The sequence below is a fragment of the Emys orbicularis genome, chromosome 11 (assembly GCF_028017835.1).
Source record: "Emys orbicularis isolate rEmyOrb1 chromosome 11, rEmyOrb1.hap1, whole genome shotgun sequence".
Taxonomy (NCBI): Eukaryota; Metazoa; Chordata; order Testudines; family Emydidae; genus Emys; species Emys orbicularis.
The window spans coordinates 59,787,870-60,006,447 of NC_088693.1; the positions used below are offsets into that span (position 1 = coordinate 59,787,870).

At 42.5% G+C, this 218,578-nt stretch overlaps 4 protein-coding genes across 4 annotated transcripts; 2 read left to right on the forward strand and 2 right to left on the reverse strand.

The window, feature by feature from the left end:
- Positions 1 to 669: 669 nt before the first annotated feature.
- On the forward strand, positions 670 to 78,909 carry FAM117B (family with sequence similarity 117 member B). Its single transcript, XM_065412913.1, has 8 exons — positions 670 to 1,285; positions 38,589 to 38,740; positions 40,703 to 40,795; positions 46,876 to 46,989; positions 59,627 to 59,770; positions 60,622 to 60,847; positions 64,700 to 64,820; positions 76,082 to 78,909. The coding sequence occupies exons 1-8, from the start codon at positions 670 to 672 to the stop codon at positions 76,395 to 76,397; spliced, it is 1,782 nt and encodes a 593-aa protein (XP_065268985.1). The 3' UTR covers positions 76,398 to 78,909.
- Positions 78,910 to 91,190: 12,281 nt separating this feature from the next.
- On the reverse strand, positions 91,191 to 147,474 carry ICA1L (islet cell autoantigen 1 like). The gene is made up of 13 exons (XM_065413605.1): positions 147,401 to 147,474; positions 145,508 to 145,546; positions 140,192 to 140,357; positions 123,490 to 123,562; positions 122,399 to 122,522; positions 111,762 to 111,960; positions 110,304 to 110,429; positions 108,270 to 108,368; positions 107,458 to 107,543; positions 106,451 to 106,500; positions 94,532 to 94,786; positions 93,289 to 93,375; positions 91,191 to 91,306 (listed from the first exon to the last, which is right to left on the reverse strand). Exons 2-13 carry the CDS (start codon positions 145,522 to 145,524, stop codon positions 91,191 to 91,193), a joined length of 1,398 nt encoding a protein of 465 aa, XP_065269677.1. The 5' UTR covers positions 145,525 to 145,546; positions 147,401 to 147,474.
- Positions 147,475 to 151,558: 4,084 nt separating this feature from the next.
- WDR12 (WD repeat domain 12) lies at positions 151,559 to 167,143 on the reverse strand. Its single transcript, XM_065413222.1, has 13 exons — positions 167,042 to 167,143; positions 166,025 to 166,119; positions 164,256 to 164,350; positions 163,075 to 163,181; positions 161,672 to 161,787; positions 160,983 to 161,137; positions 160,555 to 160,600; positions 158,832 to 158,917; positions 158,492 to 158,632; positions 158,258 to 158,363; positions 156,734 to 156,866; positions 154,463 to 154,535; positions 151,559 to 153,521 (listed from the first exon to the last, which is right to left on the reverse strand). Exons 1-13 carry the CDS (start codon positions 167,080 to 167,082, stop codon positions 153,444 to 153,446), a joined length of 1,272 nt encoding a protein of 423 aa, XP_065269294.1. The 5' UTR covers positions 167,083 to 167,143; the 3' UTR covers positions 151,559 to 153,443.
- Positions 167,144 to 167,723: 580 nt separating this feature from the next.
- CARF (calcium responsive transcription factor) lies at positions 167,724 to 217,997 on the forward strand. Its single transcript, XM_065413557.1, has 15 exons — positions 167,724 to 167,761; positions 173,999 to 174,120; positions 175,867 to 176,091; positions 179,320 to 179,440; positions 185,162 to 185,291; positions 187,162 to 187,246; positions 193,732 to 193,921; positions 196,567 to 196,687; positions 197,280 to 197,423; positions 200,027 to 200,257; positions 200,765 to 200,927; positions 203,510 to 203,585; positions 213,215 to 213,345; positions 214,719 to 215,085; positions 217,879 to 217,997. Exons 2-15 carry the CDS (start codon positions 174,010 to 174,012, stop codon positions 217,995 to 217,997), a joined length of 2,214 nt encoding a protein of 737 aa, XP_065269629.1. The 5' UTR covers positions 167,724 to 167,761; positions 173,999 to 174,009.
- Positions 217,998 to 218,578: the final 581 nt, after the last annotated feature.

Here is a 218,578-nt window from a genome sequence, read left to right on the forward strand (position 1 = left end):
CCTACCTCACTTTTACAGGCCACTTCTGTACCTCATAGCTCTAAAATGGCTTGGTCTAGAAACTACCCACTTACTTGTGGTAGCTGCTGAGAAATGCCTTTGGTAAATGTGTGGAGCCAGTGCAGGGGCGGTGGGTGGGAGTGTGAGTACTGGTTGTGAGTGTACAAAGAGCTTGCTTATAGCCTATAGATTTATAACCATAACCTACCCGGCCACCTGCTGCTGCTGGCACCTGCTGGACCGAGGCCGAGGTGAGGGGCGTGCATGGAGGAACGGAAGCCTGGGGCCCGTCGAGGGAGACAAGAGCCCAGGTGAGGCGGGCTACAGCGTGAGGCAGCACGGGACTGGGCCGGTGGTGTGTGCAGGGGGTTAGGGCACGCGCACATGCACATACCGTGGTGCCGCTTTAAGAGCCCGCACCCGGCCACTCAGGAGCGCGCCCCGTAGCCAATCAGGACGCTGTAGCGGCGCGAGCGGGGCTGAGGCGTGTCCAATGGCAGGCGGCGGAGGGCGGTGCGGGCGTCCGGGGCACTATTGTTGATGAGGCACACGGAGCAGGCGGGTCGGCTGTTGGCAGCGCGAGGGGCCTTGCGCTCGGGGAGGGGGGGTGCGAGGTGTTTACAGCCCCTTGAGGAGCCGTCCGCGGTCTCTCCCGGAGCCGGACACGCAATGTCCCACCAGCGCGTGAGGCGCAATGGCTCCCCCACCCCTGCTACCTCCTTGGGGGGAGGGGGAGCAACCGTGGCGGCAGGCGGGGGAGCGAGCAGCCGCCTGCAGCCCATGAGGGCCACGGTGCCCTTCCAGCTCAAGCAGCAGCAGCAACATGGCAGCCCCACGAGGAGTGGCGGCGGCGGCGCGTGCGCCTCAGGCGGGGGTCTCTCACGCGCGGCGCCTGCCTCGCGCAGCACCAGCCCCACGCGCGCAGCGCCCCCGAACGGCGGCAGCGCGCGCGCCAGCCCCGCGGTGGCCACGCAGACGCCCGGGGGAGGGGGTGGCAGCGGCCCCGCCGCCTCTGTCTCCTCGCGTGGCAGCCCCACGCGCGCCGGCGGGGCGGGAGCGCGTGGGAGCCCCCCGCGCCCTCACCAACTGCCGCCCCCTCCTCCCCCGCCGCCCCCTCCGCTGCCAGGCTCTGTTCTGTCCCCCTGCGCCTCCCCCGTCCCGCCCTTGCCGGAGGGCAGTGCCACTGCCTCGGCTGGCAGGGTCCGGCATCGCCAGCGGCGGCGCTCCCCAGAGCAGGGCAGGAGCTCCCCGGAGAGGAAGAGCCCCAGCTCCCCCGTCTGCAAAGGTGAGAGAGTGTGAGTGTGTGGGCAATGGAGACCCTAGTGAGGAGGCCCTGGAGCGCAGCCTTTTCTCTCTTGGCAGCCTTGCTGGCCCCCTTCGTCTGCGGGACGATGGTGTGACGGGGGCGAGGCGCTGCATGACAGGGGGTGGTAGCAAGGCCCTATGTCTGTGGGTGGGCCCAGTGGTGGTGGTGGTGGTGGTGGGGGGGGGGGGGGGATGGTAGCTGGGGACCCTGTCAGGTGGAAAGGTGGTTGGCTTGGGCATTGGAAATGTGGGTCATGGTGGTGATGGTGGCTGGGGCCCAATAGTGGTAGGGAGAGGTCCGCATGGGGCAGTGGAAACGTGGGTTGTGGTGGCTCAAAGCCTGCGTGGTTAAGGTGGGTAGGAGATGCCCTCACCTCCTGGGGGTGATGGCAGTTCTTGGCCCCGTGTGGCTACACTGAGTGCTGACGTGCCACTGCATCCAAGGTAGTAGTAGAAACTTTTTCTGTCAGGGTATGTTTACACTGCAATTAAAAACCTGCAGCTGGCCCATGCCAACTAACTCAGGCTTGTAGGGCTTGGGCTAAGGTGTTGTTTATTATGGTGTAGTTGTTCGTGCTTGGGCTGGAGCCTGGGACCCCTCAAAGGAGTCAGCTGGCATGGGCCAGCCACAGATTTTTAATTGCCATGTAGACATATCCTTACAGTAATGGATGTTCCAGCTCCTCAGCATATCACTTGCTGCAGAGGAAAGTTTTGTTTAGTATGGGCCTGAAAGTTAGGACATTTTGTGTTCTAAGCCTGGTTCCTCCACTGACTTACGTGTCTTTGAGCAAGTCACTTGAGAATCAGACAAAGTGATGTCTGTCTGTAACTTGGGAATAATGATTTTTGCTTTGGTGGCAGAGGGTGACGTGATAATTAACTTTTTGCACGGCAATTTACGTATATAAAGTTCTATGTAAGAACAAGTATTTCTGGAGGGCAGAGGAGGTTTGGGAGGGTGAGGAAAAGATGGGGATGCGCTCAGACTTGTCTGACTTTTTCTTCAGGACCAGTTTAACGTCACTTACTGGCTTGCTGTAATGTTTATGTAGTGAATGGCTGATGGTACTATTACTCTTTTCACTTGCTAGTTCCATCATCTTTCAGTTACAGAATGGCAGTATTGCAGTATTTTTTTTACGCCGTTCTTAGTATTTACAGAAAGCAAAAAGCATAGAGGGAGAAGAAAATGAGATAAAATACTCAGCCCTTCTGTAGAGCACTGGTTCTCAAACAGGGGTCCAGGGTCCCCTGGGGGTCCCTGATCAGATTTCAGGGAGTCCGCCAAGGACGGAGCTTGAGCCCCCGCTACCTCCACCCCCTGACTCATGTCAATGTGCCACCCAGCCTTTCTGGGTTGGGGGGGGGGACACAACCAAAAATTGCAGCATCACTGCAGAGGAGAGATCTCCCCTGCTATCAGAAGGAGTTACTTCACAGACATTGACTCCATGAGCAGGCAGCAGCTACCCCAGGGGAGACACTACTGCTCTGCCATGCTACTACATCAGCACTTTAGGGAGCAGGGTCAAAAGGAAGGTAGAAATCTGGGGGACAACGACACATGACTCCGTGTCCCCCCATTGCCCCATGCATTGCCTCTGATTGGGGGTCTTCAGGTTTGTCTATTTAAGTTTAGGGGCCCTGGAGTAAAAAAAAGGTTTTAAACGACTGCTGTAGACTACTAGTCCCAATTCAGACCCATGAGCTGTGTGATACTTGGAAACTGTTGTCTAGATTGTAAGATTGCACTGGGACCATACAAAGGGAACAATGAGAACTCCTTGATTTTCTTCATAGTGCTGCCCATGAGTCTGTGATCAGGAGGAGGTAATTGAAGTATTAATTTTAGGGTACTCACAATTTTTTTAAATGTATGTGCAGTGCCTCTCTCGCTAACTGCCACCAGTGTCAGCCCTGCAGAATAATGTGTATGCAGGGGAGTGATGACAGACTTTCAATATAATGAAGCATTTTGGGAACAGCACATGCTACTATTAGTAAATTGTGTAGATAATTAAAATACATTTACTAGGAAACTAAAACTTAAGGGATATGTAGAAGCTGAAGATGGTACTAAATGCTTGCTTATGCAGTTTTGTTTTGCCTTAAATAGTGTGTGTGCAGGAGCACTCCTCATACTTTAGTTCAGGGATCTCAAACTCAAATCACCACGAGGGCCACATGAGGACTAGTACATTGGCCTGAGGGCTGCATTACTGACACCTTTTTCATACAAAGATACAAAAGCCCCCCTCCCCCCCCATGCCCCTGGCCCTGCCCCCACTCCACCCCTTCCATGAGGCCCTGCCCCTGCCCTGCCTCTTCCAACCCCTTCCCCAAAGTCCCTGTCCCAACTTCGCCCCCTCCCTGCCCTTATTCCAACTCCTTCCCCAAATCCCCGCCCCAGCCCTGCCTCTTCTCCGCCTCCTCCCCTGAGCGCGCTGCGTCCCTGCTTCTCTCCCCTCCCTCCTGGAAAGTCCTAAGCGCCGCCAAACAGCTGTGTGGCGGCGGGAAGCGCTGGGAGGTAGGCGGAGGAGCGGGGACGCGGCGCGCTTGGGGGGACGGAGGTGGGAGGTGAGGGGAGCTATGGCGGGCTGCAGGAAATAACTCCGCGGGCTGCATGTTTGAGACCCCTGCTTTAGTTTGTGTATGCTGAGCTTATTGTACATACCAGGGGCTCTTTGCATCCCTGCATTCCACCCACAAGCTCCTTTATGCCACCCCTCCCATCTTCCCTCTTTCCCCTCCTCCTCTGGACACCTTGCAGCTTCCTGTCTCCTTGTTGGGGGGAGATGGAGGGACCTCAGAGGGAGGGACACAGAGCCCCTGTCATCGAGGGCATGGCGGGGGAGTGGGATTGACAGTGTAAACAGAGGTTCTGGTATTGGGAGGAGAATGGGGGACCCTGGTATGGGAGCAGGGGGAACAGAGGGACACACAGAACTCTTGGCAGGGGGAGATTATGGGAGACATTAATGGGTACCATGAATGCAGTTGTTTTGAATGATCTATAGACAATTGCATAGGTGCTTGAGGCTGTGGCTATGCTAACAAGTCAGCAGGGGCTTCATGTGTCCCTGTTTTCCCTCTTTCCATTTTCTGACCACCACCACCCCTCTGCCCCAAATATAATCAGTAGGGTTTTGGCCATTGATGCCTAGAACATTCCCTGGGATCTTGGAATTGAGTGGATGTGGTGTTCAAAAGTTATCACGTTACAGATGCAGAGAAATGTTATTGAGTTGAATGTAAGGCCTTTTCAATCTTGGTCAAAAAACTTAGCCCAAAAAAGTATGAGGGAGTATTTATAATTATTTTTCCCTACAAGACTGTGAAGCATGTGACAACAAGTTATGGCTACTGAAGTTGTTACTGTCTCATGAAGTTGCCTGTGCTGATCCACACTATAGAATTCGTGTCTCAATAGTTGTAATTTTCAATTCTTTCACCTCCCCCAGACTGAAAGCCTCATTTTGCTCAATATTTCTGTCTTATCTGGCCAGGGAAGATATACAAGATTGCTTCTGAACCTGTGTTTCAGGTGGCAGTGTACAGTCCTTTATCAGACCATTAGATAGGAGCACAGTCCTGTCTGCACAGTCTTCAGTTCCCTAGTCTAGAAAACTGACAAACCTACTTTACTGTCTATCTGGCTAATTATTTTGTTTACATAAAAATCAAGGTCTGGAAACAAACCAATAACTTGGTCACTAATTGTACATATTTATGCAAACATATCTTAAATATATAAAGGAACTACCTGTTCTCTATCAGGATGTGGAAACACTTTGTACCATAACATGCATTTCACGAGTAGCAAGTGTCTAAATATCTTAAATAGCAGCTTTTGTGTTGACCTGGAATTATGAAACAGAGCAAGCTTGTTTTTCATTATGGTTATTACTGTTTATACTGAGTGGTCCATTACTTTATATATTGTTGGTAGTTACAATGAGTTGACTAGTCTTTTTTCCCCCTTGTGTAGGGGGAAAAATTGGAGTATTGTTAACTGGTTTTGCTAATAAAATTCGAGCTAAGGACCTGCAAACTACTTCATGGTGGTGATTAGATAATCTACTACTCAATAGTAATTTCAGCTTTCTAGCTTTTGGAACCGGTTAATGATGGTTTAAACTATTGCACCTATGATTTGTAACCACAAGTTTTGGAGATTAAAACGTGCCTAGGGGTTAGCCAAAATATGTCTGCTTCTAAATTTAGATGCTGCTTCATAACCTTTGTGCAATTTTCTACTAAAAGGTCTGATCTTTCTAGCAAGCAGCTGAAGAGAAATTTTGAATGGATAAGTTTGCTACAACCTGCTTGACTCAGTGTTTGACTAGGGGTATGTCTACACTACGAGGGTATTTCGATTTCACTTAAATCGAATATGTGGAATCGATATTGCAAAGTCAAACTTGTGTGTCCACACTAAGGACAGTAATTCGACTTTGTGAGTCCACACTAACGGGGAAAGCGTCGACATTGGAAGCGGTGCACTGTGGGCAGCTATCCCACAGTTCCCGCAGACCCCGCTGCCCATTGGAATTCTGGGTCGAGCCGCCAATGCCTTCTGGGTAAAAAAAAAAGGGTCGAGGGTGCTTTTGGGTAATTGTCGTCATCCGTCTGTCAATACCGCCCTCCCTCCCTCCCTGAAAGCGCCGGCGGGAAATCAGTTCGCGCGCTTTTCGGGTCAGTGACAGCGTGGACGCCACAGCACTGCGAGCATGGATCCCGCTGCGACCATCGCTGCAGTTGTGGCACTTGTGAACGCCTCGCAGGTTATCATCCACCTTTCCCAGAGGCAGATGCAGATGAACCAGGCGAGGAGGCTACGGCACCGCGGTGAGGGCCTGAACTCTGAGAGGGGCACAGACCTCTCACAAAGCACGGGACCCAGCTCCGAGGACATCACGGTGACAATGGGTCATGTGGATGTTGTGGAACGGCGATTCTGGGCACGGGAAACAAGCACTGACTGGTGGGACCGCATAGTGCTGCAGGTCTGGGACGAATTCCAGTGGCTGCGAAACTTTCGCATGTGGAAGGGGACTTTCCTGGAACTTTGTGAGTTGCTGTCCCCTGCCCTGAAGCGCAATGACACCCGGATGCGAGCAGCCCTGACTGTCCAGAAGCGAGTGGCCATAGCCCTCTGGAAGCTTGCAACGCCGGACAGCTACCGGTCTGTCGCGAACCAGTTTGGCGTGGGCAAATCTACCGTGGGGGTTGTTGTGATGCAAGTAGCCAACGCAATCGTCAAGGTACTGCTCTCCAAGGTAGTGACCCTGGGAAACGTGGAGGTCATCATAGATGGCTTCGCCGCGATGGGATTCCCAAACTGCGGTGGGGCTATAGATGGAACTCACATCCCTATCCTGGGACCGGACCACCAGGCCAGCCAGTACATCAACCGAAAGGGCTACTTTTCAATGGTGCTGCAAGCACTGGTGGACCACAGGGGACGTTTTACCAACATCAACGTTGGATGGCCAGGCAAGGTTCATGACGCTCGCGTCTTCAGGAACTCTGGTCTGTTTAGACGGCTGCAGGAAGGTATTTACTTCCCGGACCACAAAATAACTCTTGGGGATGTGGAGATGCCTACAGTGATCCTTGGGGACCCAGCCTACCCGTTAATGCCCTGGCTCATGAAGCCCTACACTGGCGCACTGGACAGTGAAAAAGAACTCTTCAACTACCGGCTGAGCAAGTGCAGAATGGTGGTGGAGTGTGCTTTTGGACGTCTCAAGGGGAGATGGAGAAGCTTACTCACTCGCTGTGATCTCAGCGAAACCAATATCCCCATTGTTATAGCTGCTTGCTGTGTGCTCCACAATCTGTGTGAGAGCAAGGGGGAGACCTTTATGGCGGGGAGGGAGGTTGAGGCAAATAGCCTGGCATCTGATTACGCCCAGCCAGACAGCCGGGCGATTAGAAGAGCACAGCTGTGCATCCGGGAGGCTTTGAAAGCCTGGTTCCACAGTGAGCAGGGTGACCAGTGACTTTTAAGTTTCTGTCCAGAGAAGCTGAACCTGCCCCCGTTTCTTTACCCAGTTAAGGATGACTATCCTCTCCAGTTACAGACCCCCTCCACCCCCTTCCAAAAAAATAAATTCAGTTTTATTTTGTTTACGAACACCGTTGTCTTTATTACTGTTTTCGCGGGAATGTTTTAAACCTGGGACGCAGACTGTGGTGGGGAGCGGGTGTAGTGTACTGATGCAAATGATCCTTCTAAACTCCAGGAATGGCAGGATTCGCAGTGGCGGATTGGTTGTTTCCACGGAGCCTGCCAGCCCTCCTGAGCGGGACTGCGTGTATGTGGGGGCTATGTGACTTTATGGCAGGGGGGGGAGGGTTACAGATCCCCTGCTGCGTGGCTCTGTGATCCAGGACAAGGACCGCTGCATAACATCTGTAACTGCCCTCCCCCGCCACAAAGTCACAGAGCAACCCCCCCCCCCCCAACCACAGAACATGAAAACCACCTCCCAGACTGACCAGGGTAACTAGTCACTGCACTGTGTATGTGCCCTGCTGCTGGACCTGCCCCCACCTCTGTAGCCTGCTAAAGGTGACTGTCCTGTCCAATTACCAAGCCCCTTCCCCCCCTGCAGACAGACTCTCCCTCAAAACAGCATGACTGAAACAGTAATGAACAGAAACGTATTTTTTATTAACAACCACACATGAAACTGGGGGGTGAAACTTGGACGGGGGCTTGCTTGAGGCGGCCAGGAAAGGACTTTTCAAATTTTGGGGAATGACAGCCTTCTGGTGCTTGAGCAGTCTGCAGGGGTGGAGTGAGAGTTTTCACGGACTCTCCCGCCCCTCCTTCTTTGGACTTTGGGCGAGGGGGGTATGGGACTTGGTGGCGGGGGAGTGCGGTTCCTGATAGACTGCAGCGGGGCTCTGTCCTCCTGCCTCCGTTCCTGCAGAACATCAACAAGGCGCCGGAGCGTGTCCGTTTGCTCCCTCAGAAGTCCAAGCAGCGTTTGAGTCGCCTGCTGGTCTTCCAGCCGCCACCTCTCCTCACGGTCCATGTGTGTCCGGTGCATTTGGGACAAATTCTCCCTCCACTGGTTATGCTGTGCTGCCTGGGCTCGGGAGCAGCCCATAAGTTCAGAGAACATGTCCTCTCGCGTCTTCTTCTTCCTCCGCCTAATGTGCGCTAGCCTCTGGGAGTGTGATTCCAGGCTGGGTTGGGAGACAGTTGCAGATGTGGCTGTGGGAATGAGGAAAAGGCAGTGAATTCCTCCGAAAGATAAATGTAGTTGTGAATCAAGAACCTTGATTCACAAGAACATAGTCTTTCTCCGTGAACAAGACCATGAACCACACCTATCACATGCGCACTGAGGACAAGGTCGAATTTTCGAACCTCGCCTTCAGTGCCTGGGCTTTTGCACTGCCGATCTGGGAACCGGGGCAGGACACGGTACTCTCTGTAGCAGGCAAAGATGGTAAGCCGTAGACTTGTTGCAGATTAAAACTTTAGGAGTACCACTGCCACCTTTCACATTGAAAGCAATGCCAGTCTGTGCTGCCAGCAATCGGCCAAGCAAGAACTGTGGCCCTGTCCCACCCTCTCGCGGATGTGCCAGGGAAAGATCCCTGGATGCTGACCCTCTCCTGCCCCCACCGCGTGGCTGTAAACCAGCGGTCACAGTTCTGTAAAGGAACTTGTTGCAAGCAGTCCCAATACTAACAGTCCCCTACCTAATTCAAAGCAGGTTGTCATGACCGACATTACCCTCATGAGGATCCCGGACACCGAGATCCAGAGGATGCTTCGAGAAAGCCTGCAGAGACCGGGGCCCTATGCCGCCATGATCTGCAAGGCACTGATTCCAGAGTACCTGCTTGTCTCCTGGCGCGGGAACATATCGTACTTTGGAGGACCAAGTAAAGCCGCTCTCCCCAGGAACCTGATGAACAGGCTATCCCTTTACCTGCAGGAGAGCTTTGTTGAGATGTCTGTGGAGGACTACTGCTCTATCCCCGGACATATAGACCGGCTTTTCATCTAGCTGCAGTAGCAGGGACAAAAGAGTGGAGCAGCTTGGGCAGCACAATCATGCACAACCGGACACTGTTTGATTTTTTTATAAATACTTGTTACTGATTATTTAAGCGCCCAGGGGGAAGAAATCATGAATCAAAGATTGTTATTAGTATTAATATTCAAGTTTTGTAAAAAATAAAGGTTTATATGTTTAAAGCACTTACCGCTTGATCCTTCCCCTGAATCTGTGTCCGGGTTACGTGCTGGGGAGGGTTGGTAGGGGATCTCTGTAAGGGTGATGAAGAGCTCCTGGCTGTCGGGGAAATCAGCTTGGTAAGCGCTGCCGACTGCCTCGTCCTCCTCATCTCCTTCCTCATCTTCCCCGTCCGCTAACATGTCCGAGGAACCGGCCCTGGACAATATCCCATCCTCAGAGTCCACGGTCAGTGGTGGGGTAGTGGTGGCGGCCGCACCAAGGATGGAATGCAGTGCCTCATAGAAACGGGATGTGTGGGGCTGGGATCCGGAGCGTCCATTTGCCTGTTTGGTCTTCTGATAGCCTTGTCTCAGCTCCTTGATTTTCACGCGGCACTGCGTTGCATCCCGGCTGTATCCTTTCTCTGCCATGGCTTTAGAGATCTTCTCATAGATCTTTGCGTTCCGTCTTTTGGAGCGCAGCTCGGAAAGCACGGACTCATCGCCCCACACAGCGATGAGATCCAAGACTTCCCGATCAGTCCATGCTGGGGCCCTCTTTCTATTCTGGGATTGCACGGCCATCTCGGCTGGAGAGCTCTGCATCGTTGCCACTGCTGCTGAGCTCGCCACGCTGTCCAAACAGGAAATGAGATTCAAACTGCCCAGACAGGAACAGGAATTCAAATTTTCCCGGGCCTTTTCCTGTGTGGCTGGTCAGAGCATCCGAGCTCGGACTGCTGTCCAGAGCGTCAACAGAGTGGTGCACTGTGGGATAGCTCCCGGAGCTATTACCGTCGATTTCCATCCACACCAAGCCTAATTCGATATGGCCATGTCGAATTTAGCGCTACTCCCCTCGTTGGGGAGGAGTACAGAAGTCGAATTTAAGAGCCCTCTATGTCGAACTAAATAGCCTCGTGGTGTGGACGGGTGCAGGGTTAATTCGATTTAACGGTGCTAAATTCGACATAAACGCCTAGTGTAGACCAGGCCTAGGACTGATACTCGAAGCTTAGAAATATGACTAGCTGTCTTTTGATTTTTAGCTTAGGGATTTTGAACTGAGTTATGACTTAGATGAGGATTGACATTTAACTTGATTTGCTGTTTGATTTTTTTTCTTAGTTACTGCTGTCTAGTCCTTCCTATGCATCTGACTTGTAAACTCAGAAGTTGAGGTCCATCAACCTTTACTCTCTTCTTGCTGTTAAGCCTTTTCTGTGCTTCAGTTTGACTGGAGGCTAAGTATTGACATCACTCTTTGGAAAAAACCTTCACATACTGATCACCAGCCTTTGATTAAATGCTTCAGAGGTCAGAAATGTATTAGGCACCAGATTAAGATAAATTATTTTTCCTTCTTGTGGGAATGGCTCTCTGTAATTATGCCCACTAATAGCCTAATTAGTAGCTATATAAAATATGTAATTGGTTTCTTGATTCTCATGTTTGTTTAGGTGAGAGTTCAATAGATCTTGGCTCCAGAACTCTTGTTCTTAAATAATATGAAAAAAGTACCAATGCACCAATAAAGATTTTGTTGCCTTAATGGTGAACTAACTACAACGGGGTGTATTTTTTCCATATTTTTTCCCTGCTGCTTTCACTGAGGACAAGAAATGTCTTTCTCCAGCTCCCTCCGTCTAGATACTAATTAATTTGTTCACTTTATTCCCACTGTTTTGGCTCCTCCTCAGAGTGTCCTTTCTTGGATTTTTATGTTTGCCAGCTCTAGCTCCCTTTGGCCTGTCAGGACCATGTATTATTATTCATAGTAACTTGTGTTATAGTGCGATCTAGGAACCCCCACAAAGGAACATGTTTTTGTTGTGCTAGGCACTGAAAAAAAAACAAACAGGCAAGACAATCTCTGTTCCAGAAAGTGCATAAACAGTGGATGAAATAGACAGAAAGAGGAGCCAACTGAAAGTTGGGCAAAGGTTTAACAAAAGATGGCCAAGTTTAGTAGAATAAGCAGGAGATGATTTTTCACTGTCTTAACCATTGACATAGGCTGCTTTTGGGAAGGCAGAGAGGTTCCTCTCAGAGCTCTTATTAGTGCCATCTCTTCATTTCCCCCCCACCACCCGCATCTTCCCCTATGCTTAGCTGCAGTCTGGTAGGGGGAGAGAGTTCTTTTCTGGAACAGCAGAGGAAGGTGCTGGATGTTCTTAATACAGGAGCTGTTTTCACAGCGCTTCTAAGCAATTGTAATGGTGTAGCCAAACCTAGCAGTAAGATCAACGGCCTGCACTGTCAACAAATGACATTCTCATTTGGGGCCAAATTAATGATCTGGGAACAAGTTCTCCCTATTTAGTATTCTAGTAACTCATCTCTCCCTGTTGATACAGTGCCCCTCAAATTATATCTTCTTACTGATTTGGCTGTTAGTTCTAGAAGCGGGGAGAAAATGTGTGCTATTGGGAAACCTTGGTTTCCAAACTGTCACTATGAGATTAGATTTCAGAGTAGCAGCCGTGTTAGTCTGTATCCGCAAAAAGAACAGGAGTACTTGTGGTACCTTAGAGACTAACAAATTTATTTGAGCATAAGCTGTGGGATGAAGTGGGCTGTAGCCCACGAAAGATTATGCTCAAATAAATTTGTTAGTCTCTAAGGTGCCACAAGTACTCCTGTTCTTTTTATGATATTAGAGTATCCTTTTGCCAAAAATGTCCCAGGCAGGGCACAGTTGTGGGCATGTTACTTCTTTTTGCCTCCCATCCACATCTTTGGATTTCTCCAAACGGGGTCCTAGTTTAAAACCGCCCAGTTTCTCCAAGTGTTCACTGTCCACCCCAGATTTAAATTATTTGAACAGCCTATTTGACTCAGGAAAGTCTCTCTCTATTCTCCCCTTCTGGCCCCTTCCAGTCATGCATTTTAACACCTTTGATTAGCTTTGCTTCTTCAAGCCCTATTTGCAAGATACCTTGAGGATGTAGCTCATTAATCCTGGAAATAACTCTGCTTGTTCGGGGAATGTGCATTCTACCAACCTAAAAGAAGCCTACTGCATGTTCCAATATGTTCACACCACTAATGCTTCCTGTGATTTGCAAGCCAAGAGACAAACTGCCAGTTGCAAGCAATGCCTTTTAGGCTGGTATCTGCTTCTTGGGTGTTGTGATGGGGAATTGTCTCCTTAGACCATGTTCTTTACTGGTCAGAACAGTGGTCAGCAATACCACCTAGTGGTTCAGGTCCAGGGGGTTGTCAGTAGTACATAGTGTTTCAAGTCCGGGGAGTTGGTGGAATGGGAACCTGGGCCCTCCCACTCCTCTGGGTTCTATCCCAGGGCCCTGAGGCAAGCAATTCAGGTGTGTGATCTGGGCTAGGGTATCATCCAGCTTATTCCCTGGGTTACTTCTAACATATCCTGGCCTCTCCAGAGGCAAAGTGAAAGCCTGGCTTATGGTCTGCACAGTACCCTCTTCAAGAGATTGCCTTCCCCACTTAGGAGCAGCTACTCCGCTGTCTCTTCTGTGGTGGCTAGTAGTACTGAGTTGAGGTTGGCTTCACGGCAATATGAGATTCCTGCTGGATGCCCATAGAGCTGCCACTGCAGGTCTGCTCCCTTGCACAAACTGCCATGACTGAGCTGTGCTGCGCCCTTTTAAGCTACACGTCTGTTGAGAGCACACCCAGCATGTGTGGCTGGGTGGAGCCTCCTGTGACCAGAGCTGCCCCTTAACCCCTTGTTCCCCAGTGTGGGATTTGTACACCTATCACAGGTGTTTATGAACCTAATGGTTATTTTTGATAGCCAGCCAGAGAAAGGAAAGCATCCAGGTACACTACTATCTAGATGACCTTTTAGTGAAGGCTTACTTTTTACAAGGTTGTAGCGGTCCTTATGTGCAGTGCAATGCTGGTACTATATCTTCATGGTTTCATCATGAATTGCCAGAAGAGTTCCCTGATTTCATGTCACAAACTTCTCTTTAGGAGCACTCTTGACCCAACCTCACTCTTGTTTCACTTCTCGAAGAAAAAGTTGTGGAAATAAGCTTCTTCAGACTGCTGAGGAGCCAATTGTAAGTAAATAGGGATTATAGTAGCACAAGTAGACTTATGGTCCCTTTGCACCATACACCACCTTCACAGCTTCGTCCAATGGGAAGATTAGAAGTTGCTCCTGCAACTGACACGCCCAGGTTTGACAGACCAATTTGGTTACTTTCCCTCTGCCTTCTTGGTAATATTCCTATAATTTAAATAATTATTACATTGCTTTTGAAGATTAATACATATACTTCTCTGGAAGTTGTTTGCTGCTACTTATCAGTAGTTAGATGGAGGGAGCAGTCGGTACCCACCCAAAGGTGATAAAATTACGATTAGGGAAGCTAACTCTACCTTGATTTTTTTGAGGCCTATAACTTCCTTTTTTCTAGTACAGTAAAAGCTTTGTTATCCGGCATGCTGTGGGAATGGGAGTGCTTGTTAATAAAAAATTCCAGTTAACTGAGTTATACTTACCAATGGAATACCAACTTTCAAAGAATTAAAATACGATAAAATTAATAAAGTATAAAATAGTGTACAGGTACTCACCAATCCAGTAGTAATACTGCACTGCAGAGTGGTTGGTTTCTTGAAGCACTTACGTGTATACGGGTAAAATTTTCTATACAGTAAGTTATTTTATGACACTGCATATCACTACGGGCGTACACCCAGATCACTAAAAAAAAGTAACACTAAAACTATACTGAACATAATTTTATCTTTCTTTGATGATTCAGAAGGCACTTCAGGATCTTGCAATGCCTCTGGTCATCATTATCAACATCAATTATCACTGTAGGTATAGGAGATTGGGCTGAATCTGTAATGACCCTATGACACACCCTGGAAGCTGCTTTTTTGAATAAATCCCTGATATCAGCTTGCTTACTTGTCTTTTGCCTCTTTTGCATAGAAGTAGAGTGCAGAATGTGCAATTGCATAACCTCCTGGGCAGTATAGTAGTCCTGGTTACTAGATTGAAGATTTGTATTGGGAGATAGAGAAATGCCGGTCAATTTCCAGTTGATTAAGTGCCAGATATCACAGCTTTTACTATAGTTAAACTGCTTCAGTTACATTTGAGTAGAATGAAGAGGTTTATTGTGTCAGTTATAATTAATTGGGAACTTAAATCTTCTGTTTCAGTATAATTGTTTTTGTCTACTAGTACTGGCTATGTGGCTTAAATGTTGGCTTGCTAATTACTTATCTACTACTGAAGACTTGATGCCAATGTGTACTTAGTCTCTTGTGTGTGTTGCACAAAATAAGTTTTTATTAAGTGGTAATGTCCTAAAACATGATTTTTTTTTTTTTTTTTTTTTAAAGTTGGTGCCTTTTTTTTTTAAGTAAGGTTCAGGAAGTAAGTACTTAATCTTAGCTTAAAAGTCTGAAACTAAAGTTTCAGTAGCACTTTTTGTTGTAACAGGCAAGTATAGGGTGACCATATTTCCCTATGCTGAATGGTAAAATTACTTGTATTTAAATGAGTTCGACAGCAATCAATCAGAACTATGCAGTACAAACGTTCAAATTAACTAAGCCCACGTTAAAAAGAAATACTAAGTAGTTGCATTATTTTAATTTACCTTCTTATCTTTAAGGCTTTAGGGCTCACATGGAGAGAGGTGACACATAGACACTCCCGTACACCTCTCTCTCAAAAGAGGGGGATGACAGACCGATCCGACCCAACCCTCGCTGACTGGCACTCTCTGCCCTCCATGTCTGGCTGGGCCCCCAGGATGGACCTGCCTCTCCTGGTACCTGGTACCACGTGTTCCCGAGGCAACACATTGGGGTGGAGTGGGGGGTGCCACGCAGGGTCACATGCCTCCCCTCCCCAGATTTCTGTCAGGGTTCACACCAGAATGTGGCCAGCAGCAGCCTTTTGGCACTGTGCGGGAGGGAAGGGACAGGAGCTGCTTCCAGCGGCAAGGGGGAGGAATGACCTGGCCAGTGTCTTTGCAGTGCCCATCTGCCCCCTCCCCTCCCCTGTGGCTGGAAGCAGCTTGTCCCTTCCTGCCTGCACAGTGTTAAAAGGCAGCTAACACCTCCAGGCTGCTGCTGGTCATCGACATAACCCAACCACCTCCTGTCCCCTGGTTAAAGCACAGGCAGGAAGGGGTTAAGCCCTAAGGATATATTGTGCAACAGGGCCCAGGGAACCTGACTGTAGGGTCTTCAGTTAACCCAGCCAGAGAAGTGGCTCAGCACAGAAGAGTGCCTAGGGGACAGGATGGAGCAGCCCCACACTTCCTGGGGCAGGACCTGCGGTGGGGGGGCAGAAGAGCTAAGCCCCTGCCTGGGGGACTGCTGTGCAGCCTGCAGGGTTGGGGTGCAAACAGGCTGGAAATTGCTTCCCCTCCTTCCCCCGCCACTCCAGAGCTTCGCTGAGGGGTGGAGAGGCTTCCCCAGCGTTGTGCGGGGCTTTGGCACATGCAGGGCTCGGCTCCTCCTAGCCAGTGCCCCGGGCTGGAGTGTCTTGGGCTTTCCCAGGGCACCAGCCCAGCCAGAGACGGGGAGCGAAGGAAGGAGCCTGTTGGCGAGCTGAGCGCTCTGACCAGGGGCTGGTTCTCCGCACAGCCCTGGGAACAGAATGCGCCCCGCCGGGGGTGGGTGGGGAATATGGAGGAGCAGCGGGGAGGGGGGAAAGCATGGAGAGGACAGTGAGAGGGGGAGCACATGGTGGGCAGCAGAGGTGACATTTAATTGGCTGCTGCCTGCCCCCACACACCAGCCACTGCAGCTGACAGCACGTAGCCAGTAACGAGACGGGGGGTGGGGCCTGAGAGCTGACATGCAGCAAGGGCTGCGCTGACGGACCAGCAGGGGGAGCAGCCAACCCTGCGTGCTGCATCTTTGACCTATCCCAAGCCTTGCACACCCACCCCCATTATCTGCCATTGGACCCCCCCCACTCACCACTGGTGGGCAGGCGTCTGGTGAGCAGGGATCCGGCCAGCAGCAGGAACTGCCAGTACTGATGGGGAGGAGACAGAAAATACGGGACAATTTGCCCGTTTTTAAGAAAAAGTCGGGACGCTTGCAGGAGGGCTTAAAATGGGACGCTGATCACCCTATGCAAGTAGTTTAGATTCCAAGAACCAATTAAGATAACTTAATGTTCCATTATAAATATGCCTTTTTAAAAAGTGTGTTTTCCAATTCTTGCAGTTGTGTCAGCAGCTGGAAAATGTTATACCAGTCTTTGTGATGCATTTACTGGCAGATGTCCTAGTTTAGGGGACCCCATTATTGGAGGGGGTGGGAGGGGAGGAAATGGAAGAAAATACTTCAGTGTAAAGTAAATGTACTGAATTTCATTTTTATGGAAGAGGAATGTTGCCCTTATAAATTCTCACTGAATTGTATACACAAATAATTTACCAGTAGCCTTTATAATAAAAAACGACCAAATTAGAGTAGAAAGAGGAACTGAATGTGCTTGAAAAATATTAATGAAAATCACAAATTAGTACTTTCAAGATAAAAGAAAGTTGTCAGGATGCTAAGCACAAGACAATGTATTTCTGCTTAGAGAAGTTAAATTCTTTAAAAAAAATCAGGATCTTTAAAATGTGTGGTCTGAGTTTCCCTGGGGTTTTTGAAGGCAGAAGCGGTAACTTTTTTTGTCAAAATACAAGCATTTTATTAGTAATTAATAATCCTCCCCTTCAAATACAATAGAACCTCAGAATTACGAGTACCTCGGGAATGGAAATTGTTCGTAACTCTGAACAAAACATTACGGTTCTTTAAAAAAAATTACAACTGAACATTGACTTAATGCAGCTTTAATGCAGCAGAAGAAAAATGCTGCTTTAATCATCTTAATTTAAATGAAATAAGCATAGAAACAGTTTCCTGACCTTAACTTCCTTACCTTAGAAACAGTTGCCTTACCTTTTAAATTTCTCCTTTATTTTTCTTTAGTAGTTTAACAAGGTACTGTACTTTATTTGCTTTTTTTCTTTCTCTCTCTCTCTCTCTCCCTCCCCCTCCATCCCCCCCCCCCTCCAGCCATCCGATTGCACACTTCTGCTTCAAACATGGTGTGTGGGGACTGGTCATTTCGTAACTTTGGTGATTGTAACTCTGAGGTTCTACTATAGTTAAACTATTGCATATTTCAAGAATGTTCCTCAGTGCTTTCTGCAAACTTGATCCCATGTGTGAGTATGTTTGAGGCTCTGTACACAGTGGCACTGTAGGACTGAACTCTGTGGCAGCAACCCCAGATTTCACAGCAATGCTAATTTATTCTGTTGCCATGAAATATCCTCATTCCCATCCCATCTCTCCCACACAGATACCCATAGCTATGGTTTATGGTTGAAAATACTCATTGATAGATCTAAAACTTGTTTTCTACTGCCATTTATTTTTGTGGATTTTTAAGGCTGGAAGGGACCTTTGTGATCATCTAGTCTGACCTCCTGTATAATGCAGACCAGAGAATTTCCCCAAATTCCTATTTGAACTAGAGCATATATTTTAGAAAAACGTCTGATCTTGATTTAAAAGTTACTAGTGATGGAGAATCTGCTTCACCCTTTGGGAAGTATTTTTTATGGTTAATTATTGTCACTATTAAAAAAAATTGCACCATACACCTCTACCTCGATATAACGCCGTCCTCGGGACCCAAAAAATCTTACCATGTTATAGGTGAAACCGCGTTATATCGAACTTGCTTTGACCCACCAGAGTGCGCAGCCCCGCCCCCCCGGAGCACCGCTTTACTGCGTTATATCCGAATTTGTGTTATATCGGGTCCCGTTATATCGGGGTAGAGATGTATTTTGAATCTGAATTTGTGTAGCTTCAACTTCCAGCCATTGGAATTTGTTATACCTTTGTCTGCTAGATTAAAGAGCCCTCTACTGTTAAACTTTTGTTCCATATAGGTGCTTATAGACTAAATTCATCACTTTATCTTCTCTTTGTTAAGCTAAGTAGATTGAGGCCCATGGTAAGGCATGTTTTCCAATCCTTCTATCATTCTTGTGGCTCTTTTCTGAACCCTCTCCACTTTATCAACATCCTCCTTGAATTGTAGTCTTCAGATCTGGGTACAGTAGTCCAGTAGACATTGCCAAATACAGTGGTAGTATAATATATCTCTAGACCTACTCAATATTCCCATCTATATGTTCGGGAATCATGTTAGTTCTTTTTTGCCACAGCATCGCATAGGGAGCTTGTGTTCAGCTGACTTTCTACCTAAGTCCTTTTCAGAGTAACTGCTATCCAGGATAGAGTGCCCCATTATGTAAGTAAGGCCTACATTCTTTGTTCTTAGATGTATAATTTTATGTATATTGTTTGCCTGTGCCCTGCTTAGCAAGTGATCCAGATTGCTCTGTATCAGTGACCTGCCCTCTTTATTTACCCTTCACCCTGTCTTGGTGTTATCTGCAAATTTTATCAGTAATGATTTTGTTTTCCTCCAAGTTATTGATGATGTTAAATAGCTTAGGGCCAAGAAACAATCCTTGCAGGATGCCAATAGAAATACACCTTCTCAGTGATTCCCTGTTTACAATTACATTTTGAGACCTATCAGTTGTTAGCCAGTTTTTAATCCATTTAATGTGTGCCATATTGATGTTTGTATCATTCTAGTTTTCTTGATCAAAATATCATGCAATATATAGTCAAATGCCTTACAAAAACCTGTATTACATCAATGCTATTACCTTTATAAACCAATCTTGTAATCTCGTCAAAAAAATCGAATTTGTTTGACAGGCTCTATTTTCCATAAAACCGCATTGTTTGGCATTCACTGTTCTTGTCCTCCTTTAATTCTTTGTTAATAAAGTCCCATATCAGTCATTCCGTTATTTTTCCTGCGATCAATGTCAGGCTGACAGGCCTATAATTACTTGGGTCATCCTGTTTATTCCTTTAAATACTGGCACAACATTAACTTATTCTAGTCCTCTGGAACTTCCCCAGTGTTCCAAGACCTATTGAAAATCAGTAGTCATAGTCCAGATTGCTCCTCAGTCAGCTCTTTTAAAACTCTCAGATGCAAGTTGAGACCCACTGATTTATTTTTTTAAATGTCTAACTTTCATAGCTGCTCTTAACATCCTCCTGAATTATTACTGGGTGGAAAGTATTTCATTATCATAAGAATACATCTGGCATTTTTCCCAAATACAGAAGAGAAATATTTGTTAAGCACTTTTGCCTTTTCTGCATTGTTATTGACAAATCTACCATTTCTATGTTGTAAATAGACCAATACCATTGTTAGGATTCCTTTTGTTCACTATATACTGAAAAACAAAAACTGCTTATTGCACTTAACGCCATATAGTTTTCTTTGTGTCCTTTTGCTTCCCTTATTAATTTTCTACAATTCTTAGTAGTGAATATAAATTAGAAACTATCAACTTTCCCTTTTTTCCATTTTTTTAAAAATAGCGGTTTCCACCTTCCCTCTAAGTTAGGTGGTTGTTTTAACAAATACTGTCTCTTAGGTGTGGGGTTGTGGACTTTTGGGCATCTAGTAAAACATTCTTAAACAATTCCCAGTTATTATTCATGTTTTTCTGTTGAAATTATTTCTGTCCACTGATTTGGCTCAGAATCTTCACCTTTGTGAAATTCGTTCTTTCTAAAGCACCAGTTATGTTACTCATTTGGGCTTTATTTGTTTGCACACAAGAAATGTAAGCAAGTAAGGCAACACTAATTATTTAGCTTTGTGATCGGTTCCTCTTTATCTGCCAAGACAAGGTCTAGTATAGAATTCCCCTGTGTTGGATACAATACTCTTTGGGTTAAGAAACTGCCACCCATATAATTCTTAGAAATCATGAGGATGTTATGGTTCTGAGACCTCCAACCTATGTCACTCCACTGAAGTGCTCTGTGATAACACAGCTTTTTTCCCATACACATTATAGATAAGTGCTTAAGGAGCTGTTCACTTTGTCTTCAAGGATGGGTGTTTGTTATGCTCTCCAGACTACTGAGCTGTGTCTAGAGGTATGTTTACACTGCAATAAAAGACCTACAGCCCCAAGTCTCAGAGCCTGGGTCAGCTGACTTGGGCTGTGGGGCTAAAAATAGCAGTGTAGATGTTTTGGGCTCAGGCTAGAGCCTGGGCTCTCAGACCCTGTGAGGGAAGGGGTGGGTCTCAAGATCCTGGGTTCTAGCCTGAGCCCAAATGTCTACACTACAATTTTATAGCCCTGTGAGCCTGATTCAGCTGACCTGGGCCAGTATTGGCAGTGATGTGGGTCTTTTGCAATATAAACATATCCTAAATTACTTAGCTTGGAACCACCTCCTGCCTGTGTGCCCAGGGACCTTGAGAGCCTGTATCTGACTTCAACTGGTTCTCCCTGATCTCCATGCTTTCTAGCTTGTTAGTCTATGCTTTTGTCTCCACTACTTTTTTGCTGTAAGCAGGATTCAGTCTTTTGCTCTCCAAGTACTGCTGCTGCTTGGAATAGCTAGGATTTTTCATTGTAATTAAATTAACTCCCCCTTGTGGGGAAAGTTGCAGGACAAGAGGCAACTGGAAGCAAGCCCAGCATGATAGAGAGACTGGAAAAAAAGTTGAGTACCTGGCTTCAGTGTGATACTGGATTCCTTGCCATCTTGAAAAATGCCAAATGATGTAGCCACAGAATCAGTCCTTAGGGCACTGACAGATTGAATAAGACAAGTAACAAATCTTTGAGTGCTGGTACCTATGGGTATTGCACAGTGGGTATGCATTCGCTATGTGCCCCTGGAGACAGAGAGTTTTGAAAGCAGTGTCTGTTGGTCCGCATTTGCACCCTAGCTCCCCTTGTATCTCCAACCAAGAAGTTAAAAGGTAGGGCAGACTGACCACTTCTCCAGTTCCCTTTCACAACCACACCGTTTGTGTTGGAACCTCCAGTGTCCAAAGCTTCAGCTTTATTCCTTTTTCTGTGAACATATATGTAGACATCTGTAAATAGCATTTAGAGTTTTATCAATAGTTTTTAGAGTTAGCTGTCCACACCTGACCCCATCCCCAGGCATCTTTTGGGGGTTGTGTACCACTCTTTTTCAACAACTGAAGTGCAATAACAATGGACAAATGGGTGTTGAACATCATCCATTCTGGCTATACAATAGCATACTTCCCTACACCCTTCAAAACTTCTTTTCTCAGCCTTTTTCGGGCACCACTTTCACAAGAAGATTCTCAAACGAGAAGTAGAATCCCTCTTACAGTGGGGCCCAATAGGGTGAGTTCCTCTTCAGTAGAAAGGGAGGGCTTTTTACTCAACTTAATTTCGGATACCAGAAAAGAAGGCCAGTTGGAGACCAATTTTTGGTCTTTCCCATCTCAACTGTTTTGTTTGCAAAGTCAAGTTTCACATGGTCACATTGGCATCTGTAATTCCATCCTTGGAAAAAGACGTGGTTTACAGCTCTTGACATGAAGGATGCCTGCTTTCACGTGGACGTTCATCCCGCTCACAGATTCTTTCTCAGATTCATATTGGACTCTGATCCCTTTCAATACAAAGGACTCCCTATTGGCATTGCTACTGCCCGTAGGGTCTTTACCAAGGTGTTCTCTGTAGTAGCAGCCTATATCAAATGCTGTGGTTTCACGGTCTTCCCCTAACTTGACGATTGGCTCCTTGTTGCCAAGTCACACCAAGAGGCTTATGCATCAACTTTGACAATGCTGCAACTTCTCTTTGGGGGTCAGCATAAACACCAAAAAGTTCACCCTCACTCCTATGCAGACTAGTTTAAATTCAGTCACAGAAAGGGCTTACCTGCAAAGGGACAGGTTTCATACTATGAATGATCTCATTGACCAGATCATAAGCAGTCCTTGAGTACCTATCAAGATTTCTCAGTCTCCTAGGTCATATGGCTTCCTGCATTTATGTCACACCATATGCCTGGCTCCACCTTCAGTGCTTTCAGGTGTGGCTTCAAACTGTGTACTTGCCAAACCAGCAGTCCATGAACACCATAGTGACTGTTCCTGCCAAAGTGATGTGATATCCCTGCCAGGTATGCGTGGGCGTTCTCTTCTATGCCTCCTCACTGGACAGCATGGCCATTACAGATGCTTCATGGCAAATCAGGGCAGAAAAGACCCAGGCCGTAGACATTGTCAATTTGTCTTGGATGTACTACCCTGCTGCCTCGCACAAGGGAATTCTCCCTTAAGGGAAGAAGGCCAGCACTCCAACTCAGAGACATAGATAGTTAAAATATATTGGGGGGACAGAGGATAGACTTTCAGTCAAGAGCATGCTGAGTATTGTAAACTATTCTTATGACAACCACAAGGCAACCTACGACTATATCTTTCCTCTGTGGGAAAGTGTAAAGAGGGATAGGTTTTTCCTGCCACACCTAAGACTTCTAAAGAATTGGGTTGTAATTTCTTCTTGCTGCTGTAGGTCACCATGCCCTAATGTCCAGATTATTGTTCCCAGCTTCTTCTGCAGGTTGCCAGGCCCCGCCACCCCCACCACCTCATTCCCCTTGCAGATTGCTATTGAATGAGGAGAGGGACATCAGCTCAGATGTAGAAGAATAGGCAGACTTTTAGAGGCCTTTTGGTCCCCAATTTTTGTCATCCCTTCCTTCCCCAAGCCACCATTTTGTAAGGCTCGAAGGTTCCTCAGTGTACACCAGTAAAAATTTATTCTGGCATCACTAACAAAGATAAATATGCCTGTTTCCTTGGTGGTCAGGGACTTGTCACTTCTAACTGGTCGGTTTTGTTGTGTTGTTTTTTTAACCTTAGAGAGTGGCTCTTTCACTATACAGGCTGTTCAAATGTAGCCAAGTCTAGACAGGCATCATCGCAGCTCTCTCCTTCGGACATGACCACTCTCAGAGCCAACAACAGAAAGAAATAAACCAAAATGAACTTGTCATCTGAATATAAGTGCCCCCTGCATGCTTTCACAAGCAATACTAATATGGTTAGGGAGTATTGCAAGGTATGGTTCCTCTCAGACTTAGACTTTGTTTTAAGTGCACTTTTTTTTTTTAGGAAGAGGAGGAGTCAGGGCATGCAGACAGTCATCCTAGCTCTCCCATGATTGGGAGCAATGGAACCTATCCCATCCCTACAGAGGAAACAAGGCATTTACTCCATATTGTTTCTAGTCCAATAAAAGTTGGCTACAGAGCAGTTGTAGAACAGCTTGTATCTCAACAGATCTATGAAGAAATAAAAATTCAAGACAGATTTTCAAAGGAATACTAGCTGCCATCAACATACAGGGCTTCATGATACACAAGTATATTTGAAAGATACTTATCTCCATCTCTCAATTCGACAGTTTCACAGATACTTCCTATACTTTGCTCCGAGAGCAAAATTCTACCAGTACAGGTACTTGCCCTGAGGTTTAGCAACAGCACCGCAAGTGTGTATGAAAGTGTCAATAGTAGCTCTCAGGTTGAAAGGGCGGGGGGCATGTCTATCCCATGTTGGGCAACCTCTTTATCCAAGCCTCATACAGTGTCGGGGTCATAGATTGCACCCTCGAGTTAAGGAGGTGCAGAGCCACAGTTTTGTGAAAAATGGGAAGTGTAATTTAACATGATCTTTGAGTGGAGCTGGATACTGTCCTCCACAATCCAGTGGCTAATAGCAGGTACAATTACATCGCTCAGCTCCTGTGAATCTTTCCAAGACATCTTGTGGAGTGGAGGACAGTGTCTCATAATTCCAGGATATACAATGTCAAACTGCCAAGTTTTGAAGACCCCCAGTGGTAAGTCATGATGACACAGCGGAGTCTCCTGCCATTGCCATTTAAAAAAAAAATAATTTGAGTTAGTGCCCTCAAGTTGTTACAACACAACAGGGTTTCACTGCCGCTCATCTAGTATCTTTGGTGTACTTTGGTGCTGTGCTAACACATACCTTGTATAATCCACAAACCAATGGTTTGTGTTGATATGTCAGTGAGGGATGATGTCAAATATTTCATTAACTCTCCAACACAAATAGAGAAGCAAAGGTACTTAATATTGCCGATACACTGTTTAAATAAATCTGCAGACAATTCACTCCCATGAGACCAATTTGGTCTCGGGTATTCCTTTATCTCTCTGATATACATATTTAAAGTGAATAAAGTGTAAGCTGAAGCAGAAAAGATAATCCAGATAAGTAAGTTTTTTTTATATGTTCAGATAGAACAGACATAACAATAGGGAAGTCAACTTGGTGTAAAACTGAACAGGTACTCAGTTCACTGCTACTTTCAGTGGCTTTTAGCTTTTGAAGTGGATGCAGTTCCTCTCACCAACCTTGAAATAGATCTGAGCTGGAATCTTGATTAAAATGTTTGAGTCCTTCTGGCTAAGGCTAGGTAGCCTGTCAAGTAAGAATCCCAACTGTGCCCATCCTCCCCCCTCCCCCCCCCAAAAGTCAAAACTTAATGAAGCTAATGTCATTTTTGTTTATAACTTCATTATCAGGTTCCATGCTACAAAGAGTTCAGGGTAATGCATATTTGTTTTTTTAAACTTTTTAAAATTGGTATTAAAACAAAAAATCTGGTTTCTTTGGGATTTGTAAAACTTGCATTTGTAAAGTGTACATTTTGGGCATGCTCCTACCAGAGGACAGAATTTTGGACTATTAGAAACAAAAGATCCAAATGGTCCTCACCTAAATGTTTCTTCTACACTACACAATTGGTGAAAGATATTGACATCCAAAATAAAGGACCATATATGTATTTTTTTTTTCTCATGGGGTCCATTACATTCAAGAGAACCAGAATCAAAGATTTCCCTTTTGTACCTGTATTTTTTTAATTGAAACAACTTTGGTGTGGAGTATACAAAGATCGTCAATCTTCAAACTGTATTTTCATGTTTACAATAATAATTATATTTTTCTTTAAATGTTCCCTCTATTTCCCCTATCCACTGTTGTGAATTTGAAGTTTCAGGTTTGCTTTAACTTCATTGTGTGATGTCCTTATAGGGAGGAAACCTTCCCTCTTGTTTTCTCTTTCTCCCCTCCTCTTCCCCCCACCCTCCAGGAGATAGCTTGAATTAGACTCCCTATGGGAGTCATTGTTCATTCTCTTATGAAAGAATTCATGAAATACCCATCATTTGCAGTGATGGATCTAAATTATAGAACTTTTAAAGTACTTTCACTTAAAAATGATTTTAGGGATTTGAAGTTTGTTACTCTAGCTTTATTCTGTTAAGTTACAGTTATGTTAGGCTCCTTGCTGCCTCAAAATATGTATGTACAGGTAATGAAAGAGAGTACTTGCTTTTCTCTATAGGCCTACACAACATCCTGTGCGCTCTATTGATACTTTTTTTTTTTTTTTTTTTTTTTTTGTGCTTTTCTTAATTGAAAATTAGTTGCAGGAACACTTTGTTGAAAAATAGATTTAGTTGTGGGAGGTGGAAGGGTTGATAATTAGGCTAATTAAAACAGACCTAATACTCTTCTGTTCGTTGAAACAGCTCTATTGTTTTTCATCAGCGCAGCTGTTGTAATTGTTGTCTTGATGGAAGTGGATCTCTTGTTATGTAGGTCACATCAAGGGAAACTAGCAGATGAGCACTTGGTGCAAGTAATATAGCATGAGAAACTGTAGAGGAAAATACTACAATGAGAACACCATGAATAGTTGACTGAAATGGAAATTTGCATTTTGAAACAAGCAGAGGGGTTAAATGGTAGACTTGGCTGATTGTATTAAGGCAGGATTTAATAATTTGGTGATAGTGTCGGTCTATTCTTAAGCGTAGGTGTCTGAGTGATTATTAAAACTGTATTTCAATGTCAACTCCATTCCACCCCATCTAACTAACAATTTAATAAAATTCAACATTATGGTATGTTTGGGGGCAATAGAAGTCTAGGGAAATATTCACACTAACTTTTTTTTAGGATCTGATATGCATCTCTAATAAAATTTAGACAACTGCTTAGCTTGGATTTAAATAACTAACAAAATAATTCTTTCAATTATCATTTAGTTTATTACAGTGTTTGGGGGGAGGGGTGGGTGTATCAGTGGTGGTTTCCAGTGCTTTCTTTTGAAGCAGTTATTTTACTAGTAAGGTAACTGACCAAACTTGGATTGCTGATTTTTAGCTCCCTTTGGCTTTCTCCTCTTAAGAAGACCTTATTGAAGAGGAAGAAAAACTTTGAAAAATATTTAGATCTTTATTTAGATATGAATCTGATAAAAATATGACATTTCTTATATCACTTCAGAGGCAAGTGTAACCTCTCTAATAAAGAGTTGTACATGAATGTGTATTCTGGTCCACTGTTGACCAAAGAGAGTGCTTTTTTTACCTTGTGCTATAATCTTAAATGTAACTGACCAGTTTGATAGTACTGAGAGCCAGGTTGAATGAACAACTACTACATGTTTTCTTTGAGAATCCCCTAATGCAGTGGTTCTCAACCAGGGGTCTGGGGCCCTCTCGGGGGCGGGGGGAGAAACAGGTTTCAGGGAGTCCCCCAAGCAGGGCCAGCAATACAGTTGCTGGGGTCCAGGGCAGAAATCTACTACATGGGGCTGAAGGCAGGGGCCCCGAGCCCTGCCATTCAGGGCTGAAGCCAAAGCCTGAATAATGTAGCTTCTCTGGGGCCCCTGTGGCATGGGGCCCCAGGCAATTTCCCTGCAACACCGCCGCCCCTGGCTTTTATATGCAGAAAATCAGTTATTGGGGCACAGGTGAGCCATGGAGTTTCTATAGTATGTTGGGCGGGGGGAAGGAGGAGGGGCTCAGAAAGAAAAAGTTTGAGAACCCCTAACTTAATTTAGGCTGGAATGCAGAAAGTGATTCAGATTGGCCCTCTCAGCAGTGATGCTGCTGCGTGGGATGGTAATGTGAGGAGTGTTGAGGCCAAATATGCCAGCAATTTATTTTTTATTTTATTTATTGGTTCACCCTGGCCCTAACATGGAGCAGCGCAGTGACACCATGGAGACTCGTGCTGTGGTTAAGCCTTGCTGGACACAAATCTTGTCTAAATGGTGGTTGGCATACATGTATGCTGTTGGCAGCAATTTTGTGTGTGATCCTGAGGAGCCTGACAAGGCTGCTAGTCTGACCACGTGTTAACATGCCAATTCCCTGTAGTATGTGATGTGGAGAGTACCGGAAAGAAGCTTTTTGATGATTCAGCTTCTCTTCTACAGAATACAGAACCAGCAAAAACAATGTAGTGTGGTACAGAGTAATATTTAGTTAATTTATTTGATACAGAAAAATCCTCTTCAAACCCTTACATCCATGTGGGATATTTTTTTTTAGTTTTTAGTTTTAAGGCAATTTGTCTTTGGGAAATTCAGGACAGACCTTCTCTAGGTTTTATTGAATGTCATTAAGAATAAACCACTGGTGGAGTTGGAGGTTCCTGAACTGATCTGTGGACCATAGTTAGAAGGCTAATCACATGAAGCTAGTTTTCATTTTCGATTGCTAAATTATAGCATTTTTAGCTGGGTGGGTGTTGTTGGTTTTTTTATTTTATTTTATTTTAGTGCAAACACTCTCCTGATATTTTCCATGCAAGCAATTGTTGCTGTAGTAACAATAGAATGTTATCTGATTGTCTCATGGACTGCCTCTCCTCCCAACTGCAATGTTCCTACTAAAATGTGGTTTACGCTACAGAAAACTTTGAGGACCTCAGCTGTCATAGCTGATAGGATATTTCTGATTTTAAACAATTGATCATACGTTTTCTTGTTTACTCAACAAAATGAAGAGCTTCAGAATAGCATAGGATATGTTTTGTAGCAATTTACTTAAGTCAAACTGACAGTTTTGGCACATGACTGCATGTTGCTGGAAGTTGTATGGGTTTTTTTTCCTCAAGTATTGGAAGGCTTTTATTCAGTAATCAGCTTGTAAACAATTCATAGTATATTTCTTCCCCTATCAGTAAAAGTCTGCCATACCAATTTTCTAATTCTCAGCATTTGAAAATATATATTTGACAAGTTTTAAAACTCTAAAATTCATAAGAATAAAAAGCAAAACTATTTTGTTATTCCGAAGATTCTTTTATATTGCTGTTCTCCAGTAAGGACAGTGTTTAACTTGGCCATGTTAGGCATCTGTAGAATTTCTGGGTTTTTTGGGGTTTTTTTCATTTATTAAATGTAACTCTCTAACATGGTACACTTAATGTATTTTTGTTTGTGGCCAAGTTCAAGTTGCCACATACAACAAAAGTTCTTGGAATTTCTTGAGATTTAAGTGCTTATTCTTGCAACATTAATTTTGCATTAACACGTTTTTTTGCATTTAATACTAAGTACACGTGTATGTGAAACAACAGAACATTATAAAAGTATAATTCTCTACTGAGTAAGAATTCATTTGAAAACATTACAGGTTACTGAGTGAGGTTGTGGAATCCCGGCCATTGGGGGTTTTTTAAGAACAGGATAGACAAAAATCTGTCATGGATAGTCTAGGTATACTTAATCCTGCTTCAATTTGGAGGGATGGGACTAGATGACCTCTTGAGGTCCCTTCCAGCCATAGATTTCTATGATTCTGTTGTTGTTGTTGTTTACTTGGGAAGTCTTGTACAAAAGACTGGAAAACTTGGTCCCTGGCACTAAAGAGATTATATTTTGAAAACTAGAGATCAGACAAAAACACATTGAGAGACCAGATGATAGTTCAAAGTTTTTTTTTTTTTTTTTTTTTTTTTACAATTTTGGGTGGCGCTGGCCTGTTTTAAAAGGAATTAATGTTTGTAGGCTCCACAAGTGGATTTTGGAGAGGAATTTGAAGTAAGAGGGTGTGTGCCTGTCACTGTAGGATGGGGTGGTTTATTCTTGGTAGTACATAAAGTACAGTGCACCAAGAAAAATCATATTTGACTAAGTAGTTTTGTGAGAATTTTTAAATTGTGGTTGTGGAACTGAAACAGCCAGCTGTGGAATTCAGAAATAATGATGGTCAGTTTTTCTCTTTAAGTGTTTAAAAAAAAATAATAAATTGAGATACTGCTGTTATTAATAAACCACTCTTTTTCTTGTCATTAGACCTTTTCCTAGAAATACTTTTAGTATATAATGTGTGTATTAATAACAAATATAATGAAGCTAATCTGTTTATTTCAATGCTATATTTTAAGATAAATTTCAAAGTAGTCTTTTCAAAAGTATTGCAAGTATAGCTGTGCTTATAAGGCTTCTCTCACCTTTCCTACTTAGAAGAATTTCAGATTTAAATGTCGGTGTCCAAGTTTACACTGGTATTTGTTTGCACATTTTTTAGTGTTGACTTTAATTAGCCACTGTCCTGGCTAAATGCATAGTACCAGAAGTGACAACTCCCACTCTCCTTTTTATATATAATATAATATAAGTTTTTAGAGACACTGTCAGCTACAACACTTAGATGCTTGAAAATAAGGCTCTTTTCACTAATATCCCTCCTCACTCATTTTTAACAGACTGACTTGCTACTATGTTGCCTTTAAGGGTATGTCTAAACAGCAGTTAGGAGGGGCAGTTGCAAGGTGTGTAGGCATATCTGAACTAGCTTTGATTTGATCTAGCTTGCTAAAAAAGCGGTGTAGCCATGGCAGCACAAGTGGTAGTACGGGCTAGCCATCCAAGACCAATCCTGGCTGCTCCCGTAGGTATGTATTTGGGTGGCTAGCATATACCGCTGCCCACGCTGTTGCAGCTACACTGTTAATTTTAGCAAGGTAGCTCAGTTAAAATTAGCTCAGGTAGGCCTACATGTGCTGTGTCAATTGCAATGAATACAACACCCTAAAAGTGTAGATTTTAGGGTTTGTCCTCTGCCCAGCAACTTAGGCCAATATTCGTCAATAACTTTACAGTTGCACATAAATTTGTATGAGGAAGATTGCTGGTAATATGGCTACCTTTTTCATATATATCACTTCTCTCTTGGTACAGTCAGGAGGAATATAGGCCTCTGCATAGCTCTGTTTCTGCCTCCATCTTTTCTCTTCTCCTGTTGCTCCTCTCCTTGTCCCATGTTCTAGCCATTCACCTTGCCCCTTTGCGTTCTCTTACAGATAGGCTTAATGTGGGAATTACTGGACAAAATTTTAAGGCCTTTGTTACACAGAGTCAACTCAATGATGTAGGCTGACCTTCCACTTTAACCTGGTGTTTTCTTACATGCTGCAGCCTAACTTGGAACAACCTTCTTCTTTCTGTCTTGAAGGCATCTTCACTTTCCTTCATATCCCTCCTCAAAATTCCCTATTTTTGCCTTGCTTTCTATCAACTTCAGTTCATGTGCTACCTATTTTTTTTCATTTCCACAGTCACAATTTGCTATTTAAAAATACAGAACTTGTATGAATCACTCACTGTACAACTTCAGTTATTTTTGATTTAACCCATATTCCTCCTTTCCTGTGTTACTTTCATGTTCTACATTAGTCTAATTTAAATCTTTTGGCTCTTTGGGGTTGGGATTTTTTTTTGTCTCTAGAGTGCTGTTGGAAGCTGTCTCTACACAAATATTTAAAATTAGGGCTGTTGAGATTTAAAAAAAATTAATCTCAATCACGATTAATCGCGCTGTTAAACAACATTAGAACACCATTTATTTTAAATATTTTTGGATGTTTACTACATTTTCAAATATATTAATTTCAATTACAACATAGAATACAAAGTGTACAATGCTCACTTTATTTTTTTATTACAAATATTTGCACTGTAAAAAACAAAAAAATTGTATTTTTCACTTCGCCTCATAAAAGTACTGTAGTGCAATCTCTTTATCATGAAAGTTGAACTTACAAATGTAAAATTATGTACCAAAAAAACTGCATTCAGAAATAAAACAATGTAAAACTTTAGAGCCTACAAGTTCACTCAGTCCTATTTCTTGGTCAGCCAATCACTCAGACAAACAAGGTTGGCTACAATTTGCAGGAGATAATGCTGTCTGCTTCTTATTTACAATGTTGCCCAAAAGTGAGAACAGGCGTTCGCATGGCACTGTTGTAGCTGGCGTTGCAAGGTTTTTACGTGCCAGATGCACTAAAGATTCGTATGTCCCTTCATGCTTCAACCTCCATTCCAGAGGACATGCTTCCATGCTGATGATGGGTTCTGCTTGATAACGATCCAAAGCAGTGCGGACTGACGCATGTTCATTTTCATCATCTGAGTCAGATGCCACCAGCAGAAGGTTGATTTTCTTTTTTGGTGTTCGGGTTCTCTAGTTTCCGCATTAGAGTGTTGCTCTTTTAAGACTTCTAAAAGCATGCTCCACACCTTGTCCCTCTCAGATTTTGGATGGCACTGGAGATTCTTAAACCTTGGTTCTAGTGTTGTAGCTATATTTAGAAATCTCACATCATACCTTCTTTGCATTTTGTCAAATCTGCTGTGAAAGTGTTCTTAAAACGAACATGTGCTGGGTCATCATCCGAGATGGCTATAACATGAAATATATGCAGAATGCGGGTAAAACAGAGCAGGAGACATGCAATTCTCTTCCCAAGGAGTACAGTCAAAAATTTAATTGACGCATTATTTTTTTTAATGAGCATCATTAGCATGGAAGCATGTCCTCTGGAACGGTGGCCGAAGCATGAAGGGGCATATGAATGTTTAGTATATCTGGCATGTAAATACCTTGGAACACCGGCTACAAAAGTGTCATGCGAACGCCTGTTCTCACTTTCAGGTGACATTGTAAATAAGAAGTAGGCAGCAGTATCTCCCATCAGTGTAAACAAACTTGTTTGTCTTAGCGATTGGCTGAACAAGAAGTAGGACTGAGTGGACTTGTAGGCTCTGAAGTTTTACATTGTTTTGTTTTTGAGTGCAGTTATGTAACCAAAAAAAATCTGCATTCGTAAATTACACTTTCACGATAAAGAGATTGCACTTCAATACTTGCATGAGGTGAATTGAAAAATACTATTTCATTTATCATTTTTACACTGCATATATTTGTAATAAAAATAATATAAAATGAGCACTGTCCACTTTGTATTCTGTGTTATAATTGAAATCAATATTGATAATGTAGAAAAACATCCAAAAATATTTAATAAATTTCAATTGGTATTCTATTGTTATAAGTGCAATTAATCGTGATTAATTTTTTTGAGTTAATTGCGTGAGTTAACTGTGATTAATTGACAGCTCTACTTAAAATAAATATTAACCAGTTTGAAAAGAAAATATCTTGGTAAATTTAATGCAAACTGTATATGATGGCAGACCATTCTGGATGTAATATAGAAGGGGAAAAGGTTACTTTTCAAAAATTCTTTTTGAAATGTAATTCAACACTTTTTCTCAAATTAGACTAACAAAATTGATTATCATATATGTCCCTTTCCAGATTTCTCCTGTACCATACCTTGGGTGATACCAAATTGGAGTAACTGATGAACCCTTTCAATTTATGTATTGTGTCCTTAAGAGAAAAGTAGGAGAGAGAAATAATTTGTTGTCAGACTTCTTTTTGTTTATAATTAAAAAAAAAAAAAGGGAAATAAACCTTAAAGGGGGAGGGAATGCTTGTGCAAATACTTGAAATCTGCTCTCAAATCTATGCTGCTAAATTTTGATTCTCTACTTCATTCACAGAATAAAGACACTAAATTAGCAACACATTGTCCTGCAGTCAGGTTATTTCTTTCAAGGTTTCCAACAAGCTTTTCTGATGTAAATCTCCCTGCGTAACTTCTACAGACTATTTGGTGCGTTTTGAGCATACTTTTGAACTATAGCTCTTAATATGTATCAAGTCACAAATAAAGGTGTTATGGCTAAGGCTACGTTTTAGTCACGGGTATTTTTTTAGTAAAAGTCATGGACAGGTTATGGGCCGTAAACAAAAATTCATGGGCCTGTGACTTGTCCATGACTTTTACTAAAAATACCTGCTGTTACTAAAACTTGGAGCTTTGGGGAAGGGGGCGGTCCGGGGGCTCTGCAGGTGCTGGGGGTGGTGGTGGTCGAGGACCCCTGCTGGTACTGAGGGAGGGGGTGGGGCGGACTGCGCCATGTTGCCTGGGAACCCCACTGGTACTGGGTGAGGGAGGGTTGGCGGGGCTGGCAGGGCTCCCCACCTGGCTCCGCATCCCTGCAGCTCCTAGGCGGCAGAGGGCAGGGACTCCTCCGCTGCTCCCGCCACAAGTGCCGGCTGCCGCAGTTCCCATCGGCCGGGAACCACAGCCAATGGGAGCTGCGGGGGTGGGGCCTACGGGCAGCGCAGAGACCCCCTCTGCCACCTAGAAGCTGCAGGGAGGCCGCGCACCCCCTGCACTCACCAAACTCCTGCTCCTTGCCCTGAGCCCCCTCCCACACACCCAAACTGCTGCTGATGGCCATGGGGCTGCTGCAGAGGTCACGGAAAGTCACAGAAACTGTGACCTCCGTGACAGACTCGTAGCCTTAGTTATGGCATTTTCAGTTTTGAAGTGCCATGTTTTTGAGATGTAAAACATACATGCAGGCCACTTAAAGCTTTTGAAGATTATATGGTACTTCCCTCAAGAGTAATAAAACTTGCAGGTATATAGCACCTCTCATCTGAGAATCTCAACATATTTTAGCAACATTAAGCTTTTCAGTAGCTTTGTGAGATGGATAACTGCTGTATTTAATTTTACAGATGGGTAAAGTGAAATTAAGTGACTTGGTCAAGGCAACACAGCAGGTCCATGGCCAACTGGGATTACAACCCAAGAGTCCTGATTGCCAATGTTGTCTGTCCTTACTCATATATGTCACACTTTCCTTTCTCATAAAGTCCTGCCACTTCAGCTCTGCAGAAATCCAGTCCAATTTTCAGTTAGCGTACTTACTGTTTATCTAAATTCCTCTTTAAACTTCAGTTCAGCAGTTCCTGTTCTAAACTGAATGTTGTTATTTGCAGCCAGGCAGCTGGTGCATTCCATTCCAGAGGTGGCTGCATTTCAGGCAAAGGAATTCCTTAGTATACATGGTTTATAATGAGCTTAGAAATCCTTCACGATATATATATAATTGTAACATTGTTATAATGGTTTTTGTATTCCAGTAAAAGCTAGTAACCCCATCATGCTAAAAGATACTTGCACTGTATTTAAATTGATAAATTATACACTAAACAGTACAAGATATTTGCATAGATGTAAACATAGAAAGCAGAAGCTTACTTAAATTACTAATCAGATGTCTGTGTAGGACTGCATAACTAACTAGACGTATTTTTTCTTCTAAAAAGCAGCAAAGTGGACACATCCTTTCATATATGTACTGTGTAAATGCTGCCTTCTAGAGAGCTACTGAAAACTTGTTTAATTTTCCTCTTCCTAGATCCTTTTTATCTAAAATGGATAGGGCTTTTTTTATATACGCTCTTGAAAAAATGTACAAAAAACCTGTCTAAAGGACAACTCGTAAGTAGTTTCTTGTTCTTTTTCAATGCCCTCTGTGCATTTACATTTGTAGTGGCACACCTGATATCAAGCTGCAAAAGTACCTTGAAAAGTTGTGGCTGTTGGTTGAAGGGAGGTGGTGCCATAAGCGTTTCTTGTGTAAAGGTGATGGCATCACTCTCTTCTGAATAAGGGAATGCATCCCTAACAGCCTACGTTACTTTGCCACCTCTGAGAGCAAGCGGCATTTGCCTTCATGTCCTGTGGACTAGAGCTTTCCTCAACCTAGCTTAAATCCTTATTGTAAATAGCTAGTTTAGAGTAGTATAGGTTATCTTAGTATAAATATCCCTTTCCTTTCCTTGCGAGCCTTTGCCCCTTACCAGGACTGTCAGGCCCTGAGGTTTGTAAAGGCTTCAAAAGGTGTGCCTCTTGCCTGGCTATCATACTGGAGATCTGGTGCCTTTTCTATTTCCGGGCTTGTCTACCCTACCGGCTGGTTTGGCGGGCAGCGATCAATCCGGGGGGGTCGCTTTATCACGTCTAGTATAGATAAATTGACTGCTAAACGCTCTCCCGTTGACTCCGGTACTCCATCAGAACGAGGAGAACAAGTGGAGTCGACGGGAGAGCATCAGCTGTTGACTTACTGTAGTGAAGACACCGCGGTAAGTAGATGTAAGTACGTCGACTTCAGCTATGCTATTCACGTAGCTGAAGTTGCGTATCTTAGATCGACTCCGCACGGTAGTGTAGACAAGCCCTTAGTGAGACCCACTTAATAACCCCATATACAGTTTGCCACACTTTCATGCTCTGCACCAAAAGGGAGAGACATTTGAGGCTCCGGGCTCACCTGGCTTCTTGGTGCTACTACCTGATATCTTATTGGGCTTATTGATGGGACATCAGTCACCGTGTCCCCTTCCTTCAGATCTCATTTCTCCTTCAGCTCCAGGTGCATGATTACTTCAGATAACTGGGTGCTAGACACCATCCAGGACAGATACTCAGTTCAGTTTTGCACCAGATCAGCTCACCATCCTCCCACTCTTTCCCTCTTCAGGAACCCATTTCAAGAGAGTGTCCTAATGGAGGAAGTGGATTCCCTCCTCAGGAAATGAGCCATGGGGGGATTCAACGGGAATACAGAAGGAAAAGAGATTTTCCCCCTTCTCCCCCCCCCCCCACAAATTCCTTGAATCCCAATTAGAGAAACAGTCTGAGGGCCAACTGGACCTTAGAAACCCCAACAAGTACATAAGAATATTAAAGTTCAGGATGACCACTATCGAGGATGTTATCCATTCCTTAACCAAGGGAAATTGGTATGCAGTTCTCAGCTTAAAGGACACCTGTTTTCACTTAGCAAACAGTCATCTCAAGTATCTGGTTCTGTGTCATAAAACTTGTTTTAACAAAACCGATAGGTGTGGGAGGCCTTCCCTAGGAGTCTCTTGCTCAAGACTCTTTCAAGCATTTATTTATCAAAATTGCCTTCTGGATAGCAATTCACTCTATTAGGAGGGTGAGTGAGCTTAGTGCTTTGGTGGCCACTCCACCTTATAATGTGGTCCTCAAAGACAAAGTTACCATGAGACCCCATCCTGGTTTTATGGCCTAAGGTGCTCTCATATTCCCACTGGTCTCTATGTATTTCCCTCCTTTTATTTTCCCCCAGATCTTATTCGCAGCCAGAGGAAACTCCTGTCCGTGACATACAGGAGGGACAGTCAAAATCAGCCTGGCAGAACGTGCATGAGAACTGTCTCTGGACAGATAAGCAATTGATCAAAATCCCATTCTCTGATCTTTTGGGGCCAAATCCTGTTCCCATTGAAATCAAAAAAAGTTTTGCTATTGAGTTCAATGGGAACAGGCTTTGACATTCGGAGAGGAAAGAACAAAACCACTCAAGCAAGGGCTATGTTGCTTATACCACAGGTATCAAAGGCTGCTGACTCGTGTGAGAAAGTCAGCAGACATCTGATCTTTGTCCATTGCAAGGGAGAAATCAGCAATCAATGAGGCTAGAACAGTCTTTGTACTGTATCCAACTCATAAGTCCATCTGCAAAGGATCAAGGAAATATGAAGGCTCCAGATTACCTTAAAGTCCTCAGTCCCTTGGTTAGAATGCTCCCGTCAGTATATGTTCATAGTCCAGAGGCTGGAGCAGGAATCCAAACCACTGTTTAAACACCTTCCGTCCGTCCCACCCCTCCCCTCTTGAGGACTCCTGACCAACTTAACAGCAGAATACATATGGTAACAAACTTAAACAAAGCCTTTGTTTAAGTTTAGCATATGCATTGTGCTGTTAAACCCATATAAAGAATGAATGCCCTCCCTAGCCGCATTCTGCTCTTTTAAGGAGCAGAATGCAGCTCCACCCCCCTCCAGAGGGGGGGCTAGCCTCCCCAAGTGTTTCCGGTACCCCATACCCACTAAAAATCTCTTGCCGGTACTGCATATTGGAGCGTACCACTCTACTTGCACTCCTGAGTATTCCTCTCCCACCATCCACCTGATGGCTTGCTAATCTCCCACAAGTAGGAATGCACAGAGGCCATCCAAGAAGAAAAGGGTTACTTATCAGTAACTACTGTTCTTTGGGAACTGCCTCTGTGTAGTCACACTATCCACACACCTACCCCCTACTTAGGATTTATATGTAACATCACGTTTCTGTCCTTAGAGAGAAGGAACTGAGGTGTTTGGGAGGGTGCACCCCTTTTTATAGAGTAGGGTGAGGACTTCACTTATGCATCAGAATGCTCATGTACACACACATCCTTCCTTCCTGTACTGCTTTTCAATGCTGTTTCACAACTTGACTCTGAATTCCACAAGTCTGAATGCACAGTGGTGCCTCTCTAAGAACAAGCTATTGGTAACCTGTCTTTGAGACATTTATTTTCAGTATGGAGGACAAGCATTCCATGCATAATTTTAAAACCATATTATAGGTCACATTTTGAGTCTAAATTACTTGTTCTTCCAATATTAGGAAAACAAATATAAATATTTTGCATACTGAAATGTCTAGTAGCTAAACTATTAACTCTTTATCTTTACATCTAGGAAGTGTCTCATTCTGAACTCTGATCATGTGTATTTTTTTATTTTATTTTTTTGGCTAGGTTACCATACGCGAGTCCAAAGTCATAAGCAGCCTCATGCATAACTGTCCATCAGGATGGCTGTTTTCTGCTTAGTAGTATAAGTTTTGTTGATCATTGTGGAAATAAACTATATGCAGTAGTTGGCATATGGATCAACAGCCTGAGCTTTAAAAATAAATCCAATATTAAATTGGGCATAAATTTTGGTAGTACTTAAAAGTCACAGCAAAAAAAATTTTTAAAACGCCCTAATAATATTGGTAATTACTTTCTTCTGTGCTTTTATAGGGAAACTCTGAAAACACATTTCATGAGAGCAATGTAATCATGGGGCAAATGTTAAAAAACAACAACAAAAAGCAAATTTTGAGCTTAATTTCCAAGTGGTCTCTCATAGCTCCTATGGTATTACATTTTGTGTGTGTGCTCTGTACTGAATACATAACCATTCTATTTCCAGTATGGCTAATTGAAAATTTGCTTTATTGAATTTTACTTGTTCTTGATACACACACTTTGCTTGTGAAATCTTATTATTATTTTTATTTTTCTAGTTGACAAATCACGACCGCCTTCATCAAGCCCTTCCAGTATAATTCGCCGCACTTCCTCACTGGATACACTTGCTGCTCCCTACCTCGCTGGACAATGGCCTCGTGATAATCATGGACAGGCTGCTCCCTGTATGAGGGACAAAGCCACGCAGGTAAGACAGTTTTGTTAGGTGGTGTATTTAAGTGTAAGAGGGTGCCTTTTTTTTTTTTGTATACATTCACCTTCCAAGCTCACTTCTTTGGAATTTTCCTTCCCTTCCCAAATTCCTGGAGAGAGTTTGTTTTTCTATTTATTCCCAAATTCTTTGCACCCTTGCACGCTTGTGTTCTCCCCCCCCACCCCCCGCGTTATATCCGAATTCGCGTTATATTGGGGTAGAGATGTATGTTTGCATACGTCTTCCCCCAAGAAATTTTCTGGGAAACCCACCTAACTTTGTCCCATAAATTCATTCTTATCTGGCACATAGTTTCATGTAGTCTTTTGAAGCTCATGACACGTCCCAGGATTTATATTGGTCATGTCTCCTATAGAAATTACATATAATTCCACAATTCATGAACTTTGCATCTTAATACAATGGACTCCAAACCTACTAAAACTTAAATCAGTAAGGTTTTTCAAGTATGTTGCAGGAAATGGCTGCATCTGTCACAATAGCCTCTTTCTGTATTCAGGACAGGATTTGAATAGTATACAGTAAATAATGCCTAGGCCACATATTGAACAATGAAGATAAAACAAGCTGTTGAATAGTTGGTCATTCAGTAAGCACCGTCCATTCTGTGCACTGAATGAGGCAGATGACCTGTGGGAAAAATATATGATCATGTAATTAAAGACAGTATCATAATGCATACACACCAGGAGGTTGAATTAAAGTTGCTCAGGCAACTTAATTCTAGTATTTCCTAACTTTTGAGTGCTTGACTATAGATTATAGTATAGTTGTTTGTGTGATATTGCAATTATTAATTGTGCAGTATTGCTTATATACCAGAACGTTTGCTTGTGGCATATCTACACTACAAACTTAAGTCAATGTAATGTTAGGTTGACTTACAGCCACCACAGTAATTACTACAGTGGTTCATGTCCATGCTGGCCTCCTTCTGTTGGTGGTGCGCATCCACTGATTTAAGAGGGGCAGTGTAGGGAGCTGAGAGAGCCTGGGCTCTCAGCTCTGTGTGCAGCTCCCTGCTGGGAGCCTCCCCGTCCCCCCAGACTTCCTGCTGGGAGCACGGCTTCCCCCGTGGCTTCTGTGGGGAGCTATATGCCCAGAGCCCAGGCAGAAGCCCAGCTCAGGGTGAGGAGTCCAGAGCCTGGACAGGACCCCAGCTTGGGGCAGGGAGCCCCCCACCCGCCCCAGGCTGACAGCCCTGGCTGTGAGCCAGGCTCTCTTGTCAATTTCCTGACTCTAGCACCCAGCTGTGAAATTGATAAAATGAGAGCCAATAGTTGATATAAGTAACCTGCAGTGTCTATATGGACACTGCATTTCCTGAACTACGCTGACATAAGCCTCTCATGGAGGTAGAGTTATGTTGCTGTAGTAGGGCACTTTTCTTGGTGGAAGCAAGGCTGTAGTGTGGAAACTGACACAATTAGGTTGATGTAAGCTGCTTTACGTCAACCTAACTCAGTAGTTTAGACCAGGCCTTTAGTCACGTACTCAAGCAGTACTAGAAATGTCTGTTAACACACAGGATCAAATTAATCCCTGGTCAGAGCGCTAAAGTGATTGGGACTTGTACCCACTTAAACCTAATGGGTCAAATTCTTTCCGTGTTTTAAGTGAAACTAAATTAGAGTTAATACTTCTGTTATAGTTGGGGGTGATAAGTGTTCATATGAAATAGGGGAGAGACCTACTATGCAGATTATAGGAGTGGCTGAGGTGACATCTTCATACTGATTACTTATAGGAATATCAAAGTTGCCATAGAGGGCTTTCATTCAGTGACTTGTGCTTTCCAGCAGTGTTTGAATCCAGAAAATCATAATTGCATGCCCTCTCTTAGCTTACTTGCTTCTAATTTCTCTTTTTTCTTTTGTTTTTTGGCAAGAATAAGCATATCCTTTTAAAATTAATCCTTTAATCTTCTTGTTACAGACAGAGAGTGCCTGGGCTGAAGAATATTTAGAAAAGAAGAAAGGATCTCACAAGCGTTCAGCATCCTGGGGCAGCACAGACCAACTCAAGGAGGTCAGGAAAGCTATTGTTTGAAATAAAGTTGGGTCAGGCTTGTTGCCTGCATATTTTATTACCATGAGGTTTGAAGAAAGTGCAAATGTTTGTGTTTAGTCTTGCCATATAAAGATTGGAGGTGGAGAAAATAGAAATACATAATGGCTGATCTGTTTTGTAACTGATAGGATCACCGTGCAAGACACCAATATTTAATGAAGTGGGGTAGGGAAAGCAATGAGAAATCGAGGAAGTATCTGTTAGCTGAGAGAGGAATTCAAATGGTAGTATAATTACCGTCAAACTTAATTCTTCTTTTCGTGATGATCCAATATTGTATTCCACTGAGGGTTATGCGCCCCGAGCCGGAGCTTTTGAAAATAGTACTGTTCGGCGGTCCGCACATGCACACTGTGCCGCATCATGGCCTTGCCCGAGGTGATAAAGGGCACGGTGGGCTATCGACATCCCCAGTTTCTTCTCACCACCTCATGGTCCAAGCCAGAGCTTCTACTCTCCAATCGTCCTTGTGACACACTTTCTGAAACTTTTCAAAACCTATCCTTAGTACTGTTAGTAGTTTAGCTTTCTTAGTGGTTCTGCATTTACTTTTTCTGTTTTCTGTTCAATTCTTCCTTTCATATCAGATTTAGGACTTGGGACACTGCTTCAGTGGTGTTTCCTGCCAACCGTTACCCCACCCCAGCATCCGGTCCTGGGTACTAGGTATGCTGAAGATGCCAGGGTTCAAAACCTGTGATTCCTGCTCCCACTCATTTTCCATCAGCAACATACACCAGCATGTACTGCTTGGGGGAAGCCCCACATTGCATCCAGATACAGTATCTGCCTCACCTGCTCGTACTTGGGAGAACCAGACGCTCCGCCTCAGGAAACACCTTATGGAGGCTGCCATGGGATCAACATTGGATCCTGGTTGGGGAGCACCCCCTTTACATTAGCCTGAACAGGTGAAGAGCGCCCCCTCTACTGCAGAACCCTGCACTGGGGCCTAGTCATGAACCAAGGAAGCATGCACATAAGCATGGCAGTAAGTCTTCCTCCAAATCTAATGAGGACTCGGCACCATCCACGATTTCCGGCCATGAAGTATCCGTGCGTTGTAAGTCTCACAAGAATAAGAAATGGCAGGACTGATCACTAGATCCACTGGTATTGATCACAGACCCAGCGACTCTGCTGGCATCTCATGAACCATTGGTCTCCAGATAGATGCAGTTCCTGATACTGACTCCTCCAGCGAAACGGATACCATTGACCCCTGGGAGAATTGGAGGTGCCCTGGATCCCCATGAGTTATTCGCACTCCACGACCACCGATCCGATCACCAAGTCGAAGGGACCCTTTGCCCGCTATGCTCCTGCTACCTCCTGTTCCAAGAGTCCTAATGGCACCGCCATTTGGTGAGGTTTCTGAATCCTCTGTTTTGGATGATATGGATCTCTGACCCGGTCCACCACTCCTGTTCCGGAAGCACGACTACTGGAAGGTTCCGACAACACTGGGGCACTTCCCCACCTTGCTTTGTCTGCAGAGTTTGTATCTGGCACTGTGGTCCCAAGTTGCACAACAGCAGGGTCAACTGGGTTGGCCATACTGGAGACCATGGCCACAATGTTCACCCTCTGAACGGTCCCGCTCGGTCTGGGAGGACTCCCCCACTTCATCACCACAACCCTCGTCAGGTAAGCATTCCGACATAACCCTGGATGCTGCACCGATTAGCCCGACTCCAACGGTACTGACAGATCCTGAGAAGCATCCTTCATCTTCCCAGGATGCAGCTGCCTCTTCAATCCCCTCTTCCCCACTGGGTGACTATCGCCAGTTCCAGGAATTGCTGCGGAGACTAGCTAATGCCCTACACATTACCATAGAGGAGGTACTAGACAGTCAGTTGTAAATTGATGGGTCTACCCTTCGAACCGCTGGCAACTTGTTCCCTGCTCTACATGTCGTACAAGGGGCGTTTCTGATAGCGATAACCTCAGCAAGGAGGGTGTCTGAGCTCAAGGCCCTAACATCAGAGCCCACTGACACCGTGTTCTATAAGGACAAGGTTCAGCTCAGGTCACATCCAGCTTTCCCCCCAAAGGTTGTCTCCCAATTTCACATGAACCAGGACATCTTCCTCCCAGTGTTCTATCCTAAGCCGCACTCAAGCGGCAGGGAGCAGAGGCTTCACTCATTGGATGTCCGCAGAGCACTAGCCTTCTACTTTGAAAGAACAAAACCATTTAGGAAGTCCATGCAACTGTTTGTGGCCATGGCAGACAGGATGAAGGGTCTTCTAGTCTCCTCCCAACGAATTTCGTTGTGGATCACGTCCTGCATCCCTGAATGCTATAACCTGGCAGAGGTGCCTGCCCCTCCGCTCACAGCACACTCTACTAGGACTCCGGCTTCTTCAGCAGTGTTCCTGGCACAGGTTCCGACCCAGGAAATATGCAGAGCGGCCATGTGGTCCTCCATACATACGTTCGCCTCACATTATATGATTACCAAGCAGGCCAGAGACGATGTGGCCTTTGGTAGAGCAGTGCTCCAGTCAGTGGATATCTGAACTCCGACCCCGCCTCTGAATCTTAGGCTTGTGAGTCACCTGATTGGAATTGACATGAACAAGCACTCAAAGAAGAAAAGTTACTCAGCTTCTCCTAACTGTTGTTCTTCGAGATGTGTTGTTCACGTCCATTCCAATAACCACCCACCTTACCCCTCTGTCGGAGTAGCTGGCAAGAAGGAACTGAGGGGGTGGCGGGTTGGCAGGGCTCTATATTGAGCGCCATGAAGGCACGACTCCAGGGGGTGCCCAGGTTGACCCAATGGATGCTGCTAGGGGAAAAATCTTCCAGCTGCCGTGCCATCTTTCTGGTCACTCTCTTCTAGACACTGCAAGCGTGAAGTGTGCGGGTCACTTTTGGGCATGTGTTTACTGCAGGCCTCACAACTTTTAAACCTGGGGAGCCGCGGTATGCTGTGGCCCCAAGGAAACGATGGGGAAGGGGGAGGACCCCCAAAGAAACCTGATTGGAATGGACATGAACAATACATCTCGAAGAACAACAGTTACAAGAAGGTGAGTAACCATTTTTTTCTGGTCTCTCCAATTTTGGCTTCCTCTCCTCCTCTGCATGTTGAAGCAAACTCCACGCTTCGAACATTGCAAGAGCTGCTGACCCAACACAATGGCAGACTCAGATATTCCAATCCGTGCACACTTTACCTGATGGCTTGGTTTTTGGATGGACACCATCACTAGCGCAGGAACGCTCTATGGCGGTGTGAGATGTCCTTTTAAGCAGCAGGACAGAGTCCACAAGACACTCGTATCAAGCCAAGTGGACACGCTTCACTTCCTGGGTTACCAGACAGGGCCTTGTCCCTGAAGTGGTGGGCATCCCGCTACTCCTGGAATATTTCCTTTATCTGAAAGACTCAGGACTGACCCTCAGTTCCATTAAGGTGCATGCAGCTGCCATTAGTGCCTTTCATCTGCTGGTGGACGGTCATTCAATCTTTACACACCCATTAACTGTGCAGTTCTTGAAGGGCCTCCTGTGAAAATACCCTCCCATTCAACTTATCACCCCCCAATGGAACTTAAACTAATTCTCACCTTGCTAACTACCTCATTCGGACCTATGGCCTCATGCTCGCTATCTCTCCATGAAAGTCGCCTTCCTCATTGCCATTATATCGGCTAGGAGGGTTAGCGAACTCGAGGCCATAATGGCTAACCCCTGCTTCACTACTTTCCATAAAGACAAGGGCTCTTTACGACTCCACGCCAAGTTCCTATCCAAGGTGGTTTCCCAATTCCACTTCAGATTTACTTACCTTCTTTCCCAGATCTCATGCCTCGAATGAGGAAAGAAGGCTTAACTTGTTAGATGTTCAAAGGGCATTGGCTTTTTATCCTGAGCGAACAAAGACCTTCCGGAAATCTCCCAGGCTTTGTTGCCGTAGTGGAGAGAATTAAAGGACAAGCCATTTCCACCGAGAAAATCTCCAAGTGGGTCTCAGGGTGCATTACGTGTTGCTATCACTTATTGGGACGGTCCCCGCCTGAAGGGATTCGGGCCCATTCCACGAGAGCACAAGCATCAACCACAGCCGCATTCCACAACGTGTCTCTCACAGACATATTACTCCTGAGGAAATTCTGTGCCAGAAAAATAAATTCTGCACACAATATTTTAAAATTCTGCATATTTAATTTGTCAATAAATAAATGTGGAGGGTCCAGCATGACAGTGGGGAGCACAGGCCACTGGCTGCACAGAGATGGGAGATCATGCTGCATTTTCCCCTGCCCCCAGGACATGGACTTGGCAGTGAGGTTACACCCAGCCCTGACAAAGTGCAAAGGCCGGGGCCTGCCCCAGAAAAACCCCGGGGCCCTGCCCCTCCATACCAGGTACATCAAGATAGCAAGCGAGAGGGAGGGAGTCTTGCCTGAACCCCCAGCCCTGGCCCGCAATCCAGGTGTGGGGCAGGCAGGCTCAGCCTGGCAAGATCCAAATGTGGAGAGGCTTAGTGTGTGTGGGGGGGGGGGGCGGGAATCCGGGTGTGGGGTGAGAGGGTTCCGTGTGGGACAATCTGGGTGTGGGGCGGCTCCATGGGGGTCCGGGTGTGGGGGGATTCTGGATGCACAGGGGCTTGTTGGAGGGTTCTGGGTGCAGGGGGAATGGGACTCTGCGGGATGGGGGTCCAGATGAAGGTGGTTGAGGCTCAGCGGGTGGGGGGGAGGTCTGGGGCTTGGAATGGAGGTCTGGGTGTGTGGGACTCCGCCGGGAGGGTCTGGGTGCTTGGGCAGTTAGGCTTGGTGGGGTGGGTGGGTTCAACTGGTTGGGGCTTAGTGGGGTGGGGATCCAGGTGCGGGGGGCTCATCTGGGAGGTCCAGATGCAGAGAGGGTGGGGCTCATCGGGGTGGGGGTTCTAGTGTGGGTGCTCAGCGGGGGTGTGTGGAGGGGGTGAGGCTCGGCAGGGGGAATCTGGGTATGGGAGGGTCCAGATGTATGGGGGTTGGGCAGATGGTGAAGTAACCCCCCATACAGTAACCCCATCCCCCCTGGCTGAGGAGCGATGGGTGCAGGAAGCAGGGGAGAGGGGGTGCAGAGCTTCCTGCAGCCAGGGGAGGTTTCTGAGGGTGGCTCAGTCACAGCCCCGCCTTCTCCTTGCAGGTGAAGAGGAAGTTGGTCCTCCCCCATCCTCAGCCCAGGCTAGTAGCTGAGCCCAATGCAAGCTAGGTGTCACCAACTGAGGCATCCCCACCCCCACCCCCACCATGCACCAGCGCTGCCAAGGAGGAGCCTGTGACCGTTCTTGCAGCTTCCCTTTGCTTCCCTGTCAGAAGGCATTTTTCTGCAGGGAAGCAAAGAAATCTGGGGAGGACATGAATTCTGCATGTGCGCAGTGGCACAGAATTCCCCCAGGAGTAACATATGAAGTGTGGCCATGTGGAGTTCAGTACACACCTTTTCCATATACTATGCACTAGTGCATGATTCCACAATGGATGCTTCATTTGGAGCAGCAGTCCTCCGTTCCACAGTGTCCTCGCACCATCCTCCCATATAGGTACTGCTTGTTAATTGCCCTCAGTGGAATACAATAAAGGACCATCACTGGAAGAAGAAAACAAGGTTACTTACCTGTAACTGAAGGCAGTCCGCCGTACCCTTTATTGCCTCGGGTGAGACTATAATGCGGCACTACTTTGAAAAGCTCCAGCTTTGGGCATATGGTGCATGCACGTAACGCTCACTGGAATACAGATAGGAGCTATGCATCTCGAATAACCTTCGTTTACTGGTAAGTAACCTCGTTATCTTCAGGTACTGTCATACTGGTATGTGAGAACTGGGAATATGTGCAGGTCTTCATAGAAAAATGAAAGCTAATATTTTAGTATTGTGGTGATTTATCTGTAGAGTAGCTGACTCAACATTATATCAAGTAGATTCTCATAATTAGCAGTGTTTCAGCTTTTACTTTTTTGATAATAGTCAATGTAGTAATTGAATTGAATTTGCGAAGGGAAATCTGAGACTCTTATTCTTTCCCCTGTCAGATTGCAAAATTGCGTCAGCAGTTGCAGAGAAGTAAACACAGCAGCAGGCATCATCGGGATAAAGAAAGACAGTCTCCATTCCATGGTAACCATGCAGCCATTAATCAGTGTCAGGTAAGGCTATGCCACGTCTCAGGGCATTGTGGGAGTTAACATAATGTTAACTCCTGTGTGTTCCAAGTAGTGATTTTTAAAGAAAAAATACTGGCATATGTTTTGAAATACTTGATTACTGCTCAATGATGTATATCTGTGAAACCTTTTTGTCTTATGAGATGAAACTGATTTTCTTTAGCATGCTGAAGTGGGGTGTGTTTGTGTTTTTTCTCTAAATTAAAAAAAAATTTAAAGGGAGTTTGGTGAAGGAATATACTGATTTACAACATAATTTGTAAGGACTCTGAGGCAGAAGGATGATATAGTTAAGTTCACTGAATTAGAAGTCAATCAGTCTGGATAAATTTAATCTAATTCTATGAAATAATCTTACAGGTAAAGTGATGTGTCTAGGGTTATGAATTTGCATATAAAAAACTGCATAGAACCAGCCTGGTGGTATAAGTGGTAGCGTCTTGAGAGTGAAGTTTAGTTTCTTCTTGACTCTTGGGCACTGGGCAGTCCTGGGCTGAGTGCTATGGAGGGATCCCAGTTGTCCATCAGATAGACATGAAGGGATTAGGAGTTGATGTTGACTTCCTTTGAAAGGAGTCCCATTCAGTTACCTTTAGGTGGAAAGATGGTAGCTTGTGAGTGACTCAGGGAAGAATAGTGAATCCCCAGACACACACTGCAGAGGAAGGATGATGATAATATATTTACAAAGCATATAATTTTTCCTCTAGAACTGTAGAGGGTATGAAAATATCCATTCAAAAGTTCTTTACTACTTCTGTGTCACTAAATTCAACCTTGTGTTTAGGATGAAGGGAGTAGCATAGATGTCTTCCCAATAGGTGCATGTTCTTGTCTCTTACCACACTCTGATGAATTCCTATCATGATTTCTCAAAAAAACTTCTTTAAATTTTAGTTTCAGACATGTACAACCAGCTGAAGAAATTGCTGGAGTTGCAGATCATGATCTCTGCACATCTTAGATTTTCAAATCGGTTCCGTTTTGTATCTAGCAATGTGAATTTGACAAAAAGGTTCTCCTTCATGGTCATGTTAATTGTTCCTAATAGAGAGTTTCCTCTGACGGGTTTTCCCCAGGGTGCCACCTGGAACCGGGGTACCACTGAGCCCCTCTGACCCCCCAGCCTGGGCTTCCCCTCACACTGTGCTGCTATGTTAAGTTGCCAAGTCCTCCAAGCTTGCTCTTTCACCAGCCTACACACAGGTAGGGACACACTCAGCTGCAGAATTTACAGACTGCTGTGATCAGCTCATCATGGGGAAGCTACAGCTAAGGAACTGCCCAGAATTATACCCAAAATCATACCGTCATGTGCTGAACAGAGATCTGTACAGTGTAAGCTCATGAAATTTGCCCCCTCCCTCAATGTGGAGAGAGAATATACAACAGCTTTTTGCCCCAAGGTACAACTCCCACACACTGGTTTGTGATGAAGCAAAGGCAAATTTATTAACTACAAAAGATAGATTTTAAGTGATTATAAGGGGTAGCAAACAGATCAAAGCAGGTTACCTAGCATATAAACACAAGTGCAATCTGATCTTAATATACTAAAGAGATTGGATATAAGTAGCAAGTTCTCACCCTAAATGATGATTTAAGCCGGCTGCAGAGATTTTTAGGGGGCCAGCTGCCCTTGCTTGCAGCTTAAAAACTCCAGGTGTTCCTTTCACAGGCTAGAAATCCCTCTAGCCTGGGTCCAGCAGTTCCACCCCCAGTTCAGTCTTTGTTCCTCAGGTGTTTCCAAGAGTCTCCTTTGGGCACTGTCAGTGAAGAACCACAATGATGTCACTCCCCTGCCTTAAATAGCTTTTGATATGGTGGGAACCCTTTGTCTCCAAGCTTGGTTCCGACGCGTTTCAGTGGAAAAACACTGGTATTCCAAGATGGAATCCATACCAGGTGATATGGTCACGTGCCCTGGTAGTGTCATAGCAGCCATGACTCGGAGGCTGTTTGTAGCATCCTCAGGATGGCTCCCCAGTGGAAGATTAGCTTCTTCTAAGACCTGTTGTTCTCCCGAATGGGCCCTTCCCAGCCAGCCATCTAGACTGACAATCTTTTGCCTAGTGGGCATACCCCAGGTGAAAACACGTTTCTAATAGATACATAGACAATATTCCTAACTTCTTGTAGTGAGGCAATTGTTACATTTATTTTAGTGATGCAAGAACAGAATGGGATTGGCTTTTTAGGTTCAATGTTGATTTGGGCCACTACTTCAGCAAACCTTTGAATTTCTAGCTATTTTTAAATTTATTTTTTTACATGAATTTTTACTCCTGATGCAGTGGGTAGCACTGAAGGTGCTTGATGATCCCTCTTCCATTATTTGTTGTTTTGTCCTTTGGTTCTGCTGTTAATGTTGCAATGCATTTTCACTTTGGTAAGATTTACAGACCATTTTATGGTTTCTAGCTCAAATGTCTTCCCTCCCCCTGTATTTTGTTCCTATGAACACTGTTTTCTCTCCACAGTCTGTTGCCCTACCTATCTGTAAATCAAGCTAAGATGATTTGACACCAGTTAAAGATCTGCCCTCCCCATCTTTATCTTCCCCCAGCCTCAGACCTCACTACTTTATCTTCTCTCGCAGTCTCCCCACATTCATCCTTGGGACATTTGATGATCACACTGACTTGTTTGGCTCTTACTTACTGACCTGCTTTCTTGATTTACTGCCTTGGATCAGTCTGTCCCGTTCCACACTCCCCCCCCCCCCCCCAATCACTTCCTTGACATTATCTTTGACCAACAAAAGAATATAAATGTAGAGAAGCATAACATACACTTACTTGGAGTTATAGGATATTGGGGTCAAAGATTTTGGACATGTTTGGGAAAAACAGAAGTAATTTCCTACACTGGCTTTCAGTTATTTTTCTTCTTATGGAAAAGTCTAAATTTTTTCAAACAAGAAGGGCAGGGGTGGAAGGTGGAGAAGCAAGAGTTGAAAAAGTAATGACAACCTGAACTATGGAGCGGCTAGTGTTTTTGTTATAATATGGATGAAGATTTCCAAACTTGTGGGGTCTCCTGGTGTCTTTTATGATGTGCAATCCATCTAAACTCACCACACCAGCTGATGCAGAACAGGTGCTTCATTAAATAGATTACCTCTTTTCCAGGAGAAGTAAGGAAGACAGTACACAGTTCATGTTTCTCATTCCATAATAAAAGAAGTCGAGCAGGTTAGGAAAAAAAATTCAGTTTAAAATTGACCAAAATGAGGTTGGGGGGTTAGGAATCATGAGTTATTCTCTTGTATTTTGATCAGCTGTAACTGAAACACTGGGCCTAGGGGTTGTCCTTCAAGAGATCAGCACACAGCTAATCACAGCTCTATGAAGAGACTGTTTTTTGTTTTTTTTTCCCTTTAACAATTACCAATTTAAACCCCTTGAAATTGGAGGAAGACCTACTAGTTGTGTTGTGGAGAGACTTTTTTCCAACCCTGGAGAGTCCAATCTAATGTGCCTGAACACTTGAAAGTGACTCACACTTCCAATCACTGGCAAGAGCTCAGTGGGAGGGAGCGCCCAGTTGCTAGGACGAACATCCGGCAAATCCCAGAGCAGCACCATCAGTAAAAATTAGAATGAATACCAGGAGGGAGCAGGTTGATTGATTGTATGTACCACTCTCTCTGTTTCAGATTAACAATTACAAACAGAGGAAAGCTAAGTAATTGGAAAGTCTTAGAATAGAAATGGTGGAAAACGTCTTGAGTTTTTAAAAAAGCCCAGAAGATACATTATGTAAAACCAACCAAGTGAGCATTTGTAATGTACTAAATCTTGAAATGCAAAAAGATTGAGATTGACAGTAATGAAATATTTCTCTCTGTTTAGGCCAGGGGTAGGCAACCTATGGCACGCAAGCTGATTTTCAGTGGCACTAACACTACCAGGGTCCTGGCCACCGGTCCGGGGGGCTCTGCATTTTAATTTAATTTTAAATGAAGTTTCTTAAACATTTTAAAAACCTTATTTACTTTACATACAACAATAGTTTAGTTATATATTATAGACTTATAGAAAGAGACCTTCTAAAAACATTAAAATGTATGACTGGCACGCGAAACCTTAAATTAGAGTGAATAAATGAAGACTCGGCACACCACTTCTGAAAGGTTGCCGACCCCTGGTTTAGGCCATTCTCTAATCAGCCTATGACTAAAGCTGCACTTGAGCAAAGGCTTCTTCAGAGCATTCCACTGATCTGTCTAGCTTATGATTGGGGTACCAGTACCAAACCTCTTCTTGCTGTTAGAGAAGATACCACTCAGGACAGTCGCTAAAGTTCCTGCTGATGCAAGAAAAGGTCCTTCTTGAACACTGTACCATGCCTCATCTGCAGTTACTTTAAAAACTGCAGTGTGGATGTTACAATGTTTCTAACCCAGTATAGGAGAGCTGCAGAAACTTTTTGGAAAACTGCATGAATCTCCATTCTTCATGTGGAATCCCCTATGGGCTGCTGGTTCCAGGAAAATGATCTAGATTAAGCTGCAAGAAAGCTCATGTAACTCCTGTGGAAAATTTCCAAAGCAACTAGTGACTCATTTATTTTTTCCCTACTGCGGACGGTGAGAGACCAAAACAAAAAGCATAAGCAAGTATTTCCACAAAGTACATATGTCATGAACATACAGCTAAGGGTAGCATAAAATCCCTCCTTTACCTGTAAAGGGTTAAGAAGCTCAAATAACCTGGTTGTCACCTGACCAAAAGGACCAATAAGGGGAGAAGATGCTTTCAAATCTGTGGGGGAAGGTTTTTGTTTTGTCTCTCTTTGTTGTTCTCTCCGGGACAGAGAGGGACCAGGGCAGGAAAAATACATCTCCTAAAGCCATATCTGAAATAGGCATTTAAGATTACAAATTGTAAGTAATAGCAAGGAAATGCGTTAGGTTATCTTTTGTTTTAGCTTGTGAATTTTCCCTATGCTAAGAGGGAGGTTTAGTCCTGTTTTTTGTAACTTTAAAGTTTTGCCTAGAGGGGAAACCTCTGTGTTTTAACTCTTACTACCCTGTAAAATTATCTTCCATCCTGATTTTACAGAGGTGCTTCTTTTACTTTTTTCTTTATAATAAAGTTTTGTTTTTAAGAACCTGATTGATTTTGAGTGTCCTAAAAACCCAAGGGTCTGGTCTGTGCTCACCTTGTTTACCTATTTGGGTGGTATATTATTCTTCAGCCTCCCCAGGAAAGGGGTTGAAGGGGCTTTGGGGGATATTTTGGAGAAACAGGAACTCCAAGTGGTCCTTTTCCTGAATCTTTGTCTAACTCACTTGGTGATGGCAGCATACTGTCCAAGGACAAGGAAGAATTTGTGCCTTGGGGAAGTTTTTAACCTAAGCTGGTAGAAATAAGCTTAGGGGGTCTTTCATGCGGGTCCCCACATCTGTACCCTAGAGTTCAGAGTGGGGAGGGAACCTTGACAACATATACAGTGCACTCCTCTGCCTCACACTCGGAACAATTTCCCTAGAAGTTGAGTTGCAGTGCTTAAAACAACTGGGACTTTCATTCTACTTGGCTGTGAGCCAAACTTGAGTTCCTTATTGGAACAAATTCCTGTATATTAATAGTTTAGTGAGGGGAATAGTGATGGTTTAGTGGGGGGTGGGGGTGGGGGAATAGCATTTAAAGACTTAAGAATTTTGCCCTGTACATGGAATTTCACTGTATCCAAGTTAACTGTGCTGTCAGTGGATTCCCTTGAACTCTATATAGCTGCTTTGGATGCTATAGTTCTTAACTATTTCAAATACAATAATTTACTTCCTTTTAAATTAAGATAATTATGATCTCAGTGTAGAAAATAAATGTTAGAAATTATGGTAATTTCATAATAATGAAATGATTCAATGCTTTTTCAGTTTTCTGTACAAAATCAGTACAGATAATGTGTAGATCTCTCCAAACTAAGAAAGCATTTCCAACACCCTAAAGTGAACTAATAAAGTTTTGAAAACTAATAATTGTCTCAAACAAGCCATTTAGTACATTAAAAATTCAGAAGTGGGCCTCTGAGAGGATGTAGGTAAGAGTTCAAGGACATTGAAATTTAAAACAAAAATAGCATTAGTATGATGAATGCTGATATACATAAATAAGGTGTCCTTAATACTTTAGATTGATTTTTTGATTTCAATGGAATTAAATAAGCCAGTCTTTTGGTAAATATGAATGATTTAAAAATCATTCATTATCAGTGTGTTTGGGAAGTTGTTCCATTATCGGTGTGGTTTAACTTTTTTCCTTCCCTCTTTTGAGAAGAGTTGTTGCTCCCCTCTCCCGCTTTACTGTTTTAAAAACCTATGACAGGATTTAAAAACCAAGAGTTACAATGTAGGTAATGTATAGTTACAGAAGAAAATGGTGACATCCTAAATTTATAAAGTTGGACCCTGATTTGAGTTGTATAAGGTACAACTCTAAGAATATATTACATTTCAGTACATATACCTTAGTGTGTCTACGCTGCACACTAAGCATGGACTCTGACTCAGTTTTGAGCCCAAGCCACCCTTCTGTCCACACACAAATCAGTCTGACTCAAGTCAGCAAGCACTTAAGACTTGGGTCCTAGGACACTGCTGGGGGGTCAGAGCCAGAGTCGTCCTGCTGTGACTCGGGTCCAAGCCCTTTCATTTTGCACTGTGGATGCAGGTCAAGCTACATACTGGAGTCAGAAAGTCAGGGTAGTGCAGTATGGACACATTAGCATGGCTGTGAGACCCGGGTCCAGCAACAGTAAACCTGGGTTTACAGTACAGTGTGAATGGAGAGGGGTAACTAGTGGTGTTCCCCAAGGGTCAGTCCTAGGACTAATCCTATTCAACTTATTCATAAATGATCTGGAGAAAGGGGTAAAAAGTGAGGTGGCAAAGTTTGCAGATGATACTAAACTGCTCAAGATAGTAAAGAGCAAAGCAGACTGTGAAGAACTTCAAAAAGATCTCACAAAACTAAGTGATTGGGCAACAAAATGGCAAATGAAATTTAATGTAGATAAATGTAAAGTAATGCACATTGGAAAAAATAACCCCAACTATACATACAATATGATGGGAGCTAATTTAGCTACAACGAATCAGGAAAAAGATCTTGGAGTCATCGTGGATAGTTCTCTGAAGATGTCCACGCAGTGTGCAGAGGCGGTCAAAAAAAGCAACCAGGATGTTAGGAATCATTAAAAAGGGGATAGAGAATAAGACGGAGAGTATATTATTGCCCTTATATAAATCGATGGTACGCCCACATCTTAAATACTGCGTACAGATGTGGGCTCTTCATCTCAAAAAGATATACTGGCACTAGAAAAGGTTCCGAGAAGGGCAACTAAAATGATTAGGGGTTTGGAAAGAGTCCCATATGAGGAGAGATTAAAGAGGCTAGGACTTTTCAGCTTGGAAAAGAGGAGACTAAGGAGGGATATGATAGAGGTATATAAAATTATGAGTGATGTGGAGAAAGTAAATAAGGAAAAGTTATTTACTTATTCCCATAATACAAGAGCTAGGGGTCACCAAATGAAATTAATAGGCAGCAGGTTTAAAACAAATAAAAGGAAGTTCTTCTTCACACAGCGCACAGTCAACTGTGGAACTTCTTGCCTGAGGAGGTTGTGAAAGCTAGGACTATAACAGCGTTTAAAAGAGAACTGGATAAATTCATGGAGGTTAAGTCCATTAATGGCTATTAGCCACGATGGGTAAGGAATGGTGTCCACAGACCTGGGCTTAGCATGCAATATAGACATATCCTTTAAGGGCAGATTCTACTCTCTACTCACAGTATTTCAAAGAACCATTATGCTGTGTTACAGGAAGATGGGTGCCTAAATTGGTTCTGCCTGTAGCAGGAAGGGGAGGGACTGGAAATCACAGCCTTGGTGGCCAGTTTGGCCATAGTTTCTTTTTGTTTCCACCAAGAGCTATATTGATAGCCCTCATCCTCAAAAAAGTCCATCATGAGATGAAACTCCCTACCCCCCCTTGACTCTCTGGGAGCAGCTACAACCTTCCTTGTTAAGTATTAGGTGTGATGCTGGTCCCAGTCTTACCACTGCTGTTTAGGCGGTGGAGACAATCCTGTCCGTTTCTGAAACGTGCAGATATCTGAAATCTTCAAGGCAACTACATGGAGCAATCCACTTGTGTTTGTCAAGCATGGATTGGATTTAGCTGCTAGATTGGATACCAAATTTGAGAGAGTAGTGCTCCAATCTCTATTCAATTGATGTGACTTATTCCCACCTTCCTGAGAAATACTGCTTATCAGCCACCTACAATGGGATCCACACTGACACTTGAAGAAGAGAGAATGGTTAATTAGCCCTAGAGAAACTGTGCTTCTTTGAGAAGTTGTAGTCCATGTGGATCCCTGCCCTGCCCTCCATCCCCACTTTTTGGAGTGCACAGCAGACACAGGTTTCAAACTGCAACTGAGGGAGTGCTGAGGCTAGTCTTCCCTTTATGTTCCTCACATGGGAGCATGAGGAGGGTCAGGGTGCATGCTGATGGATACTGCTACTTAGAAAAGATTACAAGCTTGTGTGCATGGGGCTATATGCACCTACAAGGTAATTCACATTCACTACAACTTCTCAAAGAGCGACAGTTACTGTGGAGTAAATAACCATTTGTTATTGGTGTTTCCTCTCTTCTCTGTTTCCTTCATCTGCTATTCAACTTTACCACTTAATATTCAACTTTAACCACTTTAGTGCTTAAATCAGCCTTCCACCTCTCATGTTAAGTCCCTTCCCTCTGCTCCAAATCTTCTTTCCCTTATCCCATCGATAGGTGTTGGGTCACTGTGCAAGCATCTGCCATCTTCGTCTGTCTGAGGTGACACTAAGATTCACCTTCCCATCTGCTTAGATGCAATCCGTCCATCGCTTCCTCAGCTTTCTTCAGGGTCTCATTCCTACTACCCTCTTCTTCCATGCTGTCTTTGCCAGGTCTCCTTCCTTCATTCTCTGTATGTATCTGAACCAGCAAAGTCATGGTTCCTGGATTTTATTCACCACATCATGAACTTTGACTTTCATCCTAATACTTTCATTTTGAAATCTATTTGTGTAACGCCTCTTATGGGGCAAAGATGCCTCATCTCAAACACATGAAGGTGTTGAACTACCATATCTGTATCGCTAATGTTTCTGCACCATATAGCATTGCATGCCATTGTTACATACAGTTGGGCTTTTAGTCTCAGTGGCATACACTTGTCCTACGCAACCCCTGATACCGTATTTGATGCTCGTCCAGCACTCCCCAGTCTGCACTGTATCTCATGTTCAAACACATCGTCTTCTGTAACCCAACCGCCAAGGTACTTGAACTGGTCAGTCTGATTTAGTCTCATTCCATTAATCACTGTATCCAGTTTCTTGTAGCATCTCTTCTGACCTAAATGACCTCAGTCTGTCGTGCTCATTTTCGTTCCACGCCTACTCAGCTGATCACACTACTGGTTTAATATTTCCTCTAGGTCATATTTTGAGGATGCCGTTTTTGCTATGTCATCTGCATATAGCAGCTTCTCACCTTTTCCTACTAACATAGTTCATCAATATGATAAACAGCAGCAGACTGAGCCAAACCCAGCGCAATCTCACTTTCAAAAGGGTGTGTCATTCCAAAACATGTTCAGATAATTGTTTTGGTGATCTATCTAAGGCATTCACCATAGTTATTAAGTCCTCAGACTCTCCATCTTTCCTCGGCACTGGTCTGAGAATCCTTCTATGAGCCTTCTTGTATATCTTTCTAGGTCTATAAAAGCCCAGAAGCTATCCTCTTGGTCCCTTAGCCATTTTTCTATTCCTTGCTGAATTAAAAACATTGTCTCTGTGGTTCCTCGTCCTTTCCTAAAGCTGATCTGCTCTTGTTTGAGGTGGGGTTCCATTATTCTCCTAATCCTATAATCTCTAAAATGTGTTCCAGTAACTTCAGCCCTGCGACAATAGCTTTATCCCTTGCTAGTTTCCACATTCCTGGATGCTTCCTTTCTTATCTGTTGGGACCAAGAGAGACTTGCACCAGTCTTCGTGAATTCTCTTGTCTTGCCATACGGCTTTAACCCGTGGGGTCCCCAAACTGTGGTGCACGCCCACTAAGGGGGATGTGGAGAAACGTTTTGGGGGGGGGGTGCAGCAGGCACCGGGCCAGCCCCCACAGGGGGCGGGGAGGGAGCACCACCCAGCCCCACTCTGTCCTGGCCCCAATCCCACCCCCAGCCGAGGCCCCGGCTTCCACTCTCGGGCGCAGTCCCGTCTTCGGCCTCCAGTCCCATTCCTGACCCCAGCTCCCGGGGGGGGGGGGGGGGGAGTGCAGACAGATTACATTACCGGTAAGGGGGGGTGCAACATAGAAAGTTTGGGGATCACTGCTTTAACCACTCTGCTGGTCCATCTTATGCCTTTCTCACTCCCAAACTTCCACGAGGTCTGCCGTCACTTCATCAGGTCCCGCTGCCTTTGTTTTCTGGACTGCATTTGTCATCTCTTCCTCTGTTATGTCATGCTCAGGCCCCACATTAAGGTCACATGTTGGCAACACCACCCTAATGAGGATTACTTTGTTTAAGAGACTCTAAAAGTATTGTCTGGCTACACTGGAAGAAGGATAGGAAACACTGGATGTGGTTTAATTAGGCCACAATTTTATTCTTAAATTTCTGGGAGTACCCAGTGGATAAAAGTGTACAGTGCAGGTAATTCCATAATCATTTCAATGTATACACAGAAGTTTTCATCAGTCCTCTCCCTTACCGATCTTGGTCCCCGGCCAACGTGTTGCTGACACTTCACCATCTCCCTCCCTCCCCCCCCCCCCCGGTCAAATGAGGATTAAGGGGAGGCTATGGAGGGGGGGGGGACTGATGCAGCAGGTAGACATAAGAGCCCCAACTCCCCGCCCCCATTTCTACTCCTTTAAAGAATACCTCCTTTAAATCCTTTACCAATCCATGTAATGTGATCACTGTATCCCTTCCCTATGGAGTACCTGCACTGGACCTCCGCCCCACATTTACATAATGATTTGCGGCATTATAGCCTAACTCCAGTTTCATGTTTGCCCAACTAAGCCCCTCAACCTAACCTGCTGTGGGGAAGGCGAAAAAAAACCCACCTTCGCCTTGGCCAATCTGGCACTAAGGGTAAAAATCCCTTTACAGCCTTCCCCTTCCCCCCCCCCCCCCAAAAAAGAAAGGAGCGACTAGTGCAATGCCCATAGCAGATCCTGACAAACCCAGTGTAACACCACTCCCGAGGGTGGGTGCTGCTCCACCTGGTCCAGGTGAAAGAGGGCTTTTCCTGCAACGGCATGTATTGCAGGGGGGAGGACCTGTAGCTGCAGTCAAAAGTAGCTCTGTGGTGCTCTAGCCCTTAAAGTGGCACACACTTTTTCCAACAACCCAGACAATGGACCCCACCACTTAATGAGATTATTTTAATTTCTCTGGCACTTGTTTACTAGTACTCTCCCCAATCATTTACAAGTGACGTTATACTACTTTCCTTTTGTGTCTCATTTTTGCAATGCTGTAGATATTTTTGCCAGCCAACTATGGGTAGTGTACAAACTTTCTTCTAAATCCATTCTTTAAAATGCACATATTTTGTGATACATTTCTAGTGATCTCCAAAATTTCTATGCATTCTTGTATTTGTACTGTTGTCTTGTATTTGTCCAAGTAAGATTATAAGCTTTTTGAGATTGGAGCACTGTCTCCCTTTAAAAAAAAAAAAAAAAAATAGTGCAGTAATTGTTGGCTCTCCAGTAAAATGTGAATATGTGAGGTCTGAAAAAAGAGTACTTTAGATGGGCATTCCATGTCTTCATATCTAATATGTGTTGAGGAAACAAAACATAGACCTGTATTTATGTAATTTTTTTCTTCACCAGTTGTACTAAGTCAGTGTAAATTTAAAGTAACCTTCTGGAGGTACTTTTTAAGGAGAAAAAATAATTTCCTTTGCTAAACAAAACTACCTTACAATTTCAGTAAGGCTATGAATATACAGTAAGTGAAATGCAGATGGAGTGGAATTGAGTATTTTAAACTACATTTTAAAAAATACTGTTAAAATAACATTGTTTCCAAAGTAGAGCACTCACAAATCCAGGAAATCCCAGGTAGAGAGCAGGAAGGTATCTCTGAGGAAAATTTACTTCTCCAAATGGAAAATTTCTTAATATGGGCTATGGTGATTTTTATTATTATTACGAAAGGTTTTTCTTCATTTATTCCTTAATAACAATAAGCATTCAAGGTTAGCTTTCCTGTGTTGCGGAGCAACGTGGGAGCTGGAGGCAGACTGGGTAGTGGTCAGGGAAAGACTTTTCAAGATTAGGCGGCTGTTTAGAAATTGTCTAGTTAATAGTTTTTCTCCTGTTGAATATAAACTTGCAAAATCATCTCAGAACATCTGTTTTCATCTAAAGGCACATCTTTCGTCTTAACAAAACTAAGTTTGTGCTTTGTTTTGATAAAAATTCTTTCAGTGGAAAACAGTATTCTTTAAATTTTTTAGCTTTTTTTCTTAAGTATAAATCTACAATATTTATTTACTCATCTTCCCTTTGGTTTTCCAGGCTCCCATCCCAAAAAGTGTAATTGTTCCTGTTATACCCATAACCAAATCGACAGGATCACGTTTCCGGAACAGCATAGAGGGGCTGAATCAGGAGATTGAGATAATAATTAAGGAGACAGGAGGCAAGGAAGAACAGCTGATTGTAAGTATCTACTGCCCCCAAAAAACTGTTTTTCAAAATAAGCTTCTTTTTTTTTTTAAGAGAATTTTTCTTTTCACATTGATGACTTACTGTACAAACTTGGTAATGTAAATTTGCACATGATTAACTTGTCTTCTACTACTGAAGCAGAATAAAAAATTTCCTAATGATTAACTGTCTTCTACCACCACATGAATAGAAAATAACTTCCTTTAAATCTTTTGCTGTTCTCTTCATGTTTACAATGTTTACACTAATGCATTTATGCCATAAATAATCAACAGAAAAGGGAACAATTCTCTAAAACTTATTTTGGTGAGAATTGCTTTAGTCATTTTTATAGCGTTTGTTTACTTCTTTCTCCTCTCTCCCCTCCCCCCGCCACCCAAAAAAAAAAAAAAATCAGGAAAATTCTTGCCTATTTTGCATCAGAATTCATGGTTGTCCTTTTTTATAAGTGACTTTCAGAAGTAACTATTTCACACACCCAAGCCCAACCCCAAAAAGGAACCACTGCTGTTTTATATTAAATTGTTACTCTTCAGTGATTGCCTGGCTATGTTTTCATATGACTGTTTGTTGCCTTTTGGAAAACACTGTCCTCATGGCTTTCTTTAAGTGTATTGTTCTTCAAGGAATTTCCTACTCTCCTGAAGTCTGACCTATCCTATCATCTGTTGGAGTCTGTGTAGTACAATAATTCATCTTCCTCAGAATAGGCTTCTGTTATGTAGTGGACCGGGTATAAGAAACTTCTTAAGCTGTAAAGTAATCCCTATCCTGATGAGATGGGCAGCTTCACACACATGAAAAAGTATGATTTTTTTTTTTTTTTTTTTTTTTGGTAACAGCCGCAAGATATTCCAGATGGGCACCGTGCTCCCCCTCCGCTGGCGCAGCGCAGTAGCAGTACTCGCAACATGGATACCCAAACACCCGGTGGAGCAGACAGAGGCAGTAACAACAGCAGCCGTTCCCAGTCTGTGTCCCCCACCTCGTTTCTTACTATCTCAAATGAGGGCAGTGAGGAGAGCCCTTGCTCTGCTGATGATCTTCTTGCTGACTCCAGAGATAAAGGTACTACATAAATGGGCTCTACTGTTATGCTGCTCTTACAGTTTAGGAAAGAGTTGCACTATTCAGCACTTGGTCTTAGTATTTATTTCATTCTTTTTTAATAACGGGTAGCCACCCATATTCAATGATGGATTTTCCTCATTCACTGTTCTACCCCAAGATGTATACTAGGAGAAGGAGTTTTCACCTCCCTAGTACAGTGATGGAAAGTTAACTTTTCTTTTTCTTCTAGGCAACCTTATTTTCCCAATTCCTCCATGTGTAAAGATATCTTGTGTGCATGTGCGCTCTTATACACCTATCAGAGTTTGGTAATTGAGAGGGGGAAATTCTGATCAGAAACTGCTGCTTTAGCTAGATTTTAGAGAATGCAAGGACAATGCATACTATATTTCTCTTTTTTTTTTTCTGTTTGAGACTGTGAGCTCCAACTCTGCAGACCATGAGGTGCATGTTGCCATAGCTGCTACCAAACAAGCCATAAGGGTAACTTACTGCAGGCTTTTTGGGGTGTGTGGGTGTGTGCGCACGCATGTTGTTTTGTTTTTGTTCTTTCTTTTTTCTTTAAAAAAAAAAAAAAAAGAGAGAGAGAGAGAGACCCCTGTAAACTTCCTTACAAATATATTTTGGACATATGTAAGTGATGTCTACATGCTATTTGGAGCATACGGCTGATCAGACATACACTGACGTCAATAAAAAGACTCCTGTTGACTTCAATGTACGTTGGATCAGACCCATTGTGTGATTATTTAGTTATAGGTTTCCTGTTATCAGAACCCAAAGCTATTGCACATAATGCATAATTAATTTGTGAAACTCATTGTCATGGGATGTTGTGATGGCCAAAATATAACTGGGTTCAGAAAAGAACTAGGTAAGTTTATGGAAGATAAATTCATCAATGGCTGTTAGCCAAGATGATCAGGGATGTAATGCCATACTTGGCGTGACCCTAAATTTCCAAAATTGCCTGTTCTGAACACTATCCCTGAAGTTCTGGTACCGGCCACTGTCTGAGACAGGATACTGGATTAGATAGACCATTGGTCTGACTCGGTACGGCCATTCTTATGTACTACACACACATTTCTAAAAAATTGCCAGAGCACTCGGACGATTTGTGTTCATAAATGGTGAAGAAAAGACAGCCTATGGACAACAGTGAAAAACACTACCCAAACTCCTCTAAAAGTTTAATAAACCAGTGACTGATAAACATCAAGATGGAAGTAGTATAAATGGAACTTGCCATGGAACCTGTCAGTTTACCGACTTTTTGAAATTAGCCCATTATATAAGGTTACTTTTTGATGGCAACATCATGACAAATATTTTCATAAATTCTGTAGTAGGTTTAGCGACTTATGTTTTGATATGTCTTTATCTGAGACTGAAAATTAATGCTTACAAAAACCTTACTTAAATTAACTCACTGACGGGGTTTCTGTAGCCCATTCCTTTTTTCTTGTGTTTTATAGACTGAGAATAAAAGCATAGGGTTCCTTTACTTATAAGGAAAATGTCATCTTAACATGGGAATTTGTCTCTGTTCTAGTTATACCTTAAAATAAATCCCAGGAGAACATGCTATTAATAGCCATTTTATCATATCCTATCATATAAAACATGACCTTTAATGGGAGAATTGCACATTGTTGAATATTCTGTATGTTTAAACCGCCAATTAGAAAGTAGTGAATGCCTAATAGTAGAAAAACACACTTGCCTGTTACATGCACCCCCTAGCATTCTGTGCATCTTATTTGCTATATTTAATTTTTCTTTGATTACTAGGAACATTTAGATGGTAACAGTAAAAGGATTTTTGTTTAATAAGGAACAGAGGGTCCTGTGGCACCTTTAAGACTAACAGAAGTATTGGGAATCGTGGGTAAGAACCTCACTTCTTCAGATGCAAGTAAACTTGCATCTGAAGAAGTGAGGTTCTTACCCACGAAAGCTTATGCTCCCAATACTTCTGTTAGTCTTAAAGGTGCCACAGGACCCTCTGTTGCTTTTTACAGATTCAGACTAACACGGCTACCCCTCTGATACTTGTTTAATAAGGGTTCATCTCTTGCTGCTGCTTAGTCTTCACTCAAAGACTCTGTTTGTATCTCTAGGGTAACTAATTGTGTTGGCCTAATCAGACAGACCTGCTATATCAGGCCAACATGTGCTATCTCCCATTGATTTTGCAAGATGAATAAAACAGCATACTTGAATTCTTAATAAGCAAAGGTCTCATTTTTATAAAGATGTTACTAGTAATTACAAATTATAAAGCTTACTATCTAGAATATTTTCATAATTTTTTTCCAAAGGTTACTGGATTTTTAATACTGTGCTTATTAAAGTATCTTACCACTAGCTAAAGGTTTGCTATCACTGGGCTTATGAAAGATTTTATTTAGTAGAATTGAGTTCTGCTTATAATAAAATAAAAGATAAACCTTTAAAAAGAGGGGGAAATTACTTTTTTTTTCTTCCCTTTTATCTGTAAATTACCTGGCAAGAGATTCTGGTAACTAGGTGCTATATGAACATTACACTAACTAAAATTGGATTTCGGGTAAGCCATCTTAACAGATATTATTAACCTAAACTTTTTAAAGTGACTAGTGATTTTAGGGTACGTCAATTTTACGTTCCCCAACTTGAAACACCTATAAGGGATCTTGCCTTTCCCCCCCCCCCCCCCCCCCCTTACAGGGAAAGTGCTTAGCACTTTCTGAATATCAGACTCCTTTAAAGTGGTCCATGTTGGGCAACCAAAAATTGAGGCACCCCAAATCAAGTCACTTTTAGAAAGTATAGACCTGTTAAAATAGCCACTCTTCCAAAACTCGGCCAATTATACATTATTTTGCTTATTCAGCAACAGGAAGTAGGAGATGCAATGTAGTTCAGTAGATGCTTTATTGGAGCAATCAGAATACCTGAGTTCTCTTGCTGGCTCCACCGTTGACTCATTATGTGATGTTGGGCAAGTCACCTAACCTTTTTCCTAATGTGTAAAAATGGGGCTGCTAACAATTATCCAGCTTTAAAAAACATTTTGAGATTGGCAGATGAAAAATGTGATTAAAGACAGCACAGCCTTGAAAAATCTGAGTCTGTTGGGGACAATTTCCTAGAACTGCTTGACTAAAGGACTGGATGAAAGGCATAAATCCACATGCTCCATTTTCCCTCTTGCTTTTAATTTCCTTAATCTTTTTTCTTTAATTTTTTGTTTTTGATATGTGCCACAAAAATCTGTGTGTTGGGAATATTGCAGTTAACATATGGCAATCCAAAAGTTGTGTAAATATTTTGGTTTTGTTTTGGATCTATAGTATTTGTTCTGTATGTTGACAATCTAGAATTTATTTTGTTTGTTATAAAGAAAAAGATTGAAAAAATTGTATAAATAGTGTTAAAAAAGAAAAGTGTGATTAAAAAGTTTTAACACAATTCAGCAGCAACCTGTCCTGACTTAAGGTGCATTGCTGATAGACCTCAAATGAGACCTGTCCGGTCATCTTGGCTGGATAGGTTGTGATTAAGATTCAGATGTGGGACTGTAAAATTGGGGTGCTGTGGAACATATGCAGGGGTCTCAAAAGAATATAAAGGAGTTGTGGGAGGGAGGAGGTTGAGAGTTGTGATATATGAAGGAGTCCATCTACAGGTGGAGGAGAAAAATGTTCCAAAGAACATGGGTAACGGGGAATGGGAAAACTCTTGATTTAACTTTGTAATGTTGGTAATGAAGTCAGTTTGGATTTGTTTGTCTTTCTTTTAAAATAAGTGGGTTCATTTAAATATTTTGGTATATTTGAGTAATTTGATATTCTTTTCCCACAGAGAATGGGAACAACTCTCCCTTGCCCAAATATGCTACCTCGCCAAAACCCAACAACAGCTACATGTTCAAGCGTGAACCTCCTGAGGGCTGCGAGAAGGTGAAAGTCTTTGAGGAAAGTTTGTAAGTAGTTCTTCAGTTCATAAGAAATATAACATTTATCATTCAGGCTGATCTGACATCAGTTAATTTAGTTCAGTGTCTGACACAGAAACTGCTCCTCAAACAGTCTCTTAACTATTACTACTACTACTACTGTTAACATTACTACTTCTACAAGGGCCTCTTTGTAGTCCCATTTGTAGAACATGGTGCTCCTGGCATCGAGCTATGGAATTGTCTTGAAAAGCTGTGTACGTTGGAGGTGGTGCATGAGAGATCATCCTGCCCCATCCCCTTCACTTTCTTCGCTGCGAATGGAATTTGCCTTTGTGTCTGCGGGCTAGTTCTTCCCTTACTCTAGCTGCTTATTCTCTTGTATAGTAGGTTAGTATAGAGTAGCAGGGGATAGTGCTGCATACATTGCCTGCCCTTACCAAGGGAGTCTTTGACTCTCATTGGGACCATGTGAGGCCCTTATCCCTCTAAGGGCTTCAAGAGTTGCCCCCTCTTGCCAGTCATTCATACCGGAGATTGATCTCCATATTCAGTGCCTTTTGTGTCTGATAGAGACCCACTCGATATTCTGGTGTGAGGTTTGCTATGATTTGCACCCCACACTAGAAGGGAGAGACACTGGTGGCTCCAGATTCATATGGCTTCTCAGTGCCTAAAGCCTAATCCTCCAGTGGACCTATCAGTGGTACTGAGACAACCCTCTGTGCTTAAGTCCTCTTACACAGATACCAAGATGTACAGTACTGCTCCAGTCTCAGCACTGCCTTTTTCTGTGGGCTCGAGGTTGGGATTTCCTTGCCCTTCTACTGGTGAGAAACCCTTACCCAGCACTCCTTGGTGCTGCTGGCACTAGCTAAATCAAAAGATACACTAAAGAAATATTTTTCAAATCACCTCATACAAGTACTATAGTGCAATCTCTTAATTGTGAAAGTGCAACTTACAAATATAGAATTATTTTTACATAACTACACTCAAAAATAAAAATAATTTAAAACTTTAGAGCCAACCAGTCCACTCAGTCCTACTTCTTGTTCAGCCAGTCGCTAAGACAGACAAGTTTGTTTACATTTACAGGAGATACTGCTGCCTGCTTCTTATTTACAATGTAATCTGAAAGTTAGAACTGGCATTCGCATGGCACTGTTGTAGCCAGAGTTGCAAGGTATTTACGTGCCAGATATACTAAACATTTGTATGCCCCTTCATGCTTCGACCACCAGTCCAGAGGACATGCTTCTGTGCTGATGATGGGTTCTACTCGATAACAATCCAGAGCAGTGCGGACTGATGCACGTTCATTTTCATCATGCGAGTCAGATGCCATCAACAGAAGGTTGACTTCTTTTTTTATTGGTTCGGGTTCTGCAGTTTCCAAATCAGAGTGTTGCTCTTTTAAGACTTCTGATGGCATGTGCCACACCTCGTCCCTCTTGGATTTTTGAAGGCACTTCAGATTCTTAAACTTTGGGTTGAGTGCTGTAGCTATCTTTAGAAATCTTATACTGGTACCTTCATTGCATTTTGTCAAATCTGCAATTAAAGTGTTCTTAAATCGAACAACACATGCTGGGTCATCATCAGAGACTGCCATAACACGACATATATGGTAGAATGTGGGTTAAACCATGGACAAGGAGACACAATTCTCCCCTAAGGAGTTCAGTCACCAATGTAATTAATGCATTATTTTTTTTAATAAGAGTCATCAGCATGAAAGCATGTCTTCTGGAATGGTGGTCAAAGTATGAAGGGGTTTTATTAATCATGAATTAATTTTTTTAATCAAGTTAATTTGTTTTGAGTTAATCGTGTGAGTTAACTACAATTAATTGACAACCCTAATTTATATACTCTAAATATATCACTGTAACAGGGTGGCTTGCCCCTTTAAGGGCTAGAGGCCTGGGGCCAGCCAACCCTAATTATAAAATAGGAACACCTGAGTAGGATCAGGTGATTCCCCTACAAGAGCAGTAGGAAGCTGCAGAGAGAGGGAGAGAAACGAAGTAAAGGACAACCAAAGGAAGCTGTGGCAGAGACTTCAGAAGAGCTGCTGTGAGCAGGAGTTATACATGTCCTCTACAAGACCCTTGACCAGGGAAAGGTTTGAGCCTGAAAGCCAGAGGGCAAAAGAAGGCTGAGGGCTAGGGAGAGCAGACTCAGGGGAGAAGAGAACCCCGAGGACTAAGATTTTGTGTTTTATGCCATTAAATTAGACCTTGGGAGAAGGGGTGGTATTGTACAAAAAAAGCCTGTGTGGTATTTATTTCAGGAACCTATAGATTCAGAAGGGTAAAAAGGAGGAAGGGCTCCTGCAGACCCATGCTGGTCACTGGAGGCGCTACAGGGCGGAGGTTAAATTCCTTCCTGACATTACTTCATTGACTTCAGTGGAGTTACACCAGAAGTGAATTTGGATCACTTTTCTTTTTTACTCTTAGTGTAGTTTCCTTAGCTCTGATTAATTGACACCTAATTATAAAATGTCTTTTCATTAGGTACTTTCCTGTAATTTACAAATGTCTTAGGTCTCAGAAGGAAATGTGCAGAGAGACTGTGCAGCTGCTATTTTTTATTTTCACTGAGAGTTTTAGGAATTGTTTAGATATCAACCCTCGAGTGCTAGCAGTCATAATGTATCTTCCTGTCCTATTGCAAGCCATGGAATGCATGCTGGGAAATTCATATTCTTCAAGTAGATGCAGCTGTGTATTTCACATAAGTATGTGGGTGTGCCCAGCAGTCTGGAGCTGGAGAAATTTGCCTAGCAGTACCCATAGAGGGGCAGGGCTCATGCCTTGTGGTCATGGCCCCTCTCCTGGCTACATGAGGTGATGCTGCCCCAACCCTCCCTTGGTTCCTTCTTACCACCCACGGCTAGAGTCGGAGCTCTGTGTGGTCTCAATCTAACAACCTTTCAACTAATTTAGTTTTTTCTCTTGTTATATATACTTAGTGTTAGTTATAGTAGTTTGTTTCCCTTGGTGATGTCCTCACTGGGTTTTAAACATTTGTCATTTGTGTGGGGGAGCGATCCCCTCACATAGTGCTTGCTCTATCTCAGCAAGGCCCACATCAAAGAGTGTTGCTGTTGCATGATTTGCAAGTAATTTAAGAAACGGACTCAAGTGGCTCAGGACTTTGGCCTGAAGCAGCACCTGCTAGAACAGGCCATGTGGCCTGCTTCAGTATCCAGGCCCTCCTTGGGCCGGAGATCACCCTCGGGCTCCGAGAGTGCGGCTGCTTCACATTCCGGAGCAGGGACCTCCGATGAGGGAGAGGTCGGTACCAACTGTTTCCACATCAGTGGCATACCAGGCAGCTACAGGCCTCCTCTGCCTTTTGGTCCCGACCTCTCCTTTGGTGCAGGACTTTGCCAGGGCTGCATGAACTATAGCCCCATCAATCGAATGAGCCACTGAACCTTTGGGTCTGTCGTCCTGGAGTGGTACGGGGGGCCTAGATACTGATAACCTCCTCTGCACCACTGCAGCTGGTGCACCGCAAATGCTTCCATGGCAGCTTTCACCACCCTCCATGTCAGTACCCTCAGATGCTCCGGTACTGCTTTTCAATTCAGGACTGACACTGCTTCCGACACCGGCATGATCAGCACCACATCCATCAGCAGCACCGCTTCCTGCCTCATTCTGGGCGATGCACGAGGTCAGACTGACTGCTTGCTCCCTCTGGTCTTGCTCTGCCCTTATCACTGGGATCCTGAGGCTCCTCTGCATCTGAATCAAGATAGTCATCCTCCTGCTCTCCACCACCTGACCAGCATCAGGGGGCTTTGCTGGACCATTACAGGTACCAGGATTGGCGCACGTCTCATGGTTGGGACGGAGGTGCCTGGCCTGGGTGCCTACTGGTCAGCAATGCCTTATCCATGTCTGTGGCCTCCGTGGAATCCATGGGATGCTCCTCGGTCGTGGAGGTCCCACTTTTCATCTCCTGGAGGGTGAGATCACTGCCCAGGTCTGCAATGGAGACTATCAAACCACTGCAGGCACAAGCACCAGTAGTCCTCCTCCCTGCAGAGCCTCCAGAATTGTCCCATCTGGGCCCGTCAGCCCTGGAATAGGATCCGGCTTTGCCTCAGTGAAGGGCCTTGTCTTCCTCTCCGGACGATGCTGTGCTGCCTGACTCATCCTTCCCTTCAGTACCGGAGGATTTTAAGGCATACCAAGACCTGTTGCAGCATGTACCTGCTTCCCTCAGTATCCAGGTGGAGTTCTTGCAAGAGAAGACTCACAAATTGGTGGACATCCTACAGCTGTCTGCCCTGAGAGTCTCCCTCCCTATCAGTGATGGGCTGCTTGAACCAGCTACGGCTCTCTGGTGCACATCGCCTGTGACTAAGTGCATGGAAAAGCACTATTTCATTCCTGTGCAGGGATTTGAGGGATTTTGCTCCAATCTGGCACCAAATTCTTTAGTTGTAACTGCAGTGAACGACAGAGCTCGGCAGGGAAGGTTTAAGTCCACCCCCAAGGATAGGGTTTCTAAATGATTGGACCTCATGGCAGGGCCGGCTCCAGGCACCAGACGAGAAAGCACGTGCCTGGGGCGGCACATTGTAAGGGGCGGCATTCCGGCCAATCTTGGGGCGGCCAGCCCAGCCCTGCAGGAGCATGGACCCTGACCCTGGGGGGCAGGAACTAGTGATCCCCGCTGCTCATCGTGCCGCCGGGCTCCGCAGGACGCGCCACTCCCTGCAGCCTGCACCGGCCTCCGCCTCCCGCGCCGCTCTGAGCCCGGCCCGGCCGAGCCGCCTTTAAAGGAGTGGCTGAGCCAGCACCTCCTGCAGACCCCGGGCACTGGAAGGAGGGGAGCGGAGGCAGGGAGGGAGAGTTCTGTGGCGGCCCGGCGGGCAGCGGAGGCAGGGAGGGAGGGTTCTGCGGCGGCCCGGCGGGCAGCGGAGGGGCGGACCCCACTGATCCCGGCACCGTTTGCACTGTGTCGAGCCCCGCTGCAATGCCGGCCTCACACGGAGGTCGCAGACCCCAGTCAGCGCTGCCTGTGTCGGCCCCGTTGGAGCCTGCCCGGCCGGGAGAGGCACCCCAAAGCCGGAGGGGGGAGCCCCTCTCGCCCGGCTGCAAGCGGGCTGCAGCGCCTGGCTGCCCACGGATGGAGGGAGCGGGCGGGTGCCACCCTTCACCCCCCTGCAAGCCACCTTGACTGCCCTCCACACGCTCCCTGCGGCTGCTGGGGTGTTTTTGTTGTTGTTGGTTTTTTTTTGCCTGGGGCGGCAAAAAAGCTAGAGCCGGCCCTGCCTCATAGGTAGTAAGATTTACACCACCTCTTTCTTACAGATGCAAATGTTTCTAACCAGCAAGCCTTGCTGTCCAAGCACAATTTTGTTAACTGGACAGCTATGTCAAAGTTTGCAGACCAGCTTCCCAAGGCCTCATGAGAAGAATTTGGGTTTTTTTCACTGAGGGCTGCATGGTGGCTAAGACATCCTTTGCAGTCTGCGCTAGACATCACGGATACCTTGGCCAGGGTAATGTCCTCTGTGGTCACCGTGAGGAGGTATTCCTGGCTGCAGAATTCAGATATTACCCCAATGTCCAGCAAGCCATTGAGGATTTTCCCTTTGACCAAACGCTGTTCTCGGACAAAACTGACGAAACGCCACACTCCTTCAAGGACTCCAGGGCTACCCTGTGGTCCTTGGTGTACATGCCGGCAGTGCAGAGGCACCACTACCACATTCAGCAGCAGTAGTATTGTCCGCTGTGCATGTTTGGACAGCCTTTCCATCTTCCAAGGTAACAGGACTACCCCAGAAATAGGGACAGATTCCAAAGGAGAAAGTGGGCTGCGGGTTTGGTCAATCCATACGCCCTCCCACTGCACTCTCCAAGCACCAATTTTGACTCCTTGGTCCGAAGCATTGTTCCAGTGGTTGCTTCCCCCCTTCTCCCCAGTTTCGGGACAGGCTGGCCCGCTTTCACAATCCTTGGGAGCTCGGCATCAACAAATGTATCAGGTGCATGAGGTTCCAAATGATCACTCTATCGACTATCCTCCTTGCATTGTCTCAGAACGACTGGTTTGCTGCTCTGGACCTTCAGGATGCCTACTTTCATGTGGCGATTTTGCCAAGCCACAGAAAGTTCCTTTGGTTTGTTGCAGTGGAACACCCCTTTCAGTACACAGTGCTTCCATTCAGCCTCACTTCCCTGGGTTTTTACCAGATGCATGGTCATTGTTATGGTGTATCTCAGCAAGAAGAGAATTCACATCTTCCCATATCTGGATGACTGGTTACTGAGGGCAGATCCGGAGAGGAAGTTCTTGCTCATGTCAACACTACACTGTGCTTGCTTGACCATCTGAAACTCACCATATGCAGTAGAAAGTCAGCCTTGGCTCCCATTCAAAAAATCAAGTTCATTGATGCCCTGTTAGATTCCACGACATTAAGAGCATTTCTGCTGATCGACCATTTTCAGACAAGTCCTCCGTTCAAGCCCCTGGCATCTTGTCCCTTTCCACTCTTGTGCCAAAAAACGGCTTTCCTGGTAGCGATAACATCCACAAGGAGTGCATGAGAGTTGCAGGCTCTGATGGCAGAGCCTCCTTATACACAATTCTCCAAACACAAAGTGACTTCATGACCAGACCCCAAACTTTTGTCTAAAGTGGTCTCTCAGTTACATTTGAACCAGGCAGGATATTTACATGTGTTTTTTTTCCTAAGTCACATTCATCTCCGGAGAAGCAGCGTCTCCATACCTTAGATGTCAGGTGATGCCTAGCCTTTTATCTGGACAGGCCTTAAAGCATTTCATGCTTTGCTTCATTTATTCGTGTCATATGCAACATAAAAGATCAAGTGGTCTCTTCGCAGACGATCTCCAAATGGAAACATCCTGCTTCAAAACGGCATATGAGATAGCTTTGGCTATGCCCCTTCAGCTGGTGTGAGCTCATTCTACGAATGCACAAGCAATGTCTGTAGCGTTCCTCAGGGATATTTCCATATTGGACATTTCCAGGGCTGCTCTGTGGTCATCAATACGTACATTCACAAACCATTACACTATAACTACATCTTCCAGGGTGGATGCAAACTTTGGTAGGGCAGTCCTGCAGTCCTTGTCTACCTAAACACCGAGCCCTGTCTCCTGGGGATGGGAGGTAATGCTTGTCAGTCACCTAAGTGGAATAAATGTCTGCATCTGTTCGAAAAAGAACCACCGGTTACACATCTGCGTCACATTTCAAAGAACCACAGTCGTATTTCATAACGTACCATCTGCATCAGAATCTTGTTTCTGGGCCTTCAGTGCAAAGGAACTGCGGGAGGGTCGTGGTGGGGCGCCACCTCGTAGCCAGAGCAGGAGCTGCGGCCACGAGGTGTGAGCACCGCCCCTCTACGGATACTACTAGATGAATTTCTGAGGTGTCTGTGGGCTCAGCAGACCGGAGCCAAAGTGGAATACACATCTTCATCTCAAAGAAGCATGGTTATAGTATGCAGGGGTCTCAAAAGAATATAAAGGAGTTGTGGGAGGGAGGAGGTTGAGAGTTGTGATATATGAAGGAGTCCATCTACAGGTGGAGGAGAAAAATGTTATTCTGTTCAGAAGACATTGTGGGTTTCCATGTGCCCTGGAGCCCTCCCCCCAGTGTCTACCATCGATCAGCTGTTTTGTCTGGAGGCGCTGGGGGGGGGGAGGAGTGAGGGCGCAGCACACGAGGGGGAGGGGGTGGAACTGGACAGGGAAGAGGTGGAGCAGGGGTGGGAAGAGGTGGGTTGTGGCCTTGGGGGAAGGGGTGGAGCGGGGGTGGGGCCTGGGCGGAGCAGCAGAGGAGCATCCCCCGGCAGATAGAAACTCGACACCTATTGCTGGGGCCCTGCAGCCTCCTAGCGATCCCTGGCTCTCCTTCTCTTGCTTGTTTAGGTAGCCTCAGATTGGGTATTTTTAAAAGACGTCTCAAATATGTCTGTCTCTTTTTCTGTACTACTTGTATTGTTTTAGGTAGGTGTGTCCATTTTAGGGTCTCTTCATTACTTATTTTACCAGTTTATTTTACTTTGGTTATTCTGTGCAGACACCTACAGTAACTCCTCACTTAAAGTCATCCCAGTTAACATTGTTACGTTGCTGATCAATTAGGGAACATGCTCATTTAGAGTTGCGCAATGATCCCTTATAACCTAGTTTGGCAGCTGCCTCCTTTGTTCACTGCTTGCAGGATTCTCTGGAAGAGCAGCCCCTCCTTGTGGGGATTAGAACCAGGGTGGGGCAGCAGCTCCCCTAAATTCCCTGTAAGGTATGTGGCTTGGCAGCTGCCCAGCCAGCAGTTCAGCTGTCCCTCCCCCCCACTGCCATGCTGCTCCTGCCCTGCCCTGCCCTCTGCCTTGGAGCTGCTCCCCGGAGCTTCCTGCTTGCTGGGGGAGGGGGAGAGAGGGGTGCTGATATCAGGATGTCCCCCTGATCCTACCACCCGACCCCCACTCTGTACTCCCTCTCCACAAAGTGGAGGAGGGTATAGGGCTCAGTGACAGAAAGGAGGGAGCTTGCTGGAAGCTGTTGCTTCCTGTCTGATCTGCTTAAAAGGGCAACGTCCTTGAAGTGGGGTCAGTGTACTTAAAGGGGCAATGCACGTCTCGCGCTCTCTCGCTCTCTCTCACTCATGCACGCACCCCCCAGCACTTTGGAAAGTCAGCACCTGTGCAGCCATGCATGTGCTGTCAGGAGGAGGGAGGGGTGCGCTCCAGCTGGATAGCGTGGGCTCATCATAGTGTTCAGTTTTTGCAGGGAAGTGTTTGCAGCGACTGCCCTGCATCTATTGTGTTTCCTCCCTCCTGCCTCAGTCCATGCTGCCTTGTAGAGTGTGAGGCTACATTAACAACAGCGTATTAACCCTTGAGGGCTCAGCCAAGTGCTAGTCCATCATTTAGCAGCAAGGGAAATATTCCATCCTCTTACTCCAGGACCCCCCCCCCCCCCCATTTACATTAATTCTTATGGGGAAATTGGATTTGTTTAACATCGTTTCGCATAAAGTCGCATTTTTCAGTTGTAGTTACATTAAGTGAGGAGTTACTGTATATTGCAAGCTGTTCAAATTGCAGTGGACGGACTTAATATTTTTCCAGGATTCTGCTCCATGTAGGAGGACACTTAATATATATTGTATAAAGTATATTGTAGTGCAGTGTAGGCTGCATATGGTCTCCAAATTATATAGAGTTATACAGAAAGGAGGATTTAAAGCTTTAAACACTCCTGATTCTGAAATGGTATGCTGTTGAAGCTCTGACATGACACTACATGCAGAAATCATCAATCCAGAATCCACCTTTCAAATTATGACCTTTACCCTTTTTAAGATGACCTGCAAATAAATTTAGTTATATAATGAATATCTTGAATAGCAAGAGTAAGAGGTGTATTCTGCACATAATATAGGACCATATTGTACCCTCCTGCAGTCAAACCCATAGAAGGATGACTGCGGGGTCCAGAAAACTTCAAAATTCACCTTAATTTCCTTCTAGCACTACCCTCAGTTGCAGAAGGAGGAGAGTTTAGACGAGGCAGAGGGTTTGAATTCCCAAACCCAGAGTCCAGGGGAATTCTGCTATCAGCTTTGCGCATCATGGAGCTCCTCTGAGGAAGGCTGGCCCCCTGTGGTATTATCTTCCACCAACAACATTTGCACCCAACAGCATGGCTCCCTCAGGGACTTTACTCCCATTGGCCATCTTCCTTTATGGGTGTGTACTAGAAACCATGGAGAAGCTGTCCTATAAGAAAAATATATCATAATGTGTGTATTTAACAATACCATGATTTTGTAAAATCTAAATTGGACTTAGTTTGCATCATATGCATAGGCACAACCTGACAGGGATAAAAGGGACATAGTTCCCCTCCACCTGCACACACACATTTTCCTTCCTCTTAGTGCTTTTCTGTGCACGTGCATACACAGCGCTGCTGATACATTGTCGGGGGAAACAAAAATGAAAATTCTTTTCCCCTTCATGCTATAGACCTCTCCCAGCTGCTGCTTTTCTCCTTTCACCACAACCATGCCACATCCTTTGCCAGCCAAGTCCTGGTGAACACAAGTGTTGACAAATGAGGCATCAGGTAAAACTGCAGTGTTTGGTCTTTTCTCCCTGCTGGTGATGCTGTTATGCAGCTACCACCTCCATCTCGTCACTTCCCTCCCTTCCTCCTCACTGTATCCACATTGGAATAAAGAAATAGTATTCTGGAAGGGAAACAAGGATGAGAATTGGGGAAACATCAGGAAGGGTAGTAGTGGGAGTGGAAATGGATATGTTTATAGTAAAAGAGGCTATTCCTCTGCATACTCTTCAACAAGCTCCCAAATGGTTTTGTTTGTTTATTTATTTATTTATTTATTTATTTATTTCAGTTATACCTTGGTTCCTTGTATCGGTTACAAACTTTTGTTCCAAATGTGGTTTTGCTTTGGAAAGGCATCATGTAAAATGGGCACTTTCTTACTCAGTACCACTTCTCTGTGTATGTCAGAGTCCTATCCGCTAACTTTAGCGTAAAAAATATAAGCTTTGACTACTTTTTACTCCTACTTTACACCAACACAGCCTAAGGAGGAGTAAATTGCGCTCTGTTTTGGTTTCCTACATCAGCAAGAATTAACTAGTTTGGGGGCTGTATTTTACTTTCCATTACAAATGTGTAACATCTGCAGATGACCTGGGTTTGCAGAGGCTCAGTTGGGTTGAATTGAGCTGACTTTTTTTGGTAGAATCTATAGTAACAGTGATGCAAAAATCAGAACGCAGTTTGATTTTCATTTCAGTACCTAGGGCTGGCAGTTAGAAAAAAAAATCTCTCTCTAAATAAGGCAGAGTCTGAGAAACAACACATGGAAACCCACAATGTCTTCTGAACAGAATTACTTTTCAGAGTAGAACCACACTTAAAAAGCCTGATGTAGTCTAGAGCAGACTTCCATAGTTATACCATAGTGCACCTTGGGAAGCAGGAGACAGTAGGTCTGCAAGGTGGGACGTAAGTGTTTGATCTTCAGTTCTTCTCCAAGTCACAAATGCTGTCAGTTATGTGATGAATGCTCTTACTCTTGCTGTATGGGCATGCTGCAAATTATTCTAAATATGTTGATTTTTTTGACACAGTATGTACAGGTCACTTTTTAAAGATAGTCTATGCTTTTCTGCCAGAGAGTGAATCTGATTTTTCTGTGTTGAATTTAAATCATTTTGTTTTGTGTTTTATTTGCAGGCCAAAGCCATTGCATGAAATTCCAGCCTTCTACTGTCCTGACAAGAACAAAGTGAATTTCATTCCTAAAAGTGGCTCTGCTTTCTGCCTTGTCAGTATTCTCAAACCACTTCTTCCCACACCGGATCTTACGCTCAAAGGCACTACTCATAGCCTGACTGTCTCCTCTGGCATGACATCTAATTTGCTACAGCCCATTGCCATGGCCTCTCTGTCTGCAAACACTGAGCAAGACCGGATCTCTCGTGGAACAAGTACAGTAATACCACAGACCTCTATACTCCAGCAATCAGGACATATCGAAGAAGCTGAGTGATGAGTTTCCATTGTGCAGGCATTGTTCTGGAGAGACTGCTAGGAAGACCTTGTTTAAACTAGTTGTGACTGGTCACACCTGTTTGTTCATTTTAACAGCTCATGACATTGTCATAGTCATATTCTCCTGATCTCCATGACTATATTGGTAGCATGCTGAGAAATCTAGGAGGAAGCAGCAGAAGAAGCAGTGCTATACTCTACTTGTGAAGACTCGCGTTCAATTTCTCGCCTGCCTTTTTTTTTTTTTTTTTTTTTCCCCAAGCTCTGATAAGACAAAGACTGTTACTAATTCTTTGCCATTGGAAGGATCAGTTATTGTGATGCTTTGTGTCCTTTAGACTTTTTCAACAACAACAAACATTTTGAGAGACAGCTGATGCCAGCAACCACTGTAACTTGCAGAGGGAGGGATAACCATATGGCACTGCAAGACCCATCTTTTGTATGAAAATGAATATTTTATAACAAGTTTGCATTTTCTGATACAGAGCAGGATGTTCAAAAGACACTTTCATAGCCACTGTTTTCCCTTCTTTGGGTAGTACGTTTTTCTCAGCTGTTTTCCAGCTGCTGGGACCAAAGGATTGTTGAAATACTTTAGCAGTCTCCGTCATGTGACCTTGTTCAACAGTCCCTACCCCCAACAAAAGCAAATAAATTAATGCATACAAAATGTAAAACAAAAGGAAAGAAAAAACAATATTAGTATGTTATGTGCATTTGGTTTTGATATCAGAGGTTTGTGCTTTGGTAAACCACATTGTTCTTGAACTGCTACTCCCTAGATAGAATTCCTGTGTACATTTAATTACATGGGCAGAAAATAGCATTTTAGAGCACTTGTGCCAGTAGCGTAATCACTTTTCCCTAGAACTTTTGTTTGGGTTAAAAAATGTCTCTTCCCTGCCTCCACCCAAACAAACAAACAAAAACAAAACCTACAAAAACAAAACCTGCCACTTGGCTCTTGAGAGATCTCTTGGTTACTTGTGTAATTCGGTCTGAATCATGCATCAGTTTTTGGCACAAAATTCACTCTGTTGTGGCTGATCACTGTACTATAGACTCTAGCCACATGATACTGAAATGGCTATGCATGATTCCTCATCCTTGTCATAATGCTGTTTTGTGGGTGTGTTGAGGGTAGTAGTTTGTTAGGCATGGTATTTGTTACACAGCAGTCAACAGCAACAGATATGTTCTCCCTTTTTGACTAGCAACATTGTCAAGTGTGTCAGAGAGAGGATATGTTGATGCCTGGTTCTGGTTTGCAGCTGTTACCAGTTTCCTTTATGCCTCTGTGGTTCTTTGACAGTTGAAATAAAAAATGAAAATGGGGAGGGATGTTCAAAGAGAGCTTGTTCAGGGACTGCAGTGAAGTTTCTCCCAGAGTACTGAAATGCACTTCTTGTCTTTAGATAAATATCACAGTCCAAACATCTGCAACTGCTTTAATACCAAAATATCTTCAGGTTACAAAAATCAGTGGACAGAATCCCTGTTTTGGGGAGGTGGCTTCAGTCATTTCAAAGTAGGTGTTTCAATGTATAGTCTCTGGGTCTGAATAGTCACCCACTGCATATGTGCAGCTCTCATTGACTTACATACAAACAACTCCCATGGATCAGCTGCATAATCACACACCTGTTTGTAATTGCATCTTTTTAAGAACCATATCGCAAATGTAACGTTTTGTTCTTTGTGTAACACACTGAGAATTTGGTTGCAGACACCTGAGCCAGGAAAAATACTTGTGTGTCTTAGCAGCCAATAGTTTCTATGTACTTATGATGCACATTGGGTAGTTCCTATAAATCCCACCTAACATATAGCAATAAATCTACTAAAAGAATAACTGTAAAATGCACCAGCCTACATAAGTGCTGCATTTATGGTCTAATGAGCACCCTTTTTAAAGTTACCTAATAACCAAATTTCAACACTTAGTCCATTGTGGTTATTTATAGGGTTATTAGATCTGTTAAATTAATTAACAAATTGAGGACCAAATCCTGCTCACTTTACTCATTCCCATTGAAATCAGTGGGATTACTCATGTGAGTAAGAGGACTTGGTCATGAATGAACATATTTGGTCCACACCAATAAAGTTGGGGGAGGGGAGCGTTTGATAAGATAGTAGTGCTTAGTACATCAAAGCTACATTATAAAAGATGACCATTTTAGGAATAATGGGACATTACTAGTAAATTCTATGGACACCTAAGAGAGGTCTCCTTTCTAAAACATGTAAAAATCATGGTAGCTTGTTTAGACCGTGTTAGGGTTTGGACAAAATCTGATATTTTTGGCTTTGTGGAAGATGGAAATACTTAGGCAAGGGGACTTTTTGTATGGCATCCAAACTAATTTCTACTTCTTTCATAGTAACAGGTAAAGTGCTTCTGCCATTAATGCCAAACAGCATGGTGCTTATCAGGAGATCTTAACTGGATAGTTAAGTACCAAAGGGCTAAAGTCAGCATATAATAAAACTTTTAGTCTTGGGGTTATTAACCGTCCTCCGTCCAAATGCATTCTAATGTCTTTGTTCAACATAATGAATATTTTAAAATAGGAAATGGGATCTCCTATCTTAGATTTTTCTGTAGTACCCATCATTGTAATAGTTGAACATTACCCCCTCATTTAGTTAGCTCACATAGAAGTGCATTAGGAGACAATGTACTATATAAAATAGTGGGCTACGCCACTAGGAACCAAATGTAAATTCTAGTTTTTTATAAAAGTTGAAAAACCCCAAAACTGAATTAGACGTTTTTTAACGTTAAATTTTTTTGAACATGCCACAGCAATGACTCATATTAAGGTGGTAAGATGGCTTCTATTTGAAGATCAACTTCTGCAAAAAAATTCTTTAGCCTTAAATTTTTCATGCTCTTTCTTGTTCCAGAACAGAGGTATTTGGTAAAGTTTTATAGGTCTTTTTAAAGACAAGGATCTTAGAATAGTGTATGGGTTTTTAACTTCTTGAAAATGGGGGGTGTTGGTGTTCCATACATCTCTCAAATATGGTCTGACATAAAGACTTCAAATTAGTTGTGACATACCTATCCCCAGTGAAAACTAGTGCACAAGGCTAGCTACCTTTTTGAATTCTCTAATTCTTAATTATTTAGTCAAAAATTGTCCAGTGACCATTTACATGGGTTCACAACTTGATGCACCTAGGACTTGTTTTTCTGAGGTGTTGAGTAGTCCCAACTACAGTTCAAAGCAGTGAGTGGTTCAGTGCTTACCATCACTGAAAATCAGGCCCTTAGTATCCTAAACTGGACATCCCAAATGTGAGGCATCCAAAGTTAGTGAATACTTGTTGGCCTTATTTTCTACCAACATTAAAAACAGTCCAATGTCTGTGGAGTTCATAAGCTCTGTAGAGTATAAAAGGCCTGTGCCATTGTAGTAGTAGTAATACAGCTCTAGGTTGGCAGTTGCAACTATTAAAATATTTTTCTTCCTTCTTTACTCAAGACACAGGATAATAGGATCTTATTAAACTTTCATTTGCTTCTGCTGCTTATTCCTCACCTGATGCCATAATCCCATGTGTGACATCACAGTTTAATGGGCTATAGAGAAAAAAGAATGACATGCCAGGAGTATTAACTTTTAAGAAAAATCCTGTTTTCATCCATGTGACCCCAGTAAAGAAGAAAGGATGGAAAATACAGAAAATATTGAAGCAAAACTTGCTAACTTTTTAAGATTTCCATAAAGCCACCAGGTTTCAAAGTGGTAGCCGTGTTAGTCTGTATCAGCAAAAACAACAAGGAGTACTTGTGGCACCTTAGAGACTAACAAATTTATTTGTGCATAACTTTCGTGGGCTCAAACCCACTTCATCAGATGCATGGAGTGAAAAATACAGTTGGAAGATATCTATAACAGTACATGAAAAAATGTACTTTTCGTGTACTGTTATAGATATCTTCCGACTGTATTTTCTACTCCATGCATCTGATGAAGTGGGTTTTAGCCCACAAAAGCGCATGCCCAAATACATTTGTTACTCTCTAAGGTGCCACAAGTACTCCTTGTTGTTTTTGATAAAGCCAACAGCAGTTCTTCAAGGATATTTACTCTTGAGGCTACTCTTTTAGTTTACTTTCAATTCTGGTTTACTGATCTCAAAACATTGAAATTATTGGAGAGTACTGTAGAAGTTGATCCTATTGGGGAAAATAGGAGCCTGTATCGATAGGCACTTACATATCCCTCATCCTTGTAGTATCTGGGGAAGTTAAAATATTATGAACATTATGCACCTGTTAGCAAACACATGAAAAAACCTAGTCCTGGTGAATTTTAGGCCTACGGCAAGGATAGCATTTCTCAGTGCTTATGCACCAATTTACCACTTTTAATTCCTATACCCAATGGGTTAAAGTTACCAAGAAAGCTTTTCAAGCAAGGAGTTATGAGAAATTAAAAAATAAATAAATTTTGGTAATGAGGGGGGAAATTAACAACTAGGGACATCCATTAGCCTTTCCCCAATCTCAGGACTTATTTAGCTTTGCTATTGGTGTCATTGGTGGCAAATAAATGGTAATGCAAAAGTCCCTTACAAGAGTACCTTTTTTTTTTTTTTCCTTCACCACCATCTCTGAAATAATGTGGTGTGACTTCCACACATCAGTTCACTGCCAGTGGTATCAAAAAGGTTTTAACCCTTTCTGATTTATTTTCTCTCTTGCTGAAGACCGGTCATCTTTTCCACAAAAACTTTAGGGGGGAAAAATCTGATCTGGTAAACTGCATGGAAATAAAATGTGTAATGTGTAGTTGCAAAGACCAATAATATTTGGATACCCACAGGTATTTTGATCCACCTCTGTCTCTTAATGCACATATTAGTCTTGTTTGGGGACTTTTCCCTCTATTTTTATAGATTGATGTGAGACTTATGTCTGCTAGAAATTTCTTCTTGAACAAACGTTCAGACTTGTCCTACCCACCCAGAATTTATTCACACATTTTCAATAAATATCTCCAAAACAGGGCTTGTGTGTTGTTTCCATTTGTTCTTTGTTTTTATTTAATTATTGCCCTCACAATAAACAGTGAATGACCAAAAATAAAGGGCCTGGCCATAGGCACCCAAAATGATTGTTGCTAGAGGACCAGGGCCTTTTCATCCAGTCCTGAAGTCAAGGGGCCCTTCACACCTATTGTACTCAACAGGAGTTGAGAGCTCTCAGGACCAAAGCTGTTTTTCTCTGATAAAGCTCAAGTTAGTAAAGAGATTATCCATCGTAATCAAAATGGATGAAAAAGCACAATGTAAGAGAGAAATGTCATTACTGTTAAAGAGCTTTTATGAGATTATGGTGTCAGTTTTCAAAACTGGGTACATAGGCACCTAAAATCAGGGCACTTACTTTAAAAATGCAGGGTCCCGCAGCTCCCATTGATTTAGATGGGATGTGGGGGTGCTCAGTTCCTCAGAAAATCAAACTGCTGTTATATAGGTTCCTGTATATTTAGGAATTTAATTTCGAGACATTTTTTTGCAAATGTTGGTTTGTGTGTATAGTTACAGGGAAAGAATATTAACCATATTTCATCCTGTTACTGCTTTCTTGGATTCGTTTTGTCTTTTGCACATAGTTTTGTGAACTTCAACTTTGCTAAAGGATTGATGTTGGGCAAAGCAGCAGCTCTCGTAGGGCTGGGCTGGGCTATTTGTCTGAATTGCAGAAAGGTAATCAAAAATTGCAGTCAACCTTTCAAATCAGATCTTCATAGGAAATGTATCCTGCAAGCATTCACAGCTTCAAAAATAACCTATTTAGTCACTTCTTCCAATCTGAATCCTCAGTATATTGATAATTAAACAAGAATATAATTTTGATTTTACACTTTGTGAACTGCTTGTTTTTTATTAAATTCTGTAATTTGGGAGGCTATCGGTAAGAAGATATCCAAAAGTGCCCTTCAATTTTATTTTCTGTTAGCTGTCATTTCTTTCCTCTGTTACAGTGATAATTTGTGGAGATGCTCATATATATTGTACTGATACAGTAGAACATCAGAGTTACGAACACCAGAGTTACAAACTAACCAGTCAACCCCAGGCCTCATTTGGAACTGGAAGTACGCAATCAGACAGTAGCAGAGACAAAAAAAAAAAAAGGCAAATACAATACAGTACTGTGTTAAACGTAAACTACTAAAAAAATAAAGGGAGAGTGACCTTTTTCTTCTGCATAGTAATGTTTAAAAGCTGTATTAAGTCAATGTTTAGTTCTAAACTTTTGAAAGAACAACCATGACATTTTGTTCAAATATTTCAGAGTTACAAACAACCTTCAATCCTGAGGTGTTCGTAACTCTGAGGTTCTGCTGTAGATTGCTTTGTTACATGTAAGCTGAGTGAGTGAGGTGTCTTCCAGGAACACTGTGCCGAAAGGACCTATTTCTGAGTTTACGCTGTTGTAAATCTGGAGTAACTCAATTGAGTTAAATGGAGTTACTCTGGATTTTCACTATTCTGTCTTTGATATGCTATTTGTGCCCATGCTACTTTTGCCTAACAGCATGAATCTGAGTTCTGATTTGTGAACTCTTTCCACTGAAAATATTCAAAATCTAGAATAGGTGAATTTGCCTAAAATAAAGTAGTAAAATTTCCAGCTACTTTTTTATCTTTTGTTGTTGTTTTGGCAGCTGAGAAGGTTTTATGTGCTGTGGTGGCCTGAACATTTGCTTCATTAATTATCCTGAAGGTGGTGGATGTTTTCGCTACATCACACCTGAGCCATGGCCCTTTCAAAGGAAAAGTTAGAAAGGGGGGATATAGGGAAGATTAGGTTGGAAGACAGTAGGTTAATCCTCACCCCTATTCCCCACCCCCGCCCCACCCCACTGCCTCAGAGACACATTGAGAGTGATTTTTCCCACCTATTTGATAGGTTGTATAGACCCTTTGGCACCCCTCATGCCTATGGTCCAACCTGTTTAAGGAAAATAACAGCAATCTAGAGAATTGGAGAGGCTAGCTCCAGCAGATGGCTCCCTGAATGAGAGAAGAGGACACCTGCATTCCTCTGGAACCTAATTCACTGAAGCCGCTGCACTTCATTACTATTTAAGTGGCCTATAGAGAGGGCAGCCTTACAGAGGAAGCTGCTCAGACATTTCCTGCAAATCAAGCTCCATACTGTTCTGGGTTTTTCTTTTTAATGTATTTTGGTTTGAGGAGCCTCCCCAAATACCCTTTCAGCCCCTGAGACAGAATTGGCTTGTTTTGCTGATCTCCACACGCACAAATCAGACATACTGATGGAGGAGGCTTTTGCTGCAGAGCAGCAAGACTGGAACTATGGAACTATGCTCATCCTATGCCTGTGAGCAACAGTAGCTCACTTCCTTGAAGTCAGGTGAGAGTGCTGATTGTTGCTAAGATTTGCCTGCTCTGGGTAGGTCCTTTCTGTTTAGAAGGCCAGAACATTTCCCTTCTGACCAATCATCCTGAGCCATATGTGAGCTCGGGATGGAGGAGCGGGACTGAAGCTTTCCTGGAAATGCCCACAAGGAGTAAAATCAAGGTGAGTTTCCAAGTGTATTAGATTTCTTTTAAAAAATAAAGTGAATAGATTGAACAGAAAAATAAATAGGCTGCTAATCAGAAATTCAGAATAATAGAACAAGATCAGTGACTTTTTTAATGCTCTTCAGGGCTCCTGAGGCAGGAGACCTATTAAGGAGTGATTTGTCCTCAGCCCACTTAGAGACTTCAGGAGACCCTCACCCCAGCCTGGCCTCTCTAATTCTCCACATGGGGTTCCTGGGAGAATCCTAGGAGCTTTTATCTCTTTTAGACAGCGATAAGGTGTCTGTCAGCTTGGTGTCATTACTTCCCCTTTTTAAAATTGAATTGTCTCTTTTTCTTAAGTGTTGTCATAAAAAGAAGGGATGTATGACAAAGTTCCAAAAGCCTTTCCTGCAATTTGCTGTCGAGGTGGGCCCAAGGATTCTGTGGGCCTATGAGGGTAGTGCCCTACAGAAATAGGCACAAGCGATGCATGAGTACCCCCTTGATGAATATGTGGCATGAAGGAGAGAGAGTTTGGGTTCTGGGATATTTTATTAATCTTTGCTGCTATAGGGAGACAATGATACTATTAGTGTTTGGCCACTTGTTCTTTTCAATTTTTGCCTGCTGAGTAAAATCAATTCAGGTAAGCGGGATGATGGGACAGTAATCAGACTTTCCACTATTACAGTAGAGTTCTTGTATGCAATTGCAGATACTGTGTGTAAGAAGTGGAGACGATTCTTTAGTTTCAATGCATTTTTTTAAATCCTGGTCGTATTCGTTATTGTTTTTTGTTTTTCCCTGGTGGTTGGTTGATGGTCTTTGGATACCCTTAGAAATAACCCTAGCCATTTTTTCCTAGTACAAAAGACACTGCATGCCTGCAGCATGGTTTGAATTATAGGAGACATCAGACAACAAAAACAACAATATAAGTGAGACCATGTTGCCAATTTGTTTACTGCCTTCATGTAAGAGATTTTCTGTAAAACTACCATAGATTAAGACTAGCAAAGGCTTAAACAACAACTAAGAGTACTTAACTGTAGCAACACACCAATGCCGTAATTCCCCAATCTTCACTAATCTGTCTCCAGTCACTACAAGTTTAGAAGGAATCCAACAGACAAGAAAGATTAGCTATTCCCCTTTTATTTTTAACAGATCCTCCTTTGCATTTCAAATGTCTGTCTGATATCCAGTTGACTTTGGAAATATTACAAAAGTGCAGAAACCAAATAAATTATTTTCACTTATTCTTCTTATGGGTCAAAAGCGTAAGAATGGAAGCTGTATAAAAATCAAGTTGCTTAAGATAAATCGAATTCACTGAATGAAAAATGGATCTCTCCTCATGACTGTTAGGAAACTGTTGATGAGATTGGGTGTTACTAGACTGGTATGGGGTGTTTCCTGTTGAAGTAACTAAAAGACATTCATGTTCAGAGTTGCTTTTAAAAGGCAGATTGTTGCCTGTGTGACTAATGAGAAGCAGGTTACTAATACTGAAATCTTTTGGGGAATTTCTCAGGCCATCGGGAGTGCTTTCAAATTCATACAGGTTTTTAGCAGTGCATGAAGAGAAAAGAAATGGAAAGATTGATCCTGTCCAGTCAGGTTGCAAAGAAGACAGTTCTTTAATTCTTGAGATTGAGTGTTGTCCCAATATACTTACCATAGAGTATGTATTCATTTCCTCCATTAAATAATCATAATTTATTGTTTGTGAGATGGTGAAGATAAACCTGGGGCAGGATAATGTCAGCTATGAGGAAATTTCTCAGGCCTGTCAATTTCCCCTTGTAGGCAGACATAGTTACAGAGCAAGTCATTATCAGGCCTGCAAATATAACTCACGCTCCCAGGCCAATGCTGTACCATAAGCGCTTTCTCCTACCCCCATGCAGTTGCTCTACAACCTTCTGAAGTGTGATTCATTAAATGCAAAAGCATCTTACAGTGTAACAGGGATTGATCCTGGACTCACTTTGTTTCAGAAACGTATGGATTTTCTCTTGCATGTTAGTTTTCACGGTTAAACTGTTGTGCAAATTAAACATCTGTGTTACTACAAAGCTTCTAACCAATAGCACCATAAGGCATCAACCACTTGATGTAATTGAATTGAGTATTTACATTATGACTTCACTTTCTGCACGTTTTGAGTTTATCAACTGAGTTCAGGTAGCCATGTTTCTTCAATCCCCATTGCCAAGAAATATTTGCAATGTAGCATTTAAATACTCTTGGATATTTCTATTGTGACAGCAATTCACCTTTGTAGTGTTGATTTAATCCTCATTTATATCTTTTGAATATTATTGATGCAAGATATAAGGCAACTTAATGTGGTTTTTTTTTTCTTTTTAGTTTGGTTTTTAAACTGGGATTTTCCATCTGTTTTGCTTTTCTTGGATATGCACGGATTAGCCTTGTAGGTTCCATGTGGTGCTTATGCCTATTAGATTACTGACTTGCTGGTTCTTTTTTCTGCATTATTCTAGTCAAGTCAGGTGCTATGTATTGATAGTCCTCGGCATTTGCAAATGCAGAAGGTTGTACTGTAATACAGTGGTCAAACTTGAACTTTCCGACTGTGTTTTAGGAGCCAAATACCATTTCCTTGATATTGGCAGTGTTCCCTATAGTTACTGTTGGGCATGCCTACGGAAAACTGCAAATACGGAGGTAATATTTAGCTATGTAAGGGAACTAACAAACTCTTAAATGTGACCACTCTACAGTGCTTGGTAAAAGCCAATGTAGATAACTCAATGTAAGTAACTGTATGATGCCTCTCTTGTTGCAAAGCATTCGCTTGGAGCTGAAATTTCTGCAGTCCTGCACAAGTCTCCCACAATTCTTATGTCTGCACTGCTCTCCTCCACTGCAGTTTCCAGAGGTGGTTCAAAGCTGTGGTACAGCATGTGCTGGCCACACCTCCTCCCACTGGTGCCAGCAGTCAAGTGGCAATTCACATAGGCCCATCCTTTTCTTTTGCCTTTATTATTTTCTATCCATTTTCAGGCAGGAGTGAGCATTTTTCTTTTGTTTCTTTCCTCCTTCCTGGTCTGGGGTTTGAGCCCCAAGGTCACGTACAGTTACCCAGAGCCTCCAGTGCAGGGCCTCTCTGCTGAGTTTTTCTGCCCCTTTCAGGCATGGCAGAGCAGCCATGCAAGCACAGGGCAAAATCCAAATGGTGCTCCGTATGTAAGGCAGCTTCTCCAGGCTTGGCAGAGGATGAATTACCTAGCCATCTGGCCCAGGGGGTAAGTTCTGTGATGACAAAGGACTGCAAAGATAAAGCACTTGAGGAGCTACCAGTTCCTCCACAAGTCTAAAAATGAGTCTTACGTGCTTTGGGAAGAGAAGCAAGCCTCATAATTGACAACTGAGAGACTGATTTGCCTTTCCGCTATTGCTTAATAGAGGAGTGGGAAAGGGCTTTCTTGCCATGTGACAAGAACAATACCCCCTCCCCCAAACTCATTTTTGTATTTTAATTACTCTTTCCAGAATTTCAATTAGTTTTATATATTATCTGAAGCCATCACTCCTGGAGACATTATAGGAGCTAGAGTGGCCTTTGGAGAATCCATTGATTGCCCATTTCCCTCAACAGTTGAAAGAAATATTCAGGTGAATGCTGTATTGCCCAAGACTCCTGAGGAAATTTTATTCCATCTGCATATATATCACCACTACACCTTTTCTCCAGTTCCCCTCCCCTCTCCCCCAGTAGAACTGCCATGTACAAGTAAGCCTTATCACCTCCCAATTCATTAGCAGCATCCAAGCCCTAGTTCCACAACCTTCTACTCCCAGCTATCAACCCTTGGCTCAGACTTCGCCCATTTCCCAGTATCACCTTGCTCTTGTTCCCCAAGCTGCGTACCAGCACTTCAAAGAGAGTTTACCACTGGGATGCTACTTGCCTTCCCTTCTCCTCCCTGCTGCCCCCAAATCCCTTGAAGATTTTGAATAGAAGAAAGGTAGTCACCAGATCTACCTTGATCATGTATAAACTGGCCATCAGGAAGTTTAGACTTGAAATTAGATGAAGGTTTCTAACCATCAGAGAAGTGAAGTTCTGGAATAGCCTTCCAAGGGGAGCAGTGGAGGCAAAAGACATATCTGGCTTCAAGACTAAGCTTGATAAGTTTATGGAAGGGATGGTATGATGGGATAGCCTAATTTTGGCAATTAATTGATCTTTGACAATTAGCGGTAAATATGCCCAATGGCCTGTGATGGGATGTTAGATGGGGTGGGATCTGAGTTACTACAGAGAATTCTTTCCTGGGTGTCTGGCTGGTGAGTCTTGCCCACATGCTCAGGATTTAGCTGATCACCATATTTGGGGTCAGGAAGGAATTTTCCTCCAGGGCTGATTGGCAGAGGCCCTTCCTCTGCAGCACGGGTCACGGGTCACTTGCTGGCGGATTCTCTGCACCTTGAGGTCTTTAAACCACAAGTTGAGGACTTCAATAGCTCAGACATAGGTCAGGGTTTGTTACAGAAGTGGCTGGGTGAGATTATGTGGCCTGCGTTGTGCAGGACGTCAGACTAGAAGATCATAATGGTCCCTTCTGACCTTAAAGTCTACGAGTCTATGTAGAACTATTCTAGACCTTCCCCAATGCAATGTGTAGTAAGAACTAGGCAGGCCCCTAACAATGTTAATACAAAACTCTTCTGCATACAGGGGTATGTAAATTCTTGTCTCTAAGCGCCTGTCCACACTTACCGGAGGATCAATGCTGCGGCGATCAATGCATCGGCAGTTGATTTAGCGGGTCTCATGAAGACCTGCTAAATCAACCGCCAATAGCTCTCCTATCAACTCCTGTACTCCACCTGATTGAGAAGAGTAAGGGGAGTCGACGGGAGAGCGTCTCCCGTCAACACCACATAGTGTGGACCCCGTGATACATAGATCTAAGCTATGTCGATTTGAGTTACGCTATTCACGTAACTCAAATTGCGTAGCTTAGATCGACTTTTCCCTTTAGTGTAGACAGGGCCTTGGTGTGCAGCAAAAGCATGTGCATCAGAAAAGGTCCCCAGCGCTAACCCAGCACCTTGCAACAGATCAAAGACTCTTGGACTTGTTTTGATACAGAAGCACGTCTGTAATGGATAACACTTTTTGCATCCCTCTTGGTGTAGTTGCTTATATGAAGTATTTCAATATTAGCCTGAAAACTAACTGCTGCAAGCAAAATGGTGCTCCAGTCTAAAGTTTCTGCTTATCCTGCCAAGCACTAACATGGAATCTCATTAATTCCTACATATCAGTGTTCATTTTCAAATAACGTGTGACCAATTTTTGGTTTCACTTTTCTTCATATTTTATGTCCGAATGACATTTCTGTTTAGCAATACAGTGTAGATTTCCATGCTGCAGCAGTGAGTGTCTAAATGGGCTTGTAGAGAGGTTTCTTCTATCCCCCGCAGCAACCTCATTGCTGTGTCTGTGATCCAGAGCTCAGAGTAGCATGATTTGCTAGAATTTGGGGGGTTTCAGTCACACAGGTACCAGGAAGCCCTTGTCTTGCAGTGAGAAGAAAACTATGGCCTCCATTGTGGCTTGCAGAGAGTCTCGGGGGACTTGAGGGTTATGTCTTAATTATCCTCATCTGACTGGGGAAAATCTGACCCCACACCAGGTGCCTGGCTTTAGTTATGACCTAACACCACCAAACTGGGATGGGGGCAGGTACACTCATGCACCTGAATCATACATCATCCACTCACCTAATTACAACAAGATTTACATCATACCATAATTCTGCCAATCCATTAACATTCCTCTTTAAGAAACTTGTTGAATCACAGTAAACAGCTTCCAGCAACCTGAAGAGCATGCAAACAGCATGAAGGTAAAAAGATACAAACTTGCCCAACAAGAGTTAACTTATAATTCAAAATAAAAAAATTAGAAAAAGTTACCGTATATGTGGGGGAGTGAGTTGTCCAACATGCTGCAAGTGTTCATGTAATGAGGTTTTAAATCTCTCCCACTCACCAAAGGATCAAAATGTACAGGTGAGCTCTACTTGTTCCCTTTTTAACAAAATACTTAATCTATTTAACAATACAATGAAAAGAAAAATTCTATTTTTACAGAGGAGTAGCTGGGTAATTCTGCTGCTGCTCTATCTGGTTTATAGTTTTACAGCTTCTGTAACTGATGAATAAAATGGCTCCTTGTTAGAATAACTGCTACTCTAATGGCATTTACTGTGAGCCAACTTCAGTTGTGATTACCACCTCTGCAGCCCCTCTAAAGTACCTGTAGTTGCAAACAAAGGCAGAATTTGGCCTGTGCTTTCTTGTCTAAGGCTAATTGAATGAATAGGCTGTGTCCTGCCCGTGATACAGGCCGCCTGTGCTGCTCTGTCACTGCAAAGTGTCCGTAAAGCCAGTTTAACCAGGTACCTAGGGATCCCCCCCAGCTCTCTCACAGCTAGTGTACTGGCTCTATGCCTTTCCCAGCCTAGCAGAGAGGGAATAGCCTGTAAAAAGTGGATGTGACTGGAGTACTCCTGTGCTCTGGCCCTTGGAACCACAGGCAGTTTAGTGCAATTTAGAATAGCCCTGAAGCTGTTCAAAGTTGTGCTGGGAGCCAAACGTGCCCAGGCCTTCCCCCAGGATCAGGAAGTCAAAGACAATGTAAAATCACCTCTGTTCCCTCCCCATTAGTCCTGCCTCATGCACAAATTGGCCAGATTAGAGGGTCTGGCCCAAGATGTGCAATTGTCCTGAAGGTTAATGAGGGTCCTGTGAAAGAGCCAAGGTATTATCTGTCCTGAAGTATTTTCTGGAAATTAACATCTTCACATTGACGTAAGGTAACTCTTTTTTGGGGGGGAAAGGGACATGCAGGAAAGTAACTAGTTTGATACAGCTTTGCTTGTCTTGATGAAACTCAGCCTTTTCAGTGTTGATCCTGAACAGCTCGCCATATTTTCATATAACATTGAAAATAGCCATAAAACCAAGGCATCAAAGATAAAGTGACTTTTCTCTAATGCTCTCAACAGCACCCTTAATGCTTTTTCTATAGTTTGGGACTTTACTGTCTGACATTATGATTACAGTTTCGATGTTGTGGGTCTGGACTAGAATCTGAAATCCTCTCTAGAAAAGCAAGAGGAAGTAAGGTTCTATATTTAAGGCCGCTGTAGTGAGACATAATAAGAGCTTGTCCATTGGGTAACTGTAGTCAAGCATTGAGGAGTTCATCGTCTGAGCGCCCAATGGCATCTGGATTTGAAAGGGGATCCAAGTCTGAAAACAGACTGAACCAGGCTGACATATCTTGATTACTGCTCTCCATAGCTAGAAAAAAAATCAAATAAAATTACATTCTTTGTTGAACTGCTCTTTGACCCAACCAGACCTTTTAAGTAATAAAATATTTAAGTTGGCCGTATCACATTTATTTAGTAAAATGAATTGGATAATTGCTATATGTTCTCTTTAATCAAAGACCATAAATACTGGACTAAATTATTAACTCCATTAGCACTTCAGAACAGCTTATTAAGATAATGAAGATAAATTATTAGCTTATCTACTATTCCACAGGGTGCATGCAAGCTAATTTTAAATAAATGCACTGTAATATGGTTTGAAGTGCTACTGAAACAGAAACCTCCATTAGTATCCCCCCAAAAAACAGTTCATAGTGCAAAAATGAAAATTTAGACACAAAATCCACTCCAACCTTTTCTCTGCCCCTTAAGCATATGCAGTACATTACTGGAGTGTGTCACTGTGGCAAATGTCAAATACCACAGTTGGTTGTTTGTTTGTTTTTCCTCTTGAAATATAAAATAAATTATAGTTTTGTCCCTATGCCAAGTGCTTCTTAGTGCTCTGTCCTGCTGCCCATCACTATAGTATCTGATTAGCTCATTTGGATGTTGAGAGTAGGGGAAAGAAAATAGATTTGTGCCATTTTTGGCATCTTCTGAGGCACAAAGAAGGTCTGACTTTTTTCTAAAATAAGTTTTTGTTTTTTCTCCCTACTTATTTTTTACATGAGAAATTCAGGTCTTTTCTACCCTGTTTTTCTTGGAAGACATCATGGGCATTTGGAGAACCAGTAGAATGACATCACAGGTACCAAGACAGTGAGAATGCATTCCCACTTTTCCCTCCATGTGCCCAGAAGGACAGGCAAGTTTTCCAACAATTCACTGGGAAAAAATCATGGAGGAGCTCAGTTTAGTGAAGCATGAAACCATGGGATATGCTTCCAGAAGTCCTAGCCCCTCACCTCAGTGAGTACAGCACCAATGTGCACACAGTCAAGTGGACATAGTTGGGTAGGGCTTTGCAGTGTGGCCACTAAGATCTGGGGTAGGCCAACCAGGTGGTCACACCTGGCTGCCACCCGAGTTAACTCTGCAGTGAAGACATACCTTTAGTAAGCAGTCTTGCTGATGCACATTGAGTAGTAGAATCTAGTTCCCTCTCAAATTGTATTACAGTGAAAGGCACATTTCATTTGCATATAAATGCAACATGGAAGTTTTTTCATTTAAAAAAAAAAAACTCTGTGGGTTTTATAAACCTAGTGAAACACTGGAACATCATTACATATAATCTATTTATAACTTCATTTTTAAAAGATAAATGCTGGTTATGTAAGCATTAATTTCAAATAAAACAGTAGTAAAAATTATATCGTCCCTATTGAAGAAAGCTCCCTTCTTGCTCTCTGGCTGGATTAAATCTTCACTGTCTACAGCATGTGAATTCTCTAGACCAAGCAAAACATGCAGACACATGAAATTGAGAAGTGTTTGTTATACACCGGCACATGCACTGCAGTTGCTGTATAAACTCTCACCTCTCCAAGTTACTTTGGACTTTACATCTGCTGACAGCAAGACACTGGTTGATATACCCAGTAAACTACTGAAAATATGACCATAAGGGTACAGTATCTGTTTTACAAGTCAGACCCCCAAATTCCAATCCCATTTTGTAAGTGTTTACAGTAGTTACTCGTGCTAATATATATGAGCTGGTATTGATATGATGCTACAGTCTTTGCTGGAAGATACTAGCATCCAGCCTTGAAATAAAATACAGAAGGATAGTATTCACAGATCCATGTGCTAAAGTAATTTTCCTGTTTCTATTTTAACTGTTCAGTGCTGAGAGATGTGGACAAACATATCACTACTTTCAGAGTTATCTTGTCTCTCACCAGCAAAGTATTCTATTTGGAATAATAAGCCAAATATGTTAGGTATGAAACACTGCTTATGAAGAAACCTTGCTGCTGCAAAGATATAGAAATAACTTACACGGTGGTGGTATCTTTGGAGTGCTGTGTGAAGGGAATGGCTGGTTACCAGGCAGTGAGTATGTAAGAGACCACACAGATGTCCAGCCTTAGAGGAAAAAGTAATGGATTACCGAGTAACAACCACATACCCAAGATATTGTAAAACATCATCTGAGTGCAACATATAGATCCCACGTAGAACACTGATTATTTTGTGGTAAATGCAATTAACTATGAACTTGCACTAATGCTGATAGGATTCAGACGTTTTGCTTTGGATAGCCTAAGGAAATATTAACCACCTACAAAATGTTTAATGTATCAACAGTAACCCCCTCCCACTCTTTAGGATAGTTCTGGGTGTCCCACAGTTGCAAACATGCTACAATGTGATACTTAATATTCACAAAGTATATAAAATCCTGCTATTTCTGTTCTTGGTTACACAAGTGTTAAACCAAGATAAACTGAAGGTAATCTGGATTTAGGCTTGTGTAACTGGAAACAGAATTTGCCCCAACACTTTCTTTAAATTTTCTAGAAGAAATTGGAAATTCTAGGGTAACTCAGATTCAGCAATTCAGTTCAAAGTCTGTATCTGATTTTTTTACTATATTATAAAGGGCTAAAAATAAAAGCCAGAAAATATAAATGTCTAAACAGTGTGTATTTTATAGATAGAATGTGTTATCACCAAAAATAAGGACAGTGGAGATTTTCTCAACATGTGCCATCAAGTTAGCAGATTTTGCTCATATTTTGTGGTTTCAAAAGCACTATTGTATACGTGACAAATTCAGGACTTGTGCAAGTCTTACCCACATAAATAATCCTTATTCATGCAAGCGGTCCCACTGACATCATGAGGGCTACTCACATAAGGTTGGAAGATCAAGACCTAATTTAATAAATTGCAGAGCTACGTGTTTCCAAATCTGAATTAATAGATTTTGGTTATGTCTATAAATTGCCAGAAGGTAAGCACGCTATTTTTGGAAAGAAGCAAAACTTTGTTATTGGAAAGGGTGATAATTTACAGATTTCCTGGCTGGATTAGTTAATAGTCTGAGCTTCATCACGGCAGTACTTGCCCAACCTCTACTGCAATATCATTACTGCAAGACAGTTCTTTTTAGTCCCTAATACCTTTGCACCCAATCCTTCTATGGAAATTTTGCCATTATTGTCAAATGGAAGCAGCACCTGGCCTTTTGTACAAACACAAAAAAGATATCTATAGTCTGAGTAATTCAGATGCTTACTACTGAAGCTTCCAGCAGCATGAAGGCCAAGGTCAAGGAGCTGTGAAGGTAGGAATCCAGATGAACTAGGCAGAGGTTCTGACTCTGTAGCAGGATTCTGTGAAAGGAGACTGGTATGAGGACTCCCAAGCACGTTTTGACATTCCTGGACGATCCCTCCAGGACTTGAACAGGGACTCAGTATGTTATCCAGGAATGACAGCTCTTTCTCAAAATCTTCTCCTTCCAAAGAATCTACCAGCAGATTGCTGGAAACTGAAGGAGGAAAGAAAATAAGTTGGAAGAGCATTTTTTGAGAAAATAATAGCACAGCCTGTGGTCCTTATGATTACTAAATTCCTGCTAACTTTTTAATATAAAATGAAGGGTCATATTTTGCTCTGTTACAAAGGTGTACCCATAAGTTCACTCTGACTTATACTTCTGTTATTGAAAGCAGAATTTGGCCGAAAATATGAATTCATATTGCACAGAAGACAAGATAACAAGATACCCTCACATCTGCATGTGGTTTTACTGAAGTTAGTGGGTCACAAGGGGTGGTAGCTATGTTGGTGGGACACGCTCTCCCACCGATATAGTGCTGTGTACACGAGCGGTTATGCCGCCAAAACTTATGTCACTCGGGGGGGGGGGGGGGGTTCACACCCCTGAGCGACAAAAATTTTGCCAACATAAGTGCTAGTGTATACAGGCCTTCCTATGGATGCCTTAGTCTCCAAGTGAGCAATGGCTGGTCCTGTGAGTCAAAGCCATGTAAGGGCATGTGACCCTGGACTCCATCTTGTGCCTGTACTTTTCCACAAACTGTGCTGTGGGCTTTGTTTGGGACAGTAAAATTTCATCGACATGGGAAAGGGTATAAAGACCCTGGAAACATCTCCATTTTGTCTTCATTTCCTGCTTCACTTCTTTGGACAGGATTTCTAACAAGGCAGCTCTAAACAAGGACTGATGACCCCCAAGCTGTTTGGATAATTTCCAGAGAGACTTCTGCAAACTAGCAGTTTATTCCATCATTGCTTCAAACCTGGTATAAGAACTGTGCAATCGCTTGCATGCATGTGATTTCCTTAACCATTGTAATTCTCTTTCTTTTCTCTTATAAATAAACCGTTAGATTTTAGTTACTGAAGGATAGACCGCAGCGTGATTATTGGGTAAGGTCTGAGTTATATACTAACCTGATTTTGTGGCTGATTTCTTGGGATCAGAAGAACCTTTTGTTTGATTAAACTGGTTGTCAATAACCACTCATAATTAAGTCTAGTGTCTGGGTGGTGAAATGCCTAAGGTGACTGCATTTTTGACTTCTTGTTAAGCACTGTGGTGAGCCAGAAGTTTACTTTTGCTAACAACCACCAGTTTGGGGTAAGTCTGCCCTATTTCTCAGCAGTTTGTCCTGAATCTGGCATCCTCAGCTGTGATCCACTGAGGCACAGTGACACCTAGTCTTTAAAATAACATCACACGTATACCCAGAACTGAACAGGGTATTCAAGGTGACGATGTGCTATTGACTTACTGAAAATAGTATACTGCTATTGTATGTATTTTCTCTCCTTTTTAATACATCCTAATATCCTTCTGCATTTTTGACAACTGGTCAATGAGCTATTTTCATTGAGCAGTCCAAAGTGAGTACAGATCTCTTCCTGAACAACTACTACAGATCTCTTCCTGAACAATAATAAATTATTATTAATTTATAATCCAGCAATGTGAGAGAGTACTACAAATTGTTCCTTTCTGTGAGGGTATTATAGACTCTTCAGCACCCAAAAGGGGGTGGGGGTGGGGGCTCTGTGGTCATATTACACTACATCCCAGCTTCCCTAATGAAAGGAGGCAATACTTCTCTGGGAGGTAGAAATATAGGATCCAGAGTAAAGGGCAGTCAAGGAAAGGAGGCAAAAACAACTACACCTAGTTCTCAAAAGCACATCAAAGGCAGGTAGTCTCCTAGGAAGGTTGTTGCTGGTAGGAGACCAGTACTTTGGACTCCCCAAAGGATTGTTGCAGAACATGGGTGTTTATTTTGCATTATAAACCTTGTTTGAATAAGTAGCCTGAGGAATTGAGGGATTTTAGGAAGAGACTTAGTGAGCGTTGGCTTTAGAATAAATATTCAAGCCCTCTTTTCCAAAATTAGATTTTTTTTCCCTGTATCAAAAAGGGTCACTTGTGTGTGGGAGTACTTTGAAATTTGGCCTGGCCATTTTCCACTGTGCATTCTCTTGCACTTATCTATGCTCAATTTTTCTGCCACAGTGTTGCCCAGTTGACTGACTTTATTGGATCCCTCTAAAGTTCCTGAGTCCGTCCTTCTTCTTTTGACTAACCTAAATAATTGTCATCTGCAATTGTTGACCTTCATTGTCTATTCCCTTTTCCAGATTATAAATAAATATATTCAACACTATTCATCCCAATATGGATCCTTGGAGTTATCCCACTATTAACCTACTTTCATGTTGAGAATTTACCATTTCTTAGTTTCTAATCCATGACCGAACTTTATTTTTCTCCCTGTGACTACTTAGTTGCCTTAATTGTCTGTCTCTCTTGAGAAACTTTTAAGTGAACAAAGTAGGTCAGTGAACCAAGTAGGTCTTTATTTGGCTGAAAAAGCAGGAACTTATTAGGTCTTTTTCTATACTCGGGAATTGCCCTGATTCAACAAACTGTGTAGATACAGGGGTGTTGACCCTTATATGCATACAAGGGCAAGCTCGCGTTTGTACCCATTGTGCTAATCGGGGGCCATATAAACCATGATTAGCTCAATCCATCCTAAGGCTGGCTTGCCCTTGCCTACACTTAGGAGTCAACTCACTGGTGCAGCTACAGACACAGCTAAATTGGGGCTATTTCATGTGTAGACAATGCCTTAGAGACAGTAGGGCTGGGCCTTGTAAAACAGCTTCATTTAAGTGCAGAGTGTAGAGATTATCAGCCTTGCCGCTACAGTAGAACCTCAGAGTTATGAACACCTCGGGAATGGAGGTTGTTCGTAATTCTGAACAAAACATTATGGTTGTTTTTTCAAAAGTTTACAACTGAACATTGACTTAATATAACTTTGAAACTTTATTATATAGAAGAAAAATGCTACTTTTAACCATCTCAATTTATATGAAATAAGCACAGAAAGTTTCCTTATCTTGTCAAATCTTTTTTTAACTTTCCCTTTATTTTTTTTAGTAGTTTACGTTTAACACAGTACTGCACTGTTTTATCTTTTTTTTGTTTTTGTTTTGGTTTTTTGGTCTCTGCTGCTGCCTCATTGCATACTTCTGGTTCCAAATGAAGTATGTGGTTGACTGGTCAATTTGTAACTCTTAGATTCTACTATATATGTTCCTTTACTTGCTACTCTTGGGGTCATATACTGCTTGGCAAAAATCCTATCAATTCACATGTAAATTCACATTTAATGTTTGTTTCAGTATAATATGGTTGTGTTTACTAAAAGCCATCTAGGGTACAGAGGTGGGATGTAAGCTTGTATATGTATTTCTAATTGAGGACCACCGATGCTGCACTTTTAACTATTTTTTTTAAATCTAGGACTTTTTTTTTTTTTTACTATGACTGATCCCACCAGGCCACCACATAGAGCTGATGATTCTGTAAAAGGGTCTTAAAAATAAGTGTTCACAAAAATTAGACACGTCCTAATATCAATTTTTTAAAAAAGTGTTTCATTTGATGTTAACTTTCTCCATATACTGAGATTTCTTAACTTTCTCATGGCTAAAAAGCTTAGCTTCACAAAGCTCATTCATCTGAAATTTTTCTTCTTCTTCTGTCACAGGAATAAAACCGGGGGGGGGGGAGAAGGCCTAAGTTGAGAGAACGATCCAGAAAAGCTGCAAAGTAAAGGCAGCAGCACAGATGAAATTCCCAAAAGAATGGATCCAGTTTAATCAATGTAGACAGTGAATAGTCCACTGCAGAGAAGGATATTGTTATCCTACCTAAAAAACCCCAAACTTTACATCTTCATAGCGTTCCTTAAAAAGGATATTGATTAATTTGATTTTTAGTCTCCACTGTTTGCAATATCCTCTTAAATAATAAAAATATTTTCTGTACCCATCAGTTTTGTCTTGTTTTATATTAAGCAAATATAGATATTTTCCCTCTATTCCCCCACAGGTGGATTTCACCCTTTGGAATAAAGAGTGTGCCCCTCTTAAGAAACACCTACATTTATTTAAAAAACAAACAAAAGAACAATTATCATGGCGGGTTAAGGTAGCTCAACGCTTCCCATTGTAACACTGTTTTCAGTTGCTTATAAATTTGCCAAATTTTAACTGTTCAGGCTGAAATTTCCCAGGCTGCATGTCTGCCTCAGTATGAGCATTTTGGGAAAGTTTCAGCAAAAATAGTTCAACCCTCTTCAAGAATGAGATTAGGGAAAAACACATTGTTTTGCCCATTTTTCCAGGGTCCTTACTACATATCCTCTCCGTCCATGGCCTTCCCCAACAGCTCTACCCACCTACATAATACAATGGGCATGGTATTGCTCCTCTATTCTCCCCCTCAACGCGCGCGCACACACACACACCCAAGGCAGATTTCACACTTTGGAATGGTACTTCCCCCTTTTAAGAAGCACCTTATATTTACTTTTAAAAAAACAGGAAATGTATGAGTGGAGTGAAAAAAATTGTTTTTGTTGCTTGCAAAAGTAGTGGCTTCCCCTCCAGTAAGAGTGGGAGATTTATTTTTAAAGATGGAGTAACCATGTGTAATCTATGCAGCTCTTTAATAGAAACAATTTAGACTGATCTGTAGAAGCCATCAGTTAGGGCCTTCTAGTACAGTTTTAGAAAGAGCTCTATATAGAGATTTACACTGCATATGTGGTTTATAATAACCAAAGAATAAATCCTTTGTATCTACAACCATAGTTTTTATTCCATAGTTACACAGTTTATTCTATCTGTTTAGCACTTTTGGCTTCCTCAATTTCCTTCTAATCCATCTCCAGTGGGACTACTGTGAACATTCCAATCCTCTGAGCAGCTTTCTGTTAGCTGCTGTTAAAAGTAAGAATAGAAACATAAGTGTTTTCTCAGTTTTCTTCCTAAGTATGGATCAGGTAAACACTGAGAGCCAGATTCTTCTCAGTACCAGTTCTACTCCACTGTATCTCCACTAACTTTAAGGGAGTCACTCATCATTTACAACAGTGTAAGAAGAGGATCAGACACAGGGACTGCAAATTACCTTGGTCCAAGACTGGAAATAGTCAGTCTTGGATGTGAAAGTTACTCACCTTATGCAGTAACGATGGTTCTTCGGGATGAGTGTCCTGATGGGTGCTCCACTGTAGATGTATCTGCATCCCTGAGCTGCTGATCAGAGAACTTGGGTAGCAGTGTCCATTCAGCCCGCGCATGCGCCACCCCCTCATGTTCTGCCATGAGGCTAACCAGCGCTGCGCATGTGAACCCTCCTCAGTTCCTTTCCTACTGCAGAGTCATTGACAAGAACTCCAAAGCAGAGGGGAGGAGGGTGGGTCGTGGAGCACCCTTAGGGGGACACATCTTGAAGAACCATTGTTACTGCACCAGGTGAGTAACTACTACTACTACTTTGAGTAGTGTCCCTATGGGTGCCCCACTGTAGGTGACTCCCAAGCAGTACCCCTCACTGGAGGCTGGGGCTTCTGAGTTGAGTCTGTTATAGATAATAGCACCGTGATACCAAATCTGGCGTTTGCAGCAGAGTCCCCCAGGATGGCATAGTGCTCTGTAAAGGTATGTGCAGATGCTCAGATAGCTGCTCTGCAGATTTCTGATATAGGGATACCTTTGGAGAAGGCAATGGATGAGGTGACCGATCTCGCAGAGTGTGAAAGTATTGAAGATGAGGGTGTTACACTGCAAATCTGGTAACAGAGTTTGATACAGTTCAAGACCCATTTGGAGAGTCCCTGAGCTGAAATCTCTGTGCCTATCTGCAATGGAGAGGAAGTGTCTCTGAGATTTTCTAAAAACTCTTGTCTTGTCCAAATAGAAGGCCAAGGCTCGCCTCATGTCAAGCATATGGAGGATGGTTTCCCTAGTATCCTGATGAGGTTTGGGATAAAAGGTTGGAAGGTGAATGGGTTGGTTCATGTGAAGTGCGGAAGTCATCTTGGGAGTGAACTTCGGATGTGGTCTAAGCATGAAGAACACTGTAAAGGGGGTGTACGCCATCCGAGCCCCTGTTTCCCTTCTCCTTCTTGTCAAGGTGATGGTGATCAGGAACGCTGTCTTCATGGAGAGGTGAGTTAAAGGACAAATGACCATGGGTTCAAACAGCGGTCTGGTCAGTCCTTTTAGTACTAGGTTGAGATCCCAAGAGCTTCGCTATGCCTTTGAGAAACCTCTTAGTAGTCGTGTCGGAGAAAACTGAGTACCTTACTACCTGTAAGTAGAGTTATCGGTGGACATAGCACTAGTTGTGGCAGGTAAGGATACCATGTCTGTCTGGGCCAGCTAGGAGCGATCAATATGATGTTTGCTTTTTATTTTCAAGAGGACTTTCAGTAATAGAGGGAATGGGGGAAAGGTGTAAAGAAGGCCCTTGCCTCATAAGAGGAGGAGAGAGTCCCCCAGGGAGTGTTGTCCAATCACCACTCTGAAGCAGTACTGTGGACATTTCTTGTTGTGGTAAGTGGCAAAGAGGTCTATTGTCTGTCTCCCATTGCCCCCATTCATGGTCGTGTGGGAATTTGTGACTGAGACTGTCTGCTGTCGTGTTGTGCACTCCCAGTAGATAGGCCGCTGATATTGTGACATTATGGGAAATGCTCCAGTTCTATAGCTTTCGTGCTTCCATGCACAGGGAGGGTCATCTAGCCCCTCCTTGTTTCTTTATGTAATACATGGAGTGATGTCTTTGCCACCAGTTGGCCTTCATTGGTAATGGCCTTGAATTGTTCCTTGTGTGAATCTGGGAGCTGTTCAATAAAGGAATTGAGTTTGAATAGTTCTGGTAATCGTATTTCGCCATTAGGGCTTGATAGTTTGTAATGCGGAATTGAAGAGTGGCTGAGGAGTGTGTTTTCCTGCCAAAAAGATCAAGGCGCTTCCAATCCCAGTTGTAGGGGGTGGCCCTTTGAGTTAATCGTGTCCACTATGATTGAATTGCGAGGTGGGTGTGAGAAGAGGAACTCAATATCTTTCACCAGCACATAATATTTTTTGTTGGCCCACTTACATGTTGGAGGGACTGATGCAGGAGTCTGCCATGATTTTGGCAGAGTCCAAGAGAGCCTCATTAATAGGGAGGGCTATTCTGAACGAGGCAGAAGAATGTAAAATGTCCACTAGTTTGTGGTGTGACTTGGTCACCTCCAATAGTGGAATCTGTAGTGCCTTTGCCACCTGCTATGCCAGTTCCTGAAATAGTTTAGAGTCATCTGCCATCAATGGCGAAGGGAGCATCACCAACTCGTCTAGTGATGACGATGAGAAATTAGCCTGAGGGGTAACTTCCTCCTCAACTTCAGCCTCTTGTTCCTCCTTCATCTGTTCAGAGGGTTCAGATGCCCTCACAGCAGCAGCTGAAGGAGGATGTCTCCTTGGTTGCTGGTAGGCCACACTAGAGTTATGGAAAACATGTTGTTTTTGAGCCTGCCAGGAATCCCAGTAGGGCCATTGTGAGGGTTGGAAGGGGACCAGTGGTTGGTACCCTGGCTCCCCAAACCAGGGAGGCTGTGGATAAGGTGGATCAGGTGGTTATGGTCCATAGTGGAATTGGGCACCACATGGAGGGTGAGAAGAGCAGTGGGAGACCACGTCCTCTTGCTCATTTGCTGACTCGGAGGATGAAAAGGGTGGTGCATGACAAGAGGTCACCGGCAAGTCAAGAGCTCTGGGTAAACTTGGTACCATGGCCCCAGTTCTGAGCAGATGTGAATCCGTGTGTCAGACACTGAAAGGTCCATCACATACCAGAAGTCTGGCGGCACCGAAGGTGTCTGTACCAGTGTTGTCGGTGCTGAGATGTCTATACGAAAGCGTCGGTGATGTGGGCTTGGTAGTATGGTCTGTCGGTGCCCGGCGTACCATAAGCAGTATTGATGTTGATGTCAGTACCGGTGGTGCCTTCCCTGAGGCAGATTTTCTATGTTTCTCACACCCAGACGGTATCAGTGGTTCCTTGCCTGTGCCTATTGGGTCCTTCGGCAACCCAACATGCTCAGTCAGGACAGTACTGTGAAAGCCCTCAGTACCGGATTTAGAAAGTTTCAGTGCCATCAATACCGATGATACTGATTGTTTTTGGCTCAATCGAGGCTTACTATGGGCACTCACGGCCCTTTTCCCAGAGGCCTTACATGTGTGGCTTGTAGACATCACCTTGGGCTCATCTCCCTTAAATGTAGAGGGTTGTGGTGAGTTTTCCTGCCATCCGGGGTCTTGGTGCAGCTCGGATGGCTAAAGGGCTGCCTCCATGAGTTGGAGTTTGAGCCTCAGTTCTCTGTCCTTTCTGGATCTGGGCTTCAGTTTTTGGCATGAACCACACTTCTGTGGGATGTTTCTCTCCCAGGCTGTGGATGCATTGAGACCGTCCATCAGTCACTGGGATAGATTCCTTGCAACTCAGACACTTCTTGAAGCCCGGGGAGCCAAATATACCCTGTCCCAGAGGGTCCCCAGATAGGGGATTGAAGAAAGAACAAAGTCCTTTTTTTTGCTTTTTAAGACAATGGCCAAATAAAAGATAAACAAAGTAAGAAAGAAAAAGAAGCTTCGAAAGGTAGCTAAAGATTAACAATTCTAAAGAGGTTAATAATGCACTAACAGACAGCTAAAGCTCCGTCTCTAGCCAGGGGCAGTTGAGAAGGAACTGAGGAGGAACTGGCAGAGCATGAGGGGCAGCGCATGCACGGGCTGAATGGACATTGCTACCAAAGTTTTCTGATCAGCAGTGGTGGGACGCAGACACACCTACAGTAGAGCACCCACAGAGACACTACTCAAAGAAGAAACATGAAAGTTTTAAGGTCTGAAATTATGAGCTTCCATAGCTAGAACTACATGAGTTATACCACTGAGAAGATGACCAGTGATATACAACATTCATCCATAAACACAGCAGGGCATGATATTGGACCTTAAATTCATAACATCCTGATTTAGCTAAAATAGCTTTTCTATAATTTTCAAGAATTAAAAAATATAATAGTATTAACTCTTCTCCACCCTGGGATCTGTACATGATAATTAAGGCAACCAGGCAGAGGGATATGGAAGAGCATCAATAAACATTTTAAAACTGCGTGTTTTCTAAAAATATCTTTTAAAAGATGGTAAATATAATCACCATAATGCATAGTGGCATAAAGAATTTATTGGCAATAAGGGGCCATGATTCCTCCACAGGAATTTTTGGTCACTAGATCTGCCTTGTCACAGATACAGAAGTCCCTCCTCCAGCCCAACCACCATCACTTTTGCACAGGTCCACTTGGGGCCAGCACTGACCCTCCTCCAGAGGGTGCCGAGTCCTCCCTGTGTATCCTCTCTGTCCACTGCCTTCCCCAATAGATCTACTCAGAGACCTATGTAATACAAAGGGCTTGAGATTGTTCCTCTGTTCCAGGGATGGGCAAACTTTTTGGCCTGAGGGCCACATCTGGGTATGGAAATTGTATGGCGGACCATGAATGCTCACGAAATTGGGCGTTGGGGTGTGATAAGGGGTGAGGGCTCCGGCTGGGGATGCAGGCTCTGGAGTGGGGCTGGAGATGAGGGGTTGGGGATGCAGGAGGATGCTCTGGGTGGGACTGAGGGGTTCGGAGGGTGGGAGGGGGTCAGGGCTGTGTCAGGGGTGCAGGCTCTGGGCGGCGCTTACCTCAAGCAGCTCCCAGAAGCAGCGGCATGTCCCCCCTCCAGCTCCTATGCGGAGACATGGCCAGGCAGCTCTGCGCGCTGCCCTGTCTGCAGGTGCCGCCCTTGCAGCTCCCATTGGCTGCTGTTCCCAGCCAATGGGAGCTGTGAGGGTGGCGCTTGAGGCAGGGGCAGCGTGCAGAGCCTCCTGGTTGCCCCTACATGTAGGAGCCAAAGGGGGGACATGCCGCTGCTTCCAGGAGCTGCACGGAGTGGGGCAGACCCCCGACTCCGCTCCCTGGTTGGTGCGCCACAGCATGGCAAGTCCCGGACCCCGCTCCCCTGTGGGAGCTCAAGGGCCAGATTAAAACGTCTGGAGGGCCGGATGCGGCCCCCGGACTGTAGTTTGCCCACCCCTGCTCTATTCTCTCCCACACACACACACAGACCAAGGTGGATTTCACTCTTTGGAATAGAGTGCCCATCCCTTTTTAAGAAGCACCTTACATTTATGTAAAAAACAAAAACAATTATGGGGGGTGCAAGTGGCTCAACACTTCCCATAATCTGACTGTTTTCAGTTGCTTATAACTTTGCCAAAGTTTGGCACGTTGGATGTCTGCCTCAGGCTGAGTGTTTTGAGAAAGTTTCAGCAAAAATAGTTCAGCCTTTCCCAAGAATGATTAGGGAAAAATACATTGTTTTGCCTGTTTTTTTTTTTTTTTTAAACTGTTTTGTTCAGAAGCTGTAGTGCCTACATGCTTTCAAATAAGGGCGTGAAAATGGGCTGGGTCCCCCTGGGATCAAAGATCTGCCTTTTGCTGTTTGTATGGAAAAAAATACACACATTTGGCCAAACTATGAGCCTTTGAAAAATTTGTTTGCATATGCTCAATAGAAACTTGTTAGAATTTGGCAGCTAAATGCTCAGAAGAGTCCATCTGCACTGAGCATTCTCTAGCCCAGCACTAAAAGGACTGAGCAGGACTTTCCCTGAAATTGCTGTTGTAGCATTGGGCACAGGAACTGAGAGCAGGATGATTGCCTTACCTGTGTTCTCAATCCTAACCAGACAACATGGAGGAGGAAGCTGCTGAGTCGACTACAGAGGGGACAAGAGCTGGACTTAGAAACCTAAATGGGGAGACTGGGACAGGGAACTGATGGGAAAGCTAGGATTGGGTAGTTAAGGAGACTGGGAGCCAGTGTGGGTGGAGGGGGGAGAGAGACTAGGAAGGGTGGGCAAGGAGACTGGGAGACATTGGGGGGAAAGGGGGCGTGGGGACTTGGAGCCTAAGATTGAACAAGGAGTTGGGGGAGACTGGGATTGAGAGTCTGGGGAAGCCTGGGGTTGGCTGGCAAAGAGACTGGAACTAGAATGAGGAGCCAGGGAAGAGACAGGGTGAGAAAAGCTCAGGCTGGAGGTGATGTGGCAGGAGTCAGGCTTGGAATGGAATAGGCAGAAGGATCTGTGACCACTAGACATACTCCCCTTCAAACCCAGAATGGTTGAGGAATAGAACCAAAGATTCCCAAATCTCAATATTCCTCTGCTGTTAGCAAATACCTGTGAACCGCCCTGTCAAAGTTTGTGTCTCATTCCCCCTCTAGTGACTGGTTCACATAGAGGATGACAATCTACTACTGCTATTGGTTAGCTCAAGCGGCAGAGGTCTGTGCTGTGGATCAAAAGGTTCTAATCCTGCAGATGACCCCTCTGGATGTCGCTATGATTGCACTACATATGATGAAATATCTGGTTTTTGCATTGCTTTTTTATAAACCTAGGGAACCCATCCCTAGAGCACAGTCCATCGTATGAACCGAATGAGACTTCAGTCCTGTGGAAACAATTGTATCATCATGTATATGCACAAGGACGCTGAATTAAGGTTTTACAGGCATATAGTTTGTGTGTTTGTGTTTAAAGATATAGCATGTAAGATCAGGACTATAAAATACACATTGGTGTGTGGCAAGCTAATGGTTTTATAGGCCTGAATTTGGAGTGACTTCATTACTTGTCACCCAATCAAATTACCTGAAATCCAAAATATACATGTATTTAACATCTTACCTGCTTCACTTTCCAAATGGATAGAAGTTTCCTCATCCAACAAAATTAACCTGATTCAAAAACCAAAGAGAATTGGTCAGATTGAGCACTAAGATGCAAGATGTGTTGAAATGTTAGTGGCTCAACGCCAAAGAGAGAATTAAGGCCTACTTTTCCTCTCGCTAATGTTGGTTTTACATTTAGGTAACTCTAAGAATTTCAATGAGGTAGTTCTGGCTTTACACTGGTATGCGTGAGAGGAAAATCTGGCCCCTTGTCTCAAAATTTACAGGGCTAAAGCCAGATCTTGAAAAGGCTGAACTCCCTTAATTCCCAATAAGTGATCAGCACTTCTATAAACTACACCATTTATTAAATGCCTAACTATTGATTTAGAAGTCTAACATTAGGCAGTCATTTTCAGACTATCCTGGCCTGTGTTCATTTTGTATTTTTACTTTTTAAATTAACTTCTCTGTGCTTGGTGAACTTAAGGTAATGGAAACTGATCAAGACAATGAAGTGAGAAAATGGTCTTGACAGATATATAGAGAGTAACGCATATGAGCTAATATCTATTTACTATATCTGTTTTGTTTTTATTAAGATTGCAATAGGTTCTAAAACATGTTACAGATTGACACATTTCTTATAAACAATTGTGTAACTTTGCAAACTTTGGCAAAGTTCTGTAACATTTTTTGTTTAACATATATAAATTAATAAACAAGTTATCATCAAAGAAGGTCTAATCTGGCTAAGAACACTGACTACAAACAATTATTTTAACCTGATGAGATGTTTTTGGTGGAGGGGAAAAAAAACAGAAATAAAAAAATCAAGAAAATGCCAAAGTGGAAAAAGAATGAAAAGGGTTTTAAAATACATGTTAGAGAAGAAAGTAAGTTTATATATTATTATTTATGAATACTAGGAAGCAGAGACCCTCTTCCTAATGCTCACACCAAACATGTTCAACGTGTGTTTTTAATCCTCTACAATCTCTCATCATTTTTCTTCTTGCTTACTTATCAAGGTTTGTACTGATGGTGTCTTTCTCTATCTTCTCTTTATGTTCTTCAGTGGGATTGTTTAGGGAAGGCTCCTGTGGTTGCTGAGAAGTGGAGAAAATATATTTTGAGAGGAAACTGATGATATCTACAAATTCACCTCTCTAGTCTAATGATTTTAACACAGTAATCTATGTAGCAGTAACTTCTCTCTCAATTACCTGGTTGTAACAACCATTTTTTGTAATTAAGAAATTCTGGTTACACTTTGATACTGTGACTGTAGTTACACTGTAATATCACAGATGCACTAAAATTTTGGTCATACTTTATATAAAGATTCCATTTATAAATGATTTTATATAAAGATTAATAGATATTTTAGGCATGTTCCAGACATGAGTAGTATGTGTTATAGATTATTATGAGCACATCATTAGATGGAGTTATAGGTCATGGATAGTAATAAGCGATCTGTTGGGCTCTATAATATTCTAACAATTAACCATTTATTAAAATATCACTTATTTATTAGCTCCTTATATATTCCATTTTTATAAATAGAACCTTAATATAAAGTGTGACTACAGGGTTTTTTGCTTTTCTTTTGTTTTTTAAATAAAAATCAGATAAATGAACAACTTATTTATCCATTTGATAAACTTGCAAAATGAGCATGGGGAATGGACTGGTTTGTGCCAGACTTGTCAGTAGTTTAATTCTAGACAAATAAATTACAATGGTTATCTGAATTTGAAATTTACTTCTCCAAAAAAATAGTTTTCATTTCAAGAACCTTGTATCTTACAGAAATAACATGAAAACTTCACCTCAAGTGCAACAGAGTGATATGGGTGGACACCTATGAACTCCTCATGGATCTTGGACATCAGTCCTGCTGTCTTCTTGCAGAAGTGCAAAAGGGTTATCTGAGAAGGACAAAGTCAAAGGAGATATTACACAGACTTACCTCTGACAGCTATTTATATCATTATTTCCGTCTCCTTCGACATAAGCAAATTCTAAACAAATTGGGAGTTCTTCCCAGTCCTGAATCTCCCATTTCAGTAAGAATGATATGTAAGGGATGTTTCAAGATGGAAACGTGTAACTCTATCCTCCCAGCCATCTGTTCATAGGACTTTGTATGTTCCACAGAGAGAAGAATTGCTTCTGAATCTACAGTCTTTTCTTCCAGATATTGCTGTGGAGAGGACAGGACAGAGAGAAAATAGAAAAGTTCACTAGTGTGAAGGAGCACAGACTCTTCTGTTGAGAGAAAGATTGGAAAGGAGGATTTCTCTCTGTCCACGATATCTTTTGGAACAATTCTGCAAAACCCCTTCTGCCATTTTTTTATTTCAAGAAGGATGAAAAAATGTATAAATATGGACACTCTCCTCTTAACAAGAAGCCCAAAAATGTGCAAGATTCTCCATTTTGAGGGTTCCTACCAGAAGCACGCTTACTTGTGAAACACTCAAGTGCCAGCACATTTGCAGTGAGCAGTAAACTAGAGCTGGACTGGAGTGACTTGAGACTCACTGATTTTTCAGCCTGCGGAGTTAGGGGGAGAGTAGCAGTGAAAAGGATTGATATTGGATGGGGGAAGATTTATCCAAACCAGGAAAAAATTGTTTGGGTTCAGTTTATTTCAGGGATCAGGTTCGTTCTTATAGCTTGAACTGGTTTTCTTGTCCAGGGGCCATTGTAATCCATCCAGAAGGCTTTAAGAGCTGCTCCCATGACAACTAACGAGCAAAGCCTTTTGGGTTCACTTCAGGGAGGAAGGCAGGATGGAGAATTAGGCTTGGGAGTTCTGAGAATATCAGAAGCACTGCAGGTGGCAGAAAATAAACACAGCTGAGCAACAGAATCCAGGCACGTACTTCTGCTCAGTTAGGCTTTGCATGGAAGCACAAGCTCTTCGGTTAGAGGCTCTGTTTTGATAGCTGAATCTGTGGAGACTGTGTTACAGTAACTTTAGGGACAAAGTGAGAAAATGGCTATACAACATCAATGGCAACATTTGCCTTCAAAAAAAGTCCTGTTAATTAGAACTAAGACTCCCATTTTTCTATAGCATATACACCTCTACCCTGATATAACGCGACCCGATATAACACGCATTCGGATATAACACAGTAAAGCAGCGCTCCGGGGGGGCGGGGCTGCGTGCTCCGGCGGATCAAAGCAAGTTCAATATAACGCTGTTTCACCTATAATGCGGTAAGATTTTTTGGCTCCCGAGGACAGCGTTATATCGGGGTAGAGGTGTATATGTTTCCACCTAAATGCCTTTCTTCAATACATATTTCTAGTTTCCATTCCCTTCTCTCCTATTTTCAGCTCATTCTGGAGTTTTCTCCAGATGTTGCTAAAATTCAAAAAGCACTGAAATGAGGAAAATGGACACTTGTAAGTTGGATGGATCACAAACTTATTGAGCCTGATCCACCACAGCATTGCTTCAGCTTCATGGCAATTTAACTTCATGCATTTACTCTCTAAACCTGGGATACAACACAGGCTCTTATAAAATAGAAATTCTTCCAAGAAATCCCAAAGGAAGGTGCTAAAGCATTGTCTGTACGAGTTTGCTATGTATTTCAAAATGTCATCGCAATATTGATAAATTAATCAGTGTGTGTATTCAAATGCTTCCTTCACAATGGAGGTATCGACCATCAACTATGTCCTGTAAATATCAGAAGAGAGGATGCTATCACCAATGCATTGCTGCTTATAAGATCTTGTTCACTTCTTGCTCTGGTTTAACAACTTCATTTTCCCACATTATATCAAAAAGTTAGATTTCCTTCAAATATCCAGTATAAGGCATTCTGCAAAGCTAACATGGATACCTGATAGATAGCAAGGGAATGCGACAACATATTGCAGCGACTAGCTCCAAGTAGATCCACCTTCTGACAGACATCCATTTTCAACTTGTCAAACTGGGCTTTGGTATTTTTCACTTGCGTCTGCACCTAGGACCATGAAAGTTGAAATATATAATAGCAAAAGGAGATGGTAGCTATGTGTGTGTTTTGCAGAAAAGAACCCCTGAAAATGTTTCACAGTCCTAGTATGTACAGCAGTCTCATCCTGGAGAATCTATAAACTCAAGATTGCATGGGAATCTGTAGGAGTAATTTGTAGGCCCCATTGTTATAGGTATTGCACATGCACACATAATGTAGAGATTGTCCCTGCCCTAAAGAATTTATAATAAAATGTCAAAAACCCTAGAAATTAGCTGCTAATTATCGTCTCTTCACTGCCAAAATGAAAAAATATCCTGTTTATATGCAAGAAAGTAATGTTAAAGTTGACATAGCATTCAGATAAACACTCAGGAAATTCAGAAATCCACAGCACCTTTAATTGCCCACTTGCAGGAATACACTGCAATCTGGTCTTGTGACTGCATACAGGGGCACTATCTGATAGTAAGTAAGGAGTCTGACTTCCCTTCACCCCACTCTTTGGACAGGGAAAGTGTTAAAAGAATAGTTGCAGGGAGGCTAGAATGAGGAAGGCAAGGTGCTACACCTGAGTTGGGAAATCTTTATGATGTATATTTTTTGCTTATGGTAACACGCTCTGATTTTTGCTGATAAGCACCTTCTCCTGCTTCAATAATCAATAAATTTTAATTTTTTTCCCCTGACTTCCCTCAGCAGCTTACATGTTAGTGTCAGGGATTTTAAAGCAAGAGGGAGAATATGTGTACACTAACAACATGGAGCAGAAGAACCTGATGAAGTGGTAAAAGGAACAGCAACAGAAAGAAGAGAAGCAACATCAGCTCCAGTAACTTATGCAGTGGCAGCAGCAACACCACCACCAACAGGAATTGAGATGATGAGGCAAGCTGCTTTGCTTGTCAAGAGAGGTGATCTGTCTTCTGTTACCCTTAAGGAGGAGGGTTCTTAACCAAAATTGAACCTCTGTATTATAATGAAGATCATACAGTATTCTGTTTTTCAATTATACTGTATTTTATAACTAGTAAGTCACATTGCCTTGTATTGTGTGACCACATGATTTACTGTAATCAAATACTAAGACATGTTTCTACTAAGAAAACTTAAAACATCCTACTGGTGCATCCTAGTATAAAAGACAAGGCTGTGGTGGCCAGACACACCCAGCTGTGAGCTCTGTGCCTGGAGTCCAGGCAGCTCCCAGGAGCCTCGGTGCAGCTGCTAGGCTCCCCACAGCTGAAATGGTACTGTACATGGTTTGTCCTTGTCGACACTTGCAACTAAACCACGTTCAATTGCACCCATTGCTAGCAAGAAGAAGGAAATAAATACTTTTCTGAATTTCTCCATTTGCTTGCAGGTGTCAGGATCCAGTTCTTGGGACACATCCTTCATCCACAGCAAGGCCCCTCTGTATTCTATGCGGGCCTGCTCCATACGATCAATTGTTAACAAGGTATCAGACACAGCCCTGTGACTGAATGTTGCCAGTTCCTGCCCAAGGCGAGACAAGGGGGTACAAAGGGCTACCCTGGAGGTAAAAGAAAGGAACAAGTAGAATGGGTTATATGCCAAATGCAAATACATATTTGGTTGTGGGGGAGAGCTGGGAGGAAACAAACAGTAAATTCCAGTAGGAGACAAGCTACAATTTTTGTGTATGTGTGACTATATGTTGTGGTGAATGCTTTCTTGCATGTAGAAAACGGCTCAAAGGGCCTGACTCTGAAAGGTACTGACCACCTCCTGCTAGATGCCCTCTGAAGTGAATGGAGCTTGCCATTTTGCAGGATAAGACCTAGGGTACATGACTACACTGCAGCCACAAGTGTAATTTGCAGCTTATGTAGAGGTACGCATGCTAGCCATACTCTAGCTCAGGGCTAGTCAACAGCTGGACCATGGGCCAAATCCGGACCACCAGATGTTTTTGAACAGACCACGAAATCTTTTTATTTACTTATTATCATTATTGTTGTTGTTATCTTTGTATTATTCTCTCTAGAGTTTGGACCTTGACTATCAGGGCCGGCTCCAGGCACCAGCTTACCAAGCAGGTGCTTGGGGCGGCCACTTCAGAGAGGGGCGGCACATCCAGCTGTTCGGCGGCAATTCGGGGGACGGTCCCTCACTCCTGCTCCGAGCGAAGGACCTTCCGCCGAATTGCCGCCGCAGATCCCGATCACGGCTTTTTTTTGTTTGTTTGTTTTTGTTTGGCTGCTTGGGGCAGCCAAAACCCTGGAGCCGGCCCTGCACACAGAGAGACAGACACAGACTCACACGGCGCCAGGGCCAGCGCTAGGAAGACGCATTTAATCATTTGGAAGGTATCAAAAATCGCCAGTTCAGCCACTGACCCAACGGAGCTCGGACAGCTCGGGAGAGTTGGCTGAAGTACGAGCCCCGGGCTGCAAACCTCCGCCGACACCTGTAACCAATTCTAGCTCGCACGAGGCAGTCACAGAGATTTGTCCGGGTGTTAGCCCTATAAATAGTCTGGGAGCCTCTAGCGGTTTTCCTTGTCTTCTGCTGCAGAAGCCGCCAGACCCTGCCAGAGAAGCAGTGTAGGTAAGTAGCCAGATGCTGTACGTCTTCATCCAGCTGTTCAGAACTCAGCTCTCACCGTGTGGTTTCCCCGTGTTGTATAAGGAGCAACAGACACAACACTGTGTGAGTCCTGACCTATCCTCCATGAATTTATCTAGTTCTTTTTTGAACCCTGTTAGATTCTTTGCCTTCACCACATCCTCTGGCAAGGAGTTCCACAGGTGGAATGTGCCTTGTGTGGGGAAAAAAAAGTTCCTTTTGTTTGTTTGAAACCTGCTGCCTATTAATTTCATTAGGTGACCCCTAGTTCTTGTGTTATGAGAAGGAGTAAATAACACTTCCCTATTTCCTTTTTCCTTGCTTGTGTGGTTGCTTTTCCTCTCACTCACACTGTCTCTGTCTGTCTGTGTCTCTTTCTCTTTACCCGGCACGCCCTCCTTGTGATCTTGGTTGGGATTTCCAAAGCTGCCTAAGGGAGTTAGGCACTCAAATCCCAATAAAAAGCCAAAGGGAGTCAGACTCCTAGCTCCTTTCACCTCCTTTGAAATCCCCAGTCCCCTCCTTCTCTCTTCCCCACCAATTCTTCATCTACCACCTCTTCCTCGCACCCTGTTACTGACCTAGACACTGGAGAGATTGAAAATGTGGCGTTCCCTTGATTCTTTAAAGCAAAAGATCTTCCGTGGCTTTAAGAGGGGTTTTCTCACGGTAAAAACTCATTTGAACTCGGCTATGCTTGTTGCATGTTTTGTATCCGGAGCTTTTAAAATAAAATGTGTACCCCTAAAAAGAGTTGCAAGTGAATTTAAATAAAGATTCAAGATCACATGTTGATTGTGTTGTGTTGTTATTGGTTAGTGTTTGTTGCGAAGTTTTTGTTACCAGATTTATGTGTGTTGGGAATTGATTTGTGTGTTGTCCATTGGGATTTTTGTTTGCAGTTATTTCTTATGGTTTATTGGTTATCTGCTTCCGTGATTACTTTGGAACCATTGAATCGTTGTTGAGAGGTGAAGAATAACCGCTCCTCCAGCTCCGCCTCTGTCCCCGCAGAGCTGTGAATGCTCTGGGCGGCTGCGTTAGCCCCGGGCTCGGGTTAGTGCTTTGCAGCCGCGTGGCTTTCAGAGCGCCGGAGCGCCCAGGGGACGGAGCTGGGATGAGGCGCAGAGTAGATCTTCCCCTTTGGACACCCCGAGCTATGCACTGGGAAGGGAGAAGGGAAGGTGCTGTGTCTCTGTGCGTCTGTCTGTCTTTCCTCCTCTCGCTGTGTGTCACACGTCTGCAGAACAGCAGGCAGACCCGAGCCAGGTCCGGGTGTGGCACATCCGCTCTGGGCAGGGCCGGCTCCAGGCACCAGGCAACCAAGCACATGCTTGGGGCGGCACCTGGTAAGGGGCGGCCAATCTTGGGGTGGCGGGGGGCGGCGCGGCGCGGCATTCCACGGGGGGGGGGGCGCTCCGGCGGCGCGGCGCTCGGGGGGGGGCGCTCCGGCGGCGCGGCGCTCGGGGGGGGGCGCTCCGGCGGCGCGGCGCTCGGGGGGGGGGGCGCTCCGGCGGCGCGGCGCTCGGGGGGGGGCGCTCCGGCGGCGCGGCGCTCGGGGGGGGGGCGCTCCGGCGGCGCGGCGCTCGGCGGGGGGTTGGGTTCCGGCGGCGCGGCGCTCGGGGGGGGGGGGGGGTTGGGTTCCGGCGGCGCGGCGCTCGGGGGGGGGGGGTTGGGTTCCGGCGGCGCGGCGCTCGGGGGGGGGGGTTCTGGCGGCGCGGCGCTCGGCGGGGGGGACCGCACGGGGCGCGGCGCTGGGGGAGGGTTCCGACGGCGCGGCGCTCGGCGGGGGGGGGGCTCGGGGGCAGCGCTTTTTTTTGCTGCTTGGGGCAGCAAAAAAGTTAGAGCCGGCCCCGTTGACTATACCTGAACCAAGAAATTTGGACATTGACAAAAAATAATTGATTACCCCTGCTCTAGCTGTACATACCCATCTGAACCTCCCGAATACATACCCACTTGTGCAGCCTGAGCTGAAGCCCATGCTGCTGCATCCTCAGTTCTATATTTAGTGAGCTAGATAGAAAAAAGCTAGCAAGAGTACATCTACACAAGCTGCCATTCACATGTGTGGCTGCAGTGTAGTCATACCCCAAAGTGGTCAAACGCTACAAATGCCAACATTCATAAAAGAGAATGGTCATACATAACTTAAAAGAAATGTAGCAAGCTGCCAGGACCAGAAAGGATGCATTCATGTAGTATTCATTTGGAATTCCCAGGTTTCAGAACACAAATGGAATTAAAATATCATACAATAGTAATGAGTAATGTTGTGCTCTTGGCATCACATACTAGACAAGCAGGTGAAGGTTCTGGTCCTTATAGCATGGGTGTATGTTTCTGCACACTAGCAGCAGTACTGTTAAAAATGTCTTCAACCTCCAGCTGGCTGAAAGTGGGCATTTATAACTTGACTGCATAACGGCTACGGTTTAACACTGCCTAAGCAACTCTGTTCTAAAGGCCCTTTTTCAGCTGTTTATAACTTGCCAAACTCTCAGCTGTCAGGCTGAAACTTGCCAGATTTGGTTTCTGCTTATGAGTGGACTTTTTTGGAAAGTTTGAACAACATAGTTGAACCATGTTTTTGAGAAAAGAGTATGGGAGAAAAAATACACCTTTGGCATAAAATATGTGTGACAAACCCACCTATTATCAAGGCTGCCCAATGCTTTCCATTATAAGACCACATTTTCAGTTGCTTATAAATTTGTAACACTGTAACCATTCAAATTTCCCATGCCAGGTGTATGCCTTAAGCTGAATTTTTTTGGAAAGTTTCAGCCAAAATGGTTCAGCCATTTCTGAGTATGAAGCAAGGGAAAAATAAGTTGTTTTGCCCATGTTATAAGAATTCTGGTGAGCATAAGAATGGCCATGCTGAGTCAGTCCAATGGTCCATCTAGTCCAGTATCCTGTCTTTCAACAGCGGCCGGTGCCAGATGCTTCAGAAGGAATGAACAGAACAGGGCAATTTATCGAGTGATCCATCCCTCATCATCCAGTCCCACTTTCTAGCAATCAGAATTTTAGGAACACCCAGCGCATAGGGTTGTGTCCCTGACCGTTTTGGCTAATAGCCATTGATGGATCTATCCTCCATGAACTTACTCTACGGGTTGACTATGCGTTGTGTGAAGAAGTACTGCCTTATGTTTCTTTTAAACCTGCTGCCTATTAATTTCACTGGGTGACCCCTGGTTTGATATGTTATGTGAAGGGGTAAACAACACTTCCTTATTCACTTTCTCCATACCATTCATGATTTTATAGACCTCTTATCATATCCCACCTTAGTCGTATCTCTTCTAAACTGAACAGTCCCAGTCTTTTTAATCTCTCCTCATATAGAAACTGTTTCATACCCCTCATCATTTTTGTGGCCCTTCTCTGTGCCTTTTCCCAATTCTAATATATATATATTTTGAGATGGGGCAACCAGAACTGCACACAGTATTCAAGGTGTAGGGTACCATGGATTTATATAGTGGCTTTATGATATTTTCTGTCCTATTATTATATCCCATTCCTAATGTTTTCTAGCATTTTGTTACCGTTTTTGATTGCCACTGCACATTGAGCATATGTTTTCAGAGAACTATCTACAGTGACTTCAAGAGCTGTTTCTTGAGTGTTAACACCTAATTTAGATCCTGTCATTTTGTATGTATAGTTGGGATTATGTTTTCCAATATGCATTACTTTGCATTTATCAATATTGAATTTCATCTACCAATTTTTTTGCCCAGTCACCCCATTTGATGAGATACCTTTGTAATTCTTCGCAGTCTCCTTTGAATTTAACTATCTTGAGTAATTTAGTATTGTCTGCAAACTGCAAATTGTTTACCCCTTTTTCCAGATCATTTATGAATATGTTGACCAGTTCTGGTTCCACTACAGATCCTTGAGGGACTCCAGTATTTACCTCTCTCCACAGTGAAAACTGACCATTTTATTCCAACCCATTGTTTCCTGTCTTTTAACCAATTACTGATCCATGAGCAAACCTTCCTTCTTATCCCATGACGGCCTACTTTGCTTAAGAGCCTTTGGTGAGGGAACATGTCAAATGCTTTCTGAAAGATTAAGTACACTTTATCCACTGGATCACCCTTGTCCACGTGTTTGCTGACACCCTCAAAGAATTCTAATTGATTGGTGAGGCATGGTTTTCCTTTACACAAGCCATGTTCACTCTTCCCCAACAAATCATGTTCATCTATGTGTCAGTAAAGAACTGAATTATCAATTGTTTCAACCAATTTGCCTGGTACTGAAGTCAGACTTACTGGCTTGTAATTGCCAGGATCGCTTTGGGAGCCTTTTTTAAAAATTGGCATCATATTAGCTATCTGCCAGTCATCTGGTAGAGAGACTAATTTAAGTGACAGGTTACATACCACAATTAGTAGTTCTGCAATTTCACTTTTGAGTTCCTTCAGAACTCTTGGGTGAATACCATCTGGTCCTGGTGACTTATTACTGTTTAATTTAGCAAAACCTCCTCTACTGACACTTCAGTCTGGGACAGTTCCTCAGATTTGTCACCTAAAAAGAATGGCACAGGTGTGGGAATCTCCCTCAAATCCTCTGCCATGAACACTGATGCAAAGAATTCATTTAGCTTCTCTGCACTGGCGTTGTCTTCCTTGAGTACTCCTTTAGCACCTCAATTGTATAGTGGCCCCACAGATAGTTTCGCAAGCTTTGGGACTGGGATGAGAAGCCTGAGGAGAAGAGATTGTAATTGGCTAGTTGAGGAGAATGGGACTGGGACAAGGAGTCAGGAGTGCGGATGATACAGGCCTGGGACAGAGACAGGGCAGAAGGGGTCAAGCTCAGGGTAATTGGGCAGAAGAGTCTGTGCCCACTAGAGCATACTTTCTTGCAAAGCCTGGAATGGAACCCACGATTTGTGAATCTCACCATTCCTGTACTGTCAGTACATATTTGTGAAACTCACTGTCAAAGTGCCCTATCCCTCTCTAGTCCAGGTCCATATAGAGGATGACAACCTATTTTCACTATCAGTTACTCTGTTAGCTCAACTGGCAGAGGTCTTTGTGGAGAATTTAAATTTTCCAACACTGCAAAAGACCCATGTGGATGCCAATACAATGCTATATGATGGAATTTCTATTTTTTCGGTTCACTTTTTAAAAAACTTAAGAAATTAAACAAAAGCTACTTTGGACCCCCTTGTGCATATGCATATGCATTATGATACAGTCTTTAATTACATAATCACATACTATTTTTTCCCACAGGAGTCCTGCTTGATTCACTGCATAGGATGGACTTGCTCTGGGGATGAATCAGGGTTGTGTAGTGAAGAAGGCTGTTGTCTGTACAACCCCTGCTTCATTTGTTCCAGGAGTTGGAAAATGTGTAGTGAATGAGGCAGGGGATTTCAGGAAGAAATGAATGGTTTCATGATTAAGGCAGTTGAATGCTGCCTGGCAGAACTGGATTCTATCTCTGCCTCCGCCAGTGTTTGTATGTGATGTTAGGCAAGTAAGTTAAACCAATTTTTTCATAGGTGGTCACCAATTGTGTGTTGCTGGGTATGAAATGCACAAGTGCTAAGCATCCACAGCTGCAACTGAAGTCAATATCAAATGTGCTTTGATCATAGGAAGTGCTATATAATGCTATGTAATCTGAAAAATCAGGTCTCAGCTGTCACAAATCAGCCACCTAAAATTAGTGGATACTTTTGACCTTAATCTCTCTCTGCCTCAGTTCCTCATCTGTAAAATGAGTACAGTATCCATTCATCTCACAGGGGTCTTGTGAAAACAAATTAATTGGTATTTGTGAAGCACTCAGATACTATAATAATGAGTGCCATAGAAAAGCCCATGAAGAAATTAATAATTCTGACTTCAGAGCAGGGTTTGAATAGAGTGAAGTGAGTAAGGCCTGGGGCTACACATTGAACAATGAGGATAAAACAAAATGTTTAATAGCTGCTCATTGAGTGAGCACCATTCATTCTCTGCACTGGATGAAGCAGGAGTCCTGTGGAAAAAAGAGATGTTATGTACTTAAATACTGTATCATAATGCCTACATGCAAGGGGACCAAATTAAGGTTGTAAAGGCAACCTTAATTGTGGCATTTCTTAACTTTTGAGTGGTTGATTTTGCAACCTTGATAATGTTTTTTTATGTAGTCTTTTTGTGTTTAATGTATACAAACACACACATTACAGTTCTCATCTCAGCAGGAGGCAACAGAAACAACATTTGGTATAGCGGTAATACCTAATTGGACTTATTGATGCTTTTTGGTGGTCCAATAAAAATACTTTGACAAGCTCTAGGGTTTTAAAAATCTATCATGAAGATACTGTAATTTTAAAAATTATAGTAGGAGATGGTTATCATTAATATCCCAACATTCTATTACCACTGCACATGTATGCACAAAAGAACAGAGTGAAATTTTAGATCAGCACATTAAAAATTTGTGGAAAAATTATCTCCTCCAGTGTTATCATTGAGGCAGGGTTAAGGAGGATCCTTGCCTTGTTCCATACAGTCTTTGAAGGGCTTCAGCCTTGCCTCATAGCACTGTCTGGCAAATAATTCTACATTTTGGAAATTAACTTTATCATTTAATTTTTTTAAAACCCTAGGAAATTCCAAGAAAAAAACTGCATTAAAAGAAATTGAAGACCATGATCCTGATTAATTTTCTGCATACAAAGTTAAATGTGAGTCCTCCTGTGCATAAAGTTAAGCACCTGCACAAGTGTTCGCGGTATCAGGACGTAAGATGTAAGGTGAAGAACTCAAAAAGTTAACTAACTTTGCCCCACATTCATATGACTTATGATAGTCTTACACAATCATATGCTATTATTTCTAAACCTGGTTGGAAATTTTCCAATAGAATATTTGTTTGTTGGAAAATGCCAATTTGTGAAAAGCAAAATGTTCTGCAGGTTTCAAAGGAAATTGGCCAGGGCCTTCCAGGTTCAACTAATCTTTCAAAGGAAATTAGCCAGGGCTTTCTGAGCTCCTGGCTCATCATCAGTCTGCCTAAGGGCTGCTGAGGCTCCAAGGGGTTCCAGGTGTCTGGCTCCTCAGCAGCCTGAAAACTTCAAGGCCAAGTTCCAAGGCTCCCAGATTCTTGACAGGTTTCCTGGGATGGGGGCAGTCATGGAGCAGTGGAGGCCAGGGTTTTCAGGCTACACTCCTTGACAGCCCAGAAGCATATTTCATTTCAGAAACAAAATATTCCAGAATTTGACTTCCACAAGAATTTGAGGTTTTGATTTGTCCCAATTTGAGCTGAATTTTTCCCCCACACCTCAAGTTGTTTTGTTTTTGAAGAGGTGAAATTCACTGTCTTGTTCATTCCCTGCTCTCCATGTGTCAGTATATAATGCCTGCATCTGTAACTTTCACTCTATGCATCTGAAGAAGTGAGGTTTTTACCCACGAAAGCTTATGCCCAAATAAATCTGTTAGTCTTTAAGGGGCCACCAGACTCCTTGTTGTATTTATTTCTACAGGTCCCCTGCTACATTTGATGTGTAAGCTGAATGGTGAATAGTGAATGAGGCAAGGTTAGACAGTCAATGAGAGGTGCTGAGAGCCAAATTGTTTGCAACTACCATTCACTTTACACTTGTGTAACTGAGGCATTTTCTAGACTAGAATTGAAGGTGTGATGTTAGCCTGTGTTAGCATATATAACACACTTTGAAAGTCTGCTATAGATAAGGCACGCTGCCTTTAACACATGCTAAACTGGTCAAGTTAAACCTGGGGGGATCCCAGGCTTCAATTCGACCAGCTAAGCATGTGTTAAAGGCAGCGTGCCTTGTCTGCACTAGACTGATGTGTTAGCATATGTTAGCTAATGTTTGCTAATCTATTTTAATTCCTAATCTAGATAAAGCCTGAGAGCACATCTGGGACCTCCGTGGACAGAGCAGACTTTATATAGTGAATGAAGCATGATTAAAAATACATATTTAATCCACTGTCCTTCATCCAACCTGTGCTCTGAATTAGTCATATTTATAGTGGAAATAACAGTATGTGATCATTAACTAACAAAAGAATGTATTATGATGCAAAGTGGCATAATTAAGGTTGTCTAGGTAACCTTAACTTTTGGTATGCTTTACAATTTTTTTTTTTAAACATAGGTTAAAATTTAGAACTTGCATATAACTCTTCAATGCACTTTAGAGGAGGGTAAGTATTATTATCTCCATTTTACACCTGGGGAAAACTGAAGTAATTTGTCCAAGATTACTCAGCAGGTCATTGACAGACCTGGGATTGGAGCACCCCATTTAAGATAAACTAACACACCCCAGACTAATTAAAATGTTCTGTGACACTTCTGTCTTTGCTTCAAACAGCAGTGAAACCCATTATGAATGGCCTTATTAAAGAACCTCTTTTCAATAACCAAAGTACCCTTTTCAAGGCAGAGATAGCAAAGAAATCAGTTTTAAAGAGAAATATTACTTCCTTCTATACATCAGATTGTTTTTCCTTTGTGAGCTTGAAGATATTGGGTAAAATGCAGTCATGGTGTAAATAAATGCAACACCCCCGTATAAGTCTCTGGCTAACTTCTATGATGTACATGATGTACATTAATCAGAAAACTGATGTAAATGATATGGTAGTCTAATTTGCAAGAGAAGTCCATCAGGCCTGATTCTGCCACCCTTAGTCATAATAGGTAATAATTCATACTCATAGGCCCATTAATTGCAATGGCACTGCTTACATAGTAAGGTACTACCTGACATAAATAAGGTTGGCAGAATACAGCTCTCAACAGAGATTAAAATGAGTAACTTACACACCAAAGGCACCAAACAAGGGAATACAGCAGGAAAACCAGCTAATAGAATGGTGTAACAGCATAGGGGAGATGCTGATCTGTTCCCTGCTGCAATTTTCCTGCTGCCCCTTCTCAGTGTTGCACTTGTTTAGTATATTGGTGCAAGCTATACTACTTTATCATTTGCACCCACTTATAATGTTTTTTGATCAATTTACTCATGACATTTAATTTACCCCACAGTGTAGACTGCAGAATTTGGCCCAGTATGTTTTGTGCAGCAGTATGGGGTTTTTTTTGTAAGTTCAGTTCAATTCTATATTTATATTTGCAATTCAAATTACACTGATCTTACTGTCTGTACTTCTTGATTATTTGTATTTTCTGTATATATTTCTTCTATTATAGTCTATTTGTTTTACATAAAATTGTATTTGCTTTCCATGGATCTAACCTCAGAATCTTAAAGCACCAAACAGATGCATTATTTCATGTACATAACTTTATATTAATAGCACCAAATGTAACTTGAAGGAAGACTACATAAAATAATTGAAAACCTTTGTTGAGCAGAAGAACAGAGGATCTTTCCAGTGGCTTCCATCATTTTGCCAGCTTTAGTAGCATCTTGCTCTCCTTGAACCTTTAAAAGGAGCCCCAGCTCATTTTCCTCCTCAGACATAACTATAAAAGGAAATAATTGCACAATATAAATAGATAAACTAACACTTCCAATGTATTTAATCATATTAAGAATAGTCCCCAGAGGGTGGGAAAACAAGCACATTATTGTTCAAAGTGATAAAAAGATCTTTAGGTTTTGACAGCATTTACAGTTGGATATGGTATGTATTGGTGGGAGAGGAGGGAAAGAAGGAATACGTTTTAAAGTAAAACATGCAAATGTCCAAAACAGACTTCTCAAGTACTTTTTTTCATGTGGGATAGTTGGGCATCTGAGACTCTCTTTGGTAGGAGACACTGATAAAGAATATAGAGGCATGCTACACAAAAGACTTTAGTCATTAGTATCTTGTTGTTTATGGTAATTTATTACTACATTTTAAAATACTTTTAATTGAACTCATAAAGGATGTACTTTAAGCAGTGATCCTTGTCTGCTTACTTTTACTATCCTTTGTTACTTGTACTATCTGTAGAACTTTATAGAGATAATACTGCGCCATAATTTAAGTTGGAAAAACTCCCAATTTTATTTAAAATCATTTATTTTCATAAACAGGGAGGAGCTTTTCTGAAAATTTAGGGAAACTAAAATTAAGTTTTATATAAACCACTGGTCATGTTTTCTAATAGTTGTAATGGCTTCCCTTAGTTTAATGAGAGCCTCAAGAATTAGGGCTACTAGAACTAGTTGAATTAGCCATATAACGGCGTTCTTCATTTTCTGCAATTAGTACAAATATAGGTAGCATTAATGTATTCTATCAAGAAATCCCAAATCTTGGCACTCAGGGTTTACACTAAAATAGTGACATTCTCCAGAAATTAAAAACCGTTTCAAATATGCCAGAAGGTTGTTTTAGGTTAATAAGTTACCTGGTTTTAACAATGGATTTAAATTTAAAACATTAAAAAAAAATTAGTGATTGTTATTACACCAAATTAAAATACATATGTTATTGCATACCATTGAGTCTCTGCTGGTATTTCTCAATAGTCTTTAGAAGATCTATACAACTTGCCTGAATGGAGTGAAAAACCTTGGGAAAAAAGAATTAGTACATTAGTCTATGGAAATAGTAATGTGAATATAAATAAGAAAATGTCTGCTTGGTATATAACGTTCTACGGCCTAAGATTGAGCAAGTTTACCAGTAAAAGAAATTTAAAGCTAGAGAGATTCTTTTAGAAATCACTTGTCTGTTTCAATTGAGATAATCATATATATGACTTCCATTGGTAAATATTCTTCTAGGCAGAATCTATCCAAAGTCTATGAACCAAATTCATCTCTAGCATAAGCAAATGCAATGAAGTCAAAGGATCTTGCACCTCCTTACACTGGGGCTGAATTTGACCTGCAAACAAACTTACTCAATATAATCAGGATAGAGACACACAAAAGAAATGAAGGTTACTTATACAGGGTACGTCTGCACTTCAAGCTGGAAGTGGAATTTCCAGCTCCAGGAGATATATCTTCACTAGCTCTGCTCAAGCTACCATGTAGTCACAGCAGCGGGAGGGGCTGGCCACCACACATATGTGCGTACCATCTCAGACAGAGAAGTACTTGGGCAGCAAAACATAGATTCCATGGCTATTTCCATGCTGTGGACTATATGGGGCCCTCCTACTTGTTGAAAACCAAGACATTTACAACTAATACCATTACAGCATCATCTGTATTTTCTTTCCAGTCACCATCCATTCGCCGGATGTTTAGTAATTCTTTTGATGGTGGAAAAAATCAGTAGCAGGGACATCTGCAGGATGAATGCAAGCATGAATGGATGTTTGTCAAAGGCAAGTGCCACTGCATGAAGTAGAAACCCAAATGCCATAACACGGTAAACAATTTTTGGTTATATATGTGGAAATATAGGAATACCGAAGTGATAAATTGTAGCTGCTATCCATGATAGGTGGTGAGGGCTTAGAGGGGAAGCTTGAACTGACGGCCAGTCACCCATGAGATGTCAGGGAGACAGGCCAAGATTTGTTTCTTTTTAGACATTTTAGATCTTTTCCTTGTGAGAAGAGAGGGTAGCAAATACTCAGGAAGCTAAATGTCAAGATGGTACTACTGCAGCAATGAGTAAAATGTTTCTGTAATGGTGGCATGCCCCTTTTAAAGGTAAAAGGCTTTGGGACAGTCAGCCCTGTTCTGTAAGCCCCACCCTGCTACATCTGTGTAGGGTTGGATTTAAGAGGAAGGAAGCCCTGCAGTGGGGAAAATCGAGGAGATAGATTGTCCTATGACCTAGCTGAAGACAGGAGCCAGTCAGGGACTACAGCCTGCCTGAAAACCTGGGTAAAGGGAGAGTATGCCAGCCTCTGGGTAGTGAGGTTGAAGCCTAGGAACTGGGGTTTGGACAGTTTATTGCAGCTGGGATTAGCCTGCAAAGGAGGAGGCTAATAGCCAAGCCTGGCTGGGCTGAAGATTTGGTTGTTTTGCTATGTTCTGTAGACTTTAAGTGACAGACTCTGAGGCCCCAAAAAGATTGGACTCTGTTACATGGCTTGACCAGACAGCTAGAATGAGTCAGAGAAAATACTGGGTAAATTGAGGCAGGGCTGCTGCAATACCACTTCCAGCCATTGGTGATGGTTTCCATTTCCCTCCTAAAGCCTCTATAATAGACCTAAAAGTAGGGTTACCATTCGTCCGGATTCCCCCGGACACGTCCGGCTTTTTGAGCTAAAAATAGCGTCCGGGGGGAATTTGTAAATGTCCGGACTTCCCGCCCCCCCCCCCCCCATGCAGAGCACGCGCGGCTAACAGGGCAGCTGGCCGGATGGTGCCACTTACATGGGGCTCCGACAGCCAGAGAGAGCCCCTCCTCCGCTTCCCCTGCAGCAGAGATCACTCCCTCCCTCCCTGCATTCTCCTCCTCCACTCCTCCTCCACTGCTGCCCAGTGTGCCGGGACGAGTGGCAGGGTAAGGGGGCAGGGGGTCGGAGAAGGGGCAGGGAGGTTCTGGAGGGGGCAGTCAAGAGACCGGGGGGGTCGGGAGTTCGGGGGGGGGGCGTGGATAAGGTTTTGGGCAGTCAGGGTACAGGTAGGGGGTAGGGTCCTGGGGGGCAGTTAGGGTGGGGGGGGTCTTAGGAGGGGGCAGTTAGGGGACAAGGAACAGGGAGGCTTATATGGCTCTTGGAACATGAGGAACATGGCTCTCTTAATGGCTCTCCATGCGTCTCTGGACCCTCTCAGCTGTCGGGCTTGGACGGAAACATTGCCTGAGGGTAGTGAGAGAATGGGTTATCGGTGAGGTGGGGGTGGGCGTGAGCCCAGTCAATAGGGGCAACCCCTACCAAGATCTGAGCCTTTTCTCACACGCCCGTTAGAGCTCGACATTATGCTGTTTGGGACCCCTCTTTGAGGAAAGCCTCTGGATTGCAAGTCCAACCGCTACCTCCAAGTGGTGAGAGTCGGTAACTGGCTTGGATAGCCAGGCGGATTGCGGAGGACGAACCCACATCCCACATTCAGTGGGGTGTGGGACGGGGTTGGGCAGCCCCATATGGTGCCACATGGATGCCCCCCTGGTAAGGGTAGCCTCCCCCAGGTACGGGTTGACTCCCCCTGGTAAGGGTTAGATTCCCCCTGGTAAGAGTAGTCTCCCCCAGGCACGGGTTAGTTTCCCCCTGGAAAGGGTAAGTTTCCCCCAGGTACGGGTTAGTTTCCCCCTGGAAAGGGTTAGTTTCCCCCTGAGAAGGGTAAATCTTTTAGCTATGGAAAAAAGTAATTTATATTTTTATACCGGATTGGCGCTGGACCGGGTTAATAACGCCCCCGCTGTTGGCTTTGATGCCCCGGCTGACAGTGTTAAATATATTAGGGGTGTGATTAGGGTCGCTGGACCAATGGATAAAAAGGTGTGGACTATAATGAAGTCTCATGAGCATGAGAGTGAGAATCAAGTCCTCCCAGTGGAGCATGGAGAGGAGGTAGAGGAGACTGTTTGTGATGATCATGGTGAGGAGATTTTATCTATCTTACCGATGGTTTTTACAAGGGACACTTTTAATGATTTAACTATGGAAAGTTTTAATCCAGATTTTAAGTATTTAAGTACATTTGATGATCCATATGTTAGCGAATCGAGATATCTTAATGCTCATTTAGTTAATGGGTCTAGTTTATTAAATAGTTTTAGACCAAGTACTGATTTTAATAGGGATCGTAATAAGGATCTTAACAGTACTGGTAGTAATATAAATATATTAGAAAGTAGTTCGTGGAAGGATGGGGTTTTTTATTTAGAGTATCCCGTTGATAGTTTTAATTGTCCAATATGTCCCCAGATATTACCAACATTTGGTAAATGGGCCAAACACATTAATGTGGTTCATAAAAGTAAAGCCATACGAGTTGTATGTAGTAAATGTGGAAAATCTTCTCAATATCATAATATAGCTTGCCACTACCCCAAGTGCATACCCAAGAAGGCGGATACCCCAATGAAGAGCCATACGTGCTCGGTCTGTGGGCTTGGTTTTCATACTAGATCTGGATTGAGCCAACACTGTAGACATAGACACCCTGCTGTGAGGAATGAGCAAAGAAAAGAAGATATGGCTGCTAAAAGTAAGATCAAAGAGGGATCGACTAGATCTCGTATATGGACCAAAGATGAGGTTGCGCAGCTTATACAGTTGGAAAGGAAATATATTGGGGAAAGGAATATAAATAAATGTATTGAGAGCGAGATGAGGACCAAAACGAATAAACAAATATCAGATAAAAGACGAGAATTAGCAAAGAAGAAGTTAGTGGTAACAGGAGATAGGGAGGAAGTGACTGAGGTAGAGGACATTAGAGTAAATATATTAGAAATTCCGCCCCCAAGAGAGAGGATTTTCCCACTAAAAGGACATCCAGAAGTGGATTTAGTGGAGAAAATATGTAAACGGGGAAAACAAAGTAGGGAGGGAAGAGAAATAATAAATAGTTTAGGGGAAATTGAAGGATTATTAAAGGAGGATTTAACAAAAGCTCTCGGATGGGCAATGTTGGAAAAATTATGTTATTCATTAGTAGAGGGAAAGGACCCTAGAAATGAAAGTCAAATAGAGTTGAGGAATAAAGGAAAAGGGAAGATGAGAAAGGAGGGGAGAAGGAAGCAATTTAATGCAATTAGGAGATATGCTACAAAGAAAGCTAAGTATAAATTTTATCAACAATTATTTGATAAGGATAGAAGAAGATTGACTCGCATTATAATGGGAGAGCCAGATAAGGCTAAGTGTGCTATCCCTATGAAAGAAATTGAGGAATACTATGTGAATATTTTGGGAACAATTGGACATGGTAATATGATAGGGTGGCCATCATCCACAGAGAATGCGGATAATGATATATTAATGAGTCCGATCTCTGTGGATGAGATTAGAATAGCTTTAAGAGAAATAAGAAAAGATAGTGCTCCTGGCCCAGATAAAGTAAAAGTGAGCAATTTGTGGGATATTTTTAATTTAGACTCCTTAATATTTACAAAAAATTTTAATATATGGTTTCTAAATAGACAGGTACCAGATGAATTTAAGAAAAATAGAACGATTTTAATACCAAAGATACAAGATGAGGAGGAAATGAAGAAGTTAACATCTTGGAGACCATTGACAATTGGGTCAGTTTGGATTAGAATCTATACCAAAATATTAGCAAAAAGACTGGTGGAAACAGTTAAGATATGTAGTAGACAAAAAGGGTTTATATCCGCCCCTGGGTGTGAGGAAAATATTGCTATATTAGATAATTTGATTAAAGGGGCTAAACGAAATGGGAATGAAATTGCAATAGTGTTCGTAGATCTGGCTAAAGCTTTTGATTCTGTGGGACACGGACATATAATAGCCGGGTTGAGAAGATTTGGTATAGATGAACATTTTATAGATATTATTAGGGACCTTTATGATAATTGCACAACTAGGGTATGGGTGGGTGATGAAGTTACTGAGTCTATTTTAATTAGGAGGGGGGTCAAGCAGGGTGACCCGTTGTCCCCAATTTTGTTTAATATTGCTATGGATCCCCTTTTAACTAGATTAGAAGTAGAAGGAAGTGGTTTTTATGTTAAGGGTAATGGTGTCACGTCATTGGCTTTTGCCGATGATGTGGCAATTTTAAGTAGCTCATATAAAGGAATGATTAAAAATTTGGGTATCTTAGAGGAGTTTTGTAAAAATACTAATCTCTCTGTTAATGTGAAGAAAACGAAAGGCTTTCATATTTTAACTAAACATAAAACCTATGTAGTTAATCCTAAGGATAATTGGCAGATAGGGTCAGAGGAGATTGAATATGTTCAACCAGGGGATTTTGAAAAATATTTAGGAGCTAGAATAGATCCCTGGATAGGTGTAGGGGGACCGGTACTTAAAGAAAAATTGAAAGATTGGAGTGAGAATTTAATTAAGGCCCCATTAAAACCGGCCCCAAAAATATTAATTTTACAGACATATATTTTACCGAAGCTATTTTATAATCTTCTTTTAATAGAACCCCCTTTTAATCTTTTAGACGATCTTGATGTGTTAGTTAGAAAAATAGTTAAAGAGATTTTACATTTACCTCAGTGTACCACAGATGGGATATTTTATTCTAGAGGTAGGGATGGTGGTTTAGCTCTCACTAAGTTTAGTGTGCAAATCCCAAATATGTTAATTCGTAAATGGAGGAGACATATTGTCTCGAGAGATGATTGGATGGACCTATCTTATCTATATGCAGGAGAAAATCTTGTGGATAAAATATTGTCATTTAGTGCAGTAACATCTCATCCCAAGAAATGGAGGGAAGAGGAATTTTTAAGATGGTCAGAACTGAGATGTCAGGGAATAGGGATAAAATATTTTAAAAATGATTTAATTAGTAATTCGATTTTTAGAAACTCTAGTAAAGTTAAATCGTCAGCGTATATCGCAGCATTGCAGCTTAGGGCAAATATTTATCCTACTAGGGAGACATTAGCAAGAGGAAGAGGAGGTGTGAATGCTCTTTGTAGATGGTGCGGTAAAGTGCGGGAGACTGTTCCCCATATCTCAGGACAATGTTATAAGACTAAGAATGCTAGGATAAAAAGGCATAATAGAGTAGTGTCTGCAGTTGTAGATAAGGTTGGTAAATTAGGGTGGAAGGCAATGATAGAGCCCCATTTGAGAAATAGTAAGGGTGAGTTAAGAAAGCCGGATATTATATTTATAAAAGGAGATACAGCAGTGGTGGTTGATGTTACAGTGCGATGGGAGGATAATGCCGGAAGTTTGGAACAAGCCCACAGTGAGAAGGTGGCTTATTATCTTGAGTTAGAGGAAGAAATTAAAAACTTAATGGGAGGTAAAAATATTCACTTCTTTGGTTTTGTGCTTGGGGCGCGTGGCAAGTGGAGTGAAGGTAATAATGATTTGTTACAATTATTGGGAATGGACAGAAGTAAAAATTTTAAGGAGAGTATATGTAGACTTGTTTTATATTCCACTATTGGTATGATGGCTATATTCAGTGACAGGTAAAGATCCCGGAGTTTCCATTCCGTGTATCTTGCCAAAACTAAATTTTAGCTATTTTGGTTTCCATGCTCTAAATTTTCAAATTTTTAATATTGCTTTGAACATTAATTTATTTAGTGTTATTTAATATCTGTCCTTCAATAGAATGGTTTTAATTATATAATAAATACTTATTAATGGATGAAATTCCAATTTAAATTATTAGTTTATTTTTATTTATTTTTATTTTTTTTAATTCCTGGATGTGGATGCGGACTGGCCGCGTATAATAACCAGGAAAGGGCAGGTAGTCATGCCTGTACATAAATAGGTAGGGGGTGGGGTTCTGGAGGGCAGTTAGGAGCAGGGGTCCCAGGAGGGGGCAGTCAGGGGACAAGGAGCGGGGGGGGGGGGGGGTTTGGGAATTCTGGGGCCGGGGCTGTCAGGGGGCAGGAGTGGGGAGAGGGATCGGAGCAGTCAGGGGACAGGGAGCAGAGGGGTTTAGATGGGTCGGGAGTTCTGGGGGGGGCTGTCAGGGGGTGGGGAGTGGTTGGATGGGGCGTGGGAGTCCCAGGGGTCTGTCTGGGGGTGGGGGTGGGGGTGTGGATAAGGGTTGGGGCAGTCAGGGTACAGGTAGGGGGTAGAGTCCTAGGGGGCCAGTTAGGATGGGGGGAGGGTCTCAGGAGGGGGCAGTCAGGGGACAAGAGGCAGGGAGGCTTAGGTAGGGGTGGAGTCCTGGGGGGCAGTTAGGGGCAGGGGTCCCAGGAGGGGGCAGTCAGGGGACAAGGAGCGGGGGGAGGGTTGGGAGTTCTGAGGGGGCCGGGAAGTGGGAGGGGCAGGGGCAGGGCTAGGGCAGGACGGGGGGCGGGGCTAGGGTGGGGCTCCTCCCGTCCTCTTTTTTGCTTGCTGAAATATGGTAACCCTACTAAAAGAGCACTATCAAAAGCTTGTAAAGGGAGATCAGAGAATAAGGAAATGTGGAAGGTGATGGTTAAGGCTGCATGTCTGTCACGGAGGTCACGGATTCCATGACTTTCTGTGATCTCTATGACTTCTGCAGTGGCCAGTGCAGCTGGCTCCGGGGCTGCTCGAACAGATCAGGCAGCCCCTGGAGCCTGCCGCCAGGGCAGGTTCTAGGCACCAGCAAAGCAAGCAGTTGCTTGGGGCGGCAAATTTGCAGGGGTGCAAGAATCCAGCATGGGAGCTGAGAACCAACAGGGGGCCCTGGGAGCTGTAGTTCCTTGGTTAGCTCCCTGCCTATAGAGCCAGCCCTGGAGCAGGGAAAGAACTACATTTCCCAGCATTCCCTTGGCCGCAATTAACAGGAAAGGGAGGGGGAAGGAGTGGAACTGAAACCTCATGCTGCAGCTTGCTGTGAATGGTAGGGACAGAGCCAGCTCTAGGTTTTTTGCCGCCCCCCACCCCAGCCCTGGACTCTCCCCCGCCCACACCCCCTGCTGCCCCAGCTCTGCCCCCCACCTGCACCCCCCTGCTGCCCCAGGCCTGGGCTCTCCCCCCACCCGCATCTCCTGCCATCCCAGCCCTGTGCTCTTCTCCTCCCCCACACCCGCACCCTGCTGCCCCAGCTCTTGCCCGCACCTGCACCCCCCCCCCCCCGCACCTCCTGCCGCCCCAGCCCTGGGCTCTCCCCCAAAGAAAGAATTGGGTGGACTAAATGGACAGTGCACCTCTCTATCTGAAGCCTAGCAAGGGAGATCCCACTAGAATTTAAAATTAAAAGTAAGGGAGGGGAGGCTCTACCAGGACCTGGGCAGCTTTAGGTACAGTACCAGGCACGTAGGAGGATTTACACTTCTGAGCCATGGAAGCAGAAATTGACTTTTCTTTTCCAGATTTAGCTAATATTCAGAAAGGGAATCTAGCACCTGCCTTCCAGATTTGAACACCCTCAAAATTCAGGAGTGCTCAAGCTCAATTTGGGCAGCTGTTACTTCATTTCTCCCAAATCAAATATACTGATCCACTGTAACTTGCTGTAGAGAAGGTAGAATAAATTGAGCAAGAAATGCTTCCCAGTGGTTATTAGGACTGGAATTGCTATTTTCAACAGCCATTGTTTTTTTTGTTTGTTTGTTTGTTTTTAGTTTTAGTTGTTTAAGAGGAAGACAGTAATATTGCATTGGCAAATTCCCTATAGAAACAAAGAATGGAACAAAAGAATAATAAAGGCACCTCAACTTTTCCTCATTTATGTAGGACAGTCTTATAATATGCATCCAGATATCCTTCAATCACACAAGCTGAAAATTGTTCCACTTTACTGCAGTTCTGTAACCATATGGGAACCAATCCTGTCTGTGTTCTGTGCACATCCAAAATTCGTGCTGAATGACCCGCCCTGGGAGCGAGTTACCAATGACCCAGGGCTGGGGCAGCAGGAGGGTGCAGTTGGGGGGGGAGGAAGAGAGGGCGGGGGGGAGGCAGCCAAAAATTTTTTTGCTTGGGGCAGCAAAAAACCTAGAGCCGGCCGTGGCAGCCGCACCGCCCACTGCTGGGGCACTTTGGGTGTAGAAGGGGCTCAGGGTTGGGGTGCGGGGTGGCACTTACTTGGGAGGGCTCCATGGAAGTAGCCGGCATGACCCTGCAGCTCCTAGATGGAGGGGCCAGGGGACTCTGCAGCCATGCGCTGCCTGCACCGACAGGCACTGCCTCCGTAGCTCCCATTGGCTGCGGTTCCTGGCCAATGGGAGCTGCAGAGCCAGAGCTCGTGGCAGGGGCAGCGCAGGGAGCCCCCTGGCCTTTCCTCCCCCTTGGAGCTGCAGGGATATGCCGTTCGGAGCTGAGTAGGGAGCCTGCCAGCCCTGTCAACCCTCCCCCTCCCCAGCACCAGCGGGGGTCCTGGGCTGCATGCTGCTGCCTGCTCTCCCCCAACCCCCCAGCACCAGTGGGGATCCTGGGCTGCGTGCCACCTGCCCCCCCCAGCACCAGCAGGGTTCCCAGCCCCCCCCAGCACCCGCACTACCCCTGGACTGCCCCCCTAGAGAACCCACAGCCCCCGGCCCAAGTTTTAGTTAGGGGAATATAGTACAAATCATGAACCAGTCACAGGCCGTGAATTTTAGTTTACTGCCCATGACCTGTCCATGACTTTTACTAAAAATACCTGGACTAAAATGTTGCCTTAGTGATGGTCAGACTAGCTAAAGAAATTGACTAGCTACAAGTGTGTGTCAAGATGTCTTAAATGCAGCTTCACAAATGTCTGAAAAATGGTGGTTTTTCCAGTTTGTTGCACTGTTATGATGCATGCTTGAAAGAATAGACAGTGATAACCTAAGAAAAAATTCTTCTGTTTTTATGTATTAAGGAGATCTATTTTAACCAAAGGTTATCCTTCATGAGAGAACCTAGGTAGTAAAAGAGAGGCTACTGAAATGATGTGGATAAAAGTGAATGAATGTAATGTGAAACTCACTTATTTAAATAGTTCATACTGCAGTCAAATAGCTTTCATACCACAAATGTTATTGTTGTGTCTTACATGTAAGCAAAGGTCTGGAGATGCTCCAAAAATTCAGAAGAATGGATAGTAGAGAAATGTCTGGGTTGTAAGCGGCTTTCCTTGCAAAAATAAATGCCTCCATTTAGCACGCAAAAAACAGGATTTGGACATTTAATTTGTAGCAGATTAGAGATTGCTTAAAATGGCTGGCATCTACATCTCAGACTATTTTTCTTAACAAGACATCTGTTGCTTTGATTCCCTTGCTTGGATAGACTGGATTAGAAGAGGAGAATCGACCATAATTTTTCTAAAAATTCAAGTTACTACAGAGAAATCATTTTTGTAATTTCTTTCCTCCAAGAGAAGGCTTTTTTAAAAACACATCATCTGATTTTTTCAAAGGGGTTCTAATTCTTATCAATTTTAAACTAGATTGATTGATTAAGGCTGTAGGAGGTCAAATTAATTACCTCAAGTCATACAATCAGTGAGTTAGATCTGGATTTCAATTACTGCCATGTAAATCTGGATTAACACCATTGATTTTGCTAGAGCTGACTGAATGGCACCATTGTTTTTAATTGAATTACTCCGGATTTACAATTGTCTAAATGAAGTCAGAATCTGGCTCAGTGGAGTTTAGATCCTTCTGATGTTCTCATCCTCTTACTCTACTGTAACCTTGTTAAAAATAATAACTGTCCGCTGCTGGAGGCAGGTTAATAGTTTTACTTTGTGTTCCTATCAGCAAGAGGGCAATTATTTAATTTGCTTATAAATCTTGTAGCTACATCAAGAGGACCACTGATCTCTTGATCTAAGAAAGAGGGGAAATGTTTTGTGCAGTGCAAAGAAAGAGACTGCACTCTGTTTCAGTCCAGAGTATAAAAGTAGGCAGCCAGCAAATTTCCAAATCGCTAAACAGATTGGGCACTGATGGTGTCTGTCCAAAAATAATGAAATAAGAACATGGTACCTGCTGAAATGTAAAAGTGCTAACCTGAAAATATTGTTATGCTGAGAGGTACTTGGGACTGACTGGATCACAAACCTCTTTGAGACTGGGTGTAAAGGCATCCTTCAGTTGACATAACTGTCAGGATAAGTTAATCAGAAGTCCCCCACCTAAGACAAAAGCATGTTGTGAACCCGCTCAGGAATTTTGGACTGAATGAGTGGAGGGATTTTGCTAAATGGAAGAGGTGGGGAGGAAGGCAGACCACATAGAAACTAAACAGACAAGAACAGAGGGAGGCAGAGACAAACAGAAAAAGGCCAAGCAGCAGCTGGTAAACACAGTGTGACCTGGAAAAAAAAAAAAGAGAGAGAGAGAGAGCACTTTCGGGAATATTGGCTAAAGAAGCTTGGAGTTGTAAGCTAAGAAACTGCTCCTTTTGTTCTTGGATCCTCCTGCGTTAGGAGAAGCAGGACTTTGTACATTCCTTGTAAATAAACAAGATTTCATCAAATAAAATACCAGACTCCGTCAATTTCTACTTCCAATTAGAACATCCCCAGGGCTCCAAACTTTGACTCACCACTCGGGTCAAACAGGGGCAACAGTGTGATATTTAAAGAGGTAAAAAGAGTGGACGAGAGAGAGTATGCAGTGTTATTGTAGCTGCGTTGGTCCCAGGATATTAGAGAGACAAGGTGGGTGATGCAATATATTTTATTGGATTGACTTCTGTTGGTGAGAGACACAAGCTTTCGGACAGTTAGATTCCAGAGGGGAACTAGGTCCTGGGAGCGGGGCTAGTATAAAAACCTAGATAGTGCAGATTCAGATCTTAGTGCAAGTCAAATACGTTACACCAGATTTAGGCTGCAGTAAAAGAAATCAGAATTGGGCCTAAAGTCTCCACTAACCAACCAAAGAAGATTCAGATTGAAGATTACCAACAACCCAGGAATAACCAAGGGTGTGGGAATGAGTCAGAAAGTTGTGCCTTTTAAATTGGAGGCCAACCTACTGTATGTGTTATCAGGTGTTAAGAATGTAGAAGACAGTCTATTGTGAACCAAAACCATATCATATTACACATAAACCTACATTACACCAGTGCACCCCTAATCCCAGCACCCCAAGCCCCAGACATTTGTTCAGAGCACACACTGCCAGAAAATGACTTAAGGCATCCATATACCCTCGTTCATGGGCAGTGTGCCTTCAGTTATCAAATCAGACACATGGAGGAGTTATATCACCCAGTAGCCTTTAATGCTGCATCTATTCAAAACTGAACAGAAAAGCATATTCCAAAATCCTTTCATAAATAAATCCTTAGAGTCCTCAATCTAGCTGGCAGAACCTACATGCTACACTTAAGTTAATGCAGAAAACAGTAAACAGCTAAATTAGCCCACTATAGTTTGTTAAAATATGCAGTGTAGACATACTAATGACAATACAGTTAATTATAAAGTATTTTATTGTAATAACTCCTTTTGCTTCTGAAAAAAATTGGTAAGAAATTAATGCCACTCTTACACTACAATCCACGTGAGCATCAAGTTAGTGTGAATTGCCCACTCCACTGCAAGCAAATACTACTTGTCAATATACCATTAAGTCACTGGTAGTAAATGCTAAGAAAATTTAATGTATTCACTAGAATTCTGCAGTGTGCTATGGATACTTTTTCCATCGCTTTGCCAGACACCAATTCTGTTGCTTCAATGTGCACAGGCCTAGTCTACGCTAACATTACGTCAATTTAAATTGCCAGCTGTCGACCTACTTGTGCTTAAATTTATCTCTGACTAACATAAGTGCCCCATTACAGTGAGCCAGTAAAGCCACCTCCACAAATGGCATGGAGCCATGGTTGACCTATTGAGGTCAATGCAGTGCAAGTGTAAACATGCATGTAGTGCATGACCTGTGTCAACTCTAACAGTCCTCCAGAAGCTGTCCCACAATGCCCCATTCCCTGCAACAATGACTGCTCTGGTCACAATTGCAAACTCCACCGCCCAGGAGTCACAGAAACCAGAAGACAGCCCCACCTTTTAAAGCGCCTTGCATATTTTTGAAATGCCTTTTCTTGATTGCCTCCCTTGATGAGTACAGCTAGCAGCTCTAACTTCTTGTATGCATCTGCCCAACCAACCATGCTGGCTCCATAGAGTAGACAGGAGATATTGGATCTCCTGGGCCTGTGGGGAGAAGAGGCTGTACAAGCATAGCTATGGACCAGCTCTAGAAACATGGACATCTGCAAACAGAATGCATGGAGGATGCAGGCAGAGGGGAATAACAAGGATCAGTAGCAGTGCCACATGGAAACTAAGGAACTGCGCCAGGTATACCAAAAGGCCAGGGAGTGCAGCAATCAATCTGGTGCTGAGCCACAGATGTGCTACTTTTACAAAGGCCTGCATGCCATACTTGGTGGAGATCCTACCAGTACCCTTCAGGAAACCTTAGAGAAGCCTGAGACAGAAAGCCCTGCCATGATCAGTGATGAAGAGAAAGAGGAGGGGACAGTTGGGGGGCTTCAGCTGTCCCATGAGCCAGAACCTATTCAAGACTCCACCACAGTCCTGGCAGCTAAGCATGGACAAGCCAAATGAAGGGGAAGGGACCTTGGGTAAGTGTGCGCATACGTTTTTCCTTACAGTGTTTAAATTTAAAGAGGTAGCAGTACAACAAGCAGAGGTAGTGTTGGCATCTGCTTTTCATTCCCCTGTTGAGTTAAATGGCGAGGGGAAGACAGGGGAGGCCATGTGGAGCAGTTTGTGTATATGTACATAGGGAGATGTCCCTTGTATCCTCCAGCGAGATCTTGAGGAAACTTTAATGGAAATACTCTGCAATAATCTCCAAAGGTTGATAAGGCTGGCTGCATTATTTCTTCCTTCTTGGTAGGACACTTTCCCACAGCACTCTGTGATGAGTTTGGCTGGCACCATTGCAGTAAACAGACAAGAGGCATATGGGCCCAGGTGGTTTCAGAACGCCAGTAGCAGCTGTGCTCTCTGTGCCTTTGTTGCCTTCAGGAATGAGATATCAGCTTAAAACCACCACTGCCTGTGGATAGAATCATAGAAACCATGTTTTCTAGACCTTTAATCATTTTTGTTGCTCTTCTCTGGACTTTATCCAATTTGTCCACATCCTTCCCAAAATGTGGCGCCCAGAACTGGACACAATACTCCAGTTGAGGCCTAATCAGCACAGAGTAGAGTAAAAGAATTGTGCCATTGCCTTATACTCATACCCATGGAATAAGAACTGAACATTTATTGTTTCATGCAACTGAAGTTCCCTCCCCCATACTCATCCCTAGCGGGCAAAAGTTATTATGGCTGGGGTTGTGGAGCGGTGCTGTGCAGAGGTGCTCCACAGCCAAAGTGTCAATAAACGTGTCTTATTAAAAGTTTTTATGGGAATAAGGGAAGGGAGTTTTGAAAATTTTCTTTCCCTTTCTGTTATGACTGTAAATCCAATGATACATCTGTCTGTTTTTATCAGCAGCAGTTGCTGCCGTTGCAGCTTTGAGGGATGTCCCCTCCATACCTGCAGTATGGCTAACCCTGATGAGGAGGAGAAAAAAGAGGATGAGGGAGAACATGTTCAGCGAGATTGTGCAAACCAATGCTGCGTTGGACCACAAACACCAGGCATGTCAGACAGCATGGAGAAGGAAAGAGGGGACAGGAGACAGGCCCAGGAATCCCAGCAGGAAAAGGAGAGGAAGATGCATCAGGACATCATGGGTCTTTTCAGGCAGCAAACCCAAATGATGCTGACCCTGATTGACCTACATGTCCAAAAATCCTGGCCTCCCCACTTTTTGCAGTCCTTGGAGAACTCCACAGTAGCAACTCCCTACACCCCCCCCCCCACATTCCATGTGGCATCATAGGCCACCTCCTTACCCCCACCATTCCATATGGGGGGACAGCAAGGAAAACCACAGCTTCACAATTATGTGAGAGCCACAGCTACATGGACTACATTTGTGCAATGAAATGGAAAGAAATTATTGCTGCCTTTCCAATTTCAAAGTCCCATTTCCAGGCCCAAAGAACACTCCATCACAGAACACTACTATAGCTGACTGTTAAAGTGTGGTTTCAAAGCCTCCTTCAGCTGCATAACTGTACATTGGGCTCCTGTAATAGCCTGTGTCTGGCTGTTCAAAGTCAGCAGACAGCTTCTCCACCTCTTCCCAGTCAGCAGCTTTCCCCCCTTTGCCTGACAGATGTTACGCTGGACACATCAGGCAGTTACAACCATTGGGATATTTTTCTCACTGAGATCCAATCTAGTGAGTAAGTGCTGCCGGCATCCCTTCAATCTACCAAAAGCGCATTCAACAGTCATTCTACACCTGCTGAGTCAGTCGCTGAATCTTTCCTTGATGCTATTGAGGCTTGGGGCTCATGTATAGCTTCATCAGCAAGGGGTAGACTGGGTCCCTCAGAATCACTATTGGCATTTCAATATCTCCAAAGGTAATCTGCTGGTCAGGAAACAACGTGCCTGTTTGCAGCTTTCTCAACAGTCCTGTGTTCTTGAAGATACGAGCATAATTCACCTTCCTTGACCAGCCCACATCAATATCAGTGAAGCGTCCCCAGTGATCCACCAACGCTTCGATAACTATAGAAAAGTAGCCCTTTCTGTTGAAGAACTCTATGGCAAGGTGAGCTGGTGCCAAAAAAGCAACGTGCATGCCATCTATTGCCCTCAGTCCAATTCAGGAACTTCACTGCTATAAAACCATCCACTATGTCCTGAATATTGCAAATAATCACAGTCCTGCATACCAGGAGACAAATAATGGTATGATGACACTTGCATGATGACAGCCCCCACTGTGGATTTTCCAACTCTAAAATTATTTCCCACTGACTGGTAGCAAGCAATCCAGTGTTCCAGGCTCCCAGAGCGTGATCACAATTCACTTTTCCACTGTCAGAGCAACTCTCATTCTGGTGTCCCTGCGCTAGAGGGTTGAGGTGAGCTCTGAACACAGATCCAGGAATGTGGCCTTTCACATCAGAAAATGCTGCAGCCATTGCTCATTGTCCTGAGCCTGCATTATGATACGATCCCACCAGTCAGTGCTCAATTCATGGACCCAAAAGCAGTACTACACTGTCTGCAGCTGCTCCATGAACACCATCAACAACCTGGAATTATTTTCTGATATGTTCCTCTGCAAAATGTCCAAGAAGAAATTGTCATGTCCCCTGTGTTCTTGCGGTACTTCCTGAGTGTCTGAAAATACAGGAGAATCGTGTGTCCTGTATTTGCAACATTCATGAGAATAGTGCAGAGCATTGTGGGCTCCATGCTTCTGTCTGAGATGGTGGACACCAAAATGTGCTGCACAGGTTTGTGGGATTTTAAAAAAAAGGCACAAAAATTATGGGATGGAGTAAGTTGCATTCTGGGAACCTGACCCCTAGCTCCCAGAGATTCCTTGGCAAGTCATTTCTATCCCACAACACATTGCGAAAAGTTCCCAAAAGATATCGTGTCAAACAGCAGCGTGAGGCACACTGAGATACCTACCCGTGGTGCACCGTACTTTACATCAACACAATTACACCTAAGAATATGCGCAGTGCTGACGCAAGCAGCCAAGTATGCATGCACATGAGCAATGCACAAACTTTGGTGGCTACACAGCAATGTAACTTGCATCAACCAAAGTTTGTAGTATAGACATGGTCACATAATCCTTACGTTTACCTCTAGTTTGGCATCCAGCTCTGCATCAGATGCAACCACATGCTCGTCTTCTTTCTTTCCTGTAACTTTGATTAGGACTTGCTTTGTCTTCCAGTATTTCTTCTGCATTCTGCTGACTACAGACTGGTCTTCTGACCTATATTTTCCATTGGTATCCTTGGAGTGACTATGAGAAAGAGATAAGTAAACAGATCAAAGAATTGTTTCAACAATTTACTATGTATACAACAAAGCAAGAAATTAATAAAATATTACCAATGCAAAACAATTTTTAGCCAATCAGTGCTGATATAGTACTTTCTGAATGCTCTTTGAAATCTATTTGTGCATTATGTTTAGTTGGTATGAAAGCCCCATAGTCCATCATAATGATGTCTGAATTGGTACTTTACATATTTTTAATCATTAGGGCTATTTACTGCAGCGTAGCTGGAAAGTGATTAGTACAATTAGAGCTATATGGAAAAAGGAATTTTGATATTTCAATATTTGTTTTCATCCCAAACTGGGATGGGAACTCAAATTTTCACAAAACAAAAAGGTCTGAAAAATTAACATCTTGACAATGTTATTTTGCAAAAATTATTTTAAGAATTTTATTTTATTTTTAAGAAATAATTATTTTAATTTAAAAATATTGTCAAAATATCAATTTGAAATAATACTCTTTACTTTGAAATAGACAGTTAAAAATTATTTTCCTTTTGGAGCTGACATTTCACTTTTCTCAAAAGAAAATGTTTTGACAAACCCATATTTTTCCAATGGGAGAAAAAGTTCATTAAAAAAAATGTAACCAGCTGTATATACAATGTTGCAGGTATCTGTAAACTTCCAATTTTCTACCCCACACATAGCTACTTCACCGAACATGATGCTTCTGCTTATGGCCACTGACTAAACAAAGCTCAGAATTCCTAGCTACTTTAAAATGTGTAGAATATAGGCACTGGAAAAACTAAATGAGGGAACTTTTTGGCTCAACAGCTCAGATAACTGATTTTCATTCAATAGAAATGATATCAGTGTTTTGTCTATATAGCTGTTAGATATATTGAATGTTAGCATGCTTTCAAAGGTTCAAAGGTAATTTCCAACCGACTCAACAAAAACCACATCTGTTCATGAAATATATACTGAATGCCACAGGCGCCGACTTTGTGATTTCCCGAGGGATGCTGGACCCCTGCTCTGCCCCAGGCCCCACCCCCACTCTGCCCCTTCCCCCCGCTTCTTCCTGCCCCTGCTTCCCCTCTTCCTCCCAGAGCCTCCTGCACACTGCTAACAGCTGATCGCAGTGGATGGGAGGCGTTGAGAGGAGCTGATTCGCGGGGCTGCCGGTTCCGTGGGTGCTCCAGTCCCAGAGCATCCACAGAGTCAGCACCTATCATGACTGCCCCAAATAACAAAGTCAAAGGGACATAACTTGCCTCAAAATTTGTATCTTTCAGTTTCTCCAAAGTCACACCAGTTCAGCTCTTGTGTGAAGACCTGACAAGTATTGGTTGACTTTCACTAGAGAGTCCATTGGAAGACATTTCACAGGTTTGCAACATTTACATGTTTTAATTTTGTATAAAAATAATCTAATTGCCAAACTGACAATACACACAAAAAGAACAAAGCTAAATAAAATTTGTCATAGTTTGATTTCTTCAGCATTCTTTAGTATAACTCACTTAATTGGGACAATCTGGTGGATTCCAATTCATTCTGATTAAGCATCTGTCTCATTTAAACAAAGTTCATCTAACTTTACAATGTTAACAGGAGTACTTGTGGCACCTTGGAGACTAACAAATTTATTAGAGCATAAGCTTTCGTGGGCTACAACCCACTTCTTCGAAAGCTTATGCTCTAATAAATTTGTTAGTCTCTAAGGTGCCACAAGTACTCCTGTTATTTTTGCGGATACAGACTAACACGGCTGCTACTCTGAAACTTTACAATGTTGTAACTGCATACGGCTGCACCTCTCTTTGTAATTCACAGGACAATTAACGCTTGTCTTCACTTCTGAGTTAGAGAAGTTAGAATTATACCTAGATTGGTGCCCCAGTTCAAGTCCCATCCACACACAAAAAACCCTTGAGTGTGGGGGGTGCTTGTAACTGGAGTTGTCTGGTCTGTCGGGTTACAGGCTACAGCTGCAGTTAGCACAACTTGTCAGCTACTAACATGACCACTCTACAGCTCAAATGTTATTTCAGAGTGTGGCCACTCTCACTCCATGTAGGCTAATTTAAGAAAAGTTAACCTGAGGCTAAATAACCTGATTAACTCTACAGTGAAGACACATCCTTAGACCAAAATAATCCCAGCTAGGCAACTGGAGCAATTTTGATCATCCTATTAAAACAACAGAAAACTCATTCTGTTTTATTAGGGATAGGGGAAAGAAATCTGACTGGTTAATTTCTGTTCTTCAAAAGGGGGTGTGCGTCACATAGGCACTGACTCTGTGGGTGCTCCAGTCCTGGAGCACCCAGGGGAAAAAAAATGAGCACCCACCAGCAGCACCCCAATCAGCCCCGCCCCTCCCCCCAGCATCTCCCACCTGCTGGCAGCCCCGCCAATCAGTGCCTCCCCCTCCCTTCCACCGCGATCAGTTGTTCCGCAGTGTGCATGAAGCGGGGGGTGGGGGGGGGAGGATGATGGCGGGGCATGCTCAGGGGAGGGGGCAGAGCGGGGGTCAGGAAGAGGGAGGGCGGGAACAGAAATGAAATAGTGAGCACCAAATTTTTACTCTTTGTCACACATTTCTACCTCTTGACTTGTTTAAATATTTATTTGACATAGCCCCTATTATCTTAAACCACATCTAGAACATGCCAGGATAGATAGGGAACACTAGCAAGAATGGGACTAAAAACAAAAAAGCTCTAATAGGATTATTAAACTTGCATAGAATAGTCCCAGATATCTTACAACTATTTAGATACGTGGACAGTTCATTGTACTGTTTGGAACTGGTAACAACAACAAATGCTAAACATGTCTATATAATAAAGAAGATATTGTAATTTTTAATGAAGAAATTAAAGCCTGTGGACATGCACATATGTTAGGTGGCTCTAGAGGATCAGGGCTAACCATCTGTCATTGCCATATCATTTTTCAGTATATTGATCTTAAATAAAGAAGAGAAAGTCTAAACAGCTTCACAACTTTAAGATCCTGTCAGATATTGTATTAGAAGAAACAGTTATTTGAAACCTTGCAATTCTAGAAGCCTTGTAAAATGATGCCAGACACAACATCTCCATTTGATACATGCAAGCTTGATTTAGAAACTGGATCAGATGTGCTTTGCATTGCAGATCAGCACTACTGGATACTATGGCTCTTGAGGCCTGATCCTGCAGGTTATTAGATGTGACTGATTTGGAACTGCTCTGTAATTTATGAATACTGCATGTTGACCTGGTTATTGGGATGTTTAATGTATAAGTGTATTGATTTAGTTTTAATAGGACGAGAAAAACAAGAAGGATAGGAAAGAATGGCTCAAAATAAGTCCCTTCTCAGCAAACATTTGAGAGTTAAGCGACAGTGCCCAGAAAGGAAAAGCCTGAGAAGACAGGAGATCAAAAGAGATGTGGCAAGTTTAACTAGGACTGCTCTTTCAAAAGAAGGGGGAGAGAGTTGTTTGGGGGAACCACACTGAGACACAGGGACCTACTGAGTGTGTTGGAAGAAGTTAGGTCTGCCTAGTTTACAACCAGGTGACGATAAGACTTTAGGTAAGAGAGAAACGTGTAGACGGTTTTAAATTTCTTTTTCTCTAAATGCATTGTTCCTACTGTTAAAAATAAACAATACTTATGTTTTAAGATGACAGTTTTATCACAGTATGCCATTGGTCAGAGACTCCCAGAGAAGAACTGCAGGTGTTTGAACTCAGTTGGTCCTGCAGAGTAAGAACAGTTGATACACAGGGTATTGTAGCCAATAACTTGGTCTATTTATGAGAGATTTGTCGAATTCCATCCCAGAGTTGACCAGATACTTGAGGGCATGCACTTAGAGAGACCAGAAAGGGGACAGAGGTGCCCGGTAACCATGATACTGAGCATCTCTCTGTTTCTCAAATGAAGTTCATGAAGACCTAACTGGGGCTATTTCTACCAAAAAGTAACTGTCACTTTTATGAAAGACCCTATCCTGCAAACTTGCAGTTTCCTATCAGCTTCAGCAAGACTCCACATGGGCATAGGGGTCAATCTGCACAGATCAGCTTGCAGGATTAGTGCTTGAAGCCCCAATCCTGCAAACAGTTCTGTATATGCTTAACATTGCATAACTTTCAATGGGACCATTCATGTGCTTGTATGTTTGCAGGACTGGGATCTAACTATGTAAACAGTGTATGCAGCCATATAGAATAGATGAATTCCTAGGAGGCAAACATGGGGTGTGTGTGTGAAAATCTCCTTCAAGAACATAAATGCAGAATGTTAAAATAAACCTTTAGGTTGACAAAAGTAAATAAAAAGGGAATATCAAAGCTAAGGCTGACACACTAGAACAGACTTGTGCCCATGGAACCCAGGCTGCAAGTACTGATGGTGTAAGTCTACCTGGAGTGTTGCTTCCTGCAATAGGTGTTGACCCTGTCCACATCAGCAAGGCAAATTACTTCAATAGCAGTTGAGAAGGGATCCAGGGGATTAGTCTTTTATACAGTGTGGACTCAACCTAGGAGAACTTTCATATGGAAGACTGTTTAAACAAGAGAAAGGTGGCTGGGTACTGAAGGAGAGGAACATCAGATAAGATGGGAAAGAGAGAGTATTTGTGCCCTAGCCAAAACTGGCTTTTACATTTTTTTCAAATGCAATCTTGAAAACCATTACAGGAAATAATTTTGTAGCCTCTATTAATCTAAGGTGATGGGAGAAACACCTTTTAAAAATATATATAATTTTCAAGCCTATGTTACTGCTTTGGCTAAAAAACAGTGTGAAGCTTTCCTCTTTTCCACATGACTGTGCTACCTGAAACACTTTTCAGGTCACTTCTTGTAAACCGCTTCAGGGTCAGGGAACGCTCATGTTGTGGAGGAGTTACCAAGAAAACAAATTCAATGCATAGGACAGGAGATAGAGGGATAGTAGGAAAAGAAATTACTCAAATGAAACATTTTTTAAAAGATTATTTTGTTTCTTTTAACATTATAAACCATGTGCAGTCTTTTTACAGCCTTTTTTCCCCAGGAAGGATAATGCTAAATTTTTTCAATAGGCTCTCTTTTTTCAGCAATATTTTTCTTCTGGGTATTATATGTTGCTATAAAGTAACACACTCCTGACTCACCTAGGATGGCTATCCATTCTGCTGTGGCTCTTGTTACACCTATGGAAATAGACCAAAAAATATTTTTTTCTCTTCTTTCCACTTCCACCACGTCATTTGAGAAAAAGCACATTTAGTACAGAGACGGAACAGCAACTGAAAGCTGAATCATAAAAGAGCAATAAAAAGAAATTTCTTATATGTTGGGCAGGATACCATGGTCAGGGGTAAGGTTACAGGAGGGAGAAGGGGACTTGACCTAAAACAATATTTCAAAAGAGAGAGACGAAAAAATCTCTCACTTATCTAAAGTTGTTGAGAACTTACAGAAATCAAGCTTCAGGGCTGTGGGAGTAAGAAATTAAAACTAGAGTTGGTTGGGAATTTTTCTATTAATTGTTTTTCGTTGGAAAATGACAATTCATCAAAACCAAAACTGTTCACAGGAAAAGGTCAGTTTCAATGAATTTCCCAGGTCGAAATAAATTTCAAATTGTTGAAATGGGATGTTTCAACATTTTCTAAACCAAAAAGTTTTTTTTAAACTACTTTGTTTCAAAATGTAAGTTAATTTATAGGGGGGGGGGAAGGTGGAATAAAAGGTCAGAATGAAACATTTCAATTGATCCAATCTGGATTATTGGTTCACAACTATTTGAGATTTTGACTTTGTCCCAATTTGGGATGGGAAAATTTCTAAAATCTCATATTCTTCTGGGTTGGGAAACTAGTTTCCTACCTAGTTGTGATGAAAACAAAACCTACTTTTTCAATCCCCAGAATAGCACTGGGCATTAATAGGGTGACCAGGTGTCCGGTTTTCGACCGGAACACCTGATCAAAAAGGGATCCTGGCGGCTCCAGTCACCACGGCTGACCGGGCCATTGACTGTCCAGTTGGCGGCGCTGTGCAGCGGGGCTGGCAGGCTCCCTGCTAGCCTCCGCGCCACGCGGCTCCCGGGAAGCAGCCGGCTCCTACGTGTAGGGGCAGCCAGGGGGTGCTGCACGCATATGTGGAAATAGCCCTCTTATTTCCTACTAAGATGTTACTCTGACCAAACATCATCTGCTCCTGTTTTTTCATTTGTTGTCTCCTGTACTCAGCTGATGCTTAGGTCAAGTTGTTCCTCCCTCTCAATTGAGGGGGAGGGTCTTTAGTTTTGGGTGGGTATAGGCTTCAAATACCACAAATCAGTCTGGGTTCTAGGACACGAGGGGTGTGGGTTAGAGCCCAAGTCCCACTGTGACTCGGGTCCAAGCCCTGCCATTTTGCAGGGTGAATGCAGGTCAAGCCGCAGACCTGAGCCAGAAGGTCTGAGTAGTGCAGTATGGACATGTTAACGTGGCTGTGAGACCTGGGTCCAACAATTGTAAACCTGGGTTTACAATGCAGTGTGGTGCTCAATGCTCAAGCTGGCTAGGAAACATCAAGTCCACAAGCCTGTATCTTGCAGACCTGGGCTTAGCCTTAGAAATCCAAATCTGAGACCAGTCTAAAAGCCTATTTGGGCACGTATGCCTCTGAGCTGAGCTAATTAAGTTGTAAAGTCTGGAGGAGAGGGACAAGGTATGCCTAGGCTTACATTCAGCGTAGAGTTAGTAGAACTTGAGTTAGCAGTCCTGGGTTTGTTAACCTAGGGCTTGAGCGTTGTCACTCATTTGTAGCCCCACCTTAGGAACTGTCGAATCCTGTGTCCCAACATAGGGTTCCAGTGTCTACACTGTATTATGCGAGCCTGAGTCCAGCCACCCATACCCCAGACTTTTTAGTGTACTCCCAAAATGTGGCTGCTTAGCCTCGGATTAGCGTGATTTGTGTGTAGACGCGTGGCGCGGGGGGGAGGCTAGGCTTGAGTCTGAGTTCAAACTTTGGGTTTATACTGCAGTGTAGACATACCCACAGTGTCTTCATACCTGTTAGTACAGACCCCAGCACACTGGGTCTCCAGTTTGATTGGGATCTGTAGATGCTGTAAAAATCTGATAGTTGATATCTGACGGTAGTTTGAAGACATGTGTTAAATGTTATTCAAATGAGAGGGATGCCAAGTAGCATCCCCATGAGCCAATGAAAATGAAATCCCATTTTAAGCCCTGCACTAAGGGCCCTCATGGAAATTTGGGGTAGAAGGGCCCTGGTAGCCAGGAGAAGAAGAAAAAAGTTGCTGAGAACAGTAAGAGGCATGCGTGGCAGTAACTGGCAGTGATGAGGTGCTATGTGTTGGGGGAGCAGTAACTGGTAGTGATGAGGTGCCAGAATGTAGGGGGCATGAACTGGCATTGAGGGGGAATGCTGTGGGGGCACTAAGATTTTGGGGGGTGCAGTAAGTGTCATTGAGGGAGATGGGGGAGGCTGTGGGTGGGGGAGGCGGTAACGGGTGGGGGGGCGCGTGCTCTGAGTGTGTGGAGAATAACGGGCAGCGGGGGGGGGGCGTGCTGTGTATATGGGGGGCCGGTAACGGGCAGCGGGGGGGGGGGGCGCGCGCTGGGGGGCGGGGCCAGGGAGCCCTGCGGAGGGGCAGTAGGTTTACGGTGGGGTGCCGTGAGGGGCTGGGAACCCTCTCCACTCCCCCCCCCCAGCCCGGTGTACGGCCACGGACAGTCACTCACCGCCATGCAGCCTGCGGGGGCCGGTGACAGGAGTCCCCAAAGCAGCCGGGGCCGCTGACGGTTCCGGCCCGTTGGCCCCCACTCAGCGTTGTAGCAGGTGCCGGCTGTGGAGCTTCCCTGGGACCAGGCGAGCCGCCCCGCCTCCGAGCACTCGAGACCGGTAGGAGCTGTCTGTCACGGCGGAGCGGGTCAGGTGGCGGCTGGGGGGTTGTACTCCCGCCCCGCCCCGCCCCGCCCCGCCGGACTGACACGGGCCAGTAGGGAACGGGGGGCATCCGTGACCTCAATCTGCAGAGCACCTGGCTCTGCCCGGGGCCAGCAGGCCCCACGTCCCATTCCTCGGGCACCCCCTCTACACCCCATTTTGTGCTGTCTGGTTGCTGCCCTGACACCCAGAGGTGGCGGCATTTCAGTGGTACCTTTATAAATAATGGGTGTGTGACCTACTGTGGGGTGAAAGGGTGCATGTGCCCTCAAATATTTAATCCAGCCTTAGTTGATGTTGTCATGTTGTCTTCTGGTGGTGGTTGTTTGCCCAAGGGTACAGGGGGCTTTACAGGCAAGTAAGAAGACATGGGCTCTGCCCTTTTAAACTTCCACTCTAAACTAGACATGGCATTGCCTAATAGTGTCAACCAGCCAAGGATGGGGATGGGTACGATACAGGTTTTCTCCTTGTCTCCTATATAGGCATAAAAGTGAGAGCTAATAGCACAGGCCAGAGCAGCGATGCCTGATGGAAAGCTAACCTGGAATTAATTTTGTTTTGAGAAAATCATCTCCACTGTCATTCCAAATCCTATGGACTACTTATGGCCCCGTTTAATTTTGAAGATGGTGACCAGCTCCAAAGGTAATAGAGGTATGCAGATTTTGCTGTGTATTCCAGTGACATTTAAAATGTCACATTTTTTCCCCAAATATTTAATTGTGTTCCAGTTGAGGGAACTCTGAAAACAAGACCTTTAAAATGGGGTGGGGGGAGGGAGGAAATCCTGCTGAGACTGTTCTTCTCCTTGCATTCAACAAAAATCATCCAGAGTGAAAGATGTACCTCTGAGGTAAAAAGAGAAATGAGGAAAGTCAAGTGGGGAAAAAAATGAACACAAAACTTAAGTATTGCTCTGTGTCAAAAACTAAGTAGGCAGCCTCTTGTCTTAAATAACTGCTTTAAAATATTGCTCTATACTGTCCAGTACAGTATTATTTGATGTATACTAAGAGACAGCTTCTGCTAGCAAACCTTTGATAATTGCTTAAAGTTTTCAATGTAAGTAAAATGTATAAGAAAAATGAAAAACAGTTGTAAAGACTTTTCAGTTAATTAAGAGATTGACCAAAATTGTGATTCTTAGAGCAAGACTGGTGAAAGAATAGTTAGCTATACAATTCGGTCCTCACAGCAGTGAAACATAGTTGAATATCTTTGTGGAATTGTCATAAATCCCATCCAGTATTCTCAAACTATTGATTTATTCCACACTACTGCCCCAATCCTGCAAGTTTCCATGGCCAGACCCTGTGCTTATGTACAATAACTTGCAGGATCAGGGCTTAAAAGGAAATCAGCACTAGAATTTTCCTTTTTTTTTAATGCCAACTTCAAAAAAGAAACTCACAAGCAGGCTATTGATTAGACAAGGTATAGAAGAAAGGAAATTATTTTTAACTTAAACAGGAACAAAGTAAAAATCTGACATGGCACTTCTTTCCTATCCAAAAGTTAAAAGGCACTTTTAATTGCAAATCCTACAGTCCTCACCCAGGCAAAAATGAGTAAATGCTGCAATATGATCACTTGTCATTCACCTTATTGTTAAAGAAACAAACTGTTTCCCAGTTTATTTATATAGTTCCTTGGTCTGCATGTATAGTTAGGACACACAAAATTGTACAAGAAAAATATGCAAAAATATATTGGTCAGAAGTAGAATCATCTTCAGATGGGATACTCAAGCATCCTTGGTTCTAGAGAATTTTCATTGTGTTCCAAGAATTCATTCACTATTTGTCCCCTATTTTAAAATCAGCTCATATTGACCATTCAGATTGGTATGATGAAAGAGGTAAACACACATACTCCTGGAAAAACTGCTTCATTAAGACCTTTGTAAATTAGAGCATAGGACCAGAACAGAATCTATAAAACATTTTCAAGGCCAGTTAAACAATTTTCCTTAATCTCTAGATAGACTCTGAATGTAAATTGAGTAGCGAGCAGGGGAGATACTGATGTAATCTTGTATTGTGTAACATCTGGTATCATTTTATAACGTTGGGCAAGTTATAGTGCTTTTCTAAATTAAAAAACAACAACCATGAACCTTTTGAACTACAACCCGTGTGTAATCCGAAGGTGACCACAAACACTAAATACAATGGATCATAATACTGTAATTTCAAGTGGGCCTTTTTTGATCGTTACAATTTGATAATTTGATAATTACTTAAAACTTCAGCTGGTCACTCCAGTGATGCAACTGTAGCAGACACAAGATTTTGACTCATTGCCTGAAACATGTCACAATTCTCTTATGCTGAAAGAATGCAGATCTTGCAATTATGGATATGGTTCTACCAGTACTGGCTGTTGGATTTCTTTTAGTTTCTTTCTTTAAACATCAGCCTTGATATCTGCTCCCAGGGAAAATTAGTAGGCAGAGCAGAATTCTGAAGATGTATTTACAGTAGCCTCATACTGTTCTGAACAGAGGACAGGTTTGGCAACAGGGATAACTAGAAAGAAATACGAAAGTGGTGTATCAGCAGCTCACTCTGAGTTCTGGTATTAAAGGGGAAATCCAACAGCAGAAACAATTAGAAAGGTGCCCAGGCCTATGCGACTGAGTGTTAAAACATGAGTTCTCTTGGGGGTTGGGGGAGAGGAAGGCAAGATTATATATTTATTTATGTGCATCTATTAATCTTAAAAGAATAACCCATGTGTATAACCTGTACTACTTATTTTGTCTGTCAAAGCTACAAAAATAAGTGGAAACTAGAACTATAGGTCATTCACACACTGGTAATTCAGAGAAATAATACTCACTGACTGATGTATCCATTTTTTAAATTGGCTGCTGGTGGAGAACACAGCTAAGCAGCAGTATCTTTGATTAAAACACAGTAACAGCTCAAATGGTTGTGTGCATGAGATTTTTTTTTTCTTTACAATTAAAATGTATATTTTAACCTTTGGAACATTATTTACTTCTAATCATTCATATCAGAATGCAAGTTTAGATGTCCTTGTCACTATACCGTCAAACCACAGACCTTTTTTTTCTTCCAAGTTAAAAATAAATAAATCAGAAAATAGAATTTTACCCTCAGGTACTTTTATAAAGACTAGGCAAGAATGTAAATTACAAACCTAGAAATAGCCTTTGGAATACTCTAAAAGGATAAGGAAAGCAAACTGATCCCTCCATCAACTAAAAGGCCACTCCATCAGTCTTTATTCAGTAAAGACCCCCTCTACAAGTCAGTTTTGCCTAAGGATTACATGTCTAGGCACAAAAATACCTCATTTTTACATTATTTAAAAAAAAAATTAAACCAACAAAGCTAAATTGTATCCCCTTTCAGACCCTTTTAATAATTCATAAATGGTTTTTGCTTCATTACTTTAATGTCTTTTATTGCTGTCAGAGAATCTTGGAACAAATCTAAAGTCTTTCTTTACATGGGTACCACTTGAAGCACACGCAGTCAGATTTTTGTAGTCCTCAATGAAGAATAATATGGGGACTTCTATTCTTAGCCTGTGACTTAACTATGTTGTAAAAATATTAATCTTATTGAAAACCAAGACCTATATCATTTTTAAAAAATGCAAAAACTCTCAGGCTTTAAATGTCTGGGGATGGTTTATAACAAGAATGTGTAGTTTAGGAATGACTAGTTCCTTTGATACCCTGAACTATTTGTATACTATTTAATGGGGCAGAGCTCTTCCACTAGAGCTTGTAATGAAAACAGTATCACCAGGGGAGGAAGTGAGCCCCCATGGATGTCTAACTAGTTTGTTACAAGATTGACGCCTTGTGAAATTTCTGTGTTTTCCTCCCCCCAGAAAACAGGTGAATTGTTGATCTACATCCTCTAAAATAAAGCTGATTGTGCATTAAATGCCACATCCTCAACTCAGCTAAATGCACAGATTGCTTCTACTAAATTGTAAAGGAAATTCTCTGATGCAAGTTATTTGCTGATGTGAAAATATACCGAGAGAGAGATCTGAGCACTTAACTTGCTCTTTGTTACAGAAGAATGTGTTCTAGTACTGAGATTCTCAGGCAACTCCCACACATGTTAAACCCTTATATTTTATAGGAAATATTACTCAGAGGACACCAGATTAAGATGATTTACTAATTTCATGTGGGGGAGGGTAAGAGAAAAAAAATCATATACACAACTCCTTGGGGTATCCAGCTGAGACTAGACAGTTACAATAAATGGATCTGATAAAACATTGCTTTGTCTGCAGTCTTTTTGCCAACTGGTACTTAGAGCTTCAGTTTGGACCGGGCACCCTATACTGCACAATAAGGGTTTCCTTAGCAGTTGGATATTCCATTAATGTATTACTGTATAGTATGTTAATCTGGCTAATGAATTGAGCATTTTTTTTCAATATCCGCCAGTAATTTTTTTTAAAGTGTACATTTACACCACCTTAACTTATGAATGACAGGAACCAAAATATTCCATTTGCCAATAAAATCAATAGAGAACACCTTGAAACTATAATGGTGACATAATTTGCATCACAACTCTATTAAGGACCTTATCCTAATTCCATTTCTTTCAGTGGAAGCAGGATCAGATGTTATTCAGGGGTGAGGGGTGAATCTTGAGCTAATAAGCACCTCCAGCCACCACTGAAGCACCTGGAACTTGTGTAACTCAAGTACCTACTTGAGCTCAGACCATAATATACTGAACTTTATAGATAAAAGCTTTATAAAAAAGAGAATGTGAATTAATACAAAATAATTTAGTTTAGTGAGTAATTTGTCTAGCAATCTCAGTAGCACTTTACTTTTAATAAACTCCAATGTTCTTTATATAGTCCTTATGAGAGAAAAGGAGACAAATGTTTGATTTCAATATCAGACCAGATAAGTGTGAGGCTGCTTGGTGGTTCTGTCTGTCTGTTATAAATACATATACATGTTGCTATAATACAAAAACCAGAAAGGGCTGCTTTCTGGTACAAAGTAGAAACAGAGTTTTTCTAGGAGGCTGTTTTCTTCAGATGCTGAACTGTACGTTATCTAAAAACTTCCAACAGGTCAGGGCTACTGGAAAGTAACCTCTAAAATCTTCTTGCCATTCATTTTCATGCTCCAACATCAGAGGTTGTTGCTGAATATCTATAGGAATATAGCTTGTTGTCTGCCCCTCCACTCAACAGCAACTGTAATGGGGAAAAACAAGTTGTGCCCACTGTCAAACCAAGTAAATATCCACACAATTTTTGTCCCTGGGCAACAAATGAGCTGAATAAATATTTAAAATTATTCCTCAGCAGTCTGATTCTGTTCTTCCTCTGAAGAGCTAAATGTCAGGAGTAACAAACAATGGTGATGTGAACCCCATAGTCCGTTTTAATTGGTTCAAATTCAGAAATAATACAGGCCTATATCTTACCCTCCTACAAAAACCAATTAGGGGAAGGTAAAGCTTACGTGAAAAAGTCTAAGGCTTTCACTGGTCTGCCACATCTCAGTCTAAGAGGTAGGGCCCCTGGGACTGTGGAGTTGGGGTCTCCAAAACCTATGCTGTGCTTAGATACATGCAGCTGGGCCCCAAGGTAAACATCATGCTCCTGCCCATGCCACAAAGAAGTGGCAGCACACCTTTGCCAGGTCCAGTTGCCTGTGCATGCTACCTCCACAGTCTAATGCCACAGAGGAGAAAATGCCGCTTAGAGGAGCACAGGAGTAATTTTCATCATAAGTTCCCATGTCCAGAGAAAGAAACATGCCACCTTGAGTGGCTGTTCTGACTTCCACCCTTCCTTGATTTTGTCCCCCTAATGCTATGGTGCAGAGCTTTCATATAATCCCCATGGACGGGAGGGGGATGGCCATCTGGTAATGATGCCGAATAACCACTTTTCCCCTATAGAGAGTCCACCCTAACCCATCCCGCTACAATTAAGGCCTTCTGGTCACCTCCATGCCATACAAGCAAAAGGGAGAATATGATCCACGCACACCAACAGGAGATATCCAATAGTAAAAAGTTCATTGTTGTTCTCTAGTTTAGAATTAAACATCAATCATACCATCATCAGCCCCTTTCCCATCCAAAACACACATTTAAGGAATAAAATCCCGTTCCTCGAATTCTTACCCCTGCTTCTGTCCATTCCACACACAAAACCTTGTCTTCATGAGCAGCCAAATCATAGAGAGGAGCCTTGCAACTGATAAGATAGACATTTAGAGTCATAAATTAAGTAAAATTATATACAAAGTTTTCACTCCTAGAAAATTCTGGGTTTGATCACACTATAATCTTGTAACATTTAAAAACCATACTTCTACCACTATACTTCTTGGGGGAGAACAGAATTAAGCCATACACTGGTCTTCCCACCACTGAATTCAGACAACAGCTGTTCCTGATTCTAGCATGTATTTCTGTACGATTGTGTCTATACTAGGTAAGTGGATCATTGGTAACTAGACCAGTCAGATAGCATCAGTGGTGCAGGATGTCTACACAAGACATGCTCTTTTGGCTCACATACATATTTGTACTATATTACACCATTAGAAAGTTGCACTGCCTTTTGGGTACGCTCTGGAGCAGTGCCTTGTTGGAAATTTTGAAGGGCCTTCTGGGAGCCCAGAGGAATTGTGGAATAAGAAGTCAAGCTCCCATAAGGCTTTGGGTAGCGGTGCCATTTCCTACTCCTTTTCGCAAAATGGAAACCAGGGGTGAACACTTAGCTCTTGTTTCTTACTCAATAAAAAAGGATTCTGATGAGGCTAATGAAGAACAGTTGCAAAGCATCTGAGGCAAGGCCACGGAGAATGTTCTGAGAGCACCTCCAGAGCAACAGAATCAGAGCAGTAGCTACTGACAAAATCTTTGGTGCCCCCACCCTGGAGTAGCTAGCTTTTATGCAGTATCTGAGGATTATATTCACTCAGGAAATGCCATTTTTGGATCCTGACCAGGGCCATGGACTGATGAGAGAAAGTTGTTCAAGGTGTGGCACCAGGAACAGTAGGTGCATAACTCAGAATAGAGGAAACAATCACTGTACTTCTGTGGTGAGCTAGCCTTAACACTGCAGCACCAAACCAACAGGATGAAAGCTCTGTTCAGTGTCGGAAAAAAGAGTGGTGACTCCTCTGTGGCAGCTGACTACCCCAGATGACTACTGGTGAGTAGGGCACCATTTTTGTGTTTGGAAAGTCTTGTGGGACCTATTGTTGTGAAGGTGTGCATGGTAACACAAACATCAGATATCCACAAGTCTATGAAGTCCAAGACACCTCCCCAAGAAGCTCACATGAGTTTTTAGCTCTACTCCTGCCATGTTCAGCATAGGAAAAAATCAAAAATAGTAATCTCATTAAACAAGTTGCAGGCAGGTGAAAAACTAAGTACACAGTTTATTATTAAAGCCTTGATTATGCAATCAAACCCTAGACCAATTGGTCTTCTCTACCATTACCCCTTTCAAGTCACATGATGTTTGACTTAGACTAGTGGTTCTCAACCTTTCCAGACTAATGTAACCCTTTCAGGAGTCTGATTTGTCTTGAGTACGCCCAAGTTTCACCTGACAAACTACTTGCTTACAAAAATCAGACATAAAAATACAAGTGTCACAGCACACTATTACTGAAAAACTTCTTACTTTCTCATTTTTATCATATAATTATAAAATAAATTGATTGGAATATAAATATTATACTTACATTTCAGTGTATAGTATATAGAGCAGTATAAACAAGTCATTGTCTGTATGAAATTTTAGTTTGTTCTGACTTTGCTAGTGCTTTTTATGTAGCCTGTTGTAAAACTAGGCAAATATCTAGATGAGTTGATGTACCCCCGGAAGACCTCGCATATCCTCAGGGGTACATGGGCCCCTGGTTGAGAACCACTGACCTAGACCTCTCGCTTTTGCAAGTATCTGTTTCAGACACAAACTACTCCTTTCCTTGCAGCTACATGTTATGAAATGTCCACAATGGGGAGCAAATCAAACTACACACATTAGGCTCCTTCCGGAAGACAGATACGCCTAAAAATCTTGCTAGCGTAACTAAGATTAAAAAAAAAAAAAAAAAAAAAACCACAAAAAATTAAACCCACTAGCAAAATTATTAATGAAACCTCTTTCCACGTCATCTCACTCAGTGCAGTATTGCCACAGAAATCCTGGGTGGGAAGGTCAATGCAGTTGATTTCAATGTCCAACCACAGAGCTGCTGGCAGAAGGCAAGTGCACTTCTCGCTCTTCTATTAGGTGTTTCTAATCTCCATACGGATTCCAGAAATTTTGTTGGAGTCTCCATTTAACTTCCCCATATGCTTTTGTTGTGTCACTAGGCTACATGAAACTCTACGTGCTACCTGTGAATATTAAAGAATGGCATTTACCTCCTTGTGTCCCAAATCTTGACAACGTTGTCTAGAGAACCTGAGATTAGCTGTTGCTCATGTGTGGGGGACCACTTCACAGACGTCACCCAGCCAGTGTGAGAGGTCAAAGAGAGGAGTACCAAGGAACCATCTGGGACAGAGAAAATGAAAACCCACCACCCCAATTTACAGAAATGTATACAGGTCAGTTTAAGATATTTATAAAATCCACCAGTATACGAGAAGCAGTCAAGATTAACACATGTGGGGGCCGGGTAGTTCTTCCTGCTCATCATGTCATAAGATTGTTTCAGACAGCATGGGAGGTTAAAACGCGTGCACGCACACAAGCTCCTGTAGAAAGGACAAAAATCTAACCACCTTATTGTTACCAAAGAGGCACGTTTCCCACTGTTGAAGGAGTTTCTTTGATGCAGATTACTGAATGGCTCTAGGGATCAGTAATGGGATATGAAGCCTTTTATCCAGGGGCAGCTCTATGTATTTTGCCGCCCCAAGCACGGCAGTCAGGCGGCTTTCGGCAGCGCGCCTGCGGGAGGTCCGCTGGTAACGTGGATTCGGCGGCATGCCTGCGGGAGGTCCACCGGTCCCACGGCTTCGGCGTGCCCGCCGCCAAAGCCACAGGACCGGCGGACCTCCCGCAGGCATGCTGCCGAAGGCTCCCTGACTGCCGCCCCTACACCGATCGGCAGGCCGCCCCCCGCGGCTTGCTGCCCCAGGCAATCGCTTGGTGCGCTAGTGCCTGGAGCCGCCCCTGCTTTTATCTCTAGATTATTGGTTCAAATCTGGCCTGGTTTGTAGTGGCTAAAAAGACATTCCTGTCTGGCTTATGATGTGTGGTAGTCTGTCTATATCATGAACTGCAATGATTGGCAGTCATTTCAGACTTGTAAGGAGTACAAAGTTTGATCAGACATGTAATCAGCTACTTTTTCACTTCTACAGATGGTCTCCCCTATTCAGGATTTAGGCACCCTGACAAAACAGTGGCATGTAAGCCACTGATAAAAAGTGACCTTAGATTTCAAGGCTGTTAGCAGGGCAGCTTTCAAAATTCACTAAAAAAGAAATGTCTTTAAAAGAGAAGAATTGGATTTGTTTTCCAAATTACTGTCTAAGGAATGAAAGTTATTAAGAATGAAAAAGTCATGCCTCAAAAGGCAAAAAGCAATAGTACTTAAAATAGCCAATTAAATGAGCTACTGCTGTGGTCAGCTGAAACAAGGCTCACTAAGAGCAGGGAGGGAATGAGGATAGCTTCTCATCACTTTACACAGTCATGGGAGCATTTTTGCAATGGAATGTGGAAAGGATCCGGGTTCATACAGCTTTCCCTGTCCCCACTGCTCCTGTTAATTTTTGGTTTAAATCGTCTAGCTCCCCAGTTAGGAAACAGTTACAGACAAATACCAAAGTTTGTGTGTGTATATCTTATGAAATGTGTTAAGATGTACCCCCTTCTCTCAACACACATGAATTTGAAAAGTCATTTGTGTTACCCACACATTTACTTTTGCTCACCTTTAGTGCGGGGATCCCATAATCTAATGTGTCTGTCAGTACTCCCAGATGCTAGACGCCGACACAATGGTGAGTAGGAGATAGAATTAAATACTTTGTTTCCGGTCTGCATAAGAAAAGAATTCATAAGTTAGGAGCTACTCTTGTACAAATTCTAAATTCAAATCGAACTGGAGTTACACCAGTGGGAATCTGGTGAAAAGTTTTAATGTACAACATGTAAAGAAATCTCACCAAAGTTGATTTGAGACCTCCTGTCTCCACATCCCATATTTTAATTGTATGATCCCATGATGCACTACAAATTTCTTCAGCATCTGACCACAGCACAGAGGAGATGGCTTCAGTATGGCCAGAAAGAGTTGTAATGGGAGTCTAGAAATTAAATAAAGTATTAAGATCAGAAAAATAGTGGCCTAGTATTGTATTTCACCAAATAAATGTTTGTATGTAGATTAATTTTCAGATATTTCATCAGAAATTTCCCCCTACACATATTTATCAAAAAGGGAAAATATTTTCCATTTCCATGCTTTTCAGCTGAGATTCTACATAAATCCTGACCACTTCTTACCCTGGTTAGTCCCAGCTGTTCAATTTTCTGCTTCTTCCTTGGTCTGTTTGCTGCTTCCTCTATTTCATCCTCTTCATCTGTAGGCACTATGATGGAAAGAAAGCCAAGCTTGATTTAGAAGGTTTTGGGATGCATTCCCAGCTAAGTACTTACATGCCCCCCCCCCCCCCCCCATCACCACAGTATCCAATTGCCTGCCAAACATAAATTTAATCCTCAACACTCCTGTCAATTAGATCAGTATTATTATTCCCATTTTCCAGCTGAGGACTTTAGGCACAAATAAATTTACTCAGGTCTTCCACGTCCTAGATGAATTCCTCTACAAGACCATCCTTCTTTCATGGAAAAAAACTCAATAAATCCATCCTATATTCTGTACACAGTCACTCTATATTTTAATTTACACATTTATTTATATAGAAATGTAAATGGGCATTTTGAAAGGAGGCATCCAACTGGCTAGCGAAGGACTGTATGGTTATTTTATGTCACCAGGTCAGGATCAGTTTAGTCAATTTATTGTCCCTCAAGTCACGATGCCTATAAAAGAAGATTAGGAAAAGAGTCCACAACTACTTAAAGTGTCCATATTAAAAACTACAAACTGTATGAGCCTACTGAATGCTAAAATCTGTAGATAGTATTTGGAAAAAAGACACCCAGTTGGCAGCTATACGTGAAATCTAAGTGTTTAAGTTAAGTTTACGCCATGACCCTGTAATTAAATCTGTGCAGAGGTCTGCCGCATTATGTCAGTGCAGACTGGGGGCTTTAATCTGTTTTAAGTAACAGTGTCCATTATCGCAGAAAAACCAGAAGTTAAATTGTTAAAACTGAACTCTTGGCACAGTTACTGTTGCACCATAATAAATGACTATAGTGAGGAGGCGTGGCCTCCCTCTGAGACTGATCCGCTCCCCATCCCCTGGTAGGTGGATCCAGGCAAGCCACGCCCACCCTCCCCCTCCCCAGAACCAGAAGGGCGGGACAGGAAGTTTAAAAGGCAGGCCCTGCAGTTCAGTTGGGTGAGAGCCAGAGAAGGGAGCAGATGTCCCTCGCCTGCTGCTGAGCCCTGTGCCCGAGACGGAGCTCTACAGTGCCGAGAACCCTGAAGGGTTGCCGCTGGCCACATACCCCGAGGAGAAGGAGGAACCCCAGGAGATGGAGGTACAGTAGGAAGTAGCCCTGGGGCACTAGATATTAGTCCGATTTGGTTGCCAGAGTAGGTCAGTGTGTTTCAGTGGGATCCCTGCTGACCCAGTAGTGGAGGGTTCTGCCATAGTCAGGGCCCATGGTTAGGATCCGGTGGAGTAGGGTGGGCCTGGACCTCCCCATCCCCTGCTACCAGCCCCACCCCTGGAGTTGGCAGCCTCCCCACCTTAGGCTGGATGGCCTGAGACAGCTTGTTGCTCTGCCCCACTATAGGCAACTATATTTAAGGGGGGGGAAAACCCACAAGAACATGCATTTTATTCTCAGAAATGGAAAATGTATAAAAGCAGTAACACGTCAAAATAAGAGTTTCTGGTATAACCGAACAACATATTATATATATATATATATATAAACTTCAAAAGTGAAAAATTAAAACTAATACCCATTTAAAATGGTTAAAATAAAATCTATTCAGAAGTTTCAGTCATTCCAGATCATTAAATTTTAAAACTCTCAATTAGAGCCAAAAATCTCAGGCAAAGTATTCATAAAATATTAATCTTACCTGCAGACCAGATCTTTAACATCTTATCCCAAGATCCACTGCAGAACTAGATGAACAGAAACTTTTTATTAAAAAGATTATGTAAAATCCAACTAGTTCACATAAGCCACAGAAAGTCATCTTTCTGCTCAAAATGTTGCCTATGCTACCAAAATCATCTTCAGCTTTGTGTGCAATATTAAGGGTTTTATGTATCTTTTCTTTTCAATACAGCACTTACTTCCATTACGTCGAATGCAAGGCTATCACCAATTTATAAGTGCTTTGGTATCCACAATTAAATACATAGGTTTATACAAATTGTATGCACTTGACAACATACGACCAATTCACATGCGGAGGACAAAAAATTTGATTTTTACACATAAACAAGCAACACAGAATCCACAACTCACTAGCTCAACACAGATCTCCTGCAAGTAACTTACTTTAGTTCTTGTGCAGTCAACTGCTATAGAGTCCACACTTCCAGCATGTCCTCTACAACAGTGAAGGGCTTTCACTTTGTTCCTCTCTACATTCCACTCCCACAGCAGGATAGTCTGATCCAGAGAGGCACTGAGTAGCAGGCATGACAAACTATCTAAGGAAGGAAGAAAGTGCCAACATACAAATCCAATTAAGGAAGTCTTTCTAAAAATCCTTTTAGAGGAAGCAAGATTAAGATTTTAAAAATTTACACAGTGACCCAATACAAATTAAGAGATTCATGTAAATACACCGGATCCTAGCTAGAATGTGGGATTTGGGATCCATGCGCGGTACTGCATTAAAATGAATTGCAATTAAAGTAATTAAATTTGGGATCCATGGCCACAACCGTGTTGTGCGAATTCACTCTATATAGACGCGTGTTCTAGCGAGGGTCCGGTGTATCACAGATTTAAATGTACAAATACTAATGAAGATTAACTTAGAATATTTAAATAGTTATTAGAAAATACTGGAGTTTGTTTAAAAAGTATTTTATCATGAGGGATTTTACTCAATTATTTCATTTCTAATATATTATAAGCAGTGCTTACAATAGCTGTAACATTTAGGTTGGCAATTGAACCTGTATGTTTTCCAGTAAATTGCTCTAGCCCCACTCCCAACCAGTATAAGGTGTACTGACCTTTTTTCACCCATGTCACATCTTTCACCACCTCTGTGTGCCCAGCAATTGTCATGATGGATTTTCCTTCTAAAGACCAGATTCGAGAAGTCTGATCATAAGAGCCAGTCAAGATCCTAGGGGATGCAGATATTGAAACATTTTTTAAAGCCAATGGTGCATCATGGGAGATCTCTTCAATTAGGAACTTTGAAACTATTAGTATGATAACCAGTTGAGAGACATGAATAAATAAAACATCTCCTTTATGTAAATCTTAGTCCTCTTTGAAATAAAAAAAAGTTAACATTAAAATTTAACTTGTTTGCAAAAACTGGATCAAATTTAGATTTTAATAGGTTCAAAACAAACTTTCTTAAGGAATGAATTAGCTGTGGATTTCTAGACAAGGTATACAGGAGAGAGAAGTGAGAATATTGATCATTCTGGTAAATTAAATGCTGAAGTGTTTTTACTGTCTAATTTAAGACCAACCAAAGAAAAATTATAATTATAATAAATTCTTTACACTGATTAGCAAAGCATTTTCAATCCATTAATAAATGGGGGGGTCTCAGTATAATCAATAGTTAACAACAGCTCTGGAAATATCTATAGTAGAACCTCAGAGTTACGAACACCAGAGTAACGAACTGACCAGTCAACCACACCCCTGATTTGGAACCGAAAGTACACAATCAGGCACCAGCAGAGATGGAAAAAGAAATAGCAAATACAGTACAGTACTATTAAACGTAAATTACTAAAAAAAAAAAAAAAAGTGAAGCAGCATTTTTCCTCTTCATAGTAAAGTTTCAAAGCTGTATTAAGTCAATGTTAAGTTGTAAACTTTTGAAAGAACAACCATAATGTTTTGTTCAGAGTTACAAACAACCTCCATTCCTGAGGTGTTGGTAACTCTAAGGTTCTACTGTAGTAGAAAAGACAAGTAGTGTGGTAAACATTTCTTTAAAAGCACTCCAGATAAGGGTTTTGAAACTACAGTAATAACTTAGAATTAATATTTGAAGTATAAAATATTGAAATGTTAGAAATAAATGTAAAAAGACAGCAAGATGTTATTGTTTTATTAAAGGAGATAATATCATCAGTGCTACTCATCAGTTCTAACTCCTACCAGGAGCAAATCTCATCCTCTTATGCATGGTACCTTCCTACTTGGGTTAAAGTTACTGTCAAGGTAGCATGGAGGAGCTCAAACTTCAGCTAATTTCCCAGGGATATGGCCTGCATATAAACAATTGATTTAAAAGGTAGAAAAGTCATTTAAAGGAAAAGAGAAATATGGAATGGGAAGAAGACTATGTTAAAGAGAAGTACCAATAAATAACTATGGAATCAGCTACAGACAGTGGGAGAAACCAAGATGGAAACTTATGACTGGCTTAGTGGGTCTGCGATACCATTCTTCCGTAGCTTCAATAGAACTGATCCAGTCGTCATGGAACATGCATTCCTCGGGTTGAGGTGCAGTGTACTTCTCCACATATTCTATTTCCACCACTTCCTCCTAAACTCTCAAAAGACAAGAAGCCCATCAGTGTGCTTTTTCTTTTTAAACAAACAATCACAATGATCTAGTACAGTAGTTCCCAACCACTCCGAGCAGTGGTATCAATTAGCAAGACAAAGGTATCAACTATACAAGCCTACCTTCCACGCGACTGTGTGCGCTCTACTCTGCCTTAGAAATTGAGCTGCTACTGCAAATGGGGATTCAGGTAGCCCTAACTCCTTGACAGGCAAGCATATGCATAACTGAACAGAAGGCAGATGGTAGCAATGCATCAGGGCCCAGCACAAAGATTCATAATTAAGGGCCCAATGCTGCAAACACTTAAGAATGTGTGTAATTTTACTTAGGTGAGCAGTCCTATTGAAGTCAATGGGCCTACTCGCATGATTAAAGTTACACACATGCTTAAGTGTTTGCAGGATTGGGCTCTTAGCGAATGAGCGTTACCTTAAGTACAAGTACATCACTACTGATCAACGCTACCTATTGGCTTATCAAATTACTACTAATACAGTGTTTAAAAGTAGCTGCAAATGATTTCCAAAGTAAGTGTTGTTCCTTTTCTTTTCTAGGTTTTCCCCACTATGCTTATCATGCATAGTAGTGGAGTGTCTATAATACTTCATATCATTTGACCTACATAGGGCCACTGACTACAGACTAGCAGAGCAGGAGACAAAAGTACATTGATGGTGACCAAAATGGGACCAGTCTCCCTCCAGAACTGTATGAAACCAGACAACAGGAGAAGGAAGTGTCTCAGGTTGCTCAATAGCAAACTCTAATCATTAGGAGCACTTTCAGGCTCCAAAGCAAGTCTTGGTGAATCCTCCATGGGCAAAAGAATAATGCAGGGTCTTCAGAGGAAAATAAGGGAAATTATTTGGGCTTCATCAGAAAGGCAAAGGAATACTAAGGGAGAAAAATACATGGAATATAGAGAACTTTCCTAATCAGAACTGTAAACCAGATCAAATTTAAAATCTGTATCTAATTAAATGGTCTAGGTCGGGATCTTTAAATCCCATCATCCTACAGTGTGGTCCACAGAAAGTGCGTATGACTTACTGTTGAGATGTTTTCTGCTTCCATGTGTTTGACCAGTGACATACGCAAGAACTGGCCCTTGACAAGGAAATCAAACTCCACATATTTGTGGTCCTCTAAGACAAACAAGAAACAATGTTTAAATTTCAAGTCTTAACTTATACAATCCAGAAAAAAGAGCAAATTTTAGGGACTGAAACTAAATTTAGTTAAAATAAATTCAAGGGCCACCTTCTTCTCCCAAGTATCAGAGGGGTAGCCGTGTTAGTCTGGATCTGTAAAAAGCAACAGAGAGTCCTGTGGCACCTTTAAGACTAACAGATGTATTGGAGCATAAGCTTTCGTGGGTGAATGCCCACTTCGTAGGATTCATGCACTCTGTTGCTTCTTCTCCCAGTTACAACTGTTCAACCACATTATCTAAAAGGGATTACACAGATTTAACTGAGGGCAGATCTTGACCCAAAGGATGCCTTGGAGAAAACAGCACCTAAATTTCTATAAGTAGCATCTCTGGAGCCAGGACTCCAGGCTTCTAAGGTGTTACCTCTTCAATTTTGGTTGCAATTTGAGAAGTTAACAACAACTTTTAAAGTTTTACATGGGCTGAGACCCAATTATACCTCCACTTCTGTCTGCTGGAGCATCTCTGTCGTTGGCTAACCAAAGTCCCAGGTACCAACCTTTGGAATTTGCCTCCCCTGACTGCTCACCAGGGAAAGAGTCAGGTGAGTTTCAAATAACACTGCAAGGTTTTAGTCAGTCAACTGGATTAAAATTTTTGTTTCTATTTCTTTTTTTTTTCCTCTTTCACTTTAGTTGGATGGTCTAGACAAAATGATTTTTATTGTTAGCATTGCAATAGTGCCTACAGGGGACGATCAGGATTCCAATGTGATAAGTACTGTATAAATAGAATGGGGGGCTGGGAACAGTCCCTTCCCCAAAAAGCTTACAATCTAAATATGTAGCCAGACAAAAGGTATAAGAGCCAAGTGAGAACAAAGTAACGGTGAGATTGACACAACAGGTATGTCTTTTTTATTTTTAAAAACACAAAGGGCAGGACTGCTTATGGGTTTTACACTCTTGATTTCCCCCAGTCATTCATGCGATCAGTCCTGTGCAAGCAGACCCGTACTTGTGTATGGTTCCACTGACTTCAATCAAACTCTGGCTTGGTCTACAAAGTTATATTGCCATAGCTATGTCGGTCAGCATTGTGAAAAAACCCATACCCGGAAGAGTGCTTTTGCCAATGCAGCTAAAGTTGTTTGGGGAGGGGATGTTCCTACACTGACATAAGAACTCTCTCTTGGTGTAAACTATTTCTACGCTAGGGGGCTATGCCAGTATAGCTTTGCCAGCATAGACACCATACTGTATACACGTACAGTACATCTTTGTGGGCATAAGGATCCATCTGCATGGATCTGAGTGCGGAATCAAGGGCTATATTTTTAATAATCATGTACGATGCCTAGAAATTGTTAAAGATACTATAAGACAAGTAAGAACAATAAGGGAGGTAAGATCCTCTATGAAAATTTGAAAGGAGAATTTTGCCCAACTGTGAAAACAATTGTTTTTCCAACCAAGGAATCTTGACGAGTCTTGTATGCTTTGCTGTACGTATGTTCATAAGTCTTTGCAGGAGTGGAACCTTTGTATTTTAAGCCCCTATAGTTTACACACTTATGAAGAGATTCTAAATACTTTAGTAAGTTTCTATTTTTTTTTTTAAAGTATTCCTTTTTCTAAAAGAGGTAAATCACCTTCCAAATACATACCATGTTTAGCTTGCAGCAATTTATTGATGATGTTACTGAGGTCAGCAATTTCAGAGGCTGCTGGGATAGAGAATGGAACATCATCTACTACATACCTAGAGGGAAGAAAATAGGAATTTACTTATTGAGAAGTGCTGAAACTCACAGCTCAACAGGTACAAAATAAGCATATTATTTAAAAGTCTGTGATACAGCTCTTTTTGCAAGTGAGGGGTTTAAACACTTTGCAGTTTGAATGGACACATACTTTATTTGCACTTGTTTCAAGAATCCTGCCCATCCTAATCTCATTATACTGTATAGTTTAGGCTCCCTTTGGTAAGATTTTCTGAAGTTCAACTCGTGCGTAGCCAAGCAAGAACCAGGAACACTTTTTTTCCACCTTTTTTGAAACTTCCTCTCTAACATTCACAAATACAATAGCTCGTAATATACACTATAGTATCTCCAAATTCATCTCTAAGATCCAAGCGAAATCTAGCTGGTAGAGAAGCCAGTGGCACGGGGAAAGTACAGAAAATGAGTGAATATTAAAAGAGTTGCTAAAGCCCCACCCCTTACAGCTGTACATTTGCCAACGCTTAGATTATGGCCCTGATCCCATTCCCCCTAAAATCAGAGAGGATGCCTCTGACTTCAGTGGAAGCAAAAGGAGGGCCACCGTGTAAATCTTGATTACAGATTTTATGGAGGCACTCACAGATATTTTCAATTAACTTGTAGGAGTTTATGGAGTTTTGTTAGGGAATGCTGTTTGCCAGGAAAGATGAAGTAAATAAATCTATCCTCCCCAACCAACCAACACTACAAAACATCCACCCACCCCAGTAAGATTTGACCGTGTAGCAGTAGCCTCAATTTCCCTTCTTCTAGTTGCTCTCCTTCCCACCCACCCTGCCGTGGTGGTGGCCTGCACATGGTGTGTGACCGCTCAGGATGAGCATCGCTCATCAGTATCGTTCCTGTCCGCGTTTCCCTTGCCCCCACCCCCGGGCAGTTAGGCCACCCCACACTCACTTGTGGTTCTCGGTGAAGAACCGAGCCTGGAGCTGGGCCATTGGGTCGGAGAGGGCGAGGCTGGGCCGGGGCTGTGTGCGTGCGTCTGTGCCCAGCTGAGGACTGACACGGGGTGCAGGACAGGAGGCTGGACCCGGCCCTGAGCTCTCTCTCCCCAGCCAGCGGAGCAGAGAAAGCACGTGTCTCGGAGCCGCAGTCAATCAGCCCGGAGCAACAGCACAGATCAAGCATTCCGCCAGCGATTAGTGGGGGCTGCTCTTAAGGGCCCGGAGCCGCTCCCTCTGTCAAGCCGCGCTGGACGCTCCGCCCACCAGTTCCTGGCTGGGTGAGAATGGGAGCTACTCGCGCACGCCCCCACGCTGCAGCCTGTGAGGCAAATGCAGAGACCCCCCAACCTTCATTACGGCTGGCTCCATGGAAACTACCAGTCCCAGCATGCAGCGCGACCCACGGGGATCAGTCAACGAGGTGTCCCGAGACTACAAATCCCAGCACGCATAGCGCGAGAGGCCACAACTCCCAATATGCCATGCGCCGCCTCACAGCCGCGTAGCGACTTCTTCCCCGTACCACCTGTCAGCTTCAGTAAGACTTTTTGGGGGCCATTATTTCCGGGTTGTACGGTGGCCCATGGGGACCACACCACACGGTAGGGAGTGCGTTGCTGCGCCTGCGCTATACGGCTGTCTCCATGGTGGTGCCTACGAGAGCCAAGACGAGGTTGAGTAGACTCGTTCTGAATTTTCTCTCCGCTTCCCTGACTCCCCTGCAGGGTTCGCGGCAGCCGAGGCGGGAGGAGCCGCGCCCAGTCTGCCCTCCCCACCCCCACCGCGCGCGGGGCGTTCTGGCTCCCAGACCTGCCAGGGGGCTGTGGGGCGGCGCCGCGGAGGAGGGGGGCAGCCCCCCGGGGCTATTGTTCTGCGGGGCCAACATGGCGGGGGCCCGGCTCTGCCCCCGGGAGGTCCTGGCAGGGCGGCCGCCCGCCCGCGCTGCTCCCCGCCCGGCGTAAGGAGAGGTAGAGCCGCTGCCCTGCCTCGCCTCCACCCTGGGGGGATGGACAACAGAGCCCTGGCTGGACCCGGCCCGCAGCCCCTCAGTGTGGGGACGGACAGGGGAGGGGAGAGTGGTAGTTGGGACAGGACCGCAGCCCCCAGTGAGGGGAGGGGGGATCAGGGCCGCGGCTCCCCAGTGAGGGGAGGGGGGATCAGGGCCGCGGCTCCCCAGTGTGGGGCGGGGAGAGGGGTAGTTAGGACAGGACCCGCTGCCTGTCGGAGGGGGGGGCGGTCTGGACAGGACCTGCTGTGCCCCCTGGAGTCAGGACGTGACCTACTGTACCCCTCGGGGGGGTGGTAAGAGATTAAGGGTTCAGGTTAAGTCCCATGGGGAGATGGAAGAGTGGGTATCAAGCCTAGATCCCACTGCCTTTTTCCTTTTGAAGCGGAAGGCTTTTGCTGTATATGTCAATGAGACATTTACAGGTCCATTCATCATGTTTGGCATTTCCCTCTACAAATTGTGCTGGTAGAGTTGGTGACACAGCCCCTGGGATGTATGCATATAAACATGTATGCACACATCCTGTACAATTCTCTAGGAGATACTGAGTTACTGGCGTATAAGATTTGGGTATGTTTCATGTACTTGTTCACTGTTATTGATTTACTGATGTGATTTGGTGAACCTGAATGTTCATGTAACATAACATCTAAAAATAAAGTTTTATTAAAATCAAATTTGGTGGATTTTAAAAAAGTACTGTACTTATAAATGAATTCAGTATTTTGGAAAAAGATGTTTGGCTGGATACCTTGCATCTGTTTGATTCCTTTTACATCTGGTTAACGGTTAGTTATGGCCTTGCTATAAGTGAGTAGCTGTATCTGTCTATAATGTGTAGTGGTTCTATGGGTAACCTGATAGAGAAGGAAGGGTTGTCTTGATGTTTTAAATTAGTAAGATTTATATGCTTTCTTCAGAAATACATTTTTTAAAAATCGATGTCTTGCAAGTGTAATTGATGTAAATGCTTTTTGGTTGTTTTTTTAGATCTGTAATATGTACACCTAGTTAATAATTGCAGAAAGACACTAAGCAATAGCTTTTCCACAATTTTTAAAAAAGCCTACTGAATAATTACTATAGTTTATAGAAATAACATGAAAGGCACTATATAAGTGGGTCAGCAGTTACTCTGAGTCTTTCTTAGCTCCCCTCACGACAAAGATTAAGAAAATTTCGGTCATATGTTAAAAATATGTGTGTGGCCAATGTAACTCATTTTCATTCAAGAAGCCATGACTATTGAATATGCTCAGTTACTTTACTATCACTGGTACCCATCAATAATGATTTAGTTGATGTAGAAATGTCTCATAAAACACACTTCTTTTGAAGGGGCATTTAATTGCATCGAGGCTGTGTGACTGTCTCAAAGTTTCTCCTAACTCAGCACTATTTTCATGGAAAATTGGGGACGATATTGCTATTGATTCCTTGAGTATGACATAACTAAGGCCCTACCAAATTCATGGTCCATTTTGGTCAATTTCACAGTCATAGGATTCTAAAAATCATAAATTTCATGATTTCAGTTATTTAAATCTGAAATGTCACGGTGTTGTAATTATAGGGGGTCCTGACCCAAAAAGGTTTTTTTGGGAGGGAGGAGGGGTGTTGCGGTACTGCTACCCTTGCTGCTGCTCGCGGAGGCACTGCTTTCAGAGCTGAGCAGCTGGAGAGTGGTGGCTGCTGTCCAGGAGCCCAGCTCTGAAGGCAGAGCCGCCACCAGCAGTAGCGCAGAAGTAAGGATGCATAGTATAGTATTGCCACCCTTACTTCTGTGCTGCTGCCTGCAGAGCTGGGCCCTCAATCAGTAGCTGCTACTGTCTGGCCGCCCAGCTCTGAAGGCAGCAGCAAGAGTGGCATGGTATGGTATTGCCACTCATACTTCTGCGCTGCTGCTGGTGGGGCACTGCCTTCAGAGCTGTGTGCTTGGCCAACAGCTGTCGTTCTCCTGCTGTCCAGCTCTGAAGTCAGCGCAGAAGTAAGGGTGGCAATACCACGACCCCCCTGCAACTCCCTTTTGGGTCTGGACCCCAAATTTGCGAAACACTTGTCTCCCCTATGAAATCTTTATAGTATAGGGTAAAAACACACAAAAGACCAGATTTTAATGGCCGTGAATTTGGTAGGACCCTAGACATAACTAACTTCTTTAAAACTCATTTTTTTCCTATCATAAGATGGAAATAAGATCAACAGTAAGGTATTTACTCATCATAACTTCCTTTATTGGTACCAGAAAATATGAAATTGCACACATCAAATTTGATGGTACCTTTGTATGACTCCAGGTACAGATTTCAAGAAGTGTCTTTGTATTTTTCCAAATCTTCTTCTGTTTTTTCAGTGTATGCTTCTTGTGCAAAGCATGCTTATTTGCCAGAGCAGTGGAATAACCTGTCCCTTTTGCAACTTAGTTTTCTTCTATAACTAAAATACTGTAGTCATGAGAATAATTAGAAGTTCAGTTCTAAATCTTAGTGCTCCCATCTGCATTTAGGGACCACTCTTTCACTGCCTTCAGGAGGAGGCCTCACAATAATAGATCTATGGAAAACAGGAGCAAGACTTGGTAAGAGAACTTAAAGTCACTTCAGTCTGGAAGTGCCACACATTGGGAACCATTGCTTGCTATGTCTAGGTTACTGTTTCTATTAATCGATACCTAAAAATGTCATATACATTTCTGAAGTGTTGGAAAAAAGAAAATACACAAAATAAATTATAAAATATTCTGGTTGAAAAAATTAATAAACCTATCATAAAATTTTTAAAAATAGTGTTCTGACTACAGTAAGAGCTTCTTATAAAAATACTGGATAGTGTGTTCTGGTCCCAGTACTGGTCTCAGAGCTGTAGTCTGCTGAGGGTTAACTGGTCTGTAAAGAGGAAAAAATTCACCTCCATCTTGCTGGTTCCCAGTCCCTCTCTAGAGTTTGGTGTCCTACGCAAAATAAGTTTGCTGATCTCAAAGTAGTTGGCAAGAACATACAGCACATTACTAAAAGAACCACCACTATTGGTGACCATAGTCTCATCAGAGTAATAAAGGACTGAATGGGCATTGTCTCTGTCTACCCTAGGCTTTTCTTCCCCTTCACTAAAAAGTCTCATCAAAGCTACAGTGGTTCAGCTTCACTGCCAACTGGGAGAACTAGCATACAACTGGATTCTAGGTGGTAGCTATTATTTTAAGTCTCCCTTCTCAGAACAGGTATATATTTCTCAGTGTTTAAAACGCTGATGCCAGTCAACACCTTGCCTATGCTCGCACTTCCACATGCCAGTGTTTGTATCTATAGAACTGAACCAGTGATAGCAACAGTGGTAAATTTTAAAATTTCATACTATAGACATAGTCATTGGCTATAAACTTCTACCCCTACAAGGTGGAGCTGAGGCCTATTGGCAGGGTACTGCAAATGTTTGTGCGGTACCTATCTGACACACCTGCAGAGAGTTCTGCTTTCAATCCAGCACTACAGAAACATTAAATTCATTCATACACACACAAAAAGGCCGATAGAGGAACCAATATGAAAATAGAACTTCATTCTCAACATTCTATAAAATGTATAATATAAAATAAATGTATATATTAAATAATCCAGATGTATTTTAAAGAATCCAGATATATTTGATAGCTTTACTCCAGATTTGTAAATGCTGCATCAAAGGGAGAGGGAGTTATTTGGGTATACTAGTTGACCCAGACAAAATCTTCAACATGTGTATAACTGAACTGTCTGAATTGAAGAACCTAATAGCAACTATTATTTTGTAATCTATTATTAAATATTTATTTACTCCTAAATGAGATATTAAAATTACATCTCTGGAAAGCCATTTTGCAGACAGTGCACTTAATTTTTCTCAAAAGGCTAAATTGTATTGCTTAGACTAAAATACCCTATTTTACTATTTTTATTAGAGAGATTAATAATACATTTAATAATAAAATTCAATTTCCAATCAATTTTTTCTGTTGCTCTTGATATTCTTCGTATCTGTGGCTGAAACTTTCCATATTTGGTCTCAGCCCCACAAGTGAAATTATTTTGAAAGTTTAAGCTAACTGTTTTCAAATATTTTGGAGGTATGGGAGTGTTGAGGGGGGGAAATGCTTTCCCTCTGTGATCTGGTTTAAACATGGTAGATACTAGAAATTAGGAACCTGTCATTTTGTATAGTAATTGAGAATTTAAAAAAATCCAAGTTTGATGAAGATAGGTTAAATAAATTTAAAGATATGAATGTTTGAAGTTAGAATGTTGTTCAAATGCATTGGAAGAATTTATCTCTGAAGGATGATTCACTTAGCTCCAAAAGCCAAATAGGTCAGGCTTTCCTTTTCCATCCATCTCGTGTGGCTTAGCCAGACGAACTTGTGTGCTCCACAGGCTGAATATTTCTGTTCAAATAATTTACCAGCTACACTGATGGAACTTGGAAGCTCTGCTGATGAAGGAAATAGAGCAGGAGTAGGCAACCTATGGCACGTGCCGAAGGCGGCACGCGAGCTGATTTTCAGTCGCACTCACACTGCCCGGGTCCTGGCCACCGGTCCAGGGGGCTCTGCATTTTAATTTAATTTTAAATGAAGTTTCTTAAACATGTTAAAAACCTTATTTACTTTACATACAACAATAGTTTAGTTAATTATAGACTTACAGAAAGAGATCTTCTAAAAACATTAAAATGTATGACTGGCACGCGAAACTTTAAATTAGAGTGAATAAATGAAGACTTGGCACACCACTTCTGAAAGGTTGCCGACCCCTGAAATAGAGGCTGAAAGGCAAAGCCAAATAGGTCTAGTTACGGCAATTTATCAGCTGCACTGTTGAAACTGATGGAATGTGTAAAGCTTGTACAATATGCAAGCTAAATAACCATGGAATACTTTTTCTTATTAAAAGAAAATTATTTGAGGGAAAAACTCTGGAAAAAATCTGGATACCAAAATTAAAATTTCTTCTACAAAGATGGCCTTGTTTTATGCCATGTATATTTCATGGTCTGTGGTACACTTTAACATATGTAATGAATTAACTCACTTGGTGTTCTATCGGTCATTGCATAAGATAAAAAGTGCTCAATCCAGGCAAAACTTAGGTCCTGCAGAAAGTGGTAGGTATCACTTCTCTTTGTATGCTTGAATGTTGTGTTCTGGGAAACTGCTGCTGGGGGTGCCTTCTGTGGAATTAGAGGTACAACTGAAGTTCTAAAAGCCTCTGGCACTTTTTCTGTTCATCCCTGGTCCTGGCCAAATTCCAGTTTGGGTAACTGCACTCTTCCTGCCTAAAAATGCCCCTGGTAAATTAACAGAATAGATGTTTGCCTTCATTCTGACACTGTTGTTAAGTATTACTCTAAAATAGTTGTTGCATTTCACTCCAGAGTTGGCTGCATGTCAGAGATGGGTGAAGCAATTCTTGTGTGTTCATTGTAAAAAATCCATTAGTGAAATTTTTATAGAGTGTTTTCGTGATCCCTCTGGATGAAAGGCACTAATTATATAAATGTATATGGTCACTTTTTGTATAAAACTACATATATGCACAAACAATGGATTAAAATCTGCCAGTCTTACTAAAGCAAAACTTTTTGCAGTAAGAGCCTATCCATGATCCTGTAGAAATCAATTGACATTTTTCTTGGGTGAGAACTGAATAAAGATATGTCAGGTTTTGGCACCTTATGAAGTAAGGGCTATCTCACAATCCCATGGAAGTCAATGGGAGGTTTGCCATTGATTTCAAATGGGATGAGGCTTTGCCTAAGTTCATAAGATCTACATTTAAAAATAATAAAAAATAAATGCAGTGACCTATAGGTTGAGGTAAAAGTACATCCTGGATGGGAGGCTGAATTAAAGTACTGTGACTTTTCCAGGCTGCCCTGTAATGGAAGAAAATGGAGTTGACCATGACATCAGCATGGAAACATCTAATGACTTACTGGTAGTCAACTGTAATAGTACAGGAGAGTCAGAAACCGATGACCAAGTGTTTCAGGTGAGAGATTAGTTGGGACATCACTGTGAAGCTGGTTTCTTTCCATCCTCTGTGAAGAGTCTACAACATAAAGATAATCTGTTTACCCTGCACATCAATAAGCAATCTGTTTTTCTCTCATTATTTCACAATGGCTTTACACAACATGTACTACTGTCTTTACATTGATTTCTAATACAGATTAATTTGGAATGAGTGAATGTCTGGCGGGATTCTCATCAGTTTGCATTCTGATAGCAAAGCTAGAAAATCACATACAAACACTTCATGTCTTTCAATGGGTGTATTTGTATGAACTTTTTTAATTTTAAAAATTATTGAAAGATTTTCCTTCACTGAAGGAAATACCCATTGAAATGAGTGGGAGCTGCAGGTATTCAGCACTTATAAAAATCAGGCTGCATATATTTGTGCACATTTTGATGTAGGAATCTAACTTTAGGTACTGAGGTGTGAGAATTTTGGCTGTAGTTATCTATTTCTAATCAAAATGTCTTTAATCCAGACAACATGCATATGTGTTTCTTAGTTAATTCTACAATTTAAAATCATTCTTTTGGCAATGTGATCATGTACCCTGTACCATACGGTGTATCTTAAAACAAACAGTTCCATTCATTCATTGCCGTTACTCTAATTTATTTATAGGCCCCAAGCCACAAATCTTTTGTCTACTGAAAGTACAACAATGGGTACTAGATTTTTCATGCTATGTGGCCAGTTTCTGACCTGCATATAGAACATAGAAACATTTTTCCAGTTATTAGAATTCGTCATTAACAAACTTTCTGTTGTACTAGTGATTAGGTCATAAAGGTTCAGAAAATAATGAATGTGTGATTTCTGGAAAAAGTTAAGCAAATTCCACTCTTCTTTTTAGGTTGTTCAGATGATATTAAAACACTCCATCATATGGGTTTCTTACAAGAGAGCTGTCTACTTTGGAGTTCTTACACATATTTTCCCTTCAGTCTAGTATTGTTTCTGAGTGTACCCAGATTGCTAATAGTGCAGAAGCGTCCTAGCTTCAACTGATAGCTCCCAAACAAAAATGGGATGTGCTATACCCTTAGGCCAAGTTTGACAGGTTTGGTGAGATCATAAGTATAGATTTTTAAGAGATGTTTACATAGCCCATTGAGTCTCAGTCTTGCCATATGGAGCGTATGCATTGTATTGCTTTTTTGTACTGCCTCCATGCTTCATATTCTTATGTAAAATTTGACAAAGGTACTATGTCAACTTCTATGTTGTGGTTCTATTAACAGCCAAAAATGAAAAAGTATTGATTTGAGACTCAAGTAGCATATTTACAGATTTTTAAGACATTTGAATTAAAAATGGTTAGAGATTTAAAAAATTATATTCGCTAATTTTCCCCTCCCCCCCCCCCTTTCCTTTTAAATCTTTGCCCTCCTACTTGGTTTTAAGTCTTCTGGGTGGATCCAAGCATGTTATTTTGAAATCTAACTATTTTTGGAAGCAAGTCTTGGGTACATGGGGTTTTGCTTCACCGTAGCAGAGGTTGATTATTTTAGGAGGCAGAAAATAATATTTTCATCATGGAAGCAGGAACAGAAAATAAAATCACTAGCCAATAGACACTTGAACACTTGGGCGGAAAGTTCTCTATGAGAATGAAACGTAGCAAGTAATGTATAAAATATATTTAAATTATTATTTAAAATAGAAATAACAAGTTGATACTAAGATTAAAGTATATTTCATTGTTTTTCCCTGTAAAAGCATCTAACCTGCATGGATTCCAGGGATCCATCATTTGAACAGAATGACTCTCCAGCAGTCTTGCCTATCACAGTGCATGTTTCAGACAATTCATCTGTGTCATCGAATACACCAGTGCAGCTATCCCAGGCTCAACCTCTTTCCACAGAAGAGTTCCATCTGGTAGACCAGAATGGCCAGCCTCTATATGAACTACAGTCACTAGGGGATTCCAGTACACAGATGGTGAGTACATATAAAACCATACACCTGCTGAGCTCACAAAAGAGGAACAATGTTAAGGACAATGTCCTGAAGTGGTTTAGAGTTTCTATATGAAAATGTTTCAGACGCTGGGAACAAGATAATGCTTTTCAGAGTGGTTTATTTAGTTCTCAGTTGCCTCTGCTCAGGTCTCCAGATCCTGAGTTAAGCCAATACTGACTTTAATTCATAAAAATCTAATGTGCTTCCATCATATTCTCAAACTATATAGAAGACCATCTCACAGTGGGAACAGTCCTCAATGCTCCCATTTTTCTTTCTCCCCTTTACTGCTTATTCTTTCCTCCTCTTCTCTCTACTGCTACCCTATGAGCCACTTTTGCTGAATGTTGGTAATTGTGAACACACTCAGTGGATTATAAACTTTGTAATGATACCTTACAAGAGACCTTTTGCATGAAGCATATTCCAGTTACATTATATTCACATTCCAAGCATATTTTCAGAAAGCATATGGAGTGCAATGTCACACCTTCCTCCTGAACTTACTGTCAGAGACTTGGACATTGTCCATGGCGGAGGTAGTACATCTAAAATTCCTTTTTTTTGGACAGGGTATTTGCTACCCAGTTCTCTTTTCTTCTCCTCCTGAGCATCTTTCTGTGCTTCAATCTTTTTGTGTTTTAAGTTCAGTGCTTGCTGGTGTGCAGCCCTTTGTTTGGCTGCTTCTACCTTCATGGCAGCCTTTTCCTGGGCAAATTGCACATCAATTTCCATTTGCTCGATGAGCTGGGATACCACAGAGAACAGCCCTCCTGCCAGAACAGGCATCCCTCCACTCCCGTCTTGCTGAATTAGACACTCCAGTCAGCTTCAGCACAGACCTAGAGGTTGGGCCACACCTCACTGCAGTTCACTGAATCTGAGATCCACTGAGCTCAGGGGCTTCTTAGTTAACAGGGACTTTCCCAGCACCCAGTGTTCAGTCTTCTGGGAAATTTGCAACCTGTGTAGTTCTAGCTTCTTCTCATCTTCACTCTTACTTATTTTGCTTACTTTTCTGTCCCTATTTCCCTTACCGAAAATAAGCAAACAGAAAATAACAAACCGGTAATCACTTTATCTGTTCTCCAGCCAGCACACTTAAAACTCACTTAAAATCACTACCAGTGTCTCAAAGCAATCAGCTGTGCACAGATCCTGGTCGACTATGCCACTGTGACAGGTTCGGTCACAGAGACCCCCTTGGGACTGTTACCTGATGTGCTGAAACTACCACTCAGCCCGTTTTCCACTGCCAGCTTGGGGCTTAGAACACTGCCTTCTTGAGCCAGACATGCTAGTCTGCTGCAACACAGACCCAGGTCTGGTCCACACCCCCAAAGCTGAAGACTTTAACCAAAAACTGCTCAGCTGTATAAAGCTTATACAGGGTAAACTCATAAATTGTTCGCCCTCTATAACACTGATCGAGAGAGATGCACAGCTGTTTGCTCCCCCAGGTATTAATCACTTACTCTGGGTTAATTGATAAACAAAAGTGATTTTATTAAGTATAAAAAGTAGGATTTAAGTGGTTTCAAGTAATAACAGACAGAACAAAGTAAGTTACCAAGCAAAATAAAACAAAACACGCAAGTCTAAGCCTAATACATTTAAGAAACTAAATACAGGGTAAATCTCACCCGCAGAGATGTTCCAATAAGCTTCTTTCACAGACTAGACTCCTTCTTAGTCTGGGCCCAATCCTTGCCCCTGGTACAGTTCTTGTTAATTCCAGCTCAGGTGGTAACTAGGGGTTTTCTCATGACTTCAGCCCCCTTTGTTCTCTTCCACCCCCTTTTATATCTTTGGCACAAGGCGGGAATCCTTTGTCTCTCTCTGGGTTCCAACCCTTCCTTCTAAATGGAAAAGCACCAGTTTTAAGATGGATTCCAGTACCAGGTGACATGGTCACATGTCCTGTGAGACTCCAAGCCTCCATTCTTTCTGGCCTGACTCACAGGAAGGCTTACAAGTAAACAGAGCCATTTACAACCAATTGTCCTGGTCAATGGGAGCCATCCAGATTCTGAAACACCATTAATGGCCCACACTTTGCATAATTACAATAGGACTTCAGAATAATACTTCATATTTCTAGCTTCAGATACAAGAATGATACATTCACACAAATAGGATGAACACACTCAGTAGATTATAAGCTTTGTAATAATGCCTTACAAGAGAACTTTTGCATGAAGCATATTCGTTACATTATATTCACATTCCAAGCATATTTTCAGAAATCATATGGAGTGCAAAGTCACATATGGCATCAGCGGTAAGTCAGCCAATGATATACCTCTTCTACCTTTCTCCCCTGATTAATTTGCATATAACAATGGCTCACAAGTCTTACATTTTCTTTTCTTTTTTAAGTAAAAAAATAAATAATTGATCCGAAGTTTTTCACTGGCATATATTGTACATCTACAGAAAATTACAATTAAAAAGACACCTTGCTCATCCAAATTGTGTGTGTGTGTGTGTTCGTTTTTTTTAAAAAGCCAGACACCAACCAAAAAAAAAAAGTTAGAAACAGAAGATGAATATTTATTAGATAGGGCTTACCTTTTTTCACAGTCTAAAACTATTTATTACCTCAGAGAATATCTACAAAAAAGAAAATAATTTGGTTTGCCAGGTTTCCTGTAGAATATCCTGAAACTTTTCTAATTCCAGCTCTTCCATAATATGTCATATCGGTATACAGCAGTTTTACAAGACTATAGATTTGAGGAAATTGATATATTTTGTACTTGTTATTATACGTGACTATAACTTTAATTTAGGGAAACAGCAATGATTTTCAGTTTCAGATAGTGAATACACTTTTTTAAAATCCTTTTCAATAGAGCTGGTAGCAGTGTTCAAAGTTTCAAACAAGGCTGTTTGGATGTCAGAACAAAATCACAATTGCTTCTCTCTATTTTTAGCTTAATAAATGTTAAGTTTTTAAAAGGTTTTGAGCAGTTAGAAATCAATGACACATACGGTATTTTAGAGTGTTAAAATGGACTGTCTTCCATCATTAACCCTCAAATTTCTCATACAGTAAAATCAAATTACTCTGCAAATGTAAAACAATTTCAAAGGTAGTTATTATTCTGGTAGTAACCAAAACATGCTAATGACATTGAAAACTGGTTAACCAGATCATGCTATATAGTTAGTATTACAAAGTATTTTTAATTCTTATTTTAATAGATGATTGTTGCCAGCCAGTCAGAACATGGACAGGTGCTACATGTAATTCCTTCGACCCAGCCAGGAATGGCACAAGTGATTATTCCTCAAGGGCAACTTTTGGATGTCACCAGCACGCAGGGTGAGTTTTACCTGTAGGACTTGAGGGTTGTCTGTTCTTGTGGCCAAACACATATCAAATGATCCAACTTTATGAATTCTTTATTTCCCCTTTCCTTCAATTAATATTGTAGATATAATACTAAATACCGTATATACTTGATCATAAGTCGGTTCGTTTATAAGCTGACCCCCCCAAGATGGATAAGTAAAAATGGAAAATTTTTATGACCCGTTCATAAGCCGACCCTATAATTCAGGGGTCAGCAAACTTTGGCTCCCGGGCCATCAGGATAAGCCTCTGGTGGGCAGAGATGGTTTCTTTGCCACGAGCGTCCGCAGGCACGGAGGTAAACTAAGTAAACAAAGTGTCCCGGTGCGCCAGCTGCTTACCCTGACGGGCCGGTACAGCAACTGGTGGGGAAATTTTTTTGGGGGGAGAAGCTGGGAGTCAGGGGAGTAACCCCCCACATGACCCCACCCCTAGTCTGGGACCCCCACACTCTCCCCACCCCATCCCTTCCCACCTTATCTAGATGTCTCTGGCCTGGCTGGAGCTGCTCCGGCAGGCTGGGCGGCGCGGCCGCAGCATGTTCCGGCAGGCTGGGCCGGGTGGCATGACCGCAGTGTGCTCCGGCAGGCCGGGCGGCTCAGCCACAGCCCGCTCTGGGGAGCGGGGCCGAGCGGCATGGCTGCAGCCTGCCAGCCCTGGAGCTGCAGCTGCTTCGGAGGCTGGGGGGAGAGCAGCGTGGCCAGAAGCGGAGAGACTCTGGCCACGCCTCTTCCCTTCTGGCTCTGCTGCCACTCCTTGCTCCCTCTGTTGGGGGGAGGGGCTGTGTCCCAACTCTCCCTCTCTATTCCCGTTCATAAGCCAACCCCCTTCTCTGGTACTTCCCTTTTTTTGCTAAAAAAAAATTGGCTTATGAACGAGTATATATGGTATTTGCATTTACAGCACTGTTCATCTGAAGATCACCATGCACTTTACAAATGTTATTTAAGTTGAGACAAGATCCTTGTGAAATAAGTATTACATATTATGCCCATTTGAGATGTAGTATGGGTAAGTGGAGGTATTGAGGGTGAAATTCTGCCCTGGTTTACATCCCATGCCATCCCATAAACTTAAGTGGGCATTCGCAGAGCTAGCGTGACCAGATGCCCCGATAAAATTGGGACTGTCCTGATATTTAGTTCTTTGTCCTGCATCCCGACCAAGGTGTTTTGTGTTGTTGTTTTTTTTGCTCCGCCGGCGGCACTCCGTTTTTTGGTTTTTTTTGCCAGTGGGCCCCTCCTCCCCCCCATGTGTCCTGATATTTTGTTCCTCTCATCTGGTCACCCTAGGTAGAGCCAAAATAGATTCCATGTCTATCTTTCACTTTCCTCAGGTACATTGTATGTCACCAAATTTGCGTATTCCTGGCTATCTATGCAGTTAGGGGCTTCTGCTCCTTCTCTGAAGGAACAAGTATCTGTGGTCCACATATAAGGCATGCTTCAAGGCCCACTTTAGTAAATGGAAAGCTTCCTTTAACTTCAGAGGGCTTTGGGTCAGTCCCATAATTCTAAAAAATCTGTGAAAAATCAGTGAGGAACCCCAGACCCAGTAACAATAAAATCTCTGGAGGCACCCTCAGCATCATTCCCACAAGAATAAGCGGATGAAGTTGCCAGTAGTGAATAAATAGCTTTGGGGCATAATGACTTTTTTTAGTCAAGATTTTGGAATGTTATTTCCTGTGCGTTCTGTTCTCTTGACAGTACCATTTGAAGCAGATGTCCGCTGCCAATGAGTCTGTCTTGATCAGGGCCGGCTCTAGGTTTTTTGCCGCCCCAAGCAAAAAAATTTTTGGCTGTCCCCCATCCCAGCCCTGGGCTCCTCGCTGCCCCCCCTGCTGCCCCAACCCTGGGCTCTCCCCAACCACCCGCAACCCCTGCCCTGGGCTCTCCCCCCCCCGACCCGCACCCCTCTGCCGCCCCAGCCCTGGGCTCTCCCCTACACACACACCGACAGGATTGGTTCCCATATGGTTACAGAACTGCAGTAAAGTGGAACAATTTTCAGCTTGTGTGATTGGAGGATATCTGGATGCATATTATAAGACTGTCCTACATAAATGAGGAAAAGTTGAGGTGCCTTTATTATTCTTTTGTTCCACTCTTTCTTTCTATGGGGAATTTGCCAATGCAATATCACTGTCTTCCTTTTAAACAAATAAACAAAAGGCAATGGCTGTTGAAAATAGCAATTCCAGACCTAATAACCACAGGGAAGCATTTCTTGCTCAATTTTATTCTATTTTTTCTACAGCAAGTTACAGTGGATCAGTATATTTGATTTGGGAGAAATGAAGTAACAGCTGACCAAACTGAGCTTGAGCACTCCTGAATTTTGAGGTGTTCAAATCTGGAAGGCAGGTGCTGGGGGGGGCTGTGGCTCCGCAGGGGAGCACGGCAGCATGTATGCAGCAGCGTGTCTGGCGCTGCGCGAAGCCAGACACGCTGGTCTGAGTGGCACGGTAAGGGGGCTGGGGGGTTGGAGAAGGGGTAGGGGGTTCCGGGGGGGTAGTCAAGGGACAAGGAGAAGGGGGGGTTAGATGGTTCAGGGGGTTGGGGGGGCAGTCAGGGGACAGGCAGCAGTTGGATAGGCATGGGAGTCCCAGGGGTTTGTCAGGGGACAGGTAGGGGGTGGGGTCCTAGGGGGTAAGTTGGGGGGGGTCTCAGGAGGGGGCAGTTGGGGACAAGGAGAAGGGAGGCTTAGATGGTGGTGGGGTCCCGGGAGGGGGCAATCAGGGGACAAGGACCAGTGGGGCTTAGATAGGGGATGGAGTCCTGGGGGGCAGTTGGGGCAGGGGTCCCGGGAGGGGATGATCAGGGAGCAGGGGGGTTGGATGGGTTGGGGTTTCTGTGGGGGGTAGTTGGAGGGAGTGGATGGTGGCAGGGTGGGGCCACCCTCCCTCCCCATGGAGTGTCCTATTTTTTGAATGTTAAAATATGGTATCCCTGCCCTTCCCAGTGCAGCTCTCCATTCACAGCAGGCTGCAGCATGAGGTCTCAGCTTCCTCACTCCCTCCTCCTCTTTCCTGTTGGTAGTGGCCAAGGGAATGCTGGGAAATGTAGTTCTTTCCCTAGGGCTGGCTCTATAGGCAGGGAGCTAACCAAGGAACTACAGCTCCCAGGGCCCCCTGTTGGTTCTCAGCTCCCATGCTGGATCCCTGCCGCCCCTGCAAATGGGCTGCCCCAAGCACCTGCTTGCTTTGTTGATGCCTAGAGCCGCCCCGGTCTTGATAGCCCTGGATATGAAATTATCTGCATTTTACTAGTTTTATGTAATCTTATAATTAATAATATGGGGCTTTTCATCAGTAGATCTCAAAGCATTTCACAGAAACCCAGGGAGGGAAGGAGGGTGGTCAGTGCTATTATCCCCGTTTCGCAGAGTAATGCAGAGCACTGAGAGGGCAAATGACTTACCCAGTGTCTCACAGAAAATCTGCAGTGGAGTAGGAAATTGAATGCACATCTCCAAGTCCCACGCTGATGCCCGAACTACTAGTCCAGCCTTCCTCTGTGCATGCAAATACTCAGAGAGCCTCCCCTCCTAACTTTAACACTGTACATCAACAAATTTATCTGAATTTTGTGTTGAGTAGGTAGCAGTCTATGCTCTTTAGCTAGGCTATGAGAACAGTACATTTCAATTACAGTACATAGCATTGATTTTGACTTTTTTTAAAATAGTCCTACATTTGAAAAGTGACTTTCACTGGAGTCTCAACTTTCAGGAAACTTTCCTATGGCAGACCTTTTTTAAAAAACAATGTCACCAGCCTACCCCTCAACCATTATTTTAAAAACAAAGAAAGCTTCAGAAGCTGGCTTCCTTCCTGATGTTAATAAAATCCTGAGTATCTTGGGGCTTGGTGGTGTGCTCTTTATTTTGTTTGTCTTTTGTAACATAGTCTGCTAGAACAGAGAAAAGCAGTACATAATTACATGTTTGGGGTTTTCAAAAATTTTAAAAGGATTTTATTATGTTTCCAAATTGAGACTTTTGGGATGTTACACTTAAAAATGTTTAACATCTACTTTAATACTTTCTACTGGGAAAAAAGTATTAATGTTTGTGCTGAGTCAGACAAGTCTGTTAGCAGGTACTGCCAGTTTGAAGTTATTGTTATATTGTTTAAATTTATAAAAGTGAGGTAACTCATTTCAAAGCAGTAAATGATGCCAAAAGTGGTGCTTTTACATTATGGGCCTGATCCACAGACCAGTGAAGACAATGGAAATTAAAAAAAAAAAATCTACTCTGAAGCCACATACACGGAGTACTTAGGGTATTCACTGAAGAAAAATTATTTTGCCATTGATTTCATGGGGCCAGGCGGATTTCACCTTTTGATATATCAAGAATACATTTTAAGCACACAGTAAGGTGCAATGAAACACACCATTGCATGTGCGGATAAGCTTGCTGTTTTCTTAAGAACAATTTAGGCACCTAGTGGAATTTCAAAAATTTGATAGTTCGCTTGTAAGTTTAGCTGAACACGAGGCTTTATCTGTTTATCCCAAATTTCAGAGACAAGTTCTGCTGCTCAGAATTTCATAAAGAGATACTCCTTAACAAACATCCACAGGCCTTTCTATGTGAATGATTTCTGCACCACATCTACCAAGAATTTGTCTTCGTTCTCCGACAAACACTGGTTTAATTACATTCACGTTTTTTCTTCAAATTTTCCTTTAACTGCAGACAATTTGGAAGTGTCTCAATCTAGGAATATTTGCTGTGTGTACTAACTGCTGTTAGTAGATCAAACATAGATGAAACGTTTATCCTAACTATTTATTGAATAACCATTACATTTTTCAGTAAAGAAAAATGGACTTAGAATCAGATTCTTGAAGTATAATCCCACTATTGATGCTGAGTCTCTCTGTGGTCTTGGACTAATACCTTTGCTGTTTCAATTTCTCTAGCTGTATAACATGGGTAGTAATAAAAACGTACTTTACTAGGGACGTAATGATTAATTTGTGGTAATATGTTATTTTGAAGATTAAAAGAACTATATAGGTGATAAGTATGATCATGGGCGTGGTTTGTGGGGGCCGAGGGGCATTGTCCCTTCCAAACTGCAAGCCTCGTCTTATCTTTCTAATATCTTGGGACCCACACAGCTACAACTGCAGTGCATACATCCGTTAGGATTAGTCATTTACTGTATGTTGAAGATGCCCTTGCATGCTTAGATGGAATGACCTGAGGCATGGGCGTACCCATTTGTTTGCTCCTGATTAGGTGTGAAACAGATTTTAGTGTCTTAAACCTCCCTTGTTGAAAATATTAAAGCGAATAGAGGTGTAATTTGTAGCCAACAGGGTTAGACTTCAACAATGATATAGATTTTTTGAAAATGTAGGACAGATTATTTTACAAGTTGTTGTAATTATTTGTTTAATCATGTAGGGATTTATCTGCTATAGTGGAGTTACAAAGGTGAAACAGTATAACATCAATGATGTATTTGCATGCATATTCCTACATTTTATAAATCATCACTATTCATTCATAATTATTTGATTTCTCTATAATCTGCCATCCACTCCATTCCTTTATTTCATGTGCAAAAATGCTTGCTTTTCCAACAGATCACAATAAATCATAACTTGTCATTTCCCCGTTCTTTGTGCAGTTATTAAACAGGAGGGTGGTTTGGTTTTTTTCCCCCCAAAGATGTTTCAGAAGAGAAACGCAGTGACGGGAACTTGCAGACAGTAGCAGTGGCTGCTATCGCGGACAGTACAAGCAGTTACATACTTCATCCCCAAGCATCTCTCACAGTGTCCAAAAAGACAACAACCAGGTAGGTGAGAAGGTAAAGAGCAGATCAAATATCACTTTGCACCACAGACACATACAATTAGTCAGATCGTCAATTTCAGTTCATTTTTGTAATTGTTATTACAAAATTATTATAGAACTCTCCACAAGTGATTGCAGTCTGTAAATACTATTGAATGACATATTGTAGGCTGCAATATATCATGCAGGGAACAGCTGTAGATGTGCCACTGCCCTGGGAAGAGGGGTAAAATATCTAAATTCCAGAGACAGTGGGATGTATTCTGATTTCATATTGGTGTACATTTAGAATAATTCCATTTAAATAATTGAAGTTACTCCAGATTAATACTGGTGTAAATGAGATCTGAAAGTGACTCAGTGACTGAGCATAGGGAAATCATGAATCTGAGTAAAGTTTCTTGTATTTGCTATGTGGGAGGGAGGCTGTTTATTAGGAATTATAGGCCAAAGAGAAGAGCTGAATCTTAAAATGGAATTTGAAAGAACTCAGAGTCAGTTAGGTACAGAGAAACTGTTGGTGTCAATGGGAAAGCCCTATTTCAGCTGATGTTCAGGGGGAAACTCCTTGGGCTTCTTCTGAGAACTCTGTGTAGAAATCTTTGCTAACAGAGTTTTCCTATAGTTGACCTTTGAAAAGTATATTAATGCAGCACAATTTCTTAAAATTAGAAATAAGCTACTTTCTCACTTTTTTCTTATATCCTTTTGGTTCCAATACAACAATACACTATGTTTCTTTGCTTTTAGTTGAGAATAAATTAGGATTCCTTTTCATATAATTAATTTTTATTTTAAAAAGAGAAAATCTCTACAAATTGTAATTTTGACCTTTTATTTCGTATGTGCCCTCTTTGGTGAGCCTGCCTTCTTACATTAGGATTTGGTGGGAAAGAAAACATGTTAGGTCACCATCACTGCAGCATAATGTTGTTTTGCAAACTGACTATATTGAAGATGTCTCTAAAATGTAGTAAAAATGTTTTGTGAACAGACGTTTGAATGTAAGTTTTTGGAGATGTTATGCAGGAAAATAAATGTCCTGAAAGCCAAACATATCTGTAGCTGGATTTTAGGGCTCTTTGTGTTGGCAGTAGGTGATTTACTTGGGTCTTGGAATTCTTGGAATGGTAGACAGATCCTGATGGATTTAGGGAGTTAGAAACAAAATGTGACCCTTCGTGTAGGGACCCCATGATGCTCACATGAAGCACTTTTTGGTAGCTGTTTTCAATAATTTAAGAATTGCTATATTTGAAAACAAGTAACATTTAACATGTATTTGATGTCAGTGTAGGCTCCAGAATTCTACCATGGACTTCCTTGTATACTGGAATCTTTAACAAACTCCACCAGTCTGTTTTAACAGTGTTCTAGCTGTGATTTTTATCAGGAAGCTATATGGCTTATATTTTAAGTATGTGCTTAAGAGCTTTGGGGGAGGACAAGGTGGGTAGGTAAATCTTTTATTGAACCACCTTCTGTTGCTAAGAGAGACAAACCTTGGAGCTATACAGAGCTCTTCCTCAGGTCTGTTCTTAAGTGCTCAGGTCTCTTCTTTAAGTGCTTTGCTGAATTAGGCGACCCAACTAAATAGGAGAATACAGAAGCCAGAGAGTGGCGTTTTAAAATATGGCATTGTGTGAAGTTTTACAGTAATTGTGAGTCATGCTGAGAATGAATTTTTTCATAAGTTTCTAAAGATAATTGTCAGTTACAGGTGTTGTTACCGTATCTACAGTTTGGCAATAAAAGTTATCTGCAGTCATAATACAAGGATATTGACAAAGGGACTCATATATTGCCTTTACTTTGGATTTGATGTCACTCTCTTGATTATCTGTCTATATGTTTATTGCATTATTTTTCAGGATAGTGGAAGACCTTTTTCCTGTCCCTCTCCAGCCGCTGCCCCCAAACACTCCTACGTGGGCCCGTCGTCTCAGGAACTGCGAGGTGGGCTGCAAACAATCCTAATTCTACTCAGTTCATCTAGATTAAGAAACTCACAGAATAAAAATTTTAGTTATGTAGATTATTTGCATTTTAAATTTCACAGTGCTATAAATAAAAAAGTCTACCACTTTTAAAAAGTGGAAGTGCTTTATAGCCATTCTTGGGTGTTGTGCAAACCTCAGTGGTTTGTACTAGGACAGTGCTTCATTTGATTGCATTTAACAATCCATTAATTGGAGAATTTCTTTCTTGGGGCCCAAGCCTGCAACTGTGCCTGTAACTTTACTTTCATGAGTAGTCTTATAGGAATTGAATTCAATGGGATTGCTATTGAGAGTAAGGGTCCATGCCTGGTTGCAGGATCAGACCCTTAGTCTACGAGAGTAAAGGTACCATAATATCAACATTCCAGAAGGGCATTTATATTTTAATAAAATCACACAACTTTACTTAATAGTCTTCTATCCCAGATACCACAATATGTACTTGTTTCTCTCATTCATCAAAGGACTTTTCTCATATTATCAGTTATTTTTCTTCCTTGAAGTGAATATTTTTTCCTTTAGCTTTCCCATATGCCGCTAATTTTGTTATAGAAAATTCTTTAGATTTATAAACCTGACTGGTCCCCTTCCTACCCTTAGTTATTTTTTAAAAAAATCCATAAAATGATTTTATTTCCATTTATATAGTGCAAGCATTGCACCATGATAAATGCCACAGAATTTACATAGTCGGTTTAAATTAAACTTTCCACCTAGCATGCCATTTTAACTAAACCAGGAGTCAGCAGCTTTTAAATCTGAGAACTACATATTCTTAAGCTGTCAAATGTCTGATTGCAGAAATGTCACTTTGTGGCTAAATGTGATGCTGCTGACACGTGTAGACATCAGTTGATTTTAAATTCCTGAGCAATTTAAAATTCCTCTCTGTGCACACCTTCAAATAATCTGTAAACTAATTAAAAAACACAGATAAGACCTTATTTATCACATGCAAGTGTTAATATAGTATTATGTATATTGATATACACACCCAAAAGCCAGGAAATTGGTAATGTAAACTTTACCATATTGAACGTTAATTTTGATTACTAATTTGACTGTTAAAAATATGTGCAGTATGTACAACATGGGTGAGTTAATCTTGTTAGGATATTGCAAAGTTAAAGCTCTCATATCATTTGGGGATAGAATTTTTGGTCATACTTCATATTAAGGTTCCATTTATACATAGCTTATAACAGGTTAATAAATGATTAATCAGCTGTTAGAGTCCAACAGGTCAATTCGTTGCAGATAATCATCTCTAATCCCTTCTATTGTGCTTATAGCCATCTATATCACACATGCTGCTCCTAACTGTAACATCTGCGTAACATCTGTTAATCATTTATTAAAGTATTTTATTTTATATAAAACTTTATTTGAAGATCAATGGGGGTTAGGTCCCTGAGTCCCTTAGTCCCCTTTCACGTTTTCACCTACTGTGTTAAAATTCATAACCGTAAGATCTGCATTCATATAGCATTTAATGTTCTAATATTGTAAGAAAAAGAAAAAAATACTGCTTCCGTTTAAAGTGCCAGTTCTACTCTGAATAGTGAGAATGTAAGATCTGGTCTCCACTGCTCCACGGAACTATTCAGAGACGTGTTGTTCCCTTTAGTAACAAAAATAAGTTTTATTGTTTTACTGCTTTTTATTCTTGTTAGCCCTGGAGAGCAGGAATGAGCTGAATTCCATTCCTTCTTGTGTATCATCAGCAGAATTGTTTTACTAAGTTCCAGTCGGTTATACTGTGCAAGCCCATTGGATTGCACAGGTGGCATTGAGGGCATAATCTGGGGTTTTCAGATGTAACTTAGCCGAGCTTGTCCTGTGGAACCCTTTATTGCTGGCGATATGTTAGAAGGAAAGAACCCGAGCTAAGTTTGCTGGGCTGGCAGTTAGAGAAAACTCTTCTTTACTTCTCAGCTGAGCTGAGCACACTGGGGACAATAAACATAGTATCCCAGAATTCCACTTTTTCAGTCACTTTTCAGGACAAACTGAACGTTAACAATGTTAGCGCCTGCATGGGTGCCCTGGGAGAAAATAGCACATGGGGGCTTTACCTGTTGTGCTTGTGCAGGAGCTGACTGCAGTACAAAATTGTTGTTCCCTTGAGCACTAGGCTCAGGACCCAGTAGCATTCCGCAGCTCAAGAAGGTGAGGCAGTCAGTGCCTCAGCTCCTGTGCATGACTGTAGGACTGATGTCTGTCTGGCAATAAGCACAGAGCAGCAAAAGCTGCACCTTTCCAAAGTCAGCATTAAGGGCTGTTGCTGACCATGCTTCTCCTGTGCCTAGCTGAGCCATTCTGCCTACATCTGTTCTGTTCAGGCAACTTATCACACATCACTTATGCAAAACTACAAGCTTTGTCTGTGCATTTAAATGGCCCAGGTAAGCTACGGAGTTTACTTCATTGAGGTGAATCGGAGCAGACATTTTGATGAAGCTTACTTTTTAAGTGAAGGATTATAATTTACAGTAAAGGATTTTTGATGGGCTGAATTAACGAAGTGCCTTTTCGGCTGGGTGGCAGGATGTTGAACACTTCACAGCATTCCTAGAAGCCAGATTCATTGGACAGTTGTGCAAGCTTTTGTTGACTCACTTGTGGACCATGACTGGAGCAGATAGGTTCATGCTTCCTGTGGTTCCATTATTTCCTCTCAGAAAGATCCCAGGGGTTGATATAAGACAACTGATCATCCATCTGAAGGCCCCTTTTTGAGAAAAATACTCTGTTCTATGTGTAAGTAAAGCGGCGGTGGGAGACTGACTTTATTTGGGCTATAGGGCCGTCAACTTACAACATACAACTGTAGGCCTGTCTTACCTCACTAGGATGGCGTATCCATTGTCCTTGTACTTGGCAGACGTAGGGGCTTGAATGAGAATAAGATGGGGTGCTGGTTAAGGAAGCCTCTGGAAAGTGTGGTGGTGATGTATTTGCTCCCATTATTGAAGACCTGTTCCTGCCTTTTGTAAAGGAGGTGTGTAATCTGATGCTCGTTTGGATAACCTCACTGCACCTGGCTTCCCAGGTAGCATAATTGGCCCAAAAGACCAATTATTTATCATCCGTGTTTGGCTAGGCAATTGCAAACTTTTACTGTAAAGTTACTGTATTTCTCACTAGACATCCTTCTACTAACTAGCCTCATAGCTTTTTGACCGTCAGATTGGATTGCTGCCATGTGCTGTAGGTGGAGCTACTCTTGAAGGTGCAGAAGTTTCAGCTGTTGCAGAATACAGCTATTCACTTACATAGCAGAACTGGCTGCAGGGAGTACATTGCACCAATTTTCTGCAGTAATGATGGACTTCCAGTTCACTTCTACATGCAATTCAAGATGTTTAGTATGATCAGCAGAACCTTATGTGGTCTGGGTCCAGGCTACCTGAGACTTCCTCTTTCTGTGTGTAACACTGTGATGGTTTGAGTTCAACCTTGGGTGTCTGAGCTAAGAAATCCCTAAGATTTGAATGTAGAGGAGGGCTGGAGGCAAGGAATCTCAATGGAGGTCCTTTTTCTCTAGAAGTTGTTTCCCTCATTGGTCTCACAGAACCCAAATCTGTTGACCAGCATGGCGCAGGGGGTTGGGTTTGTTTTTTTTCAGGCATTTGCCTGATGATAGTGGTTGTGGGGCATATGTTTAATTGTATCAGCTTGTTCTGTATTTTATATTCTAGTGTAGACTAGAATGTTGACTGAGTGAAACATACAAGACTAAATACAAGGTAATATTACCAGTTTCAGAGCTAAGCAAAATAAACATACAAATGGAAGGCATTCCTGCCACCATCAGGCAAATCAGCTCAGAGCAGGTTTTCATGACCTTCTGGTAAGAATGCATGAGCACCTTTACTGTTGTGATGGACGTATACCATTGTGGGAACATGAGTAGAAAATTATCTTGTGTTGGTATGCCTAATCTACATTATAAGATTAAGAATAAATATAAGAAGGTGTGTATAGCAGATAACAGCCATCTTTTTAATATTTAAATTCTGTGTGAAACTTTTTCTTAACTTAGCCCGATCAAATAATAAATAAAGTCTAAAGTAACACTTTAAAAAAAGAGAGCCTGCCCCCCCCCAATAAATAAAGCACTTAAATAAAGTAATTGGGGGCGGGAATTATAGCAAGTACAAGGCTGCTACTTGTTAAATGATGATGATCTCAAAATCACAATCCATTGTGTAATTCTTCATCATTTTTTCCTGATCAGGTGTTTAGTGGAAGAAAGAATCCAAATAAATGTGTTTTTATTATATGTAACCATTGTTTTCATTGCCGAGAATAGAGTGAATGTATTTTCTCTGATGTGTTTTTTTCAAGAATGTTTTCTCCAGAGAAAACTAAATGTTCTCTATTTGGTTTAATGCTCTCAAACCTGTGCTCTGAGTTAACAACCTGCGCAGAGCAGATTTTTTTTAATTTCTGGCAGATGCCAAAATCTCTTCTGTCCTTGCAGCTAGAAATAGCAACGAGCATTTTGCCTTCCCATTCTCTAAGTTGTGCCTGGAGCTCTTCCAATAGCTAAAGACCCAGTACATTTTCTGTACTCACCAGCGTAGAGTAACTCCCTTAAAGTTAATGTTAATGTTGCAGAGAGAGAATTTTACCTAGTGTTTCTGTCTGGGTCTTCAGCCTCCTCAAGAACTCTCAGAACATGTATTTTTAAAAACCAGACTTTCCAAGGCTTTTGCTTTTATGCTCTTGAGAGTCAGTGATTTAGCTATCTTCAGATCCAATTCAGTTGCTTTACTTCCCTACTTCTCTGCTGTCATGGTTGATTCAGTCCATCCTATTTTTCACTCTATCAACTCTGCATTTTTTTTTTAATTTTGTGTTTTTAATTCTAAAGATAATCAAAATTTGTAATAAAGACTATTATTCTTGCTCTGCAAGCATGTGCACTCACGCCAAATCTTAGTGATATATCATTTGGGCCAAATTCAGTTATATTGTAAGTATGCACAACTCCATTGTCTTCAGTGGAGTTGCATCTACTTTTGCCAGGGTTGAATTTGGCTCAAAACATGGAATCATAGACTTGCAAAGGAGCCAAGTTATTATTGTCTGAGAGGCTGGAAAAACATCAGGGGAATGAAGACGTCAAGTGAAACACTACCGTGTTTTGGTTTTTCTTAACGTCCAGTAGCGCTCTTGCTGCTGCTTTTTATTCTGTCTCTGTCTCCCTTATCAGTCACAAAATGTACTTCCATCAGTGGGTTTACTATGTACATTGGGCCCTTTTCAGCTTTCATCTTAAAAATCTATGGTATCATCTACTTTTCTGAAAGTCTGGTTACATCTTTCCACTCTGAATCATTTCTTTTATAAGGGTTTTAATGTGCTCACTTTCTGTGTCTGGCATCTAGCAAAGTATCTGCTACTATAGTTTTTCTAGCACATACATTTTCCAGCCCTGCAGCCCAAAGAGGCTGTATTTATTTTCAAGTTGCTCCAGAATGGTTTGCAGAGAACCTGTAGCATCTCAGCTGGCATCCGCCCCATCCCTCCCTCCATGTGCTGTATGGCATTTGTTTTCCGTTCTGTGGTTTTCTCATCTGTTTCCTGGTTGGTGGATTGGGGTATAGATGAAGCCCATTGATGACCACCTGCAGAGTCTGGATGCTGCGTGAGGTGCTGAGGTGTGAATTCGCTTGTTTTAAGTTAATACATTTAGCAGTTAGCCAACAACAAAAGTCAAGTGGAGTCAGTGTGAAGAACTTTTAGCACTGAGCCCACAGAGGTCTGTTGTAGTCAGCTGGAGATGTGATGCAAGATGGCATGCAAGTGACTGTGACTGGTGTGTGTGAAAGAAACTCTGCTTGAATTATTTGTTCCTTCTCTTAGATGTGACCAGCAGGTCACCAAAAATATTTTCTAAAATGCACTGACATTTAATAAGTATTTATTTTAGTAGAAAAGTCTGAAATGAAGGGAATGGTCCAGGATAAAGGAACTCATTTGGTTCTGTCTTTTGGTAATAGAGACTAACCCCATTTACCTAAACATCAGTTAATGGAAGGTCAGTTACAACTCCTGATTGCATGCCTTGCTCCCTCACCTACCCAAAATGTATTTGTGTTTGGAAGGTTTTGGATATCTCCAAAACCTTTAGAAACTGGGTTATACTGTAGATAACTGTGTTATAATAATGGACCAATGCTCAGACATTCAGAGTATTTTACTTACGATCTCAGATTGTTGACAAACACCTGTGGTATGAGCTCACTGAAGGCTGGTCTTGTGTTAGACCCTATGGTAAATCTGGTTGTGATGCAACCAGTGCACAAAGCATTTCAGACAAGTCTCCTCGCCTGCCACCATGCCAGAGTCCCTGACTGCATTCATTTTCTTGGGTACCGACAGCAGTCAGATTGGTGAATAATCCTATTATTTCACCTCCTTTCCATGCAGAAAATTGGGGACTCGTACCGCGGCTATTGTGTGAGCGAGACAGAATTAGAGAGTGTTCTAACGCTACACAAGCAGCAAACACAAAGTGTGTGGGGGACGCGCCAGTCTCCAAGCCCAGCCAAACCCGCCACACGGTTGATGTGGAAATCTCAGTATGTCCCATATGATGGGATCCCTTTTATCAATGCAGGTAATTAACTTTTTTTTTTAATAATTATTTTCAAAGTTTCAAAATCACTAGTCAGTTGGCCAAAAGAAGGACCCTCATGAAGCTATACCTTAGTATTCTGGCAGAATGTTACTAGGCATTGGTAAAATCAAGGCACAAACTTGGGAAAGGATGGCTTAGTGGTCTAAGCCCAAGTTTGAAACATTTAGATTCCCTGGAACACAGGTTCATGTTACAATGTGAGTGATTCAAGCCCTTCATCCTTTAGAGTTAGGTTAATTACCGTAAGCATCTTTTGAATGAGGACTTAAAGATGAGGGTCCTGTCTGCTCTGTATGGACATTGAAGTTTTCATGAGGGTGGTAAGGGATTGATCCATCAACATTACTAATGTTTCTGGGGATCCTGCTGAAAACCTTGGGCAGTAGGAACCTATAAGGTATTTAAAATCACTCTAAAAAAATTTTTCAGAAAACTTAACCAGAGAGATGACTCTTCTAAATAAATATGTAGACTTTACCAGTTTGTGATTTCATATTGCTTGAGTCATAAAGCGAGTAGTGTATGAGCGTGAGTGTGAATTTTAGATGTGAAACGGGTCAAGTCTCTTCTTGATTAAATGGAACCTATGGGATACGATACATGGTTGACTGCAGGATGCATTTGTTTGAGCTGAAAGTAACTGAAAAAGTGAAATGTCATCACCCATTTTAAAGCTAAGGCCATTCAGCTATGAAGAGGTGCAAGAATATATTAAAGGACAAATCCAGAAAAACAAGCTTTTTTTCCCCCCAACCCCAAGAGACACTAGATCTTTTTAGCAACTTGTGAGATTAGCTTAACAAATGATTCTCCGAGAGAGAGTGAGAGTAAAAACATGCTCAGTTAATATTTTGTTTTAAAAAATATTGTGGATTAATTTAGCCTGGTTTTAATATTGCCTGCTTTGGCCAGACAGAGAGGTAAGGAAGCACTGTATATACTTTGTACACACTATTCTACTCATGAATTTTACTTCTAGTTTGAACACCCCTGTTATTAAAAACCTAGACTTCTTTTGAACAGAGGCTGCGGGTTCAAATGGAACCCTGATTTACCAAACCCCAGTTAACTTGACTTTCTAGTTAATTGAGATCGGTTATGTTGCTGTGGTGTCACACTTAGCCCACGAAAGCTTATGCTCTAATAAATTTGTTAGTCTCTAAGGTGCCACAAGTACTCCTGTTCTTTTTGCGGATACAGACTAACACGGCTGCTACTCTGAAACCTATAGAAGTAGAGTTTCAAGCCTGCAGAGGTCCTGAGCTGTGCAGGACTGAAGTGCTGTTCTTGTGGAGTTTCTAATCTCTGCATAAGTGGAGTTGTTCTTCAGTCCCTGGCCTGCCTCTGCTTCTGCTGAACCAGTTAGCTTTGAAGAAGCTGGCCAACATTCTGTATTGTGAAACAGAAAGTTTCAATATCCAAACCCTGATTTTAGTAAGATTTTGGACACATGAGACCTTGGTAAAATCAGGGTCCCGTCAAATTATTTTTGTCATGCATGCAGGCAAGGACGAGGCTGAAACTACCAAATTCTTTTTCATTAGTGACCTAAGCCAATGGTTGTTCCCAGATTTCCAGTAAGAAAAGTCAGTGCTCTAGTCCACTATATCATCTGGTTCCTTTTTTGAATAGCATCTCTATTTGCGTTGATATTTTAATGTCACATGCTCATGCAAAATATTATTGATCATCATTTAGAATCAGCTCATATCTCAGCAGTGTGACACAATAAACGCATCTGTTTCAAAGCTAGAAAATAGTATTTAAAAATCAGGATGCTAAAGTATTTGGATTATGAACGGTAGGTGCTGGGGAACAAAGTTAAATGTTCTTCAAAACAAATAATGGTTCCCTTCCCAGCTCTGTCATGCTACCTCTATTACTTCACTCCTCTTTGCCATATGTCTGAATAAAAGAAACCAATTACTCTAATGAAGTTTTCACAAATGTTGTGGAAATCTATCTTTGTTGCACAGTAATATTTATATTGGGTACCATGTTGATATAATATTGGTTAATAGAAGAAATTGGAATCAAATACACAAACCTTAATAACCTGTAAGAAATCAAGTGGCAGCAAGGCTAAAGAACTGAATACGGCACAAGAAGTAAGGAACTCCCAAGTTCTGATTTCAGCTGTGCCTTTGATTTGCTGTATAATTTAGAACCAGATTCTGTCACCTCGACTTGCATTTAGTACGAGCAACTTACTCAATAAATAACCCACCCATAAGACTACTAATTGTGTAAAGTGCTGGTGCTAAACATGAGTAAAGGTGGCAGAATCTGGCTTCAAAACTTCGTGTTTCAATTTTTACCCCTGTAAAATGGCTATGATAATATTTAATTACCTACCTCACAGGTGTTTTGTGAAGATTAGCTAGTTTGGAAAGTTCTTTGAAACTGTGATGTGTTCCATAAGTGCTGAGTAGTAGTATGGGGAAAGCAGCCACTCTGTAACTCAGGCACCCACAACCCTGAACATGTGTTCTTCCAAGAAGAGAATGAAAATAAGTGCTTCAAATCACTCTTCTCTCCTCAGAAATCTTTTTTTGTTGTCGTCTGCTGGCTGGAACAGTTGGATGTTTGAATTAATAACAGAACCAGTTGCTTTCTGTCCACAGGAAGCAGAGCCATTGTGATGGAGTGCCAGTATGGGCCCAGGAGGAAAGGTTTCCAGCCCAAAAAAACTGGCGAGCCGGAAAATGCCTCCTGCCAGCTGTACAAAGCCACTTGTCCAGCACGGTAAGCATTAGCTACAAAGCTGAAAATGGCAAGGTTCTGGTCTGGAGAAGCTGGTAACTGATATAAAAGAGCCTGCATCTCAAGAAACCTAACTGGTAACTGTGTTGTGACATAGATTTATAAATATATTGTGCTTTGTCTCCTATACAAGTAGGAGTTAATGCTCATTTAGAGAGAAGAAGGATAAGTTCCCATGAAAGTGGATGTGGCTAGAATCTGAGAGGTCTCCTAAATCTGTTATTTTGGAGTTCTATTTATCAGGGAATGTATAGCTCTTGCCATTCACCAAAGACCTCTTCCTATCCAACTCCAGTGGCATCTTCTCTATTCTCATCCCCCCTTGAGCTTTCTGCTGTCAACTTCCTGGGTTTCAGGAATGGCTCTGCACTCTTCTAATTCACTTCTTACCTGACCGACCAATCCTTTAGAGTACTTCTGGGGCTTCTCCACCCTTTGAACCTCTTTGCTTGAGTTTCCTGCAGTTTCTTTACAATAAAAATAATCTGAAATAAAATAGTTGATGTTTCTGCCTTCAGAAGGATAATGAAGCTGGATTTTTCTTTTTTTGTTTTTTTTTTGTTTTTCTTGGAAGGATCTATATTAAAAAGGTTCAAAAGTTTCCTGAGTATAGAGTTCCCACTGACCCCAAAATTGACAAGAAAATCATAAGAATGGAGCAAGAGAAAGCTTTCAACATGCTGAAGAAGAACTTTATAGATGCTGGAGGGGTCCTCAGGTGAAATTTCCACTCGTTTCTTATCTGGAAAAATGGGGGTGAGGGGGGGAAGGAAAATCAGTTGTTTGGCTATTTTTAAAAGGGGCTTCATTAACATATCTTGTAAAAGGTAGAAAACCATTCACAAGGAACTCCTAAGTGTTTTGTAAATGTGTAATATACTGTACTGTGGGAGTTATGTAAAATACGCTTCAGAATACAGACAGAAGCAGTTATAGGATTGTGGGTGTTACCAACAATGAGCCAGACCTCTCCCAACCTGGATGGCTTTGTGCCCCAAAGGCAGCTGACCATTGGAGGATCACTCCCAGTTGGGAGGATCTTTAGATGCTGTACATTGGTGTAATGGCTTCTCCTTCACAACCTGCCATCCTGTGGCTGTCAGAGAGCATGACTGGGAGAGAAGGAGAGTGTGGTCAGAGCAGTCCCTTGGGGCTGTTGGCAGCCAGCACGAGGTAGCAGAGCCTCAAATCAGTTGCTCTTCCTTACGCCAGGGGACCAGAGTAGCCCCCAGATCAAAGGAGCACAAAGGTAACTTAAAACCATCTTTGTGCACATGTACACACACTCCCTCCCCACCCCCGAGCTGAATTGTGCTGAACATTGCTGATCCACAGCCAAGGATCTGGGCTAGAATTTTTAAAATGTGAATAAACAAATCCTAGGTGTGGCTTCTGTGAACAGCCTGACGGATAGACCAAAAGAAGGGTTTTCCCCCCTACAAACCCTTATTCATGTGGGTAGAATGTATCTACATAGACCTATTGACATCAGTGGGATTATACACGGTAAAGGGTTGCAGTACTGGACCCATTTACCTTATTTGCATACGACCATAGTGAGTGGGGGGAGGAAAAGGGAACATTAATAATTTTTGGTGAAGATAATGTCAGTTTCAAGAACCATAATAAAACACCTATATACTGTAAACATGAAGGCTCATTAATGGGTAAGTGTAGCTGGGATCTACCTAAAGGGTTTGATCTTCTGCATTTGATTCACCTCTGCCAGCAAAATCCAGGTTGCAGTCATGCAATGGCAGAATGTCTGCCTAGGAAGAGTCATAGGGTGAGGATGTTTTATAAAGTTATACTCCATTAGGGGACCTGGAACAGACTGGTATTTTCCAGGGAGAAAGCAAGGCTAGATAACCCAAAAGATGTGCTGAATCGGCACATCTCCTTGGCAGGTTCTGTCTGTATAGCCCTGTTGAAGCCCTAACTGCAAATGAAAGCAGTTCCCTTTGGCAAAGGGTGGCAGCAGTACCACCGTCTACCCTTTCTAAGGGATGAATTCGCTCTGAGGTGCAGCTCTCTCCATGGGCTGAAGGGAGTGCTTAACGCCCCCTCTGCTTGCAGAGATGAATTAAGCCCCATATTTGCTTGTAATGCTTAGGCAAAATGGAGTGAGCCAAGGGTAGTGAGTCTGAATATTTGTCTGTCTGTGTAAATTAGTATTATCTGAACATTATTTTTTGTTTACATGCAATACCTAAAAGTATTAAATAGAAAAACAAAAAGTGGAATAACAATGTTTCTGTGCAATGTCTTTCATCTGAGGATCTGAAAGGACGTCACGATTAAGCCTCATGCATCCCTGCAAAGTAACTAACTATTATTATTAATCCCAGTTTTCAGACTAGGAGACTGAGGCATAGTGAGGTTCAATCATTTGCTCAAAGCTACAAAGCAAGTCAGTTGCATAACCCTTGCAGTGTGCTGCTGTCCAGTCTTTCTCTAATGATTATACCACACTCGTAATCTGTCCCACACTCTTTCAAAAAGAAAGGCATAGATGGACCCTCCATGTTTGGGATATACTGTCCATCAGAGCAACTATATTTATGTATTTCATCTACATATTGGTCAGAAAACATGTGGTGTCAAAGCATTGATTAAGATGTCTCCCATATGGATTGATTCAGCACCCTCTGCATGTCTGCATTGCCATTTGGGAGAGCTGTGTTTGATTCCTTGTTGATTCTCTCCATCACTGAGCCATCAGGACTGGGGAGTGCTACAGAACAATATGTGGAGCTGGGGGAGTGGGAGAGGAAGAATACCTCATCTAGATTAATAGCCACCTTTCTTGTCAATTAAGAGGATCATTGACATGAAAGGAGTCCTATCTAGTGCTTAGCTGTACGGATGGTACACTCGGTGCAGTGCAGAGATTCAGTGAGAGGGATGGCTCAATGAATATTCCCTTCAGATCTCAAGCCAAAAATCCTGTACTGCAGTATTGTACTCTTTTATGGAAGCTTTGGGGCACAGATTGAAAGAAAAGAGTAATCTCTGGGAGTGTTTTGTTTTAGGTTTGTACTCAAAATTATGTAAAAACTGGTTGTTACTTGAAGTATTAACTATGTGTTTGATGCAGTACAAGGCAGACATAGTCGCTGTCCCTATGTGGGGGTGGGAGAAAGCTGTGTGTGCTAGTAATGAATGCTGTTAGTTGCGTATATATACAAGTCTTGTTGATAGTCTGATTAGAGGGTCTTCATTCAATAGCATTGTTCCCTTCCTGGGGAAGGATTTAAATAAATGATTTTGTTTTACTGTCTTTGCTTTGGAATTGTACCTGGAAACGCTCCTTCTCGTCAGATGGTATGTGCAATTACCCACCCAGCAGGCCCACCAGTATCACGAAATGGAGACCTGCCTCCCTCCTTCACCGTCCGCTTTCCCCATATCGTCTCCTGAGGAAGAGGAAGATGCAGTGAGAGATGAGAACTGTACTTTGCCCTCCCGACTTCACCCACAAGTAGCGGATAAAATCCGAGAACTGGTGTCTCAGGGAATAGAGCAAGTCTATGCAGTGAGGAAACAACTAAGGTATAGCATAATCTACTCTAACTATACTGCCTTCTTTCCATATCAACTATACATTCAGTTAATCTGACTTGAAGCTATGTGGCAATGCTGATTCTTTCACGAATCTATCCCCACATATAGCATTAGCTGAATTTATCCCCACATATGGCATTAGCATCTCAGTTTTTTTTATTGTACTTTACCTTAGATATAACTACCTAGTATTTCAGCTCCTCACATGCCTCATACCAGATCACCATCTAGGGCTGCTTTTCTTCTTAGTGTTGGAAATGTACATTTTATTGAGCTAGCTCTGTAAAATTCTCCTCAGGATACCTGAGGAGAAGAGCCAGGTCATGGGATCTACTAACTTATTCTTGTCTTGTAATTTTTAACATGTTTGGAACATATTTGAGGGCAGAGACAGAGGTGGCTGCAGAAGAAGGAGAAACATCTCCTAATATTGTAAGTGTGTTTTAACTTTTGACAACACCCTTTTTCCCCCTTCCCCTTTCCAATACTTGACAGAAAGTTTGTGGAGCGAGAATTATTCAAGCCTGAGGAAGTACCAGAGAGGCATAACTTGTCCTTCTTCCCAACTGTGAATGACATCAAGAACCACATCCATGAGGTGCAGAAGTCCTTGGGAAACGGGGAGATGGTGTATAACTCAGAAAGCATCCCAGCAACGGTATTATTGGAGCTTCACGCTTTCTTCTCCTTCTTTCTTTCTGAATCTCTGAGATGAATCCTGAAGACTTTACTTAAATTTTACTACTTGGCCCTTATTCAGCCAAAGCTCCCGCTGACTTTGTATTCCCACTAGTTTAATTTTCAAAGGAAGTTTTGTCTGAGTAAGGATAGATTAAATTTAGGCCTTTTTAAGCATGCACCTCTACCCAGATAGAATGCGACCCGATATAACACGAATTCGGATATAACGCGGTAAAGCAGCGGGGAGCCCCGGGCCCTTTAAAGCGCCACCCGAGCCCCGCTGCTTTACCATGTTATATCCGAATTCGTGTGGCACCCAGGGCCCTTTAAATCACTGCCCGGGGCTCCGGCAGCCGGGTTCTGGCGGTGATTTAAAGGGCCAGAGGCTCTGGCCGCTGTGGGGAGCCCCAGGCCCTTTAAATCCCCATCTGAGCCCCGCTGCCAGAGCTCCGGCGGTGATTTAAAGGGCCCGGGACTCCCCGCAGTGGCTGGAGCACCGGGCCCTTTAAATCACCGCCGGGGAAGCCGGTCCAATCCGGCACGGCGTACCGGCTCTTGCCATACCATACCGAACCCGATATAACGCGGTCTCACCTATAAGGCGGTGAGATTTTTTGGCTCCCGAGGACCGTGTTATATCGGCGTAGAGGTGTATATTCTCAATGAAATGTTGCTAACAGTTGATACTTTATGCAGTACTGAGGTATATAATGAGAACATGAATTTAAGGCAGTGTGGTTGAAGAAAGCGTTCAAAGGTCCTGAGTTTCAATCCTGGCTCTACCACTGTGTTGTCTTGGGGAAGTCACTTCACAAGTCTCTCTCGCTTTCCCTATCTGTAAAATGGGGATGAAACTTACCTGTCTACCTCACGTGGTCTAGTCAATGTCTGTACAATGTTTTGAATGTGTATAGTGCTATATTAACGCTAAATATTATTACTCTACTATGTAGTAAATGTGTCTAACAGCAAATACAAAATATAAATCTTTACAAATGCACAGTACCCCAATGTATGTTGCCCCTTAATTTTCTTCTCATATAGGGAGTACTTTTGGGCAAGCATTGACAAGGATTTCTCCAATTGTAAGACAGGATTTTTTATTAGCTATGAAGGAATCGCCAAGGAACTGGCAAACTCAGCTCTGCCAGAGTGTAATGTGGACAAGATTTTATGCTGCTTGATATAGGCTGCAGTGATAGACAGGCCCTCCTCCACCACCCCGAAGTGCATTTGGTCCTGTAAATTGTATGGTTAATATTTAGCCTAAAGGTTAACATTAAAGAACCAAAGATCAGACAAAAACACTTTGAGAGACATAGAAAAGTGACGTGCACTGGAAGACCTGGGTTGGTGAGGATGTTATATTGACAGAGGTTAGCATTTGTAGGCCTTATAAGAGAAGAAGGATGGATGCTTTGCATGCTGGTACTGGAAGTCTGTTTCACGTGTATGGGATGGCATGGAAGAAGGCAGGGAGGGAAGAAGGAAAGTAAGGGACTGGCATCCCTTATGGTGGGACATAGTAATAAATAAGAGGTGAGATGAAGGCAGGTGCATAACCTTGAAGACAGCAATTTGAATCCTAAACTGGATGAAGCCAGTAGAGGTATTTGAAGAGTGGAGTAATGTGGTCTGGGTGGTGAGTGAGGATGAAAATATTGTCTATTGCATTAGGAATGGACTGAATGGGTGTGAGATGAGGAGACGAGAGGATGAGGTTGCAGCAGTCCAGGTGAGAGTGAACTATCGATGATGAGGGATGGATGGATGGATGGATGGATTATTTATTTATTTATTTTTGGTATGTTGTAGAGAAAGTGGTATCAAGATTTGGTGACTCCCACTGGGTCTTTGACTGACTCGGACCCAGACAGCCACCGGGTGATGCCTCACTCCAAGCCAACGCATGCAGGGCTAAGTGAGGTTTCAAGAGCCTCAGATTGTGTATCGCTGATCTGGTGGCGCTTTAATTTCATAACATTTCAAGGTGAATTGAAATGTTTGGTTTAAAAAAATAGGTAAAAACATACTGTATTTAAGAGCTTAATTCACAAATGTACTTTACACAAAAGCTGAAAAGTTTGTTTGGTTTTTTAATATCTGCCAAGACAGGTTCTCCTGCGATAGCTGGTGATCCCACCTAAAGCAGGGCAGGGCACAGAATTCCTTTACCCTTCTTAGGAGTTTCTGATGTTGTCTGCTTTTTGCAGGGTACATGCAGAACCTTGAGTTCAATTTCCAGCCTGTAAATGATAGAGAAAATTATTTTCAAATAGTTTGTGTTTAAAATATATCTATTTTTAGTTTTAAAGTCTAACCCCATTCTGAGGAGGATTTAACCTACCAGACAGAAAGTGGTTTAGAATCCTTTTAAAAGCACAGTGCTTCACCTTTAATAGTTTTAAGAAGTAACCCCAAAACTCAGAAAGCACTCACTTACAGAAAGAAGATGTTTTGACACTGATTTTCACTGTAGTTCGAGTCTGTACCAGGATTGTAGGGAATCCTGCTCAGCACCCTTTCCATTTCTGAGAACTGAGGTCTTTTTCCTTTCAGCTCCAGTGGACCACAGACGGTGGGAATGTTCTCACAGAAACAGTGACTGTTACATTTGCCTCACCACCTACAGAGGGTAGGAGCATATCGATATCTTACTTGTGTTCAATTTTTGTTTTTGTCACATGCGTTACGAAAGTACAGATCTCCTCCCTGATTTTTAGAGATCTTGCCATTATCTTCCCTTATTTGAACACAACAAGAAGTGACCATTCTCATTTTCCCCCCACACACACCCTTTACCACATGTCTGTGGAACTTGTTACAATTCCTGATATGGCAGATAGCAGTGATTGAAAACTGTAGACTTTGTCTTTTACAACATCTTTTAACGCATACTGAAGAGCAGAACAATTTGGGTTGGGAGGAAATGCTCAGACCCTTAGAACATCTGTGTAGAGAATCTTCTAGCGTTTGCTCAGTGGAATGGTGCAGAAGGAGATGTTATTCATTTTAACTTTTTTATTGTAAAAATACAGATTTTTATCTGACAACCAGGCAGTGAGACACATTTCTTACACTCTTTCTTCAGTGATATTCCTGTGAAGTATCATTTTTCTTGGTGAATGCATAAGGTGAGGGCAGTATCTCTTCACAGCAATTAATATACCACTTAACAAGGAAGCAAAGAAAAGCCAGAATATGGATTTCTGAAGGAAGTTGCCTTGTCAAAATGGATTCTGCTCCAAAATCTGTTGTTGGGAAAGGTTCATTGGACTATCGTGTCTTTGCCATAAATGGGATTCTACTATTATTATTATTTCAGATTAAAACATATATAGTAAAACAAAATTCTAAAGCTTGTGATTTAGACCTACTGACTACTCACATGCCTTAAGCTATGCATTGGCTTAAGTGCTTTTGCTGGATCAGGGTCCTCATTAGGAAATCTAAAACAAATTATTTACACACACACACACATAGAGACACACACACACACACTTTTAATGCAGCAAATAATAATCTCTGTTTCAGGAATACTTGATCTAGACAGTTCCTCTGTGAAAGTAGAATGAATTATATTGTAAAAATAGAATGGATTAAAGAAATGCTGTATGTTCCTTTAAGCAGGAATAAGGAATGTTGAAATATAGTTGTCAGGAAGAGAAACATTAAGGTATGAAACAATGGGTCCACTTAAGCTAATGGTGGGACATTAACAGGAGATCGGTAATAATTAGTAAGGAAATAAGATATGTATGTCTAGCCCCAGGTAAACTTATCAGTTCTGCTTCCTTTTGTTATCTTGTTAAGTTCGCGCCCTTTTATCTGTATAAATAAGATAGTTTGAGTCTTGCATGGTGCTCACATTATCTGGGTGTATTAGCAGAGCGCTTTGCTAATAAACAGAGTGGTCTGACAAATTGAGAGTCCTGAATCTGACTTTGACACTCCCATTGGGTAAACATGTGACACAGAAAAAATCCTTCCCTGCTCTCTTTCTCCTGTTCTTGTTTAACATAGAATCATAGAACTGGAAGAGCTCTTGAGAGGTCATCTAGTCCAGTTCCTTGCACTCGTGGCAGGACTAAGTATTATCTAGACCATCCCTGACAGGTGTTTGTCCAACCTGCTCTTAAAAATCCCCAATGATAGAGATTCCACAATCTCCCTAGGCAATTTCTTACAGTGCTTAACCACTCTGACAGTTAGGAAGTTTTTCCTAATGTCCAACCTAAACTGCCCTTGCTGCAATTTAAGCCCATTGCTTCTTATCATAGAATCATAGAATATCAGGGTTGGAAGGGACCTCAGGAGGTCATCTAGTCCAACCCCCTGCTCAAAGCAGGACCAATTCCCAAGTAAATCATCCCAGCCAGGGCTTTGTCAAGCCGGGCCTTAAAAACCTCCAAGGAAGGAGATTCCACCACCTCCCTAGGTAACGCATTCCAGTGCTTCACCACCCTCCTAGTGAAATAGTGTTTCCTAATATCCAACCTAGTCCTCCTCCACTGCAACTTGAGACCATTGCTCCTTGTTCTGTCATCTGCCACCACTGAGAACAGGCGAGTTCCATCCTCTTTGGAACCCCCCTTCAGGTAGTTGAAAGCAGCTATCAAATCCCCCCTCATTCTTCTCTTCTGGAGACTAAACAATCCCAGTTCCCTCAGCCTCTCCTCATAAGTCATGTGCTCCAGACCCCTAATCATTTTTGTTGCCCTCCGCTGGACTCTTTCCAATTTTTCCACATCCTTCTTGTAGTGTGGGGCCCAAAACTGGACACAGTATTCCAGATGAGGCCTCACCAATGTTGAATAAAGGGGAACGATCACGTTCCTCGATCTGCTGGCAATGCCCCTACTTATACAGCCCAAAATGCCGTTAGCCTTCTTGGCAACAAGAGCACACTGTTGACTCATATCCAGCTTCTCGTCCACTGTAACCCCTAAGTCCTTTTCTGCAGAACTGCTACCTAGCCATTCGGTCCCTAGTCTGTAGCAGTGCATGGGATTCTTCCGTCCTAAGTGCAGGACTCTGCACTTATCCTTGTTGAACCTCATCAGGTTTTTTTTTGGCCCAATCCTCTAATTTGTCTAGGTCCCTCTGTATCCGATCCCTACCTTCTAGTGTATCTACCACGCCTCCCAGTTTAGTGTCATCTGCAAACTTGCTGAGAGTGCAGTCCACACCATCCTCCAGATCATTAATAAAGATATTAAACAAAACCGGCCCCAGGACCGACCCTTGGGGCACTCCGCTTGAAACCGGCTGCCAACTAGACATGGAGCCATTGATCACTACCCGTTGAGCCCGACGATCTAGCCAGCTTTCTATCCACCTTACAGTCCATTCATCCAGCCCATACTTCTTTAACTTGGCGGCAAGAATACTGTGGGAGACCGTATCAAAAGCTTTGCTAAAGTCAAGGAATAACACATCCACTGCTTTCCCCTCATCCACAGAGCCAGTTATCTCATCATAGAAGGCAATTAGGTTAGTCAGGCACGACTTCCCCTTGGTGAATCCATGCTGACTGTTCCTGATCACTTTCCTCTCCTCATAATTTCATAATTGATTCCTATCTTGTCCTATCCTCAGAGGTTAAGAAGAACAATTTTTCCCCCTCCTCCTTGTAACAACCTTTTATGTACTTGAAAACTGTTATCATGTCCCGTCTCAGTCTTCTCTTCTCCAGACTAAACAAACCCAATTTTTTCAATCTTCCCTCATAGGTCATGTTTTCTAGACCTTTAATCATTTTTGTTGCTCGTCTCTGGACTTTCTCCAATTTGTCCACATCTTTTCTGAAATGTGGCGCCCAGAACTGGACACAATACTCCAGTTGAGGCCTAATCAGCGCAGAGTAGAGTAGAAGAATTACTTCTCGTGTCTTGCTTACAATACTCCTGCTAATACATCCCAGAATTATGTTTGCTGGGTTTTTTTTTTTTTGCAATCGCATTACACTGTTGACTCATATTTAGCTTGTGATCAACTATGGCCCCCAGATCCCTTTCCGCAGTACTCTTATCTAGGCAGTCATTTCCCATTTCGTATGTATGCAACTGATTGTTCCTTCCTAAGTGGAGTACTTTGCATTTGTCCTTATTGAATTTCATCCTATTTACTTAAACCATTTCTCCAGTTTGTCCAGATCATTTTGAATTTTAATTGAATTTATCTTCCAAAGCATTTGCAACCCCTTCCAGCTTGGTATCGTCCGCAAACTTTATAAGTGTACTCTCTATGCCATTATCTAAATCATTGATGAAGATATTGAATGGAACCAGACCCAGAACTGATCCCTGTGGGACCCCACTCGTTATGCCCTTCCAGCATGATTGAGATGAACCTCTTGAAAAAAACTGGCAGTTTTAGTAAGGGAGCAATAGCAGCCATGTGAAAGATTGTCTTCTTGCAAGATGTTTAAATAACACCATAGAGATCTGTGGTTTAGTTAACTTCAATAGCGCTAATCAAGTTGGCTATCTTGTATCTTTGTCTCCTTGGGACAAGGCATCATAGTCCTGTTAGGAATATTGTATAGAGGACTCTATTGTAGCATATTAAAGGGGCACTATTAATGTTATGCTTAAAGATTTACCCACACAAACAGTTATCCTATGTTGCAATTCTTGCCTGAAGGATTCCTGGCATGTAGCTCTTGCCCCACACTACACACACACACGCACAAAACTGATTCTTACCCTTGTTGTAGCAGGAAAAATACAAAAACAAATGTTTGGCTTGATGTGTGAATCTTCATAAATAACCTGGTGCACCTGATTCATGATGCGAAGTTCTATGCACACCAGTGTATTTACAGTGAGTTGCACACTAAGCTGGGCCTTTGTTTTTAACTTCTATTTTAGCTGCTGCTGCAATGGATCACTTTGAACTGAAAAACACCCCTTATGCTTGGAACTCTTAAGGTAAGGATTTCAGTATGGGCAACTGTCAGAATACCGGAGGTCAATTTTTAGGCTTCATAATTTGAATAGTGTCCCTTTTTTGAGGAAGGCTCGCACGTTAGAGAAAGGGGGATCTTACAGAACCACCTGATTCATAGCATTCACCTTTATCCTCAAAACAAGTAGTGGCTGGAGGTATTTGTGTATTTTGGATGAACACACCGGGTATTTGTACCTCCAGAAGCCATTTAGAAGTGGTTCTCAATAATGTGAGAATGGGTGGGCTTATAGTATTTGGTTCCTGGATGCTGGCAGTAATGAAGGAAAATCAAATCTTGTTTTATTTTGGCTCCACAGATGGCTCCCCAAGACAAATGAGCCTATTAAGTATGTAAGCATCCAGTGAGATACTCTATTCTACCTGAATTCAGAGAGATTTCTGCAGAAACTGAATGCATGGCTCCATTGGGTATAGTTAGATGGTCGTCTTTCCAGCCTGTTTTATCTTCTATTTGATCCTGTAAGGATGTGTTAATCATAGAAATGTTTGGCTGGAAGGGACCTTGAGAAATAATCAAGTCCGGCCCCCTGTGCTGTGGCAGGACCAAGTAAACTTAGACCATCCCTGACAGGTGTTTGTCCAGCTTATTTTTAAAAACCTCCTGTGATGGCAACCACAACCTCCCATGGAAGCCTATTCCAGAGCTTAACTATCCTTATAGTTAGAAAGATTTTCCTTATATCTAACCTAAATCTCCCTTGCTGAAGATTAAGCTCATTACTTCTTGTCCTACCTTCAGTGGACATGGAGAACAATTGATCACCATCCTCTTTCTAACAACCTTTAGCATATTTGAAAACTGTTCTCAGGTTCCCTCTCAGTCTTCTTTTCTCAAGACTAAACATGCCCCATTTTGTTAACCTTTCCTCATAGATCAGGTTTTCTAAACCTTTTATCATTTTTGTTGCTCTCCTCTGGACTCTTTCCAACTTGTCCACATCTGTCCTAAATTGTAGTGCCCAGAATTGGATACAGTACTCCAGCTGGGGCCTCACCAGTGCCAAGTAAAGTGAGACAATTACCTCCAGTATCATACATACAACACTCCTGTTATTACACCCCAGAATCAGATTCGCTTTTTTTGCAGCTGCAGCACGTTGATGACTCATTCAACTCATTCAATTTGTGGTCCACTGTAACCCCCAGATCCTTTATTGTTATTATTCTGCATTTGATTTTTCCTTCCTAAGTGAAGTACTTTGCATTCGTCTTTATCAAATTTTATCTTCTTGAATTCAGACCAATTCTCTTAATTCGTCAAGGTCATTTTGAATTTTAAACCTGTTCTCCAAAGTGCTTGCAATCCCTGCCAGCCTGGAGGCATCTGCAGATTTTTATCAGCATATTCTCTACTCTATTATCCAAGTCATTAATGAAAATATTGAATAGTACTGGACCCAGGACTGACCCCTTGCAGGACCCCACTAGATATGCCCTCCCAATTTGACACCAAACCATTGATAACTGCTCTTTGAGTATGTTCTTTCAACCATTTGTGCATCTACTTTATAGTAATTTCATCTAGATCACATTTCCCTAGTTTGCGTATGAGAATGTCATGCAGAACTGTGTCAAAATTAAGGTATATCATGTTTACTGCTCCCCCCATCCATTAAGTAAGTAATCCTATCAAAGAAGGAAATTAAATTGGTTGGCCTGATTTGTTTTTGACAGATCTATGCTGACTATTCCTTATAACCCTACTATCCTCCAAGTGCTCACAAATTGATTGATTGTTTAATAATTTGCTCCAGTATCTTTCCAGGTATTGAAGTTAGGCTGACTGGTCTATAATTCTCATTTCCTCTTGTTCCCCCTTTAAAAAATAGGTACTATGTTTGCCCTTCTTCAGTCTTCTGGGACCTCTCCTGTCCTCCAGAAGTTCTCCAAGATAATTGCTAATGGCTCCAAGATTGCTTCAGTTAGTTCCTTAAGTACTCTAGGATGAATTTCATCAGGCCCTGATGACTTGAATACATCTAATTTATCTAAATAATCTTTAACCTGTACTTTTCCTATTTTGGCTTGCATTCCTTCCCCCTGCTTGTTAATATTAATTGTGTAGAGTATCTGGTGGTCACCTTTTTAGTGAAGACTGAAGCAAAATAGGCATTAAGCACCTCAGCTTTCTTGATGTCAGCAGTTATTAGTAAGGCTACAATTACGTCACGGAAGTCACGGAATCCGTGACTTCAATTGACCTCCATGACATTTTCTGCTCTGGGGCTGGAGTTCCCAGCCAGCCCCACCCTCTCAGCTCCCAGCCCCCAACCTGGTGGGGGGGACCCCGCAGCTGCCCTAAATGACAGTTTAAAATAGCTGTTTTCCAATTTCTTCATCCACTTTCTGGAACAAAAAATAGTCCCTGATACATTCCAAGAATTCATTGGAAATTTTGTGTTTTGCTGTATTACTTTCCCAACAGATATCTGGGTAGTTAGTCTCCCATTACTACCTGGTCCTGTGATTTGGCTATTACTGTTATTTGTCTGAGAAATGCCTCGTCCACCTCCTCTTCCTGATTTGGTAGTCTCTAGTAGACCCCCACCATGACATCATCCCTATTTTTTAACCCTTTTATCTTTACCCAAAGACTCTCAACTGGTCTGTCTCCAACCTCCTTCTGGACCTTAGAACAAGTGTATGCATCCTTTATGTACAGTGCAACCCATCCTCCCTTTTCCCCCCTACCTGTCCTTTCTGAACTAGCTATGCCCCTCTATACCAATATTCCAGTCATTATCCCACCAAGTCTCTGTGATGCCAATTAAATAATAATTTAGCTTATGTACTAATACTTCCAGCTCTTCCTGTTTATTGCCCATACTCCTTTTATTTGTGTATAGACATCTAAAATGTTGATCAGATTCCCCCCTGATTTCCTTCTTATTACTCCTTTGACCCTTTTGTAATTTTCCACGTCCTCCCCTCAACATCTGACCATCTGTTAAGGTCACTTTTTTTAATAATTACCTGAGCTTTTGTCACCTGCTGTCATTAAAGCTAGTTTAAAGCCCTCCTCACTAGGTTGGCAAGTCAGTGCACGAAGATGCTCTTCCCCTTCTTGGTCAGGGGGACCCCATCTCTTCCCAGCAGACCTTCTTCCTGGAATAGCATGCCATGGTCAAAAAAGCCGAAGCCCTCCCATCAACACCATCTGCGCAGCCACGCGTTCATCTACAGGATGCATGTGTCCCTGCCTGGGCACTAACCCTCAACTGGAAGGATAGATAAGAACACAACCTGTGCCTCTGACCCCATCACCCTCGCTCCCAGAGCCCTGTAGGCACACAGCTGATCTGCTCAGGGTCAGACCTGGCAGTATCATTAGTGGCCACATGGATGAGCATTAAAGGATAGGGATCAGAGGGTCGGATGAGCTTCGGCATCTTTTCCATAATGTCTCAGGCTCGGGCTCCAGGCGGGCAGCATAACCCTCAGGACATAATGTCAGGTTGGCAGATGGCTGTCTCTGTTTCCCTCAGCAAGGAGTCCCTGGCTACCAGCAACGTCTCCTCCTCGTAGGTGCGGTGGCAGTGCACGGCTACTCCTCCTCAGCCATGGGGATCTGCTCCTCACCTGCTGTTGCCAGTACAGCATACCAGTTCTTGGTCTTGATGGATAGCAGCCAATCTCCTCCTCGCAGAGCAGCCAGTTCTCCCATCTCCTCTGGTGCTGCTGTAGTTGTCTGTAGTTAGCTGGCATTCTCCTTCCCAGATATATCCATGTGCGTTATGACATCACATTAATTTCTGCCGAAACTGAATATGATGTCACAAACAGGATAACTTCACTGTAAGACTGTGTAAAAAGAGAAGCTGGACTTTGAAGATACCAGCTTCTATTCAAGCACAAGTATCTGAAACAGTAGCAAGGGTAAAAGACATTGACTGTCCAAGCAGTCTCCTTTGTGTATAAGTTTTTCTTGTATTGCAGTTTGTGCCAGTATAGAAGTGTTCCTTCAAATGATCAAGCAACAACCTGGGGAAAACTGGGTTGTTTGCTTACTGTGGAGAAATCCATTTCTTTCAATGTATGTCTCCTTCAGCCTTTCCCCTATCCTGTAATTATCTAGCTTTATAGGTCTTTATCAGTTCCCTTGGTTTTCTTTCATATCTGTTGTGATATATGTTCCATATACATATGGAATTAATAAACATCTACAGAACAGATCCATGTGATGTATTTAATACACTGACTAGGAAGCTGGAACATTCTTACATGTGCTGCAATAGTATCATATAGGACATCAGGCAATAGCCCTTCCCTCTGATACACAAAGATTAATTATATAGTATTAACAAGAACCACAGTATTACTGTACCAACTGCACTATATTAAGATAATTGTACTCAAAGAGAATCAGGGATTATTTCATAAGCAGCTAGAGTTTGGGACTCAGTGTATGTTGAAGGACTTCTCTACTTCTCACATTGCTGGATATATTATGTGATTTCTTGCTGAAAAAAAATCACCTGCTGATTTCAAAGGTAAAATTGCAAGATACCAGGAGGACACTGGGCCAACGCAACTGCATATCTGTCTGAGACTTGAGTCATTAATTGCAAATATTTTGGGTCTCACAGGGACTGAATATATGATGAGCCAATGGAGGATTTTTTGGGAAACCATTTAGGCAAATCTTGATTTTATAAAGTTTCAAGAGCAACTGAAACTTCCATAAAATAGGGGTTTGCATGGGAAAATACAATAGTCTGGAAACCAGAAGAGCTTCTATATAAAAGGGCTTTGTAAAATAGTTACCTGTATTGAAGTTACCCCACTTCCATGAACAGTGGAAAGAAACCTAAAGGATTTCTAGCATACGGCTTTATTGAAGAACCATGTAATTCATAGTTAATTTTGTCTTTCCTCCTATTCCCTATGCTTTATCTAGGATGTATGTATGTTCAAACAATTTGCTTGCTGCTTCGATGGAAATTCTTTTGCTTATAGATTCCCATGAATTTATAACAGGAATGATAGGGAGCAATTGCTTTATTCCCCTTAGTAATTTCCCTATCTTTTTAAAATGCAAACTCTCTAACTTTATACACCCCTGTATTTACTTTTTCTCACATACAACCTGTTCTCCTTCCTTTGGCATCTAAGTTTTTCTACACAAAATGCAGACTATTTATTATGCAAATGTAAATGTTTTTATATGTTTCAATGTTGTGATATAATGTATTTGAGCTTTTGTTCATCAGGTTCGGGTAGGTATTAAGAGCTCCGTAAGCTAAGAGAATCTTTGTCATAATCTCTGTTCATTTGGTCTCTGTGGTGCTGCAGGGAGTTCACCAGGAGAATCAATCATCACCAAAGTGGAATCCAGTCAGACTGGGGAGAACTTGCCTCCAGAGACAGCTCAGCTGTTGTCCTCGCTCTCGTCACTCCAGCCCAAGATATTTGCACAGCTTCAGGTAGTCAAGTTCTCTAAAACCTTCACCAAGATGGCCAGAATTTCAACCTATGCTGTTCTGGGAATCCTGATGGAGAGGTTGAGGACTGTAAGCTTCCTCTCCGCTAACTATCCCATATACTCGCTACATTAATTTTTGCTCTTCTTCTTAGAGTATGCGAGGCATGCCTCAGGTGGCATGTGACCAAGCTTCATCACCAGATGTGGTCCACTAGTTGGATCATTAGCTTCCCCGGCCTGGGTACTGGCGGGGATTGCAGCGTGAACACTGATCCATGCCCCCCCAAATTTTTGCTAAGGGAAGCCAGATCTGAAGTAGCTGTCAGCCCCCTCTGCGGCAACTTTCTTGTATTTTTACATATTTTAGCTTTTACTTGGCGTCTAAGTGATCCTACTGCTATCCTGTGAGCACTGTTAAATCCAGAGATTGTCATACAGACGAGTTAGGATAGATGCAGTCAGTGAGCCAACCCCTAAGCCACTCCTCTTACACTAGTGGTGTCCAACCGTTTTCCTGAGGGCCAAAAATATTATTTTATAATGGGGAAAGGCCACTATTGTGAGGGAATGGCAGTTAAAGGCTGCCATTTATTTCCCTTCTTTCTCACTTCTAAAACTGTATTGAGAACCAAAAAGCAGCTCCCAAATCAGACCCAGAAACTGTAGGTTTCCTTCTCTAAGAACCCCAGTCTTGTCCTACTCCAACCAGCCTCCAGGAACTCAACCCATTGCTTTCTCCACAAAAACTCGGAACTGCAGATCTTTCCCTCCTTCCCCAAACCATGTTCCTCAGGCACATCCACACCCCAATAATTCCTCTTTTCTGGCTTATTTCCTCTTACCTGACCAGAACCAATTCTCTCCTTCCCCCCAAATCAATTAAAGTCAGTTACTGAGGGCCCATGATGCTCCTACCTGGAATTACAGTAGGAGCATGACACCCTTAAAATCAACTGCTCCTGACCCCTATCTGTTTTTGTGGGTCCCTTGCTATCACTGCCCGTCTTCCCTCTGCTCTCTGTCCTGTATACCCCACCTTCTCCTGCAGTAGCTGCTGTTTTGCTTGCTTTCCCCCGTCCTCCTCCTATGAAGACCACATGGCACCTGTCCTCTGCTCTTTCACTGCCTGCTCCCTCCTCTTAAAGGAGCAGCTGCTCAGAGACAGACTCCTTTGCTCTTCATACCCACTCCCCTCCTGGGAAAAAGCACTATTGGGGAACCCAGCCTTCATTCATAATCAAATGCAAATTTCTGTTTGCCACGTCACCTCAAGGGCCCCAATTCAGAGCCCTGAGGGTCACAAACTCTTCACACTCTGGTATTGATTGATATAGAAACACAGTGATATTGACTTTACTGTCTTCTATTTCACAGGGATTACAGCTGCAGCCAACGTTCACCTCTGTGGATGGAGCAACAGCCCTGATAGCAGTAAATAACCATTCTCCTCCCAACCCTGCAAGTCTTCTGGATTCCATAGGGAGTGTGATAACCAACCACTCTCTAGTACTCAGTCAGGGACACAACCTTCACACAGGTGCCAGTCTAACCCAGAGCAACAATGCTGCCTCCGCTATTGGAAATCTGCCTATATCAGATCAAAATCTGGTCACTATGGGCCAGCTGGTAACTGTTGGAGGTGTAGAGGATACAGGAAGCCTGGAGGCAGGGATCCATCAGTTTCTTTTGGGAGACGTCCAGACCATTCCAATACGGATTGTAGACAACCATCCAGCTCTTAGTAAGTTTAAATCTGCCTACGGTATTTAAATGCACAAATTGAGAATAAATTTTTTTAGTCGTGTGTTCTGGGGTGCCGTGGGGAATCTGTCATCACCAGGATACTCTTTTGAATAACTGAAGAAGCAGATCCCACTTAGTTTCTAAAACAGCTAATTGAAATTTTTGAAAGTGTTTTTGCTGAAAATGGCCTTTTTTAAAAACTTGTTTGTGTCAAAAACTGTTGCACTTCTAAAAATTTCAGTTTGTGGAATTTTTCATGACTTTTTACTCAAACTTCATCATTTTTTTTCATTTACTGAAAACTGCTTTTTACTAAATAAAACATTTTAGTTTACTAAAAACAGGTTTTTGTGGTAAATAAAATATTTTTGTTTAACAAAAGCCCTGTATGTTTTGGTAAACTAACAGTTTCAACAAGAACATTTTGTTAGGAGAGCTGGGTTGTTGTTTTTTAAATGCATTTAAACTCTGCAAAACATAAGCAACTTGAAAATGTTGTGTGACCTTTTTTCCCCCCAGCTAGTTTCTAAGACTGACTTAAACCGTCTTCTGGGAGGTCTCATTTTTTTCCAGTTTCTCCTGATGGAGTGCAGGGGTGATCAGTTGCAACTTTTTAAATTAAATAATTTCTTGGAGTTTTAAACATTTATCAGAAAAATGCATTAAAAAAAATCATAGTAAAGCCAAACAAAAATGTTCTCCTTTCATAGAATAGAGAGCCCCTGAAAGCCCTTATCATCATGGGCTTGTATTCTGTGAACCTCTGCCATAGAATTTGGTACAGAACACATCATCTGCTAACAAATTGTGCTCCAGAATCTAAGCTTTCATTTAAAAAACCCTAAAGTTTTGAGCCCTAATGGCTGTGAAATAAACTGTCCAAATGTGGACCACATGGGACTGAAGCAGTCTTGTCTTCCTGACTCTACAGACAGCCAGAAAAGATAACTGCAAATAGGCCCATTTTTCTCAGTGTCTGAGAATCCTGAAATGTGACTTCTGAGCAGTTTAGCAGGAATATCCAGCTAATAATGTGCTTATCCTACAATCCCAAATTGCCTCCAATATCTTTGCAAGTGCCCAAAGCCACAACTCTCTCCTAACCATCTGCCAAGCCCCCTCCAGCTTCCTCACTGACAACTTTTTAAGTGCACTTATGTTTTCTCAGTACTAAATCCTGCAATACTTTGAAAATTCAAAATGTAGGGAAAGCATTAAATATACTGAAATTAACATCAAAATTATGCAAGGGGACATTTACTAATTGTATCATCTATTTCTAATTTAAATCAACAGAAATGTCAGTGTTTAAATGTATCTAAAATTGCCCTGGACTTTCAGTCTGTTGCACTGGAATGTTGTTTTTGAAGCTATTCCAAATTCTTATAATTGACCTTGACTGTTGTCCTCAAAAAATTCTGTTTTTATTGTTGGTATAAGGATTCCAGAGAGGTCATCAAAAATGTCTCTTCAGTCATTCTGTGTGGCCTTTCAAGCTAGATGGTGCTGTCTCTCTAAAATACATAAAAGCAAAATATTGGTGCAAAGTTGTGTGAATTTTTAAAGAAATATTTTATACAAAACAGAAGAAGAACAAAGGGGAGTAAAGTTATAGAAACGAGACAATTTAACAACAAAATGTAGCTCTTTTATATTTTCCTGGAGGCCACTCCACATCCCTTGAGGGTACCTCATTTTATTTGTGCTGTACACCCCCATCACTTCATAGTTACCATCCTTCTTGGCCTGGAAAGTGTGTGGGACTCCTTTCAACACAGAACAGTGCCACTCATTAATTGTCGGGAGGAGATGTTTCTAAACAACACCAGATACTTCGCCTTCTTAAGTAATCCTGTTGGAGAATCCTGGAGAGTGAGAAGCCAGGAGACAATCTAGAGCTAGATCCAGAATTTTCCCCAATTAGTCCAGTGCTATTGGGCAGGCCCAAATTGAGATCATTTACAGGAACAAATCAACTTTTTTGTGCTGGACTTTGTGGATTCTGAGATACTGGTCCCAGGTACACATTTAGGACAAGTCAGTTAAAATCATTCCTTACAATCCAGCTTCTCTCTCTTATCTGACTGGTAGTTATATACTAGAGTAGCTTGGCTGATGAAAATATGTAACCTGTCCAGCGTGGTCATTTCTGTCCAGTATGGTCATTTCTATGTACTGGGGATGAAGTTCTAAACTCTTATTTAAAACAACTTTTCTATTGTAATCTGTCTCTTTCATACCTACAATTGTTCATTGACACCCTCTTCCCAAAAAGTACTTGTTTAAGAAGACAAGTTTGCGTATTTAAGTGGACAGACCAAATTCAGTCTTGGTGTACTTGCATACAGCTCCCACGTCTTCAGTAGGATAGTACTTACTTACATCATGTCTGAATTTGGCTCAGTATATTTATAAGAGACACCTAAGATTCATTCCTGAAGAATGGACTCCTCATATTGTTTAAAAAAAAGAACTCCTTAGAGAAAGTAACTTTATAGATTCTAGTCCATTTATTCTTTTTCGTGCATAAAAATATTTCAGATTTTTCTTCAGAAGTTTATTATTTCAGCAAATTCAATTCTGCTTGCTTCATCTTTTAACACAGCAAGTGTATGACTTTGTTAAACTACTGAAATGCTGATCTCTCAAATGCCCCATGTGCTAGCCTAAATCATCATGTTTTCCGAAGCTACAGTCATTTTTTGCTTCTAATTGTATACAGTTCTTAAGAGCTAAGTGTTATCGATGGAGTTTTGACCTTAATGTTTTGTTTTGTGTTTTGCTTTTAAAGTTGAAGAAAATCCAGAGGGTACCATTTGTGTGGGCCAAGTTAAACAAGAACCCAGAGAACAAGCATTGTCTGTGGAGGCAGATAGAATCAGAGACTGCCAGAACTCTGCCACTATTTAAATCCATGAAGGCATTAAGGATTTGCAACTCAGAGGACTCTAAATGTCTTGGAAAAGAAGGCGGATATTCTCCAAACAATGCCATTCTTCAAAATAGCATTGTGACAGTCAGTATAGGCACCATACACTAGTTCTGACAGACAGCTGCTTTGATTTACAGCTGATACGGTTCACTGCCAATTCCAGGTCATTCAGTTCCCATGTGGAACACCTCCTCCTTCTTCTCTTCCAAGTTTTGAGTAATTCAGATACTATCCAGATGGTCTATTTTGCGCAGTATTTCAATAGGTCTTCCAAAATTAAATCCCTAAGTTTTATAATATGAATCAGAATGCTACTCTCACTAATCTCTTTGAAACCCTCACCTATCCTGGTACTCCGAAGACAACGGGATCTGCCCTTAAATGCATCAACAATGGCAGTCATTTTGAGAGAAAAATAAAGTCTTTGGAAATCAAGATGCAGAACTTTAAAAGTGCCAAGGGCAATGGATGCATGAAAAACGTGGACTGCATCTGATAGGAATGTTAGTGATGGAAAAGTGTAATTACCAGGTGAAAATAAAACTGGGTGATGAACAGG

Excerpts from the sequence above, each read along its gene's own strand:
- FAM117B (XM_065412913.1), top strand. The coding sequence starts at position 670 with ATGTCCCACCAGCGCGTGAGGCGCAATGGCTCCCCCACCCCTGCTACC. Across the intron at positions 46,990-59,626 it reads CAGCCATTAATCAGTGTCAG|GCTCCCATCCCAAAAAGTGT; the intron begins GTAAGGCTATGC and ends TTGGTTTTCCAG. Across the intron at positions 59,771-60,621 it reads GCAAGGAAGAACAGCTGATT|CCGCAAGATATTCCAGATGG; the intron begins GTAAGTATCTAC and ends TTTTGGTAACAG.
- ICA1L (XM_065413605.1), bottom strand. Across the intron at positions 94,787-106,450 it reads CCATTTGGAAAGTGAAGCAG|TTTCCAGCAATCTGCTGGTA; the intron begins GTAAGATGTTAA and ends TTCCTCCTTCAG. Across the intron at positions 93,376-94,531 it reads TGCTGCTGGAAGCTTCAGTA|GCTGGACATCTGTGTGGTCT; the intron begins GTAAGCATCTGA and ends TTTTCCTCTAAG.
- WDR12 (XM_065413222.1), bottom strand. The coding sequence starts at position 167,082 with ATGGCCCAGCTCCAGGCTCGGTTCTTCACCGAGAACCACAA. Across the intron at positions 158,918-160,554 it reads GTTAAAGATCTGGTCTGCAG|TGCCTACAGATGAAGAGGAT; the intron begins GTAAGATTAATA and ends TTTCCATCATAG. Across the intron at positions 156,867-158,257 it reads ATGGGATCCCCGCACTAAAG|ATGGTTCCTTGGTACTCCTC; the intron begins GTGAGCAAAAGT and ends TCTCTGTCCCAG.
- CARF (XM_065413557.1), top strand. The coding sequence starts at position 174,010 with ATGGAAGAAAATGGAGTTGACCATGACATCAGCATGGAAACATCTAAT. Across the intron at positions 197,424-200,026 it reads GATGCTGGAGGGGTCCTCAG|ATGGTATGTGCAATTACCCA; the intron begins GTGAAATTTCCA and ends CCTTCTCGTCAG. Across the intron at positions 215,086-217,878 it reads AGACAACCATCCAGCTCTTA|TTGAAGAAAATCCAGAGGGT; the intron begins GTAAGTTTAAAT and ends TTGCTTTTAAAG.